General features: G+C 34.8%; 6 protein-coding genes, 1 long non-coding RNA gene and 1 pseudogene across 9 annotated transcripts; 5 read left to right on the top strand and 3 right to left on the bottom strand.

Annotated features, from left to right (window-relative positions):
• Nucleotides 1–18,793: 18,793 nt before the first annotated feature.
• LOC136781598 (uncharacterized) lies at nt 18,794–19,894 on the top strand. The gene has a single exon (XM_066740492.1). It carries the CDS (start codon nt 18,794–18,796, stop codon nt 19,892–19,894), a length of 1,101 nt encoding a protein of 366 aa, XP_066596589.1.
• Nucleotides 19,895–117,666: 97,772 nt separating this feature from the next.
• On the bottom strand, nt 117,667–119,814 carry LOC136781597 (protein FAM200A-like). Its single transcript, XM_066740491.1, has one exon. It carries the CDS (start codon nt 119,812–119,814, stop codon nt 117,667–117,669), a length of 2,148 nt encoding a protein of 715 aa, XP_066596588.1.
• A 773-nt stretch (nt 119,815–120,587) lies between these two features.
• On the top strand, nt 120,588–121,664 carry LOC136781596 (protein FAM170B-like). Its single transcript, XM_066740490.1, has 3 exons — nt 120,588–120,610; nt 121,082–121,110; nt 121,186–121,664. Exons 1-3 carry the CDS (start codon nt 120,588–120,590, stop codon nt 121,662–121,664), a joined length of 531 nt encoding a protein of 176 aa, XP_066596587.1.
• An 11,008-nt stretch (nt 121,665–132,672) lies between these two features.
• LOC136781564 (uncharacterized) lies at nt 132,673–134,493 on the bottom strand. The gene is made up of 3 exons (XR_010823951.1): nt 134,066–134,493; nt 133,278–133,423; nt 132,673–133,180 (listed from the first exon to the last, which is right to left on the bottom strand). It is a non-coding gene; the product is annotated as an uncharacterized lncRNA (long non-coding RNA).
• Nucleotides 134,494–135,514: 1,021 nt separating this feature from the next.
• On the top strand, nt 135,515–261,664 carry Pten (phosphatase and tensin-like protein). Of its 3 annotated transcripts, XM_066740437.1 has the most exons (10): nt 135,515–135,991; nt 142,145–142,251; nt 178,207–178,342; nt 178,435–178,633; nt 178,743–178,872; nt 178,943–179,221; nt 216,840–216,985; nt 217,220–217,383; nt 259,123–259,404; nt 259,488–261,664. In XM_066740437.1, exons 4-10 carry the CDS (start codon nt 178,528–178,530, stop codon nt 259,872–259,874), a joined length of 1,494 nt encoding a protein of 497 aa, XP_066596534.1. In that variant the 5' UTR covers nt 135,515–135,991; nt 142,145–142,251; nt 178,207–178,342; nt 178,435–178,527; the 3' UTR covers nt 259,875–261,664. The 3 variants fall into 3 exon arrangements, with proteins under 3 accessions (XP_066596534.1, XP_066596533.1, XP_066596536.1); XM_066740436.1 differs by lacking the exon at nt 142,145–142,251; XM_066740439.1 differs by lacking the exons at nt 135,515–135,991; nt 142,145–142,251 and adding an exon at nt 136,922–136,931.
• On the top strand, nt 149,935–150,866 carry LOC136781504 (uncharacterized). Its single transcript, XM_066740392.1, has 2 exons — nt 149,935–150,438; nt 150,469–150,866. The coding sequence occupies exons 1-2, from the start codon at nt 150,153–150,155 to the stop codon at nt 150,732–150,734; spliced, it is 552 nt and encodes a 183-aa protein (XP_066596489.1). The 5' UTR covers nt 149,935–150,152; the 3' UTR covers nt 150,735–150,866.
• On the bottom strand, nt 155,222–156,156 carry LOC136781503 (uncharacterized; annotated as a pseudogene).
• A 7,577-nt stretch (nt 261,665–269,241) lies between the features above and the next one.
• On the top strand, nt 269,242–269,643 carry LOC136781595 (uncharacterized). The gene has a single exon (XM_066740489.1). The coding sequence runs from the start codon at nt 269,242–269,244 to the stop codon at nt 269,641–269,643; it is 402 nt and encodes a 133-aa protein (XP_066596586.1).
• The last annotated feature ends 18,715 nt before the right edge of the window (nt 269,644–288,358 follow it).

The raw sequence follows: 288,358 nt of genomic DNA, 5'->3' as shown, positions 1-288,358 counted from the left end.
CACGCATTTAGAGCGAGATAAACTAACTACTATAGTTATCGCGTTCCATTCCCCTATCTCCGCCTAGCAGAATAGAGTATACAGTGAAGGATCCTAAAATGCGGTTCGTAAACGCATCAAGGGACGCCATTTCTGCCGGTCATTGTACCTAAAAACGAGTATTTGTTGAAAGTTAATGAAATAAAAAAAAATCAGAATATTTCACTAGTAGATTTATTTAACTTATTTTTTTCTTTGGAGATAAAAAATTATATTTTGCAGGCATTTTCTGATAATGGTCTGAATATCACCATTCCTGAGTTGAATTGTTTTATTGGCATTTTAATTCTTACAACTTTCAACTGACGTAAAGAAATCAAAGATTATTGGTCAAATAATCCTCTTCTTGAGTGTCCAATAGTAAAACAGTCAATGCCTAGAGATCGATTTATTTTCATAAAAAAGAATTTGAAATGCTCAGAGCAATCTGATGAAAATAATGATGATTAAGTTTGGCGGATTCGTAAAATTTTAAATATTTTTCGAAGAAATATTCAGTTTCAAATTTAATCAAACAGCACTGTCGGTGGATGAGATGATGATAAGATTTTATGGAAGATTAGGAATAAAGTAATTTATTGGAATTAAGCCAGTTCGATTTGGCATAAAAATGTGGGCGAGTAAAGGAGCAATGCGGTCCCGATGACAGGGAGTGGGGGAAGCTGCTGTGTGGTGTGGAAGGGGGATGGGTGGAGATAAGGCTCTCTTAGTATAGCAGTGGTGGGGACGAGGAAGGAAAGGGTCTTATAGTAAGGTCGAATTTGGTTATGGAGGGAGGGGGTATTTTTCACCCTATGTCACAGTTGGAAGGTCTTATAGTGGGACTGAGTTTGGTTAGGAAGGGGGTATTTTTCACCCTATGGTACCGTTGGTTAGTTATCCTACGGGGACCTAAGTTATTCTACGGGGCCTTAAGTCATCCTACGGGGCCCTAGTTGAAGGAAGGTTTTCTCACCCTTCAAAGTCGATGGTTAGTTACCCTACGTAGCCTAACTATTTTTGACACATCTAGCTTGAGTTAATTGCTAGTTCCAGTAGTCACCGCTAGGTGACTGTTCTCCTTAACGGGATCCCTAACGCCTACTTTATCGACAGTTCAAGTCAATAAACAATTAGTTTAATAAAATTCAAATGCGAAGCAAATTGAACAATGGGGCGTTTGATGGAGAATGTGCCAGTCCTAACGAGTCAAACGAACTTAAAAACACTCAAATTAGTTGAAAAATAACGCTGTACCATTGTTCTGCGTTCTTGAAGAGAAGTTACTTTCGGTTATTTCCACTTGAGGAACGCGGGACAGTGGTACAGCGTTATTCTTCATCCGATTTCAGTTTTTTTAAGCTCGATTGACTCGTTAGAATTGGCACCTTGTCATAAAGAAGCCCGTTTTTGCAATTTGCTTCGCATTTTACTTTTATTAAACGAATTGTTTATTGACTTGTACTGTCGGTAAAGCACGCGTGAGGGATCCCGTTAATCTGCTTTCGCACTAATGGAATTTTATTAAGTAACTATACACTGGTGAACTAGTTCAATTTAATTGATAGTACCAACAAATGTCGCTAGGCGGCTACCGTAATCACCTTTTCTCACTAGTTAAATTGTAGACCGACGTTGTGATAAGTTGCTGATATCGTGCAAGGAATTAACTTTCCATCGACCATGGAATTAAAAATTGTACCCTTTAATAAATGGATATTTGGTTATACGTTGCATAGGAGGCTCCCCTTTGATTAGGGGTGAATAATAATTTAATATCAATTTTAGGAATATTAACATTTTTTATAGGGCAACTTATTAAGTCCTAGCTCTTACTAAACGTAGGTATCTTATAAAAGAGATTGCAGTTTCAAGATTTTCTCAGTTCAACGTACTACTTCACTATGACGATAAATAAATTTGGAGCTGGTTTCAATACCGGTAAAGTGAGAAATTATTTCCACAGAATTGACAATGATTCGGTAAAGTTTGATAAACAAAAGAATGCATTTAATGCTAAGAAGAAAATAATTTCAAACTTAGAATGTGATGTTACTGAAGAGAAAAGTGCGGTGAATATGGCTGCTCTGTTACGTAATTCGATGAATGTACGTGATAGCTGAATGAGGGAATTGTTTGAATACAGTTAAAAGCTAACTCACTATTACCTAAAATTTAACCGCCTTGAGGAAAAAGTTACAACTCTGTTGAAAAAAACTTTTAAAATTGATGAAATTATTGTAAAAATTGATGATATTAGTGAAAGAATTAATTGAATAATAAAGTCGATTATATTGATAATAAATTGGATCGAAAATTTGAGACATTACGGAAAGTTATGTATACTAGATTGAAAATTGTCACAAATTATATCTCTAATGAGCTCCAAAAAGAGGAAATCACGACTGCCAATGAGAAGAAAAGCGAAAATGATTGGAATTATGCTCTAAAGAAACTTTTTCTACCGCCAATGATTGATGAGCTAGTGTAAACATAACACGTAGTGGAATAGTCATGGGAAGTGAGGGGAAGCAATTGGTAGAAGAGTTGCATGTGACTGCTAGACGGAATTTATATATATATATATATATATATATATATATATATATATATTCTTTTCCTTTTAGCTAAGTGTGCTAAGGTGCATTTTTCCCTGAAAAAAAAAATTAAATCATTTGTACATAAGAAATTTTACGCACTGTTAACATTTCTGTTTTCGTGCGGATCATACGTGTCTTGTGTACAACATTTATTTTGACAGCACATATGTAAATGCCGATATTAGACGATCAATTCATTGTTATAAATTTATTTATAGTCCAACATTAGACATATACAGGTCTAAAGTATGTCTCATTTTCATATCTAACGACATACATAACGATATCACAAATTTTTAAAGCTATTTAATCCAATAAGAAAAATAGCATTTACAATTTACCGATATCCTTGTAACTCAAATTAATCGACCGGATATTAATTATTACTGTACTGCTTAATTTGACAAATATTTTTTAACATTTCCATTAGAATATTTTAATACTCGTCCAATTATATTATTGTACAATGTAAATTTATATTTATTTAATTTAGTAAACAGTTGGAATCTATTGAAATAGATCGTATTATTCGTGCTTATAATACGATTAGATCAGTGTACTTCTCAAGCACTACCATAATTTCTGTAAGTTATGTGGTATGCATTATTTTGTAAATATAGAAGGAATAAATACTTTTATAAAATTATAAGGAAAGGACAAATAAAATACTTAACTTTAATTGTACATTTCATTTCTAAATCCTTACATCTATTCCAGAATATTGTGATAAGTAATCATTTTGTAGTCATTCAAAATAGTTTAATGTAGTATATTCAAATGAAATAAGATTGCAGTAGATTTGAGTAGATGTCTACCATGCATTTTTCATAGAAATTAATAATAATCTATCTTTATCTTTGTCTTAAAGTCGTTTACCATTAAAATCAATAGGTAAAACAAATAAATTATCTAATGCCAGTGTAAGTAATATAAGATTAAATTAATTTCAAATAAGGTGAACGCGAATGAAGGATATATTGACAGGAGGACACAAGAATTATAGACACACATGAAACATGGAAAATGCTGAAAAACATATTTATTTAAATTGAGCATGTAGATGGTAATTTGAAATTACAAAGTGTTTTACATGCTTCAGAGTGCTTGAAATTTTGTTGTAATAATCGATCATTCCAACAATGTATAGCTGTTTAATATTGAAAAGAGAAAATCATTACAAATTGAAATGATATAAATATTTTGTAAATGATAACAAGCTGATTATTTTGCTCGAAGTTTCATGAAATCTTAAATTCTATATAATTTATGAGAAATGCTATCATATATATTACTAAAACGATAATTAGGTTATTGCAAATCATACATTAATTTTCATGAAAATTTGTGGAAGATATTCACTTGCTTTTTATTGTAAGTAAATTACAATATTGATTTCTCGACAAACATTCCTTCTTCTTTCGAGAGCAATATATGTCTTGCATACTGTCGTAATAATAAATGTAGTACAATGTAATTAAAACTGTATGTTCATATTGACAAAATTTCAATCCGCTGACAGATACACAACGCATTGGGACTTGGGAGAAATAGGAGAAAGAGAGAGAGACTAATACACCCTAATCTTGTCTAGCGGAACAGATGTGTGAAATGGATTTTAAACGAGTGTCGAGAGAGACATTGGCATTTGGCTCACTTCGGGAGCGAAATGGAGCGCGATGTTGATTCTCGGACCTCTCTGTCTATTTAAAATGCTGCGTTTACCCAACTATTCGAAGCAAATGGAAATCCTTTCCTAAATAACTTCTTAATTGTTATAAAATATTTATATATAGCTATTAAATTATTAGATTTGGTAATAAATACAAAAATGCATTCATATAATAAAAAATAATGAGTTGAGGTAAAATAAACTCAATGTTTTTGTATTAACCTGGTAACAAATGCATTTTTACATTTATTATTGAGTCTGATAAGTTAATGGTTATTAAAACAAAATTCGTTGTAAAGAAAAAAAATGAAAAAATCTTAACCTCTGCCAAGAATCGAACCCGAGCCCGCCGCGTGACAAACGCCAACCTTACCGCTTGCGCTACAACGCTCACTTGGTGTATCAAAAGCAAAACTACCTTTTAATGATTGACTGCAATTCTTTCATTAACTCCTCATAAACAATCAAGAATTAGCTGCAATAATAAATACATTTATTTACACACCATTATTGCACTAAATTTATTATGTTTTAATTTGTAGCATACATTCTGCATGAAAATACGATAGCTTAAGGGTATCCACGCTGTACTTTAAATATAAGCCTCTATTCATATGCTTCACTGTCATAAATTATTCGATTATACGAAACATATTTTATTATATTACTTAATTAATTTATGATAATGGGGCATATAAATAGTTTTGTATTTAAAGTACTGCTTGGATACCTTTAAACTATCGTATCTTCATGCAAAATGTATGCTACAAATTAAAAACATAATAAATTTAGTGCAATAATGGTGTGTAAATAAATGTATTTATTATTGCAGCTAATTCTTGATTGTTTATGACGAGTTAATGAAAGAATTGTAGTCAATCTTTAAAAGGGTGTCTTGTTTTTGATACACCAAATGAGCGCTGTAGCGCAGGCGGTAAGGTTGCCGGTGTCATGCGGCGGGCTCGGGTTCGATTCTTGGCAGAGGTTAAGATTTTTTCATTTTTTTCTTTACAACGAATTTTTTTTTAATAACCATTAATTTATTCGACTCAATAATAAATGTGAAAATGCATTTGTTACCAGATTAATACACAAACATTGAGTTTATTTTACTTCAACTCATTATTTTTTATTATAAAAACGCATTTTTGTATTTATTATAAAATTTAATAATTTAATGGCTACATATAAACATTGTATAACAATTAAGAAGTTATTTAGGAAAAGGATTTCCATTTGCTTCGAATTGTTGGGTAAACGTAGCATTTTATATAAACTGAGAAGTCCGAGAATCAACGTCGCGCTCCTTTTCGCTCCCGAATTCTACCGAAACTTGTCGAAAGAAGCCGATAGCCTCACGGTCAGTCGAAAGAGAATCCGAGTAGCCGAGAAGTAAGAATTAGAAAGAGAGGAGCGATGAAACTATACCGCTCTCGCTTACACGCGAGGTGAACCGACGTCCAGCGAAGGTAGCCGAAACATAGATATGCCAAATGGCAGTGTGGGTAGCTAGTAGTTCGGTTTTCTCCGCTAGGAGTGCAAGTGGGTACCTAATAGTAGAGTTCCTATAAGGAGAATTGTGCCAATCCAACCGGAAATATGCAAAGACGCCATTTATAGTCCAAAGAGCACGTGATCGAAATTGATACGCGACATTTTCAAAACGCTACATGCGTTGAATAAAATTAACACTTCATTGTCTTCGTAGATAATGCTTAAAATAGTGTATACACAAGAAAATTCGCATTTGATTGTTATTCAATATATTTAATTCTTCTTCATCTTATAAATTTATAGTAATGAATAATTAAAATAAATATTTACATTTTAAATTTTATACCATGATTATACACACGTCGTGTGTCTGAAGAAGGAGAATACGATAGCTTTAAACGTAATTAAAAATATTTAGTAGCTTTAGCCATCGATTTCATATAAATATGTCGTTTTAAATTCTAATGATCACCAGTAGTAAAGGTTGGATAAATAAGTGTCCTGTAAAATAAAAATTGCTGTAAAAATTTTGTGAAACTTGTAAATAAAAATATTTATTTAAAAAAATAAACATGTAATGTTATTTTTTAAATCATAGATTTATTTGATGCAATAATGCATTGCCATAGTTTTACTAGATTGTGTACAATTTTTTTGTATCACACCTTTTTTTGAACTAATTTTTAGTTTAAATTGTACAAACCTAGCAATTATTTTATCTTTCAAATTATGACAATCAACAATATTAAACTGTACATACTTAAATTTACTAATAAAAAACGAATATAAATTATAATTATTATTTTTACGAACAATGTTCATGAAACTTCTAAATATTTTTTCCATCTCAAGGAAAAAATTAAATGTTTCTTTATTCACAAAGAATAAAGTATTATCGCCATAACTCTTACAAAATGAAAACTTACTGTAGTAAGTTAAGTTTCTTTTTTTGGAACCAGCGCTTTTTATACATTCTCTGCATGCTTTATTAGATTTTATAATGCTATTTACTATGTACCCTGCTATATTATTTAAAATATTTAGCTCAACATTGGTTAATACTATATCTTTCAGCAATAAATGAGGTACTGGAATAACGTTTTCTTTGGCTTCATTTTGCCGTTCGTTTTGACTAGATTTTACTACGTTTAAAAAGTCTGGTAAGAATTCACAGTCATCATCATTATAATTGCTTGTTGATATTTTGCGAATATACTGGGATACAGTTACAAGCTTCAAGTTACATTTAAATTGTAATGCATTTAAAATTGAATGTTTAGATCGTAAAACAGCAAACAAGTTTTCGATACAATCTTGCGTGAATCTACCGCAAAAAACGAATTGAAAGTTCCTATTTTCAATAAGGTGTTTTGATAATTCTATGCATGACATGGTAGAAATAATAATACCTTTTTGAAATGGTTTCCAATTTGTATTTTTTCCAAAAGTAATCGAACATATTATTTCTACAAATTCTAATAAAAAATTTATAGCTTCTAAAAATTTGTTCTCATTTCTGCGACTTAAAGCAAAAGTTAAATTTCTTGAGCTTACAATATTAAACCATTTTGAGATTTGAGCAACTATCCATGCCGTTGTTTCGTACTCCTTTTTGTTACATTCAAAAGCTAAATAGGTAAGTGCAAAGCTTACGTCTTGACTCATCACATGCGAAGCATTTTTAACTCTCATTTTTTGGAAATGTTTTGTTCTATCTAAATATTCTTCTTTTAATTTTGGTACAAGCAAAAGCTCTAAATTTTTTTGAGACATAAGTAACTCTTTAAAATGTTTACAGCTTGCTTTATTCGTTGGTAGTTTATATTTGTCAACAAATTTTGCGGGTATTATTATTTGCTCATGGTTTAAAATACCTTCTTTTAGGTTTTTTAAAGCGTGACAAACATCATGAAAAAAATAAAGACATCGAGTGGCATCTAGAGGGTGTATACATTTATTTTGTGTAACCGAATAACGCGAAGAATGAATGCCAAATTCCTTCCACATTGCCTGGTTAGGAGACCCCATATCGGATACAACAGCATGCACCAGTAACCCTATTTCCTCAGATTTTTTTAAAATTTCTAAAATAATCTTTTTATAAACTCTACCATCTGTAGAATTCCCTGAATAATAGTAAGCAACAGTTTGCTTCCATCTGTGGCCGATACCAGCAAGCATAAACACTAAACCATGCGTCGCTAATTCATCAGGATCATGATCTGGTAATGTAACAAAGCCTACAAATTTACATGTAGATCTATCGTATATTTTACTTGAAGATATACTTATTTCATCCAGAACGATAATGCAATCTTTATCTATGTCATTTTTAAATTGGGAACACTTAATATTTAAAAATTGGAAAATTTCAGTAGATATACCACTTTCAAATTTCCATTTTTCTAATGATCTGTGTAATGTCCTAAGAGAAGGAAGTGGAATACCCTGATGTAATAATTCCCTGTAACCCGAGTTGCCACATGCAAATTTTAACTGAAATGCTTTAACAAGCGTCTTATCACACCAACATGGTACTTTTTTATATTGCATGCATAAAAGCTTTTTTTGATCTGCGTTAAAAATTGCGTCCAATGCTTTTGGAAGCTGTTCTTTTATACATACTATTTCCTCGAGTTTTTTTTTCCTTTTTAAGCTTATTCTGTCTTGCTGATACTTTTTCTTCATTAGAATCCTTCGCCTCTCACTATTTTCATATAATTGTTTATATCTCTCAGCTAAATCATTATTATTTTGTATGGTGGATAAAGCAGTCGTTTCAATTCCCTGTATATCGCCAATATCTATATGTTTTTGAGATTCAGGTTCTGGGTTTGCTTCTTTCATAGATAATTGTTCACTGGGTTCCCTTGCGCTAGTAGAGGCTATTGGTTTTAATAATGAGTCTTGTTCAGATATTATAAGAGTATCGTTGGTCAATGAATTTGTATATACTAATACTGGTGATGGTTGCGAAATCTCTGTATCTGATATACATTCGAAAATTTATATATTATTTTAAAAAGCTGTGACACTAAAATATTCGTTTATAAATGATGCTTTATTTATATTAGTACCTGAATTTAGTTTGCATTTAATTTGAGTAACACAATCCCCGAAAATAGTGGGAACAGCATGAGGCTTTAATTTTTTTGTTCTATCGACCCGTTGTTTTTCCCACATGTCCATTACAAAGTGGAACTGTTAAAAGAAAAGTAAATACATAAATTATTTTAAACCAAAAAAAAATTCCGTACATACCTCACATAATGCTAAATCGTCTCTTATAGGAGATATAAGTTGAGCATTTTTTAGCCAAAGTGTTCTTCTTTCATGGTTTTTAGGAAAATAGCACATTTTTATGCCATACCTCGAATGGTTTTTACATTCTTTTGCAGCACAGCTAGGCATTATGTATTTTTTTATGTTCTTGTCAATTATAAGTTAACCTTCAATTTACCAGAGAGCTCGTACATGTTATCTATCCACTTAAAATATTTTTGAAACATTCTAATATGATAAAAATTATATGCATTAAATTTTAAAGTTATATACATCAAAAAAATTGAAATATGTTTTGTATACTTACTTAATATTTAGAATAATCAGTAATATTAATTTCAAACTGTAGATGTGTGCATGATGCTCCCGTCAAAAACCAAATAACAGGTGTGTTCTAACTCTAACTTTATTGACTTGTAACGGAAGGAGGACTATAAATGGCGGAATACGCATCAGCCAATTACAACAAAGATGTAGGATTGGCACAACTTTCCTTATAGGAACTCTACCTAATAGGAGTCGGCGACATTTTCCCACCCATTTATAGTAATTTTTATAATATACAGTTGGCAACTCTGAACTCATGAATCATAAAATATCAGATTAAAACTTAAGGTGTAATATTGGCTGGAAATTTTGGTTTTTGACAGCTTTGAAAGGTACAATTGTGTATTTGATATTAAGTATGATTTAAATGCACAAATATTATTTTTTGAGTGAAAGTGCTAAACACAATATAAATAAAAATGAAGATATTTAAGCACGCTAGCTATAATATGCAAAAGGTAAATAATATTTCCGCTATATTGTATTTAATGTAAAATAGTGAGGATTAACTGTCTTAAATATTTAATAAAACTTTACTAATATTAACTGAAAATAAAAAGTAATGATTTCTTATTTAGGTTGGAGAAAAGCAACTTAATGTGGAAATGGTTATAATGTGCAAGATAAGAAATACCACTGAAGCTATAGCTTATATCAGAAAAGTTACAAATTATTTTCCTTTATATTATCAACTCTTACACGAAGAAAATGAATAAGTGTTACTTTGTGAAAATTTTAATTCCTTCCGCAGGCTGTACAATTAACTCTCATTTATCTTGCAAATGTTATCGACAAGAGTAACCTGGATGTTGGATTTCAAAGTAACGTCCCCTTGACAATTTATTGGTATATGATAGGAACAATAATGATGGCTTACTTTGTGCTGTTAGAGGAATATACAAATAAAGCGACAAATAAAACCATTGCATATATGTGAACATTTCCAGGTAAAAATACAATTTCAACTATTTAACTGTGTTTGATATCTAGAAAGTAATGTATTCCCTTTTTTATTTTAATAAGACGGTTGCCTTAAATGGTCTAAATATTTTTAATAAAATAATTTGTAGATATAGTTAGATTTTTCTCGTTCCTTCTACTTTTAAAGGACTCTACACAATTAAGATAACGGGAATAGAATATATATTGAACATAATAATGTTAGTGGTCGTAGAAATATTTATTTTCAACTAATCATAATTTTATGCTTCGTATTCGGTTCCTAAAATTTTCGTTATACAGGGTTCTTAAAAAAATTGACAAAATTTTCTGTAACTTGCGTGAATGAATCTGAATTAAATATTATTTAACCGTATATAGGTTTCCATGGAAACGGTGTTTGTTTTTATCTATTAACTTCAATTTAATCGTCATATAGTTTGAAAGTAAAATAAGTATTTCTGATTTAGAGTAAAAATATATTTTAATACTTGAATTTTAATAATAATTTGTAAAATGTTAAATGTAAAAATAAATAGGAAAAAGTGGATTTTTGGCAATTATAGGTATTGCGTAAAAAAAAAGAAGTGAGGATAAAATGTTAGTAAGTTACCGATTATAAATAATTGTATATTAAAATATTTAATAATTAAATTATTCTAATCGTTTCAGATTACTGTATTGCATTAACAAAAAAACTAATTGTAAATCTCATGGGATTTACAGAAACAATGTTTTTTTAATAACTCGGGAGTATTACACAACCATTTCCCAAATTAAAAAAAATTAATAAAATAAAATTATATGAGCTATCCAGAGATTTAAGCAGAAAACCAGGGGCACAGCCCAAACAAATTTTCAATACAGCAATATTAAGATAAAACGCTTCAAATAATACACAATCATAAGTATTCTTTGCTGGGTTAATGATTTTTATAAAAACTATGATCTGCAAAAAGACTATAAAAATGTCTAACCCTAAAATGTATTGTGTACAGACGTGTTTAAATAATTATAATACCATTCTTTTATTTCCCTGGATATATTTACTACATTTAGTTATAAAAGATTATTTTCAAAATTCATTATTTGTTAGTTTACGCATATAAAGGCTGTTGAAAAAATATATGTATTGTAACCGGTGAAACGGGTTCCAGGTTAAAATACGAACACTAAAACGTCCGAGACACTTCTTTATTCAAAAATAAAGCTCACAGAACACAAAAATGAATTAAACTAATTTATCCCGAGGGGGAGAAGCCTCCCGCGATGTCCTGGCACACTTATTATACGTTGCACTGATTTCATTAATTAACTAAGGGAAAAGGGGGGAAAATAGGGGGGGGGGGGGAAAGCATAGGAAAGCGACGGAAGAAAAGGCGTCGAAGGGAAAGCAGAAAAGGGAAAGGAATAGGGCAAGGAAATTTCTCCGCGGCTCCGACGGCGATGTCCGGCGATCCCACGACGTCCGACACGAAAACTGCACAAACTTGACGAAAAATATGATTGGGGCCTGCGGTATCGAAATCCGACGTGTTTTGATCACCGGAGCGACGACCCAATCCTCTATATCAAAGCACGTACTGATGCTTCGAGAGCTGAATAAGGTGTAGTCCAAATTGTCACTTATTCCTTTATTCTCAGTGTCATTCCCCTCATTCCGGGGTTTCCAATTAGGCATAGTTACGATCTGGATCCAGGGACCAATCAATGATTAGGTATGGATCCGCGATCCATAGTTCTCGCCGTTCCGGCTAATTATTCCTATGCTGTACATGATTCGCCCTGTTAATAGTAAAGTGAGCGCCTCTTATGGCCGAAATAAGAACTGCTCTAAGGGTGGTAAACATGTGTAAACATAATGATTACTTATAAAGCTGTTAAGAATCATGTCAAATTATACGGAAGAAAAAGAAATTACTCGAAATAAACGGTATTGTTCTGTACCACAATGCAGTTTGATTGAAAGAGGTTCGCTGCAACACTTTCCAAGAGATAGAAGATTACAAAAAAAGTGGGCAATTTCTCTAAAGATAGGCAAACCCATAACCCCAAATATGCTTGTTTGTGCTGCTCATTTCATGAAAACAGATTTTATACAAAGTAAATAATTTAAATCTTTTTATCATATAAATTTAGTCAGATTTATTATTAAGATTAATGAAATATTAAAATTAAATTTCAGATCCCAGTGCTAAACGTGTTAAGTTGAAAAAGAATGTGATTCCATGAATGAATTTGCCAAGAAGAAATTTTGATAAAGTTTGGAACTCCAAGCAAGAAGAAGAAAAAAAGTTAAGAAATATACGTGCTTTAAATAGAGAGCAAAAAAACAATGTCAGGTATATGTTTTCAACAGTTTTATCTAATACAAATTAAATAAGATTCCAATAATGTTCTATTAAATTTTAGAGATTCCAATGACTCTTCAATGGAAAAAGCTAAAAATACTCCCAAGGAATTAGAATTAGATAAAGAACAGGATATTGACGAAGAAAGTGCATCGAGTTGTAATATGAATATTTTTTTTTTTTTTTTTTTATTTTTCCTGAGCGCCCTTTCGGGGTTCGTCCCAATTTTCTTATAATCGTTCCACATAATTCCTTACATCTACTTATCCTATCTTAACCTATTTTACTCCATTTTCTTACTCCTTATATACATAGATACACATACACAGATACATAGAGAGAGAGAGACGCCTCATTCATTCTTCCATTCCACTCATCCTCACGCATCCTTCCGCTGACCTCCGCATCCGGCTTATCCGCCCATTCCTCTCTTCATCCATCTCTCTCATCCATTCCACTCCTTTTCCACTTCCATCCAATATCTCCTTTATCCTCTCTTCCACCCCCGTCTCATCCCCTTCCTCACCCCTTCCACATCTTCCCAACACATGCTCCCAGCTTTCCCTTTCCCACCCACATACCCTACACCTTCTCTCATCCTCTTTCCTCCAATATTGCCCTTCCCTCATCTCATTTCCTAGCCTATACCTTGCTATTCTTCTCCATTCACCTTCTCTCTTTCCTTCTCTCAGGTACTCCGGTATCCCTTCCTCCATCACTATCCTATACCACCTATTATATCTCGATGCTCCTATCCTACTCCTTCTCTCCTCTTCTTCTCTCTTTTCCATTTTCCTCGCTACTTCATCCCATATCCTTTCTCTCTCTTCCTTATTTTCCCATCCTTCCCTGCCTCTCTTTTCACCATATTCCTCTAACAAACTTCTCCTCTCCTCTTCCCATCTTGACCCTTTTTCTCCTCTCCTTTCTTTCCCTTCCATCTCCCTCAGACACTCCCTTACCCACTTGTTCCCTTTCCCTTCCCTCAGCTTCTCTTCAAAATCCCATGCCCTCTTTCCTGCCCTTCCTTTTAGCTTTCTCATTTTCACTTCCTCCCTCACTGCATAACCTGGTGTAACCCACTCCACCCCCAGTACCCATTTAATGAATCTCTCTCCCATCGCCTCTATCCTTCCTCTCTCTGCCCAACCCCATATCTCCGCTCCATATCCCATCACAGGCCATATCATCCTCTCAAACATCCATAGTCTTCTTCCCACATTATTTCTAAATATCCTTTGTAACGAGGTTCTCTCGTTACGTATCAAGATACCGGATTTAATAAAGAAATTAAAGAGAAGCTAACGACTAGTAGTGGTTATTTCAAACCCTACATTACCGACTCGGTGCATAGGTTTCCGAGTGGACAGGAAGTACCGTCTAGGAACATCCCTGTGGACCGTCAGAAGACCGGATGAAAAGACCGGCGCTCCACTTAAAAGTCCAAGCCGACCAAGCGAGCAAGGCAGGGCTGTGCCAAGTAACTTGGTGGCTTGAGACGAGGAGAAGTGGGTACAGGGACTCCTGCGAAAGGCGAATTCTCTAGTCCCCTGAGGAGGGGGAAATAAGAGAGTGAGTCGGGCCTGGGACGTCGCGCAAGGCGGACGTACACCACACCGGCTCACCGATGAGTGTGTCCGTGTGCGTGAGGTGAGCTTGCTCCCTACGCAACGAACACACTGTATGCTATCGATGCATAAGGGACCTGTGCAGGTATGGTAGGTTTCTGCTGCATGCCGGGTGCCGCCGCTAAATCCATGGCAACGCGCATGGCACCGCGGACTTGGGCATTGCGGGGATGCACCACCCTGACAGTCCCCTATGAGAAAAGATCTCGATAATGTTCTCGTCTCCTCACCTCCCCTCACATGTGTGAGTGGGTGGGTGGGAGAGTGTGTCTATTGTCGCGAAGCTCGGGCTACCTGTAAGGGACCCTCCCCTCTCTCCACGACCTAGCACACTGAGCAAACCTGGCTTCCGTACCGTCCTCTGTGCACTACCAATCAGCCCATTGGAAAATGCATACGATTGGAATGGCGGGGTAAGACCCCTATGTTAACGCTGGGTTGTTGGTCACCCACACGACCAACTGGCGCCCTGAAAGTACCGAATGTAAGGACGGCCGAAGGTAATAGGAAGATAACTATCACGATCAGCCCATCGTGGTAGAAGAATCCATTACACCTTCTTCCTAATCCCCATACCTCCTTCATCACCGCTCCGGTTTTCCTCACCCTTTCCCCTACGTGCCCGTCCTGTCTTCCATTTCTCTTCATCGTGTATCCTAGGTATTTCACCTCTTTTACTTCTTCGATCCATCCTCCCTTCCACCTGCATCTCACCTCCCCTCCTACTCTCTTTCCAAATCTCACTATCTTTGTTTTTTCCACACTTAATTCCATCCCTCTATCATCCAAGAACTCCTCCACTACTCCCAGCATTATCTTCATTCCCCCCATTCCTTTTGCCATCACTACAATGTCGTCCGCATACGCCAGCGAATATATCTTCCCTGCCCCTATTTGTATTCCTCCTTTCGCCCTCTCCACCAATCTTTCCTCTAACTCATCAATATATAAGATAAAAAGCTTCGCGCTCATCGGACAACCCTGCCTTACTCCCCTTCCCGTCCAGAATTTCTCCCCCAACTCTTTTCCCCTCCTTACTCTGCATACTGTTTCTCCATACATTTCCTTTACCGCCTCCCTCAAATCTTCACTTACCCCTTTCTTTTCCATCACCTCCCATAATATCTCCCTGTTCACTCTGTCAAAGGCCGCCCTTATATCTATGAAACATCCTACCATTCCTCCTCTTCCCTCCTCCATTTCCCTATTCACCAGGTAGTTCAACACATAGATGTTTTCCATCACTCCCCTTCCTTTCCTAAAACCCGTCTGCCCTTCCCCTATCATTCCTTTCTCCTCCATCTCCTTTTCTAACCTTTCCCCTAACACCCCCGCATACACTTTCGCCATTGTATCCATTAAGGTTACCCCTCTGTAATCCTCCACTTTCTTCCCTTCTCCCTTCTTCCTAATCGGCACAATTACCCCTACCTCCCATCCCTTCGGCCATCCCTCTCCTCTCCATACCCCATCACACACCCTCCACGCTTCCTTTCTTATTCCTTCCCCCCCCCCCCCCCATTTCCATACTTCATTTTCCAATCCATTTTCCCCTGCCGCCTTCCCTCCCTTTAGCCTTTCTATCTGCCTCTCTACCTCTTTCTCATCTATTCCCCCTTCTCTCTTCTTCTTTCTCCCTCTTCTCTCAACCTCCACTCTCTCTTCCTTTTCCTCCCCCCATCCTCCTAACTGCTCCTTAAAAAACCCGTCCCATTCTTTCATTGCTATCTCTTCTGCTCTATTCACTCCCCTCCTTCTACTCCTCCTTATAATTTCCCATACTTCCGCCTCTGTTCTCGCTTTGTCCACTTCCTTGTACCATTCCTCTCGCCATCTCTCTTTCTTTCCCTCACACATCTCCTTGTACATTCTTTTCTCTCTCCCGTACTCCTCCTTCCCTCCAGATCCTCTTAACCACCTTCTCAGCTTCTTCCTTAATTCCCTTTTCTCCGCTCTACATTCTTCATCCCACCATCCCCTTCTCATCCCCGCCCCCTCCCTCTTCTCCTTCTTCACTTCTTCCTTCACTTTTCTCACCTCCTCTTGCAATTTTTCCCATCTCTTCTCTACACCTTCCTCCCCTTCCCTTTCTATCCTCTCTGTTTTCTCTTTAAACCTTTCCAACTGCTCTCTTTCCCATCCCCTCTTTACCCCGCCCTTCCTCCCCCTTTCCTCTCTCTTCTTCCTCTCTTTGTCTAGTTTCACCACTATCGGTAAGTGATCCGATTCTACTCTCACCTCTACCTCCATCTCCCTAATCTCCTCCCTTGTTTCCATATCTCCCACTACGTAATCTATTACTGATCTTCCCATGTGCCCTACGTATGTGTATTCTCCTTCACTATCTCCTCTCACTGTCCCATTAAATACCACCAGTCCCATCTCTCCCATCAATTCCATCATCCTTGTTCCCTCTGCGTTCACCACTCCGTCCTTCGACTTTCTTCCCATACTCCTTCCTCCTTCCTTTCCTTCCTCCTCCTCCCTTGCCTCTCCTATTCTTGCGTTCCAGTCGCCTCCTATCAGACATTTCTTTCCCTGTTCCCTTTCCACCACTCTCCTTATCCCATCTTCTATGCTTCTAATCCCCTTTCCGACATACACTCCTATTATTCTCCACTCCTCTCTCCCTATCTTCACCTCTATCTCCATTATTCCTTCCTCTTCCTCCTCCTCTCTTTTTCTCTTTCCGTTCATTCCATTTTTCACTCCCATTACTATCCCACCTTTCGCCCTCCCCTTTTTCTCCTGTCTTTTCGCCCACTGTACCCACCATTCATGCCCCCTTGGCATCTTCTTCTTTAAGGTTTCCCATCCCTTCTCTTCCAACCACGTCTCCACTAAACACACCACATCCCACCTCCCTATCCTCTCCCAAAAGTCCTCGTCCTTGTTACTCACCCCTGCCACATTCCAAAAAGCTATCTCTACTCCTCTTCCCTTCCTATCCATTTCTTTTCTTTCCTGCCTCTCTCCTCTCTTCCCCCTTTTCTTTTCTCCTCCACCTCCTTCTCTTTCTCTCCTCTCTCTCCCTTCCTTCTTTCTCCCATCTATCTCTTCCCATTCCCCTTCCCATCCCTTCCCCCAAAATTTTCTCCCTCTCTTGCCTCTTCCTCATTCCATCCTTTCCCTTCCTTGTTCCATAGCCCTCCCTTCCACTCATTCTACCTCCACTCCTCATTATTCACCCATACCTTCATGTATCCCACCCTTACCCTTTCCCCCTTTCTTCTTTGTCCCTCTGCTATCTCCCTTACCTTCCCCATTATCCTTCTTTCTTCCCATGTTAGATCATCCTCTATCCTTTCCTTCCTCCCCTTCAATTTATTCTTCCCCTCCATCACTTTTCTCTTCACTTCTCTACTTTCTAGTTTTACTTCTATCCCTTTTCTCCCTTCCCCCTTCATCGCTCTTAGCACCCTCACCTCCCTCACCCCTCCTTTCACCCCAATCATCTCCATTATCCTTCCTACCTCCTCCTTCAATCTTTCCTCACCTCCCTCTTCCCTTTCCATCCCCCACATTATTATATTGTTCCTCCTCCTCTCCCTTTCCTCTCTTTCTCTCTCCCATTCTAGCCTCTTTATCCTCTCTTCCATCTCTCCGTTTTCCTGTCTTCTGTTCTCTTTCCCTACCCTTCCCTCCTGTTTCTCCCTCTCCTTCTCTCTCTTTTCCAGCTCCTCCATTCTTCCTTTCAGTCCTTCTATCTCCCCCTCCACTCCCTCCTATCCTTCTCTATTTCCTCTCTTACCTCCTCTATTTTCTTCAGTATCTCATTCTTTCCCTCCTCTATCCCATCCATCTTCTCCTTTATTCCTTCTATTGCCTTCAACACTTTCTCCATTCCCCCTTCCTCCCCCCTCACCGGCGATCTCTCCACCCTGGCACTCTTCTTGAATGCCCATTTGTCCCCTCTTCCTCTCTCCTCCTCTCCCTCTCTTTCCTTTCTCTTCCCCCTCAAAAATTCCTCCATACTTCCAGTACTCTCCGTCCTCCTCCTCTCTCCCTCCCCTCTATCCCTTATCAGTCTTCCTATATTCATTCTCCCCCCTTCCCTTTCCTTCTCCACCTCCCTTCCCACTTCCTCCTCCTTCCCTTTTTCCTTCTCCCCTCTTTCTCCTTCCCTTTCCATTTCCTTACTCTATTCTTCCTTCCTACCTTACCGACCTCTCTGTCCTTCCTTTTTTCCCCGCCAGGTGCCCCAGTTCTCTTCTTTTCCCCTTATCGCCTATCTACCTCCCTCTCTCACTTTCTCGCCTTACTTCCGAAACTCCGAATTCCTATCTCTCTTTCTCTCTCCCTTTTCTGCTCACTTTCCCTTCCCCTTCCTTCCCTTATATTCCTTTCTCTCGGGCTCCCTTTCCTTTTCTCTTCTTTCTACTCCCTGTCTTATCCTTTTCACTAACCTTTCTTTTTTCTTTCCTCAAATGCCACTTACTCACATCATTCACCCATCCACACACACACCGGAAACGGAAGTCTAATATGAATATTATAAAAGACAGAGAAGAAATTTTACCTATAATTTTCAAGAATAATTGTGATTGTGAAGTGGATTCTATTTCTAAAAATATAAATGAAAATGAAGATTATGATATTGCTAATATTCTGCTTGAATTCTATGATCAAGAATTGCAGGAACATAAGAATCCACAAGAAGCACGCATTAAAGAATTTGTTTCCAGCAAAATACAGAAAGAAAATAACATCAACTTGATGCAGCTATTAAAGTCAGATGAACATTTAAAAACTTTTACAGGAATAACATTTACGTTATTGAATAATTTAAAAGAAATATTAACTTTATGTGAAAATAATTCTAATAAATTTGGATGTAATATTGAAACAAGAATAGTACTGTGTTTGTGTAAATTAAAATTGAATTTCACCTTTAAGTGCTTATCAGTTTTATTTTGTATGACACGACAAACTTGTAGTAGTTTATTTGTAACTACATTGCAATCCTTAGCTTATGTTTTAGAAAAAGCAATATACTGGCCAACAAAGGAAGACATTTTAAAGAGTATGCCTAAATGCTTTAAAAAGTTCCAAGAAACGTATGTAGTCTTAGATTGTACAGAAATACCAGTAGAGAAGCCTAAATGTTTAAAATGTAATCTTCGTTTGTACTCGCACTATAAAGGTTGTGAAACTATAAAATTTCTTGTTGGTGTAGCTCCTTCAGGATTAATAATATTTATTAGTGAACCTTTTGGAGGAAGGGCATCAGATAAAGCTATCTTTAATTATTCAAAAATAATTGAAAGACTTGAACCAACGAGAGATGCGATAATGGTCGATAAAGGTTTTGCTATTGAAGAAGATTGTGCATTAGCTCACATAAAATTGTTTATACCGCCTAAATTAGGAAAAAATAAGCAGCTACCAAAAGAGCATGTTACAAGTACTGTTGAAATTGCATCATCTCGAGTTCATGTTGAGCGATCAATTCAGAGAATTAAATTGTTCAACATTCTCAAAGCAAAAATGTCTCTGAAAACTGTGCCCTATATAGGAGAGATTATTAAAGTCATTTGTGGTATAGTAAATTTAAGCGAATCAATTTTATCCGATGACAAATTTTAATAAATAACCAAGCTTATTAAAAATTTAAATAAATATTGTAGAAATATTGTATTAAAGAAACTATTTATTTGTAATACAATTTATTAATAAAATTTACATATGGTTTTAATAATGGATCACATTAGTAGTTTATCACATGCTTAAAACTTAAAATTAAAACAAATACTATAGTATTTAACTTCTATTAATTATACATGCTTTAATCAACAATTTTAAACTTTTATAAGTTATCAAAATCAATTTTCATATTATATATGCATTACATATAAGAATCTTATTTTCTATTATCACATTTTACAGGTACATTATTATTTAAATCACATTTGTTAGAGCATGAACTATTATTTTCTTTATCTTCCGAAACTAGATGTTTTAAAAGATATGAAAAATATACATTTCTTAGAGTAGGTAAGTACACGTTTTGAACAATATTCTCATCATATGAAATTTCTAATATATACATAGATGAATCATAAGAACAAAAAATGATGAAGTGGCATAGTTTTAAGCCAGTTAAAAACATACCTAACTCAATTTGGCAGTAATACTTATGCTTTGTTTTCAAATTCATTACTGTATGAACATCCTCCAAATATTTCAATTCTTTACAAGCATTAGATGCTGACATTGTTTTTCCAATGTTAGGGCTTTTTATTTCTATTAATAACTTCTTAGGTACAATACCATCTGGGCTATATCCTAGCCATGGAATACTTTTATTTATTATCAGTCCTACTCGAATCACTGATAACCCAGTTGCTTTTTGGTATTCATCAATGGCTCTTTCCTCCATTAATATACCATGACGTGTATCATCTGAGCCTGTAAACTTAGATTGCACATTTTCTTCAATTTATTTATCCCAATTGGGAAGTTTGTTTTTTGAGTATGTTACATAATCATACGCATTGCTAGCAGTAATCCTTAAAGCTCTTTCGCTTCTCCATAAATTATCATTTTGATAGCGAGTATTAAAGCATATATTGATTGCTTCTTCATGTGTCACTACTACTCGACTATTATAAAAATAAATTTCTTCAGCTGATATTGTATTATTTATCTTATATGAAGCTTGATATATTTGACCACTAGTTAAAACTTTAATTTCTTCTATCAAGAGCTTATAATTTTCATTATTATCTGACTCTATTTCAGCAATACTTCTGTATTTTTGTTTTACCTTCAGTAATTCTACGTTCTTCCCTAAATCTGCGAAATTTCACTATATTAATATTTTCAATTTTATATGAGTAGCATATTTTTCTTACCTTTCATTAAAATATCCAGAATATTTATTTTGTCTGAAGTAACTTTTATACTCGATTTTATTATCTTATTTTGTTGCAGATGACAAAATTTGCTTAAGGGCAATATTTCATACATCTCTTTTGCTGAATGTTTTAGCTTTCCCCATTCTTGTTTCATATCAGTACAGGTAGCTTCTTCAATTGCATTTGACGGCGTTCTTGAAAAATTAATTACTTTATTAATTTATTTCAAACAACCAAGAGATATTATATATAATACTAAATGCTTACTTATTTAAATATATTAATACAGCAACAGAATGTTTACATTTTCCCAAAGTTCCTGCTTTGCATGAACAGAGACAATTGATATTTTTGGCATCCTTCATTATTATATCCACCTTCACTTCGTGAGGATGTTCGCTTAATGCTGATGTTTTGAGACATAATGCAATAATTTTTATCCTTGTAGTAATTCGGCTTTCTAGTCCGCAGAATATGATGTGGTTAGCTCGATAAACTCTGTCTCCTTCCTCGTATGGCCTTAATCCATCGCCAACATATTTAACAATGTCAGCTAATTCAATAAAGTAATGTTCTTCGGTCATTCTTTGTTGCAATAATTATATTTTTTTAACAAATACATAAAATAAGCTTCGAATAATCACTATACTCAAACATTATAATTAATATCACAATTCGCATCGCATAAAAATGGATCATAATGAATTCATCACACCACTCTTAGAGCAGTTGTTATTTCGGTCGTAAGAGGCGCTGACGTTTCTTTTAACAGGGCGAATAGCTGGTAGGGGCCCATTTGTTCCAAAATTTTAGTACAATGCGTGTGTCTCTCTACATAACTTTGTGAATATGGCGACCTGTCAAAACACTGGTACACTCCGGGAAATATATTCTGTCCAACTTATAACCAAATGTTTTAAAAGGTCGTACTTCAATAGCGGTCAACACTTTTCTACATCACGCTGGTTACCTGGTCTAGTGCCGAGTCCCGAGCAATAAACCGAGAACAATCGAAGAACCCTATAATATACCTGATACTCTAATCACTAATCTAAAATTACTATTTTTGTATTTTTAATCAAACATATTTGAAATTATTACGAATACATTGCTTGTCTTTTTAACATGAAAATGAGTCCAAATACGACATTAATCGAACAATTATTTCTTTTAGTTATACCTTGAAGCTGCTACTTTATTATCTATAAATTCTAATAAAAATTCAATATTACTATATATCTTCGTTATGCGTTAAGTTAAAATAAATCTCCAAAATATTGGAAAGGACATAAACATATTATTAAAAAATTAACAAATATAAATTTTAGTTTAAGATATAATTGACAAATAAATGTAAATATTTTAAAATACTATCTTTAAAAAGAAAAAGGTTAATCATCTCATAAAATTAAAAATTTCAATTTTTTTAGTATGATTCTGCTACGGGTTAATTGATGCTTATTTGGATTATTTATAGACATATTGGAATAAAATAAATTTGATTTTTAACAGGTTTTAATAAAATGGGAGATGTAAGATATAACTAATATAGAAATAATAGTCCGAATAACGTCATTTTTGGATTCATTTTCATGTTAAAAATACAAGCAATGTATTCATAATAATTTCAAACCTGTTTGATTAAAAATATAAAAATTGTAATTTTGGATTAGTGATTAGAGTATCAGGTATATTATAGGGTTCTTCGATTGTTCTCGGTTTATTGCTCGGGACTCGGCACTAGACCAGGTAACCAGCGTGATGTAGAAAAGTGTTGACCGCTATTGAAGTACGGCCTTTTAAAACATTTGGTTATAAGTTGGACAGAATATATTTCCCGGAGTGTACCAGTGTTTTGACAGGTCGCCATATTCACAAAGTTATGTAGAGAGACACACGCATTGTACTAAAATTTTGGAACAAATGGGCCCCTACCGAATAGCTGGCTAGCTAGCTCCTGCGCGAAGATCCTGCGTGGTCGTCCTCAGCAGCAGACGACGTTAGCGCTTCATGGTCCTGCAGCGGGGCGATGCGGTGCGGGGCCGGCAACGGTGGGTCGGTAGTGGCGCGGGTAGGGGAGAACGCAGCTAGACGCGTGAGGCGTCACCACGGTAAGGAGAGGGGACGGGACTCGCTGCTAGGCGTTCGCGACGCCAAGCGCGGTAAGGGGAAGGATAGGTCGACGCGTAAACATACGCGGACGGTACAATGGGTGCGAGGGAGATAGACTTATGTGGATTTAACATGGGTTAGAGAAGGATAGAGGGACAAGAGTTTTCAAGCTCTTGTTGGAGCAGAGGATCCTTATTCTAAGATACTTATAATTTTAGCATTAGTAGAGTAGCAATGCGATTCCGATGACAGGGAGTGGGGGAAGCTGTTTTGTGGTGTGGAAGGGGGATGGGTGGGGATAAGACTCTCTTAGTATGGTAGTGGTGGGGATGAGGAAGGAAAGGGTATTATAGTGGGATCGAGTTTGGTTAGGGAGGAGGTATTTTTCACCCTATGGTACCGTTGGTTAGTTATCCTACGGGGACCTAAATTATCCTACGGGGCCCTATTTGAAGGAAGGTTTTTTCACCCTTCGAAGTCGATGGTTAGTTACCTTACGTAGCCTCACTATTTCCGACTCTGCTACACAGATAAACTAGGTTGAGTTAATTGCTAGTTCCAGTAGTCACCGCCAGGTGACTGCCTACCTTAATCTTCTTTCGCGCTAATGGTATTTTAATATTACGTAATTACACACACGGGTGAACTAGTTCAATTTAAAAAAGATATTTGACTAAAATTATACATTCGCGGTACCACGGGATACGGATATAGAGAAGCTAGCCTTCAAGAGGAGGATGTGGATGAAAAAGGAGGAGGAGGAGGAGGATGAGACATGGAGACTGGATGAGTAACTGATAGTAAAACTTTAGTTATTGAATAAAAAATAGTTTTAAGAATTTTTATAGCCTTCCCTGACTTATCTTTTAGCCATTTTTAGCTTTTCAGGTAAGCATATCATGCGATCCATCTAACAAGCAGGCTAGGTATTAGAAAGGGAAAGAGTTGTCAGTGCACTTCATTTTTTTGGAGGGGTAGGTAAAGCAAAAAAAAACATAACTTTTACCTAGACTTTAAGAAACTGTATTGGCACCATTCTAGCGATTGGAGAACTGATTGTAGAGTGTGCAGATATCTTTTAGAACGGATATGCTCGAGCACCGGTGTAACGTCCACAAAAATTTTTCGACATTTTTTTTTTCTCTCCTAAGTAAATACTGATCAAACGACAGCTATTTTAATTATTAATATTATAATCTTAACCCTTGTTCTGTTAACTAGAAAATAAATTACGATATTTAAGAAAATGTATAACTACCGTCCCGACCTCGAGAATACGTATTGTCAAAAGAGAACCTATTACTTTAGCTATAAGTACCCAAATATTTGTGGAAAATGTTATAATCGCCTCAATAAATCAATGCGTATCAATTACTCGTTATACAACGAACATATTACTACTATATACCCAGAAATTAATAACATTGATTATTGTTTTAATTGCAAAAATGAATTAATAAATATAGAGAAAGCTAAATGTTGTAACATTTATTCATTGGTATATGCGGAAGATAGAAAACAAAACGATAAATAACATACGATCCACATGAATGTATACCTATATATATATATTTATATATCGCTTTTTATATGAATAATAAGAAAAGTAAAATTAAATAAGGAAACAATTGTAAGCCAAGATACCACATTACATAACAATAAACTCAACGAATTTGAGAAGTCCCTGGAAGATGCAAACTCAACATCAAGTTCCAAGAATCACCAAGTGATAAACCTTCTCAAAAGGGTACTGCTGACCAATCAGTTTTTCTCTAAGCCGGTCAAAAGGAAGCGGATCAGCCTCAGTCTCATCTCAACGCCTCTACTAACTAGACAAACAAAAACAAGCTCTAATTAACGCATTCAAAATATACTTGACACGGTACATTAGGGTGGTATCTTGACTATCTTGTATACAACATAGAATAAAGCTGACTCGAGAACGGACAATACATTTATTGAATCAATCCAGGACCGAACTTTTTCTTTGTCATCTCATTGTCGACAACACTCACTCACATTACCATCTGTAATATCTCCAGGCGCTGATCTTTTACAAATTTCTTTTTCCACTACCAAAAGAAATAAGGTAGGACTTGAATTTTATTGAGACTCTGCTTTTACCCCAATTCTACCTATCCTATCGCATGAAGTGTACGAGCGAGTCCCGGCTTCCGCGATTAGTCAATTCAAATTGTGACATTTAATAGGCTAAAAGGTAGCGGAAACTCATAGTCAAGAAGAATTCTCAACTTTTACTTAAATCTCATACATCCACAATAGTCATACTTGCGACCTAGCGTACGCAGTGGACTATTCCACACATGCGATCGACCCGCAGTTCTTACTTAAATCCCATACATCCACGATAGTCACACTTGCGACCTAGCGTACGCAGTGGACTATTCCACACATGCGATCGACCCGCAGTTCTTACTTAAATCCCATACATCCACGATAGTCACACTTGCGACCTAGCGTACGCAGTGGACTATTCCATGCATGCGATCGACACGCAGCTCTTACTTAAATCCCATACATCCACGATAGTCACACTTGCGGCTGACCATACGCAGTGGATTATTCCATGCCTGCGATCAACACGCAGCCCCTTTAATCCATCTGCTAAACTACGCAGTGTAACCATGCCTTCCCTCCTTCAGATTCAGGGTTATGCCCAAGAAGAAGTGCAGAGGTGGGCGTAAGAAGAGGGAGAAGATTCTTCGCGCCAAGCTCAAAAGAGAGCTCGAAGCTTACAGGCTGTTGCAGGAAACATCGTTTCCAAAACAAAATACTGCGACGAAGACCACTCTTCAAGACGTTCCTACTAATATAGAGCCTACTGTATCCTTAACACGTCCTTTGGGTGAAGTAGAATCCGTACGACAAACAGAAATATTAGATTCAGATCTCGAAATTCCACCTAGCGAAACCGGGAACGAACTACCGTATCAAACACTAGATTTCGAACAATTCTTCCGGCAAGAAAATCCCTTCAATAATCCGCTAGGAATTTTTACCCCACCCCAGGAGACACAGTTTGTTAATTTTTCTCTTCGCCAACAAACTACGGTAGTAAACGGTAATAACGTTCTAATTGAACGGTCACAAATAAATGTGACACAGGTAGAAACGGTCTGCACTCCTAACGACTGGAATCTCACCCCGGTTGATGTAAATACTAGTGTTGATACGTGCCGCTTACTTAATAACGATATTTTTAACACGGATTCGCGTTTTTTGCCTCTCGAGCAAAATACAAGCGAAGGGGAAATAGAAACCATCATAATAAATTGAAACTTCGACAACCATCTTAAATTACCCAATAAAATTTATTTTGTGACAGCCGGGATCTCAGTTTCGAACACTTCAATGCTACCCCATTACTATTATTCCTAAGTCCACATCCCGGACGTTACACCGGACGTCTGAGATCGTGCCATGACTTGTTCAAAACAAACATCTAAACTAATGTTACTTGATTTATGACCCCTTTAGAGCCCCGATTTTTTCATATTCTCTCATTTTTTTATATGTCTAGCTATCGAGAGAAATGTGCTCGTAAATTTTCCCGTTTCACTTTTCACTTAAGAAAAGTCTGCAACACGTTTATGCAATTAAAAGAATTCTGGAGAACCCACTGGTAACGTGTCATGACTTGTTTAACGCAAATTTTCCCTAGTTCACTTTAGAAAAGTCTAGAACATGATTATGCAATTAAAAGAATTCAGGAGAAACCGCTTGTAACGTGTTACGACTTGTTTGACGCAAATTTCGTAGGCGGACAAGAATACCCAACCATCCAAATATTAACTTCCAATAAGAATGCATCTCATCCCCTTCCATGAATGCATCTCATCCCTTCCACCATTTTTAAAACCCATGTTGTTAGCAATCGGGAAATTTCAGTCAGTCAGTTTTCATTAGAAGCTTCAAGGAGGTGAAAGATCCAGTGCAAAGCTATATTCCGAATATTTTCCTTGCTGTACCACAGAAACACTTTTGGGTGGTAAGAATTATTCTTTTATTATTATTCTCTTTTCTTGCTATTCTATTTCAATGTTTTTCTTTTCTCAATTTCTATGTTTTTTCACAGAAAAATGGATTTAACCAAGATCAATGCACTTGCAAGTGTAACTTACGAACCTAAGACTTTCGTAAAGCTGAATACTTTTGAGGAGAATCAAATCACTGAATTAGTGAAAATTAAGACCAAATATGGAGAGAAATTAATAGCGAAGCTGGCTACAGACGAATGGTTCTTCCTACCCTCAAGGATGATGAAATTACTGGAGTCGCCTGAATTAATCAAAGAACTTCAAAATACTGCATCAGCGAATACATTAAAAATCTTATATGTTGGAGGACGATACAATAATTTAGAATTTAAAGTTACCCAATGATAATCATAAGATAAATTTTGGAAATGTTTGTAAAGAATGTTTTTAAGGAATGACATCAATAAATGTTTATTATATCTTATTTATTTATTTTTTCTTTATCCCTCACTACATTAGTAAGATACATATAAATCTAGTCTATTAACTTATATTTCTAACAATACTAGTAAGCGGGTTATATTCAACGATTTTATCATGTATAATTAAACAAAACGCAGTAGTATTACTTGGAATATTTCTAGTACAATCAATCTCAATTTTAACGTCAACAGTGCCTGACTTTATAGATTCATTTTGATGCGAACAATCGATGACGAAGAGAGGACCGTATTCCACAAAGTTTTTGTAATTAAGCATTGGTTTCGACTGTTTTTCTCCTGCATAATATGAATGGATAAATTTAACATTCATATCATATAGTACAGAATAACGGTTTTTTTCGCTATCACTATCAATTCGGTCATATGGATAAAATTCGGAATTCAGATGGACTTTAACATCACGAACAGAACTGTCATTGAATCTAACCACCTCCATATGCTGCGTACTCTTCTTATTTTGTCTAAATGCTAGTATAACATATCGAGGTTTCTCCAATTGTGTTGCAGCTTTTACGGCCCATGTATGCCTCTGTGTTTCAGGTAGAAGTGGATATTCGTATAGTTCCCAGGAACGAAAAGCCATGGTTAGTCTTTTGTTTTGCTCAATCAAACGTAGAAATTTAAGTTTTGTATAATCATTCAGTGATACATGAGGAATCCTCCACTGCACTTTTTGCAAATCAATTTTAGAGTTGATGATTTTTCTCGAAGAATGTAGTGAATTTATATCATCACGTGCTCGAATAAGAACGAGTTTATGTCGTGCATTTATTATAACTCTTCTGTAGTCTTCACAAAAACCCAACAGCATTTGCAATGGTACACAAAAGTTGAAATGATTCGTAGACCTGTGATCTGTTAGAAACCATCTTGAATGACGTAGACTTGCACTTTCCTCAGCAGTTAAAGAGATGAGATTCTTCATGAAGCTAATAATACCCACATTCTTGCAGCGATCAATCTCAATACCATTCAGTTCATAACGAATTTCATCAAACAAGAATGCCATCGAATTACAGTCAAGTCCTACGACATCTTGGGTTGCTGCATCCGGAGCACGGGTTCCAACGATTATCTTTCCCTCAATGTAGAGATAACTTTCACAGGGTAGAAGAATTAAATCTTGCTGTTGTATAGGAATTCGAATTTCATCACTATTTCTCAATGAGGAATTTGCATAAGGATTGTATGCCTGCATTTCCATTTTAGTGATGCGATTGTCGAACACCGGTTGAGCGGTTACATCTAATGGATCCATTTTTATTTCTAACGTTGAAACCCAGTGATTGTAGAAAGGTGATATTTCTTCTTGTTAATGATGCTCCAACGTTTCCTTCACTCAATGTATTTTGTCCTCCAGCGTTACCTTCGCTCAATGTATTTTGTCCTCCAGAGTTACCTTCACTCAATGTATTCTGTCCTGCTGCAGCAGTTGGACTGATAGGCTCATCGAGTATCGGTGATTTATAAGTATTCTTGTAAATCAACATTTTCTAATATGTAAACGAATTGTGATTTCTTCACCTCCGAAATTTACTATACGATCTTCCTGATCGAGAATATGCAAGGTGAGACGGTCAATTACTTTCGCAATGACTGGCAAGTAAATGACGTTCTTCGGTGTTTCTGCAATTTTATAACCTGGCGGAACACTCGGAAAAACTTCATGTATAACATGTCGAGGTCTACCGTTTGTGTACGCACCCGCTGTAATGTTGCATTCAATTCGTAGAATATTTACTCTTATAATGTTTACGGGCTCGTCTGATTCAGCTAGTGTATTCGGTGGAATAACACGATCTGATGAAAAACACAACAAAGAGCCTATATTGTTAGGCTGTGTAAAATCAATCTGATATTTACACTTTATTTCACTTTTTAATGTATTATTATTAGCACGTAGAACAATTACTTCTTCTTCATCACCTTCGAACATCTGAGCACGTAAAAAGTCATTTATAGCATTGAGCTCATAACAACCTGTAGGTATAGTTAGCTCCTGATCATCAACGTAAAATATATTGTTTGTCTCATCAACATTAGAGATTGAATTGAAGCTCTGAAAGTCTACGAGACCGAGTTCATAATATCCATCTCGAAGATCGATCGGGGGGAAAAAATCTGACCCCAATACCCAGTCACGGCCAGAGAGTGTAACTGTTAAAGACATTGTTCACGTAGAAACTTGACACACAACTGACCGCATATGCTTAAATCATACGATTCATATTGGTCGTGGTTGTAGTAGATTATAGCAGAAGGTTCAAAATATTCTACAAGTTCAATTGGAAGTTTTAAATTTCCGAAGGAATCGAAATACTTAACGTGCTTATTACGTTTAACGTAAGCGACCCAATGTGTTCCAGGACCTTATTCGTCATCAAGATTCACAATTGCGCACTCATTGCGTTGCGCATTTTGAGGTAAAGATGTACGCATAAAGACTCCCCGAAAATGCGGTATTTTACGGCAGACGTTTGATAATTGCATATTACTAGTAGGTCCAGATTTAGGAAGTCCATTTATTTTCTTTTCCTTTTCCTTCTCACTCCCTCTCCTATTTGATTGTATGATACGAGGTATAAACCTTGTCCCCGTCTCGCTTCCATTAAGCGATTGTGTCGATGCATTTCTTCCAATTGTTTTTTGGCTGCTTTGGTGTAGTTTACAGCCTTTGCTATACCTGCCGCACCGCCAGCTAATGCGCCCACCGCACTCAGCAGTGGAAGCAAACGTAATAAACCCCCCCCCCCGTTTTGTTTTAGTATGTGACTTTTTCCTCAATAAATCACCTCGTTTTTTCGGTACACGAATTTTTCTTTTCTTCCTACTTTTTCTAGACACTCGCAGTCCTAAGCCGAGTTTCCTTTTTGTTTTCATTGATGCCCAGACAGCAGTCGCTGTCGCTCGTTCACTTACGGATGAGTCACTAGCTATGATACGTTGTCGTGCACGGCGTGCAAGTACTTTATCAGCATGATGACGCGAGGGCAAGTCCTTATATACTGAATATGCTATATCATGCTCACGACAAGCATCATCCAGAGGGTTTATTCCTCGATCACCACGTGCTAACCGTTCATGAAGGCGAGTACCTGGACCGCAATAATTGTAGCCAGGTACATGCAGCTCGAAGGGTAGTTTATTTAGCAGCTTATTGAAAAAAGATCCACAACCATATCTCATCATGTCATGCTTTCCTAACGGGTTCGTTGACACATCCAGCAATTTTTTATTGAAGGCGGTATTCCATCAAAATGATCTTGATTAGGTAAATTATAATGTTCCGTACAGGCACGATATTGTTGCACTTCAGGATCTGCACGAATGTGCTCATGCAATTTACACCAAACAAGTCGAATACTGTTTGGAAAGCGCTTCAATAGTAACATTTTTGGAATGTATTCAAGCTGCTCAATAGTTAAATCCTCCAAACGTAGCACATCTAACATTAACAACGACATAATGAGAACTGATGAGACAATCTGCTTCAAGCCTATAAATAGCTTGCATGATCATAGAGTTTTACAGTTATGGATTTCGTAAAGCAACCACTGCACATTCGTGTCTCCAACGCCGATCGCTTTATTGTAAGTGGGGGTTGTGGAGGAAGTAAACGTCATGGATCCCTACTTCCATCTACAATTCGTAGTATAATTTGCGGACCCTCGCATTGCGGTAAAACAAACGTACTGCTTAGTCTCGTAGAAAGTCCTAACGGTGTGAGATTTGAAAATATTTATGTATACTCAAAGTCGCTTCAACAACCCAAGTATCAATACCTTGAACGGTTATTAAAAGGACTAAAAGGTATTGGATATTTTAAATTTTCAAACAATAGCGACGTTGTAAAGGTAACTGAGGCGTTACCCATTTCTATTTTCATATTTGATGATGTTGCTAACGATAAGCAGGATAATATCAGAGACTACTTCTCCATGGGTAGACATTCAAATATTGATTGCTTCTACCTCTGCCAGACTTATGCTAAATTCCTAAACACATGATTCGTGATAATGCAAATCTTCTCATACTCTTTAAGCAAGATGGTACTAATTTAAAACATATTTGTAACGATCATGTAAACACGGATATGTCATTTGAAAAATTCAATGAATTGTGTTCAAAGTGCTGGCACCATGATTATGGATTTCTAGTGATCGACAAGGATAGTACAATTCAAAATGGTAGATATCGGAAAGGTTTCGATGAGTATGCTAAGATTAAATAGTATACCGTTTGCTTAAGATTGTTCAGTTTAGAGCTAAGTGTCCATCAAAACACACACACATCAAATGAGCGTGGAATAATCCTAGTATAAACATGGAAATAAAAACGTGGACTGAACCTGGATTAAACGTGGATTGAACCTAGATTGAACGTGGATTGAACATGGATTGAACGTGGTTTGAACGTGGAAACGTAGATTGAACGTTGATTGAACGTGGAAAACATGGAAAGCAGGAAAATGGATGAAAAGATGCTGCTTAAGAAGATTGCCGCGAAAAGTAAAGTAATTCGTGAAAAATATCGTGCACTCAAATCAGGAAGAGAAATGATGGAAACCAATTTAAATGAAACTTTTAAACCAATTGTTGAGCCATTGAAGAAGCTCACTGAACATAATGAGATAACCTTCGTGTCCCCGAAATATGAGTATAAACAGGAACCGCTACAGAAGACTACTGTAAGCGATAATTCTTTGATTATTCCATCGAAACGTAAAAGGACTTATTTCTCATCGACTCCACAACGTCAATATTTCGCAGACAACTCTAGAATTAAAATTCCAACCCCTTCATCTGATGATGATGATGATGATGATGATGAGCAAGGAAATTCACGACCTAATGAAACATTATACCTTTCTCTGGAAGAGGATGGGGATGAGGAGGAGGAGGAGGAGAAGAAGGAGGGAGTGAAAGTGGAAAAGGATGTTAATGATTTAGCAATACCATCACCAATGCAAGCAGAAACTCCATCATCACCATTGCAAAGATCCTTAGATTTTAATAGTTCTTTGTCAGAATATGCACCAATTGGACGTAAATATATAGAGATGTTTCTGCGTAAAAATAAGGATTTAATTGATGATAATTTTGGAATTGAACGAGATGCTAGACTTAACAAAATGAGACTTGGAAAATGTTCTTTTAAAGTAAATCGTAAAGATTTTATTATTATTGATGATGAGTATTATCAGGGTACTATTGGTCTATTTAAATTGATCTTCATGAAAGAGCCACATGATTATACTGAAGATGATTTAAAAACATATAAGAATATTCTTTCTCTAACTAATGTACACAGAGCAGATTACAGTAGCGAGGGAAAGCTTCGTGTCAATAAGGGTCATAAATGGAAGAAAATAATTAGCCCGTTATTTCCTCCAAAGAATCTTGTAAAAGGTAGCGGTTATATGTGTGTTAATGATAAACCAGTGAACTATGTACATTGGAATGATCCGAACGAATTAGTTGAACGTTTGAGACTTTTGATAGCATCATCTGCTGCAGGACATACGAATCATCATAATGAGATACAATCAATAATTGAGGAGCTTCATGAAGAACGTATTATCCTATAAAAGAGATTACACTTTCCATAATTTCCCAGTTGATTGTGTTACTTCACAATGTCGATAAATAAATTTGGAGGTATTTCCACTGCCAGTAATGTGAGAAAATATTTCCGCAAAACTGAAGATGAAACATTAAAATTTGATAAACGTATGAATGCATTTAACCCATTAACATCCAAAATGTCAAAATTTCTTGCACGTTTTCAAAGTGATTTTTTCCTATGTAATTGGCGTTGAAAAAATTCTTGAACCACATATTCTGATGTAAAATTGCATGCTCTTTCAGAATCCGTTGCCAGAATCATGATAAAACTCACAGGAAAAGAGATATGCTCGATTGAAACATAAAAAACACCTAAATTTTCGAAAAAAAAAATTTTTAGGATTTTTTTTCGAAGTGTTACGGTGAAGATATCACCTTGCGACCGTGATAAAAGGTGATCATGGGAGTTGAAGTTTAACAGGGAATTTTTTTGTTGACCTTGAACCATCGCTTCTTTACAAAATGGCGGAAAAAACGATTTTTTTTTTTCAATCTTCATCAACTTTTTTCTCGAAATCTATGGTCTTTAGAAAAAAATTCATAAAAACAAAAATGCCTTAGAATCGCTCGAGGAACATTCTTAAATTTTTTCAGAATTTTTTGAGACAATTTTTGATTTTCCGGGAAACTTGTGAAATGGAATTTTCAAAAATTTCTCCAAAAATTCTGAAAAAATTTTAGGATGTTTCTCGAGTGCTTCTAAGACATTTTTATTCTTATGAATTTTTTTCTAAAGTCCATAGATGTCGAGAAAAAAATTGATAAAGTTGAAAAAATAAAAATTCGTTTCGGCCGCTATGTTCTAAAAACCTATTGGTAAAAAAACGTTCTGTCTACGAAAACTCGGAAAAAATTTTACAATATTGCTCGAATGATTCTAACTTATTTTCATTCTTTTTTCAAAGACTTATAGATTCCGACAAAAATTTCATCCTTTATTTCCATTTCATTTCGGCAGATAAGCGTAATTTTTGGTCTCATGTATTCATGAATATTCGTCTTTTTTTGTTCTCTTCTTTCGTATTTTTGTACATACGGATGAGTGATAAATAAACGAAATCATTAATTTCATACATTATGTCGCGGAAACGTGTAAGATCTTCTGAATATGAATCAGATTCTTCAGATAGTGATTCAGAACGCAACGTATTGATTCCGGATCCTGACTATTCAGGTTCCGATGATTCTGGTTCCGATTTTGATTCAGATTGCGAACATGAAATACCCAATATCACTTACAATAAAGCTCGTGCAAATTATTCTGAAAAACAAGATAAACTTGAAAAAGGTCATGAATTCACTTGGATTGAGGGTGAAAAGTTACACCCTGATTCTTGTGAAGATAAAGTATTATTGTCCGAATCGCAAAAAAAGAAAATACGTAGGAGCGAACCTTTTCAATTGTTTGAAACCTCTTTTTCTATTGAAATGAAAAAATATATTATTGATGCGTGTAAAGACAATGGTTATAATCTGAAATTGAAAGATCTTGATACTTTTATTGGAATAGTTATTTTTTCTACATTCAATCCCAGAAAATCACAGAGAGGTTACTGGTCATCTGAACCGTATTTATCTAATGAAGTAGTTTCTTCTGCAATGTCTCGCCAACAATTTGAAATCACAAAATCTAAATTGAAGTTTTCAAAAAACAAAGACAAAGATTCAAATGATCGAGGATGGCGCGTTCGTTCTCTACTGAAACTTTTTCAAAATAACATCATGAAATTCGGAATATGGAGAGCTGCTCTATCCGTTGATGAGATGATGGCCAAATCCTATGCAAAAACTGTTTTGAAACAATTTATTCGAGGAAAACCGATAAGATTTGGTTTGAAATTTTGGGGCTTGTGTACTTCGAACGGCTATCTACTGAATTTGGATCTTTATTGCGGCAAGAATTCTCAAATTGGAGATAAGTTATCTAAATGTGCTTTAGGTTCACGAGCAGTATTATATTTATTACAACCATTTTTTCAAATAATAAGTTATAACAAAATTTCTCAATTTCATCTGTACTTTGACAACTTCTTCACGAACATGGATTTGGTATTACTTTTGAAGAAATTGCGTTTGAAATGCACTGGTACTATCATAGATAATCGAGTCAAAGAAAAAAATGTGCATGATAAGAAAGCTCCAAGAGGGACATATGTGGTGAAGCACGACGTAAACAGTGGCATAAATTTCATTACTATCATGGATTCGAAGCCCGTCTCAATAGCTTCAACTGCAGCAGGTGTCAATCCTCTATCTATTTCAAAAAGATACAGCGCAGAGGCTAAATCTAAAATTGAAATACCTTTTCCGCAAGCTTTTCACCTATATAACAAATTCATGGGAGGTGTTGACCTGCATGACGGACATTCCAATGACATACTCCCAAGTATACGATCAAAAAAATGGACATGGGTAGTTTTTATGAGACTTATACAGGCGTCTATTACTAATTCTCTTGTAATTTTCAATGCTGCTAACGATGGAAAGAAAAAAGTTGGAATAAAAGAGTTCACTATTTCGATTGCCAAATACTACTTACAAAAAAGTAGTCGCAAAAGTAAAGCACATGGACGATCTAATAGTGACAAATTGAGGATTTGTTCGAATGGAAACTGTCCAATAAGAACAAGAATTTTCTGCAAAACATGTAATTTAAATATTTGCAATAAATGTTGGCTAAGAAAGCACACCTAAAAGTATGAATAAGTGAGAGGCAAGGGGACTCACGGAAAACAAGCACCCCGAGACGTGAGAGGCAAGGGGACTCACGGGAAAAAAGCACCCCAAAGGAGACAGAATTTTACCACGTCCACGCCGTAGTCTCTGGGTAACGCTAAGAGTAAAAAAATCTTCCTAAAATTTGCACAGAAATCGTTTTTTACCAATAGGTTTTTAGAACATAGCGGCCGAAACGAATTTTTATTTTTTCAACTTTATCAATTTTTTTCTCGACATCTATGGACTTTAGAAAAAAATTCATAAGAATAAAAATGTCTTAGAAGCACTCGAGAAACATCCTAAAATTTTTTCAGAATTTTTGGAGACATTTTTGAAAATTCCATTTCACAAGTTTCCCGGAAAATCAAAAATTGTCTCAAAAAATTCTGAAAAAATTTAAGAATGTTCCTCGAGCGATTCTAAGGCATTTTTGTTTTTATGAATTTTTTTCTAAAGACCATAGATTTCGAGAAAAAAGTTGATGAAGATTGAAAAAAAAAATTCGTTTTTTCCTCCATTTTGTAAAGAAGCGATGGTTCAAGGTCAACAAAAAAATTCCCTGTTAAACTTCAACTCCCATGATCACCTTTGATCACGGTCGCAAGGTGATATCTTCACCGTAACACTTCGAAAAAAAATCCTAAAAATTTTTTTTTTCGAAAATTTAGGTGTTTTGTATGTTTCAATCGAGCATATCTCTTTTCCTGTGAGTTTTATCATGATTCTGGCAACGGATTCTGAAGGAGCATGCAATTTTACATCAGAATATGTGGTTCAAGAATTTTTTCAACGCCAATTACATAGGAAAAAATCACTTTGAAAACGTGCAAGAAATTTTGACATTTTGGACGTTAATGGGTTAATGCTAAGGGGAATATTATTTCAAATTTAGGATTTGATGCTACTGATGAGAAATGTGCTGTGAATATGCGTTTCTGCTGGATAATATGAATGCTGTACGTGAGAACCTTAAAAATGAAATGCAAGAAAACAGTGATATTTTACGAAGTATTGCGTTAAGACTGGATGAAACCGAGTTAAGGCTGAAAGATTTTCAAGTGAAATTGAGTAATTTCATGCAGAAACATGCTGAAGATAATGCAGATTTAAAGAAATATGCATCAATTTTCATGGAGAATCAGACTAAAGAGGATGCTGAATCAAAGAAACATATAATGAAGATAATGCGGAATTAAAAAAAAAAAAAGTGCTATTTTTCATGGGGAGAATCATGCTAAGGAGAATTCTTCTTGAAATAATTCGACAAAGAGTTTTATTAGGAAAAAGAAGCTTTTACTACCATCAGTGTTCGTTGTACCCTTGTAAACCCAACACATAACTGCAGAGTTATGGATAGTGAAGAAAAGAAAAAATTGGTCGAAGAACTGCATGTACCTGCAAGACGGAATTTTCAACGTAGAAGAGTTATAATACGAGGCTTCGATGACCTCTGGCAAGCAGATCTGGTTGATATGAAGAATCCCACAAAAAACAGACTTCGCCTGTAAAAAAAGGCGGCAAGTACATAAACCATCTAGCATAAATAATATAGTAAAATTATCTAATTAAAAAAAGTAGTGAAATCCAAATATTAGGCAAGTATATTTTTTCACCTTAGCAAAAGTTAAATTTTCGAAAAAAAAAGGAACAAAAAAGTTACTTGCCGGGCCCGTAATGTCCATGCACAGTGGGAAATTGAATCGTGTGTGAGATTCAGCTATAGCGTAGTATAGCAAATGTCATGTTAAAATACAGAGTGAAGTTAGCCGATCCACATACGATTCTATTTCTCACTGTGCATGGATATTACGGGCCCGGCAAGTAACTTTTTTGTTCCATTTTTCGAAAATTTAACATTTGCTAAGGTGAAAAAATATACTTGCCTAATATTTAGATTTCACTACTTTTTTTAATTAGATAATTTTACTATATTATTTATGCTAGATGGTTTATGTACTTGCCGCCTTTTTTTACATGCGAAGTCTGTTTTTTGTGGGATTTCATAACGTTTTGTAAGAGTATAATATTTAAAAAATTAAATTATTCTTTTAATTTCTACAGATTTTAAAGAAAATTTCCACCCTTCTCATTTTTTTAAACAGCAGCGCTTAACTAATAAAAATATATATATTTATATTGAAAAAATATCGCAGTCAACACATTGATTTTATTGATATTTGTAATGTATTTTGCATAAATGAACTTTATAATTAATGCTCAGGCTAGTTTTTTAATGTTTTCAGTTTCACCATAATAAAAGTATGATTAAATTTTTCATAATCAATAAACATACTTTCAACATATAAAAATAATGAAATAAAATGTATATATTTTAATTAATTTACATTTTCTGTTTATGAACATTTGACTTGTTACCAACATCTAACTTTGCCGAACTTCAGTAACTCCCTCAGCTGCTTCAGGTGATACAGGGGCAAGACCGGAAAAGCAATTCGTAAAGCTTCAAATAAGATACAATGAAGCATATAATCGAAGTTGGCATTGTCGTTTTGCATACGCCGTTTCTTTTTAGCACCAATCATTGTCACCTTTATGCTGCTAACACTTGACAAAGGTGACATGGGAGATACATTGGCAAGTCGTCCTTATAACATTTCCTGTGCCAAAGTCCTCAAATTTTCGTTTCGTAAATTTCTATACACTTGAAACTGGTCTGATTTCTGGTGCTGCACAATGCAGTCGAAACAACTAATTTTTAGACTGAGTTTTTTTCCATTGAGAATAAACGTGCATTTTTTCATCCATACCAATGACCAGTATACTGCCTCTCGTCTTGAATACTTGCATTGGTAATGGAGAAAAACAATCAGCAGCTATTAACTGCATTTTATATCATTTCATCCAATAAATCTCATACTTAAATTGTGGCTGAGCAATGGACGACGTTTTTCTGAAAATTGGCTTATTCTTACTTTGCCAATCTTTCAATACTTTTTATATTTACCTGTTTCAAGTCTCAGAATACAGGAGCGAAAAGCATAATCTTTGATCCAACTCCAATAGTCAGTATGTGTGCGAAAAATCCTCATTGGATTTTTAATTGAATTGTACCAAAAGTATTTAAGTCAAAGCACAAGTATTACTGTTTGCTATAATACACTTGCACAGTGACTGTAAAATACTAAATGATAACACTATGAGTAAGCCTGAAATCAAATTCATCATTTAAGAATTATAATTCCTCAAAGAAAATAAATATTTGAAAGTACATGAAGCATCTTATTTGCTTACCGACATTTGACTTTCTACCACCATCTGACCTTGCCAGACTTCACTAGTTTCATCAACTGCTTGAGCTGATACTGGGGCAAGGCTGGACAAGCAATTCGCAAAGCTTTGAATAAGCTACAATTAAGCATATAATCAAAGCTGTCATTGTCGTTTTGTATACCACGTTTCTTTTTAACACCAATCATTGTTAGATTTATGCTGCTAACTCTTGACAAAGGTGGCATGGGAGGTACATTGGCGAGTCGTCCTTATAACATTTCCTGTGCCAGAGTCCTCAGATGTTCATTTCGCAAATTTCTACGCACTTTTGAAACTGGTCGGATTTCAGGTGCTACAAAATGGAGTGGAAACCATTAATTTTTGGACTTTGCTTCAATTGAGAATAAACGTTCATTTTTTCATCCATACCAATGACCAGTATACTACCTTTGGCGCAGAATACTAGTATAGATAACAGAGGAAAACAATCAACAGTTATTAACTCAATTTTACAGAATTTCATCCAATGAGTCTCATCCTTAAATTATGGCTGTGCAATGGATGACGTTTTTCTGAATATTGGCTTATTCTTACTTTGCCAATCTTTCAATGCTTTCATCTTTGCCTGTTTCAAGTACCAGAATGCAGGAGTGAAAAGCACAATTGTTGATTCAACTCCAATAGCCAGTATGTATGCGAACCTTCCTCCTTGGATATTTAATTCAATTGTACCAAATGTATTTAAGTCAAAGCACAAGTATTACTATTTGCTATAATACACTTGCACAGTGACTGTAAAATAATAAATGATGACACTACGAGTAAACCTAAAATCAAATTCATCATTTAACAATCTCAATCTTCAAAGAAAATAAATTTTTGAAGAAACATGAAGCATCTCAGTTACTTACCAGTATTTGATGTTGCTCCATCTCCATTTTCTTTAGTGCTTGGTGACTTAACTTCCTTGAGACTAAAGATCTGTAATATTTGAGTGTCTTTGCGTCTTTTGTAAACATCTATTATTGTATAATTAGCTTAAATCCAAACACTAGTCAACTGGTACTCTACGTAAATGAAGGTTCATCGGAATGCTTCATATTTTCAAAACAAGCATTACTATAATTTAGTCTGAAATATTTGTACGCATATATGATATTTGTTTCATTTACAATCTTCCTTTATCTGCATTCTCCAATAACAGGGTATTTCCAAGAATTGTTAGAGCATTTGGCATTGGTAGGACTTCAAATCAGAGCTGCATACAAGGAATATGCATATAAGGAATATTTTATATAACCTGCAATAAAAAAAATCCCACAAAGTACCACCGAACATTAAATTTTATACATATTTTTGAATACAATGTGACTTATCTGATAATCTTGCTGGCTCCTTCATGTTTCTCCCTTAAATTATCCGTAGTTTTGATTATATTACACTATTACACTATCATTACAGCCAATTTATTTTTATAAAAATATTAAGGTTATACCGGTAAACCTTACAATTCAATTGACATTCAATTGACAGCTAACAGTAGTCGCCATATTAGTTATCGATTATATCGATTATTTAGACGTCGCGTTTGTAAAAATTACGTCATTTTCTTTAGCGATTAACTTCAGCCCGAGACATACAAGTAGTGTGGCTATAGGGATTCTGGGACCGGGTGGCGAGGGGGTCGGGGTTTCGCGGGGGAAGGGGAGGTAGGGGAAATACCCCCACTTCTTAGCGGAGGGGGATTGCCCCCACTCCAGGGTGGTGGGGGAAGCCCGATGGTGGGGGAAAAACAATCATGTGACACCCCGGTGGTGGGGGAAAATTAATCACGTGACACTCCAATTGTTTAGCCTTTAACAAAAAGGTTTATTTATATCGTTAGATCTCTTGGTGCTGATAACGTGGTATAATTTTATAAGAAGTTTACGAAACTAAAGTCCATTTTATAAATTGTGTAGTACATCGCGCGCCTATCTGCCTATTTTGTTATTTCATCCATTGGTATGCCTAATTTCAAATGAAAAATTCCAGCCGGTGTTCGCAACGGGTCCGCCAAACGTCCCAGCCCTTTACGCGAGAGATATAAGAGAGAGAGAGAGAGAGAGAACACATATTGTAAAATTAATTTATTATGAAAGGAATTGAGGGAACGTATAAATATACGTAGATTTTGGTGAAACAGCCTTGCGGCATAAAAAACGCACTTTATTATTTAAAATATTGTAGCGGAGCAGCTTCGGAAGATAGGGTAGAAATCGCGGGTATGGATGAATGAGTGTGAAAGTAGTGATAAGTTGAATGAGTGTGGGGGATAAAGGAATGTAAAGGAATGAGACATATAGTAGGTGTTGTCAAGGGATGTTTGGGGTGAGAAAAGAACATCGGTATGAATATGAACTAAGGCAGAGCAGCAATTACAGTCTTACCGAGTAGACGTGTTTCTAAGAATCTCTAAAAACCGACAAATAGCAAATATAATAAAGAATAGTAGTTTGTGTTTGGTCCTATTAAACGTTTTTGAGTTCAAAGTATTAATAAGTGTTGTTTATTTCGCGCGCGGGTTACGGGAAACGTAACAATATATATATTTTTCACAATCTTCATTTTTTTTTTTTTTTTTTTTCTGATAATCTGCAGCGAGATAGCTGGGCTCTGCGTTTTTGAGTAGTTCTTCCATCTAAAATCGAAATGGTCCACCTTGCCTCGTCGAAGTATGGTCTACCTCAGGCTCCATTTGCGCGCAGCTTGTGTTCCCGTGACGAAAGACTTCGATCGCGTAGCCAATATTTCTCACCTTAGACATAATTGAAATCATGTTGTTACTTTTCGCATAGTAATAGCTCTATTTTTTTTAACAAAGCAAGTATACTTACAAAAATTCAGCACGTCTTTCATCGATGAAAAAGAAGTAGTAGGTACAGATGAATTTTCATCCTCCTCCTTCCTTAGATTTTATCCTCACAATGCACCAAGTAAATCAGGAAAGTAACGAAAATTTAAATAAAGCAAACTTAAATGCTCCAGACAAAAAACAACGAAGTACTAAATCCATCAATTTCAACGATCGATTAATTTTCTATGATTTTTCAATGTGTACTGCATTGTTGAAGGCATGCACCAAGTAAATCAGGAAAGTAACGAAAATTTAAATAAAGCAAACTTAAATGCTTCCAGAAAAAAATAACGAAGTGCTAAATCCATCAAGGTCAACATTCGATTAAATTTCTATGATTTTTTAATGTGTACTGTTGAAGGTTTGAGGACTGAATGCTGCTCCACCGAGGATATCCCGTTGAGAGAAAGTCTTTATCGGTTTTTAAAATATAAAGTTACATGTGATAAGGAGTTAAATCTTTCTTAATCAAAATAAGAAGAACCATACCCTTCGAATAATCTCCGTATAGAGATATTTTTTTTCCTATTGTCTTTAACCTATAGGTTACAATCACAATGGAAATTCATCGCAAGTAAGAAAAAACAAAAATTACCCCTTCCAAACATTGCAATTAAATACGCTTAATATACGATAATATCGTTCATATAAAAAGTCAGTCTGTTAAACGAGAGCTGCATAGTCGTACTACGCGTGCTTGAACTATTAAGAAAAAATGAGTGTGTGATTAAACACATTAAAAAGAAACTTGTTTGTTACATAAAAAAAAGGTAAGGATATTTTTTTTTCATTCGATTAGTACATGCATTATTTAATTGAGTTTTTAACTTTAATGAGACTAATCATTTTTTTTCATAGAAATAAAAATGAATTTTAATAAAATCAATGAATTGGGAAGCGTTATTCCAAAAAATTTTGTGAAATTAAATAGCTTGACGGAAAATCAAGAGTACGATATTTCCGAAGTGGACAAAATTATGACAAAATATGGAATTAAAATCATTGTAAAGCTGTCAACAGCCGATTGGGTATTCTTGCCAGGGAGAATGGCAAAATTGGCGGAAGATACGGAGCAGTTGCAGCACCTACAAAAGGCTGCAGCAGACAATAATTTAATAATGTTATATAAAGGAGGAAAATATCACAACGTGGAATTTAAGTCTAAAGTTTGATAGGTATTTTGTATCAAAAAAAAAAATAATAAATAAATTTGTTGTTTATTATATATTTATTTAATAAATATTGTTTTTTTTTTCTAACTTACATTTCTAACAATATTCGTAAGAGGATTATATTGTACAATTTTATCGTGTATGATTAAACAATAGGCTGTAGTATTATCCGGAATGATTTCCATACACTCGATCTCGAGTTTGACCTCGACCGTGCCGGTTTTTATAGACTCGTTCTGATGCGAGCAGTCGATGACGAAGAGCGGCCCGTACGTCAAAAAGTCCGTATAGTCGAGCATGGGTCTCCCGAGTTTCTCACCAGCGTAATAGGAGGTGAAAAACTTTACATACATGTCGTAGAGGACGGAGTAGCGGGATTTCGTGAAATCAGTGTCGAGACGATCGTACGGATAAGATTCGGAATTTAGATAGTTTGACATCGAGTACTTTGCAATGACTGAATTTGAGCACATCCTCGTACTGATTACTCTTCTTGTTCGTTCTGAACGCCAGAATGACGTATCGCGGCTTCTCCAATTGCGTGGACGCTTTCACGGACCACGTGTGTCGCTGCGACTTGGGCAGAAGCGGATACACGTAAAGTTCCCAGGCGCGAAAAGCGAGTGACAGACTCTTGTCCTGCTCGACGATACTGAGAAATTGGAGTTTCGTAATTTCGTTCAGGGTCACAAGGGGTATTCTCCATTGCACTCGTAGCAGCTTGATCGACGAATCGATGATTTTCACCGATGAGTAAATGGCGTTTGTATCGTCGCGCGCGCGAATGAGAACGAGCTCGTGACGCGCGTTAACGACGACTCGCCGATAATCCTCGCAGAATCCCAGCAGCATTTTCAGGGGCACGCAAAAGCTGAAATTCTTAACAGCCGCCTCCTTTTTGAGCCGGTCTTTGGCTGTAGCGACGAACCATCCGGAATGACGTAGACTGGCGCTCTCCTCGGTGCTCAGGGAAACGAGATTCTTCAGAGTGCTGGTAATACTGACGTTTCTGCATTGGTCGATCTCGATACCGTTCAATTCGTAACGAATCTCGTCGAAGAGAAAGGCCGCGGAATTGCAGTCGAGCGTAACTATATCCTCGTTGCTGGCGCTCGCGTCACGCGTACCCTCCACCAGCTGACCCTCGACGTAGAGATAACTCTCGCACGGCAGGAGTATCAAATCTTGCTGCTATATGGGAATGCGAATTTCGTCGCTGTTCGCCAACGAGGCGTTCGCATACGGATTATAGGCATGCATCTTCATTTTGGTGATGCGATTGTCGTAGGTCAGCGGTGCGGTGACGTTCAAGGGATCTGCCATTGTTCCACTATGTACCTTCGCCCAATCTCTTCACGGTGAATCCCAATGATTGTAAAAATTCTATATTTCTTCTCGTTAGCAAGAAGCTCCTCTTGTCGCGATTTTCACTCCGAGCCGGTGTATTCGACTCCACGTAGGACGAACGACTAGCGAACGTTTCATCCAGTTTCACCACTTTATAATCCTCGTTACTTTTGTAAATTAACATTTTTCTTAATGTGCAATCTTATGGTAATATCTTCACGTCCAAAGTCTACGAGACGATCGTCCTGATCGAGGATACGTAACGTAAGACGGTCGATTACTCTGACGATGACCGGTAGATAAATGACGGTTTTCGGTGCCTCCGAGATTTTATAGCCCGGTGGTACGCTGGGAAAGAACTCGTGAATAATGTGTCGGGGTCTACCGTTGGTGTACGCACCACCCGCAATGTTGCACTCGATGCGTAGAATATTTGTTTTCACAATGTTCACGGTTTCGTCGGATTCAGCCTGGGCGTTCGGTTCGATCACGCGATTCGACGAGAAGCCCAGTAGTGAGCCAATGTTATTCGGTTTTCCAAAGTCAATCGAATATTTGCAGAATATTTCACTCTTCAGTGTATTGTTATTCGCTCGTAGAAGAATAACGCTGTCAATGTCGTCTTGAATTTCGTGTCTCGCAGAAATTTGAGACTGCAAATACTCATTTATCGCACTCAATTCGTAACAGCCTCTGGGTATCGTCAGTACCTTATCGTTATCGTAGTAGAACTTATTATTCGTCTCGTCCACATTGGCTATCGAGTTGTACGTTTGCATGTCCACGAGACCGATCTCGTACCGATCGTCTTGCAGATTGATCGGGGGAAAGAAATCTGAATTTAATACTGATTTACGATCCGATAATGTCACGGTGAAAGACATTTTTTGTTTTTTTCAAAGTATCTGTTCTCGCAGGAATTTCACGCACAACTGACCGCAATTGCTTTTATCGTACGATTGATATCGATCATGATTGTAGTAGATTGTAACGTTAGGACCAAAGTAACGCACACATTCTTTCGGCGGTTTCAAATTTCCAAAGGAATCGAAATATACGACGATGTCGTTACGCTTGACGTAGGCTACCCAGTGGGTACTAGGGCCGCATTGATCGTCGAGATTCACGATCGCGCACTCGTTGCACCGCGGCCCGTCGAGCGGCAGAGATGTGCGCATAAAGACTCCACGGAAGTATGGTATGCGTCGGCAGATGCGTGCCAATTGTATGTTACTAGTAGCACCTGAATCCGGGAGAGCATCGCGACGACGAAATTTCCCCTCATTCATTTTCTTCCTCTTATCCGACCGTTTTTTTTTTGTTGTTTTTTTTCCACTTCCACGGTTTCCCTCTCCGACGACTCGCTTGTACGGTTTCAGATAAAGACCTCGGCCTCTCTCGCGCGACGCTTCCATCGCGCGATTGTGACGTTGCATTTCCCGCAATCGTTCTCTCTCAGCTTTTGCACGGTTTACAGCCGTCGCTATACCCGATGCTCCACCTGCCAGTGCTCCGACTGCACCTAGCAGTGGGAGTAAAGGTATTATACCGCCCCGTTTCCTCGGCACTCGAATTCTTCACTTCCTCGTAGTAGTAGTAGTACCAATTTTTTTCTTGTTGTTGTTCTTTTTTTTAGCCGCTACTGCTTTCTTCATCGCGACAATATTATGTAATCCCAAGCCAAGTTTACGCTTAGCATTCATCGATGCCCATACGGCTGCGGCGACCGCGCGTTCACCCAAGGTCGCGTCTCTTGCGGTAATACGTTCACGCGCTCTCCTCGCTAGCACTTTATCTGCCTGATGACGCTCCGGTAGATCCTCGTTGTGCCAATATGCTAAGTCGTGATCGAGGCAGGCCTCGTCCAGCGGATTTAAACCACGATCGCCGCGCTCCAATCTTTCGCGAAGTCGAGTGCCGGGCCCGCAATAATTGTAACCGGGCACATGCAGCTCAAATGGCAAATTTTTCAAGACTTTATTGAAGAACGATCCAGACATTTAGAGCAACTGCTTCTCTTGCTAACAAACGTAACATTCTTTCATCCGTCTCGGTGGTCCGTCGTGGTGAGTGGTATTATGTAGATTGTAGTGTTGCAAGCAATATTGATATTGCTGCACATTCGAGTCGGCGCGAATGTGCCGAGGTAATCTTTCCCACACACTCGCGATACTGTCTGGAAAGTACTCCAGCAATACGATCTTCAGTATGTGTTCGAGCTGATGATTCGTCAAGTTCTGCAGGGAATCGACGACGACTAGCATGGACGCCATCGTAATGGCAACTGACCGAATAGTTCCGTAAATCGCGAAATATAAATGAACGGTACAGCTGTTCCCGAAGGTTAATAGCGAGGATGCATTTCGTGAAGGACGTGCCGACTATTCGCGTGATAAATTTGGATGCTCACGATGCTACCACGCAAATAAGAAAACGCCACGGATCGCTATTACCATCTACGATACGCTGCATAGTTTGCGGTCCGTCGAATTGCGGTAAGATAAACGTGTTGCTGAGCCTCATAGAGAGTCCGCACGGTGTGAGATTCGAGAACCTGTACGTCTACTCCAAGTCGCTGCAGCAACCGAAGTATCGATATCTGGAGCAGCTTCTGCAGGACACGGAGGAAATTGGTTACTTTCCATTTTCAAACAATTGCGAGGTTGTGAACGTCGCGGATGCAAAGCCGAACTCCATTTTCATATTCGACGATGTGGCCAACGACAAGCAGGACAATATAAGGGACCACTTTTGCATGGGTAGACATTCCAACATCGATTGCTTCTACCTCTGTCAGACTTATGCGAAAATACCAAAGCATCTGATACGAGATAACGCAAACTTGCTAATAATATTTAAGCAGGATGGAACTAATCTGAAGCATATTTTCAACGATCACTTCAACAGTGATATGTCGTATGAGAAATTTCTCACATTGTGTTCGACCTGTTGAAGTAGCGATTACGGTTTCTTAGTAATAGACAAGGATAGCTCTCTGAAGAACGGTCGATATCGCAAAGGTTTCAACGAGTACGCCACGATCGAGTGAACGGCCTTGCGAGTGTCAGGCCGGTAAGGTTTCACGATCACGGCCTTGAGTGTCAGTTTGATAGTGGAGTGCATGCCGTTCGGATCACCGTGTCAGGTCGGTTAAAACCCGTGTCGGTTCGGGAAAAGTTGTTGTATACAGCATCGCAACAGGTCGGTTAAAAACCGTTCAATTCGAGGAAAGCTGTTGTATACAGCATCGCGATGGATGAAAAATCGCTTCTGAAGAGGATCGCCAAGACGAGCGAGGTCATTCGCGACAAGCATCGTGCCTTGAAATCGGAGAAGGCGATAATGGAGAGCAGTTTGAACGAGACATTCAAGCCGATAGTCGATCCATTGAAGAAACTCGTTTCGCAAACGGAGGATAACACAAATAATAATAATAATTCGTTCGTCAACGATAAATTGAAGAGGGGAGCCTACTTCACATCGACACCGCATAAAAGAGCGAAGAATCTTAATAGTAGTGATGAAACTATTACGAATCCATTGGATTTCATGACCGACGACGAGTCTTCTATAACCGATCAAACGTCGCCCGATTCGAAAAAAAGTTTGCTAGAAAAATTAAATATTGATGAAAAAAATGAGCCAGGCTTGTTTGAACATGTCTTTCAACATATTCGATTTCATCCGATCCCTGGCAAGTATATTAAATTACTTCTGACCGATAGGGATAACTTGATTGATCGTGCTTTTGGACCTCTTTATAAAAATGATCAACTGACGCTTGGTAGATGTAAATTTGAAATAAGTCATGAAGGAGATATTATTCTCGATAAGACGTTATACACCGGTACAATAGGTACTTATGAACTAATTTTCATGAGAGAACGCAATCGAGCCATTATAAAACCCGAAGATTTGGAACAATACAAGAGTATTCTCAATCAAACTAAGGCGCATAAACTGTTAAACGATAGTCTAAAACAAACCAAGGGTAATAAAGGTGTAAAATATACAGAAATTATGAAACCATTGCTATTGGGAAAACCAATGTTACCGCCTGATCGGTTACCATCAACATCAGGCGCAAGAAAATCGTCAACGTCTGACGCGTCAACATCAGGTGTCAGTAAAACGTCAACATCATAAAAAAAAAGGGGTAAAGGTCTTATGCGTGTCACCGAGGGACCAATCAACTACGTACATTGGAACGATCCGAATGAATTCATCGAACGTTTGAGACTTTTAATCGCATCGGTGGCTGCCGGTAATAAGAGTCATCACAACGAGATACAGTCGATAATCGAGGAGTTGCGCGACGAGGATCTTATCGTATAAAGAAAGTTGCACGTTACATTCTTACCTCAGTGTAATATCAACGTCTTTCGGTAGTACGAGGTAAAAAAAAAATTAAATGTCTGATTCTTGCTGTTGTGAAATTTACATTTGTTTAACATACATCGTAGAATGTATACTCTCGACATTACGAGCCATCAAAAAGAGGAATAACGAGCAACAACAAGAGCCTGAATTTTGAAAAGAAAAGTGACAGTAGTGCATTTGAAATGTCGATAAATAAATTTGGAATTGGACTGGATGGTGAGAGTAGGAAACACTTTCACGAACCAAATTTAGAACATTTACTGCTCGAATTTAAACAATATTTGACAATAACATTGAATAAACATAATGAACAATTTGAGAAAAAGATGGACCAAATTTTGCAAACAATGTGTGAAAAAATTGGTGAGAAATTGAGTAAGCAAGATCTGATACTTGAAACGGACGGAACTATCAGTGTTAATTTAAAAGAATCGTCGAGCAGGAAAAGAGTCTCTCTATTTTTTTTTTTTTTTTGAAAAAAAATGAGCAAAGAAAAGATACAGTTGGTGGAGGAGCTCCATGCACCGGCGAGGAAAAATTTTCCACGCAGAAGAGTCATCGTGCGTGGCTTCGACGATCTCTGGCAGGCCGATCTTGTTGATATGCGCAATTACGTCGATGCGGGTCACCAGTACATTCTCACTGTAATCGATACCCTCTCGAAATACGCTTGGTCGGTGGCATTAAAGACCAAGAGCGGCAGAGAAGTGACGACGGCAATGACGAGAATCCTAAAGACCGGCAGATGTCCGAAAAATTTACAGACCGACAACGGCAAGGAGTTTTACAACGGTGACTTTCAGGCGTTGATGAGGAAACGCGGAATAAATCACTACTCGACTTACAGCGAGATGAAAGCGTCGATAGTCGAGCGCTGGAATCGTACGTTGAAGACGGAAATGTGGAAACGATTTACGCTGAACGGCAATTACAAGTGGCGCGCTATACTGCAAGAGTTGGTGGATGCGTACAAGGCGCGAAAGCATCGTACCACGGGAATGCGTCCCGTAGATGTGAAACCCGAGCATGCAGATAAGCTACTCAAGACAGTATACAGCCGCATCAAGGTCGCAGGTCGTGCCAAGTTCAAAGTCGGCGATTTCGTACGAATCAGTAAATACAAGCAGATGTTCGCCAAAGGCTACACGCCAAATTAGACGACCGAAATACTCGAGGTGGCGAAAGTGCAGAGGACCAATCTCGTTACGTATCTCCTCAAGGATTCCAGGGGCACGGAACTGTTGGGTGGATTTTACGAATACGAGCTTTCGAAAACTATCAATCCCGATGTGTATCTGGTGGAGAGAGTATTGCGCAGAAAAGGCGATAAAGTGTTCGTTAAGTGGCTGGGATTCGACAGTACGCACAATTCCTGGATAAATAAGAGCAATGTTTTATAAGAACTTTTATTAAGATGTATCGTTGAAAAGTAGAGTAGCTGTAAGGATTCTATGACCGGGTGGCGAGGGGGTCGGGGTCCCGCGGGGGTAGGGGAAGTAGGGGAATTGCCCCCTCTGCGGTTGTGCGCATTATCGCTCCCCCCCCCCCCCCCCCCCCCGACGTTAAACTCGTAGGGTACACACGTGACCTTCCCCCTCCATTATCGCGGCCTCCTACCCCGACGTTAAACTCGTAGGGTACACAAGTGGCCTCCCCCCCTCTTACGTTAAGCAGTGGACGCAGAGAAAAAGAAAGAGAAAGAGAAGGAGAAGGAGAAGGAGAAATAGAATTTTGAGGTTGTGAAATGAACGATATTTGGAATTTTTAATTCAAATTTATAAATGTATTTTTAATAATATACACATAATAACACACATAAAAAAAATTATAATTGAATATAATAATTAAATATTAAAAAAATTAATAATATATTTTTTGCTTCTGATGGGGGGCCACCCTTCCTCGTCATTGGGGTCCTCATGTTGGAGGTTGGGTGACCCCCAAACACCTTCCTGCATCCAACGGATTCCGTAGAAATCGAAATCCTCCTGGAAATTTAAATTTCGTGCCACCTCTTCTTCCCATTGAGCATTCCTGAATTTAATTCCCTCACGTATATATTTTTTGTGCTCCTTCTCAATAATTTTATCCCTTAAAACTGTAAGCGGATAATTCAAAAATAAATATATATATATTATTTTTTATAACCAAAAAAAAATATTATTTAATTTGTTGTAACTTACGGTCTTTAATTTGCTCCAAAAGTTTCTTATCCGGATTTATCCGTTTAAGATACCAAATAAAATCGTACATATGTGCGTAAATATCCTCGTACATTTTGTTGTTTTTTTTTTTTTTAAATAAAAGTAAGAATCCTTGATAGTTTTCGGTTCAAATGAACAAACTAGAATGAGCGTACCCATCCACAGATCCACTATAGGAATTTCATGTAAGAGGGGAGACGTCACATGGGTACACAAGTGGCCTCCCCCCTCTTACGTTAAGCAGTGGACGCCTTAGAGAGAGAGAAGGAGAGAAAGAGAAACCGCCATGTGCGAGCCAAGAGAAGCATTTAGTTACTTTAAACGATAAGACGCGTTACTTAATACATTATCGCGCTCTGCAACAATGTATGCGTAATGGACTCGTACTGGAAAGAGAAAGAGAGAAATAACATTCGTAGAGAGCGATGCAGTGACTAAAGTGAAGAGTGCTCTCCTCTCTTTACTCCAGATGAAGTTCACATATCTTTATCAATACATATTAGCTTTCTCTCTCTCCACTTCGGATGAAGTTTACATCTCATTATCAATGCGGAGAGAAGTTTATATCCATTTCTGAATACGTATTAGGTTTCTTTCCGTTAACTCCAGATGAATTAGTAAAAGGTATATTTACAATAATATTTTTCAATTTATTTGATAAAAGAAATAGTAGAGGTTAATTTACAATGATATTTTTTCAATTTGTTGGATAAAATAATTTAATAGTAAAAGAAAAAGAAATGTGGTGGTTCCTCTTCTTCTCTCTTAGTCTGCTTTGACGCAATATCTTTTTCCTCCTCCTTCTCCTCTACTTTTTTCTCCTCTTCCTTCTTCGTCTGATTTGACTCAATATCTTTTTCCTCCTCCTCCTCCTCTTCCTTCTTCGTCTCCTTTGACTCAATATCTTTTTCCTCAGCCTGTTTCTCTTCGTCTTTCTTCACTTTATTTAAAAAAACAAAGAAACAAACAATAATTATGAAAAAATGTAAAAAATAAATACTTACAGTTTTTATGCAAATAATGATGCAGTTTCCGTTCATACTTTTCGAAGTAACGATTGACGTATTCCTCTGTCAATTCTCTGGGAAGAGTGGGTGAAAGAGGAACAATATCCTCTTGAATCATGATTAATTTACACTTTTCGCAGCTCATTTTTTTTTTCCTGTGTGCAGCACCGACTACGGTATAAGATTGAATGAAGAATTGAGGACTTGTGTTCTCCTCTTTATTTCTCTAAATAGTTTTCAAAGAATCACATATTTGCTTTTATCCACTTGGCAAAAACTGACACCTCCTCGTAAGGACAGTGGATACGTTCATTGTCCAAGTTCTTCTCTCGAACGTGTAAATTGCACGGAGTTTTTTCAAAATCATATAATTTAATTAAATCCTTAAACTTAGGACAACCATACACTTCTAAATTAATATTATCCACATTCATCCTATTCAATAGATTTTTTTCAATGTTCCCTCCCTTGTAGGCTACTACGGGATTCTCGCACGTTAGGCAACCTCTAATAAAATCTTCCACATCCTCCTGCTCGTATTTCTCGAATCCCGTATCACTATATTTTATACCATGCACCATATTGAGCAAATACCACACAGTTTTTTTGTCTTTCTCACTAAGATTTTTCATACTGTCACGCAAACGAAACGATGCGTAAGAAATTTGGTTACTTTTTAAATCAATTATAGCTATATCTTTATATTTAAGTTCTTTTTTATAAACTAAGAAACGTTCTATATCCATTATGTGAGTTATTCTATGCATTGTTGCGCTCGTGCTATTCTCGATGAAGAAAAAAACTGAAATGAAACATTCGAAGAAATATCTCCGTAGAGAGAAAGATTTTATCGTTTCTTTAAAATATAAAGTTACATTTTATAAGAAGTCCTTTCTTTCTTAATCTCTAGAAGATATTTTTTTTTTCCTATTGTATTATACTGTGAAGAAACTATAGGTAACAACGGGGAAAAAAATGTCTTAGAAATTATCCCCTCCTTTTAAAAACATTAAATTTTAATACGTTATTTGTTCCCCTGTTGGAGGGGGAAAAAAATTTTCTTAAATGTGACAAAAAAGATCGTTCATTCTTGCATCGAGCGATTGACGACGACGACGACGACGACGATAATGACACCGACATTCGTTGATTTTCAAGCTTTTGTATTGACCGACAAAAGTTTTATAGTTAAAGAATTTGCGGTGTTACGTGATAATGAAGTGTATCACAATGTATTTTCACCACCATTTCAAGAAGCTTGGTTGAGCGATCTCGAGAGAGAACAGAATGAGTAAGTATTATTTTATTTTTTTTTTACATGTAATGTTGTGTATATGATTTTTTTCTTTTTAAAGTTGGCTTTATTTTAATCGACATGGATTCAATTGGACCGACGGTCATTCACCTTATTACAAGCATAAAGATGTAATAAGAAAGTATGTAACGTCATACGAGGGAGAGGATTGGATTTTCGTGAAAGGACGGGAGAAATATGATTGGTTGAGAAAAATTTGCAACTTAGAAAATATATACAATGCGAAGGAGTGTGAGTGGGGTAAATTTAGTCTTGGATGGAGTAAAAATTTCGAACCACCGTTACCCAAGTGTATGAATCATTATGGTATATGTTCACTGCAAAATGTCTACTTTATGAAATCTGTATATGATCAATATATAAAGGAATAAAAGACTTCTGAATAAACAATGTATATCAATGTCAGTATGCATCTCAGACGAAACAATTGGATGTGTAGATACCCCTACTTCCATTCTCTATTCGATATATATAAGCGTTACTCTTCGCGAGAGACGCATTCGCAATTATTAGTTTATTGTTGTTGTTCACCGTATGACAGAGTCATTTCTTTAAGAAAAAACATAAAATGTCTACCGAATTGCGAAGAAAATTTTTACAATTAATAGTTCGAATGAATACGATGCGTGGGTACTGGAATGTCGCGAGCATATTCGACGATTGAGCAACGCTGATCGAGCTTTGCCCGTTGGAACGCGTCAAAAGAATTTCACCGAAATAGCGTGTATAAAGTGTCTGTTACTACGAGCGCAGAGGGAATTGAATTATATTAAATCAGGTGCTGGTTGTAGCAATGACGTACAAGGACTTACTTGGGAGGAGCTTGATTCGGCGTTTCGAAGTCGAATATGCAGCGGCATGGTAGTTAATAGTAATTATATAGAGCCTAAGGATTTTTTAGTAGACGCGGAAGTATTAGTGCGTACGCGTATAGATAAGGTATTTGTTAGTGCAAATAGTGTTAAGGTTAATTGTGTATTTAACGGACAATTCATCTCTCAGGATAATAGTGATGATAAAAACATTAGTACGACTAATGCTACTTTGTATAAGACTGATAATTTTAGTGATTGGTATAGGAAAAACATTTTAGACGTTATTATGCAAAAATTAAGTGAATTTCAAGAGCGTGATAGTGGATGGGCTTTACACAAAATTCATTATTTAATAGTTAAAATTAATCGTTTTAACCCGTTGCACGCGGGTTGTAGAATTAATCTGCCATCCGCTATCACAAGTAGGAAAGCTCTGATAAATTTAGAAACCAGTGATAATGCATGTTTCGCGTGGTCCGTGACGGCGGCACTCTATCCGGCAAAACCTACGGCTAATCCAAAGCGCACGTCCTCTTATCCACATTTTCGAACGGTTTTAGACGTCGGTAGCCTAACCTTTCCGACTACGCTAAAACAGATCCCGAAATTTGAGACGGATAATGACGTGTCGGTTAACATCTTTACCTTGGAGAATGAAGAGCCAAATATCGACGCAAAAATCGTACCTCTTCAGGTGACGAAGAAGAAGAGATCGAGGCATGCTAATCTTCTTCTCGTCAACGATGAACAGGGAGCAGGACATTTCATGTGCATAAGGAATCTCTCGAGATTGGTACGAAGCCAATTCACCAAGAACAAAATTGCACATTATATATGCGATCGGTATGTATTAATAATGATACAAATATAACTGCATATGTTTTATTTTATTTTTTTTATTTTTTTAGATGTCTTCACTACTTTCGCATAGTGGAGAGGCTGGAGTCGCATGAGCAGGATTGCTCGCGGCTCAACGATAATCTCCGATTGATGTTACCGAGAGAGTCCGAGGATCGCTGGGTTTCCTTCAAGAACATCAAAAATGGAGAACGAGTGCCATTCGTCGTATACGCGGATCTCGAGTGCATTTTATCGAAAGTTGAACAATCGAACAATAGTGATATTTATCAGAAGCATGAACCTATAAGTGTAGCCTATTATTTAAAAAATGCTCGCGATGCGTCACTCTCGAGATACGATGCTCATCAGGGTGCCGATTGCATCGAATGGTTCGTACGCGAGCTCGAAGTGATTGCGCGCATCGCGAGCGAGAAACTGGGTACTATCGTACCCATGCGTGATCTTAGTCTTACCGAACGATCGCGTCACTATAATGACCCCAATTGTCATATATGCAAAAAGCCGTTTCTTCCGAATCAACTACGAATTCGCGACCACGATCATCTGACCGGCAGATACAGAGGAGCGGCTCACAATAATTGTAATTTAAATTTCAAAGACTCGCATGTAATTCCAGTGATTTTCCACAATTTTTCCGGCTATGATTCACATTTCATTTTCGAGACGATCGCTAATTTGTACGAGGGATCGGTATATCTGCTGCCTGTACATAAGGAAAAATACATTTCATTCACCAAATATTTGCGAAATTATAATATACGGCTGAGATTTATCGATTCGTTCAAATTTATGGCCTCCAGTCTGGACAAATTGAGCTCGTACTTGGCGGAATCTCAGCTGACAAATTTGAGGTCACAATTTTCGGAATTGAGCGTCGAGCAGTTCAACTTGCTTAGGAGAAAAGGTATTTTTCCTTACGACTATATAGATAGCTCGGCTAGATTGGAAGAGACGGCTTTACCACCGCGCCAGTCGGTTCGCAACAGACTGACCGAGAGCGATATCAGCGAGGAAGCATACAATCATGCCGTAGAGGTATGGACCAAATTCCAGATGCGCACACTTGGGGAGTACAGTAACCTGTACCTGAAGACCGATGTCCTATTGTTGACCGACGTTATCGAAAGTTTTCGCGACAGTTGCATGCTAAATTATAACTTGGATCCAGCCCATTATTATACGCTTCCAGGCTTCACCTGGGACGCGATGTTGAAGCATACGGGAATCAGGCTGGAGCTTTTCACGGACGTGGATATGTTGCTGTTCGTGGAGCGCGGTATACGCGGTGGTTTGAGTCAGTGCTCCCATCGTTACGAGAGGGCCAACAATCGGTACATGCGGGACTACGATCCGGCGGAACCGTCGAAATATCTCATGTATTACGACGTAAACAATCTGTATGGGTGGGCAATGTGTCAGACGCTGCCCACCCATGGATTCCAATGGATGGAGGACGCTGCCAATCTCGATGTCTCCGCTATACCCACGGATCATCCCGATGGTTATATTTTGGAGGTCGGTTTGGAGTATCGCGCGAGCTTCACGACAAACACGCGGACCTACCGTTCTGCATGGTGCGCGAGAAGCCGCCAGGCGCGAGCCAGGAGAAGCTGCTGGCCACTTTAAACGATAAGACCCGTTACGTAATACATTATCGCGCTCTGCAACAATGTATGCGTAATGGACTGGTACTGAAGCGTATACATCGCGGTTTAAAGTTTCAGCAGTCCACCTGGCTACGCGATTACATCGAGCTGAACACGCGTTTGCGCACCGCGTCCACTAACGAATTTGAGAGGAATCTCTTCAAGTTGATGAACAACGCGGTTTTCGGTAAAACAATGGAGAACGTGAGGAATAGAGTTGACGTGAGGCTCGCAACCAAGTGGGAGGGAAGATACGGGGCGGAAAGCCTGATTTCCAAACCGAATTTTCACAGTCTCGCGATTTTCAACGAGACTTCGGTCGCGTTTCAATTGTCGAAATTGTCCGCGAAATTTGATAACCCCATTTACGTGGGAATGAGTATTTTAGATATTTCAAAAATTTGCTTGTATGAATTTCACTATGACTATATGCTTCCTACATTCGGCGGTAAATGTAGAGCGATGTATACCGACACGGACAGTCTGATATACAGCGTGGAGTGCGACGACGTTTACTCGTACATGAAACGCGATCTCGCACGATTCGACACCAGCGATTATCCCGACGACAATCGGTATGACTTACCGCGCGTCAACAAAAAGATACCTGGTTTGATGAAGGACGAGAACAATGGTCGTATCATGACCGAGTTCGTAGGACTGAGGGCAAAAATGTATACTTTCAAGGTGCAGGACTGTGCGAGAATTACCAAAAAAGCCAAAGGTGTCAAAGGTTACGTTATCGATAGAAATATAACATTTGACGACTACAAGGATTGTTTGGACAATTTCACCGTACAGTCTCGCAGTCAAAATTTAATTAGATCGAAGCTGCACCGAGTTTTCTCGATCAGTCAGAGAAAGGTCGCCCTCAGTCCGTACGACAACAAGCGTTTCGTTACACCCGGCACCGCGGCGACTCTACCCTGGGGACATTATAGTCTAAAATTATAATTTATTTATTGTTTTTATTTAGTCGCTTTATTGTTTTTTTTTTATTTCAACGATACATCTTAATAAAAGTTCTTATAAAACATTGCTCTTATTTATCCAGGAATTGTGCGTACTGTCGAATCCCAGCCACTTAACGAACACTTTATCGCCCTTTCTGCGCAATACTCTCTCCACCAGATACACATCGGGATTGATGGTTTTCGAAAGCTCGTATTCGTAAAATCCACCCAACAGTTCCGTGCCCCTGGAATCCTTGAGGAGATACGTAGCGGGATTGGTCCTCTGCACTTTCGCCACCTCGAATATTTCGGTCGTCCAATTTGGCGTGTAGCCTTTGGCGAACATCTGCTTGTATTTACTGATTCGTACGAAATCGCCGACTTTGAACTTGGCACGACCTGCGACCTTGATGTGACTGTATACTGTCTTGAGTAGCTTATCTGCATGCTCGGGTTTCACATCCACGGGACGCATTCCCGTGGTACGATGCTTTCGCGCATTGTACGCATCCACCAACTCTTGCAGCATAGCGCGCCACTTGTAATTGCCGTTCAGCGTAAATCGTTTCCACATTTCCGTCTTTAACGTACGATTCCAGCGCTCGACTATCGACGCTTTCATCACGCTGTAAGTCGAGTAGTGATTTATTCCGCGTTTCCTCATCAACGCCTGAAAGTCACCGTTGTAAAACTCCTTGCCGTTGTCGGTCTGTAAATTTTTCGGACATCTGCCGGTCTTTAGGATTCTCGTCATTGCCGTCGTCACTTCTCTGCCGCTCTTGGTCTTTAATGCCACCGACCAAGCGTATTTCGAGAGGGTATCGATTACAGTGAGAATGTACTGGTGACCCGCATCGACGTAATTGCGCATATCAACAAGATCGGCCTGCCAGAGATCGTCGAAGCCACGCACGATGACTCTTCTGCGTGGAAAATTTTTCCTCGCCGGTGCATGGAGCTCCTCCACCAACTGTATCTTTTCTTTGCTCATTTTTTTTCAAAAAAAAAAAAAAAATAGAGAGACTCTTTTCCTGCTCGACGATTCTTTTAAATTAACACTGATAGTTCCGTCCTTTTCAAGTATCAGATCTTGCTTACTCAATTTCTCACCAATTTTTTCACACATTGTTTGCAAAATTTGGTCCATCTTTTTCTCAAATTGTTCATTATGTTTATTCAATGTTATTGTCAAATATTGTTTAAATTCGAGCAGTAAATGTTCTAAATTTGGTTCGTGAAAGTGTTTCCTACTCTCACCATCCAGTCCAATTCCAAATTTATTTATCGACATTTCAAATGCACTACTGTTACTTTTTTTTTTCAAAATTCAGTCTCCTGTTGTTGCTCGTTATTCCTCTTTTTGATGGCTCGTAACGTCGAGAGTATACATTCTACGATGTATGTTAAACAAATGTAAATTTCACAACAGCAGGAATCAGACATTTAATTTTTTTTTTTTACCTCGTACTACCGAAAGACGTTGATATTACACTGAGGTAAGAATGTAACGTGCAACTTTCTTTATACGATAAGATCCTCGTCGCGCAACTCCTCGATTATCGACTGTATCTCGTTGTGATGACTCGTATTACCGGCAGCCACCGATGCGATCAAAAGTCTCAAACGTTCGATCAATTCATTCGGATCGTTCCAATGTACGTAGTTGATTGGTCCCTCGGTGACACGCATAAGACCTTTACCCCTTTTTTTTTATGATGTTGACGCTTTACTGACGCCTGATGTTGACGCGTCAGACGTTGACGATTTTCTTGCTGGCGCGTCAGACGTTGACGATTTTCTTGCTGGCGCATCAGACGTTGACGATTTTCTTGCGCCGGATGTTGATGGTAACCGATCAGGCGGTAACATAGGTTTTCCCAATAGCAATGGTTGCATAATTTCTTTATATTTTGCACCTTTATTACCCTTGGTTTGTTTTAGACTATCGTTTAACAGTTTATGCGCTTTAGTTTGATTGAGAATACTCTTGTATTGTTCCAAATCGTTGGGTTTTATAATGGCTCGATTGCGTTCTCTCATGAAAATTAGTTCATAAGTACCTATTGTACCGGTGTATAACGTCTTATCGAGAATAATATCTCCTTCATGACTAATATCAAATTTACATCTACCAAACGTCAGTTGATCATTTTTATAAAGAGGTCCAAAAGCACGATCAATCAAGTTATTCCTATCGGTCAGAAGTAATTTAATATACTTGCCAGGGATCGGATGTATTCGATTATGTTGAAAGGCATATTGTAACAAGCCTGGTTCATTTTTTTCATCAATATTTAATTTTTCTAGCAAACTTTTTTTTTTCGAATCGGGCGACGTTTGATCGGTTATAGAAGACTCGTCGTCGTCGTCGTCGGTCATGAAATCCAATGGATTCGTAATAGTTTCACTAATACTACTACTAAGATTCTTTGCTCGTTTATACGGTGTCGATGTGAAGTAGGCTCCCCTCTTCAATTTATCGTTGACAAACGAATTATTATTATTTGTGTTATCGTCCGTTTGAGAAACGAGTTTCTTCAATGGATCGACTATCGGCTTGAATGTCTCGTTCAAAATGCTCTCCATTATCGCCTTCTCCGATTTCAAGGCACGATGCTTGTCGCGAATGACCTCGCTCGTCTTGGCGATCCTTTTGAGAAGCGATTTTTCATCCATCGCGATGCTGTATACAACAGCTTTCCTCGAATTGAACGGTTTTTAACCGACCTGTTGCGATGCTGTATACAACAGCTTTCCCCGAACCGACACGGGTTTTAACCGACCTGACACGGTGATCCGAACGGCCTGCACTCCACTATCAAACTGACACTCAAGGCCGTGATCGTGAAACCTTACCGGCCTGACACTCGCAAGGCCGTTCACTCGATTGTGGCGTACTCGTTGAAACCTTTGCGATATCGACCGTTCTTCAGAGAGCTATCCTTGTCTATTACTAAGAAACCGTAATCGCGACTCCAACAGGTCGAACACAATGTGAGAAATTTCTCATACGACATATCACTGTTGACGTGATCATTGAAAATATGCTTCAGATTAGTTCCATCCTGCTTAAATATTATTAGCAAGTTTGCGTTATCTCGTATCAGATGCTTTGGTATTTTCGCATAAGTCTGACAGAGGTAGAAGCAATCGATGTTGGAATGTCTACCCATGCAAAAGTAGTCCCTTATATTGTCCTGCTTGTCGTTGGCCACATCGTCGAATATGAAAATGGAGTTCGGCTTTGCATCCGCGACGTTCACAACCTCGCAATTGTTTGAAAATGGAAAGTAACCAATTTCCTCCGTGTCCTGCAGAAGCTGCTCCAGATATCGATACTTCGGTTGCTGCAGCGACTTCGAGTAGACGTACAGGTTCTCGAATCTCACACCGTGCGGACTCTCTATGAGGCTCAGCAACACGTTTGTCTTACCGCAATTCGACGGACCGCAAACTATGCAGCGTATCGTAGATGGTAATAGCGATCCGTGGCGTTTTCTTATTTGCGTAGTAGCATCGTGAGCATCCAAATTTATCACGCGAATGGTCGGCACGTGCTTCACGAAATGCATCCTCGCTATTAACCTTCGGGAACAGCTGTACCGTTCATTTATATTTCGCGATTTACGGAACTATTCGGTCAGTTGCCATTACGATGGCGTTCATGCTAGTCGTCGTCGATTCCCTGCAGAACTTGACGAATCATCAGCTCGAACACATACTGAAGATCGTATTGCTGGAGTACTTTCCAGACAGTATCGCGAGTGTGTGGGAAAGATTACCTCGGCACATTCGCGCCGACTCGAATGTGCAGCAATATCAATATTGCTTGCAACACTACAATCTACATAATACCACTCACCACGACGGACCACCGAGACGGATGAAAGACTGTTACGTTTGTCAGCAAGAGAAGCAGTTGCTCTAAATGTCTGGATCGTTCTTCAATAAAGTCTTGAAAAAATTGCCATTTGAGCTGCATGTGCCCGGTTACAATTATTGCGGGCCCGGCACTCGACTTCGCGAAAGATTGGAGCGCGGCGATCGTGGTTTAAATCCGCTGGACGAGGCCTGCCTCGATCACGACTTAGCATATTGGCACAACGAGGATCTACCGGAGCGTCATCAGGCAGATAAAGTGCTAGCGAGGAGAGCGCGTGAACGTATTACCGCAAGAGACGCGACCTTGGGTGAACGCGCGGTCGCCGCAGCCGTATGGGCATCGATGAATGCTAAGCGTAAACTTGGTTTGGGATTACATAATATTGTCGCGATGAAGAAAGCAGTAGCGGCTAAAAAAAAGAACAACAACAAGAAAAAAATTGGTACTACTACTACTACGAGGAAGAGAAGAATTCGAGTGCCGAGGAAACGGGGCGGTATAATACCTATACTCCCACTGCTAGGTGCAGTCGGAGCACTGGCAGGTGGAGCATCGGGTATAGCGACGGCTGTAAACCGTGCAAAAGCTGAGAGAGAACGATTGCGGGAAATGCAACGTCACAATCGCGCGATGGAAGCGTCGCGCGAGAGAGGCCGAGGTCTTTATCTGAAACCGTACAAGCGAGTCGTCGGAGAGGGAAACCGTGGAGGTGGAAAAAAAACAACAAAAAAAAAACGGTCGGATAAGAGGAAGAAAATGAATGAGGGGAAATTTCGTCGTCGCGATGCTCTCCCGGATTCAGGTGCTACTAGTAACATACAATTGGCACGCATCTGCCGACGCATACCATACTTCCGTGGAGTCTTAATGCGCACATCTCTGCCGCTCGACGGGCCGCGGTGCAACGAGTGCGCGATCGTGAATCTCGACGATCAATGCGGCCCTAGTACCCACTGGGTAGCCTACGTCAAGCGTAACGACATCGTCGTATATTTCGATTCCTTTGGAAATTTGAAATCGCCGAAAGAATGTGTGCGTTACTTTGGTCCTAACGTTACAATCTACTACAATCATGATCGATATCAATCGTACGATAAAAGCAATTGCGGTCAGTTGTGCGTGAAATTCCTGCGAGAACAGATACTTTGAAAAAAACAAAAAATGTCTTTCACCGTGACATTATCGGATCGTAAATCAGTATTAAATTCAGATTTCTTTCCCCCGATCAATCTGCAAGACGATCGGTACGAGATCGGTCTCGTGGACATGCAAACGTACAACTCGATAGCCAATGTGGACGAGACGAATAATAAGTTCTACTACGATAACGATAAGGTACTGACGATACCCAGAGGCTGTTACGAATTGAGTGCGGTAAATGAGTATTTGCAGTCTCAAATTTCTGCGAGACACGAAATTCAAGACGACATTGACAGCGTTATTCTTCTACGAGCGAATAACAATACACTGAAGAGTGAAATATTCTGCAAATATTCGATTGACTTTGGAAAACCGAATAACATTGGCTCACTACTGGACTTCTCGTCAAATCGCGTGATCGAACCGAACGCCCAGGCTGAATCCGACGAAACCGTGAACATTGTGAAAACAAATATTCTACGCATCGAGTACAACATTGCGGGTGGTGCGTACACCAACGGTAGACACCGACACATTATTCACGAGTTCTTTCCCAGCGTACCACCGGGCTATAAAATCTCGGAGGCACCGAAAACCGTCATTTATCTACCGGTCATCGTCAGAGTAATCGACCGTCTCACGTTACGTATCCTCGATCAGGACGATCGTCTCGTAGACTTTGGACGTGAAGAAATTACCATAAGATTGCACATTAAGAAAAATGTTAATTTACAAAAGTAACGAGGATTATAAAGCGGTGAAACTGGATGAAACGTTCGCTAGTCGTTCGTCCTACGTGGAGTCGAATACACCGGTTCATCGGAGTGAAAATCGCGACAAGAGGAGCTTCTTGCTAACGAGAAGAAATATAGAATTTTTACAATCATTGGGATTCACCGTGAAGAGATTGGGCGAAGGTACATAGTGGAACAATGGCAGATCCCTTGAACGTCACCGCACCGCTGACCTACGACAATCGCATCACCAAAATGGAGATGCATGCCTACTATCCGTATGCGAACGCCTCGATGGCGAACAGCGACGAGATTCGCATTCCCATACAGCAGCAAGATTTGATACTCCTGCCGTGCGAGAGTTATCTCTACGTCGAGGGTCAGCTGGTGGAGGGCACGCGTGACGCGAGCGCCAGCAACGAGGATATAGTTACGCTCGACTGCAATTCCGCGGCTTTTCTCTTCGACGAGATTCGTTACGAATTTGAACGGTATCGAGATCGACCGATGCAGAAACGTCGGTATTACTAGCACTCTGAAGAATCTCGTTTCCCTGAGCACCGAGGAGAGCGCCAGTCTACGTCATTCCGGATGGTTCGTCGCTACAGCCAAAGACCGGCTCAAAAAGGAGGCGGCTGTTAAGAATTTCAGCTTTTGCGTGCCCCTGAAAATGCTGCTGGGATTCTGCGAGGATTATCGGCGAGTCGTGGTTAACGCGCGTCACGAGCTCGTTCTCATTCACGCCCGCGACGATACAAATGCCATTTACTCATCGGTGAAAATCACCGATTCGTCGATCAAGCTGCTACGAGTGCAATGGAGAATACCCCATGTGACCCTGAACGAAATTACGAAACTCCAATTTCTCAGTATCGTCGAGCAGGACAAGAGTCTGTTACTCGCTTTTCGCGCCTGGGAACTTTACGAGTATCCGCTTCTGCCCAAGTCGCAGCAACACACGTGGTCCGTGAAAGCGTCCACGCAATTGGAGAAGCCGCGATACGTCATTCTGGCGTTCAGAACGAACAAGAAGAGTAATCAGTACGAGGATGTGCTCAAATTCAGTCATTGCAAAGTACTCGATGTCAAACTATCTAAATTCCGAATCTTATCCGTACGATCGTCTCGACACTGATTTCACGAAATCCCGCTACTCCGTCCTCTACGACATGTATGTAAAGTTTTTCACCTCCTATTACGCTGGTGAGAAACTCGGGAGACCCATGCTCGACTATACGGACTTTTTGACGTACGAGCCGCTCTTCGTCATCGACTGCTCGCATCAGAACGAGTCCATAAAAACCGGCACGGTCGACGTCAAACTCGAGATCGAGTGTATGGAAATCATTCCGGATAATACTACAGCCTATTGTTTAATTATACACGATAAAATTGTACAATATAATCCTCTTACGAATATTGTTAGAAATCTAAGTTAATAAAAATTATTGTTAGAAATATAAGTTTATAAAAAAATAAAATACTTTTTTAAAGTTCTTAATGTTTTATTCCTAAATTCTACATTACAGGAGATGAGACGTGGGGAACAAATAAATAAATATAAGCAGTAATTTAGTTTTATTTCTTAAACAAACAATATTTAATTTTTATTCTTAAATTCTGCATTGTGGTATTTACCACCTTTATAGATCATTATTAAATTACTTGCTAACGCAGCATTTTGCAGCTGCTTCAATTCTTCCGGGTCATCTGCCAATTTTGCCATTCTTGCAGGCAAGAATAGCCATTCATCGGTTGTCAATTTTACAATTATTTTTATCCCATATTTAGTTTTAATTTTTTCCACTTCTAAAATTTCGTAATTTTCATCCTCCTTTAAAGTTTCCAATTTCACAAATTGTTTTGGTTTTACATTTCCAAGAGTATTAACTTTTTCAAAATTCATTTTCAATTTATTGATATGTCTATAAAAAATGATTCGTCTTATTAAAGTTAAAAAATCATTTTAAAAAAAAAATTTTTCCTTACCTTTATTATGTAAGAAAAACAAAAGAAGTTTTTTTTCAAAAACACTTATTCTCTTTCTTTTTCAATACGTATAACACTACTGTAACTGCTATGCAGAATACGTCTGACACTACTGTAACTGCTATGCAGAATACGTTTTACAGACTGAAGCTTTTTCTTCTTCTGCTGTTCACTTGACTTTTTTGCAAACGATATTATCGTATGTTAAGCGTATTTAATTTCAATGTTTTGGTAGGGGTAATTTTCTTCTCTTTCTTGCGATACATTTCCATTGTGATTGACCTATAGGTTTATCACAATATAACACAATAGGAAAAAATATCACAATACGGTGATTATTCAGAGGGTATAGTGTATCCCTTCTCGATGAAGAAAGAATGGACTCCTAAGTGTTATCAAATGTACCTTTATATTTAAAAACTGAACGACAAAGAGTTTCTCTTGACGAAATTTCTTCAGAGGCTTCATTCAGTCGTCGAACCTCCATCAGTACAGATTGTACAATAGAAAATTAAAAAAAAATGGAAAGTGAACGGGGTTTTGTGAAAAAAAATCTAGTAGAGGAGGATGAAAATCCTGCAGAATCGATGCAGGAATACATCAAAAGAATTAACGATTCTCATAATCGTTATTTTGAAGAATATGAAGAGATGCTTCATCATAATATGCACTTGAACCGTAAGTAATTATTTTTATTTCTTTTAAAGAAAAAAAACCCAGAGATAATGTCAATAAATAGAATCATAAAAGAATTTTACGACACATATTTTTGAAAACTGTTAACTATCTCACTATTTGACCAATTGTTTTTTTATTCAAAACGAAGAATAACGAAAAAAAATTAATTTTTTTATTTTATTTTATACCAGCCATTGATTTAGAGAAGAGGGAGGAAGAGGAGGAGAGAGAGAAAGAAGAGGAGAGGGAGTAGGAAGAAGAAGAAGAAGAAGAGGAGATGGAGGAGGAGGAAGAAGAAGAAGAGGAGGTGATTTTTGTAAGTATACTTGCTTTGTAAAATAGTTATTACAATATAAAAAAATAACAAAATGTTTTCAAATATGTCCCAGGTGAAAAATAGTGGTACACAAACGGAACCTATTTCCGTAATAACAGAGGCTACGCAAATGGAACCTGCGATAGATCTAACGCCACATTATTGGTATACAAATTGCAAAAATTATGGTCACCTGTATATTAATTGCTCACTTCCAGAGTGGTGTAACATTTGCAGAACATACGTACATCATGCCATAGAATGTAAGAAAAACTTCTAAAGAAACAAGCATTGTATATCAATTAATCGCAGATGCTGCAGTTTTAGAAGCATTATTATTATTATGTGTATATTATTAAAAATATATATAAATTTTAATTAAAAACTTCAACGATCGTTTATTTCACAACCTCCCTTTCTCTTTCTCTTTCTCTCTTTCTCTCTTTCTTTGCGTCCACTGCTTAACGTAAGAGGGGGGGAGGAGGCCACTTGTGTACCCTACGAGTTTAACGTCGGGGTAGGAGGCCGCGATAATGGAGGGGGAGGTCACGTGTGTACCCTACGAGTTTAACGTCGGGGGTAGGGGGGGGAAGCGATAATGCGCACAACCGCAGAGGGGGCAATTCCACTACTTCCCCTACCCCCGCGGGACCCCGACCCCCTCGCCACCCGGTCATAGAATCCTTACAGCTACTCTACTTTGAAATAAAAAAAAAACAATAAAGCGACTAAATAAAAAGAATAAATAAATTATAATTTTAGACTATAAAGTCCCCAGGATAGAGTCGCCGCGGTGCCGGGTGTAACGAAACGCTTGTCGTCGTACGGACTGAGGGCGACCTTTCTCTGACTGATCGAGAAAACTCGGTGCAGCTTCGATCTAATTAAATTTTGACTGCGAGACTGTACGGTGAAATTGTCCAAACAATCCTTGTTCGAGATCGGGAGGAGCAACAATGCTGAGAAGTAGATTCCACATTTTTGCTATATCTCCCTGTCTCTATTGCGTTCACAGGGGACGGCTAGACCAACAGCGTGTAGCCGCTCCACCTGTCTCTCTCTATCCCGCACCGCGGCGCGCTTGCGCGTCTACAGGCCCTGGCGCGTCGCGGCCGCGGCACAGCTTGCGCGACTGACCACTAGGTGGCCAGCGCCACGAGCAGCTCTCTCACTGGCAAGTTTTGTGCCGCGGAATTATATAGATGGGTCCTTGATAAGGACCCATCGCACCTCAGCCTTGCTCAACCGACTGCCTAATCAGCAGCAACCGCAGCAACAGAAGCAGCTTTTCTCTCGCCTCCACGGCCCACTTTTGACGCCTTCACGGCAGCGCCTCTACCAGGCCACCAAGAGCGCCTCCACCGGCGAACTCATTGGGTACCATACTTTGGTAAGTATCACCCAACCACCCACCGCCTACCAAGAGGGGACTACCCCTCTGCGGCAATATCCTCCCTCCTAAGGGAGATTTCTCCGGGGACTGCCCGGGAGAAGTTAACCCTCTCCTTCCCCTCCACACTGCCTCCGAGGACTACCTCGGACCCAGTGTTCCGACCCTCAGGTCCAGGGCTCTCGAAAGAGTCGGGTAGCGGGAGGGGTAGCATTCACCCTAGGGGTTGGGGTGGCTCGGAGCCACTATAGCTCTGGGAGAAGGAGGTCGAGGGGTAAGGGGACTTCCCCTTCCCTAAAACCACTTCTCCTACTTCGCTTCCTCCCGTGGCTAGGGATTTTACTGGGGAATACTCCAGGGAAAATTGCCCAGTTCGGGAGCCTCTAAGTCCGCGTTCCTTTCTGGGGAATTCTGTTTTCTGGGGTTCTAGGGAATCTTCGTCTACCGAAATTCCCTAGAAGTTGACGAGAGCAAATTCCCTAGAAAGTCGATAATTAGTCTAGCGGTTCTTGTACAATGACCGGCAGAAATGGCGTCCTTTGATGCGTTTAGGAACCACGTTTTAGGATCCTTCACTGTATACTCTATTCTGCTAGGCGGAGATAGGGGAATGGAACGCGATAACTATATATAGTAGTTCGTCTATCTCGCTCTAAATGCGTGAGTGCGAGAGAGAGAGAGAGAGAGAGAGAGAGCTTTATACGGCATAGCAGGGCAAGCCAGGCGTCCCAAGGCTTATTTCTATAGTATGTGCCATTGCCTATGGCTATCTCTCTCGCTCGGTAAGAATCATTCGTCCGTCCTTGTTTAGGTCAGTTCTACGCCAATGGATACTCTGTAAAGAAGATTCTTTCAGGCGACACCATTGAAGACTGCGATTACAGCGGGGATTTTAAAATAATGTGCACCTGTCACTGTCAAACTTCAATATGAAAAATTATTGTCACTTACAGCGTTTGGTGCAATTAACATTATAAGTCTGGATTATTATATGATATTCTGTAATTCACATATATATATATATCACAGAAAATCATATAATAATCCAGACTTATAATGTTAATTGCACCAAACGCTGTAAGTGACAATAATTTTTCATATTGAAGTTTGACAGTGACAGGTGCACATTATTTTAAAATCCCCGCTGTAATCGCAGTCTTCAATGGTGTCGCCTGAAAGAATCTTCTTTACAGAGTATCCATTGGCGTAGAACTGACCTAAACAAGGACGGAGGAATGATTCTTACCGAGCGAGAGAGATAGCCATAGGCAATGGCACATACTATAGAAATAAGCCTTGGGATGCCTGGCTTGCCCTGCTATGCCGTATAAAACTCTCTCTCTCTCTCTCTCTCTCTCTCTCTCTCTCTCACGCATTTAGAGCGAGATAGACGAACTACTATATATAGTTATCGCGTTCCATTCCCCTATCTCCGCCTAGCAGAATAGAGTATACAGTGAAGGATCCTAAAACGCGGTTCCTAAACGCATCAAGGGACGCCATTTCTGCCGGTCATTGTACATATATATTGTAACCGGTGGAATCGATCCAGGTTAAAAATAATCTAAACAATTAGTCCGGGAACACTAACTTTAATCACCACTAATATTAACTCAAAGCAGGGGCCTCCCGCGATGCTCTGGCACACTTATTATACGTTACACCAATTGTCTTATCACTAAAGAGGAAGGGGGGGGACTTAAGGGAGGTTGGCAGGGACAGCAACAGGGTGGCACTAACTGGGAAGGTGGACGGCAGGGAGAACAGCAGGGAAAAGGGACTCAACCGCTCCGACGACGTCTCTCGGCTTCCTCCCGCGTCGCCACTCTTCTAAAACTCCGCACGAACCCAATGTAAGGATGGGGGCCAGGAATGAGAAGTCGGTACTCCCCAATAATCCCGCGACGACCCAATCAACTTCACAGTCCTCGACGTGCGGTCTGCTAATCACGAAGCGCAATCGGTGTCCAACCGACTCGTACGATAGCAGGAAAAGATCTGGCAGTCCTCACTGCCGGCAGAAGTGGCCCGATCCTTAATTCCTCGTTTGTCCAAGGGTCCGGGTCCGTTTCCTAATTCCTAGGATATTAGTAATCAGCAGGGCAACAGCGCATGCTCTCGATCATCGAGCCAATTATCAGAGGTAATATTGACTATGATCCGCATTCGCACTGTTCCCTGGGTTTCTCAATCTCTCTTCCAGCGGCGTCGTCTGCTACATGGCTTGGTGGCTGCTCGGGCGGGGCGATGCGGTGCGGGGTCGGCAATGATGGGTCGGTAGTGGCGCGGTCAGGGGAGATCGCAGCTCGGCGCGCTAGCGGCGCGACGCGGTAACGGGAAGGAACTGGTGGGGCGTTCAGCGGGGATATGCGGTAGGGGGACGGTAAGAGCCTCGCGTAAACAGTCGCGCTCGGCAGGAAGGTTAGAGTGAGAGGGCATTATAAGCATTGGGGCATGGGAGAGTAAAGGATAGCAACAACAACAGTTTTCTAGCTCATGTTGAAGCAGAGGAGACTTCTTAATACTAAATTTAAGTAAAATAAAATATTCTTAATTCGAATAAGCCCATTTACAACTAATCCTACAAACATTCACCCAATCCCCGATCATACCATTTCCTAAAAACATACACTCTCCTTCCGTGGGCGACAATTACAATATTCCTTCTGCGGAAAACTACATGGTAGCTCCACGGAAGGTTCATCATACTACACTCACACATCAGCAGGCATACTGGGGGGCGCGGGAGGCACTAAGGGGGAGAGAGGAGAACTCAAAAATATGTACATTTCTGTAACGTGTTTCCACCACGTTACAATATATATTGTAAATTTTGTATATTTTTATTTATTCAAATAAAAACTCCTTTTATCTTATCTTGGCTTTGAATACCTTATTCTAGAATAAGACCTTCCCTTCTGACCACAGGTTCGGGGCTCTCTTAGGACATTGTTTCGCACAATCCTTGTAGTCGTCAAATGTTATATTTCTATCGATAACGTAACCTTTGACACCTTTGGCTTTTTTGGTAATTCTCGCACAGTCCTGCACCTTGAAAGTATACATTTTTGCCCTCAGTCCTACGAACTCGGTCATGATACGACCATTGTTCTCGTCCTTCATCAAACCAGGTATCTTTTTGTTGACGCGCAGCAAGTCATACCGATTGTCGTCGGGATAATCGCTGGTGTCGAATCGCGCGAGATCGCGTTTCATGTACAAGTAAACGTCGTCGCACTCCACGCTGTATATCAGACTGTCCGTGTCGGTATACATCGCTCTACATTTACCGCCGAATGTAGGAAGCATATAGTCATAGTGAAATTCATACAAGCAAATTTTTGAAATATCTAAAATACTCATTCCCACGTAAATGGGGTTATCAAATTTCGCGGACAATTTCGACAATTGAATCGCGACCGAAGTCTCGTTGAAAATCGCGAGACTGTGAAAATTCGGTTTGGAAATCAGGCTTTCCGCCCCGTATCTTCCCTCCCACTTGGTTGCGAGCCTCACGTCAACTCTATTCCTCACGTTCTCCATTGTTTTACCGAAAACCGCGTTGTTCATCAACTTGAAGAGATTCCTCTCAAATTCGTTAGTGGACGCGGTGCGCAAACGCGTGTTCAGCTCGATGTAATCGGGTAGCCAGGTGGAGTGCTGAAACTTTAAACCGCGATGTATACGCTTCAGTACCAGTCCATTACGCATACATTGTTGCAGAGCGCGATAATGTATTACGTAACAGGTCTTATCGTTTAAAGTGGCCAGCAGCTTCTCCTGGCTCGCGCCCGGCGGCTTCTCGCGCACCATGCAGAACGGTAGGTCCGCGTGTTTGTCGTGAAGCTCGCGCGGATACTCCAAATCGACCTACAAAATATAACCCTCGGGATGATCCGTGGGTATAGCGGAGACATCGAGATTGGCAGCGTCCTCCATCCATTGGAATCCATGGGTGGGCAGCGGCTGACACATTGCCCACCCATACAAATTGTTTACGTCGTAATACATGAGATATTTCGACGGTTCCGCCGGATCGTAGTGTCGCATGTACCGATTGTTGGCCCTCTCGTAACGATGGGAGCACTGACTCAAACCACCGCGTATACCGCGCTCCACGAACAGCAACATATCCACGTCCGTGAAAAGCTCCAGCCTGATTCCCGTATGCTTCAACATCGCGTCCCAGGTGAAGCCTGGAAGCGTATAATAATGGGCTGGATCCAAGTTATAATTTAGCATGCAACTGTCGCGAAAACTTTCGAAAACGTCGGTCAACAATAGGACATCGGTCTTCAGGTACAAGTCACTGTACTCCCCAAGTGTGCGCATCTGGAATTTGGTCCATACCTCTACGGCATGATTGTATGCTTCCTCGCTGATATCGCTGTCGGTCAGTCTGTTGCGAAACGACTGGCGCGGTGGTAAAGCCGTCTCTTCCAATCTAGCCGCGCTATCTATATAGTCGTAAGGAAAAATACCTTTCCTCGTAAGCAAGTTGAACTGCTCGACGCTCAATTCCGAAAATTGTGACCTCAAATTTGTCAGCTGAGATTCCGCCAAGTACGAGCTCAATTTGTCCAGACTGGAGGCCATAAATTTGAACGAATCGAAAAAATCTCAGCCGTATATTATAATTTCGCAAATATTTGGTGAATGAAATGTATTTTTCCTTATGTACAGGCAGCAGATATACCGATCCCTCGTACAAATTAGCGATAGTCTCGAGAATAAAATGCGAATCATAGCCGGAAAAATTGTGGAAAATCACTGGAATGACATGCGAATCTTTAAAATTTAAATTACAATTATTGTGAGCCGGTCCTCTATATCTGCCGGTCAGATGATCGTGATCGCGAATTTGTAGTTGATTCGGAAGAAACGGCTTTTTGCATATATGACAATTGGGGTCATTATAGTGACGCGATCGTTCGGTAAGACTAAGATCACGCATGGGTACGATAGTGCCCAGTTTCTCGCTCGCGATACGCGCAATGACCTCGAGCTCGCGTACGAACCATTCGATGCAGTCGACACCCCGATGAGCATCGTATCTCGAGAGTGACGCATCGCGAGCACTTTTTAAATAATAAGCTACACTTATAGGTTCATGCTTCTGATAAATATCACTATTGTTCGATTGTTCAACTTTCGATAATATGCACTCGAGATCCGCGTATACGACGAATGGCACTCGCTCCCCATTTTTGATGTTCTAGAAGGAAACCCAGCGATCCTCGGACTCTCTCGGTAGCATCAATCGGAGATTATCGTTGAGCCGCGCGCAATCCTGCTCATGCGACTCCAGCTTCTCCACTGTACAAAAGTAGTGGAGACATCTAAAAATAAATCATATGCCGTTATATTTGTATCATATGCAGTAATATTTGTATTATTATTATTAATACATACCGATCGCATATATAATGTGCAATTTTGCTCTTGGTGAATTGACATCGCACTAATCTCGACAGATTCCTTATGCACATGAAATGTGCAGCTCCCTGTTCATCGTTGACGAGAAGAAGATTGGCATGCCTCGATCTCTTCTTCTTCGTCACCTGAAGAGGTACGATTTTTGCATCGATATCATTCTCCAAGGTAAAGATGTTGACCGACACGTCATTATCCGTCTCGAATTCCGGGATCTGTTTTAGCGTAGTCGGAAAGGTTATGCTACCGACGTCTAAAACCGTCCGAAAATGTGGATAAGAGGACGTACGATTTGGATGAGCCGTAGATTTTGCCGGATAGAGTGCCGCCGTCACGGACCACGCGAAACATGCATTATCGCTGGTTTCTAAATTTATCAGAGCTTTCCTACTTGTGATAGCAGATGGCAGATTAATTCTACAACCCGCGTGCAACGGGTTAAAACGATTAATGTTAACTAATAAATAATGGATTTTTTGTAAAGCCCAACCACTATCACTCTCTTGAAATTCGCTTAATTTTTTCTTAATAACGTCTAAAATATTTTTCCTATACCAATCACTAAAATTATCAGTTTTATACAATGTTGCGTTAGTCGTACTGATGTTTTTTTCATCACTATTGTCCTTGGAGATGAATTGTCCGTTAAATACACAATTAACCTTAACACTATTTGCACTAACAAATACCTTATCTATACGCACACGCAATAATACTTCCGCGTCTACTAAAAAATCCTTAGGCTCTATATAATTACTGTTAACTACCATACCGCTGCATATTCGACTTCGAAACGCCGAATCAAGCTCCTCCCAAGTAAGTCCTTGTACGTCATTGCTACAACCAGCGCCTGATTTTATATGATTCAGTTCTCTCTGCGCTCGTAGCAATAGACACTTTATAGTCGCGATTTCGGCGAAATTCTTTGGACGCGTTCCAACGGGCAAAGCTCGATCCGCGTTGCTCAATCGTCGAATATGCTCGCGACAATCCAGTACACACGCATCGTACTCATTCGCGCTATTAATTGTAAAAAATTTTCTTCGCAATTCGGTAAACATTTTATGTTTTTTCTTAAAGAAATGACTCTGTCATACGGTGAACAACAACAACAATAAATTAATAATTGCGAATGCGTCTCTCGCGAAGAGTAACGCTTATATATATCGAATAGAGACTGGAAGTAGGGGTATCTACACATCCCATTGTTTCGTCCGAGATGCATACTGACATTGATATACATTGTTTATTCAGAAGTCTTTTATTCCTTTATATATTGATCATATACAGATTTCATAAAGTAGACATTTTGCAGTGAACATATACCATAATGATTCATACACTTGGGTAACGGTGGTTCGAAATTTTTACTCCATCCAAGACTAAATTTACTACACTCACACTCCTTCGCATTGTATATATTTTCTAAGTTGCAAATTTTTCTCAACCAATCATATTTCTCCCGTCCTTTCACGAAAATCCAATCCTCCTCCTCGTATGACGTTACATACTTTCTTATTACATCTTTATACTTGTAATAAGGTGAATGACCGTAGGTCCAATTGAATCCATGGCGATTAAAATAAAGCCAACTTTAAAAAGAAAAAATTTATATTTTTTATCTTTAAAAAAAAAATACTTACTCATTCTGTTTTCTCTCGAGATCGCTCAACCAAGCTTCTTGAAATGGTGGTGAAAATACATTGTGATACACTTCATTATCACGCAACACCGCAAATTCTTTAACTATAAAACTTTTGTCGGTCAATACAAAACCTTGAAAATCAACGAATGTCGGTGCCATTATCGTCGTCAGTCGCTCGATGCAATACTGAACGATCTTTTTTTTTATCGCATTTAAGAAATTTCTTTTCCCCCTCCATCAGGGGAACCAATATGCTAAACGTATTAAAATTCAATGTTTTGGAGGGGATAATTTCTAAGATTTTTTCCCATTGTAATTAAGAAACAATGGACTCCTTATCAAATGTAACTTTATATTTTAAAGAAACGATAAAGTCTTTCTCTCGACGAAGATATTTCTTCGGATGCTTCATTTCAGTTCTTTTCTTCGTCGAGAATAGCGCGAGCGCAACGATGCATAGAATAACTCACATAATGGATATAGAAGCTTTCTTAGTTTATAAAAAAGAACTTAAATATAAAGATATAGCTATAATTGATTTAAAAAGTAACCAAATTTCTTACGCATCTTTTCGTTTGCGTGACACTATGAAGAACCTTAGTGAGAAAGACAAAAAAACCGTGTGGTATTTGCTCAATATGATGCATGGTATAAAATACAGTGATACGGGATTCGAGAAATACGAGCAGGAGGATGTAGAAGATTTTATTGGAGATTGCTTAACCTGCGAGAATCCCGTAGTAGCCTACAAGGGAGGGAATATTGAAAGAAATATATTGAATAGGATGAATGTGGAAAATATCAATTTAGAAGTGTATGGTTGTCCTAAATTTAAGGATTTAATTAAATTATATGATTTTGAAAAAACACCGTGTAATTTACACGTTCGAGAGACGAACTTGGACAATGAACGTATCCACTGTCCTTACGAGGAGGTGTCAGTTTTTGCCAAGTGGATAAAAGCAAATATGTGATTCTTTGAAAACTATTTAGAGAAATAAAGAGGAGAACACAAGTCCTCAAATCTTCATTCAATCTTATACCGTTGTCGGTGCTGCACACAGGAAAAAAAAATGAGCTGCGAAAAGTGTAAATTAATCATGATTCAAGAGGATATTGTTCCTCTTTCACCCACTCTTCCCAGAGAATTGACAGAGGAATACGTCAATCGAATTAACGATTTTTTCAATCGTTACTTCGAAGAGTATGAACGGAAACTGCATCTTTATTTGCATAAAAACTGTAAGTATTTATTTTTTACATTTTTTCATAATTATTGTTTGTTTGTTTTTTTTTTTTTTAATAAAGTGAAGAAAGACGAAGAGAAACAGGCTGAGGAAAAAGATATTGAGTCAAAGCAAACGAAGAAGGAAGAAGAGGAAGAGGAGAAAAAAGTAGAGGAGGAGGATATTGAGTCAAAGCAGACTAAGAGGGAAGAAGAAGAGGAACAACCACATTTCTATTTCTTTTACTATTAAATTTTGTGTATAATATTTTAAAAAAAACATGAGAGAAAAAGTAGAGATTAAATAAAATATTATTGAAAAAATATTATTGTAAATATTCCCCTTCCTATTTCATCAGGAGTAAACGGAAAGAAATCTAATACGTTTTGATTAAGAGATGTAACTCAATCTAGAGTAGAGATAGATAAGGATTTTCGTACTGGAGAGCAATCTCGACTTCAGTAGTGTTTCTGACAGTAGACGAAATGGATTCAAACCAAAATAAAATCAGTTTGCCAGACAAAAAAATGACATTATTGGATTATCAACAAACAGGAAAGCCTGTAGCCATCGTAAAGCCATTTAGGATTGTACAACAGCCAACACCGCAGTTAGTTGTACCAAATAGATGGAGACTTCTGCAGCAGCATCAACCACTTCGTAGACCTTTGAATGCACCGCTGCAGCCTGATGCTGCTGGTGCTGGTGCTGCTGCTGGTGCTGCTGGTGATACCGATCATCAACCTATACCACGTATTGTAAGCTGTGCAATATGTGGTCTACGTGAGCATAGGGGTCGTGATTGCATTTAACAGCCACCATCACGAATCGGTAAGAAAAGTTTAAACTCTTCTAACATTAAGTACTTCACGAAATTAAAATTTAAGACTAATAATAAATCATTTTCAATTTTTTAATCGCAGATTCTGCTGCTGGTGCTGCTGCTGCTGCTGTTACAGTTTAGGAGCAATATTATTATGTGTATAATATTATTATTATTATTTAAAAAATATATAAGTTTTAATTAAAAACTCCAACGATCGTTCAACTCGTAATCCCCATCTCCCTGCTCCTCACCCTTGAAATCACGCGAAAAATGATAAAACAATATTATTATTATTAACGTTCGTCGTATCAGAATGCTAGTTAAAATATTGAGATCATCCAAAGTATGGACGAGGTAGTGGACGATAGTAGTGAGATGGAAGAGGAGGAAAATAACGTGTTGATAGCTATTGTGAGGTGGCGAAAGCTAATACGTATTGGTAGAGAAAATAATAATACGTATTGTTAATATATTTCGTATTGAGCTTACATCTCTTCCATTCTCAGTCTACCGAGTTTGCTTAACGTGATAGTTCCTAAAAAAAAAAAAAAAAATGGGTGTAATTAAATTGTACAGATTATTTACTGAACAAAATATTGATAACATTCTAAATATGGAAGAATCAGTGGAGGAAGAAGAAGAAGAAGAAGTAGATTTGGAAGGAGATTGGGGTGAAATTGAAGACGAGGATAACAACCTGTTGACCGCAATTGTGAAAATGTTGAGGAAGAACCTTCAGCGGCAACAATCCTCACAGTCCGATGGGAATAATGACGATAATGATGATGATCGTCTATCAGATTTTAGTAGTGAAATGGAGTGGGAGGGTATTGATATGGAACAAGAACTATATCCAGAAAACGTAATACGGTTCGACGAGGATGCAGACGTTCTCCAGCTACTGTCCGATTCATCTACGGAGACCACCCACAATCGGTAAGAATCGATGAAAAAAAAAAAAAAAATTTTTTGGCATCGAGTGCTTGGATAAGTAGTATAATAAATATTTTTCCTTACTTTTTTCTCGTAGATGATACCGCTCCTACTGCTACTGTCACTACCATCTGCCGCTATTTACTTAAAATAACCAATCAAAAATGATGTCAACATTTTTTCCCAGTATTTATTTATTGTACAAATAAAACCTTCAAAATAAAAAATTATACTTCCTTTTTTTTTATCAACCTTACAAATTAGAATTTGCATTTAGAGGTACAAATAAAAATATACGAGGATGCTAGTAGGTCTCTATTGACATTCTCTTTGACTGCGTTCCACTTCTCGGAAAGGAAGCTAATACGTTTTGATAAAGAGAAGACTAATATGTATTGATAAAGAGGAAAGAAAGGCATCAGATTAACTAAAAAATACGTGCGTAATCGGTCAGTTCATATTTCATTGGAAGATCGTTTTGCATCTGAGCGACTAGTGACGAAAAATCTTGAGATCATTTTAACGCTAGCGATCAAAGTGTAAAGAACAATGTTGTGTGACATACCGAAAAAGCAAGAAAATGATTTGTGGGAGAATGTGGAGGTGGTGCAGGACATTGATGATGACCCAGATTTTGCCGCCTTAGTTGAACAACTTATGGAGGGGCCATTCCACGTCAAAACAGACAGATTTCGGAGTACAACACCGATTTTTTTCTTAAAAATATGTGTTAATATATAAGAAAATACAAGACTTTTGGCGCTAGTTTGAGTCAAAAATCTTTTTTCGTTTCGGAGATACGAGCTGTCAAAGTTTGCAGTTTTACTGTTTTTGGTAAAAACACGTAATCTTTAAAAATTTATATCTCCTAAACGAATAAAGATAGAAGACTCTGGCTGGAACGAGTGTACTCAGAAAGAATCATACTTTATTAGAAAAATATAAAAAAAGACAGTTTGTTTTAATTGGTTAAAACTATTAACAATTAAAATAAACATTTGAATTAACAAATGTGTTGTCATGCTCTGACAATTATAAAAAAATATCAGGAATGTTCCTTGGAATGTCCTCTACAAAGAAAAAAATTAAAACGCGTATACTCTCTTGGTGTTCATAGTGAAAAAAAATATTTTATCACGACGCGCTCGGCCAGAAGCGTCGTTCGAGCGGCGTAAACCGGTGAAGCGCATGCGTAACTGAGCGCGACTAGTCTCTACATGTCGGAATCCATCAATCTATGAATAATGCGAGTTAATAACATGTTTTAATTGTTTGTTTATGTTTTTATAACTGTTATAAATTAACAATATATTTATTATTATTCTGCTTTATAAGCAGTCGTTATCTATTTACAAAATAATTAGCAATAAGACATTTGAACATGGCATTGAATATACAAATTATATACTAATTTATATTTACATATTTTATTAAATTATGGCAGAAGAAAATATTATGAATATGAAATTTCTGTACTGAAAATATTTAACAAACTTTAACAATTGTATTAATTATCTGATCGAGGAAAAGCTTTAGTTTGTAATTGTGTCTTTGAATCTATCGTTAAAAATGCACGATAATTTCAAGTTACTTTAACTATTTTCACTTTTCAAAAAAATCTCGTACGAAGTGTTTTAATAAGCATTAAAATAATTTAAACGAGATTTTTTTGAAAAGTAAAAATAGTTAAAGGAACTAGAAATTATCGTGCATTTTTAACGATAGATTCAAAGACACAATTACAAACTAAAGCTTTTCCTCAATCAGATAATTATACAATTGTTAAAGTTTGTTAAATATTTTCAGTACAGAAATTTCATATTCATAATATTTTCTTCTGCCATAATTTAATAAAATATGTAAATATAAATTAGTATATAATTTGTATATTCAATGCCATGTTCAAATGTCTTATTGCTAATTATTTTGTAAATAAATAACGACTGCTTATAAAGCAGAATAATAATAAATATATTGTTAATTTATAATAGTTATAAAAACATAAACAAACAATTAAAACATGTTATTAACTCGCATTATTCATAGATTGATGGATTCCGACATGTAGAGACTAGTCGCGCTCAGTTACGCATGCGCTTCACCGGTTTACGCCGCTCGAACGACGCTTCTGGCCGTGCGCGTCGTGATAAAATAATTTTTTTTACTATGAACACCAAGAGAGTATATGCGTTTTAATTTTTTTCTTTGTAGAGGACATTCCAAGGAACATTCCTGATATTTTTTTATAATTGTCAGAGCATGACAACACATTTGTTAATTCAAATGTTTATTTTAATTGTTAATAGTTTTAACCAATTAAAACAAACTGTCTTTTTTTATATTTTTCTAATAAAGTATGATTCTTTCTGAGTACACTCGTTCCAGCCAGAGTCTTCTATCTTTATTCGTTTAGGAGATATAAATTTTTAAAGATTACGTGTTTTTACCAAAAACAGTAAAACTGCAAACTTTGACAGCTCGTATCTCCGAAACGAAAAAAGATTTTTGACTCAAACTAGCGCCAAAAGTCTTGTATTTTCTTATATATTAACACATATTTTTAAGAAAAAAATCGGTGTTGTACTCCGAAATCTGTCTGTTTTGACGTGGAATGGCCCGGAGATAACTAATGAAATGGAGGAACAAATGGAGCAAGAGGAGGAAGAGGAGCAAGAAGAGAAAAGAGATGAAGAGGCGGCGTAAACCTAAAAATCGCGTGCTGAATTTTTGTAAGTATACTTGCTTTGTTAAAAAAAATAGAGCTATTATTATGCGAAAAGTAACAACATGATTTCAATTATGTCTAAGGTGAGAAATATTGGCTACGCGATCGGAGTCTTTCGTCACGGGAACACAAGCTGCGCGCAAATGGAGCCTGAGGTAGACCTTACTTCGACGAGGCAAAGTGGACCATTTTGATTTTAGATGGAAGAACTACTCAAAAACGCAGAGCCCAGCTATCTCGCTGCAGAATATCAGAAAAAACAAAAACAACGAAGTACTAAATCCATCAATTTCAACGATCGATTAATTTTCTATGATTTTTCAATGTGTACTGCAAAGATTGTGAAAAATATATATATTTTAAATAATAAAGTGCGTTTTTTATGCCGCAAGGCTGTTTCACCAAAATCTACGTATATTTATACGTTCCCTCAATTCTTTCATAATAAATAAATTTTACAATATGTGTTCTCTCTCTCTCTCTCTCTCTCTCTCTCTTATATCTCTCGCGTAAAGGGCTGGGACGTTTGGCGGACCCGTTGCGAACACCGGCTGGAATTTTTCATTTGAAATTAGGCATACCAATGGATGAAATAACAAAATAGGCAGATAGGCGCGCGATGTACTACACAATTTATAAAATGGACTTTAGTTTTGCAAACTTTTTATAAAATTATACCACGTTATCAGTACCAAGAGATCTAACGATATAAATAAACCTTTTTGTTAAAGGCTAAACAATTGGAGTGTCACGTGATTAATTTTCCCCCACAACCGGGGTGTCACGTGATTATTTTTCCCCCACCACCGGGCTTCCCCCACCACCCTGGAGTGGGGGCAATCCCCCTCCGCTAAGAAGTGGGGGTATTTCCCCTACCTCCCCTTCCCCCGCGAAACCCCGACCCCCTCGCCACCCGGTCCCAGAATCCCTATAGCCACACTACTCATACATTCTGGCTGGAGAAGAAGATGACGGAAAGAAATTAAATTCGTTATATATATAGCTAACAGATTATAAGATTTCTGGATTGCGTGAACCAATTTTGATGTTTATGGGCTCAAATAAAAGCTTGTTCCAAACCATTTCAAGAAAAGCTTTACTGAAATCATGACAGTCTTTCATTTACGGAGAAAAATCTATTTAAAAATGAGACAGCCAAACTTGCTGTATAAGATACAGTAGTGCCTCGACGGCGGTATAGACACGTCTATACCTACTTTTATGTACTTGCCGTCGAGACACTACCGTGGCTCTTGATTATACTGACGGAGGTTACCACTATATTCTCACAGTTATTGATGCATTGTCGAAATTTGGATGGGCAGTAGCACTAAAAACCAAAACTGGCAAGGAAGTGACAGACGCATTTACGAAGATTCTGAAAAATGGGAGATGTCCCAAAAATTTGCAGACAGATGATGGCAAGGAGTATTATAATAGTGATTTCAAATCGCTTATAAAAAAACGTAGAATAAATCATTACTCAACATACAGCGTATTGAAAGCTACGATAGTTGAGCGCTGGAATCGCACGCTGAAGACTGAAATGTGGAAACGATTTACGTTGAATGGAAATTATAAGTGGCGAGGCATACCGCAGTGACTAGTTGAAGACTACAACGCAAGAAAACATCGTACTATAGGAATGCGACCAGTTGATGTGACGCCAGATCATGCTAATATGCTCCTGACTACAGTATACAATAATATAAAGATTGTTGGTCGTGCCAAGTTCAAAGTAGGTGATTTTGTACGAATCAGTAAATACAAGAATGTATTCGCAAAGGGATACACACCAAATAGGACAACTGAAATATTTGAAATTATAAAAGTCCAGAAAACAAATCCTGTTACATATTTACTTAGAGACTCTAGTGGTACTGATATATACGGAGGATTCTACGAATATGAACTTGTAAAAACTGCTAATCCTAATGTATATCTAGTGGAGAAGGTATTGCGTAAGAAGGGTGATAAGGTCTTTGTGAAGTGGTTAGGATTCGATAATAAACAAAATTCATGGATAAATAAAGATAATATTTTGTAAAAACAATATTTATTAATAAAATTATTCTATTTAAATATAATTAATTTATTCTATAATGACCCCATGGTAGAGTCGATACAGTTCCATGCACGATATAACGCTTATCATCGTATGGGCTGAGAGCTACTTTCCGTTGCGTAATCGAATAAACTTTATGCAATTTTGAGCGAATTAAATTTTGATTGCGGACTTGTACAGTAAAATTTGTTAAACAGTCCTTATAGTCCTCGAAGGTTATGAGTAGTGGTAGCTAGGGGGTTCCTGTGACACGGTGGTGAGGGGAGTGCGGGTGTGCGGGGGGAAGTGTCTTGGGTTCCTGTGACATGGTGGTGAGGTGGGTGCGGGTGTGCGGGGGGAAGTGTCTTAAGAGAGCTGGGGTATATTGGGAGATGAGGGGGAGTGCGGGTGTGCGGGGGGGGGGGGGGGGGGGAAGTGTCTTCTTAAGAGCTAGGGTTCATTGGGATGATGAGGAGGGTGCGGGTGTGCGGAGGAAATGCTTTGGCTGTGGGGAGTGAGAGAGAGAGAGAGAGAGATCCCTCTCACCCTCTCTTTCTCTCTTAGTCTCTCACCCCTCTCCCATCAGTCTAGGGCCCGGATGGCTAATTATCCTACGGGTCCACTAGTTCCCTAAGGCTTCCCCTCTCCCATGACCCTAGGACCCGGATGGTTAGTTATCCTACGGGTCCACTAGTTCCCTAAGGGTTACCCCTCTCCCATCACCCTAGGGCCCGGATGGTTAGTTATCCTGGCAGTTACCCAGAGAACTTTTTTTGTATTTTAGTTGGTGGAGGAAAAAGTTTCATTTTTCTCCACTAGGTGGCGATCACGAAAATTACTGGGTACAGCTATACCGATAGGGGTCCTGAGCATCTTACGGACTGCATTTTATTTTCTTAGACCTGCCCTCGAAGGGTCTTTTCTCCCTCCACATACTTATCCTAGACCCTCCCACTATTTTCCTACTATAGACCCGCCATTTAACTTGATTTTACATTTTTCCTTACACATTGAGCACTAGGTAGATTTTTTTTTCTTTTATGAGTTAGTAATAATTATAAAGTGCTTTTTTCATTTTTTTCTTTTTTTCTTTTACGGATTAAATTAAGGGAAATAGGAGTAGGGGAAAAGAAAGAGACTATTAAATAACATTTATCATATAATTAAAAACGAACATGAAACTTATATAAAAAACTAATACAATTGAATCTTATATAAAGACGAATATACAATAATATTTAGCCCATTCAGCTAATAACAGCTTCTGAAACATAAAAAAAATTTATTAATATCAAGTGAATTGCGAACTTAATTTTTAATATTTACCTTTTATTTTTTTCCGCACCCACTTTGCGAAAATATCCACTTCTTGGGCCACACAGTGGACTGGCTTGTTCTTTCTCGTATACAATAATTTATGCAAACTACATGTTTGCGTATACGTTCTATATTCATTTATTAATATATCGAATTTGGGACAGTTTTATGCTTCTAAGTTCATACTGATAATCCCCAGTGAATTCAGAACATCTCGTTCAATGTGGCCTCCTTTGTATGCCACTATCGGCCGTTCACAGTCGTTGTTGATTTCATTGATAAAATCAAATACGTCATGTTGGCTGTATTTTTCACAACCAACATTTCCGTATTCAATTCCGTGTATATTTCTAAACACAAAACTCACTGTCTTTTTATCACTCAAATTTAATTTTTCATAGGGCACACTGACCCTAAACGCCCCGTAATGTGTATAATTATTAGCCAAATTTTTTATAGCTATTTCTTTGTAGATAATTTTTTTGTTGACCATAAAGCCATCAATGTCAATAATATGCGTAATTTCGTTTAAACGTATCATTGTGGCAGAGTAGCTTAAGAATCACTAGCTTAACTTGAACTGAAGATTTTCTGAACTGAAGACTACCCTACACGCTCCTCAAGATTTTTTAAATGCTGTAAGGGATGTGAAAAATTTGATCTGTGATGGGAGGTGACTAACCAGACACTCTTAGAAACACCATTGGTCCAAAGAGTGAATAGTTAAGGATAGTGGGAGAATTGAAATACTTGGTTTGAAAAGAAGGGGAAAACTTTAGAGAAACAAAAAAAGAATATATTTAAAATAAAGGCAAAGTGTAATAAATTTAGTATAAAAAACGTTAACATGATGATCCCAACGTTCGTCGATTTTCAAGGATTCTATTTAATGGATAAGACATTTATAGTTAAAGAATTTGCAGTTTTACAAGAACTAAAAGTGCATCATATTTTATTTTCACCCCCCTTTCCACATACTTGGTTAAGTGAAGAGGAGAGAAAGAAAACAGAGTAAGTATATTTTATAACAAACAATAACGAATTATTATTTTCAATGAATAAGGAATTTCTTTTTCAGTTCAATCTTTTTCAATCATCATGGCTTAAATTGGATGGATGGTTATTCACCATATTATAAATATAAAAATATTATAAAAAAATATGTATATGAGGATACGGTTTTTGTAAAAGGGGTGGAAAAGTTAAATTGGTTAAGGAGTATTTGTGATTTAGAAATTAGTAATGTAGATGAATATGTGTGGGGAAATTATAATTTAGAAGATGGTTTATATAATTCACAACTTCCTATTTGCATGAATCATGAGGGTATATGCGCACTGAGAAATGTATATTATATGAAATATATGTATGAATCAAAAATCTAGAATATATGTGTATTTTAAACATAAATGCATTCTTTTTCTTCAACGCCAAACCTGATCCGTAAAGTATTTATGTCACTGAAGTGTCTCGGAGACTGATTATTTGAAGGGCTCTCCATCTAAGATTTTTCATTAGTTTCACGCTGATCATTTAAACGGAAAGAACTACGATGTCGCTTCTAAATAGAATTTTAAATAGCCAGGATGAATATCGTGAGTGGGTACGTGATTGTCGCGATTACATTAAAAAATTGAGAGTTGCTAGCCGCAATGCACGTATAGGGGCAAGACAGAAAATATTTACGGAAATTGCTCAGATACAGTGCCGATTAATCAGAGCAGCAAGAGAAAAAAGTTATTCTTCAAATCACGCTCTTAAGAATCCCGATTTAAGAACTCAGCATGATTATTGCGAGTGGGTTTGCAAGTGTCGTGATTATATTCGAAATTTGAGAGAATCCAACCGGAATGCAACTCCAGATGCTATACAGAAAAATCTTGCAGAAATAAAATGTATTCGAAAGTTACTTCTCCATGCGGCGAAAAATAAAAATTCAATTGGAGCGGGCATTAATGCGGAAAAGCTTATTTGGAAAGATCTTGATTCATCATTTAAAAGTCGAATGTGTAGTGGTATGATAGTAAACACTAATTATATCGAACCACATGAATTTCTATTGGCAGCATTAGAAATGCTGCAATCCTACATGAACAAAGTATTCAGTAAAGTAAGCGCTGTTAAGATAAATATGGTATTCAACGGACAATTTATTTGCAAGGAAATTAGTGATATCAAACATATTTCCACAAAAAATGTGTTTTTTTCAAGACTGATACTTTTAGTGATTGGTATAAAACAAACGTCATAGATAAAATTTTAACAAAATTAGGTGAATTTCAAGAGCGTGATAGTGGGTGGGCTTTGGAAAAAATATTAAATTTAATTGTGAATATTAATCACTATAATCCACTACATGCAGGCTGTGGAATCGACCTTCCAAAATATATTAAGAACAAACATGCAGTGATAAACATACAGAGTGATGATAATACATGTTTTGCATGGGCTGTAACGGCTGCACTCTATCCGACTATTTCAACTAAAAACCCACAACGACAATCTTCATACCCCCATTTTAAATCTGTTTTCAACGTCAGAAGTATAACATTTCCAACCACATTAAGGCAGATACCTAAATTTGAAGAAGATAATGATGTGTCGATTAATGTTTTCACCATGGTGGATGAGCAGGAAGGGCAGGAGAATAAAATTATTGCACCTCTTCAACTCACAAAATGTGAGAAATCGAGACATGCGAATCTTCTTCTTCTTGAACATCAAGGTGCAGCACATTTTTTATGTATCACGAATCTTTCTCGCTTGCTAAAGAAACAACTGACTCGAAAAAAACAATCTCATCTTATTTGTAATCGGTATGTTATACTGTTTATATTTTAATATAATTTTATTTAATGTTTATATACTAATATGATTTTTCTCTTAGATGTTTACACTATTTCTTCAATGAGGATAAACTTCAATCTCATAAACGTGATTGCAGTCAGCTCAATATAAACGTTCGTATACTGCTACCTGAAGAGGACCGTTGGGTGTCCTTTAAAAATGACAAGAACAATGAGAGGACCCCATTCGTCGTATATGCAGACATTGAATGTTTATTAGAAAAAGTGAATGAAACGAGCGGTAATAGTAGTATTTATCAAAAACATTTACCCTTTAGTGTAGGATATTATTTTAAAAGCGTTCGTGATTCATCGCTCTCAACCTATAAATCATATCGTGGACTCGAGTGTATAGAATGGTTTGTGCGAGAACTGGATAAAATTGCTAGCATAGCGAGCGAAAAACTAAAGACTGTAGTGCCTATGAGAACGCTAAGTATTAGCGAAAATTTTCGTCATAACAATGATCACGACTGTCATATATGTAAAAAGCCATTTCTTCCAAATCAAATACGTGTTCGCGATCATGATCATTTAACAGGTAAATATAGAGGACCCTCTCACAACAATTGTAATTTAAACTATAAAGATTCGCACGTTATTCCAGTAATTTTTCATAATTTATCTAATTACGATGCACATTTCATCTTCAATGCGATCGCTAACATGTATGAGGGTTTAGTATACCTGCTACCTGTACATAAGGAAAAGTATATTTCATTTACAAAATACATACGGAAATATAATATTCAGCTCAGGTTTATTGATTCATTTAAATTTCTTGCATCAAGTTTAGACAAATTGAGCTCATACTTGGAGAGATTTCAATTGAAAAACTTAGAGTCAGAATTTTCGAATTTAAATACGGAACAATTTAATCTACTAACAAGAAAAGGTATTTTTCCTTATGATTACGTAGATAATCTGAATCGTCTGGAAGAAAATGCTTTACCGCCTCGCAAGTTATTCTATAACAAATTAACTGACAGTGATATTAGTGAAGAGGCATATAATCATGCTAAGGAGGTATGGATCAATTTTCAAATACAAACACTTGGGGAGTACAGCGATCTCTATTTAAAAACTGACGTATTATTACTGACAGACGTTTTTGAAAATTTTCGCGATAGCTGCATGGAAAATTATAATTTGGATCCTGCACATTATTTTACACTTCCAGGCTTCACTTGGGATGCAATGCTTAAATATACTGGAATAAAATTGGAACTTTTCACTGATGTTGAAATGTTGCTTTTCATAGAACGCGGAATACGTGGTGGTTTGAGTCAGTGCTCTCACCGCTATGAAAAAGCAAACAATCGGTATATGAATGATTATGACTCAACAAAACCAAGCAAATATTTAATGTACTATGATGTAAATAATCTATACGGATGGGCAATGTGTCAAGCTCTACCTACTCATGAATTTCGCTGGATTGAAGATACTAACAACTTTGATATCTCTAGCATACCTATAGATTCATCTGAGGGTTTTATTTTAGAGGTAGACTTGGAGTATCCAAGCGTACTTCATGATAATCACTCTGACTTGCCATTTTGTCCGGTACGTGAGGCTCCGCCCGGAGCACGACAGAAGAAGCTACTTGCAACTGTCGAAAATAAGGAGCGTTATGTTATACATTATCGGGCTTTACAACAATGTATTCGTCATGGAATGGTACTGAAACGTATCCATCACGGATTAAGATTCCAGCAATCTGCATGGCTAAACAAATATATAGACTTAAACACACGTTTGCGAGCTGCATCTAAAAATGAGTTTGAGAAAAATCTTTTCAAACTAATGAACAATGCAGTGTTCGGTAAGACGATGGAAAATGTAAGAAATAGAGTTGATGTGAGGCTAGTTAGTAAGTGGGAAGGAAGATATGGAGCAGAAGCATTGATATCCCAACCAAATTTTCACAGTAGCGCCATATTCAACGAAAATTTGGTTGCGATAGAATTAAAAAAATTAACGGCGAAATTTGATAAACCTATATATGTACACTGCCGGTCAAAAGTTTAAGACCACTTGAGAAATTTGGTTGAAAATCAGTCACTTCTTTAAACGTGTATAACTTCGTAATGAGGAAAGATACAATAAAATTCAAAAAACCGTTGGAATGCTGATAAAATTCTACATTTAATAGAATTAGCTCAATGCATGGAAAACGAGTAGTTATCAAATTACAATTAAATATAAATGTTGCTAAATTTAAAATTTTTTATTTTTCGTTACGTCAATTCAACTTTTTGTAACACTTGCAATAATTATGGTAATTCTGTGAAACTTTGGTCACATAAAGTTCAAAGTTTCAGCTTTCATTTGAGCCATGAAACGTCACGATATTCATTGTATTTCCTTATTTTCATAACTTTTTTCTGAGTAATGTCGAGAAAAATTTTTGACCAAAAAACAGCTGCTCAAGCAATTGAAACAATTTCAGATTAAAGAATCCGTCGGTATTAAACGACCTATTCTACTTGTTTCATATTGCACTTTTATGCAGTTAAAAGAAATATGATAATTGTAAATCTTAGAATTAATAAAATAGATTTGGTTAATCATTACTCTACTTTTGTTGATTTAATTTAAAAATTAATGGTGTTTTATGTTAATTGAATAAAAGTGCAATATGAAACAAGTAAAATAGGTCGTTTAATACCGACGGATTCTTCAATCTGAAATTGTTTCAAATGCTTGGGCAGCTATTTTTTGGTCAAAAATTTTCTCGACATTACTCAGAAAAAAGTTATGAAAATAAGGAAATACAATGAATATCGTGACGTTTGATGACTCAAATGAAAGCTGAAACTTTGAACTTTATGTCACCAAAGTTTCACAGAATTACCATAATTATTGCAAGTGCTACAAAAAGTTGAATTGACGTAATGAAAAATTAAAAATTTTAAATTTAGTAGGATTTTTATTTAATTGTAATTCGATAACTACACGTTTTCCGTGCATTGAGCTAATTACACTATATGTAGAATTTTATCAGCTTTCCAACGGGTTTTTGAATTTTATCGTATCTTTCCTCATTACGAAGTTATGGACGTTTAAAGAAGTGACAGATTTTCAACCAAATTTCTCAAGTGGTCTTAAACTTTTGACCGGCAGTGTAGGTATGAGTATTCTAGATATTTCAAAAACATGTTTATACGAATTCCATTATGAATATATGCTTCCAACGTTTGGTAGTAAATGTAGAGCATTGTATACCGATACAGATAGTTTGATATACAGTATCGAATGCGATGACATTTACACGATCATGAGAGAAAATCTTTCAAGATTCGATACTAGTGATTATTCGCCTAATAACCATTATAATTTACCTCTAGTAAATAAAAAAGTGCCTGGTTTGATGAAAGATAAGAATAACGGGAGAATTATGACTGAGTTTATAGGACTGAGATCGAAAATGTATACATTTAAAATACAAGATAAAATTTTTAAAAAAGCTAAGGGCGTTAAGAGTTGCGTTATCGCTAGAAAAATAACGTTTGAAGATTATAGAGACTGCTTACAAAATTTTACTGTTCATATCCATAATCAAAATTTAATTCGTTCAAAATTGCATAATGTTTATTCAATTGTACAGCAAAAAATTTCTCTCAGTCCACATGATGATAAGCGCTATATTGTACAAGGTACTGTATCAACTCTACCATGGGGTCATTATAGGATAAATGAAATAGAATTAAGTGAAGTAGATTTAAATGAAGATTAAATAATTGCTTCTTTATTAATAAATTGTATGTTACAAAATATTGTTTTTATTTATCCATGAATTATGTGTATTATTGAATCCTAACCACTATACAAAGACTTTGTCCCCCTTCTTACGTAATACCTTCTCAACTAGATATACATTAGGATTAGCAGTTTTTAAAAGTTCATATTCGTAGAATCCACCATATATATCTGTACCACTAGAATTCCTTAGTAAATATGTAACAGGATTTGTTTTCTGCACTTTTATAATTTCAAATATTTCAGTTGTCCAATTTGGTGTGTAGCCTTTTGCAAATACATTCTTATATTTACTGATTCGTACAAAATCACCGACTTTAAACTTGGCACGACCAACGATCTTTATATTACTGAATACTATTGCTAAGAGCTTATTAGCATGTTCAGGTTTCACATCGGCTGGACGCATTCCTATAGTACGATGTTTCCTTGAATTGTATTCGTCAACCAGTTGTTGTAGCATAGCTCTCCACTTGTAATTTCCATTCAACGTAAATCCTTTCCACATTTCTGTCTTCAACGTTTGATTCCAACGCTCGACTATGGTTGCTTTCAATACACTGTATGTTGAGTAATGATTTATTCCATGCTTTTTCATAAGCGATTGGAAATCACTATTATAAAATTCCTTGCCATCGTCGGTCTGTAGATTTTCCGGACATCTCCCACTCTTCAGGATTTTCAGCAATGCAGCTGTCACTTCCTTGCCTGACTTGGTTTTCAGGGCTATTGCCCAGCCATATTTCGACAATGCATCAATAACTGTGAGAATGTAGTGGTAGCCTGCGTCTGCATAGTTTCTCATGTCTACCAGGTCTGCTTGCCAGAGGTCATCGAAGCCTCGTATTATTACCCGTCTACGTAAAAAATTCCGTCTGGCAGGCACATGCAACTCTTCTACCAATTGTTTCTTCTCCTCACTACTCATAATTATTCCACTACGTGTTATGTTTACAGCAGGTCATCAAGCACTGGCGGCAGTATAAGTTTCTTCAAGGCATAATTTATATCGTCTTCTCTATTCTTCTCACTTGCAAAATCTTTTTTTGCCAGCTGATTAGAGAAATATTCTACAACAATTTTCAATCCAACAATCATATCATTTCGTAATTCCTTGTCTTTTCGATCCAATTTATAATCATTATGATCGACTTCATCAATCAATTTATCGATTCTTATACCAATTTCATCAATTTCATCGATTTTTTTCATTAGAGTTGTAAATTTTTCCTCAAGAATGTTACATTTTAGGTAATAGTGAGTTAGCTTCTCACTGTATTCAAACAATTCTCTTATTAAGCTATCACGTACAGTCATCGAATTACGTAACAGAGCAGCCATATTCACCGCACTTGTCTCATCCGTAACATCACATTCTAAGTTTGAAATTATTTTCTTCTTGGCATTAAATGCAATCTTTTGTTTATCAAACTTTAACGTATCATTATCAATTTTGTGGAAATAATTTCTCACTTTACCGGTATTGAAACCAGCTCCAAATTTATTTATTGTCATAGTGAAGTAGTACGTTGAACTGAGAAAATCTTGAAACTGCAATATCTTTTATATAGAATAACGCTTTCTTCTCTTATTTAGATCCTGCCAATTTGTAACTATTATGATCGATTTTATCATTCAATTTTTCGATTCTTTCATCAATTTCGTCGATACGTTTTTTCAACAGATTTGTCATTTTTTCCTCAAGAATTTCACATTTTAATGCATATTCATTCAGCTTCACACTATATTCATTCATTTCTTTTCTAAAGCTATCACGCAGTGGTGTCAAATTACTCATCAGAACACTGATATTCACCGCACATGTCTCATCGGTAACATCAGATCCCCAGTTTGAAATTATTTTCTGATTGGCATTAAATGCATTCTTATATTTATCAAACTTTAACGTATCATCATCAATTTTGTGAAAATAATTTCTCACTTTACCAGTATTGAAACCAGGTCCAAATTTATTTATCGTCATAGTGAAGTAGTACGTAGAACTGAGAAAATCTTGAAACTGCAATCTCTTTTATAAGATGATACCTTCTTCATGGAGCTCCTCAATTATTGACTGTATCTCATTATGGTGATTCGTATGACCAGCAGCAGATGATGCAATTAATAGTTTTAATCGCTCGACCAGTTCGTTTGGATCGTTCCAATGTACATAGCTCACGGGATTATTATTAACACGCATATATCCCTTGCCTTGTACAATTTTTGTCTTCGGTGGAAATAATTCACTAATTATTTTCTTCCCTTTATGTCCCTTTTTCCCACGAAGCTTTCCTGTACTAATGTTATCTGCTCTGTGCACATTAGTTTGAGAAAGAATACTTTTATATGTGTCTAAATCATCTTTAGTATAGTCTTCAGGTTCTTTCATGAAGATCAATTCAAATAGACCTTTCGTGCCAGGATAATACTCCTTATCGATAATAATAAAATTACTGTAATCATCAACATTAAAAGCACATTTCGCAAGCCACATTTTATTCGTCACTTTATCTAACTTAACTCCAAAATTACTGTCAATTTTATCCTTAGCATTATTCGTCAACAATTCTATATATTTGGATGCAATTAAACCAGACTTTATCGTACTTCGATTAGCATCTTTTACATCCTCGATGGATGTATGCACAGGTAATTCTATTTGTTTCGCTAAATATTGCGTGCCATATTCATTATTCTTCTTCACCTTCTCCTCCTCCTCCTCCTCTTCATCATCTTCCAGAGAAAGGTACTGTGTTTCGTGCGACTGTGGATATTCCTGCTCATCATCCGATGAATGACCTTGAACGTTAATTCTGGAGCTCCGTATGAAATCTTTCCGCTGTGGAGTCGATGTGAGATAAGACTTTCTTCGTTTCATCGGAATTATGAAAGATTCCTCGTGTGAGAGAGATCTCTTTATAGGTTCCATTTTCATCTCATGTTTCGGTGCAACGAAAATTGCTTGATTATTTTCGGTGAGCTTCTTTAATGGTTCAACTATTGGTTTAAAAGTTTCATTTAAACTGTCTTCCATCATTACTCTGTCTGATTTGAGTGCGCGATATTTTTGACGAATTACTTCACTTGCCTCAGCAATCTTCTTTAGAATCTTTTTCTCCTTCATTTTGTAAAGCTATTCTCTATTCAATATATAGACTTGTTCAACGTTCAAGGTTAAACTAACATTTTTGACCATTAACATCACTCTTTAATCACAGCATATTTATTGAAACCCATTCGATATCGTCCATTTTGCATTGCACTGTCTTTATCAATTACTAAAAATCCATAATCACGCTTCCAACAATTTGAACACAATTCACAAAATTTTTCAAACGCCATATCTGTATTTACATGTTCGTTATATAAATGTTTTAGGTTAGTTCAATCTTGTTTAAAAATAATTAAAAAATTTGCATTATCACGTATTAGATGTTTTGGTATCCTTGCATAAGTCTGACAAAGATAAAAGCAATCAATCTTAGAATGTCTACCCATGGAGAAGTAGTCTCTTATATTGTCTTGCTTATAAATTGCAACATCATCAAATATGAAAATTGAATTTGGTAGTGCTTCAGCTACTTTTATAACCTCACTATTATTAGAAAATTGGAAATAACTAATTTCTTCATTGTCCGATAATAGTCACTCCAAGTATCCATATTTTGGTTGCTGCAACGATTTTGAATAAACGTATAGGTTATCAAATCTCACACCCTGAGGGCTTTCTATAAGGCTCAGCAATACATTTGTTTTTCCACAATTTGAAGGGCCACAAACTATACAACGTATGGTTGATGGGAGTAGAGGTCCGTGACGTCTCATGCATTTATCGGTTGTTCGGTAATCTATATTAGAAATACGAATACCGAGCGGCTGCTTTACGAAGTCCATGACTGAAAACTCTGTGGTCATACAACCTATTTATAGGAATGAAATGAATTGTTTGATCAGTTCTCATCATGCCGTTATTAGTGTTAGATGTGTCAAGTTTGGAGGAATTAACCGCTGAGCAGTTTGAATACATACCGAAAATTTTACTTTTAAAGTACTTTCCACGTAGTATTCAAGAGGTTTGGAATAAATTGCCTGAACATATTCGTGCAGATCCTGAAGTACAACAATATCGCTGGTGTTTTAAACATCATAATCTACCTAATACAGATCACATTGATGGACCGCTTTCTTCAATAAAAGATTGCTGGGCTTTTCAGCAAACTCTGTGTGAGAAACAGAAAGAAAGTTCCACATGGTAAGCTACGGTTGTGGAACTTTTTTCAATAAAATACTGAATAAATTACCGTTCGAAGTACACATACCTGGCTACAATTATTGCGGACCAGGTACTCGACTTCGAGAACGGTTAGCACGTGGTGATCCTGGTATAAATCCTCTAGACGAAGCCTGTCGTGAACACGATATCGCATATTCAATATATAAGGATCTGCCACCACGTCACCAGGCTGATAAAGTTCTTGCACAGCGTGCACGAAAACGTATCACTGCTAGTGACTCATCTTTACGTGAACGAGCAGCTGCAGCAGCAGTCTGGGCATCCATGAATGTAAAACGAAAACTTGGCTTAGGCCTACAGGTGCATGGAAGAAGCATGAAGAAAAGAAAAATTCGTGTACCGAAGAAATGAGGAGGTTTATTGAGGAAAAAGCAATTTACTCAACAAAAAAACGGGGGGGTTTATTACCTCTGCTCCCACTGTTGAGTGCAGTGGGCGCATTAGCTGGGGGCGCAGCGGGTATAACAAAAGCTGTAAACGATGCGAAAGCATCCAAGAGACAATTGGAAGAGATACAGCGTCACAATCGTGTAATAGAAGGCAGGCGTGGACATGGTTTATACCTAACCCCTTACGGACGAAGGAGGGAGGGTTTGAAAAGGAGGAAAAAAACCTCGCAAAAAAAAAATAAGCAACCTCCCGAAATCTGGAGCTACTAGTAATATTCAATTATTACATGCATGTCAGGATATACCACATTTTCGAGGAGTCTTTATGCGCACATCTCTACCACAAACCGTACTATGCAATGAGTGTGCAATCGTGAATCTTGATGAAGATAAAGGTTTTGGTACACATTGGGTTGCCTACGTTAAACGTAATAATTACGTAAAGTATTTTGACTCCTTCGGAAATTTGAAACCTCCAATTGAATTTTTAGATTATTTTGGTCCTTCTGCTATAATCTACTACAACCACCATCAATATCAATCGTATGATACAAGCATATGCGGTCAGTTGTGTGTCAAGTTTCTACGTGAACAATGTCTTTAACGGTTACGCTGTCTGACCGCGAGTCCATATTAGAGGCAGATTTTTTCCCACCGATCAATCTTCGAGAGGAGCAATATGAACTTGGTCTCGTAGACTTTCAGAGCTTCAATTCAATCGCTAATGTTGATGAGTCGAACAATAAGTTTTACTACGATACTGAAGATCTGACTATACCTACAGGTTGTTATGAATTGAGTGCTATAAATGATCTTTTGCGTACATTGATGCATGAGGCGGATAATGAAGATGTCATTATTCTACGTGCTAATAATAATACGTTGAAAAGTGAAATAAAGTGTAAATATCTGATCGATTTTACAAAACCTAATAATATAGGCTCTTTATTGGGTTTTTCGTCAGATCGAATTATTCAGCCGAACACTCTAGCCGAATCAGACCAGCCCGTAAACATTATAAGGGTCAATATTTACGAATTGAATGTAATATTACTGCTGGTGCATATACAAACGGCAAACCTCAACATGTTATACATGAATTTTTTCCAAGCGTGCCACCAGGCTATAAAACCTCGGAAACACCGAAAAACGTCATTTACTTGCCAGTCATTGTGAAAGTAATTAACCGTCTTACTTTGCGCATTCTCGATCAGGAAAACCGTCTAGTAAATTTCGGTGGGGAAGAAATTACAATTCGATTACACATTAGAAAACGCTAATTTACAAGAATACTTATAAATCACCGATACCAGATGAGCCTATCATCAGTCCAACAGTTGCTGCAGGAGAAGATACATTGGGTGGGGATTACGTTAGAAGACCGCTAACAAGAAAAAATATAACCTTTCTTCAATCACTGGGTTTCAAGGTCAGAAATAAAAATGGACCTGTTGGACGTAACCGCACAACCTGTGTACGACAATCGCATTACTAAAATGGAAATACATGCTTACAATCCGTATGCAAATGCATCATTGGGAAATAGTGACGAAATTCGAATTCCAATACAACAGCAAGATTTAATTCTTCTACCATGTGAGAGTTACCTATACATAGAGGGAAAATTAATCGAGGGCACTCGTGCTCAGGGTGCAACAGTTCAAGATACAGTGGGACTTGACTGCAATTCCATGGCATTCTTGTTTGATGAAATTCGCTATGAATTGAATGGTATTGAGATTGACCGCAGTAAGAATGTGGGTATTATTAGATCCATGAAGAATCTCATTTCTCTGACTGGGGAGGAGAGTACGAGTCTACACCATTCAGGATGGTTTCTATCAGATTATAAGCCTACGAAATATTTTAATTTTTGCGTACCACTGAAAATGCTGTTGGGTTTTTGTGAAGACTATAGAAGAGTCATAATAAATGCACGTCATGAGCTCGTTCTCATTCGAGCGCGTAATGATACGAATTCGATATATTCTTCAACGAAAATCACCGACTCCAAAATTGATGTTCAAAAAGTGCAATGGAGAATTCCTCATATATCATTGAATGAATACACAAAACTTCAATTTCTACGTATTATCGACCAAAACAAAAGCCTCGCCATGGCTTTTCGATCCTGGGAACTCTACTAATACCCGCTTCTACCAGAAACACAGAGGCATACGTGGGCTGTAAAAGCTGCAACACAATTGGAGAAGCCTCGATACGTTATTCTAGCATTTAGAACAAATAAGAAGAATACGCAGCATATGAAGGTGCTTGACTTCGATGATAGTTTTGTTCGTGATATTAAAGTCTATCTTAATTCTGAATTTTATTCGTATGTTCGACTTGATACTGATACTGAAAAATCACGATTTTCTGTACTATATGATATGTATGTTAAATTTATCCAATCCTATTATGCTGGAGAAAAACCGTCGAAACCAATGCTTGATTACAACAATTTCTTAGAATATGGCCCTCTCTTTGTCATTGATTGTTCGCATCAAAACGAATCTATTAAATCTGGCACAGTTGACGTTAAAATAGAGATCGATTGTTCTAAAAATATTGCAAGTAATACTACTGCGTATTGTTTAATTATACATGATAAAATTGTTGAATATAACCCGCTTACAAGTATTGTTAGAAATGTAAGTTAATCGTTAATAGTTAGAAATGTAAGTTAATCGCTAATAGTTAGAAATGTATGTTAATCGCTAATAGACTATAGTTAAGCGGTAACCGGACATTTGGCCTAAAAATTTTTTGGTCAGGCGCATCCACTCTACATAGTCACGTGAAAATGGCTAAAGTTCGCGCAGCCTATTAGCACCTCTAGCGGAGGATATTTTAATTAATATTCACAATCCGGCAACGTTGATATAAACTGTCAGATTGCATGTTATTGTTGTTTGGCGATAACAATAAATGTCAGGTCAGTAATAATTATTTAATTGAATTACAATTTTCTTAATGCAAAGGAAAACGATGCTTTGTGTAAAATATTTGTTGCAGGTTGCTGGTAAATTTTTCATTATTCTTTTAAATATATATATAGGAAAAGGAGGCACACGTAGAGCCACATTCAGATGAATTATTATTGTGCAATTGACATATTAAATATTAAAGTGATATCCCTTTTCGCTTAAAAAGATCTAGGAATTCAAAAATGCAATTGTAACAACTGCGGGCAAATACAAATGAACTATTTTGCCTTATATGTGTCCTTAACATTAACTATCTTAAATTATATGAAGTAGATATGTTCAGCAGTACAAGCTGATATGCATTAAGGTAAACAACTTCGCATATTATTCAATATCCCTAGCATTTTACACAATATAATTATTACATGTAGTGTTTCCAATTTAGGTATTGTAAATGCAAGTAGTGATAAGCTAGTGGTAGAGTAAGAACCGTTGAGAGACTGCGAAGAAGCTGGATACTGTGATAAAAAGGCTTGAGTTCACAGAATAATTTTATCTTCAATCAATAGTTACTATGTGCATAATAAGCTTTTCAAATCCTGAATAGAGCGCACTGTTGAAATCATTGTTTAATCTAAGTCAAAAACTGCTTCTCATCATAGTAAGATCTTTGCCTAAATATTATGTTATATATCACTTCTTTAAATCAACAAATATAATATTTTATTTGCAGAATCATTGCAATGGTCACCTAATTAGGGGGACACTAACAAGATTGTTATCTTGAATGTATGTCAATAGCAGACTTGAAGGAACCTATAGATTTATTGAGTGCTTTGCCGTTAATTCCTGAAGCATGTGGACTGATGCTCATTATTAGTAGTCAGACATTTTCATTAAGACTACCTTAATGCAAATGACTCGTCATGAAGCAAGAAACAATTACAGAAAGGCCTAACTCGTCAATTATAAGGAAAGATTAATAAGTCCATCACTGATTCTTTCGATAAAGCTGAAACAGCTCTGTTGTAAGTAAATTATCACAACTTTATACAATAATTTTACCAATAATTTTCACTAAAAATTGCATATACTTATAGATCACCTTTAAAATGCAAAGTCGACTAAAATGACATTTATGAAGAGATACTCTCCAGTACTTGGTTTATGATGCTGTAGGTTTAATTTTGTATTTAACATATATTGTTTATGATCATTAAATTTTATTAGTATTAAACATTTACAAATACCTGGCAAGAGAATATTTTCTACAATATTTTTAAGCTACAAGTGACCGTCTGTATTCCTTAAATTATTGTACTGGAAAGTGTGTGCATACACAGGATGGCCGGCTAAATGTGTAGAAAAATACAAAAATGGATTAGTTTACAATTTGTCAGGAAGATTTGTCTGTTAAATTTTAAATCTAATCTCGCCTGAAGAATTTATTAAATTATTTAATTAAAGAAAAGCACATTTTTAATATATTTTTATTATTCATATAAATTTCTTGCAAACTCAACGGTTAATATATATATTTATTACCAACAATTTAAGTAAACTAAGCATTCAAAATCAATATTTTATATTGCAGTTATTGCTTCAGTAAATATCTCCTGTATGAAGTTGAAAATTAATTTAATTGGCTTCATCCTGTTAAAAAACAATTATACACACTTACTAAATATACCATATTAATAAATGCTTATGATGCATGTATATATATATATATATAAATTATATTAGTGAAATATATTATTTTTAAAATAAAATTTACCATTAGAATATATTCAATCTTTGTCATTAATTTGTTATTTGCATTAGCTGAGGAATTTAAAAATTCAAAAATGATTTTTCTTTCATTTTTTTTATTAATATTTTTAAATGATCTTTGCCACAAATTGTTTATAGAATCCTCATACTGCTTTGCTTTTTTTCTTTGGTGTTTAGTGTTAATTTTATTTATATTTTCAATTATATATAAGGATATGAGTTGTGTCAATTTATCTATAAACATAAAAAATATTATATACATAAATATATTGAAATAAAATTGCTTGTATGTGTGTGAATTAGAAAAACTAGCCATTTAGCATATATATATATACAGGGTGTAACGAAACGACCGCCTTTTCTCGTAACTAGAGGTTCGGGGTGACAAACTGAGTGCACGTGTAAAATTTCGTTCGAATCGTTCAAGAGGTTTAAAAGTTATTTCTATTTAAAAATCACCCTTTTTCAGTCCTTTTCGAACGACTTTAACTGCATAATGGAAAGTGGAGAAAGTGAAAAACAATTGATGAGCACCCACCTAGAATGTAAAAATTATCGATCGCGTGCGGTAATACTTTTGCTATTTATTTCTTTAATCTGGCTATTAGATTAATTTTAAAAATAACAAAATCCTTTACATTACAATTCCAATTCAATTCAGTACAAGCATCATTGACTGATTTGATGGAAAGAGCGAGTTGACGCAATGTAAAGGAAAGTATCAAAAGCTAAGATATCGCGCGAGCGCAATGATAACTTAACAGACAATGCATGAGGGCATTCTCTTTCTACTAACGAAGCTAAAGGGAATGATTCAAAATCAATACATTGATGAAGGAGAAAACTAAACTCACCCATTAAATGTTCTGCAAGTTCCTTTAAATCGAAGTTTTTGAAAAAGCTTCAAACTGGCTCCTCGATGATTTCCAGAAAGCACACTATCACTGATTTTGCATTTAAACACTTGTGAATTTAAACAAATTAGGTATTAACCTACGTTTCTTCAAAACACTGGTGAATTTGACACTTTTGAACTGTTTGAAGTAGGGTGATTAAGAGTGGTCGAAACGAATTATTGATTATTCTATCTCTCTGTGTCTCTCTTTTCAGCCTACTTCAAACAGTTCAAAAAGTGTCAAATTAACCGGTGTTTTGATGAAACGTAGGTTAACACCTAATTTGCTTAAATTCGTGAGTTCTTAAATGCAAAATCAATGAAAGTGTGCATTCTGGAAATCATCGAGGAGCCAGTTTGAAGCTTTTTCAAAAACTTCGGTGTAAAGGAACTTAGAGAACTATAATGGGTAAGTTTAATTTTTTCTATCATCAATGAATTGATTTTAAATAATTCTTTTTACCTTCGTTTGTAGAAAGAAAATGCCTTGATGTGTTTCCTATTAAATTATCAGTGCTGTCGCGTGACATCTTACCTTTTGATACTTTCCTTTTCATTCTATCTTCTCCCTCTTTCCATCAATTCAGTCAATGATACTTGTATTGAATTGATTTGGAATTGTAATGAAAAGGATTTTGCTATTTTTAAAATTAATCTAATAGCCAAATTAATGAAATAAATAGCAAATGTATTATCGCGCGCGATCGATAATTTTTACATTCTAGTGGGGTGTTCGTCAATTGTTTTTCCACTTTCTCCACTTTGTTATGCACAGTTAAAGTCGCTCGAAAAGGACCGAAAAAGGGTGAGTTTTAAATGGAAATAACTTTTAAACCCCTTGAACGATTCGAACCAAATTTTACACGTGCATTTGGATGGTCACCCCGAACCTCCAGTTACGAGAAAAGGCGGTCGTTTCGTTACACCCTGTATATTATATATTTACCTAAAAACTTGAAAATATCTGGATGTGGTCCAAACATTTCTTTGAGGCTCCTATGATATCTTTCAATAAAATTATTCGTTCGCTCTTCTCTATTAAAAACTGATAGTATATCAGCATCTACTTTATTTATCCAATAATTTTCTATATATTTTATAAATCTTTCAAATATTTCAAATAAATTATATTTCTTTATTTGTCCAATAATTATTTGAAGTCCTTCGGCCATTAAAAACGATGGAAGAAGCGGCAAATTATATATGTGCCTCATTATTAATAAAATTCGCGTTCTTTCCAAATTTGGTGATTTTGAATATTTAGTAAAAATTAAAAATTTCTTTGCTTTTTTTTGAATATTCTGAAAATTAAAAAAATTTAAATTATATTATATATTTAAGAAATTAATCCATAACTACTTTCATTATCTTTCGGTATAGTGTATAATTTTTATAGAGGTGTAGTTTCATGAGAAAAATATTGCAAAATATTATTATTTTATTTATAAGTATGATAGCTCGACTTTAGAAACGGCTCCTATTTTGATTTTTTATTATTCCTGATGTGTAAGATTAAACAAAAATTAAATATAGGTATTACTTTCTTCTTCGTGTCAAAGTTTAAAAAATGGTAACATCGCAGAAAGTTTAAATATTAATAGAAAAAAATCCTGCACTTTTCATTTTTGTAATATTAGATAAAAATATATATCATCATTTTCGTAGAATTGCAACGCAAGTCGAAAACAATTTTTTTCGAGCATTTGGTGAAGAAAGGATATTTTATGCTTAATTGAATAGGAAATTTTTAAGTGCTTTTCTTTATACGAAGTTTTAGCTCTTTTATAGCTAACATTGGTTGCGTTCCAAATGCTAAGCTCTAAGGTAGCGCTATATCATGATTGGTCAGTGGAATCAGTTTGACCAATTATGACACATATTTTGCCTAGCGCTACCATAGAGCTAAAGATTTCAAACACATCGATTATTCTACTCTTCAGAATGTAATGCCCTTTTTCTTTCGAGTAGTATATAAACTATTTAAAATAATAAACTGTAATAAAAGTTAAATTATACATACATGTATATAGTGGAAGTAGCAACCAACAATTTGTGCAGAAGGAAAATGATATTTTAGTGAATTTTGAAGTGCTTTCTCGAAGTCCACGTGAATTGTATTTGGAGACAAATGTACTATCTTCAGCTTAATAAAACTGAACATTTTATTGTATAAATTGCCTGTTTTTTTGTTAGCTATTGCCCACAAGAATGGAATCGCCTGTAATAAAAAATATATGTCAACGAAAGTATTAAAATATACATATATGCATATGTACTGTGGTAAAAATTAAATCAAGAACTAAAAATTGTTACCTTTCCATTATGATTGGCCATTAAAGTAATAATTTGATAAAGTCCTTTTATCCTCGGTGTGGTTTCAAAAGTACCGTCTATATAAATTGTTAAAAAATTTCCAATTTGTTGGATGAGTCTTTTATCAAATAAAAAGACGAGAACAATATCACCTTCCTCGTATTGTAAAATTGATAACTTATGTATTTCATCACCAATCTTAAATCGTAAAAATTTTCTAAACTGACTGGTTTTAAGAACTTGTTCTAAGCCATGTAATTTAATTTTTACAGTTGGATATTGTTGTCCCTTCCATCTTCTGATAGATCTGTCAATTTTTCTAAAAGAAATTACTTTGGCTGCTGCAGGGCTTCTACGTTAAGGGAGAGGAATGTACGCATGTGAAAAGAAAATTGTTGTAACGTAGGTTTGAAATCGGGCAAATTTATAGATACGAACTGTAAAGCACAGTGATTATAAATATCTCTTGTTTTTGTCGATGGCATTATTTTTGCAGAGTGTGCAAATTTTTTCACTTGTACTTTAAAAGTTTTTGCAATTTTTTTATTTTCATCAACCACATGATTGTGTGCTTTGCTGACAGTGAATTGGTCCGCGCATCCCATTCTTTTGACAATTTTTGCCCTACCTGGGCATATATTTTTCAAGCTACATCTAAAATATCTATTAAAAATATAATAAATATATAATTTACAAAACTGTTTGCAAATAAAAATTACTTGAATAGTTGTTAGGATATTTATACATATTACTTACATTATGGTAGCACCATTCTTTTGAGTATAACATCTTACCTTGTGATAAGAATATTCGTCTGGAAAATTGTCTGCGTTTTCAAGAGACATTTTGTGGCTAAATATTCTATGTGCACCTTCTGAATGTTGAATGAAGACTGGGAACTATGCCTTTGGTATATTATTAAACTTATTGTAGATATTGTTTACATTTTGGTTTTTCTCATCTTAACCGCTTCAGAGAACAAGTGCTGCACGACTTGTTTGATGATACCGCCAAAGCTTTAAAAAAATGCCGATAAAGCTTCTTGGCGTAGTTAAATAGACACTGTATGACATTTATGCTAAAGGCTTATACTAAATTTTGTTAATGTTTTCATTAATTTTTGCATTATTCCAATTAACATCATCTTAGAATTGACCTTTTTCAGAAAAGGAAGACTGATTTTACAAATTAACATCATTTGTAGTAATGATATAATTACATATTATATTTTATAACAAATATGATTTCTTTTCAAAATAATATTAAAAAATGTGTAATATTCCTACAGTAATCTTTGAAATACATTAAGAAATAGATTTGATTTAACCCATACAAATCATACCACAAAAGAAAAACGTACGATAATAGGAAATAGAACTATTTAAAAATATATAGAAATAAATTCATTTACTATTTTAGTATAACGTGGAATTTACATTTTGTAAAGAAGTAATGTTAAATATTAATAGAAGTTAAAGTAGGAAGATTTTGTAACAAAGACGAAAAAATTATTTATGCATCGTTTAAAATTCCTTTTTGTTTTTTCAAATCTATAGTATTTGGAAAAATAGAAACGTTAAATATCCCGCTTGCAAACTTGATCATTTTTGCAGCAATTAATAAATGAAAAGCTCTGAAAATTCATAAACTAATTTCCAATTGGCGTAAGAAATATTTTCAAGGAAATAAACCTAGTGGGGCTTGCGAACCAGGTTTATCATGCATAATTACTTATATTCAAGGAAATTATATAAAAATTACTTTTAGTTTGACTTTTATTTCCTTCTCCAATCCATGATCAAAAGTGATTATATTATTTAAATAACCAAATTATAAATATGTAGGAGGGAGGGGGGGGATTCACTTTCACCAAAACATGACATAGTTGCTCTTTAAATTTATATACAACATTCCTATACAATTCTCTATATATAAATTATTTATTTAAAAAATGGATTTACAATGAACAAAGTATACACGCGCTGTTTCCTTTCTCAGTGAAATAAAGTAGACATGAGGATATATATATACATATATACATAGTCTACAAAATAATATTCGATTTAAGACACACTGAAATATTTATATCTATCCTCATTTTGAATAAGTTCATTCAATATTTCACGGATAGTATTATTAAATTGTAATAATACGATGTTGGCTTTTAAAATTTTAAAAATGCCTATAACTATATAAAAAATAAATATAACTCCTTACAGTAATACAAGTCAGTATTTCATTATAAGTATAAAACCGGAAAGGCAAGTTATATTGCTCTGAAAGCATCTGTGTAAGTATCGCAAAAAGTAGTTAAACCAAATATAAATCAGCCATTTATATCAAGCAATAGAGAGACTATAAAATTCATTTCTTCAAACATTAAAAAAAAAATACTTTCAATAAAGTCATGTGAAATGAAATAATTTAAGCTTACAACATATATATAACAGTAAACAATTTCTGTACTTACAAAAAAGCAATTGTATACTTTAAAATATTACTAATATATAATGACTGATTTTAACTGTATATAATCTACTGCTATCATCAGTAGCGTCATACAGGAGATATTTACTGAAGCAATAACTGCAATATAAAATATTGATTTTGAATGCTTAGTTACTTAAATTGTTCGTAATAAATATATATATTAACCGTTGAGTTTGCAAGAAATTTATATGAATAATAAAAATATATTAAAAATGTGCTTTTCTTTAATTAAATAATTTAATAAATTCTTCAGGCGAGATTAGATTTAAAATTTAACAGACAAATCTTCCTGACAAATTGTAAACTAATCCATTTTTGTATTTTTCTACACATTTAGCCGGCCATCCTGTGTATGCACACACTTTCCAGTACAATAATTTAAGGAATACAGACGGTCACTTGTAGCTTAAAAATATTGTAGAAAATATTCTCTTGCCAGGTATTTGTAAATGTTTAATACTAATAAAATTTAATGATCATAAACAATATATGTTAAATACAAAATTAAACCTACAGCATCATAAACCAAGTACTGGAGAGTATCTCTTCATAAATGTCATTTTAGTCGAATTTGCATTTTAAAGGTGATCTATAAGTATATGCAATTTTTAGTGAAAATTATTGGTAAAATTATTGTATAAAGTTGTGATAATTTACTTACAACAGAGCTGTTTCAGCTTTATCGAAAGAATCAGTGATGGACTTATTAATCTTTCCTTATAATTGACGAGTTAGGCCTTTCTGTAATTGTTTCTTGCTTCATGACGAGTCATTTGCATTAAGGTAGTCTTAATGAAAATGTCTGACTACTAATAATGAGCATCAGTCCACATGCTTCAGGAATTAACGGCATAGCACTCAATAAATCTATGGGTTCCTTCAAGTCTGCTATTGACATACATTCAAGATAACAATCTTGTTAGTGTCTCCCTAATTAGGTGACCATTGCAATGATTCTGCAAATAAAATATTATATTTGTTGATTTAAAGAAGTGATATATAACATAATATTTAGGCAAAGATCTTACTATGATGAGAAGCAGTTTTTGACTTAGATTAAACAATGATTTCAACAGTGCGCTCTATTCAGGATTTGAAAAGCTTATTATGCACATAGTAACTATTGATTGAAGATAAAATTATTCTGTGAACTCAAGCCTTTTTATCACAGTATCCAGCTTCTTCGCAGTCTCTCAACGGTTCTTACTCTACCACTAGCTTAACACTACTTGCATTTACAATACCTAAATTGGAAACACTACATGTAATAATTATATTGTGTAAAATGCTAGGGATATTGAATAATATGCGAAGTTGTTTACCTTAATGCATATCAGCTTATACTGCTGAACATATCTACTTCATATAATTTTAAGATAGTTAATGTTAAGGACACATATAAGGCAAAATAGTTCATTTGTATTTGCCCGCAGTTGTTACAATTGCATTTTTGAATTCCTAGATCTTTTTAAGCGAAAAGGGATATCACTTTAATATTTAATATGTCAATTGCACAATAATAATTCATCTGAATGTGGCTCTACGTGTGCCTCCTTTTCCTATATATATATTTAAAAGAATAATGAAAAATTTACCAGCAACCTGCAACAAATATTTTACACAAAGCATCGTTTTCCTTTGCATTAAGAAAATTGTAATTCAATTAAATAATTATTACTGACCTGACATTTATTGTTATCGCCAAACAACAATAACATGCAATCTGACAGTTTATATCAACGTTGCCGGATTGTGAATATTAATTAAAATATCCTCCGCTAGAGGTGCTAATAGGCTGCGCGAACTTTAGCCATTTTCACGTGACTATGTAGAGTGGATGCGCCTGACCAAAAAATTTTTAGGCCAAATGTCCGGTTACCAGTTAAGCTTATCATTATAATGAAGGAAAAAAATAATAAATAAGATACAATAATCATTTATTTGTGTTTAAATCATTCCTTACAAATGTTTTCTAAATTAATCTTTTGAAATTTGACTAACAATTGCAAATGTCATATTATTGTAATTTCCACCATGATACGTGAATGTTAATATTTGATTTGAAGCTGCATCTTGAAAATTCTTGAATTGTTCTGGTTTTTCCAGTAATGCCATCATCCTCGCAGGCAAGAAGAACCATTCCTTCGTAAGCAGCTTTGCTATTATTCTCTCTCCATATTTGGTTTTAATTTTCGATAATTCAGTTATTCGGTATGACCCCCCAATCTCCAAAGTATTCAGTTTTATAAAAGTTTTTGGTTCTACAGTTGCGAGTTCATTAATCTTAGTTAAATCCATTTCTATAAAAATAAAATAATATTAAGAATAGAGAATAACGTAAAAAGAAAAAATAATTCTTACCTTCTAAAGATTGTCTACGACAATTACGTGACAATAAAAAAATATTCTGTTTGCAACGTGAAACTGGTACTTTGCACTGCTTGAAGCTTCAATACTGCTATTACACCACAATAAAATATTATGACTGCAGCGTTACAGACTTGAACTTTCGACTGCTTCACGCTTCTAATCGAGACTGAATGAAATTTCCTAATTGCTAGCGTGGGTGACTTTGAATAATATCCTAGGAGGGAATAAGATATACACACTTGGAAATTGAGAGTAGGGGAAGTGTTGCAGGCAAACGAAACTTGGGTGACTTTGAATAATATCGTAGGAAGGGATAAGATATACACACTTATTGGAAATTGAGAGTGGAGGGATTGTTGCAGGCGAACGACATTTTTGATGGGTTACTCACTCATGATTGTAGATTTCAAAGAGAATTCATTATTTTAAACCTGTTGATACATGTATTCTTTAGATCAAGTAGTTGTTAATTAAAATAAATAAATCCATTTAATTATATACACGTTCCTTATACAAAGTGACATCAGTCTAGAATATAAACTTTTCATTATTTAAAAGCAAGTCATGAGATACACGTTCTTCACATCAAATAACCGTCATCTAAAACAAATATATTTAATTCAAACGTGTCATAACACGTACTAGATGGTGCAGATAGTCACGTTCCTCAGATAAAATAATGACAGTTTAAAATATAAACTTTTCATTATTTAGAAACGAGTCGTGAAATATACGTTCATTATTACTTGGGTTGGGAATACTAGCATCTTAAGGACATATCCTGAGTGCAGCTTAAAATTTACGAGCGCATCAATGGCTTTTCGACAATCTTACGTCACACTGTGACTCTGTTTAGCACGTGGGATCATTTGTCTGCACTGCTTGTGAGAAAAGTCTTGAGAAAAAAATAGCTAGAGGCTGAATGATTTGTCTGGTCTGCTTGAGGGAGGAAAAGTCACGAAAAAATAGCTAGAGGCTGGTTTAGAGGGTAAAATATGGTCAGAAAGTATCGAGCGCATCAATGGCTTCTTGACAATCTTACTTCACACTGTGACTCTGTTTAGCACGTGGGCTCATTTGTCTGACCTGTTTGTGAGAAGTCTCGAAAAAAATAGCTAGAGACTGGTTGAGAGGGTAAAATATGGGCAGAAGGTATCGGGTCAGTTTTAGAGAGCCCTGGGAAAGCTCATAGAAGGAACATTGGGTGGTCCCTAGAATTTCACTCCCCATTGTTTCGCAAAAGGAAAAATAATGTCTGTTAACTATGTGACATGTAGAGCATGCTTACAGGAAGATGTAATGAATAATCTATTCACTTATAATATGCTTACAGTAATTTTTATTCAATATTCAAAAGATTTAACATATAATACTTTTATTCAATATATATATATAACTAAAAAGAGTTTTAACATATAATATTTTAAAATATGAAGCTATTCTCCTACCCTTGCTACCTCCATCGTTGTCTCCTCCTCATCCTCCTCCTCCTCTTCCTGCGGAATTATCCCTGCCTCTATCTCAATCATTCTGATACCTCTCATCAACAGTTGTATACAGCGTGTTACTGTAAAAAATCATCAGATTTTAGAAAAATGTATGATGCAATCTCATTCATAATAACTTACTATTTTCATACTCCATTCCATGCGTCTCGATTGTTTCTTCATTTACCGCTCGTGATAAATTTTGCATAATTTCATCTATTATTCTTGTAATTATATGAATTACTGGAGAATTCTGTCTATAAGCTAAATTAATAATCACTTGATACTGCATATTTTTTCACTTTATATTTATCGACAGCTTGTATAAGAAAAAAGGAATCTGTATCCAAGGTTCAAGAAAGGTATAATGTGAAATTAAAAGAAGGACCCATAGGAGGAAAGTAGTAGGTGGGTCTAGAATGGGTATGTGGAGGGAAAAAGACCCTTCAATAGCGTAGAGGTCGTTTGAGAGGGGAGAAAATGGTTAAAGAGTATTAGGGAAGTTTTCAAGAAGAACATTGACTTTAGTTTTAAACAAAATTTTAATATATTCACTTGTTTCATTATTTACAAGTTGTAACATTATATCTCATTCAATTAAATTTTTGTTAACATATGAATCTATTCCTCTTCCTCCTCCGATCAAGTATACGAATCGTCAATCGTATGTCCTCCTTCCTCAATTTCCCTGATACGTCTTAAAAACATTTGTAAGAAGCATAACACTGTTGATAAAAACAAAAAAATTAGAAGATTTTCAAAAAAAAAAATGTATAATGTGGTCATCTATAATAACTTACCATCTATATCCAACACATCTTCTGGCTCTCGCTCACTTATTTCAAAGAAATTCAAATGAAACAATTCAAGTATTTCCTGTAATATACTGTCCGTAGGAGGTCCTAAAATAATAGCAATGCTAACTTGCATATTTTTTCAATTATTACTAACTTGTGTAAAAGAAAAAAATCTACCTAGTGCTCAAGGTTTAAGAAAATGTGAAATCAAGTTAAATGGCGGGTCTATAGTAGAAAAATAGTGGGAGGGTCTAGGATAAGTATGTGGAGGGAGAAAAGACCCTTCGAAGGCAGGTCTAAGAAAAAAAAAATGGCAGTCCGTAAGATGCTCAGGACCCCTATCGGTGTAGCTGTACTCAGTAATTTTCGTGATCGCCACCTAATGGAGAAAAATGAAACTTTTTCCTCCACCATCTAAAATACAAAAAAAGTTCTCTGGGTAACTGCCAGGATAACTAACCATCCGGGCCCTAGGGTGATGGGAGAGGGGTAACCCTTAGGGAACTAGTGGACCCGTAGGATAACTAACCATCCGGGTCCTAGGGTCATGGGAGAGGGGGTAAGCCTTAGGGAACTAGTGGACCCGTAGGATAATTAACCATCCGGGCCCTAGACTGATGGGAGAGGGGTGAGAGACTAAGAGAGAAAGAGAGGATGAGAGGGATCTCTCTCTCTCTCACTCCCCACAGCCAAAGCATTTCCTCCGCACACCCGCACCCTCCTCATCATCCCAATGAACCCTAGCTTTTAAGAAGACACTTCCCCCCCCCCCCCCCCCGCACACCCGCACTCCCCCTCATCTCCCAATATACCCCAGCTCTCTTAAGACACTTCCCCCCGCACACCCGCACCCCCCTCACCACCATGTCACAGGAACCCAAGACACTTCCCCCCCGCACACCCGCACTCCCCTCACCACCGTGTCACAGGAACCCCCTAGCTACCACTACTTTAAATTATTCACATGCTTCTTTCAGATCTATCCTTTAAAAATTCGATGAAAGCTACATTACTACTCATTAAAGACTTCAAATTATTCTATGTACTCAAGGTGTTTCATCTCAATATGCAGTTTCTTGCAGACTCTCAAATCTCCCTTGGGTGCCAATAATTTATCACCAATTCTATTTACAATACTTATGCAATAAAAACAGTTTTTATAGGAATTAAATAACTATTTAAAATTAAGTAGAATACTAATGACAAGCAAAGCATTTACCTTTGGACATTATAAATCAATTAGTATAGTGCTTGATACACATAAACCAAAATTTTCAGCAAGCTTATATCAAGTACATATGTGTTAGATAATCTTCTTCAATCATTCTGTCTCAAGTAATTGCATCCTTCAATTCTTCATTATTTTTGTAAGCGAGAAGAGATATCATTTCAATATTTATCATATAAATGAGATGATAACTTAAGCTTCACCTGAATGTTATACCACAAAAAACAGACTTCGCCTGTAAAAAAAAGACGGCAAGTACATAAGCCATCTCGCATAAATAATATAGCAAAATTATCCAATTAAAAAAAGTAGTGAAATCCAAATATTAGGCAAGTATATTTTATTACCTTAGCAAAAGTTAAATTTTCGAAAAAAAAAGGAACAAAAAAGTTACTTGCCAGGCCCGTAATGTCCATGCACAGTGAGAAATAGAATCGTCTGTGATTCGGCTAACTTCACTCTGTATTTTAACATGAAATTTGCTATACAACGCTATCAAGGTTGCCAAGTCCGCCATCTTGAATAGTACTACGCTCCATAGTAAGTGAATTTTGATATAAGGAATGCAGACTGCACAAAGTATACTGCCAGCGGAAATACATCAGTAGCCATCTTAAATGCAGAACGTAATATATCAAAAATTATATATAGTATATTCACAGCCTGTCACCGTGAACGGCGTGAACGAAGACAAATGTTAGTATACGGAAAAATAAAGTGTAATAAAGAAATAAGGAGTAGTGATAGCTTTAATCTATCTGACAGCAGAAGTACTTATGGTATAAGTGAATGAATAAAATAAAAATGCTTTTCCTAAATTGATTTTTAAATTTTATAAAATGGTCAAATGTAGCCATTAATTAATTAGATTTGGTAATAAATACAAAAAATGCGTTTTATTATAACAAATGAGTTGAGGTAAAATAAACTCAATGTTTTTATATTAATCGTTAACAAATGCACTTTTTTTATTTATTATTGAGTCCAATAAGTTAATGGTTATTAAAAAAAAAGTTCCTTGTAATGAAAAAAAAAATGAAAAAATTTTAATCTTCACCAAGACTCGAACACGAGCCCACCGCATGATAAACGGCAACCTTACCGCCTGCGCTACAGCGCTCACTTGATGTACCAAGAGCAAAACAGGCTTTTTAAAGACTGACTACAATTCTTTTATTAATTCGTCATAAATGATCAAGAATTAGCTGTAATAAGAAATACATTTATCTACATAGCATTATTGTACTAAATTTATTATGTTTTTAATTTGAAGCATACATTTTGCATGAAGATATGATAATTTAAGGGTAACCATTCAGTACTCTATATACAAAACTATTCATATGCTCAACTATCATAAATTAATTAAGTAATATTATAATATTTGTTATATGTAGTTGAATAACTATGATAAACGAGCATATGAATAGTTTTGTATTTAGAGTATTGCATGAACACCCTTAAAGTATCGTATCTTCATGTAAAATGTATGCTTCAAATTAAAAACATAATAAATTTAGTGCAATAATGCTGTGGAGATAAATGTATTTATTATCGCAGCTAATTCTTGATCGTTTATGACGAGTTAGTGAAAGAATTGTAGTCAGTCTTTAAAAGGCTGTTTTGCTCTCAGTACATCAAGTGAGCGCTGTAGCGCAGGCGGTAAGGTTGCCGTTTGTCATGCGGTGGGCTCGTGTTCGAGTCTTGGTGAAGTTTAAAATTTTTTCATTTTTTTTTTTCATTACAAGGAATTTTTTTTTTAATAACCATTAATTTATTGGACTCAATAATAAATAAAAAAATGCATTTGTTAACAGATTAATATAAAAACATTGAGTTTATTTTACCTCAACTCATTTGTAATAATAAAACGCATTTTCTGTATTTATTACCAAATCTAATTAATTAATGGCTACATTTGACCATTTTATCAATATTACAAATCAATTTAGGAAAAGCATTTTTATTTGCTTTGAGTTTTTAGGTAAACGCAGCACCACTTCACTCGGATGACACGTAAAAATGTCACGGTTACCGGTAGTCGCTCTTCTTCTGACGCCAATGTTGCCTGAAGTCCAAATCACACCTATGCTCTCCAGGCATAGTTGTGTTTGTACCGCTTCCCTTTAAATTTTCTATACTGCTGCTGGCTAGCGCTTATCTTCATTTTTGTTGCTAAAAGCTTGATTCTGGCATCACTGCCGTGTGGAACTATTAGTTTGCTAATAAAAGCAGAGGCTTAATTTTAAGAGATTGCAACATATAGTAATTAATATAGATACAATTGTAAAAAGAAAACAAAAATTTTATTTTACATATATTAACTTTAAATAAAATCCCACAAAGTACTGTAAAATATCTAACATGTTATATTATATATCTAATCTGTCAGCTTCTTTATTTTAATATTCATCTCAATTATCACAGTTTGATCCTCAGCGATGACTAACCACATTATGGTGAATCTATTCTTTTTTTTTAATGTTCGATCCACATAGCTTCATCCTCAGCAGTGATACAGTAAACACACGTACATTATTATAATTTAATCTGAAACAAAATCCCACAAAGTACTATAAAACATCTTACATTTTATATTATATATCTATTCTGTCATTTTCTTTATTTATTATTGCATTTACCTAAATTGCTGACTCATTTATTTTAATATCTGTCTCAATTAACACAGTTTGATCCTCATCAGCGATGACACAGAAATAACATTATGGTGAATCTATTCTTTTTGTTTTAATGTTCAATCCACATAGCTCCATTCTCAGCATTGACATAGTAAACACTTTACAATAATTTAATCTGAAACAAAATCCCAAAAAGTACTATATAAAATCTTACATTTGAAATTACAAATGTAATCTGTCAGCTTCTTTATTTGTATCGTATTTACCCAATGTGTTGACTTGTTTATTTTAATATTCATCTCAATTAACACAGTTTGATCCTCAGCGATGACACAGTAACCATAATATGGTGAATCTATTCCTTTCATTTTAATGTTCAATCCACATAGCTCCATCCTCAGTAGTGACATAGTAAACACATTACTATAATTTAATCTGAAATAAAATCCCAGAAAGTACTATAAAATATCTTACATTTATATTATATATCTAATTTGTCAGCTTCTTTATTTATTATTGTATTTACCCAGTTTTTTCACTCATTTATTTTATTATCCGTCTCAATTAACATAGTTTGAATCTCAACGATGACACAATAACCACGTTATGTTTAGTCTATTCCTTTATTTTAATTTTGAAAATCCGCACAGCTCCATCCTCAGCACAGTGACATAGTAAACACATTACTATAATTTAATCTGAAATAAAATCCCACAAAGTACCACAAAATATTTATATCTTACATTTTATATTATAAACTTTATTGTTATACTTATCTAAAATGTTCAGTCCTTTATATACTTTTAAAAATTATTTTTTTGTACATTTTACAAATTTCGTCACTTTATTTATTCACTTATACCATCAGTATATCAGCTGTCAGTAAGATTAAAACTGTCACTTTATTTCTTTATATTACTTTATAACTTGCGATATGTATATTGTATTTACGATACAATAATACTAACATTTGTCTTGGCTCACGGACCATGCATTATGTATTTTGAAATTAGTAATTAGAAATATCTATATTGCGGTCCCTCTACAGTCTCTACCCTCTGACGTATTTCCGCCGACCAGTAGTATCAGCAGCGACTATAGCGTAGTACCCAAAATAGTACTACGCTATAGGATATGTCGCTTTTGCTTTTGCGTACTACGGTAGTACCGAAAGTACTACACTTGGCAACCTTGCTGGACACTTCTCCTTCGTTTTTTGTTCCGTAATGTTGGCTACAGACAGTGATGGGAACTTGTGGGAATTCGGTATCCCCACCATACCTCCTCGAGGGAACTAACACAATCGTATGTCTCGTTCGTGTGAGCCGAGTCTGCTGCACTCGGCTTGAGTCGCTAGTGCTTTAAGCGCAAGCGCATGTAAAGCCATCATCGGCTGAGTTCGGTGGACTTCGGTGCATGTCGGGTGTGCAAGCGTGATGCACATAGATCACTCTGTCTTTCGCGAGTCCTCGATGAAAGTTATCCTTCCTTAGGCGATCAGCTGGGCTGCTAGAGAAGGATAGCGACTATTATATTCTCCCTCTCTTTCTCTTCTAAGTTTAATTCGACTAATTTATGACTCTCCAAATAAAATCTCCTCGATCAATATTTTTGTTTAGCTGATCAGCTGGGCCGCTGGAGAAAGATAGCGACTGTTGTCTTCTCGCTCTCATTCTCTGCTCAGTTTAATCCGATTAATTTATGACCCTGCAAGTAAATATTGATAGAAATATTCATTTTTCTGAACGCTGTGGGGCTTGGAAAAATATAATTTCTTTCAAGCTAACCTGGAGAAAACGCTTAATCAAATTTTCAATGTATACGTTTTAAAGGGAAAAATTTGTAATTTATTTCTGTAAAGTTAATAAAAGCATAAGCATAAATTACAATAACATATAGCAGTACAAAAGACTTCTTAAATTTAAGAGAATTGTAGAACTTGTAATGCTCCTTTATGTATATATATTTTCAGCCGGATATATAAATGTAATTACTATCAGACTTTTCTTACCTAAATATGTATTTCGCTGACTAGAATAATTTTATATTATGTAATTACCTCTTCGACGATTCAATACAAACATATTATCTAAGACTTATTGTATTTGGCTAACGAATGTACATATGTAGCGTTGAAACATGTAACTCTTCCATGTAATTTCTCCGTTCCATTGTGATGATTCTGTAATAGATTTCATGCATTTATTTCTTGTTTACTTTCTCGAAATAAATATGTATTATAATATAATATCTGTGTTATCATTGTATTATAATCCTTACATTTAAGTATTTATATATGTACACATCCAATTTATCTATAGGAAAAATTGATGCAATCACTAATCCTTTATAGAGAAAAATATTGCATAAAATAAATATGCTATTATATAATAAAATTACTTACTTCAGCATTTTTGTTTACGACTACGATAATTTACATGAAATAAGTCATGTGAAATTTGTGCGTAGTTATTTCAAAACAAAAATGATTTTTTTTTTTTTTTTTTTAAAGGGAAAAATGCGTCGTAGCACACTAAGTAACACGGGTAGATACAGTTACTGAAAAAATTGATCGTATATTACGAGAAAAATACAAATTTCTATCATTCAATATTTCAAATTATTTTGTGTAACGAATATATACTTATTGCATTGCTATTATGCAATTATTAGTAATAAATATTTATTTATAAACGACAAAATATATTGAAATATTGGATGAAAAATATTTATAAATTTTTCATATTGATCGGTCAAAATTTTATAGTAATTGTATATTGCAACCGTTTACTGAGTAGTGTGGGACTCACTATCTCCATGCCTGTGCCGTTTAACATATTCAAGACAGAGAACAATGTTTACAAATGAATGTAATTCACTGCTTATTTATACGATCGTAAATATGTTGAAATCGGGCTACATGGTTCTTATGATAGCACCTACCCACTAAAAAACCCTGAATTCACGAATTGTCGAAACCGTCAGACACTCGATAAATGAAATTGCAAAGCTTGTGATTGCTTTATGTATATCTTGTAATATTTGTCGAACCCGTCAGACATATTTTGCTCTTGTTCTTAAATTTGTCGAATCCGTCAGACATATGTTGCTCTTTTTCTTAACTTTGTCGAACCCGTCAGACATATTTTGCTCTTGTTCTTAAATTTGTCGAACCCGTCAGACATATGTTGCTCTTTTTCTTAACTTTGTCGAACCCGTCAGACATATTTTCATTCAGTGTTAAGTAAATCATCTTCGTCATCATCGTCGTCACTTTTGTACGCGTGAATGGTCAAAGTTCTTTCATTCTCTACATAACTTTTTGCATATAAATTACTTCTTTCCGTTAATTTTAAGTGATTATTATTTATTGGCATTGTAATGCTATCACTGTTTGTACACTTTAAGTAATTCTTAATTACGCAGATTGAATTTAGAGTTGCAGAGCTAATACGATTTCTCTTTTTCGTTTTCACGTCGGGTATTATAGAAAAACAACGTTCCGCTTCTGCATTTGAATGTGGCAAGGATCGGACTATATTTAAAAGAGATTTCAATTGAGGATACTTTTCCTTTCCTTCGCATGTAGTTTGCGATATTTTAATCCACATGTCATCGAAAGACATTTTAGACCACGCGTCCTTTTGATTTACCGATTCATTGTTATGTAGAGAAAACCATTCTTGTTTTAATTCAATTTCGTTTCCAATATTGAATAAATTATTAATTTTTAATAATATGGTGGCTGATGAATCACGATCCGAATCGAAAAGAGAGCATTTGTAATCAAGAATTGTTAGATATTTGAAAAATGGAGCATCGATTGGAAAACGGTTACGGATTTCATCTGCAGCTTTCATTAACAATTTCAAACAATTTTGTTTGATGTGATCAGCTTGCAGTATACTTAAAGTACCTTCGTCCAATTTCTCTTGCAAATAATCCTTACAATCGATACCAATATTTATTTTTTCTATTTCCATAATATTTTGTTCACGCGAAAAAGTTATTGTACGGAAATTGTCTTCATCAATGAGACATTTTAATAATGCAGGTTTCAAGAATTGGCTTAATATGAAAATTAGAAGTTCTACCGATTTCGGCTGTAATAAATGGATTTTTGTATCGCGAGATTGAAACTCTGCATTAAAAGCATTGAATTTATTTAAAACGAAACGCAGAAAATATAAATACGCTTTAGTCTCCGCGTTTTGCATACATTTGTGCAATTCGGTAGCTTGTCTATTGTTTTCAGACGACAGTTCCAACAGAAAATTATTTAACACGTCCCAATTTTCTATTACGCGATCAATACACTTGTGGCGAGTGAGCCACCGAGTTTCGGCGTGTTTCAAAAGATTGATTGTCTTATCCGTGAAACATCTTTGAAATTCCCGGAAAATTGCCGTTCTTTTAGGGCTACCGTTTATAAAATTTACTATATTTTTCACGAAATCCTCGGGAAACGAAGGAAGCGTTTTACATGCTGCAGATGCAGCAAGTGCTGATACGTGGCATATACACGGAATTGTTATTATTCTCGGATTTTTTTCTAACATTTTTGTACGAAACGATGTATTTTTTCCGATCATAACCGATGCATTGTCGCAGCTCATCGCTATTACTTGAACTAAAGGAATTTGTTTCTTAATCAATTCGTTATTAAATGCGGTAAATAATTTTTCCGCTGAACAATCTCTTGCATCAAGATTAATTAGTTGCAAGAGGCGCGCTTGTATCTGTAATGTTATTGGTTCTACGTACCGTACCATTATGGAGAACCATTTTTCATTCGTTATATCCGATGTCTCATCAACGAATACAGAAAACTTTGTATTTTGTAGCGTTTCTGTGAGACTCTTCGTTTCTTCGCGACAAACGACGTTATTCACAATTTTCGATAATTTGTGACGTCCTAATTTTATGGCTTGAAGGACGTGCGGATCCTTGCCTATAGTTTTAAAAATATCTATCATCGCGGAACTCGATACATACGGAATATTATGTTCTACGAAAAAAGTAGCTAATCTAATTTCAGCCGCCTTTACGCGATCATTAAAATCAATATTTACTTCCTTTTCAACGTCTGAAAAGGTAGTAGAGGTGCCCGGGAGGTTGCGGCATTCAAAATTTTCTGCGTTTCTTTTATGAATACTGGAGTTTTCGTGTTTCCCGATTTCCGAATGACCGCAATCTAAGGATTTTTTGCAAATTAAACAATGAAACTTACTTTCATTTTCAGGGACCGGTTGTACCCATTTCCTCCAAGACGGATTACTGTCATACCACTGATATTGGAACTTCTTTTTACATCTTCTCTTCTTGTTTTCCGGACTAGAAGACATTTTCATCCTTTTCGACACCGGACTTGATGACATTTTTCACAGATGCAAAACAGAACTTTTCACTTCTCAACACAAACTTTCAAAATTGATAAGATATATGCTACCAATTTAAAACGTTTAAGGCAACTGCCCAAGAGACAGCGGCTGTATGTTCCTTTATACATTTATTATTGTTTACAAATAAAGGCAGCGATACGACTTTTACGGAAAGTAGTTAATTTCAAGACTGTTACATTATAAGCAAGTAATTATTTAAAAAAAAATATTCATTTTTCCGCAAGGATTCGAACCTGCGACCACAGGTTCAACAGTCCCGCGCCCTAGGTACTCGACCGTTCGCCTTTTTACAGGAATTAAATATATTACGCACACTTTTGAGGATTGAGTGTACTTAGAAATAATGAAGAAACATTTTTCAAATCTTATAGAATTTTTGGATGCTTCAAATTTGCTCTGAATTAAGAATGTCATTATTCATTATTTCATTATCCACGCTTATCTACAAATCTTCAATCGATAGACTGATTCTGAGTGGACATCCGCTATTATATTTTCTGATTTTGCGTACATATTTTAAAATATTATACTTTTTCATGTTTACTAGTAATCAACATTATTTTAGGTAACAAAATTACGTGGGGTGCTGAATTATCTACACCAGTAATTTTATTAAATGCTGGCCTGCTGTATTCCTATATTTTGAAGTAATACTGTTTACACTTTATATACACGGTAGACAGCTAATTACTCACAACAAAAATAAACAGGAGAAAAGCTGATTTCTTAAGAAATCATATACTCCAAACATGTATGATTTCTTAACTCTAAAGTCAGAGAAACAATAGGACACCCTGTATATTTATTTGTAGAAGATACGAAGAGACAATATAATCGTTGCTCACTCGTATTATAACTTGTGACAGTGACAGGTGTCAAAACAACGGAAAATAAAATCATGTAAGTACATTTAAAATTGATATCATATCACTGTAAAATATTAGAATTTATCCCCTTTGTGTTTATTGCATGCAATATTAAATTAGCATAAATTTTGATTTTTTAAAGATTTCTTTTATGAAATTAAATCCAGTAACTTCTATAAAACCAATCTTTTGACCTTCAATCACTTTTAAAATAAATTCATATTAGTACGGTTGACAAAACATAGAACTTTTCAAAATTAACGGAAAAAATATAATTAGCATTTATATTAATGATTACAATTATTAACAATTAATCTCAGAACCCTTTAAACAAATTATTATTACTATTTATTAATTACTTTTTTGATTTTTCGCAGGGCCATATCGGAAGAAGACTCCATTCTTTGTAAGTAAAAACGCACATTTTACACTAAAGATATTTTAAAATATAATTTTTAAATAATATATAATTATTTTGCAGATACGGAGAGGGAATTAATTCTGCAGCTGTTGGAGCAGAGGGCAGAAGATAGGCGGATCCAGCAGCAGCACCATAAAGATATGGAGAACCAGCAGAAGCTGCTGCTGGACCGCCTAGGCGAACTGCAAGAGCAGTTGCGGCAGCAGCACCGCCAGCAGGAGCAGCAGCAGCAAAAGCTGCAAAACTATCAGCTGGAGCTGCAACAGCTAAGGGCGAAGATGGAGCAGTTGCAGCTCCAGCAGCAGCAACAGCAGCAGCAACAACAGCAACAATCACCTCCGCCGCCTCCTCCGCCGCCGCAGCAGCACCAGCAGCAACAACAATCACCTCCGCCGCCTCCGCCGCCGCCGCCGCAGCAGCAGCAGCAGCATCCGCAACAGCAACAACAACCACCTCCGCCGCCGCAGCGACAACCCCCGCGGCAGAGGGTGACCCGGCCAGCCCGGGCTGAAAGACCCGGCTATATTGGTAAGATATGAAGATATTAATTATTAAAAAATGTTAACTTATAAGTCTCAACGAAGAGCAATTTTGGAGGCCGGAATCAATTGTAGTGAAACATTTTTAATTACAGCGATTTGTAATAGTTGTAATATTCAAGACCATGACTAAACGATTTTAATTTTCATTAGCGGACAGAGCCATAAATTTTAATGTTACGATCGACACGTGTTACAATTGATTTCGATCTCCTTACTTTTCATTTAAATAGTTTATTATTTTTACTAAGTAAAGGTTTTTTTTTCTTTTTCAGTTCGCCCATACTCTGCCGGACAATCCCGGAGGCAGTTTTTAAGCCGGGTCCGGGAAGTGAGGGAGGAAGAGCCCCGGGAACTCGCTCGGCCATATGCCGAACGAGTATTTTATTATTATTAATATTTCTTTTTTAAATAAATATAATTAAATTGAATTAATGATGTTTCTTATTTATATTACCCCTATAACGTTTCCACATATTATCCTATATTCATAAATAATTTTGACGTACAGATTAGGTTATAATACATATTTATTTCGAGAAAGTAAACAAGAAATAAATGCATGAAATCTATTACAGAATCATCACAATGGAACGGAGAAATTACATGGAAGAGTTACATGTTTCAACGCTACATATGTACATTCGTTAGCCAAATACAATAAGTCTTAGATCATATGTTTGTATTGAATCGTCGAAGAGGTAATTACATAATATAAAATTATTCTAGTCAGCGAAATACATATTTAGGTAAGAAAAGTCTGATAGTAATTACATTTATATATCCGGCTGAAAATATATATACATAAAGGAGCATTACAAGTTCTTCAATTCTCTTAAATTTAAGAAGTCTTTTGTACTGCTATATGTTATTGTAATTTATGCTTATGCTTTTATTAACTTTACAGAAATAAATTACAAATTTTTCCCTTTAAAACGTATACATTGAAAATTTGATTAAGCGTTTTCTCCAGGTTAGCTTGAAAGAAATTATATTTTTCCAAGCCCCACAGCGTTCAGAAAAATGAATATTTCTATCAATATTTACTTGCAGGGTCATAAATTAATCGGATTAAACTGAGCAGAGAATGAGAGCGAGAAGACAACAGTCGCTATCTTTCTCCAGCGGCCCAGCTGATCAGCTAAACAAAAATATTGATCGAGGAGATTTTATTTGGAGAGTCATAAATTAGTCGAATTAAACTTAGAAGAGAAAGAGAGGGAGAATATAATAGTCGCTATCCTTCTCTAGCAGCCCAGCTGATCGCCTAAGGAAGGATAACTTTCATCGAGGACTCGCGAAAGACAGAGAGATCTATGTGTATCACGCTTGCACACCCGACATGCACCGAAGTCCACCGAACTCAGCCGATGATGGCTTTACATGCGCTTGCGCTTAAAGCACTAGCGACTCAAGCCGAGTGCAGCAGACTCGGCTCACACGAACGAGACATACGATTGTGTTAGTTCCCTCGAGGAGGTATGGTGGGGATACCGAATTCCCACAAGTTCCCATCACTGGCTACAGAGGGCTTGAGGGATCCCGTTAAATATATTAAATAATAGTGAAACTTATAAAATTTCAACATTAACTTATATATATAATTTAACTTCGCTTGTACTTTTTCTAATTAATTATTGCAAAATCAATTTTATGAAAACACTTATCATTTGTAAAAATCTTGCAGTTTGTGATCTTTAATATATATATATATATATATCCATATTCTATATTTATCATAATCCTTGAATAGATTATTAGATAAAAGCTCCATTCCAGTCGCTCAGTAATATCTGAAAAACTAAAGCAGAACATATTTAATATATAAACTCATTAAGCTAAGAAAATTAAAAATAACTCTGAATTATCAAACACAGTAATAAACATCACATACACTTTGCTGTTGCTAACCGTAAACTCTGTGCCAAGGGAAAAAATTTACGTATATAGGACTAGTCAAAAATCCTTTATATCTTCTTATCTCCCCTGATCCATAGATATGTGCAAGATCATTCCAGCGATAAAAGTAATATCTAAATAATTAATAAACTGAACAATTAGGACTGTTTTATATTTGAAATTCAAAATATTATAATTTTGCAAATTGTTTAGATTTACCTTGTAAGAAATATTGCCATCTTCTACATATGTGTTTTCCATAATAAAATCATATTTAACATTTACATCGTAGCAGTAAAATCTAGACCAGGTGATATATATGTCAATAAAGTACGTATGATACTTTCGGTTACGCTTGTCAGTAAGTTTTCTCGCTTCTCATTATTATTCTCATAAACATTTGTGCTGTATTTCTATAATCCTCTGTGCAAGTCACGATTGTTGTTATCACCTAAATACCTAAATCATATTAGCACAAAATATATTTCCACAAAGTAAAATTAGTAATTTAAAAATATAAGCACTTTAAATTATTCAAAAACTTTTACTTATCTAAAATCCGTATTTTTTCCTAATTCCATTTATTTTGCAGTTTTTCATTCACTTCTTTAATTTGACATTATCTCAAAGATTAGTCGGTTATCTGTTTCTTCAGGTCATGATATCTGAACTAATGCTACAATAAATACGTTACGACACTATAGCAAAATGCCACTAGATTTCGGCCACATTTACTAATCTTATAGATAGTCGACTCACTTCTACAAAAGTTTTCGGACAATCTAGTAGTACCTACATCTCTGCTATAACATGCTATAACCAGAGATGAAACGGGAGATTGCTCATGCGAGGTCCCGAGGCAATCCCTACCGGTAGGCGGCGCTGGTGTTGGCAAACGCGTGTCTCAGGTCCATCTAACCCCTAACGCCATCTATCGGAAGAGACCACGAAGCACGAGCGTTAAGCTTAGAATAGGGTAAAACATATATGCATTGTTGCCAGAAAGCGGAATAAAGAGAGAGCGGAGATATTTTCTCGGACCTCTCTGTCTTTCTCGCTGTTAGCTTCTAGCAGAAGAGTCGAGGCAAAATCTTTCCGTTTCGCTTTGCCGAAAATCTACCAATATTCGATGTCATTTATATTTGCAGGCCAATGCCTTTATACATGATTTTTTCAGCATATTTATTTATCAGCATTGATTTATTTAAATCAATAATAAATTAAGGAAATGCGTATTTGATATATAATAATTATTTTAACTATAATTTCATCGTTATATTTCGCTTATTTCCGTAAAATCTGAATTTCTTTAGTTTATTATTGATTATTGTAAGTCAATGGCCATTAAAAAAAATTTAATCTTAAAAAAAAAAAGAAAAGTACCGTTCAGGAATCGAACCCGGACCCACAAATCGCCACGCTATTACCTTACCGCCTAGACCACGAGGCTTCTTCAGTGCACCGTAAACAGATAGTCTTTTTAAGGGCTTGAAATCTTCTTTTAAACCATATAAATAAACGAACAACCGACAGCTTTATTCATTATTATTCTGTCATAATGGTACACAAATTAAGGAATAATTATATTTTGAATAGTTTTCAAAAGCTTTTCCAATAGCCAAGAACGAAGATAAATAATCAACGCTCGCAGTTTCCGTTCTTGGTTATTGGAAAAGCTTTTGAAAATCTACATTATATAATTATTCTTTAATTTGTGTACCATTATGATAGAATAATAATGAATAAAGATGTCGGTTCTTCGTTTATTTATATGGTTCAATAGAAGATTTCAAGCCCTTAAAAAGACTATCTGTTTACGGTGCACTGAAGAAGCCTCGTGGTCTAAGAGGTAAGGTAATCGCGTGGCGATTCGTGGGTCCGGGTTCGATTCCTGATCGGTACTTTTCTTTTTTTTTTAAGATTAAATTTTTTTAAATTGCCATTGACTTACAATAATCAATAATAAACTAAAGAAATGCAGATTTTACGGAAATAGGCGAAATATAACGATGAAATTATAGTTAAAATAATTATTATATATCAAATACGCATTTCCTTAATTTATTATTGATTTAAATAAGTCAATGCTGATAAATAAATATGCTGAAAAAATCATGTATAAAGGCATTGGCCTGCAAATATAAATGACATCGAATATTGGTAGATTTTCGGCAAAGCGAAACGGAAAGATTTTGCCTCGACTCTTCTGCTAGAAGCTAACAGCGAGAAAGACAGAGAGGTCCGAGAAAATATCTCCGCTCTCTCTTTATTCTGCTTTCTGGCAACAATGCATATATGTTTTACCCTATTCTAAGCTTAACGCTCGTGCTTCGTGGTCTCTTCCGATAGATGGCGTTAGGGGTTAGATGGAACACGCGTTTGCCAACACCAGCGCCGCCTACCGGTAGGGATTGCCTCGGGACCTCGCATGAGCAATCTCCCGTTTCATCTCTCTGCTATAACCAGAGATGAAACGGGAGATTGCTCATGCGAGGTCCCGAGGCAATCCCTACCGGTAGGCGGCGCTGGTGTTGGCAAACGCGTGTCTCAGGTCCATCTAACCCCTAACGCCATCTATCGGAAGAGACCACGAAGCACGAGCGTTAAGCATAGAATAGGGTAAAACATATATGCATTGTTGCCAGAAAGCGGAATAAAGAGAGAGCGGAGATATTTTCTCGGACCTCTCTGTCTTTCTCGCTGTTAGCTTCTAGCAGAAGAGTCGAGGCAAAATCTTTCCGTTTCGCTTTGCCGAAAATCTACCAATATTCGATGTCATTTATATTTTCAGGCCAATGCCTTTATACATGATTTTTTCAGCATATTTATTTATCAGCATTGACTTATTTAAATCAATAATAAATTAAGGAAATGCGTATTTGATATATAATAATTATTTTAACTATAATTTCATCGTTATATTTCGCTTATTTCCGTAAAATCTGAATTTCTTTAGTTTATTATTGATTATTGTAAGTCAATGGCCATTAAAAAAAATTTAATCTTAAAAAAAAAAAAAAAAGTACCGTTCAGGAATCGAACCCGGACCCACAAATCGCCACGCTATTACCTTACCGCCTAGACCACGAGGCTTCTTCAGTGCACCGTAAACAGATAGTCTTTTTAAGGGCTTGAAATCTTCTATTGAACCATATAAATAAACGAAGAACCGACATCTTTATTCATTATTATTCTATCATAATGGTACACAAATTAAAGAATAATTATATAATGTAGATTTTCAAAAGCTTTTCCAATAACCAAGAACGGAAACTGCGAGCGTTGATTATTTATCTTCGTTCTTGGCTATTGGAAAAGCTTTTGAAAACTATTCAAAATATAATTATTCCTTAATTTGTGTACCATTATGACAGAATAATAATGAATAAAGCTGTCGGTTGCTCGTTTATTTATATGGTTTAAAAGAAGATTTCAAGCCCTTAAAAAGACTATCTGTTTACGGTGCACTGAAGAAGCCTCGTGGTCTAGGCGGTAAGGTAATAGCGTGGCGATTTGTGGGTCCGGGTTCGATTCCTGAACGGTACTTTTTTTTTTTTTTTTAAGATTAAATTTTTTTTAATGGCCATTGACTTACAATAATCAATAATAAACTAAAGAAATTCAGATTTTACGGAAATAAGCGAAATATAACGATGAAATTATAGTTAAAATAATTATTATATATCAAATACGCATTTCCTTAATTTATTATTGATTTAAATAAGTCAATGCTGATAAATAAATATGCTGAAAAAATCATGTATAAAGGCATTGGCCTGCAAATATAAATGACATCGAATATTGGTAGATTTTCGGCAAAGCGAAACGGAAAGATTTTGCCTCGACTCTTCTGCTAGAAGCTAACAGCGAGAAAGACAGAGAGGTCCGAGAAAATATCTCCGCTCTCTCTTTATTCCGCTTTCTGGCAACAATGCATATATGTTTTACCCTATTCTAAGCTTAACGCTCGTGCTTCGTGGTCTCTTCCGATAGATGGCGTTAGGGGTTAGATGGACCTGAGACACGCGTTTGCCAACACCAGCGCCGCCTACCGGTAGGGATTGCCTCGGGACCTCGCATGAGCAATCTCCCGTTTCATCTCTGCTATAACATAACAGAATTTCAATATAGTTGATGTTGACACTACAATTGGGTAGGGTGGAAGATGTCCGAAACCGAATTGTCCGAAATTTTTTTTAAACTGCGTGCAACCATCTACATTGTCATAAAGTATGTGACTATAGATTTTAAAGTGCCGTAAAATTGTTAAACTGTATTTTGATCAACATAAAATTGAAACAAAATATGGTTTATTTGTAATTTAGAGATAATAAAAATGTTAATAATGTGTAATAAAATATTTTATACGTAAGTGCAGAAATATATACAACTTTTGTCAGAATATGTGTGCTTAAATTTATTTTTTAACATAAACAATTCCATTTTGGTCAGCAGGTGTAATGACATTTCTTCTAAAAGTAACACGAGTATTTTGAAAATCTGAAATTTGAAAGGAGAAATTAATGTAGAATAGAGACTGAAATACCACATATAGATAAGAAATTATAAGAATTATATTTTACCCATTTCTTTAATAATTTTATTAATTTTATTCATTAAATCTATATTATTATAGACTGAGCAGTTAAGAAATATGAATTTATTGTCTTCAAATTTGTCCTCAGCATCAGTAAGCCAATTCTTAAATTTTTTGGCGTTAGCTGTCTTCTTTGATTAAGACTTGCTGTTCATTTCAATAATAAATAATTTTATTAGTGCAATCAATGTTGCTGAAAAATGTGTAAATTAAGTTAGACATTTATGAAGGTAATGTGTAATGTGCAATGTGTAAAGTGGTTTAAAGTATATATGCTCACAAAGAAATTTGTCCATTCGTGGATGACTGCCACCCATATATTCATTTAAAGTCCTGTGGTATCTCTCTAAATGATTATTCGTCCTAATTTCTTTTCTAAAAACTGATATTGTTTCAGCCTTTGGTATCCAGTATTTTTCTATATAATTTTGGAAGTTTATAAAATGGGTTCTAATATCGGGGTCTCTTTCTATTTCTATTTTTATAATGCGATATGCTTGGGCAATAAGGTGACTGGAAAGAAGGGATAGGTTGGTAATTTTTTTAATCCACATTAAAACTTTAATTTTGTTGGTAGGATTAAGATCTTTCGTTAGATTTATTTTTTTTGCTTTCTTATGAACATTCTGCAGATGATAAATGACATACGATAATTACTGAAATATAAGTATTAGGAGTAATAATAGCTTACATAGACATAGTGGAAATTGCATCCTATAATGTTTCATGTTGAAAAAACAGTTTTGATTGCATTATGAAGCCCCTTCTCGAAATCACACGTACAACTCTGAGGCTTTAAACTAGGCAATATATTTTCTTTAACAAATATTAAAATATTTGTATAAGATTCCTCGTCCTTCTTTGACATCAAGACCCATACAAATGGTAAGAACTGAAATAAGGAATTAAAAATTAAAGTGTATATTTAAATTAAACATTTATTTCAAATTAAATGTAGACATGAAAAGAACCTTTTCATTTTGTTGCCCCATAATGGTCAATAACTGGTAGGCATTAAGAATATTTGGTACAGATTTGTATGTGACATCTATACCGATAATTGCAGTGTTCTCCATTTGTTTACACAGCTTACTGTCAAAAAGATCACAGAATGATCACCATTTACTCCCTGGTATCCATTGATGCTTAATTTGTGTGTTTGGCTACCAATTTTGAATTGTAAGCTTTTTCTCCATTCCCTTTGGTTTAATATTTGTTCACAATCTTGTAATGATTTAGGCATTTTAGGACGAAATGATTTTGCCCAATATTTTATGGTATCTTTTACTTTTGAATAAGGCAACTGTTTAGCTGCTTTGCAATTCCTAAATGTTAATTAAGTTTAAATTAAATTGATAAACATTTAATAAATTAATCTTATATGCTTTATGGATAAATTTGTTTTAGTTACCTAAGAGCAGCAGAAACATATATGTCCCTTGGACCACCAGTTCTTATGCTCTTCGTTAGATCAAATAGCTGTTTCCTAAAATTCCCTTCGTTAAAGAATATTTTTTCATCATTATGGTTCTGCGGTTTCCGAGTGGAAAAGATTTCCTCATTTTTTAATTTAGCTGTACCCATACAACTCCTTCTTTTACATTTTAATTACCTATTAATAAAAACAACATGGATAATATTCAAAAAGCCTTCCTTAACAGTGAATTAATTTCTTTCGCTATGCCTATTGATTATACTTACATTATACTATCATTATTTTTATTTGTATGAATCTTACTTTTATAGTAGGCGAATCCATCTGGATAAACAATTGTAGAAACCTTTTTAGGCTCCATAATATGTTTAAAACTTAACATTCAAGGAAATTAACTAAAATTCCAGAAAAGTTTCAAAGGTTTGTGGTAAAACAAAAGAGTAAGCATTTCTTTTACCACAAACCTTTGAAACTTTTCTGGAATTTTAGTTAATTTCCTTGAATGTTAAGTTTTAAACATATTATGGAGCCTAAAAAGGTTTCTACAATTGTTTATCCAGATGGATTCGCCTACTATAAAAGTAAGATTCATACAAATAAAAATAATGATAGTATAATGTAAGTATAATCAATAGGCATAGCGAAAGAAATTAATTCACTGTTAAGGAAGGCTTTTTGAATATTATCCATGTTGTTTCTATTAATAGGTATTTAAAATGTAAAAGAAGGAGTTGTATGGGTACAGCTAAATTAAAAAATGAGGAAATCTTTTCCACTCGGAAACCGCAGAACCATAATGATGAAAAAAAATTCTTTAACGAAGGGAATTTTAGGAAACAGCTATTTGATCTAACGAAGAGCACAAGAACTGGTGGTCCAAGGGACATATATGTTTCTGCTGCTCTTAGGTAACTAAAACAAATTTATCCATAAAGCATATATGATTAATTTATTAAATGTTTATCAATTTAATTTAAACTTAATTAACATTCAGGAATTGCAAAGCAGCTAAACAGTTGCCTTATTCAAAAGTAAAAGATACCATAAAATATTGGGCAAAATCATTTCGTCCTAAAATGCCTAAATCATTACAAGATTGTGAACAAATATTAAACCAAAGGGAATGGAGAAAAAGCTTACAATTCAAAATTGGTAGCCAAACACACAAATTAAGCGTCAATGGATACCAGGGAGTAAATAGTGATCATTCTGTGATCTTTTTGACAGTAAACTGTGTAAACAAATGGAGAACACTGCAATTATCGGTATAGATGCCACATACAAATCTGTACCAAATATTCTTAATGCCTACCAGTTATTGACCATTATGGGGCAACAAAATGAAAAGGTTCTTTTCATGTCTACATTCAATTTGAAATAAATGTTTAATTTAAATATACACTTTAATTTTTAATTCCTTATTTCAGTTCTCACCATTTGTATGGGTCTTGATGTCAAAGAAGGACGAGGAATCTTATACAAATATTTTAATATTTGTTAAAGAAAATATATTGCCAAGTTTAAAGCCTCAGAGTTGTACGTGTGATTTCGAGAAGGGGCTTCATAATGCAATCAAAACTGTTTTTTCAACATGTAACATTATAGGATGCAATTTCCACTATGTCTATGTAAGCTATTATTACTCCTAATACTTATATTTCAGTAATTATCGTATGTCATTTATCATCTGCAGAATGTTCATAAGAAAGCAAAAAAAATAAATCTAACGAAAGATCTTAATCCTACCAACAAAATTAAAGTTTTAATGTAGATTAAAAAAATTACCAACCTATTCCTTCTTTCCAGTCACCTTATTGCCCAAGCATATCGCATTATAAAAATAGAAATAGAAAGAGACCCCGATATTAGAACCCATTTTATAAACTTCCTAAATTATATAGAAAAATACTGGATACCAAAGGCTGAAACAATATCAGTTTTTAGAAAAGAAATTAGGACGATTAATCATTTAGAGAGATACCACAGGACTTTAAATGAATATATGGGTGGCAGTCATCCACGAATGGACAAATTTCTTTGTGAGCATATATACTTTAAACCACTTTAAACATTGCACATTACACATTACCTTCATAAATGTCTAACTTTATTTATACATTTTTCAGCAACATTGATTGCACTAATAAAATTATTTATTATTGAAATGAACAGCAAGTCTTAATCAAAGAAGACAGCTAACGCCAAAAAATTTAAGAATTGGCTTACTGATGCTGAGGACAAATTTGAAGACAATAAATTCATATTTCTTAACTGCTCAGTCTATAATAATATAGATTTAATGAATAAAATTAATAAAATTATTAAAGAAATGGGTAAAATATAATTCTTATAATTTCTTATCTATATGTGGTATTTCAGTCTCTATTCTACATTAATTTCTCCTTTCAAATTTCAGATTTTCAAAATACTCGTGTTACTTTTAGAAGAAATGTCATTACACCTGCTGACCAAAATGGAATTGTTTATGTTAAAAAATAAATTTAAGCACACATATTCTGACAAAAGTTGTATATATTTCTGCACTTACTTATAAAATATTTTATTACACATTATTAACATTTTTATTATCTCTAAATTACAAATAAACCATATTTTGTTTCAATTTTATGTCGATCAAAATACAGTTTAACAATTTTAAGCATTTAAGTGTGTACGGCACTTTAAAATCTATAGTCACATACTTTATGACAATGTAGATGGTTGCACGCAGTTTAAAAAAAATTTCGGACATATTCCACCATTTCCACCCTACCTACAATTGTTATAATTATAAAAAATTTTAATAACCTACATTTTATATATAAAGAAATAACCCTATCAGTCTATTCTGTAATATAAATTATATAAAGAATTACTATGATTGAATTAAACTTAAAAACAAGTAAAAAATGCTTTAAAATACCTTGTATAATTTTTTCTTCCCCGTATAATCATTTTTCTTATTGAGATGAAAATATTTTTATTTACAAATATTTATTATCATGTCTACTGAATAAGAAATAATTATATTAATTGTTTAAAAGCTTAAAAACCAAATTTTTGAAAAAGAACTTTTACGCATTTTTATCTACAATAAATATAATCGTTTAGTTTGATATGCGATAAGAAAAGTATATTGTCTATAATATCTCTATCAAGTACAATATCGTTGAATGTATATTCATAATTGTTATTATATGTTTATAGTTACTAATATATGAGACTTGAGATTTCTTGTACGACAGTCTATTCGTATATCTGGTTGTGAATTTGACTATATTATTTTACTCTATCCAGAAACTTATCAGACATGTAATATGTGCTACATTTTGGAAAACGTAATCAATGTATTTATCAGTGGTAGGCTCTATCAAAGCAAATAATATAAAATAGCTTTTCCCAGTTCCCACGCTATTTTATTATCATATAGTGATTTATTACTTCTAACTGTTCCGTCATCTGACAGTGTTGTCGTCGTTTGATATTATACAGGATTCCATTCAACACAATTTACAGTTCTACTGTATCCTGTTAAAGCTGTTGCTGGCAGTTGTATCTTAATGTGCAACACATACACATTATGACCTAAAAAGACAAATATTTAAGAAAGAAGTCATAAAGAATGTAGATTAATTTATGTGTCTACATTATTTAATTAAAACGATCCTAAAGCACGTTATACCTTCGCTACCAGAAGAGACGAAATTTTTATCGATGTTCCCAAAGCTGCAGTAAATTTTGCAGTATCCTTAAGTCACATCTTGAAAAAAACCTTCTTACCAGACAGTATCAGTAACATTGGTCCACATTATCGGATGATCTTGAAATCTGTAAAATTAATGAAAATTGATTAATTTGTCAAAGAAACAAATTTTAAAGGGTGGTGTGGTCATATCTTCAGAAGCTATTTAAATTCAAGGATATGATAAGTTTTGCGATGAGAATCCACAACCAAAACATTTTTTCCATCGTCTTTGCATCACAAAAACTTTACGCATACTCCATTTTTAGAATAGGAGACACTGCTATCCATATTCTGAGTAAAATGGGTCAAAGATGATCTTCGGATCACACAATCTACTAAATGACTACTATCCGCAACTCCAAGTTACAAGAGCTAAGTGATTTGTATGTTTTCTACATCATAGAGATAAATTTGCTATTAAACTGGAAGCAACAGTTTTCTGAATTACAGTAACATAATCGAGATCGACATCATAAACCATGAGAGTCATGTTTTTCAAGCTTGCTGTTAATTTAAGGCCAACCCGAAAGAATTTAAAGTGTCAATATAATCATTAAGCATTTGTATTGAATGTCAAGCAAATGGTTCTTTGTTATAGTTGTGATCTACAAGCGGAATAGTATATTCTAAGATTGTTTGAATCATAATAAAATTTCAAGGGTCTAGAAACCATTTTATAACATTCTTAATACTGAGCCTTTTTATACTAAATAGTTAAGGATTACCTGAGTATGAATTACGTGATCTGTACATGGTTGGTTTTGCATCCCTATGGATAAACAGAGCAGAGAATAAAGTCAACAAGTGGTAGCTTTATTGATGGGGATAAATACTTTTATGGTATATCCATTAAAACAGCCCTGAAAGATGAGTCTTTGCCATCCCAGACAGCATATATGTGTCAGCTTGTATCTTCTTTCCTGATGATCAAATGTTTATTTAGGTTTTAACTTCCAAAATTGCCTTTGCTCATGAAACAGAATTAATTAAAATACCTGTAAAGAATAATATTTCTCACAAAGTATCAGAGTGCAATACATGTCATACATAATTAAAGATCAATTTATACTTATCTGAAACAAATTTGAACATAACCATCCAGTTGACCTGTCAAATTTGTGTTTACCTAAACCTTATACTACTTAGGGCCGGTTGTTCCACCTATTGGCAAACGTCTGGATAAATTTATCCGTTTGGTAAAGCTTGAAATTGAATAGAATTTACTATAGTTTATAAATTTTACCAAGCAGATAAATTTTACCAAGCAGATAAATTTTACCAATAGGTGGAAAAACCGGCCCTTAGGGCCGGTTGTTCCACCTATTGGCAAACGTCTGGATAAATTTATCCGTTTGGTAAAATTTGAAATTGAATAGAATTTACTACAGTTTGTAAATTTTACCAAGCAGATAAATTTTACCAATAGGTGGAAAAACCGGCCCTTAATCGTACAAGTTAGCCCAAGTCAGCCGCAATCAGCCGGCAGAACTTGCAGCGTGGCTACTTTGCAGAACTGCCAACTCAAAATGACCATTTTCAGATTTTTGGTTTCTTATTTGGCAATCCTACTTTCCATCGTAAAATGGCCCTAGTTCACGCGGAAGCCTCTGATCCATCTAGGAAATTTTTTGTTCGACGTTACATTCCTGCGGCTAGGTTGGATCGTGATATGGATTGGATCTCGAATATAAACGTCCAGAGTCGGAAACGGCCACTGTACAAAAAGGAACATAGCCTTAATGTCTCAATTAATTTAATTATGCTGTAATAAATGTCACGCGGAATATATGTAGAGTATTTCGTATGATATATTTTATGTTAAATATAATATAGCATAATTAATTTAATTGAGACCTATAAGGGCCTCCGCACACCGTTTCCGTAGCTACATTACGTTACGTTAAGGCAACTACAATAATAGTTGCAAAAATTCTTTATAAATATAAAAATATCACCTCAGACCTGTTTATTACAAGCATCCTGCCTCAAAAAACTTACCTTTAGCAAACTTTTGTGTGCGCTAAGCTAAGATTAAGTTTAATCCTACCTTAACGTAACGTAATGTAGCTACGGAAACTGTGTGCGGAGGCCCTAAGACCGGGCCTTAAGTTGAAACTTGAAGGGGTCATAGTTCTTAAATGCATCCAAAATTTCTGGTAGCCATTAATGGCGCTTAGTGTATACACAGCATCGATAACTGGTTTTCCAGTAGATAAATATTGTAAAATAGAGCAAATCAAAACCCTATTAGTTTATTTAATAATTTTGTACTCAAGATCAAATGTGGAAGCAGAAAACACTAAAGTCTTCATGAAGGGAATTAGGAATGGTACAGGATTAAATTGTAATCACATTATTTTGATTGGCATAAGTGAAATGGTGTCTGTGCAATTTTTTCCATTGTAATACTTTGTGGAACGTGTTTGAAATGGACGCTACGAAAAGCACTTCCGTTCATTAAAAAAGCGTAAGATCGCTTCCTTTTATAAAGACTTTCAAAATAGCCACATAAGATGCGTGGTCTTATTGATAAGGGGATAGATACGGTGATAATAGGACATCGATGATATCTTAAAGCATATGTAATATTTTTGCATATTAAAATAAATCGTTCCTACTACACCTACCGTATACAGCCCGATGCATTATTGGTGAGTGTATCTTTTTTGTGCAGTACGTTTTTATATAGATACATTTCATTTAAGGCTATCATTATCTGTATACATGTGTAAATAATCGAGTTCGTTATTCAGTAAGAAATTAAGATAAACTAGTGTTGTGCTACTACTGCTGCTATTCTGTTAATTTTATTGTTATTACCTCTACTGTTCATTCACATAGGCCAATAAGAATATACTTTTGAATCCTTAGGTTGTAGACAAAAAATTATTTCTACCTTTAGTACTACCAACACTTACTTTTATCATTAATTTCATGCTATCGACGGCTATATAGTCACAGTGTGCGAAATACAACGATAGTGAAGTGAGAGTGTATTACTGTGTATAAATAAGAAAAACGCAATGAAAAATTGCTAATAGCGCTGTCTATCGTTAAATTTTGCAGTTTTTCTACTGTGTATTCTCTATACGTATAAAGCAACACATTTTCACTTCTCTATCTTTATATTTTTACACACGATATCTACAGAGTGTCACTAAAGGCGGCATATTGAGTCGTGGTATTTCACTATATCACTCATATTTACTAAATATTGTCATATTTTATTAAGTTTTAAAGCATTAATTTTTAGAAGCTATCATAATTTAATTACTTTCATTTTTAATGACAAATATTATTTATTTTCAACTAATCTTATTCATTACACAAGTTTAACACTCTTAAATGGAATATGATAATCTTGCTATAGTCAATATAGTGCTATAATTAAATAAAATAAAATTTCCTATATGCCGCTTTTAAAGAAATACCCTGTATGTATATGCATCTTTAATATTTGTGTGCACTTATGTGATATATACTAGGTACACACACACACAATAAAATATGAAGAATTAACAAATAGTCTGCTTTTGAGAGCATGATATGATTTTACTGAGATATGTATGATGCTGGTAAGCTAAAACTAAGGTATCTTTGTTATTAATTTGCTCTTGAAATATTTAAAGATCAGCTTTGTAATACTAATTACTTTAAGTAATTTTTTATAAAAAAAAATAAGTTTCTGTCATTTGTTATTGAAACTATAGTTTGGTAAAAAATTTATCTAACTTTTAAACTGGCAAAGTTAAATTATTGTAATATAACAGTGTTATATATCGATCAAATGACATTTAGTTTCAAGAGAGAAACGTGTTCCATTTTATATATTAGAAGCTATTAAATATTTTTCGGAATTGCCTTCCTAACAGAGTAAACAAAAGAAATCAGTAATCTAACTAGATTAACAATGCTATATTAATAATCATTTTTTATTACTGACAGTTTTAATCTAGTCAAATTATTTTAAGTAAATTTTCAATTTCCAATATCAATACTTTTAAGGAGAGAACACACAAATATTATTTTTCAAGCAATTTTTAAATATTTTCTTCATCTTACTCAAAGATTTTTTAGCTTCTATTGTTATAATTCTAATAATTTATACTCATTTTAATCTTTAATGTATTCTTTAAAATGCTAGTATTTTAAAGTATTTTAATATAAAGATTCTTATATATAAATCATACAAGTACAATTTGGCACCTCAGTAAAGAGTTGTTTAGCTGTCACGTTTGGCCAGTGAATACTAGCTTTTCTATTTCTATGAAAATTATTACATATAAGGCATACTATCACAAGTTTCTTATGTCTAGTTTCATTTTTTACACTTAAAATGGTATTGTAATAGTTATATATAATATAGAATTTTAAAATAAATTATAAGTTGAGATGCAAAGATTTAAACTGGTACCATTAGTAGCAGCTTTGTAAGCTGTCTGATAACGATAACTGTCAGATTTCTGTATTTATAATATTTAATATATATTTTGTTTATTCTCTAGATTTTTTTCTAATGTTAGTTATCGTTAGCATAATTATTATTTCTTATATTCCTTAATTTTCTTTCTTAGACATCTTACCAATCTGACACCCATGATGCTAATTTAAATTTTTGCACTGCCAGTATTTGAATTTAACCCTTAGTTGACTCCCTAGGCTATAAATGACTTCAGCTTACTTTAACAATAGATAAGGTCTCTGTTTCATTTAAAAGTAAACCATTTTGCAAAATATTAACAATTTAAATAATTATAAACTTTTAAGTAAAAAAACATTGATTCAATTTTCCTATACTGCTTGATTTTTTATTTAATTTTTATATTCAATCTTGTCAAATGCAATCTTTTATTTTATTAAAGTAACTTTTAAAAATTACATATACACTTTTATGAATGTAAAAATTTAATTCTGTTTTCATAGCAATGATCGTAATGCTGGTGATCATAATTGACCCAATATATCAGTTATCTCATGTAAAAAAAGTGGGCCAGTTGAGTGTTAAAATTCTGCAGCACTCATCATAGATATAATACCATTTAGAGTATAAGAGATGAAACTAAAATAAATAATCTTAAAGTTATTGTAATTCGAACAATACGATATTACAATACCAATGCTAATTATAAAGTAAATCATTTATGTTTTGATAAATTGATGTAAGTTTAGAAAACCTGACATCAGACAATTATTTCAGTAAAATTTTAAATGATATTTATTAAGGATCCGTTTTTAGCTGATTGTAATAAAAACTTATTTTTTATAAAATGGAAGAAGCTATACCCATTAATAAAATTTTATCCTGGTTGTTCCTAGCAATCACATATCAATACTTAATTACGAAAAACGTCTACTGGTTAAGTAAAAGTTATATATGTTCTGTTACTCAAGTAGTATAATTCCTCCTAATTCTGTCAAAATGACAAAATTTCTTTTTGTAATGATATTAAGTTTACCAGTTTTGTTGTCAAGGTTAACTAATTACTAGCATTGCATATCTTTTATTTTAAAAGATGCGGAAACTGTGTATTGAAAGTAATGTAGTGCTTGCTAATGTATTCGTATCACATAGTGTAGAGGTTTCAGTATAAGTCAATTGGTATAATACGAGTAATAGATTTATATCCAATGTAAAATCATCAGAAACGTTTGACAGTCCATCCTAAAAATCAAAAATGAAATTGTATATTTTTTCTGCGTTTAAATTATTAAATTAGGATATAATATATATAGAGTAAATGATTAATTAGAGCTGGTACCTGCTAAATTCAATTATGGCTTCAGTTTGGCTTGTAAAGGTTGTTAATAATATAATTTTTGTTTGTGCAATAATTTATACAAAAACCTTACAAATGATTTTTCTCAAAAAGGCTATTTTTTTGTATATTTAAATTCTTTTCTGTTAAACTGAAAACTAAGGGTTTTTACTACAACAAACAGCAAATAATTTGTTATTAAGTTTCTTACAAATATCAATAGAAAATATTTAAATGTTTTACATGTTTGACAACTTTATAAAGCTTGATAAGATGATAGTAATGAAACATTTAAAAAGATATGCTATTAACCATTAAGGTTCATATTTCCAGCTAGTTTTATAAAGCATATATGTGATTTGAAGGATAAGAGCTTGTTGGAATATCTGAAACATTTTTTTTTTTTAATATTTTGTTGCAAAAACATGTGATTATAGGTCACTTCTTATGTACAAAGGTAATTTAAATTATGGATTTCTATATTTAATAAATAATATTGATAGTATACATTACATACTTTTACCACAATTTCAATGATACAATTTAAACATAAACTACATTTAGGGCATCATAAAGCTTTAGACTTAGTACGCTGTAAGAGTTAAGTCATCTTTGTTGTGGGTATAAAAGTAACGCAATGCATCATAAAGTGTATGATGATATTGCAGTGTAAAGTAAAAATAAAGACAGTGTGATTTTACTGGAAAATATTCACTTTTTATTAACATCCATAGAATTCTGTGCTTTGTACATATATTTGCATGCTATTGCTTTTGTCACTTTGTAAATATTTTCAACAAACCATTACTTAATTATCATATACACTGTTTAGGATAATATTTGGCTTAATTAAACAGCAGTAAGAAAAATGTACTAAAAAAATATTTGAAGTCTTTTAACTTCAGTGTTGTTAGTTTTCATGTTTTTAATAGGTTGGATGATAGTGAGAAAATAAATGTTTTACAGATTGAAAGATTGGAAAAATAAAATGAACACATACTTCATTATGTTTAACATAAATTTTTAGAAGATTTCTTAGGGGGGCATCTCTTTAGACGCTGAAAAATAAATGCTTTTTTGGGAATTTTTTTGAAGGTGATGAAATAATCACATGGTTTTAAAATTTTAACATCATATTTTTAGTGGTTTGAAGTATACAAAAATATTTTTTTTTTTAAATGGCGGATCGGCAGAGTAGATATTTGATGCGTCTTTCGTGTGACATTGAAAAGTGCTGCAACTGTAGCGTTTTTTCTATTGATCTGAAAAAAAAACAAAATAAGCTTTAATTTGTAACATGTTTACGGGAAGGACAAATCTCAAGAATTATACAAAAAGTATAAAAACAAAAATTATGGGGGCTGTTTAACTAGATTTTACAGTTTTCGACTATTTTTTCGATAAGTTTTACCCCAAAAAAATAATTTATTTACGCGATATCAGTAAAACTTGAGGTTTATCCTTCCGATAATACTACAGACGTGAACCTCCCAAAATTTCATCAAAATCGATCAATAACTTTTTGAGTTACAGCACGAGCAGTTTTTAGAAATGTAGTTTCGAGTTAATGGCGTTTAAAGTTTCAATATGATAAAACTGTTAATTTTGGTAACTTACCGATCAATCAGCGATTCCAGGCGCGTTTCTTTCGTATATCTGCTCTTACACACTATACAGTAAGGGTCAAGCAAAAACTAATAGAATAATAAAGGTATCATACTGCTTTACTCCAAACGATTCGACTACTTGCTTCCGTAGTATACCATCTGCATACCCGTACAGCGCTTTCGACTATTTGCAATAACTTCATAAATATTTAATATTTCGATTTTTCCTTTTGTCAATTTATTCTCAATACATTATACTTTTGAAATATGAAAAAAAAATCGATTTTTTGAAAATTCTAAAGGGACCGTCCCATTTAAGTTTCTTGAAAATGATTGATTTTTTTAATTTAAATGTTTTCTGCTTTCAGAAAATTTCTGTATTATGAATCTTACAAATATGAAATATTTAACAAAATCAATAAATATGAATTCTTTTTCTTCTTTAAATGCAATAAACTTAAAATAAAACTAGTTACTTTTTATCAAGTTTTGATTAAATAGGCGTTATTGAAATTGATTGCACTTAAGGAGGTTGATCCGATTTAGAATTAACGAACAGATGTTGATACAAAAATTTGTATAAACTTAGTAGTATTGGAAAAGTCACTATATTAATTTTTAGATTGTTTGGATACTTATACAATTAGAAATAAATAAAATAATTTGTTACAATTTAACATGTAATCTTATGGGCAGGCAAATTTTTTCTCTCTTCATACTTGAAATACGCGAAGATTAACGAAAAGAAACGTGTGAAACTCTTAAAAAAAGTTAATAAATATCTAATGATTACATGAAAGTTGAAACATATCGATTTGGTAACTGTACCATCAATAAATAAAAAATTTTCTTCGGGAAACTGATGTTTTTGATAACGTCAACCTCCATTACATGAAATAGTGGCAACGTCGCAATCGCCGTAGCCCGCGTTCTTTGAAAAGCATTCATCTATGCTGAATATATGAAAGGGAATTTGAGTTGATGGTTATTTAACAGTAAAAGCAAAATAAGAACCTGAACAATAATTTATTAAATATCTAATAAACGTTTTATTAATCTTGAAACATAATGCATTTATAATGCCTTATTTTTAAACATTTTTGGATGCCTTTGGAATATTTTATAATTAAAACTATATTGCAACATAAATACCTATATCTATAAATAACTGAAAGCCAGAAAACTTGAAAATAATATTATTTTGTAAAACTGGCGATCACCTGTTGTCTATGACAGAAGCAACGTTGCCAAATCTAACCTCTTACTACTTTAGTCAGTAGAGAGTCTACGATAAATCTGTTTTGACTTTAGACGTATGGAATCAACCTCCTTAACATTTTTTATTAAGCGCTCAAATCTCTAAAAAATAGGATGTATGCATTTTTTTCTTTTAATTGCAAAGTTAACAAACGATCAGTAACATTTGGAAAATATGTTGCAGAGCCCAACCATTTTGCTTCCAACTTAGAAGGGTATCTGGCATTAGAGCTTGAATTCCAGAAATCTATCGAGGGACTGTTGATATTTTCCTGCAATACAAATTCCAAGGTTAAGTTTCCTTTTATGTGAGGCACAAAATAGTAGGGTTGAGATCTGCAGCATTTTTCAGAATTCTGTTTGAGATTATATTCGAGAAAGAAGAAAATTTTCAGTATAAGAAAAAAATGAGCAACGTGTTACTTTTATTTATTCAATATCAGGTTATAAAATATTTAATTTTTCAACAAATGCTAATCTCTTAAGGTGGTTCGTGTGCGACTCTCTAGTCAAATAAAGCGGTAGGTAGTTACAAAATTGAAAGTAGAACTTTACTTATTCTGGTTACGATAGAAGATATCAATTTGTAAAAAATAAATAATTTAAGTGTCATTTTTATTAATATTTTTTTTAATCTTTTTAAAACAATTATATCAAAAGATATACTCGTATGACTTGAGTAGCTGCCACATTTCTATGCAGAGTAGAGACAAGTACGAGATAAAAAAATTTCTCACGATTAATAATAGGAGATTATTATCAGTAGTATACACATTTTCAGTGATTAAAAAATTGTTTATAATTTAAAATATATTACTACAGTTTTTTATTACTTTGTGCAATCATTGCAATATGAGCAATCAACACATTTTGAAGAAATGTGTTGATTGCCCATTAGGCTACACGTGAAAGTGCCAATTTCAAATAATTATTTCTTACTTTTATATATCATCGGTAACATCATTCCAAATTTTAGTAGATTATTCTTCTATGCCTAAATAACGTTTCTTAAAATTTTAAATAATTCTGAAGAAATTTCATTGGCACTCGAACCACTTTAAAGGGATACAACGAAAGTTTAATTTTTTTAACCCATTATCAAACAATTTCATAAAACTGTGTTTATTTTTGGGTTATCTTTTCATGAATAGAATGGAAAAATAAAGAGGAGAAATACATTTAAATCTTCAAAAATTTAATTTTGTTTGTTTTTTTGTTTTATTGTTTTTTCATGAATGGATAGAATATATCTTCAATACAGGATTATATTCATAAAGTTTTAAAGTAAAATTAAAGAAATCTAATAAGTTATAGCCATAAGCGTGTCGGGCCGCGTGAATACCACTAAGGCTCCACGGCTCGCAAGTAGTTAAGAGATTAAAAGTTTAAATCCCTTTTTCTCAAAAAACACTTTTTAAAATTTGCGTGCACTTTCATTTTGAAACTATTCAACCTATCTTGATGAGATTTTTAGCAGTCCTTTATTATATTATTACATTCCGTATGAAGCGAATTGCTTTTACATATTTATGAACAAAACATTATTTTTAAGCAATGAAATTAAGAAAAATAGAGTCAAAATGAACACACATTTCTTATTTAAAAGCGTATAATTTTGTCAAACTCAAAGATTTTTCAAATTTTGTAGCTTCAAATAGAAACTATAGATGCAAGTAACAAATTTATATGCTATTTTTTAATTGCAAATAATAATTGGAATGACAGTGACGTACGTAGTTTTGAGACATGGTGTGTTGCACCGTCATAAAAATGCACGAATAAGGTGGCCATTTTGTATTAAAGAAATAGATTTCTTAGACGAAGATACAAAACTATTAAATACAGAGTGTATCAGCAATGATGCTTTTAATTTTAACCACATATTCTTGAGCATAAACTAAGTCGAAAAGTCTTATACTATAAGGTCTGGAAAAGCATCATTGCTGATATAAATCAGTTTTAAACCAATAAATCAGGGCTTTGATTCAACGGAAAAATTACTTTATTTTCACTTTCGTTGACAGTTCCCTTTCAAAAATCAAAAGAAATTTGTACTTCTCTGTCGATCCATATTGTCGTACAGGCATATACACACACGCACGCAACTACGCCGATTATTAATATTACCTCCTAATGTTTTACATTTCTGATTCTGATGCTGATAAAATTCATTTTCTGCCTATTTTTAAAATCATTCTCGATAGCACCCATTTGGTTGAAAAGTCTAAAGAATAATACGGCGTTATTCGTAGGTTAATTTTCAAGTCGCTTTATCTTTTCGGTGACGCGGTATATGAATTGCTCTAAGGTAGTCAAAACATAAGTATTTTATCATAAAAGCTATTATAAGAAATTGTATTTTTTCTGTTTTTGGAAGTCTCACTGTTTTATGAGATAGAACAGTTTGCTGCATCATTGGAGGATCAAAATGACTCGAAAATGGATTCTCAAGTAAAGCCATAGTCCATTAGAAATTTCAATCTAAGTGGAGAACTTCAGGGATCCCTTTAAGAATCAATAAGCTATTTTTTCATTTTATGAAGGGACAAGCCACAAAATTAAAAATAATTTTTTCTTTATGCCGTAGATTGCCCATAGTTTTTGCCTAGTACTTTTTGCATAGTGTCAGCCTAAATGGACTTGCCAGTAAAATTAGCCAATTGTTAGGTCAGATTCTAGTTTATAGTGACTAGAAGTTGATATTGTCACCAAAAAGAAATATTTTGCAATTCACCTAGCAAATTGTAATAAAGTGAAGAGAAAAGCATAAGCATTTATTAATTTATCTTTGAAATCTTTTTGTACCTAAGAGCGTGCAAAGAATATGAATAATAATCTACAAAATTAACAAAAAATTCTTCTTAATTTTTTGGCTTATCACTTCAGAACATGAAAAAAGGCTTATTTATTTTTAAAGGGATCCCTCAACCTCTCCACTTAGATTGAAATTTCCAGAGAAGACTAAAACCTTACTTGAAAATCTATGTCCGAGTCATTTCGATATTCCAATGATGCACACAGCAAACTGCTCGATCTGATAAAACAGTAAGATTTTTAAAAACAGAAAAAAAATAAAATTCCTTATAATAGCGTTTTTAATATAATACTTATCCCATAAAAAACAAGCTTCGCTTGTAAAAAAAGGACGGCAAGTACATAAGTCGTATCTATCATGATTAAAATATAGTAATATAAAATATTTTAATTAAAAAAAATAGTGAAATCCAAATGTTAGGCAAGTATAAATTGTTACCATGGCGAAAATTGAAATTTGGAAAAAAGTAAATAGTAATACAAAAATTATTTGCCGGGCCCGTTGTATACAATCGTATTAAATAGCCACATTTTTAACTTATGAGAAGCAACGCTTATATAGCAAGATAGTGACTTACACATGAATATTACGGGCCCGGCAAGTAATTTTTGTATTACTATTTACTTTTTTCCAAATACAAATTTTCGCCATGGTAAAAATGTATACTTGCCTAACATTTGGATTTCACTACTTTTTTTAATTAAAATATTTTAATCATGCTAGATACGACTTATGTACTTGCCGTCCTTTTTTTACAAGCGAAGCTGGTTTTTTATGGGATCTTAGAACGTTTTGTAAGAATATAGGAATTAAAACTAAAAATTGTTTTAACTAATTCAATTTAACAAAACATTTTCCAATGTTCTCATCGTTCCATAATGTAAAGCTCCAATTCGAGATATTAATTTATTAATATACTAAATAAAATACAATATATTACAATGATGAGTTCTTATCATAATTACACTTTTAGAGGCATTTAACATAGGATTCAATGACTGCTTGAATTATATTTTCAACATCTTTACCCAAAATCACCTTAAAACCCTTTAGCTTTCAAAATTTTGTTACTAAATTTACCTTTAAATCCATCTTTTTCTTAGGTGTTACTCTCACTATCACCTTTGCATTATGGCTCGTTCCCTGCTAAACTAGTGACATTTATATATTCTTTTGATTAATATAAACTGTAAAATATATACCAGTTAATGCAATGGAAGCCTATGTTTTTTAGGTATACTGCTTTCAGTTTCCTGAAGTTACACACTGTATGCTCTATTACATGTGATATATTGAAATCATAAATTCCTTTCATATTTACACATCTACATGATTTTATTATAATATTCATTAACTATTTGATTTATATTTCTAAAATTTTATGCCTGAAATCACCTACAAGCCCTTCACTTTCAAGAATTTTCTTAGAAATTGATCCCTTTTTTTACCTTTTTCTTAACTGTTACTCCCAATATCCACTATGAATCATGGTTCTTTTTAAGCAAACTATATACTGCCATTTTTATTTTCTTTTCATTAATATAAACTAGAAAATATACAAATTAATGCAATGGAAGCCTCTCTTTTGTGGATATACTGCTTTCAGTTTCGCAAAATTAGACACTGTATATTCTATTGCATGGAACATATTAAAATGATGACTTCTTTTCATGGTCTCATTTCTAGATGACCTTATCATTATATTTATTATTTAATTGACTTATATATTTCAAAGAGTTTATTATGCCAAGAATCACCTGCAAGCTTTTCACTATTAACAATTGGCTTCCAAATTTTTTAATTTCTCCACCTTTTCCTTAGGCTTAACTCTCAACATTAACTTTTCATTATGGCTCTTTCTATGGTAAACTGGTATCATTTCTGACTTCTTCTATTAAATATTGCAGCTCAAGCCTGCACAATGACACAATAAACACGTTATTGTAATTCAATCTGAAATAAAATCTCACTAAGTACCAAAAAATATATTACATATTATATTATAAAATTTAATGTTATTTTTATAAAAAATTAGTTTTGAATAATTTTTTTGGAGATAATAATAATTTCTTTCTATTCTGATTAGGGAAGCGTAGATAAATATTTGGTTTTAATACTTTTTTATATTATAATTGAATATTAAATAACGATTAGAAAATATTCATCTACTTTTCTTTAATCGTAGTAATAAGAAAGTTTTATTGTCTCCTGGAAAATTGTTTGTATATATAATAAGCAGAAACTGTCATTGTCTCATGGAAAATTATTCTTATATGTTATATAACCTATCGGGCTGTTGAAATCCATATGAGTTTAAAGAAAAGAAAAAGTTAAACATGAATTTTGTTAATTATTTCCATACCTGGATGTTTAGCATATGTTTATCAAATATCTTAAAAATTTAATTTAATTAATATGCTCCTGATAATCACTGGTACACATAAATGTTGGAAGTATACTTCTCCTTGGCTCAGTGTTGAAAATATGTAAATATTAATCTTATTTCATCCAGTCAGCTCTACTATCCTCAGCAATGAAAATAGAAATGTTCTATCTCAATTAATCTGAAAAAGAAACTTCACAAAGTACCACAAAGTATATTAACATCCAGTATTGTAAAATATAATGTTATACTTATCTAATAATTGCCGACACCTTATGTCATTATTATTCGAATTCATTTATCATTTTGAAAATTTAACACATTCACTAACATAGCAATGATTAACCTCACTGTATTAAATATAAATAACCTCACATTACAATTGACAGTTAACAGTAGTCGCCGGATTAATTATATCGATTACATCGATTTTATTTGATAGTTTACAACACTGGTTCTGTCGTTGTGTTTAACCAGTTGGCAACGCTGAGAAAAAGTGACGTCATTTTCCTCTTAGCGGTCAACTTCAGCCCGAGACATACATTCTGGCTGGAGAAGAAACTGACGAAGGAGAAGAATCTTAATTTTCGATATATATATATATATATATAGCTAACTGAGTATGATATCTCTGGATTGCGTGAACCGATTTTGATGTTCATGGGCTCAAATGAAAGCTTGTTCAAAACTATTTTAAGAAAAGCTTTACTTGAATCATGACAGTGTATCCTTCACGGAGAAAAATCGATTTAAAAATTGAGACGGCCAAACTTGCTGTATAAGATACAGTAGTGCCTCGACGGCGGTATAGATACGTCTATACCTACTTTTATGTACTTGCCGTCGAGACACTACCGTGTCTCTTGATTTCTTGACTACCTTAGAACAGTTCATATGTCGTGTCACCGCAAAGATAAAACGCCTTGAAAATTTATGTACAAACGCCGTATTATTCTTTAGACTTTTCAACTACCCAGATAGCAAAATCCTGTCGTAATGTTGTCATATTGTCCTCAGAATGCAGTATTCCGTGATGACAAAAATAGACACAGATGAGGACTCATTTGTACCTCAGATTGCACTCATGTCATGAGGTATCATTAAATGATAGAAAATGTTGAATTCCGATGTAGGATAATTCTTCAATTTTTAACGCCGGCGTTGCAACATTTTCGCTCTGCATTTAATCGAATTTACTTTCACTTTTGATGTCCAAATGATTTGATCGTACTTTTGCTGATGAAAAATCCTTTTCCCTGGTGGGTCTTGAACGCTGGTCGTTGGAATAATGAGACTGATACCTTGTCCATTACACTGCGTGACGTTAGTTAGCAGCAAAGTTCCATTTGTCTATTTATTTCGACTGGCTGTAATTTTATCGGTCACATTAATTAAAAAAAATGTACGTGCTGTAGCGCTGATAGCGATATATAGCTTGCTTCTTGAATACTCGTTATTTGAAAATATTAAATGTATTATCACAATTACATTCAATGTACTCATAATTCACTCATGGTGTGTCGACAGCAATCTTCATATTATTATCATTACATGATCTCATTTTTTTCTTACAATATGACGTGAAATGTAGAACATAGCATGTCCTCACGATACGTCAGTAAATGTCACGATGTGAGCTCAGGATCATATTGACATTATAGACCATTAATATTAACGTGTTATGTTTTAACATAATCTGATCACAAAATTAAAGCATTATGCGGTAATATATACATATCACGTCGTGATTAAACCTGAGGTTTCAGACGTTGCTGTCTGGGTATGTAAATGGATGTTGTCTAGGATCCTTTTAAAAATAGGCAGAAAATGAATTTCATCAAAACCAGGATCAGAAATATAAGACATTAGGAGGTAATATTAATAATCACCGTAGTTGCATGCGTATGTGTATATACGTGTACGACAATACGGATCGGCGGAGAAGTACAAACTTCTTTTGTTTTTTAAAGGGGAACTGTCAATGAAAGTGAAATTAAAGTAATTTTTCCGTTGAATCAAAGCTCTGATTTATCTCAGCAATGATGCTTTTCCGGACCTTATAGTGTTTGACTTTTCGACTTAGTTTAGTCCCAAGAATATGTGGTTAAAATTAAAAGCATCGTTGCTAATACACCCATTATAGTTACAGAGATAAACCTGTCTATTTAATTTTTCATATAAAGATTAAAAGTTTTTATGTTAGTTTCCAAGTTTTATCTTTAAAAAAGCTCCCTTTATTACATCTAGATAGTACTTAAAATTAACCCAAATCAAAATCTAAGATCTACTATAAACCTAAACGATTCTATCAAAAGGATAATTTAGAATTATACCAGAAGCTATTTTGTATACAAACCAAACCCTACAAAAGTCTGAAAAGTGTCGGAATGTGAACAATTCAGCAGTGTTTAGAACTCAATAAGATTTCTAAAATCCTGCACAATCCTTTTTAAATCTTCCGGTAGACTTGATAGTGGAGAATCTAGGATTTAGATTCTTTATACGTCAGGCTTTTATAAAACTTTAGATTAATTAAATATTAAGCCTATATGTCTCTGCATTTTATTATATTTTAAAGTGTACACTGCAAATCTTAAGTGTATTGTTTTCATGCACATAAATACATTCATTTCTTGTAATCATTTCCGATCCACTTTAAGGGGTGTTATTTCTATAATACACTATGAAACGTATGGTTTTACAAAAAAACTTTATAATTTATAAATCCCTTCTTATATTTTAGACTTCACAGCCACGGGGTAACTACAAAGAGCTTTTAGAGCTGACTTATGTCTTCTTGGAAGGTACACCACCTCGAGGGACTATATTTAAAAAACATGGAGCAATGTATCATGCTAGGTGGCTTTCAAAGGCTATTTATTCCATGAAAATATATATTTTCGGAAATCTCTGTTTCATTTGACTGCAAAAGAATAGGAAGGTCTTCGCCATATTTGTCTTTTTATTGTTCTCTTTTATGTAAAATCTTGGTTCATGGCTCCTTGTGTAAGCATGGAACCCTTTCATGATTTAAATTTATTGCAAAAATTGATCAGATATAAAGAATTTAATCCGAAGTTATCAGATGCAGCTCTCCATAAACTGACAAAACATTTATGGTATTTATCCGAAAAACTTGCACCATTAGGCCTTTTTGATAACACCGTATCAAATGAAATGAAACTGAAAATGATAGACGCCTTTAAGAATTGTGAAAGTTTTGTTAAGAGAAAGGTGCGTGCTGAAGTAGATTTAAGACACGCCCTAACTTACGACATAAGTGATTTTATCACAAAATGATCCGTCTTTTTATTCGATCAGTTTAATTTATCTTATGATTTTCTTGATAAAAATCATGAACAATGGGAGGAAGAAGAAAATGATAAAAGTGCATTAATGGTTTTTAAAGAATTAAAAGTTGTGAATGACATTGCTGAACGGGCAGTTGCATTGATAGAAGAATACAATCAATGCTTAACGAAAGATCAACAGCAACAAGAATATCTTTTGCGAATTGTTGCGAAATACCGGAAAGATTATCCAGACTGCAACAAAAAAACTTTGAGCACCAACTAAAACTGTATTTATAAAAATTTCTCCAGAATCTATTAAAAAATTGTTACAGATAGCTTTCAACAATTAAAAGCTCCATTCGTATTTAGAGTATAACCGACTTTCTCAGTTTATCTAATTTACGTATTTCTTATATGTAAGGACATTTTCTGAATATTTTATTATTTTTCGCATACACTACTTAAGCAAAATGTGCAAATGTCTTTTCTCGATTAATTTTAAGTACTATCTAGATGTAATAAAAACAGCTTTTTTAAATATAAAACTTGGAAACTGACATACAAACTTTTAATCTTTATATGCAAATTTAAATAGACAGGTTTATCCCTATAACTATAGTATATATCTACTTTTAATATAGAACTATTTTAAGCCTCCGCATTCTAAAAGGTTCTAAGCATAAACTGATATTGTTATACTTTCGGTAAAAAATGAAGTTGTATGTAAATATTACATATAATATGGACTGAGGCAGTTCTAATCATTTTTATATAGGGCTCAAATGTTCGGGATATCATTTGATCTATATAAATCAACGTTTTCCGTGGCAGTAGTGCTAAATTTTTATTTTTTAAATTCCGGGAACCCTAAAAAATAATAAATTGTACATAAAAGTTGATTTATCTCAGAAAATATAACAGATATCAATTTTTCAGTATAACTTTTTCTATGTCTCTCTTTATATGCCTTCTAAAAGGTTTTTAGCGATAACTTGATATCTTCTATAGTTTCGGAGATAAATGAATTTTTGTGTAAATTAAATATAAATGTCGATTGAGACAATTCTAAACAATTTTTTTTTACCTACAAATTTGGGAAAGTTGTTTTTTCTATCTAAATTAACAGTTTTCGGGACTGGAACGAAAAAAAATTCAGGACAGTCTAATGTCCATTTAATAAAAATTTTTGAGAAATTTCTTCAAAATGTCAAATTTTTACCAAAAACATCATTAGAAAAATAATGGTACGGTTTTTATTATGCCCTGTGGACAATTATCAGACCACATAACTGATTTTTTTTATCATAAATATCAGAAGAATGCACTAAACGTAAAATGTAAGGTCCTATTTCATTACTACCACGACAAGCTATTGTCTCATTCCACATACACATAAAACTTTTATTTAAATAGGATACATGTACGCCTATATTGTAACAATTTAATTGCCTGCTTTAATACATATTGCTATGAGTTAAATTTGGTTCTAACAAAACTTGCTTAAGATCCACAGATATAATACAAAAGTCACATCCAGGAAAATATACATCATAGATGTCGTTACTCATATATTCTTGGGCATTAATATATTTGGCATGATGAACTTTTTGCTCTCGTTGAACATCTTTCAATTTAAAGTCATTAAAAGATGAAATTTGACAAGCAAACAAATCACTTGTTTTACATGTATCTATTCTGGGACGACGAAATGATACATACGGAAAACATTTTAAAAATACTTTTCGATAGAATTTGTATGTAATTGTACTTTCTGGGTATTGATGGCTGAAACTTATATATAAATGGTTTACATTTAAATCACTACTAAAATACATTTTGTAACTTTTGGCACGACCGTAATGATTTTCATCGCATGGAATAGAACTAATGTTTTTTAACATGCTCCCAATGTTCTTTAGTATACTTTTGACGGTGTACGTTTCCTCTTCTTTTATCTTGAAAGGTGACAAAGCCCTTTTTGCACCTACTTTGTAAAGTTTTTAAGGATCTGTGAGACACTGCAAAAATATTCTGAAAAGTTTTTTTGCATACTTGTAAGGAAGCACCGGAGCTATTATGTACCCCGTAAAAAAATCGCTCTCGCAAAGCGCTCGCAAGTATTTCGGATTCAGACTCGTTTTGCTCGCATTCCGGTACTATTGCGAGTACATTGTGAGTGTCTTATGAGCTGATTGTGAGCGCATCGCGTTCCTCTCAAAATAGCACTTTTCATGTTCCTGAATCTTTTAGTAAAAATTATCGTTGATAATTTATTTTTTTTAAAGATGTTCTACCCCAAATTAATTTTCATAAAATTGTTTAAATTTTAATTGAAATGGGTTAAATATAACGATATTGACACGATTGTCAAATTTGGAGATTGATGACACGTTTCTAACTTGAGAAAATCAACATGAAAGTAATCACTTTTAATGTGGAACACATAAGAGAGTCTGCTAAAGACACAACATTTTTATTAATATTAGAAAAATGGGTCTTTAGATTTTTTAAAAAAATAAATGCTTTATGCAGTATATTTGTTAACAGCTCATAAAAAAAAAATGAAAAATAAGACACGTACCGTTGCCGAGAAAATCTAATTCAAAGTTTTATTGTAACACGATAAACGTGAAAGGTAGTAAATATGGCAGCGTCGCATATGCGCGCGCAACTGTGGTACATATTGTGACGCTACTGTCTACCCCGAGGGATAGCGTAGAAGGGGAGGGAGAAGTGATCCCTCACCGATCGCGTTCGCGTACCAATAGGCGACTTCCTACAAGACCCGGACGCCTTCGATGTAATTTTAATAATACCCGAATATTTATTTATACAGAGGGGGTTCTAACCTTCGTACGCGAATATAGGGGATAGGGTGCTAATAAAATAATTCCTCAACTCCGGTTAAACTCTTTTTATTATAAATTCCGTGCTCAATACAATAGCCGGTTCGCTTTACTCGTTCTTGGGGTGTTACGCTAGGTCCTAAATGTGGACGCGGCCTAAGTAGTGCAAACGCGGCTGAAGTCCCGATGACGTACTAGCTAACCTCGCGCTCGAGCTACTAGTCGGCGTTCGCGACGGTCCCCATCGAGTCACGCGGTACTCCGCGCGCCACCGGTGGATTCTTGAGCTAACCACTACGCGACTCTACGCGGATGAGTCCCTATCCCCGCGCGTGCGCGTTCCTCGACGGTTATTCGCACTCACTAAGTTCCCGTGTACTCGATCACAACACGACCCGGATTTTTTAGGTTTGGGAGTCTAAGGACGCGAGTCCTCACGATAATTGTACTAAGTCAGCGGCCTTGAACCAACTCAAGGGAACGATCCTGTCAACGGTCGAACTCACAACGGATATATGTAATCGCGAACACTTTTACTAATTCGCGCTTCTACACACTATGATGTTCGTTACAGGTCCGACGGGATGACCACTCCGCTAGGTTGCCCGCTTACCCCTGACAGGTGAGCTGGGCCAGCGGTTCCCTATAAAACCGTTCGGTGCTACGAGCCCTAAAGCCCTAGCATATCCCGGGACGTCACTGGACTTTTTACAAGACGAATAATCACCCTTATATCAGCTGACTAGGGCTGGCTTACTTCTCTCTCTCTCTCTCTCTCTCCGTCTCTCTCTGTTACGCCCTTGATACAGGCCTGAAGGGCTGGCAGTCTCCGCTGTCCGGTATGGGTTCGCGGCAGGGTGGCAGTCGTCGCACTTCCGTTTTCACTTTTTTATATTGCGATGCGGCGGCTGCTGATCTGCTGCGGCTTATTACCGGTGGCGGGGATTTCCTCCAGAGCGAACTATTCCTATGAACCTCCAAACTACGTGTGTCGGGGCAGCTGGCGGAAGCAGGTAAGGCCCTTCGCCTGCCCCGCCGCTGCCCCGCTACACCCATCGCGCGACACTAGGAAGCCGAAAAGTTGTCGATCCTAGATCAATAACTCATCGGTTGATAACTTCCTAGTTCGCACACGACCCGCCTATCTAGCGCTTGAGATTAGCAAAGCGCTAGATGGCAGCTATTGTAACGCTGCGGGAACGCAACGTTACAATATATTTACTAGTAATGAGGGAGAATATATATTTTCAAATTATTATTGTACTTAAATTAGTATATCTACACTTTAAATTATATGTTTTAAGAGAGAGAGGTTACACTACCCAGGCACACTGAAAAATGAATGTTATTTGGAGAATTTTTTTTTTTCTTGAAAACTATTCAATGGATTAAAATGAAATTTTTAGTCATTATTATACGTGTTTTGAGGTACATTAAAGCAATTTTTATTTTAAATTTTTATACAAAATGGCGTCTTGACAAACGGTAAACGGAACATGTGTTTTTTCCGAGGAGCGAATCTGTGTGCACTATATTATTCTCCGAACAGCACCTAGAGTAAAAAAAATTTTGTTCGTTAATCTACATTAGTTTTCCTAGGGAAGTACACACGATTATTCATTTTTATCGAAAATTCGAAAATAGGCGTCGGTTTGAACTTTTTTTTTATTTTTTCATTAAAAATCGACTTTAAATCGTTAATAACAATTTTAATTATTTATTAATCTTAAAAAGCGTGTGTACTTTCTTAGATAATTTGTCTAAGAAGTGACAGTTAAAATTTCAGATAAATTCGATAAAAATTGAGCGAGTTGCAGTGTACGCAGTTATGAAAAATATAGTTTTGAGAAAAACGCATTTAAAGTTTCAAAACGTATTTACTATATGAAATATTTAAAATATCGGTTTTGCAATTTTTTCACCTTTACTCTGCTATCCCAGCACCATATAACTGTCCTTCCAAGCATTCATTCTTCTCTTCTGCTTCTTTTCTGAGCCACGTAAGGTCTTTCCGAACGCTTTTTCGATGTTTCGATGCTGAGCGGTTTGCTGCTTTTAATCGACGTCCATCAGTTTCCATGATAAAATTGTATAATTCCGAACTAATCCTCATCTGAAGTGTGTTCATGACATCTAAAAGACCTCGAGAACCATCATTATATAATATGGTAGCAATATCAGTGGCGATATCAACCACTGCTTTACCGCTGGAAACTGATGTTGGCGCAATAGTCCAAACGACGGCATTGTGGCTTTAGTTAGCATTTTGAGTGAAACCTCCTAAGCAACGTGAAAGCAGATCGTCTCTTGTCAAATCTTCATAAATTTTTTGAACCGCATTGAAAACTTGCATTGGCATGGCTTTTTTGTGAATATATATATATATATATATATATCGAGAGTATGCATAGCTTTAGCTCTTTGCCAAGAACACCAAGAATCTTGTCCTACTGGACACTTGTCATGTTGAGGCTTTTCATCTGAAGATATCTTATGGTATAAAGTAGCATAAACCTCGTTACGCACATTCTCCACTGAATCTGTATTTCGACGTATAGCAAGACCATAATACACACTTAATTCATCGATCAATTTTCCAGCCAACTTGCCTCGACCACCAAGATTTTTAACGTCTTTTTTTAAATTACGCAGTCTCGTTCCAAGCTTTTTTTGTACATGCCCAATACACTCTTTCTTGGTAACAGCAAATTCACCATATGGCTTGGCATCCTGAATACTTTTAAATGTTTTACTATCACCATCTCCGATGTAATAGGCGTATCGAACGTTATACGTGGACTCGGAACGCGAAAACACTTGCACGACTGCGCCAGGCTCCATTTTTCCTGCACTTCCAATATGATTTGCACTACAGTATGGTTCGTGTAACTTGTACCATTCTTCATACTCAGTAGTGTCCTTTTTATTCCAAAATTCACACTCTTTGCAATACTTTGATTTCACACAAATGTCTATAACTTTTCCTGTAAACAAACCAACCAAACTTGCGAAGCCATAGAGAGAAGAAAAGCCACGCTTTCTCCATGAACCGTCTCCTGATACGGTTAGTCCCTCAAGCTGACCTTTTTCAACAAAAATTTTCTTTTCCTCTTCGACAGCTTTCCGCAAGACTTTCGATTTTACAGCGTCTGTTGCTACAGCTATACTTTGCACGATTTCATCATACGACTTTTGATAGACCGGTTTTGGGAGGCACATAAAGGCGCAAAATTTACTTATTCCTTGATTTCCGATACCAATAAGTCTCATAGCCAAAATAAGCCGTCGATTTACATCATAAGCATGACCATTAATCAAGGGACAACTGTCAAAAGTTGTATTCCCGCACTTTTCACAGACCATAACAAGTTTGAATCCCAGGCCACGTTTACACGACTCCAAAAAAGTCACATTACCAGTGCATTTTTTACAGACTAGAATTTGCGACAACGTGCTAAAAACAGCAAGAAAATTGATGATGCGATAGCCAAATGCAGCATCCACTTCAATATCATTTTCTGCTGTCGAAGATCTAATTTTTTTCGCCAGTCTCGAAACATCTTCAGTGTCGCCTTCGAAGCTATGACGGTTGGGCAGCTTCCTATTTGTGATTCTACTCCGACTAGCATGAGCAGAGAACCCTCTCGACCACTTTTTTGTATACTTTTTCACTCATTTTTAGAGAAGATAACCAAATAAACAACACCGTAACTTACTTTAATGCGAAACTTGGAGTAGCACTTGGAGCTGTTTGCTGCGTTTTTATTTACCACCTAACGGTTATTGTAGCATGTAATAAGGCTTCTCCGATATTTACAAAACGCTATTTGTATTTGTTTTGAAGAAATTAAATTGATTTGTACTGTCTAAACTTATCAACAAGCTATAGCATATTTGAAATGCTGCGCGCAGGCGAGTGGCCGTCATAACGTTTCGGAACGCTCGAATTAATGTTGTTAAAAAGAGTTTATTGAATTTTCCCTGACAAAATTGTGTTTGCATTACATTCTTGGATAGTTTTTGCATCATTTAAGCCAATAAAAAGAAAATTCTGGGTAGTGTAACCCCTTAATTGTGGATGAGAAAAATAATAGAATAATTAGTACAATATAAAGATCGAATAACATGTGTTCATCTTCCCATGTTGCCGTTATTACAAAGAGCTTAAGTTGCATCCACAACTTCACTATACGCGTTAAGCCATTCGCCGGTGTGAATAGTACCTTTGGGGTAGAACATCCTTAATATTGTCTTCGTGATAACAGAATCCTATTAGGTTAGCTGAAAAGGCACATAGAAAAACACAATATTATTTTGGTGGATTTAATTATTTTTCCGGTGATGGGACTCGAATCTACGACCGATGGCAATCTTATGCTCAGCTATCTGACGTTTGGTTCACGCGGCTAACCTGTGACTTTATTCACGTGGACGTTCATTTATCTTAAATAATAAGATATTTTTCAATTGCTTCTATATATACTCGAATAGTAATCGAGAAGTCAAATTATATATTAGCTGAGTGAACCAAACGTCAGACAGCTGAGCGTGAGATTGCCATTAGTCGTAGGTTCGAGTCCCATCGCCGGAAAAATAATTAAATTCACCAAAATAATTTTGTGTTTTTCTATGTGTCTTTTCAGCTAACCTCTAATAGGATTCTGTTATCACGAAGACAATATTTTATAAAACAAAATTATCAACGATAATTTTTACTAAAAGATTCAGGAATACGAAAAGTGCTATTTTGATGGGGTATCGATGCACTCACAATTCCGCTCGTAAGCCACTCACAATGTGCTCGCAATAGTACTGGAATGCGAGCAAAGCGAGTGTGAATCGGAAATACTTACGAGCGCTCTGCGAAAGCGCTTTTTTTACGCGGGTACATAATATAAAATGGAACATTGTCGATGACTGGAACTGGAAGTATCATACGTTCCATTGCGGTGTCGCTTTATTGATACTACAGATAACAATCGCATTAAAAATGTATTTTACAAGTTGTGGGTTTCCGTCTTCATAACGTTTACACGTAGTTTAAACTTTAAATCTAGTGATATATCATTATATTTATATTTGCATTTGCGGGTAGTTTATAACGATAAAAACTAATGATTAAATTTACCTCAGTAACTAATGTAAAAAATTAATTATGTCACTTACATTTTCTTGAGGAAGTGGTAGTGCTGAAATACATTTGCTATTTTGTGTACGATTGTCCTGAAATGCGATTTTTATACCGTTTCTCCCGCTTGGAAATTATTCTGTATTTCAGCATATTCTGATCTTTCTTATTCTTCATTTTTATCGAATATTTTGAATAACATTACAGAAATGGTCAACTGTTGCGCCTTAACAATATGTATCTCCCTGAAACGGGATAAGAGATATGATCGTCGTATATGGTCAGTTAGGTTTGCAGACGTGACCCGATATTCGTTCATCTTCGGGAGAAAGGGGAGGGCCGGTCGGTTGACTTCGGAAAACAAACTACGTGGTGTAGCTTTCATGCACAGGAGAACTATCACAACAATCCAATTGACTGATTTCTCTCTATACACAACCACTTTTAATAAAGGGATAAAAATACGAAAACAGCAGGAACTGACTTAATTGTTGTACTTGCCGTGAAATCCAGATTGAAAACTATGGTCAACTAATGTTAATAATGAAAGCAACAGTAACAAAAAGTTAGAATAACTCTGACAAACTATCGGAATTTGAATAGAAGTCGACGTAGCTACGGTGATGCAATCGCGCGATGCTGAATAATTCCGTCAAGTCCAACTGGCAAGGCAGGATTGCTAACTATTGGATACGCGTGTTTAAAAATATAAGCGTTATTATGATTACTATTCAAAACAAAGGAGAACTACTTTTTCCCATAAACACACAACGGTAAACAGTGGCCACTTTCTTGCATTTTGAGTGATAGCCTCACAAAGTTGGCAACCCTATCTAATAAATTGAACTTTTGCGGTAATGAAATTCAGATAAACAGTTGATATAAATAGACTATAGGAAATTCTCAACTCGTTCTTTACCTCAGTGACATTATAGCAGCTAAGTTATTCCGAAAACAACACGCGCATTGATCAGAGCACCATCTGTTACCAATATTCCAAACAACTTTCAAATATTACTTTAAACGTTTTCTTACTAATAGCAATGGTACATTCGATTTTGTTTAAGAAAAAATTGCAATTTTAAGTTCTGTGAGAGAATTGATCCGGTATGTTTCCGGTAAAAATTGAAACAGGAATAAGGATGGGATGGATAAGTCTACGATTTCTGGAGGAATTGTAGATGGGTGAACAAGAGATAACAGGAGACACAGGGTCCTGGAATCGAACCAGTTTGAGCCGTAGCCTAGAGGTGGTTATTCGAGGGAAATCCCTAATCCCCCACCATGCCTACCCTGTGTATTGTGAGTCTGATAGGCCTGGTGGGGGGCTAGGGATTTGCCTCGAATTACCATCTCTGCCGTAGCCTGATGCGACTGGTATACTTAAGTACTGTGCGGGCGACATCTCATGAGCGAGATCGCTCTATGAGGCGGCCATCTAGCGGCCTTACATAGAAGAAAGGAGGGAGGAAATGAAACGGGCCGGAGCAGGACGGCCCGAGAGTCCCGGACCGCTCACCCCGACACCTCCGATTTCCAACAAGTACATTGATATTTAGAACGTTTGGAAATTCCACTCTTTTTATACTTAAACCAATGCCATCTATCAGAAGTATCAAGATCAATCTTTAAATAAGTTTACCACTATAAACGTTGTTCAGGACTATTGGTCATGGAACATAGAATCTTTTTATATTAAAATCGTCATTTCGAAAATATTGGCACTTAGAATGTTTGGACATTTCACTCTGCATCTTAAATATTTGTTATATCGATCAAGTCTATTACTTGTCAACTTTATTAAATTCCATTTCAATCATTTTGTTATTAAGAATTATTTTAATTACTTGCCATCTTTTTCTTATACATATGTACTTTTTGGTGGGATTACATATACCGGGTCAAAATCAGATAGTTCGTATCAAGAGGCGGAGGTCCACTTGTTACCCCGTAGTGGGGACTAAGCGCGCGATTGGCCGCGGTAAAAGAGAGAAGGAGTCAAAGGATGACTGACCGATGAAGGAGAGTAACGTTATTAAAGCTGTTTCTCTGTCACTCCTACTAGTCTCTGTTTTTGAAATACAGATTGACAAAATTCATTGGCTGCTATAGAGAGAGACTGACAGAAGTGAGCGTGGGCCAGCGATCAAACAATGAATTTTATCAATCTGCGATTCAAAACAGAATACTACTAAAAGTAACAGTGAGTCGACGTGTATAGCACTGGTTTCTCTGTCTATTTGTCTGCTTGCCTCTCTCCGCGGCCAATTGCGCGTCAGTCCCCACTGCGAAGCTTCAAGTGGGACTTCGCCATTTGATATAAATTGTCTGACCGACCTTGTATTTATATTTGTTGATATAAATGAAACTTTGTTTTAAGGGGGGAGCCTTGTGTAACACCACGAAAAATTAGCAGATTTTGGGATTTTTTTTAGGGGTAATGAAATATATAATCAAATCGCTATTTTTGCTGTTGATTATATGTATTCTCAAAGGGATTATCATATTTTTGTTTTACTTTAGTTGAATTATAAAAGAAGTTATTTACCTTAGTGTTACAGCATCCGCATGAACATCCTCAAACGGCGTGACCTATAGCCTCCTTAAGGGGATGCGTTGCGCGTCGAAAAAGTACTTCCAAATTATCTCCTACAATTTTAAAAATTTGAATATTTTCATAGGGACCAAATTGGCTCATATTGATCTGCTTAATTAACGTAAAGGCTTATTTTTCGGATTAAAAAAAAACTTTTTAAATCGGATATTAATATTAATATTTATTTCCCATCAATAATTTCGAAAAAGGGAGCCTTTACGACGCTGCGCCAAACTTCAACGAGTAATTTGAGACCAAGAAGGAGCAAATATTCCCATAAATGTAGAAGATTTTTTGGAAATATTTGCTTCTTCTTAGTCTCAAATTACTCGTTGAAGTTTGGCGCAGCGTCGTAAAGGCTCCCTTTTTCGAAATTATTGATGGGAAATAAAATATTATTATTAATATCCGATTTAAAAAGTTTTTTTTTAATCCGAAAAATAAGCCTTTACGTTAATTAAGCAGATCAATATGAGCCAATTTGGTCCCTATGAAAATATTCAAATTTTTAAAATTGTAGGAGATAATTTGGAAGTACTTTTTCGACGCGTAATGCATCCCCTTAAAATGCCAAAAGTTCATGTTTTACTTTTTCTACTACAATCATGATAAATTTCCTCTCTGGATGAACCTCATTTAATTGAAAAAAAAAATGATAATTTAAACATAAGTATCAACTGTGAAAAATAAAGTCTAATTTTAACCATTATTTTGTTCATTTTTAAAACAGATTATTAAACATTATTTTGTAAAATATTTTTAATTTGAGGCTCATCAATAGGGGAATTTTATTACCTTTAAAACAAAACAAAAAATTTTTAAATCGGTTGAGAACTTTTTGAGTTACGCGTCACGCCAATTCGGAAAAAGTGGTTTTGATGAGAAAAACGTGTTTAAAGTTTCCAGTAGAAAAATGACTTCTAGCGCTGACAGATGATAACAGGATCGATAACTGTTGACTACAACAAAAATATTTCTTCCAATCTTATATGAAATATAATCTCATACAACGTATGAAAACAAGGTTTGAACGTATAAAAAAATAATGAAACCTATTGTTTCTAGAGGGACAGTACGCTCCGCGAGCAATATTATTGCATAACGTACAACTACAAAATTCTCTATAACTATGTACTCAGTACGAATATTAATGTAATATTTTAAAGGTAATATCTCTTAAGGCTATATACTATCCATTTATGAAAAAAAAAGTCGAATTTTTCAACTTATTACACGAGGCTTCCTTCCGCGTAAAAAAATGTAATACGGCAATTAGTCTTGCCGAGCGTATTTGCCAGTGCATTAGAAAACATTTTGCAAGACGATATGGGGATGGATCAAAAACCATACTATATTTCGATATTATGTCCCATACCCAATACCATGCACTTTCCCATACCGTCTCCCGGTACTATTTCTCTTACCAGAATCCATACTACTTCCAATACTTAAAAATAAAGCTAAATTCCCATACTATTCTGCTCTAATTGTTCCAACCTTATTTGTAAATTTTTAAATCTTTGATCATTTCTTTTTCTAATATTTTAAGTCTCGTGTCAATTTATTTATTTAAATACAAATAATAGGATACTCTTATAGCTTTTATCTTTTACTTTATTTGAACATTCAAGAAATTGAACAATTTATTAAACAGTATTTTTTTTTACATAAGGCTTTGGATTCCTGAGCGTTGTACACAATAAATTTATTACCTTTGTAAAGTGATATCTCTTCAATTTAACTGTTGAATATTTCTTAACATACCCTGTAAAGAATGCAGAAAAAAATAATTAATGGAGAAGTATGATTTGAATATTTTAGAGTAAATAGAAGCAAATAATTCTTGTATACATTCGATGGCATCCAAAATTTCGGGTTTTATGCCGTCGAGCTTCCCATTTCCTCGCGCACTTAAACATTTTAAATTTTCGACGCCTACAATCGTCTTTAGTAACCTCCGAATTAACTCCTTTGGTTTGTCTCTCCAGATTTTTAAATAGGCAAGTTCTGCACTGTTAACATAGATTCCACTGCCTAATTTAAGTTCAATATAAAATAATCAGAAATGAGTTTAAACAGGAAGGAGTAAAATACGTTTGCATAATTATGTTAAACAATTTTATATTATATACCATATCATCAATATTATTTAATTGTTCCTTTTGTTTTTCAATTAAACAGCTTATTTCCTTTTCCATCTAGAGCAAAATTGTAAAAAACATAAATAATTAATTTCAATAGCTATACCGATTAAAAAAAATATTAGAGTGCAATATATATTTTTTTATATTAATTTTTGTTCTCTTATTGACAATATGACTTCTTTTGGCGTTCTTACGTTTTTTATATTATTTGCTCTTTCAGGCATTTCCAGTTTAATATGTCTAATATATTCTTTAACTTTCATCAGTATTAAATTAGTAGTTTCTGTAAATATTACAATAGAATTATATATTTTTTCTAGAAATTATCACAATGACATATACAGATTAAGTATCAGCATACCATTAACTGATTTTGGATAGTAAATGCTGTCATTTCCTTCAGGATTATTTAGACATTCATCAACCGTACAAGTTTCAGTTCCAATTGCACCTTCAATTCTTTCATCACTTAATCTTTCCTGACTTAAATCTTCAGTGCATAAAGACCCATCATTTGGCATGTCATCGCTTAAATTGCCTTCATTGGAATGTTCATCATTAAAAATAATTCTATTAATTATTTTTTCATGGGCATCTTCATTAAGGCTTGAGCACAAATTTGATTCTCTATTACCTGCAAATTAAATAGGTAATTAATTTCCAATTAGTGCAATTTGTAAATATGAATTAATAAATTTACATTACAATTAAAATTCGTCAAAATAAATTCGAGATTGTAACCTGACAGTAGTAAATGATTCATAAATTATCTAAGAGTTTTAACAAGTTTTTTACCTGTGTAACTAAAAATAGGCTCTAGTTGTATTGAATCCTCAGTTACAAAGTCAACGCTTCTTCTATACTTTTCTAATGTTATTGATAGAACTGCATTTTTTGGATTTTTATGTTTCCCATTAAAAAATTTTCCATCTTTCGTAACTTTTATTTTATTTAAGTATTTTTTGTTACCTAAATAAGAAATAAATTGTATAATTATTTCAACATTCATAGGAAAAATCATGACATAAAATACCAAGAATAATGAAAGAATAAAACTGTAATTGAATGTTATGAGAGATAAACAAATATTTTATAGCAAATAAAAATGTCTACTTACTACTTAATTTCAGAAGTTTAGCTCTGTAAACTTTTTCTCCATATTTTATGGTTACAATTTTATTCAGGTTTATTTTTTTTTTCTAATATCAATGTTTTATTTAAAACCGTCACATCTTTTCCTTTTATCCATTGCACCAAAGCATACATTTTTTCTGTTTCGCTTATTAAATATTTCACCACTTAACACCAAATTCACGATTTCAAAATCAATCAATCGATATACCAAACATGCCTTGTTTTAAAATGACATCTATAGACTGAGACTTTATGTGTTTCTAAAGTTTCTTTAAACTTTCATTACTCATTTGTTTTTATGGGCACATTCATGGAGTCGCTGTCAATGCTACCACAAACAAATTTAAGGCGATTTTCTATTTGCAGTCTATCTCCAAATTACGGTTATAGCATCATCCTGTACATACCCTATTTAAATGAAAGAAATTATCTCTTAACCTAGATACAAAAAAATATGTATAACAATGCCAAAAAAACATCATTTTCTGAATATTCAAACGTTAGAAAGAGAAACTTTAAAAGAAAATATAGGGTAAGTTTTAATTAGAGTATTAATGGTTAATATCTTGACATTAAGCTATTTATATCCATGAAGTTTCATCTATAATTACATACAAATAAAAATAGGAATTACATTATGATGCTGACAACCAAACTATCGGAGAAAACGGAATTGTTGACGAAAATGTGAATAATGGAACAGAAGTAAATGTTCAAGAATATAGTAGTTTTGAAAGAAATTTAAATACTGAAGATTTGGGTGTAGAAGAAAATATCATTTTAAAAAATGTAAATACTGATGTAAATATGGATATTGAAGAAAATGTAAATGTTGTAGAAAATAATCAGTTTAATTCAATTATTGAAGAAAATATTTATAATAACGAAGGAGAAGGTAATTGTAGAAATTTGAATTATGATTGGTTATCTTATTATAGCTATTTTCTATACATCAGTTTCTTCAAATAGTTTGAACAAGATTTTTGTATGACTTTCATCATATTTAATGAGGTTACCCAGCCCCATTTAATAATTATTTATTTGAAAATTTTCTTCTAACATAACATTTAAATTCTGAATGATTAATTAATCAATTGGACCTTTTAATAATCATTGTTCTATTGAATTACTGCTTTGATAGCTGATAATAGTGATTACGTTTTTATTCTCCCAAAATATTATAAACATAATTATATATATGAGTTGATATAACACTTAAAACATTTTAAAAGATGAATAGCTTTCAATAATGAAAATAATTATTCTTGATTGAGCATACTGTAAACGTATAATGACCGGAATATATGGTAATTTTCAATCTATTTAGGAACCGCGTTTTAGTGCCCTTCACCATCAGTAATTTAAAACGAAAAGTGCGAGTTAGCATAGATTTGTATAAAATTACTTTAAATAATAAAATTTCAAGTTTTTTAAATGAAAAATGTATAATATCTAGTGCTTTTTCGTCTACAATTACTGATCATGATGGGCTATAAAATACGACTTAAATGCGTCAAGGGACGCCATATATGCCGGACATTATAAACTTTCTTGCAAAGGGATAGTCCTACATTCTTTTAAAATTAAATCTTAATCCTCGTTTTTGCTATATAATCCCTAGTTAAAGCATGTTTTCGGAATAAAACGTCCTACATCGTAATTTACCAATAAAAAGATGAGTTTTACTTAATAGAAGGTTCTTTCCGATACCAATCATTTCTCATGAATGCATGAGCATACCATTTTACTCATAAAAAGAATACAACGAATTTTTATTCTAATATTTTTTGCCTCATAAGTTAGGAATTTTTCTCCGAAACGTGTGAATGGGGTTTTGTTTAAAATGATCACAGGACTAACCCTCTGTAAAGAAATTAAGTTTTAATGCTTTGTTCTATGCATAAAGTTCATATATAGAAAATAAATTGACTTTGATTATTTTAACAACACTTTTCATTTCCATTATTAGATAATCAAAGTAATGAGGTGTTTTATGACTGTCCAGAATGGTTTGATGAAGAGGAGAACGAAACAGAACACGAGTTTAGGGATAGAAATGAGAGCAATGTTCCGTTATATGAAAATGCTCCATTAAGCATAAAAGATAGTGCTTGTGCAATTTTAGCATTAGCCACAAGACACAATATATCTGGAAGATTATTTTCAGATATTTTAAATTTAATAGAAATTCACATACCAAAGCCCAACAAATGTTTTCGGAGCTTATACAAAATTAAATGTATTTAAATAAAGAAGAAAATTTAATTAAAAAACACAACAATTGTGAAAAATGTTTAAAATTCATAGAGGAAAGCAAAAAATGATCACAGTGTCCTGAAAATATAAAAATAGGAAACTTTATAGAGGTCAAATTGTTAAAACAAATTGAAATGTTATTTTCTCTGCCTAACTTTATTCAAAATTTACGACAAAATTTCATAATTAACAATACAGATACCATTTTTGACATTTATGACGGTGACATATACAAAGAATGAATAAATAATAAAATAATTTCGAATGATACATTGACTATAACACTCTCGTGGTATACAGACGGAATATCACCTTTCCGATCTTCAAAATTATCAATTTGGCCTTTTTATTTGATTATTAATGAATTAACATATGAAGAAAGATTTAAAACTAAAAATTTATTGTTATCAGGTCTTTGGTATGGAGAAAGCAAACCTCTACCAAATTTATTTTTAAAACCAATATATGATAGTTTAAAAACTTTGTTTAATGGCATTTCTATTAAAATTAATAATTCAAAATTTCCAATAACAGTGAGAGGTATGGTTATCTCAGGAACATGTGACCTACCAGCAAAATCTTTATTCTTAAATATGAAACAGTTTAATGGTAAATTTGGATGCCAAAAATTTTTAGATAACGGGGAACGAATAGATAATGTCCAAGTTTATCCTTTTAAAAAATTTGTTTTAAGAAATGAACTAGATACAATAAGTCACGGCCAAAAAGCTATTGAGACAAAATTCCCAGTAAATGGTGTCAAAGTTTACTCAGTAATATCGTCAATAGGTTATAAATTTATCAGAACTACAAATATTGACCCCATGCACTGCATTTTCGAAGGTGTAGTAAGGAATTTAATAACATTTTGGTTTAGTTCTAAATTTTCCAGTGAAGCTTATTCTATTTCCAATTATACTAATATTATTGATCAAATACTTATAGAAATAAAACCTCCAACATTTATTCATCGCAAACCGAGAACAATTTGAAAACATATTAATTACTGGAAAGCATCTGAACTAAAGAACTGGTTTTTCTATTATTCCCTACCAATTTTAAGTAAATTTCTAAATTCAAAGTATTTTAATCATTATAAATTATTAGTTACTGGTATATTTTTGTTATATCAAGCTAAAGTAAAAAAATCACATAAATTTGGCAGAATTAAAAATTAATAAATTTGTATCCCAATTTGAAGAACTATATGGTAAGAGACGTATGTCTTCAAACGTCCATTCCTTACTACATCTTCCAAAGTGTGTACAAGACATTGGGCCCCTGTGGGTTTTTTTTTGCTTTCCTCTAGAAAATGTAAATGGATTATTAACTAAATTTATCCACGGCAGTAAACGACCTGAACTTCAAATTTGCAACTCTTTTTCGGAGTATTTAAAATTAAATTTATATGTACAAACTAATGTTCAAAATCACAGAATTTTGGATTTTATTACAGAAATTGAAGACTGCTATAGTCGGAAAAACGCAATAAACGTAACAAAACATATTTCAGTTTTAGGCAAAATCACAGAATACAAAATTTTAGTAAAAGACGAAAAAGCTTTAAATACTAATATTATTTGGCAAAAAGTTTTCAAGTTTCTCAGGCTAAAAAAAGACAATTTTATTTATTTTTCAAGTGAGTACAATAGGAAAATAAAAAGTAAATCGTCCCATTGTTCATATTTTATTGAAAGACAAAAATACTTTGGAAAAATAAATTATTTTTTAAAATTATCAAATTGCGAATGTTTAAAAATTTGTAGCTGCGAGCGCATTTATGCAATAGTACAAGAATATACAATTAAAAAGGTTTTTATCAAAGAAAATGATTTACAAATTGATCACATAAACGAAATTTCGAAGAAAAGTCAAAATTATACAGCAGTTGATGTCATAAATTTAAACAGTGTATGTATTTACATAAATATGAAAAATTTCAATAAGAAATATTTAATTGAAAAAATAAATAATTTAGAAAAAGAATAGTTTATATAATTGTAAATATATTTAAAAATTGTACATATACTATTATAATGTTCAAATAAAGTAAAAGATAAAAGCTATAAGAGTATCCTATTATTTGTATTTAAATAAATAAATTGACACGAGACTTAAAATATTACAAAAAGAAATGATCAAAGATTTAAAAATTTACAAATAGGGTTGAAACGATTAGAGCAGAATAGTATGGGAATTTAGCTTTATTTTTAAGTATTGGAAGTAGTATGGATTCTGGTTAGGGAAATAGTACCGGGAGACGGTATGGGAAAGTGCATGGTATTGGGTATGGGACATAATATCGAAATATAGTATGGTTTTTGATCCATCCCCATATCGTCTTGCAAAATGTTTTCCAATGCACTGGCAAATACGCTCGGCAAGACTAATTGCCGTATTACATTTTTTTTACGCGGGTCCTTACTGGAAAATTGGCAGCGATCTAAAGTTTAACAAAATAATTTTAAAAATAAATGTTTATTTTCGGTTTTTAAAAGATCATACTGCTTTACTAGATAGTGTAATTCACAGCGTCGCCAAAAAGATATAATGACTTAAAGCCGATCTTCAAAGAACGCCCTATTGTTGTTCTGAATTTTAGACTTATAATGTGTTTGAGAGATCTCGTAAAACGTGCTAAAACTGGCGTTTTCGAACTATTTATTTCATATCATCGAAAAGGGTAATTTTTTTGTTATATATTTTCTATAAAACTATTGTACAGTTCTAATCTATTCCTGCAAAGCTCAACATGTATAAATTATAAATTGTGAAAAGTTTAAAAACGTTCAAATAAATTGGAAGTTGAATATTGTAATGGATTCTTCTACCACGTTGGGCTGATCGTGATAGTTGTTTTCCCATTATCTTCGGCCGTCCTTACATTCGGTAATTACAAGGTGCCAGCTGGTCATGTGGTAGGGCAACAACCCAGCGTTGACATAGAGGTCTTACCCCGCCATTCCAATCATATGCATTTCCCGATGGGCTGATTGGTAATGAATAGAGGACGGTACGGAAGCCTGGTTCGCTCAGTGTGCTAGGTCGTGGAGAGAGGGGAGGGTCCCTTACAGGCAGCCCGAGCCTCGCGACAATAGACAAACTCTCCTCACCCACCCAATCACACATGTGAGGGGAGGTGAGGAGACGAGAACATTATCGAGATCTTTCCTCATAGGGGACTGTCAGGGTGGTGCATCCCCGCAATGCCCAAGTCCGCGGTGCCATGCGCGTTGCCATGGACTTAGCGGCGGCACCCGGCATGCGGCAGAAACCTACCATACCTGTACAGGTCCCCTCCCCTATGCATCGATAGCATACAATCTGTGCGTTGCGTAGGGAGTAAGCTCATCTCACGCACACGGACACACTCATTGATGAGCCGGTGTGGTTTACATCCGACTCCCAGGTCCGACTCACTCTCTTATTTCTCCCTCCTCAGGGGACTAAAAAATTCGCCTTTCGCACGAGTTCTTGTGCCCACTTCTCCTCATCTCAAGCCTCCAAGTTACTGGGCACAGCCCTGCCTTGCTTGCTTGGTCGGCTTGGACTTTTGAATGGAGTGCCGGTCTTTTCATCCGGTCTTCTGACGGTCCACAGGGATATTCCTAGATGGTACTTCCTGTCCACTCAGAGACCTATGCACCGAGTCGGTAATGTGGGGCTGGAAATAACCACTACTAATCGTTAGCTTTTATTTAATTTTCTTCATTAAATCCGGTATCTTGATACGTAACGAGAGAACCTCGTTACAATATTTTAAAAATTAAGTTCTGTTAATATTATTGAAGCTAAAAATTCTATCTAATTAACCCTAATCCGAGAAGGCAAGACTGGCGTGTAGTTCTCTGCAGATGCTTATATATGGTACAATATTGATATTTGGCGTCATGTTGGTATTTATCCCACAAAAAACAGACTTCGCCTGTAAAAAAAGGCGGCAAGTACATAAACCATCTAGCATAAATAATATAGTAAAATTATCCAATTAAAGAAAGTAGTGACATCCAAATATTAGGCAAGTATATTTTTTCACCTTAGCAAAAGTTAAATTTTCGAAAAAAAAAAGGAACAAAAAAGTTACTTGCCGGGCTCGTAATCTCCATGCACAGCGGGAAATTGAATCGCGTGTGAGATTCAGCTATAGCGAAGTATAGCAAATTTCATGTTAAAATACAGAGTGAAGTTAGCCGAACCAAATACGATTCTATTTCTCACTGTGCATGGATATTACGGGCCCGGCAAGTAACTTTTTTGTTCCATTTTTCGAAAATTTAACATTTGCTAAGGTGAAAAAATATACATGCCTAATATTTAGATTTCACTACTTTTTTTAATTAGATAATTTTACTATATTATTTATGCTACATGGTTTATGTACTTGCCGCCTTTTTTTACAGGCGAAGTCTGTTTTTTGTGGGATTTCATAATGTTTTGTAAGAGTATAATATTTAAAAAATTAAATTATTCTTTTAATTTCTACAGAATTTAAAGAAAATTTCCACCCTTCTCATTTTTTGAAACAGCAGCGCTTAACTAATAAAAATATATATATTAATATTGAAAAAATATCACAGTCAACACATTGAATTTATTGATATTTGTAATGCATTTAGCATAAATGAACATAATTAATGCTCAGGCTAGTTTTTAATGTTTTCAGTTTCACCATAATAAAAGTTTGATTAAATTTTTCATAACCAATATACATACTTTCAACATATAAAATAATTAAGTAAAATGTATGTTTTAATTAATTTACATTTTTTGTTTATCAACATTTGACTTTTTACCAACATCAACTTTGCCAAACTTCAGTAACTCCATCAGCTGCTTGAGGTGATACAGGGGCAAGACTGGACAAGCAATTCGTAAAGCTTCAATTCAAATAAGCTACAATGAAGCATATAATCGAAGTTGGCATTGTCGTTTTGCATACGCCGTTTCGCATACGCTGTTTCTTTTTAGCACCAATCATTGTCACGTTTATACTGCTAACTCTTGACAAAGGTGCCATGGGAGATACATTGACGAGTCGTCCTTATAACATTTCCTGTGCCAGAGTCCTCAGATGTTCGTTTCGCAAATTTCTACACACTTTTGAAACTGGTCGGATTTCTGGTGCTGCAAAATGGAGTGGAAACCATTAATTTTTGGACTGACTTTCAATTGAGAATAAACATGCATTTTTTCATCCATACCAATGACCAGTATACTGCCTTTGACCTAGAATACTACCAAAGGTAACAGAGGAAAACAATCAGCAATTATTAACTCAATTTTACAGAATTTCATCCAATGATTGTCATCCTTAAATTATGGCTGAGCAATGGACGACGTTTTTCTGAATATTGGCTTAATCTTACTTTGCCAATCTTTCAATGCTTTCATCTTTGCCTGTTTCAAGTCTCAGAATACAGGAGTGAAAAGCACAATCTTTGATCCAACTCCAATAGTCAGTATGTGTGCGAACCATCCTCATTGGATTTTTAATTGAATTGTACCAAATATATTTAAGTCAAAGCACAAGTATTACTGTTTACTATAATAGACTTGTACAGTGACTTTAAAATACTAATTGACGACACTACGAGTAAACATAAAATCAAATACAACATTTAACAATCTCAATCTTCAAAGAAAATAAATATTTTAAGGAACATGAAGCATCTTAGTTACTTACCATTATTTGATGTTGCCCCATCTCCATTTTCTTTATTGCTTGGTGACCTAACTTCCTTGAGACTAAAGATCTCTGATATTTGGGTGTCTTTGCATCTTTTGTAAACATCTATTATCTTATAATTAGCTTAAATCTAAACACTAGTCAACTTGTATTCAACGTAAATGAAGGTTCATCGGAATGCTTCATATTTTCCAAAAAAGCATTACTATAATTTAATCTGAAATATTTGTTCGCATATATGATATAACCTATCAAACAATTAAAATCCATATGTTTAAAAAAAAGAAAAAGTTAAACATAAATTTTATTAATGATTTCCACACCTGGAAGTCGAGCATATGATTATTAAATACCTTTACAATTTTTTTCAATTAATATCCTCCTGATAATGACCGAGGCACATTAATGTTGAAAGTATACTTCTCCTTGACACAGTGTTGAAAATATGTAAATATTAATCTTACTTTATCCAGTCAGCTCTGTCATCAGCTATGAAATTGGCAATGGAAATGTTCTGTCTCAATTTAATCTGAAAAATCAATTTCACATATACCAAACAATATATGACATATTATATTGTAAAAATCATTACTATATCTAATCGTAGTAAACACAGAAACTTTATTATCTCCTGGAAAATTGTTCATATATATGATATAACCTATCGGATAGTTGAAATCCATATGAGTTTAAAGAAAAGAAAAAGTTAAACATGAATTTTGTTAATGATTTCCATACCTGGATGTTTAGCATATGTTTATCAAATATCTTAAAAATTTCATTTAATTAATATGCTCCTGATAATCACCCATACATATAAATACTGAAAGTATACTTTTCCTTGGCTCAGTGTTGAAAATATGTAAATATTAATCTTATTTCATCCAGTCAGCTCTACTATCCTCAGCAATGAAAATAGAAATGTTCTATCTTAATTTATCTGAAAAATAAATTTCACAAAGTAGCACAAAGTATATTAACATCCTGTATTGTAAAATATACTGTTATACTTATCTAATAATTGTCGACTTCTTATGTCATTATTATTCGAATTTATTTATCATTTTGAAAATTTAACACATTCACTAACATAGCAATGATTAACCTCACTGTATTAAATATAAATAACCTCACATTACAATTGACAGTTAACACTAGTTAACAGTAGTCGCCGGATTAATTATATAGATTACATCGATTTTATTTGATAGTTCACAACACTGGTTTTGTCGTTGAGTATAACCGGTTGGCAACATGAGAGAAAATGACGTCTTTTTCTTTAGCGGTTAACTTCAGCCCAAGACATACATTCTGGCTGGAGAAGAAGAAGAAGAAGAAGAAGAAGATGACGGAAAGAAATTAAATTTTTCGTTATATATTGTAACCGGGAGGTCTACAAATAACTAAAAACACGGAAAATACTTTTTGGAATAACACTTTATTCCCACTGACACTCAGAGGAGGGGGTCTCCCGCGATGCTTACGCACACTTGTTATACGCGTACACAGTATTTTCGGGTTCTCGCTTATTTTATACGGGGGTGGGAATTACTCGGGGAGGGACCACACACAGGGATGGGTAGGGGCGGACTAAAAAGGATAACGGGGCTAGACGGGGAAAGAGCGTATGGGGAGACAGGTGACAGGTATGGGAGAGGGGAGCACTGGGAAAAGCATGGCGGCGACCACTTCGACCACGAATTTCAACACACCCCTCTTCCCACGACCTGACGACTTAACAATTCCGAAGAAGGGGCCCGTATTCATAAGACAAAGCTCTTAGTGAATAGCGGCGGCGACCCTTCTGTTTCTCTTACACTATATAGCAGAGAAAACTCGGCGGCTATCGCTTGTCCTAACTGTAGAACAGAAGTGGCCCGGTCCCTGGTCCTTCGTCTCTCCTGGGGTCCGGGTCCTTTTCCTAATTCCTAGGATCTCATTATCTTCCAGGGCAACAGCGCATGCTCTCGATCAATCAGTCAATTATCTTATGTAATATTGCCTGTGATCCGCATTCGCGCTGTACCCTGGGTTTCTTAATTTCTTGGCTCACTGTGTCGTCTGCTGCATAGCTTGGTGGCTTCCCGGCGGGGCTCTGCGGTGCGGGGTCGGCGAGCGTGGTCGGGGAGTAAGGCGGTCGGGAGAGCGTTAGCCGTGGCGCGGGAATAGCGCGGGCAGAGGAGATCGCAGCTCGGTGCGCTAGCGGCGCGGCGCGTTAACGGGAAGGAATGGGGGAGGCGCTCAGCGGTGATACGTGGTGAGGGGACGGTAGGAGCGTCGCGTAAACAGTCGCGCTCGGCAGGAAGGTTAGAGTGAGAGGGCATATAGGTGTTTGGACACGGAAGCGTAAAGGATGGGAGAACAACAGTTTTCTAGCTCTTGTTGGAGCAGAGGACACTTCTTAATACTAATTTCCCATTAAAATAAAATATTCTTAATATGCTTTATATTATGTACAACTAATCCTACAAACATTCATCCTTCAACACTCATACTCTATCCCAAAAACATCTACTCTCCTTCCGTGGTCGACACTTTTACAATATTCCTGCTTCGGAAAACTACATCGTCGCTCCACGGAAGATTCATCATACTACATTCACTCCTACACAGGCATCCCGGGGAATCGCAGGAGGCGCTAAGGGGAAGGGAGAAGAACTAAAAGAAAACTATGCATTTCTGTAACGTTTTTCTACCACATTACAATATATAGCTAACAGATTATGAGATCTCTGGATTGCGTGAACTAATTTTGATGTTTATGGTCTTAAATGAAAACTTGTTCACAACCAGTTTAGGAAAAGCTTTAGTTAAATCATGACAATGGATCATTCACGGAAATAAATCGGTTTGAAAATTGGGACGGCCAAACTTGCTGTATAAGTTACACGGTAGCGTCGGCGGTACTCTTATATGTACTTGCCTTCGAGACACTACCGTGTCTCTTGATTATCTAGGATGTGTTGAAATGTACCTTACCTTTATTTAATTATTTAAAATCAGCTCAATGTATTGCACATTTAGTGAGGTACTTCGTTTTTAATTAAGTTTTTATTAATATATGATGACCAAAAACGTTATTATAATGCCAAATTTATGCGAAATCAACGTCCTTGCTTCTACATAGTGAAAAAACAAATATTTCAAGGTTTTAACATACAGCTTATATAATATAACAGAAAAGTTCTATAATTTCTACTGGAAATTATTAATAGCTATTTGCTTCAGGGTAGGAAATCTATTTTCAGGCGTTGGGGTTATGTTAGCGATATTTTTTATTTAAAATCACTATCAAGTAGAAGATTATTTTACTATTGTTAAATAAGCATCACGTCTTGAAAGAAAGAGATTCATATTTATTTAACACTTCTGCTTTATCATACACAGACCTGGTTACCGACATCTTTTTATTTCGAGTACTTTTTTTCAACTAATTGCTAAGCCATCGCTTTGAACTATCACTGCTACCAACCCATAGGCTACACTCATGTTACCCAACTTCCTTGACGCGCTCACTGTTGCCAACTCACTTCTAACAAGCATTAAAAACAATAAAGATATTAAACTTACGCGTAAACGAACCTTTTGTATCCGAATTACTCTTCTAAAATTAAAAGTTTTTTCTAAAAATATTTAAATGATGTAGGATTTGAATATTACTTAAAATTTGAGTGAAAATTACGCTAAAACGTCAGTAACATGTGACGTTAAACCGTCACTATGTTGTCCTTTTTCGTCATACATTCAACAAAAGTTGAGTTTAAAATAATGGTGCCTTACTAGATGGTTAGTTTATATTTAATTGTTTCTTTCAAACATTCGGTTTGGTATAAATTTCATATTTTTGAAACTATATAATTTGAACATGCTGAGAGTGGTACATCTCGTGAACTAAGTATAACATTAAACTCATTAAAAATAGTATTTGTTGGGAAAGGTTAGTACTGTATTACAGTATAACGCAGAATATTCGAAAAAATTGTTTATCTTGCATGTATAAACCCAGGTATAATTACAAAAAACAGCTGCTTCAAATACCTAACCGTATACCTGCTGGGAAATTCTAGCACGCGCCGAAGGACGTACAGTTTTACCGTCTGTTTTGAAGCATTATAGGCACCAAATAAGAAAAGATCAATTTAACCGACTGTAAGATATAAATTCTATGATAATAAACTTTCGAAAAGTTCAACAAAAAAATTGATTTTTTTTACCTTTCATATTTGTCAACCCATGAATAGAAAATATGAAAAATTAAACAATTTTCGCGAGTCTGCTATAGTATGACCTTTTGATTGTCAATTTTGTGATTTAACGTAAAGAATTATTCTTTTCGTTATACCAAGGTGCTAGTGAAGATTGGAAGGTCGAAAAAATATCAAATTTAAATAATTTATTTCTTAGTTGTTTTATTGAATAATTACAATTTTTCTCATTTTCTTGTGTGTTTTAGTTCTTAAAAAAAATTGTAACTGACATTTCTCTTCAATACTTTTTTTATGAATAGCGCAAGTAAAGTCGTATACAGAATTCTACTTCATGGCGGACAGAATTTTGTTTTCGGTAGGTTTGAAAAAGAAAACCCTAGTGGCGTCTCAAAGTACAAATATAATGTTGGGACAATCCACACCATAATTAGTCAAAAACTTAAAAAATATCATGTTTCACGAGATTTTTCAAGTAATTTGCCAACTAGACATTATTAAAAATATTTGTTGGCCAAATGTAGTGAATTGCTCTACAAGATATGTAAACAAGTAGAATGAAAAAAGTTTTTCGGCAATTACACCGACAAATTCGGAGATTAACCGTCCGCTAATTGAAAATCTGTCATTACCAAAAAAAAAGAAAAAGAAACACGTTTAAAGTTTATTTTATAATTTCTTTCGGAATAATTTATTGGAAATGATTTAGTATTGATTATCAATCATTCTTGGAATGATTTTTCACAATATAAACCTAAAAAAAAGAAAATCGAATACAATTTTTTAATCCTGACTAGTACATTAAACTTCAATTGTGTAAATTACACATAGAGCTTTAATACGAATAAAGAAAACTTTTTACAAAGAAACATTAAATTTAAAAAAATAATTTCATCCCAAAAATTATTTTTATTTCACTTTAATTAGAGAAATCAACGTGAATATAAATTTTCCCCTGTAATGTTACGTTTGTTTTAAAATAGCATACTGCAAAAAGTAGAAATATATGCAATTTTAGAAACATTGTACTTCCTTTTTTTCAGATTTCATACATCAAAGTTTTATTGCACAAATAGTGCAACCTTGACGTCAGAAAAAACATTAACTGTATAATTTCGTTATTTTTTATATTCTTTAATTTTGTAAATTTTTTATTATTTCGATTGCTCATTTAGATTTATGCTTATATTATATCAAGGCAATTGATTCCGTATGCAGTGATGGCACTTTACATTTGATTTTAAGCTTAAAACTACTGTTAGGACAATAAATGGTACCAATTTGAATAACAAGAATAATGTAAGAGTTATAAGAATGAAAAAAATATTAATAAATGAAGTAATCCGATATTATAAACGCACTGTCGCATAAAAAGTGCATGATCCGTTAGCTACTCATTCGTTTGAGTTAATGCTTGTTATTTCTTTTGTTTGTTTTTCCTTTACAACCAGCAGTGAAGTGTAATTTATCCTGGTAATAGTTTTAAACTTAACATAAAGCATCAGATACTTTGTTTAATGTGTTAAACTGAGTCGTCAACCTTTCAGCTACAGTACAATACAATTTTAGCAGAAAAAGTACGAAGAGAAGTTAGCTGAAAGATCCGCGACTTAGTATGACAGTATATGGTCGAGTTTTTGTAATTCATGTTGTGTTACTCATTGACTCATAGTATCTAAGATAGTGTACAATTTTATGTAAGAGTGATAGATTTTGTAAAAACGTAAACTGTGACTGATGAATATATACTTTCTTTACAGGAGACCTACAAGTAGCAGATTGAATAACAATATCTCTCAGCATATTTCGGCATCTGTAACTCCCCTTCATGTTTGTGTGGAAGCTAAAGGAACATCAGAACTGGGTTTTCATGACGCCTTGGCTTACAGGCCACAGGTAAAAGTTGTATAAATTAAATTATAAAAGAATATTTCTTAAAAGTCACGTATTTCTAATCTTTTATAAAAATGAAAAAAATGAATTCCCAGGAACAAATTGTACAAGAGCCAAACAGTGAAGGGGAGGCCAAATTCAGATCAAATAAGAGTGAAGCTGGAACTTGTAAAAACTGCCATCCAAGCATGGCTAATACTATTAGTAATATGAAAATGACTAACCCCATAAAAGGTCTTGTTAGTAAACGTCGTAAACGCTTTACCGAAGATGGATTTGATTTGGACCTTACTTGTATCCTTTACATCCCCAACTCCAATGGCATTTTTATTCCCAAATTTGGATTTTATTAAATTCACATTGCGCGTCATTTCTATATGTTCTTAACTACAATTAATCACAGATATTACCAGCAACTTGATAGCTATGGGCTATCCAGCCGAAAAGTTGGAGGGTGTTTATAGGAATCACATTGATGATGTTGTAAAACTGCTCGAGTCAAAACATAAAGATCATTACAAAATCTATAATTTGTAAGTACTTTTAATAACATTATTATCGTTTAATAATATAATCTTAAATAAAATATTATTTTATATCTAGATGTTCGGAGAAATCTTATGACTGTAAAAAGTTTAAGCAACGAGTAGCAACATATGCATTTGATGATCATAACCCACCTATGTTAGGACAAATTAAACCATTTTGTGAGGATGTACACAGTTGGTTATCTCAGCACAGGGAAAATGTTGCTGTAGTGCATTGTAAAGCAGGCAAAGGTAGAACAGGTGTCATGGTTTGTTGCTATTTACTACATAGTAGACAGTTTTCCACTGCCGCAGAAGCACTCAACTTTTATGGGACAAAAAGAACACATGATAGGTATATCAATTTTGTATTCAAAGTGTAAATAGATAAATGAGAAGGTCATATATAGGGCCCACCACTTGCCCCAGAAGAAACTTGCAAGAAGACGTGTATCTTCGTAACTACAAGAGATTACATTTTCACTTATGATATTTTTATAATCTCTTATTATTTTCAATCAGAAAGATTTTATACTAAGTTTTACATTTTTAATAATAATACTTTAATACAAAAAATTAACGTTTTCTTACGTGTAGGCTTTGGAATATTTTAGGAAATGAACCTTACAATTCTACTTTTTTCTTTTTTTTAATATAACAAAACAAGTGTATACAAGTAAAAGCCATTGTCAATTAAGTTTTATAATTAATTAATCGTTTGACTTGGAATATTGTCTTCATACTAATAACATAGAAGACAATTTAAACTATCTACATAGAATTTCTTTCATTTTTTTAATCCATTTTAATCAAATGACTGCATAATTTTCGCGTAACTCTATTTCAATTAGGCACTTAGAAAAATTTCACAGGATTATTTTACCCACAAAAAACAAGCTTCGCTTGTAAAGAAAGAACGGCAAGTACATAAGTCGTATCTAACATAATTAATATAGTAATATAAAATATTTTAATTAAAAAAATTAGTGAAATCCAAATGCTAGGCAACTATAAATTTTTGTTACCATGATGAAAGTTAAAATTTGGAAAAAGGAAAATAGTAACACAAAAATTATACTTGCCGGGCCCGTAATATTCATATGTAAGTCGCTATCTTGCAATTTAAGCGTTACTTCTCATAAGTTAAAAATGTGGCTATTTAATACGATTGCATACAACGGGCCACCGGCAAGTATAATTTTTGTGTTACTATTTTCCTTTTTCCAAATTTTAACTTTCATCATGGTAACAAAAATTTATACTTGCCTAGCATTTGGATTTCACTATTTTTTTTAATTAAAATATTTTATATTACTATATTAATTATGCTTGATACGACTTATGTACTTGCCGTTCTTTCTTTACAATCGAAGCTTGTTTTTTGTGGGATCTTATAACGTTTTGTAAGAATATAGGAGTTCAAACTAATCAATTATATTAACTAATTCAATCTAACAAAACATTTTCCAATATTCTCATCGTTCCATAATGTAAAGTTTCAATTCAAAATATTAATTTATTAATCTATTAAATAAAATACAAAATATTACAATGATGAATTCTTATCATAGTTACACTTTTAAAGGCTTTTAACATAGTATTCACAATAACTGTTTGAATTATATTTCCAACATTTTATACCCAAAATCACCTTAAAGCCTTTCGCTTTTAAGAATATGCTTCTAAATTTACCTCTAAATCCACCTTTTTCTTAGGTGTCACTCTCACTATCAACTTTCATTTTGGCTCTTTCTCTGGTAAACTAGTGCCATTTATTTATTCTTTTGATTAATATAAACTGTAAAATATATACCAGTTAATACAATGGAAGCCTATGTATTTTAAGTGTACTGCTTTCAGTTTCCTGAAGTTACACACTGTATGCTTTATTACATGTGAAATATTGAAATAATGAATTCCTTTCATATTTACACCTCTACAAGATTTTATTATAATTTTCATCCACTATATGAGTTCTAAATCCAAAATTGTATGCCCAAAATCACCTGTAAATCCTTCCCTCTCAAGGATTTTCTTATCAATTGACTCATTTTTCCACCTTTTTCTTAGCTGTCATTCTTAAAATCAACTTTGCATTATGGCACTTTCTTCAGCACATTAGTGCCATTTATATTTTCCTTTCATTAATATAATCTAGGAAATACACCAACTCCTGCAATGGATGCCTCTCTTCTTTAGATATATAGTTTTCAGCTTCCTAAATTTATTCACTGTATGCCCCATAACATGTAAAATATTGCAATCATGAATTCTTTTCATATTTACAGATCCACATGATTTTGTTATAATTTTCATCAACTATGTGATTTTTAATTCCAAAATTGTATACCAAAAATCATTTACAAGCCCTTCACTTTTAAGAAATTTGCTTGGAAATTCATCCCTTTATCTTAACTGTTACTCCCAATATCAATTATGAATCAGGGCTCTTCTTCAAGCAAACTAGTGCCATTTGTATTTTCTTTTCATCAATATAAACTAGAAAATACACAAATTAATGCAATGGAAGCCTCTATTTTAGATATACTGCTTTCATTTTCCCAAATTTATTCACTGTATTATGTATCGCATGGAAAATATTAAAATGATGACTTCATTTCTTTGTTTCATTTCTAGATGATGTTTTCATTATATTTATTATTTAATTGACTTATATATTTCAAAAAGTTTATGCCCAAAATCACCTGCAAGCCTTTCATTATCAAGAATTGGCCTGCAAATTTGATAATTTCTCCACCTTTTTCTTAGATTTAACTCTCACCATTAACTTTGCATTATGACTCTTACTATGGCAAACTGATATCATTTCTGATTTCTTATATTTAATATTATAGCTCAAACCTGCACAATGACACAATAAACACGTTATTATAATTCAATCTGAAATAAAATCTCACTAAGTTCCAAAAAATATATTATATGTTATATTATAAAATTCAATGTTATACTTATAAGAAATTAAATAATTTTTTCGCAGATAATAATAATTTCTTTCTACTCTGATTAGGGAAGCGTAGATAAATATTTGGTTTTGATACTTTTTTTATATTATAATTGAATATTAAGTAACGATTAGCAAATATTCATCTACTTTTCTTTAATCGTAGTAATAAGAAAGTTTTATTGTCTCCTGGATAATTGTTTGTATATATGATATAACTTATCCGATAGTTAAATTACACATCAGTTTAAAGAAAAAACAGTTAAACATGCATTTTGTTAATGATTTCAACACCTGGAAGTTTAGCATATGATTTTCAAATACCTTAACAATTTCTTGCAATTAATATGCTCCTGATAATCACTGATGCACATAAATGTTGAAAGTATACATCTTCTTCGCACAGTGTTGAATATATGTAAATATTAATTTTACTTCATCCAGTCAGCTCTATCCTCAACAATTCAAATAGAAATATTCTATCTTAATTTATCTGAAAAAGAAATTTCACAAAGTACCACAAAGTATACTAACATCCTGTATTATAAAATATAATGTTATACTTATCTAATAATTGTCAACTCCTTATGTCATTATTATTCGAATATATTTGTCATTTTAAAAATTAAACTCATTCACTAACATAATAATGAACATTCTCACTGCATTAAATATACATAACCTTACATTGCTATTGACAGTTAACAAGTCGCCGGATTAGTTTTATCGATTACATCGATTTATTTGCAAGTTCACAACTATAGTTTCGTCGTTGAGTATAGTTTGTTGGAAGCGATGTGAAAATGACGTCACTTTCCTTAGCGGCCAACTTCAGCCCGAGACATACAGAATCAGCCTGGGACACATCCACTCGGGAAGAAAGAAGGGAGAAGAATTTCAACTTCGGCATATATATAGCTAACAGAGTATGAGATCTCTGGATTACGTGAACCGATTTTAATGTTTATAAGCTCAAATGAAAGTTTTTTCAAAACCATTTTAAGTAAAGCTTTACTTAAGTCATGACAATTGATCATTCATAGAAATAAATCGGTTTGAAAATTGGGACGGCAAAACTTGCTGTATAAGTACACGGTAGTGCTCGGCGGTATAGACATGTCATTTCCTACTTTTATATGTACTTGCCGTCGAGACACTACCGTGTCTCTTGATCCTCAACTAAAATATTATATTCGTGTCAAAATCTTGAAACAGATATAGTATATAACGTGAAATTTGTGTGTCTGTCTCTACATGCTATGAACTCAATATAAAATCTTTAATTCTATATAATTATTCGGTAGGCGAAAAACTCCTGCTAAAAAAAACAATATTTTTACGTGGTAATAAATCCTAAAATTACAACATTACAATTATTTTAATCAAATTAAATCCAGAAATTGTCAAATTATAACTTTATATCAAATTCTAAATTTACTATTGTTTTTCGCTATTTATTTCCATACTTTAATTTTGCAATGTATAAAAGTGTAGGACCGATCGAGCTTACAATCAGGTTTTTAATCCTGTACTTCGTGATTAAAATTTAGATCTTAAATGTTATTCTTTACTTGGTATTGTTTTTTATTTTATTTCTCGTATCACATTTTACCAGCATTAACGTTTATTCAATATACTATTGTGTTACCGGATATTCCACAAAAAAACTTCTTTCTTAAGGGGTTAGGGGATTTAGCATCACGGAATAAATCACTTATTTCACGATTTTTTTTTACATTTGGTGACACTTTTAATGATAATAAAACAAGGTACATTAATAACAAGGCTTTAACGAATACATATGAATTTTTTCATAACAAAAAAGATATATGGGTAAGTATGTACACCAGCCGGTTTGATGGATGACCTTTCCAAAAAAGATTGCTGGCGATGAGCAGTATAACTAAATAATGGGCCGTCTGAAGATAAAATTTAAAATTAATATGAAAAGTAGAGTCTTGTCTGGGGTCCCTGATTGAAGGATTTCTTATTATCTGTACTGCTTTTTGATTTATTAAAAAAAACATCAAAAATTTTTCAGCAAAAATGAATTTTCTAGTTTAACGTTCTGGCATTTTGTTTCTAATATTTTTTGTACAATCCTTCAATCAGGGGTACCAGACAAGACTCTGCTTTCCATATTAATTTTAAATGTTATCTTCAGATGGTCCATTATTGAGATATACAACTCATCGCCAGCAACCTTTTTTGGAAAGGTCATCTATGAAACCGGCTAGTGTACATACTTACCCATCAAGCTATTTTCTTATGAAAAAATTCCCATATATTCATTAAAGCCTTGTTATTAATATACTCTGTTTTATTTTCAATAAAAGTGTCACCAAATGTAAAAAAAAGAATCGTGAAATAAGTGATTTATTTCGCGATGTTAAAGTCCTTAACCCTTTAACTATTTTACTCAGTATAACTATTATTAATAATTTAAATTAATATAGTTTGTCAGTCTAATATCTCTGATACAAGGTTTGTACAACAATTTTTCTTTAATAGATCTGTTATAATACTTTTGAAATATCTTTAATTTTTCTGACCAATCTGGCAATCCACGAATTAATTCTATATTCTCTTCTTTGATTGAAGTTGATGACGTCGAGCCATACCTGGTTGAATGGACTTTAATAATAGAAATATCAGCTCCATACAGCGTTGCCAATTTCGCCATTTTGATTATACTACGCTGTATAGTGATGTCAGTGTTGCTAAAAGCTTGATTTTGGCAACACTGACATCACTATACAGCGTAGTATAATCAAAATGACGGAGTTGGCAACGCTGGCTCCATATTTAGCTAATGTGTCTTTGATCCATTGGCTTAGTATTTGAGGCGATGCTTGGTTATATTACCTTGTATGCTTCATGAAAAACCTTTTTATATTTTCCCTAAAACTATTTATTATATTTAAATATCTAAAAGGTATACCTGTTGCCCAAAGATCGGGTTTAGCCTTAAAATAAGTAGTACTAATTAAGACTGATGTTTTCTGAGACCAGATATCTTTATAGTAATGTGCAGTCATTTTGTTTACAGTTTATTAATTATTAACCTTCATTGCACAAAAGTCTGTATCCAGTGACTAGTAGCTAAATTTAATAGCATTATTATTCTTTTTAATAGTTTCTGTAATGTTAATTAATTTAATCCTCAATGGCAAAAAATATCCACAGAGTATCCTTAGAGCATTCCGAAGATATACAAATGTCCTTTGGCCATCGTTTTCTATTAGGGATATAGCAACCAATTTCTCACTATTCTAACAGTAATGAAATATTTAATATAAAGGGTGTATCAGCAATGATGCTTTTAATTTTAACCACATATTCTTCGGACTAATATAAGCCGAAAAGTCCTATACTATAAGGTCCGGAGAAGCATCATTGTTGAGATAAATCAATTTTAAACTGATAAATTAGGGCTTTGATTCAACAGAAAAATTACTTTACTTTCACTTTCGTTAACAGTTCCCCTTCAATGAACAAAAGAAATTTGTACTTCTCCGCCGATCCGTATTGTTGTACACGCATATACACACGCATATAACTACGCTGATTATTAATATTAGCTCCTAATGTTTTACATTCCTAATCCTGGTGCTGATGAAATTCATTTTTTACCTATTTTTAAAATGATCCTCGATAGCACCCATTTGGTTGAAAAGTCTGGAGAATAATACGGCGTTATTCGTAGATTAATTTTCAAGTCGCATTATCTTTTCGGCGGCGCGGCATATGAACTGCTCTAAGGTAGTCAAAACATAAGTATTTTATCATAAAAGCTATTATAAGAAATTGTATTTTTTCTGTTTTTGGAAGTCTCACTGTTTTTTTATGAGATAGAACAGTTTGCTGCATCATTGGAAGATCAAAATGACTCGAAAATGGATTCTCAAGTAAGGCCATAGTCCACTAGCAATTTCAATCTAAGTGGAGAACTTGAGGGATCCCTTTAAGAATAAATAAGCCATTTTTTCATTTTATAAAGGGACAAGCCACAAAATTAAAAATAATTTTTTCTTTATGCCGTAGATTACCCATTGTTTTTGCCTAGTACTTTTTGCATAGTGTCAGTCTAAATGGACTTGCCAGTAAAATTAGCCAATTGTTAGGTCAGATTCTAGTTTATAGTGACTAGAAGTTGATATGGTCACCAAAAAGAAATATTTTGCAACTCACCTAGCAAATTGTAATAAAGTGAAGAGAGAAGCATAAGGATTTACTAATTTATCTTTGAAATCATTTCGTACCTAAGAGCGTGCAAAAAATATGAATAATAATCTACAAAATTAACAAAAAATTCTTCTTAATTTTTTGACTTGTCACTTCAGAAAATGAAAAAAAGCTTATTTGTTTTTAAAGGGATCCCTCAACCTCTCCACTTAGATTGAAATTTCCAGAGAAGACTAAAACCTTACTTGAAAATCTATTTCCGAGTCATTTTGATATTCCAATGATGCACACAGCAAACTGCTCTATCTGATAAAACAGTAAGATTTTTAAAAACAGAAAACAATAAAATTTCTTATAATAGCGTTTTTAACACTAAACTTACCGATACTTCATGTATTCCTATTCCTACCTAAGCGGGTCAAATGACCCGTATTTAAAGTGTTACATATATTACTATGTCTAGGGAAAAATATATCAATTAGACCAATTTGGTACAGGAATAAAACAATTTTTTCAAATAACAGTTCTAAATAGTTTATATATTAAATTTAAAAAACATAAAAGTAATACAAGAAAAAAATTAAATATTCTTCAATTCAATCTCAAATTTAGAAAACAAATAAATGATATGCTAACTTTATTTATGTTCACCGCATATTTGATAAATTATTGGATTCTCGAAGGTACATTTTCCACATACATATTTGTTGAATTTGAAACAGATTTTTGTAGTTTTTTTTTTGTAAAAACCTATTTGGCACCTTTTTCGCATTTGCACACGAGAATCCGAACTTGAATTGTGGACGTTTTCTGTATACTTTCTTTTTCTTCCTGTTTCTCATGTTGAAAATCTTCGACAAGTTCTTCAGCTAATTGGAATAAAAATTGTTGTCTAGAGATTATTTCTCCGGTTGTTTCTGTGTATAAGACCCACGAGTTGATTCCAGCCAGGTCAAGAATATTGAAGAAAATCTACGCAGGCCATCTTTGCGATTTCGATTTCACGGAGTATTTTCTGGCCATTTGATCCATCATGTCTACACCGTATTTAGAATTATTATAAAATCTAATCGTTTCAGGTAAACGCTTGCCATGTGTTTCAATGCTTACAGATTTATGCTTTGACCTTAGTAGAAGAACTTTTTTGTTTGACTTACTTTTGTAAATGGTAAGTGAACAATCATTCGATTTATATAGTTTTGTGGAGAAGCGTGGCATACCGTCTTTCGCCTGCTTGGCGAATTTTGGGAGTTCTCTTTTGCTCCCGCGGATCGTTCCAACAATAATGGTTCTTTTTTCTAGTAGTTTTGCAGCTAGTGATACGTTCGTAAAGAAATTATCTGTAGTGACGCTTCTTCCGCATCCTGTGAACGATTCCAGTAATTTGAGAACAACGAATTCCCCAAGCGGAGTTGAAGCTCCCCTGTTTTCTTCCTTTCCAAGATATGGAAATCCATTTATGATGTATTTGGTGCTGACATCAGATACTAGCCAGAATTTGATACCAAACTTATCTGGTTTGTTCGGCATATATTGTGTAAACTTTCACCTCGCTTTGGTTGGGAAAAGCTGTTTGTCGATAGTTAGATGTTCCCCAGGCTTGTAACAATTTTGACTATTCTCGATGAATTTGTACCATACTTCAGATATTAGAGCAAATTTATCTGTTTGTAAATGCTGGCTTTGTTGACTTTTTTTATCAAACATGATAAACCGCATAATTTCACAAAAATCACTCCTGCTCATGGTTTTTGAAAAAAAAGCAGGACCCCATTTACAGTTCCATAGATACGAAATGTTCAAATTGTTTGCCTGATATGCGCCACGTGCATATAGAAGAGCAATGAATGCATTAAATTTGCAGGAGTAAGATTCCATTGAGTTCCCGATACTCGAGTGGCTTCTTCTTCTGTGCATTTTCTTATATGCTTCATTACACAATTGTCAATAATCAAAGAAAATGCAGTTTTTACTTTGCCCTTCATAATATTTCGTTTGGCATACGCTGTCAGGCCAACAACCTCCCTAAATATATTATAAATTGGAGCTCGTCCAGGTGTTGAGCCTTGTTCAATTTCTTGCCAAGTTGTACCATCAGCCGCAATTTCAGTACATCAGTCTTCCACATCACTTTCATTTTCTGAACTCGATAACTGTCTTCTTCTCTTTTGTCCTCTTCGTACATTCAAAATATTCTCTTCTTCACTTTCTTTACTTGAGGACTCACATTCGTCCGTAGTGTCAAATGAATCACTATATTGTTCTATGTTATCCACTTCACTTTCAGATAGTTTCTCTTCACTAAATTCCGAACACTACTCATCTGTATTATTTATAATTTCTAATGATTTCAAATATCTTGAGTGTTTCGACATTTTGGGGATAAGAATTATTAGTAAAATGATGAAATAAGAATTCTTTGCAAAAAATAGCACTATAACTTGAAAGTTTTACTGTAATTCTCGCTTGGAGTAGAGTGAAGTTGACTATCCATCCGTCAACCAACAATAAATATAGCAAAATGCAGCAAAATATATCACGCAATAACAAAAATGTCTAATAGCGGTTTTGTATCACCAGAAATACAAATCAAGATACAGAATTTTTGCGCGGGTCAAATGACCCCCTGCGGTAGTTAGGGCAGATTACATATATTTCTCGGTAAAAAAATTAACAAGAGAGGAGTAAATCTTGAAAAATACATTCGATGTATTTTTTAATAAAAGTCGTAAAGGCAATTGGCCATGTTATAATCTAATTTTTAAGAATTTCTAATAAAAAGTTTTAAATGGATCGTTTGACCCTTCATGGTAGGTTTAGTGTTAATATAATACTTATTTCTTGACTACCTTAGAACAGTTCATATGTTGTGTCACCGCAAAGATAAAACGTCTTGATAATTAATGTACAAATAACGCCGTATTATTCTTTAGACTTTTCAACTATGTAAATGGATACTGTCTAGGATCCTTTTAAAAATAGGCAGAAAATGATTTTCATCAAAACCAGGATCAGAAATATAGGGCATTAGGAGATAATATTAATAATCGGCGTAGATGCATGCATGAGTGTATATGCGTGTACGACAATACGGATCGGCGGAGAAGTACAAACTTCTTTTGTTTTTTAAAGGGGAACTGTCAATGAAAGTGAAATACTAATAATTTTTCCGTTGAATCAAAGCCCTGATTTATCGGTTTAAAATTGATTTATCTCAGCAATGATGCTTCTCCAGACCTTATAGTATAGGACTTTTCGACTTAGATTAGTCCGAGGAATATGTGGTTAAAATTAATAGCATCATTGCTGATACATCCTATATCGATATTTAGGGTCTCATGTGAAGTATCAATGTATGTTCTCCTGTCTCAGTCTCCAAACCAATTGCCTATGTGTTGAAGTATTTCCTAATGTAAATGAAATTGCTGCCCTATGAGGATTAAATAATCTTGAAAGAAGAACCTTTATGAAACTCTTCGGTTAAAAAATCCAATAATTTTGTCGTGGCGACTTTAAATGGGTTTATACCATCTTTATCATTTATGTTTTTCTACTTTTTTACAGACTATAATTACATTTTTTCCTGACTCTTGGGGCTCCTAGTAAAGTCAACAAAATATCTGTAGTAACTTCCTTCAAATCTTTTATTAATGCTTGCCTGACACCTCCGCGGTAAACAATGGCAATTTCACTAGTATATACAGTACCGGCCAAAAGCTTAAGACCACTTGAAAAATTTGGCTGAAAAACAGTTGCTTCTTTAAACGCGCATAGCTTGATAACGAAGAAAGATAAAAGATCATTCAAAACAGCATTGGAAAGGTGACTAAATTCCGCATACGATGGAATTAGATTCATATACGAGAAGCTTATAATTACAGAGTTGAAATTAAATAAAAATGCTGCTAAATTTAAAATTTTTCAATTTTCGTTACGACAATTCAACTTGTAGCACTTGCAATAATCATGGTAATTATATGAAGCTTTGGTGGCATAAAGTTCAAAGTTTCAGCTTTAATTTGAGCCATCAAATGTCACGATATTCATTGTATTTCCTTATTTTCATAACTTTTTTCTGAGTAATGTCGAGAAAAATTTCTGACCAAAAAACAACTGCCCAAGCATTTGAAACAATTTCAGATTGAAGAATCCGTCGGTATTAAACGACCTATTCTACTTGTTTCATATTGCACTTTTATTCAGTTAAAAGAAATATGATAATTGTAAATCTTAGAATTAATAAAATAGATTTGATTTATCATTACTCTACTGTTGTTGATTTAATTCAAAAATGAATGGTGTTTTATGTTAATTGAATAAAAGTGCAATATGAAAGAAGTAGAATAGGTCGTTTAATACCGACGGATTCTTCAATCTGAAATTGTTTCAAATGCTTGGGCAGTTGTTTTTTGGTCAGAAATTTTTCTCGACATTACTCAGAAAAAAGTTATGAAAATAAGGAAATACAATGAATATCGTGACGTTCGATGGCTCAAATTAAAGATGAAACTTTGAACTTTATGCCACCAAAGTTTCACATAGTTGTCATAATTATTGCAAGTGCTACAGCAAGTTGAATTGACGTAACGAAAAAATAAAAATTTTAAATTTAGCAGCATTTTTATTTAATTGTATTTCGATAACTATACGTTTTCCGTGTATTGAGCTAATTCCACTATATGTAGAATTTTATCAGCTTCCTAACGGTTTTTTGAATTTTATTATATCTTTCCTCATTACGTAGTTATGCACGTTTAAAGAAGTGACTGTGATTTTCAACCAAACTTCTCAAGTGGTCTTAAACTTTTGACCGGTAGTGTATGTATATCGAAAATTAAGATTTTTCTTCATAATCTTCTTCTCCAGCCAGAATGTATGTCTCGGGTTAAAGTTGGTCGCTAAGAGGAAAATGACATCATTTTTTCTCAGCGTTGCCAACCTGTTAAACTTAACGACAAAATCATGGTTGTGAAATATCAAATAAAATCCATGTAATCGATATAACTAATATGGCGACTTCTTAACTGTCAATTGTAATGTAAGGTTATGTATATTTAATGCAGTAAAAATGTTCATTGTTATGTTAGTAAATGTGTTTAATTTTTAAAATGAAAAATAAATTCGAATAATAATGACATAAGGAGTCGACAATTATTAGATAAGTATAACATAATATTTTAGAATACAGAAGGTTATATGCTTTGTGGTATTTTATGAAATTTCTTTTTCAGATAAATTAAAATAAAGCATTTCTATTTTCATTATTGAGGGTAGAGCTGACTGGATAAAGCAAAATTAATATTTATATATTTTCAACACTATGCCAAGAAGTATACTTTCAACATTTATGTGCATCTGTGATTATCAAGATCATATTAATTGCAGGAATTTGTTAAGGTATTTGAAAATCATATGATAAACTTCCAGGTATTGAAATCATTAACAAAATGCATGTTTAACTTTCTTTTCTTTAATCTGATGTGGAATTTAACTCTCCGATAGGTTATATCATATGTCACAAAAAACAGACTTCGCTTGTAAAAAAAGACGGCAAGTACATAAATCATCCAACGTAAAGAATATAGTGAAATAATATTTACAATTAAGAAAATTAGTGAAATCCAAATGTTAGGCAAGTATATATTTTTATCATGACAAAAGTTGAAATTATGAAAATAAATAGTAACACAAAAGAGTTACTTGCCGAGCCGGTAATGTTCACACCTATGTCGCTATCTTACAATACAAGCGTTGCTTCTCATAATTTCAAAATGTGGCTATTTTATTCCATTGCGTACAACAGGCCCGGCAAGTGATTTTTTTGTGTTACTATTTATTTTCAAAATTTCAACTTTTGTCATGATGAAAATATATACTTGCCTAAAATTTGGATTTCACTAATTTCTTTAATTGTAAATATTATTTCACTATATTCTTTACGTTGGATGATTTATGTACTTGCCGTCTGTTTTTTGTGGGATTTCATAACGTTTTTTAAGAATACAATTAGTTAAAATACCTCTAAATCCAACTTTTTCTTAGGTGTTACTCTTACTATCAACTTTGCATTATGGCTCTCTCTCTGGTAAACTTGTGCCATTAATATATTCATTTGATTAATATAAACTGTAAAATATATACCAGTTAATGCAATGGAAACCTCTGTTTTTTAGGTATAGTGCTTTTAGTTTCCTAAATTTATACACTGTATGCTCTATTATATATGAAATATTGAAATAATGAATTCTTTTCATATTCACACATCTACATGATTTTATTATAATTTTCATTAACTATTTCATTTATATTTCTAATATTTTATGTCCAAAATGACCTGCAAGCCCTTCATTCTCAAGGATTTGCTTAGAAATTCATCCCTTTTTCTACCATTTTCTTAACTGGTACTCACAATATCAACTTTCAATTATGGCTTCTTTTCAAGCAAAGTAGTGACATTCATATTTTCCTCTCATTAATATAAACTAGGGAATGCACCAATTAATACTGTAGAATCCTCTCCTCTTTTTTAGATGTACAGCTTTGAATATCCTAAATACATTTACTGTATGCCCCATCAAATGTAGAATATTGCAATCATGAATTCTTTTCATATTTACACATCTACATAATTTTATTATAATTTTCATCAACTGTGGTTTCTATTACTAAAATCGGAAGCCAAAAATCACCTGTAAGCCCTTCGCATTCAAGGATTTTCTTATAACCAAACTCATTTTTCCACCATATTCTCAGGTGTTACTCTCAACATCAACATTCCATTATGGAACTTTCTGGAGCAGACTAGTGCCATTTATATTTTCATTTGATTAATATAAACTATAAAATACACCAATTAATGCAAAGGAAGCCTCTTGTTTTAGGTATATAGCTTTCATATTCCCAAATTTATTCACCGAATGTTCTATCACATGGAAAATATTAAAATTCTGACTTCTTTTCATTGTTTCATTTCTAGATGATGTTATCATTATATTTAATATTTAATTGACATATATTTCAAAGAGTTTATGCCCAAAATCACCTGCAAGCTTTCACTATGGCTTCCAAATTTTGTAATTCCTCCACCTTTTCCTTAGATTCAACTTTCAGCATTAACTTAGCATTATGGCTCCTTCTATGGCAAACTAGTATCATTTCTGACTTCTTCTATTTAATATTACAGCTCAAGCCTGCACAATGACACAAAAAAAACGTGTTATTGTAATTAAATCTGAAATAGAATCTCACTAAGTACCAAAAAATATATTACATATTATATTATAATATTCAATGTTATTCTTATAAAAAATTAAATTTTAATAATTTTTTTGGAGATAATAATAATTTGTTTCTATTCTAATTAGGGAAGTGTAGATAAATATTTGGTTTGAATACTTTTTTATATTATAATTGAATATTAAATAACGATTAGAAAATATTCATCTACTTTTCTTTAATCGTAGTAATAAGAAAGTTTTATTGTCTCCTGGAAAATTGTTATTATATATAATATAACTTATCTGAGAGTTAAAATCCGCATCAATTTAAAGAAAAAAAAGTTAAACATGCATTTTGTTAATGATTTCAATATCTGGAAGAATAGCATATGATTTTCAAATACCTTCACATTTTCTTGCAATTAATATGTTCCTAATAATCACCAATGCACATAGAAGTTGAAAGTTTACTTCTCCTTGGCACAGTGTTGAAAATAGAAATGTCCTATTTTAATTTATCTGAAAAAGAAATTTCACAAAGTATACTAACATCCTGTATTGTAAAATATAATGTTATACTTATCTAATAATTGTCGATTCCTTATGTCATTATTATTCGAATTTATTTATCATTTTAATAATTAAACACATTCACTAACATAACAATGAACAACCTCACTGTATTAAATATATGAAACCTTACGTTACAATTGACAGTTTACAAGTCGTCGGATTAGTTATATCGGTTACATCGATTTTATTTGATAGTTCATAACTATAGCTTCGTCATTGAGTATAGTTTGTTGGAAGCGAGTTGTAAAAATGAGGCAATTTTCGTTAGCGGCCAACTTCAGCCCGAGATATACAGAATCAGCCCGAGACATACAGAACTCGGGAAGAAAGAAGGGAGAAGAATTTCAACTTCGGCATTTATATATAGCTAACAGAGTATGAGATCTCCGGATTGCATGAACCGATTTGGATGTTCATGGGCTCAAATGAAAGCTTGTTCAAAACCATTTTAAGGAGAACTTTACTTAAAGCATGACAATTGATCGAAAGACACTGTAGTGTCTCGACGGCAAGTACACATAAAAGTAGATAATGACATGTATATACGGCCGTCGAGGTACTACTCTCTTATACAGCAAGTTTGGCTGTCCTAATTTTCAAACCGATTTTTCTCTGTGAATAATCTACTATCATGATTTAAATAAAGCTTTTCTTAAAATGGTTTTGAACAAGTTTTCATTTGAGCCCATGAACGTCAAAATCGGTTCATGCAATCTGGAGATCTCATACTCTGTTAGCTATATATAAATGCCGAAGTTGAAATTCTTCTCCCTTCTTTCTTCTCGAGTTCTGTATGTCTCGGGCTGATTCTGTATATCTCGGGCTGAAGTTGGCCGCTAACGAAAATTGCCTCATTTTTACAACTCGCTTCCAACAAACTATACTCAATGACGAAGCTATAGTTGTGAACTATCAAATAAAATCGATGTAATCGATATAACTAATCCGACGACTTGTAAACTGTCAATTGTAACGTAAGGTTTCATATATTTAATACAGTGAGGTTGTTCATTGTTATGTTAGTGAATGTGTTTAATTATTAAAATGATAAATAAATTCGAATAATAATGACACAAGGAGTCGACAATTATTAGATAAGTATAACATTATATTTTACAATACAGGATGTTAGTATACTTTGTGGTGCTTTGTGAAATTTCTTTTTCAGATAAATTAAAATAGACCATTTCAATTTTCATTGCTGAGGATAGAGCTGACTAGATGAAGTAAGATTAACATTTACATATTTTCAACACTGTCAAGGAGAAGTATACGTTCAACGTTTATGTGCATCGGTGATTATTAGGAGCATATTAATTGCAAGAAATTGTTAAGGTATTTGAAAATCATATGCTAAACTTCTAGGTAACAAAATCATTAACAAAATACATGTTCAACTTTCTTTTATGTTTAAACTTATGTGGAATTTAAGGTAGTAGTCTAGTAAATCGACCGGTTTTGCAAGGTATTCTTCGGGAACTTTTGACTACCTAAATGAAATGCAAAAAATCTGAAAATTTTATGTTATTAATACTATATTGAATTATACAAAAATATATATTTTTTAATTTTTACGATATTTTATTTAAATTATATGGTTTCAAAGTAGGTGGAAAAAAAATATGTGCTGCTGGCCCGTGAGGTATCTCCAGTTTGGGTAATCGAAAATAAAAAAATGCAATGGATTATTGTTCAATAGGATTGTCATTCTGACTGAAACTAGAAAAAATTATTTTGGTTGAAAAATAACAAAATGGCGGACTTCGAAAAAAAGGTACAATTTTTTTAGTTTTAATTGGGCTGTAACTTGAAAAATAATGGATGAAAAAAAATGATTCTAGTTCCGGCCAGAATTACAGATGTGTAGAACAACCTGTAAAAATTTCAGCCCGATCGGTTCAACAGAAAATTTGTTATACCTCGGGCCGACCGAGAAAACGTGGTTTCGAGAAAAACGCGTTTAAAGTTTGGCTAACAGAACCTTCATCCTCACACTAATCGTCGATCCCCGGTGCGTGCAATAAGCTTTAAGTCTCTTCATACGTGTCAAACGCGGGTATATCTGGTTATATTCTTTCGTATATCAAACGGTATACGAAACTTCAAGGAAATATAAAGGTTATGAGTCATAATAGTGAGGAATAACCGTTAGCAGCTGTCGTGCACCTTACAGCGTTCAATTATGCGGCGCTCTCGAATATATGTTATATCTTTGTTAATATTTTGAATATCGGTATAAAATTTATACACCATATTCTCATGTTGGTATACTATCGAAATATGAAACAAAAAATTTGACCCAAACAATTAGACTACTACCTTAACTGTCCGATAGGTTATATCATATATACAATCAATTTTTCAGGAGACAATGAAACTCTTACTACTACGATTAAAGAAAAGTAGATGAATATTTGGTAATCGTTAAATAATATTCAATTATAATATAAGAAAGTATTAAAACCAAATATTTATCTATGCTTCCCACAATTCAGAGTAGAAAAAATTATTATTATCTCCAAAAAAATGATCCAAATTTAATTTTTTATAAGTATAACATTGAATTTTATAATATAGTATGTAATATATTTTTTGGAACTTAGTGAGATCTTATTTTAGATTGAATTATAATAATGTGTTTATTGTGTTACATCGTGCAGGCTTGAGCTGTAATATTAACTAAAAGAAGTCAGAAATGATACCAGTATGCCATAGAAAGAGCCATAATGCAAAATTAATGTTGAGAGTTAAACCTTAGGAAAAGGTGGAGAAATTAAAAAAATTGGAAGCCAATTGATGATAATGAAAGGCTTGTAGGTGATTTTGGTCATAAATTGTTAGAAATACATAAGTCAATTAAATAATAAATACAATGATAACATTATCTCGAAATGAAACAATGAAAAGAAATCAGCAATTTAATATTTTCCATGCGATAGAATATACAGTGAATAAATTTGGGAAATTGAAAGCAGTATATCTGAAAAAGAGAGACTCCATTGCATTAATTTGTGTATTTTTCAGTTTATATTAATGAAAACAAAATACAAATGGCACTAGTTTGTTTGAAGAAGAGTCCTGATTCATAGTTGATATTGGGATTAACAGTTAAGAAAGCGGTAGATAAAGGGATGAAATTTCTAAGCAAATCGTTTGAAAGTGAAGGGTTTGTGGGTCATTTTGGGCATCAAATTTTAGAAATATAAATCAAATAGTTAATGAAAACTATAACAATATTATATAGATCTGTAAATATGAAAAGAATTCATGATTGCAATATTTTACATGTGATGGGTCATACAGTAATTAAATTTAGGAAGCTGAAAGCTGTACATCTAAAAAGAGAGGCTTCCATTGCATTAATTGGTGTATTTCCTAGTTTATATTAGTGAAAGGGAAATATAAATGGCACTAGTGTACTGGAGAAAGTGGCATAATGCAAAGTTGATATTGAGAGTGACAGCTAAGAAAAAAGTGGAAAAATAAGTCATGTCATAAGAAAATCCTTGAGATTAAAGGGCTTGTAGGTGATTTTAGGTATACAATTATAGATTTAGAAATCATATAGTTGATGAAATTTATAATAAAGTCATGTAGATGTGTAAATATGAAGAGATTTCATGATTTCAATATTTCACATGTAATAGAGTATACAGTGTGTAAATTCAGGAAACTGAAAGCAGTATACCTAAAAAACATAGGCTTCCATTGCATTAACTGATATATATTTTACAGTTTATATTAATGAAAAGAATATATAAATGTCACTAGTTTAGCAGGGAAAGAGCCATAATGCAAAGGTGATAGTGAGAGTAACACTTAAGAAAAAGGTGGATTTAGAGGTAAATTTAGAATCAAATTTTTGAAAGCGAAGAGCTTTAAGGTAATTTTGGGTATAAAATGTTGGAAATATAATTCAAACAGTCATTGAATACTATGTTTAAAGCCTCTAAAAGTGTAATTATGATAAGAATCCATCATTGCAATATTTTGTATTTTATTTAATAGATTAATAAATTAATATTATTAACTAAAGCTTTACATTATGGAATGATGAGGACATTGGAAAATGTTTTGTTATATTGAATTAGTTAAAACAATTGTTTAGTTTTAATTCCTATATTCTTACAAAACGTTATAAGATCCCACAAAAAACAAGTTTCGCTTGTAAAAAAAGGACGGCAAGTACATAAGTCGTCTCCAGCATGATTAATACAGTAATATAAAATAATTTAGTTAAAAAAAAAATAGTGAGATCCAAATGTTAGGCAAGTATAAATGTTTACCATGGCGAAAATTGAAATTTAGAAAAAAGTAAATAGTAATACAAAAATTACTTGCCGGGCCCGTAATTTTCATGCGTAAGTCACTATCTTGCTATATAAGCGTTGCTTCTCGTAAGTTAAAAATGTGGCTATTTAATACGATTGTATACAACGGGCCCGGCAAGTCATTTTTGTATTACTATTTACTTTATTCCAAATTTCAATTTTCGACATGGTAAAAATTTATACTTGCCTAACATTTGGATTTCACTATTTTTTTTAATTAAAATATTTTATAATATTATATATTAATCATGTTAAATACGACTTATGTACTTGCTGTCCTTTTTTTACAAGCGAAGCTTATTGTTTTTTGTGGGATCTTATAACGTTTTGTAAGAATATAGGAATTAAAACTAAACAATTGTTTTAACTAATTCAATATAACAAAACATCTTCCAATGTTCTTATCGTTCCATAATGTAAAGTTTCAATTCGAGATATTAATTTATTAATCTATTAAATAAAATACAAAATATTACAATGATGAGTTCTTCTCATAATTACACTTTTAGAGGCATTTAACATAGGATTCAATGACTGTTTGAGTTATATTTTAATCATGTTATACCCAAAATCACCTTAAAGCCTTCCGCTTTCAAAAATTTGTTTCGAAATTTACCTTTAAATCCACCTTTTTTTAGGTGTTACTCTCACTATCATCTTTGCTTCATGGCTCTTTCCCTGGTAAACTATAGTAACATTTATATATTCTTTTTATTAATATAAACTGTAAAATATATACCAGTTAATGCAATGTAAGCCTATGTTTTTTAGGTATACTGCTTTTAATTTCCTGAAGTAATAGACTGTATGCTCTATTAAATGTGAATTATTGAAATCATGAATTCCTTTCATATTTACACATCTACATGATTTTATTATAATTTTCATTAACTATTTGATTTATATTTCGAAATTTGTATGCCCGAAATCACCTACAAGTTCTTCACTTTCAAGGATTTGCTTAGAAATTGATCCCTTCTTTTACCTTTTTCTTAACTGTTACTCCCAATATCAATTATGAATCAGGGCTCTTTTTCAAGCTAACTATATAGTGCCATTTGTATTTTCTTTTCATTAATATAAACTAGAAAATACACAAATTAATGCAACAGAAGACTTTCTTTTGTAAATATATTGCTTTCAGTTTCGCAAAATTATTCACTGTATATTCTATCGCATGGAAAATAATAAAATGCTGGCTTCTTGTCATCGTTTCATTTCTAGATGATGTTATCATTATATCTATTTTTAATTGACTTATATATTTCAAAGAGTTTATGCATAAAATTACCTGCAAGCTTCTCACTATTAAAAATTGGCTTCCAAATTTTGTCATTTCTCCACCTTTTCCTTAGGTTTAACACTCAACATTAACTTTTCATTATGGCTCTTTCTATGATAAACCGATATCATTTCTAACTTCTTCTATTAAATATTACAGCTCAAGCCTGCACAATGACACAATAAACTTGTTATTATAATTCAATCTGAAATAAAATCTCAATAAGTACCAAAAAATATATTACATATTATATTATAAAATTCAATGATATTCTTATAAGAAATTAAATTTGAATAATATTTTTGGGGATAATATTAATTTCTTTCTATTCTGATTAGGGAAGCATAGATAAATATTTGGTTTTACTAATTTTTTATATTATAATTAAATATAAAATAACGATTAGAAAATATTCATCTACTTTTCTTTAATCGTAGTAATAAAAAAGTTTTATTGTCTCCTGGAAAAATGTTTGTATATATATGATATAACCTATCGGAGAGTTAAATTGCACATCAGATTAAAGAAAAGAAAGTTGAACATGCATTTTGTTAATGATTTCAATACCTGGAAGTTTAGCATATGATTTTCAAATACCTGAACAATTTCTTGCAATTAATATGTTCCTGATAATCACCAATGCACATAAATGTTAAAAGTATACTTGTTGGCATAGTGTTGAAAATATATAAATATTAATCTTACTTTATCCAGTCAGCTCTATCCTCAATAATGAAAATAGAAATGTCCTATTTTAATTTATCTGAAAAAGAAATTTCACAAAGTACCACAAAGTATACTAACATCCTGTATTGTAAAATATAATGTTATAATTATCTAATAATTGTCGATTCCTTATGTCATTATTATTCGAATTTATTGTAACGTTATTCCCGTCAGTGTGAGGGGCCACTCACACTACGGGTTTTCTCATTACCTTCGCCCGTCCTTTTCCATCGGTATCAGGGCGCCAGTTGGTCAGTCGGGTGGCCAACAACCCTACGTTATCAATTGAGTCTTCCGACTCCATTATTTTTGCATCTAATACGGCCCTACGGCCATGCATTTGGACGGTAGCGGTAACCAGGGTCGCTCACTATGCTAGGTCGTGGAGAGAGGGGAGGGTTCCTTACGGAAGTCCGAGCCTCACAGACCTATCTGCTGAGGGACATACATCTATGCCTCACCACCCACCCCCAGGTGGTGGTGAGGAGTGCGGGAACATGCGGTATCATTTGCCAAGCATAGAGTTTGCCAGGAGCGGACCACCACGGAGGCAATGTTCGCGGCCCGTCCAGCCATAGCGCAAGCCTATGGGATTACGGAGGGCACCGGGACACACTCCAACGGGCTAACTACGCCCCTGCATAACCCACTATGCATTGGCCGGTATCCAGTCGTGACGTACGTGCAGGCTGGCCTATAGCACGCACCTCACGTACGCGAACAGATCCTTGGCTGTTGAGTGCCGCGTCACGCGCTCACCAGCACGCACTGACAAATCAGCACAGTCCCATGGTCGCGTTCCGACTGCCTGCTATGGCAGTCTGCGCACGACATTCGCGCAGCCTGCTTGAAGCGCGTAACCAGCGTTCAAGCCAGACTCGATGTTCTATATCGTCCCTCCTCGTGGGGACTTATAGACACGGTCATTCTTTTTAGGACTCCCCGAGGCCGCTTCTCCTTATCTCAGGTTGCCTGGGTTGTTTGGCATGGCCCTGCCTTACTTCTCAGAGCAACCTGGACATCGTTTACTGGAGCGCCGGTCTTTTCATCCGGGCCTCTGCCTGTCAACGGGGTATATCCTTGACGTCAGCTATAATCCAATCGTGAGCCTATCTCACGAGTCGGTAACGTAGGGATTAATAATATCCACTGTTCGATAGCTTTTATATTTTTTATTCGGTATTTCGTATACGTAACGGGTAACTTCGTTACAATTATAAGAAATTCTATGAAATGTGTACGGGGTGAAAATCAAAGTAAAGCTATAATGAGGCTGAAGCTAGCCGCCAATTCCCAGCCGCTAGTTGCGAAATGGAAAAAGTATTGCATACATGACAATGTTCAGACAATACGTACGTTCAAAGAATTATTATCTTTTTAATAGTTTAGAATGGTTCTTTCAAATTATTATTTGCACTGCCATTTAGTACATTAAATTTCGCATAGAATGATATAAATTTCATGAGAAATCTCAATAGCCAAAAATTAATTTATAATCATTGAAACGAAAGATATGAATGAAAATCCAGACACTCCAATGATGAGAGACAAATTTCGAAACCTGGGCGTACTTTATCCGAATATTAAATTGCACTAACAAATAGTTCATTTAGTTTGGAAGTGAATGATATAAGTTTCATGAGGGATCTCGAAAGCCAAGAATTATTTAATAATGATTGAAACGAAAGATATGAATGAAAATCCAGACACTCCAAGGATGAGAGACAAATTACGAAACCTGGGCGCACTTTATCCAAATTTTAAATTGCACTGTCATTAAGTGCATTAAATTTGGAAGAGAATGATATAGGTTTCATGAGGGATCTCGAAAACCAAAAATTATTTAATAAAGATTGAAACGAAAGATACGAGTGAAAATTCAGACACTCCAATGATGAGATACAAATTTCGAAACCTGGGCGCACTTTATCCGAATTTTAAATTACATTATTATTAAGTACATTAAATTTGGAAGAGAATGATATAGTTTTCACGAGGGATCTCGAAAGCCAACAATTATTGAATAAAGATTGAAACGAAAGATACGATTGAAAATCGAAACATTCCAATGATGAGAGACAAATTTCGAAAACTGGGCGCACTTTATCCAATAGTTAAATTGTCCAGTGGAGATCCCTCATTAAACCTATATCATTCTCTTCCAAAATTTAATACACTAATAGATAGTGTAATTAAACATTTGGATAAAGTGCGCCCAGGTTTCGAAATTTGCCTCTCATCATTGGAATGTCTGGATTTTCACTCGTATCTTTTGTTTCAATCTTATTAAATAATTTTTGGTTTTCGAGATCCCTCGTGAAAACTATATCATTTTCTTCCAAACTTAATGCACTATTTGATAGTGCAATTTAAAATTTGGATAAATTGCGCCCAGGTTTCGTAATTTGTCTCTCATCCTTGGAGTGTCTGGATTTTCATTAATATCTTTCGTTTCAATGATTATAAATTAATTTTTATCTATTGAGATTTCTCTTGAAATTTATATCATTTTATGCCAAATTTAATGTACTAAATGGCAGTGCAAATAATAATCTGAAAGAAGCATTCTAAACTATCAAAAAGATAATAATTCTTTGAGCGTGCGTATTGTCTGAACATCGTCATGTATGCAATACTTTTTCCACTTCGCAACTAGCGGCTGGGAAGTGGCGGCTAGCTTTAGCCTCATTCTGAAAAAATACCCACAGCGTACCACAAAGAATACTGCATTGTATATTGTAAAATAAAATGTTATACTGATCTAATTATTGACTCCATCTGTCATAATTAATTGGATTTCGTTATTATTTGAAACAATGTCACCTTCGAAAGCACAGTAAAATAACTAACCTCACTGCATTAAACAAATAGTATAAATATAACATAATGGTGAACTAATTGGACAGCACTGAAAAAATAACGTCATTTTTCTTAGCGTCTAATAACCCAATATCTAACTAAATTGGCAGTACTGAGATAATGACTTTATATTTACCTTAGTAGGTAACTTTAAGCCAAAGACGTTCGACGAATGTTTGGTGCAAACTTTACAATGTAAACATCTGTCAAAAATAGGAGAAGAATCTTAAGGTGATGCATTGAGCGACTCTAACACTCATTCAAGTTTATCTTCCAAACTATTAGGAATATGAACTTTTTTGTAGAGATTAAATTTACTCTTCTGACTGTACTGAAGCACGCTAGAAACTCGGTTTCTCAAAATTAAAAAAAATAGTTTTCATAAAAATTATAAGTACTTGTAATTTTGTTGGTCATAATAATATTGAAAATTAGGCCTTGTAGCGCGCTAAAGAAAAGTTCTATGACTAATTTGAGACCAAGAAGAAACATATATACCTAAAAATGTGGAAGATTTTTTTGAAAAACTAAATTAGTTATTGAAAGACAAGTTTTACGCTGTTTTAACGATGGAGAAGTTTCACAATGTGTTAGACAAGGACAGGTCTATTAGCTCTCTCGCTTTAGAAGGGGTACCCATTCTCTCCCCACCCCATTCCCCGTTAAACAAACCACACACAACAAGACGGCTGGCTAACGCTGCCTTTCAGTGTGATTCCGTAGCGCAATGCAAGAATAAATAATTATTTGTAGGTTTTAGGGTTAAGTTTTGGCAAAACCGACCTTGTACCGCCCTTCCATATCATTTCGGGAGGCTACAGTAAAATTTTCAAAGTATTTTGTTATCTACAAATCTCAAAAAACTTGCATTGGTTGACGAAAGCGTGATTCGTAGTAGCCGACGCTGATCGCTAAGTTGTGTAGCGCATCAGCGTCGGCTGCTACGAGTCGTGCATTCGTCAACTAATTCAAGTTTTTTTAGACTTGTAGAGGATAAAATTATTTGAAAAATTTTTAGTAGTTGTCGGAGATGATATGGAAGGGCGGTACAACGCACGGATTTGCGAAAACCTAACCCTGAAATCTACAAATAATTATTTGTTCTTCCATTCCGCTACGGATTTATATCGACAGGCAGTGTTAGCCAGTTATCTTGTTGTGTGTAGGAGAGTTGGTTTGTTTAGCGGGAAATTGTGGGAAGAGAGTGGATACCCCTTCTAAAGCGAGAGAGCTAATAGGCCTGTCCTTGTCTAACGCACTGTGAAACTTCTCCGTCAGTAAAACAGTGTAAAACTTGTCTTTCAATAGCTAATTTAGTTTTTCCAAAAAATCTTCCACATTTTTAGGTATATTTATTTCTTTTTGGTCTCAAATTAGTCATAGAACTTTTCTTTAGCGCGCTACAAGGCCTAATTTTCATTATTATTATGACCAACAAAATTACAAGTATTTATAATTTTTATGAATTTTTTTTTTAATTTTGAGAAACCGAGTTTGTAGCGCGTTTCAGTACAGTCATAAGAGTAAATTTAATCTCTACAAAAAAGTTCATATTCCTAATAGCTTGGAAGATAAACTTGAATGAGTGTTTGAGTCGCTCAATGTATCCCCTTAATAATTAGGCAAATATACTGCGAGGAGGGTGGAACGTTACCACCGCACTTACTTGAACGGGTAATTCCTGAGACCTTTCTGAGCAAAACCCCTTGTGTCCGTTTTTAAATCTAGCCCCTCGTTAACGAGAGGTAAAAGATAACATTTTGCGCGCGCCATTATGTATCACCTTCATGAATGCAATAGTGTTGGTATGTACGTATAACAAGTGAGAGGAATCAGAAAGAAGTTGCTGCTGACGTTTCACCGTCTTCTTTTATTGATTATTTTACGATCGGTGAGAAGTTGCTGCCGGTTTGCTATTTTGGCTTTTTATCGATTAAAGACAAAATTTGAAATTTAATTAGTGTTCTCGCACAAAAACTAACGCCTACGCGTAATTCATCTATGAACAATCTTGGTTAAATGTGATTATGTGTTCCCGTACAATTTAATTTCCGATGCCAAATAATTAACGGGCAAATCAGGATAATGAAAATTTAATTTTATGAGTATTGCAAACTTTGAACCAAGATTGTGCTCTAGTCAATGAGTGCTGAATTATGCCAAAATAGCGATCATTGACTGTAAGCGAGAAAAGGAGAGAGAAGCTAAATCCTAATAGTCGCGTGGTTGACGGTTAGCCTAATCAATAAAAAGAATGTGTAAGAAAATGTTTATGTATCTAAACTTGTTGAGCTTTTTTACGAATAGGCAACATTGTAAATATGCTCCATATGACCACCTCCAGCATCGATGCACGCCCTTGCTCGTCGGGAAGAATTATTTGGACAGTGGCTACCATGTCAGGTGTGATCTCCGTAATAGTCAAATCCAATCGAGCTGCTAGCTCTTTCTAATCCCGCATTAGCTGCCTTCCTGTGGAGACCTTATCTTTTGAGGCTCCACATAAGAAGAAATCTAGCAGAGCAAGGGATGGAACCACCAAAGCCGATCCACTTGTCGGGAAACTTGCAGTCCAGCACATCTTTCGCAGTGCGCGCGTTATGCGAAGCCGCTCCGCCGTACTGAAACCACATTTTCTGCCAACTTTTTAAAGGAATATCTTCTAGAATCTCTGGAAGCTGATTCTTTAGAAATTCAGTGTAATTATCTTCCGTCAATCGATATGGTAGGATGCACGGTCCAATCTTTAATCATTTTACAATGATCGTTAATTACAAACATAATTTGCATTTAATAAACATGTCAATATGTGTTAGAAAAATATCAAATATTTCCCAACGATGTCTACCCAGAGATTTACCGACCATTTAAATTTAGATCTCTATTCTCTTATCACGAATAGGTTACACTCGTCCCAATAATGGTCGTTTCGCATGTTTATAGCACCATCTTTATCAAAAATGCTTTGGTCAGAGAATAAGATAAATTTTTGAAATCGTTATCCTGTCTATGTTTTTCAGGAAGTCAGTGGCAAAATTGCACACGGTTCTCATGATCTCTTGGCAATAATTCTTGTACACTCCTGTATTTGTAGGGGTGCATCGATTCGCCATGAAGCACTCGCAGCACCATGATATGATTGCTGCCTAAATCCCTGGCTAACGCTTGTGTGTTGGTTCAAGGCCTTTCCCGAAACTCGCGCAGCACTTTCTCCTCGAAAAAATGAACACGAGATGTCTTTTGCCTGCCGTTATCTTTGGAGCTCGGCGCCAAACTGTCCATGTCCCGTAGACGCAAAACCACCGCCTCGATAACATTTTTTCCGGATGTTGGCGGGTCGGAAACTTCTTCGTATATACCCTCGCTACCATGGTGGCAGAAGCGTTATTCTGCCAGTATAGCGCAAGCATATCGCATTACTCGTTATTGATATAACTCATTTTTAGACGGGGTTCGGGTTCGAAAAATCTATGCACTTGTGTTGAAAAACTGATAATATTTATTCTAGTTGCTAATAGCAACATCTGTTAGTGTGAAAATAACACTTTTCTGTATAAAAAAAAAGGTGTGCTTGTTATTAGCAACTAGAATAAATATTATCAGTTTGTCGACACAAGTGCATAGATTTTTCGAACCCGAACCCCGTCTAAAAATGAGTTATATCAATAACGAGTAATGCGATATGCTTGCGCTATACTGGCAGAATAACGCTTCTGCCACCATGGTAGCGAGGGTATATACGAAGAATTTTCCGACCCGCCAACATCCGGAAAAAATGTTATCGAGGCGGTGGTTTTGCGTCTACGGGACATGGACAGTTTGGCGCCGAGCTCCAAAGATAACGGCAGGCAAAAGACATCTCGTGTTCATTTTTTCGAGGAGAAAGTGCTGCGCGAGTTTCGGGAAAGGCCTTGAACCAACACACAAGCGTTAGCCAGGGATTTAGGCAGCAATCATATCATGGTGCTGCGAGTGCTTCATGGCGAATCGATGCACCCCTACAAATACAGGAGTGTACAAGAATTATTGCCAAGAGATCATGAGAACCGTGTGCAATTTTGCCACTGACTTCCTGAAAAACATAGACAGGATAACGATTTCAAAAATTTATCTTATTCTCTGACCAAAGCATTTTTGATAAAGATGGTGCTATAAACATGCGAAACGACCATTATTGGGACGAGTGTAACCTATTCGTGATAAGAGAATAGAGATCTAAATTTAAATGGTCGGTAAATCTCTGGGTAGACATCGTTGGGAAATATTTGATATTTTTCTAACACATATTGACATGTTTATTAAATGCAAATTATGTTTGTAATTAACGATCATTGTAAAATGATTAAAGATTGGACCGTGCATCCTACCATATCGATTGACGGAAGATAATTACACTGAATTTCTAAAGAATCAGCTTCCAGAGATTCTAGAAGATATTCCTTTAAAAAGTTGGCAGAAAATGTGGTTTCAGCACGGCGGAGCGGCTTCGCATAACGCGCGCACTGCGAAAGATGTGCTGGACTGCAAGTTTCCCGACAAGTGGATCGGCTTTGGTGGTTCCATCCCTTGCTCTGCTAGATTTCTTCTTATGTGGAGCCTCAAAAGATAAGGTCTCCACAGGAAGGCAGCTAATGCGGGATTAGAAAGAGCTAGCAGCTCGATTGGATTTGACTATTACGGAGATCACACCTGACATGGTAGCCACTGTCCAAATAATTCTTCCCGACGAGCAAGGGCGTGCATCGATGCTGGAGGTGGTCATATGGAGCATATTTACAATGTTGCCTATTCGTAAAAAAGCTCAACAAGATTAGATACATAAACATTTTCTTACACATTCTTTTTATTGATTAGGCTAACCGTCAACCACGCGACTATTAGGATTTAGCTTCTCTCTCCTTTTCTCGCTTACAGTCAATGATCGCTATTTTGGCATAATTCAGCACTCATTGACTAGAGCACAATCTTGGTTCAAAGTTTGCAATACTCATAAAATTAAATTTTCATTATCCTGATTTGCCCGTTAATTATTTGGCATCGGAAATTAAATTGTACGGGAACACATAATCACATTTAACCAAGATTGTTCATAGATGAATTACGCATAGGCGTTAGTTTTTGTGCGAGAACACTAATTAAATTTCAAATTTTGTCTTTAATCGATAAAAAGCCAAAATAGCAAACCGGCAGCAACTTCTCACCGATCGTAAAATAATCAATAAAAGAAGACGGTGAAACGTCAGCAGCAACTTCTTTCTGTTTCCTCTCACTTGTTATACGTACATACCGACACTTTTGAATTCATGAAGGTGCTATATAATGGCGCGCGCAAAGTTTTATTTTTTACCTCTCCTTAACCCTAGAACTACAAACCTATTTTTTTCACATTTAAACTACAAACCGAGGTAAATATTTACCCCACCATTATTTTTGGTTATAAAATCGGTTTGATAGTAATAATTTCGCTTTTAAGTAAATAAATCTTTTTGTTTTTTCCTGCCGAAGAGTATGGCGTAGAGCAAATTCACTTTGAAAAAAGTTTAGAAGATGAAAAATCGATTTATTTAATTAAAAATGTTTAAAACGGTTATATCGTTATTTAATAAATAAAAATTTATAATTTTTTTTCTAATGAAGCGATTTTCAAATTTGAAGCAGGATTTTAATGGGGACACATAAGTCTTTAAGAAAAAAAAATTAAATCATGGTTCTATGCCACATAAGTCTTATTTGTTTGAGAGTTTAAAAATTAAAACAAATTAGGAGTTTGTTACATGGAAACATCGAATATAAAACGTAAAAAAAAGAAATTCTATGCATATAAAAATTATTTTAAAATAAATTTAACTTTTATCTTATTCAGAAGCGCAACAATGGATAAAATAAACTATTTTGTACTTTTCGCAGGTAGGTCGCTTGCACTTCGTGCAATAGATTTTTGTTTTGCGATCCTCCGATCGTGGACACAAGCCGCATCGGGCTGGCTTTTTTGGCGACACACTAGTTGGCTGCAGTTTTTCGTCTAGAAGAATCAATATATTGGTTCTTATATCCCGGCGAAGAGAAGGTACATTTAGCCTTACTCTCAGGTGTTGCTCCAAAAGTGAGTTGACCAAGCTCTTTATGAATTGTCTCCTGTTTAAACTGACAAGATCAGAGTTAAAGTTGTGCAGTATTAAAGCATTGATTCCTCCCTGGTCAAGCATGGCCATCTATATTCTCATTGGCCATCGAAGAGTTTTTCGGTGTGTGGAGTACTCGTGACACATCTGGTCGAAAGTGTTTGTACCTCCTTTCGTTGTATTATAACATTTTATAATCTCTGGTTTATTTGTGTCCAAGTCGATCGTGGCAGTACAATAGAATGTTGACAGCAGGAGGACCACTTTATTTTGTTTTGGAGTCTAGGATACCAGAGTCATGTTTCCATCGAATGCAAATTTAGACGATAATACCTCTCCTGAGCATCGATAATTCTGTGGGACGTCAGGTTTCTTCTTCCTTAGTGTTCCGACTATCGTTATACAATGTTTTGAAAACATTTTTTCAAAAATTGGAATTGGCGAAAACCAATTGTCGCACGTAATGTTACGGGAGGTTCCGTGTTGCAGCTCCGTTAATTTTCTAATATAATGTGATGGGACACTCTCGCCTTTCTCTGTATTTACTTTCGCCACGTATGGCAATGCAGAGAACATATAGAATATTCGTGCGTCATTGAGCATCACGATTTTTATCCCGTATTTATCGGGTTTAGAACCATTATATACCGGAAAAGGACACCGTCCTCGGAAGGCAACTAGTTGCTCGTCAATTGTGCAGTACGAAGCTGGAGAGTAATATTGAATGCAATTGGATATGAATTACTCCCAATTTTCATAGATTGATGCAAACTTATCAATTTTTTTTCGTTCAAGTCGTGTACTTTTATCATCGAAACGTAAGCATTTCGATATAAAAGAAAATCGGTGTCGAGACATCGTTGCACGGTATTTGATGGAACCATAATCAGCACTCCATAAGTCTTCAAGGTTTGTGTGATTCGTTTTTTGCATGCCCGAAAAATACAGCAATTCCAGGAAAGTCTTCAATTTAGTCAAAGAAATGCTTGAGTACGTGGGATTTGTAGTCTCATCGATTTCGAGTGCCTCTAAATATTTTTTGATTTCTGGATTTGTGAAGCAAACTACTTTCTCCAACAAAGAATTAAGAAAAAGCAAATTCCATGCTTCAAGAGGCGTACTGACTTGTTTTGCTACATCAATTGGGCTCGGCAGGTACGATGTCGAAGGATTTCGTCGATGCTGAGATCGTTCACGTGTTGTCGTATACCATCTGTGCCCAGTTTTACCACGAATGACACTTGGTCTTCGACCGTGATTCGAATGGCTAGCTCCCCGAGTAATTGATCTTCCACGTCTTTGTTTTTTTCGGGAACTACTTTATCTAAATCTAAATCTTCAGACTCTACTTCCTCTGGTGGTTTGAATTCTTCATTGTCAGCACCTTCTTCCGACTCCGATCCGCTCATTCTCTCTAAATTATCATCTTCATCGGAAATACAATCGATTGCAGATTCTTTGGCAATCTCGGACTCCGATAATCTGTTCACTAGTGCTTCGACGCTTCTCAAATTATACATTTTCACTATTATCTGCTAAAAAATGCGACGCATAATTAAATTTTTGTTAAGCATTATCGAAAATTATATATCTAAGTTTTTATTGTTAAATTACGTTATTTATTCAAAAATTATATTATAATATGTGAATCAAAATTATTTTCGCAAAAAAAAAATAAAAATAACTCACCTGCACAAAACACGAACGGAAACTACAAACTGGGGTAGATTTTAACCCCACACAAGATTCACGTCTTCACTCTGTCACGCTAAACCAAAAACTGATGGGTTTCGCGACCTTCTTCTATTTTTAGTCTTTAACTGAATTATGGTATGCGTCTTCAATCGATTATGTCACTGACTAATCTAAAAACATACCCCAAAGTTTAACTGGGGTAGATAAATACCCCGGTTAGTAGTTCTAGGGTTAACGTGGTGCTAGATTTAAAAACGGACACAATGGGGGTTTGCTTAGAAAGGTTTCAGGAATCACCCCATTCAAGTAAGTGCGGTGGTAACGTTCCACCTATATACAGAGTATGATATCTCTTAATTGTCCTGAACCATTTTTTATGTTCATTATCTCAAATGAAAGCTATTTCTACACCATTTTAAGAATAGCTTTGCTTAAATCATAATAATACATAATTCACGATGATAAATCGGTTTAAAAATTGGGATGGCCAAGCTTGTTGTTTAACCTTTGGAGCGCCGGAAAGTCTTATATAAGACGGTCACGAAAAATTTTTACTTGCATGCGTGGGGTTCCTGGGACATTCAGTTAGTACCCCTCTGAAGTAATTTCATATTTGGCTAACAGATGGCCATTGTTGCATAACTCTTCTCGCTGGTAATGTCTTCTGCGCTAATACTACTTGTGCTCCAAAATCATCTCTACTTGCTTTATGCTTTACCTTTAGAACTTTTATCTAAATATTTTGTATCGGCTATCGGCTACTACTAGCTTAGTACTATTTACTTTATACGTTTATTCCTAAAAATAATGGCTAACACCGAAGAAATCATAATTTGGTCTAGTAATGAATCAGAGCCAGATTCTTCTAGTGATGAGCAGGCTGTAATAGAGATCAATGATGATGATTATGATACGGGTACATACTCTTCTGATATCAAATATGAGAGATTCTTTTATTTTTCAATAAAGGATTTCACCGGCTCATTTCAGGTTCATGATTCCTTCAGATGTTACAACCTACCTCTTGATTATTTTGAGCTCTTTTTTGACCATTTTTTCTTCGAAATGATCAAATCTCAAATGAATTTATATCAGGAACAAAACCCTGAACCTTATCGTTTGAATATGAAGGCTTGGGAACCAGTGACGATCAATGAGCTGCGAGTTTTCTTAGTTCTTACGATCAATATGGGTCATGTTCGAAAAAGTAAATTGGAAAACTATTGGAGTACAGATCGCTTATTATCAACTCCCATTTTCAACACTGTAATGTGTCAAAATAGGTATTTACAAATCCTGCGCTTTTTGCGTTTCGCAAATAATGACGAATTGGGAAATTATCCATTGAAAAAAGTGAAACCTGTAATCGATGATCATCGAGTCAAATTTTCGCGTACTATATCTCCGGGGAAGAATTTATGCATTAACGAAAGCCTAGTGTTGTGGAAAGGACGACTAATGTTCAAGCAATATCTTCCTTTAAAAAAGAACCGCTTTGGAATCAAAGTGTTTGAACTTGTTGATTGTAAATTTGGATTTCTAATTGATTTCATAGTTTACACAGGTTCCACTACTGATTTAAAAAAATGTGGCTTGGGGATTTCCGGAGATATAGTAGCTCATTTCCTTGTGCCGTATTTTCACATAGGCCATGTAATATATATTGATAATTGGTATTCATCTCCTCAATTAGCTGAATTCTTACATGATAAGGATACAGGAATGTGTGGTACACTTCGAACAAATCGGAAAAGCGTACCGAAATTGAATGCCAAATTGAACAAAGATCAAGTAGAAATTGCTCACAATGATGTGTGGCTTATTTTGAAATGGATGGACAAGAAAGAGATTTATATGATAACTACCGTGCATAAACTTGGATTTAGCTGTATCGTCAAAAAAGACTGGAAAACTGGGGAAATTATCATAAAACCTACGTGCATTTTAGAATATAATCAGAACATGGGGCAATTGACAATATAGATAGGCAATTGTCTTTGACTGAAACCACTAGAAAGTCCATGAAGTGGTATAGAAAATTTTTCTTCCATTTGGTAGATTTATCTCTGGCAAACGGTCACGCATTATATAATCAACGAGCGGACATTCCACTTTCTTTTCCAAAATTTCGATTGGAAGTAGTAAGGAATATGCTCGGTATTGATTCGAATCGTCATTCATCTTCCATCCAATCAAGCAATCTACGATTGACTGGTCGACATTTTGCTGTTCCAATTACCAATGAAGATTCATCAAAGGTTCTCCAACGTATGTGTAAACTTTGTTCAATATCGAATAAAAAACGCCGTTCCAGATTTGAATGCGACGTATGTCATGAAACACTCTGCCTTACACCATTCTTCTATGTATATCACACAAAATTGCATCTACCATAATAATGAAATTCATAAGAAAATAAAAAAAAAACGGTCCCTGTGCAAAAAGGGTAGTTTCTAGGTGTAGAAATAAAAAATTATTATTATCGTCTTCTCCACTCCCGAAAACCCCTATATTCAAATTAGTTTTAAATTTCAAAAATTTTAAAATTTTCTCCAATGTTAGCCGCCGGAACGTCTTATATAAGACGTTATTTCAAATCGCTGTTTTTTGGGGCTTAACATAAACAAATGTAAATTAATATTGCTGCTTTTCAAAGGGTAAAAATGTCGTCAAAACCCCGGCGTTCTAAAGGTTAAGTTACACGATAGTGCTCGGCGGTATGTACTCGCCGTCGAGACACTACCGTATCTCTTGCTTACTTAAATTTCTTTTGGTCAACCAATCTGAAATTTTGCTTGCAGTTTCTGAAAGTTCTTAACGGGATCCCTCAAGCCCTCTGTAGCCAACATTACGGAACGATAAACGAGAGAGAATTGTCCAGCGCTATTTTTCGACCGATTTCAATGTTTTTTGGCTTGTTGGAATCGTTAGGACTCGCACCGTGTCATAAATAAAGCTGTATTTTCCAAAAAACGTAAAAAAATAAAATTGTTTAAAAATTTGCATTAATAATATTTAAACGCAAAACAAATTGAAAAATCGAGCTTCTTTATGACGAGGTGCCAAACCTAACGATTCCAACAAGCGCAAAAACATTGAAATCGGTTGAGAAATAGAGCCGTACCATTGTCCCGCGTTTTTGAGGTGGACGAAAAGCAAAAATTTTTAGGAAGGAAGCTAGGCTTCCTCCCCTCTCGCGGCTCACGCTAACGTGTTCCCCCACTCCAGCATCGAAACTTACTACGAAGCTTTCCTCTCATATTTACGCTATTCTCCTATCTGTAGCTATACATATATAAATACGGCTAAAATAATGTTGAGAACATTTAATTTCGCCGATATAATGAAATTGCTAGAAAAGCAATTATCAGTTTGAAATAAAATTGTAGAAAAGGAGATTTCGTAATGCTTGAAATGTAGGGCATACGGCGAAACGCGGGACAATGGTACAGTCGTATTTTTCAACAGAATTTGATGAGACAAGTAATAATTAAAGCCATTCTTCATGTAGATTGTCCTAAAGAGCTCGCATTTTCGATAAAGCTTATAGTTTTTCAGCTACGAACGATTGAAGTTGCACGGCGCACAAATACATATTTCCTCTCTCGCTTAGATCAGCTGTTGCGCACGTCCATCTTCAATCGCTCATAACTGGAAAACTATAAGCTTTATCGAAAATTCGAGCTCTTTAGGACAATCTACATAAAGAATGGCTTTTGTTATGACTAGTCTCATGAAATTCTATTGAGAAATACGCCTGTACCATTGTCCCGCGTTTTGCCGTAATTTCAGGTCTTCAAGCGTCACTGACTCGTTCATTCTGCTATTTATTTCGGAACAAATAAAAGTAAGATTGCACATTGAGAAATTACATTAGAAGCTCTCGATAATGTACATGCTGCTATGAGTATTTCTTAATCTTATGAAGCTTGTCGTAGAAGGTGCAATGCAATAAATTTAGAAGGGCAATTTCGCGATTGAAAATAAGACCCACGTACATACATGGTAAACGCTATGTGTGTTTGTTTACAGTACACACACTCCACGAGTCACTAACACAGTCGCACCCATATGTATGTAGGCCTATTATGCTGGTTTAGATACGCTGGACAAGGCAACAAGCTGCAGAGAGGATAGGGGAAGCCAACTTTATTTACTCCGAGTACGCATCTTATTACAGTTTGCATTATAATGACCAAAAGAAGCGTTGCAAAATTATGAAAATATCATAAAAGCGTCTCCCCTTTTCACGCTCTATTCAATGATGCTACCCAAGTTGTTGGTGCATTTTTACTTTGCTCGGAATAAATAGCAGAATGAACGAGTCAGTGACGCTTGAAGACCTGAAATTCCGGCAAAACTTGGGACAATGGTACAGGCGTATTTCTCAATAGAATTTGATACGACTGGTCATAACTAAAGCCGTTCTTCATGTAGATTGTCCTAAAGAGCTCGCATTTTCGATAAAGCCTATAGTTTTCCAGTTATGAACGATTGAAGATGGACGTGCGCAACAGCTGATCTACGCGAGAGAAGAAATATGTATTTGTGCGCCGTGCAACTTCAAACGTTCATAGCTGAAAAACTATAAGCTTTATCGAAAATGCGAGCTCTTTAGGACAATCTACATGAAGAATGGCTTTAATTATTACTAGTCTCATCAAATTCTGTTGAAAAATACGACTGTACCATTGTCCCGCGTTTCGCCGTATGCCCTATATTTCAAGCATTACGAAATCTCCTTTTCTACAATTTTATTTCAAAATGATAATTGCATTTTTAGCAATTTCATTATATCGGCGAAATGAAATGTTCTCAACATTATTTTAGCGGTATTTATATGTGTATAGCTACAGATAGGGGAATAGCGTAAATAAGAGGAAAGCTTCGCAGTAAGTTTCGATGCTAGAGTGGGGGAACACGTTAGCGTGAGCCGCGAAAGGGGTGGAAGCCTAGCTTTCTTCCTAACAATTTTTGCTTTTCGTCCACCTCAAAAACGCGGGACAATGGTACGGCTCTATTTCTCAACCGATTTCAATGTTTTTGCGCTTGTTGGAATCGTTAGGTTTGGCACCTCGTCATAAAGAAGCTCGATTTTTCGATTTGTTTTGCGTATAAATAATATTAATGCGAATTTTTAAACAATTTTATTTTTTTTACGTTTTTTGGAAAATACGGCTTTATTTATGACAAAGTGCGAGTCCTAACGATTCCAACAAGCCCAAAAACATTGAGAAATCGGTTGAAAAATAGCGCTGGACAATTCTCCCTCGTTTTTCGTTCCGTAATATTGGCTACAGAGGGCTTAAGGGATCCCGTTAACATAATAAATTGGAAAGTTTTTTTTTTATCTTTTTGCACTTTTACATCATTGCACTCTATTTCAATTAATCGTTTTTGACCGTATTCTATAATGACCCCTATATATAATCTGGAAACTTTGAAGTCGAATATTATTGAAATATCGTCAGCAAAAAATATAAAAAATCTGAGGTATTTGAATATACTAGAACAACACACACACACATATTCTGCTAGTTTCTCTTCCTTTATTCTCTTCATTTTTGCGTAATACAGAAATCTTCTTAACTTCAAATTCTGTAGCAGCGTAAATAAGGTGCACCTCCTAATCACTTCAGTTTAATTGAAGTTAATACAGGGATTTATAGAAAAATTTCAAATCAGCTTCAAAAATAGCATTACAAATTATATAATTTCCTTTAAAATACTCATTGTATTCTTATCTTTCTTCGATCCACTTTCTGAAGTCAACGCTGTTTAAAAGAATATGTTTAAGATTTTTAAAATATTTCCATTACAAATATTATAAAGAAACACTAAATTTTAAATATATTTTATTCGTATAATCTATAGTTCACATTAAATCCATTGTAAAAAGAATTTATGAAAACAATTATATTAGACAGTTATTTCAGAAACACAAAAATATTTATACTCATTTTCGCATTATTATTCGTTGCTTATTAAACTGAATAATTAATTTATTTTCCTTTGTTTTAGAAAAGGGGTTACGATACCTTCTCAAAGGAGATATGTAGGTTATTACGCAAAATTAATTCAAGAAGGTTTAAATTATCAACCCGCTACCTTAATTCTGCGGCAAATCCAATTAGATCCAGTTCCAATTTTTAACGGCGGACAAGGCTGTACGTATAAATAAAGCATTACTGTTTAAAAGAGTTTGACTGCCTTAATAAAATATAAATGTATTGAAAATATTTAATCAGTTGATTTTAGTAGTTGATGCAATTTATTTAAAATACTCAAATTTGTATTTGTTGAAAATAGTTTTTTATTTTAATAAGTTAGTGAAGCTTGGAAATTTTTATTGCAAACTAATCATTTCATAAAAGAAAATTTAATTTACTAATTTGTTGCAGATTTGTACTTTGTGATCTCAGAATCTAATAATAGAGTATTCAGTTCAGAATTATATGAAATAAGGAAAGGCATGCATTCTATTTGTATGTCATTGCAACACAATGTCGCCATCACAGGAGACATCCGAGTAGACTTCTTCAATAGGCCAAAAATGAAGAGAAAAGTATGTTCACCTTTGATATTATATAAAAGATTCTATTTTAACATATTTTAGAAACACAGAGTGTCCCATTTTAAAATATCCAGGTAAATGTTTTGAAAATTATGCAAATTTTTAAACAAAATTAAATACAAAAGTTGTTTGACTTTGAGGAAGAAATAAGATGATGGTATTGGTTTGACCTTTAAAAGTCATTTGGAGGTCACACGAAGGTAACTTTAATATTTTGGAATGGAACCCCATTTGTTTTAAATATTCTTGTAGTCGACCTCACACGTACTTTCCAAAGCACTATACTGTTTTACTTTTTCATCAGTCGTTCATTTGATGTTGTAATTTGAAAGTAGACGAAGGTGAACCATTTTAAACATTCACGCGGATATCTTAGAAGCAATGCATTATTTCAAAAAATGCTTTAGAGAGAAATTGTAGGGTTCAAAGAGGATCAACTAACGGTGACTTTGCCGTTGATCCTTTTTGAACCCTACAATTTCTCTCTAAAGCATTTTTTGAAATAATGCATTGCTTCTAAGATATCCGCGTGAATGTTTAAAATGGTTTACCTTCGTCTACTTTCAAATTACAACATCAAATGAACGACTGATGAAAAAGTAAAACAGTATAGTGCTTTGGAAAGTACGTGTGAGGTCGACTACAAGAATATTTAAAACAAATGGGGTTTCCATTCCAAAATGTTAAAGTTACCTTCGTGTGACCTCCAAATGACTTTTAAAGGTCAAACCACTACCATCATCTTATTTCTCCCTCAAAGTCAAACAACTTTTGTATTTAATTTTGTTTAAAAATTTGTATAATTTTCAAAATATTTATCTGGATGTTTTAAATGGGACGCCCTGTATATTTATACCGTTATAGTTAGATTATTTTATATTTAAAACAAAACAAAATTTCTTATGTGGGATGTACATAATAACCCTTGTACAATTTTAAATTTTAAAGCAGAAAAGATTTTTAAAATTCACGTATTCTGGTTTAGTTCAAAGGAGATGTGTGTGTGATAAAAAAAAAGTTGTAATACAGTAATAGATTGGGTCTGATAGAATGGAGTGGTTAAAAATAGTAGTTACACATCTGCCCAGGATGCATTTACTGCTTTCATTGCCTTAGTTAATTCAAATATTTACAAGATATTTGAATTTCAAATTATATAAAGTCAAACGTTAACGCAATAATTCTCTGTAAGGGGTAATTCCTAACATTTTTTCAAGCAAAACCGCGTTGTGTCTGTTTTTTAATCTAGTCCTTAATTAAGAAGAGGTAGAGGATGACATTTTGTTCGCCTTTATGTATCGCTTTTACGAATAAAATGGCGTGCGCATGTAAGTATCACAAGTAATAAGTATAACAGAAGTTGCTGCTGATGTTTCACTCTTCTCTTTTATTGATTATTTACGTTATTTGAAATTGAATTCGTTTTCTCGCGAAAACCCTTACGCTTACGTGTAATTTACCTACGGCGAATCTTGGCTAATTGTGATCGTGTATCCCCATGCGGTTCACTTTCGGATACTAATTCATTATTAGACAAATTAGGATATTGCAATTTAAACACTGTGAAGATTGTACAAGACAAACTAAATCTGTGCTGTAGAATGATCAATAGAAAGCAAATGTAGCAGATCAGTAACAAGGTCTCACGGAGCCCGAAGTAATCAATAAAAGGGAAGAGTGAAACGTCAGCAGCAATTTCTGTCTTATACCAATCACTTGTAACACGTACATGCGCACCCCATTTTATTCGTAAAGGTGATTAATGAAGGTGTACAAAATGTCATTCTCTATCTCTTCTTAACTAGGGACTAGATTAAAAAACTGGTAGCGGGATTTTGCTTGAAAAATCCTATTAATTACTCCTACAGGGAAGTGTGGCATTGACCATTCCAGCCTGTATGTGTATAATGAAACATGGAAGGTTTACTCCTTGGAACAGCAGATAAAAGACCTGACTCCGAGATGAAAACGCTTATAAAATTTTTAAATATAGTTAATATTTTCAGAATTACTTAATAATAGTATTTTTTAGGTGAAAACTCTATATAAATTGTGTTATAGAGCTTAGTAAATACTGATACTATTAAAATAGTTTCTAAGAGTTATTTGTAAATATGATTATAATGATGGAAAAAGTCTCTAAAATTTCAATAACGGATAATCTGTATATGATTGATTGATAACAGATGGGGAAATTATCAATGGCTCGCTGCTTCTCTCTATCATTCTTGTTACCCTTTTTTATAATATGAATTCATTTGTCATCGTAGAAATTTTGAACTGAAAGTAAGAAAGGAATAGCATATTTTTCTCTCTATCTCTCTTATACACACTTACAAACGTTGAATCATTAACCGTGTTTTAATCGACACTGCTAATAATGAATCTGCCTGTATTGTTTTATGAGAGAGAGAGAGAGAGAGAGAGAGAGAGAGAGAGAAATAGATAGGATGGGCTACTTCTTTCTCACGCTAATTACACCAATTCTTAGATTGAAAATTGAATTTATTTTATGAAAAAGTGTAGCAAGGATGACAGAAAAAGCAGCGGGTCATTATACATACTTTTCTAATACTGATCAGTAAATCGTATGCGCATTGTCCGTCTTCTCGAATTTGATGAATATTGCTATGATCTACTATATCTAGCGGTCCTTATTGAAGAATCCGTCTAGGGGTGATTCGTTAGATTGATAACCTATAATAGTATATTGTGTTACAAGGGACGAAAGTTGCCGTTTGCAGATAAGTGTGAAGTTGGCGGCACGAGCGAAGCGAGTGCTGCCATCACACGAGTCAAAACGGCAATTTCGTCCCGCGTAATACACGATACTTTTTATTACAAGTGCATTAAAGATACTTAGAAAAGGGAAGGATAACAATTAAGCACAGGGGCGAAACACTCGAAGGGGGTGCAGGGGGCGAAGCCCTCATAAGCAACGCTAAGAATAAAAATTACAAGTTTTTTATTTTTTAGTATGGGTAGAATGTAATAACAAATATGAAGCAGACGACTCCATTTAGTAATTATATATAAAAATGTAAGTTTTCAAAGCATATACTTTATTAAACTAAAAGCTGTATTTCTTTTTACAAATTATAATTAATATATTAATTTATATATTAAATGCACCAATTTTCAATATAAATAACAGCAATTAATAGTAAGCATTACCATAACATTAACTTCAATGAAGTTTGGAACATTAGAATGGTATTAGCTTTATCCTAACGATATTGAACAGTTGTTAAAAACAATAGAGATTGGTTGCTTCTTTTCAACATTTTTTTGACTAGTCCTTCCTCATTCAAAGGTTTGACAATTTTATTTAAAAGTGTTGTCAAAGTCTCAGGTTTCATTTTTTTACTATTTGGTGGCTCTTATTCTACATTTTCCTTATTTTCTAGGAGTTGTAGATTGATCGCAGAATTGATTATATTTCCTATTTTTCTTTTGTTTCCAATAGATTCTTTGATGTAGCCTTCAGCTATTGAGTCTGACCTCCATCTACCATGTCTTCTAATCGTTGTGATGTTAGCCCCAGCGTCAGCGAGAATTATTGCAGAGGTCCTTCGAAAAGTATGTCCTGTATACAATTCAGGATTCTTTAACTGCAGGAAACTAAAATATAATCATGTGTTACTAATTTACAAAAACGTCTTATAATATTCGTATTATAATACTTATTTTGCTATTTGTTTGGGCATTGAAGAAAACTTATTTTTTCCAAGAGATTGGGCTGTGCATTTTCCATGCTGATAATTTAAGAAGAACCTTTTTGTTTCAGACTTCTGAGGTCGCAAAGCAGTATATTTTTGTACGATACAGTAAAATTTCCCTTCGATGACAAATTTTCTCGGCATATTGTTCTTTGTAATGGGAATTTTGACCAAAAACATTTGAACATGCTCTTCTACATTGTTTGTAGATAAATTCGTCAGTTCGCATCCTCTTAATGCACCACAAATGCCAAAAATTAGTACTACCTGAACGTAAAAATAATTCATTCTAATGTTTATTCTACACATATTTTTATTTTTTTCTTGTTAGTTCTACTTATAATAAAACTTTTAAATACCTTAGTTGGTAAATATTCCACGCCTGGAGCATTTGTTAAAAATTGTTCTATATGTTCAGGTGAGAGCATACTTCATTTTTTACACTCATAACTGACAGATTGTCGTTTCAGATATATAACAACTTTGTTATATTCACTAATGTCCAGGTTATGGTTTATTAAAATAGTACTTTTTAACATTGATAAGTGGGACCAAAGCGTTGAAGCTTTCCATTTCTCAGAGAGTTCGGAAAAATAAATCAGCATAACTTTTTCTGATATAGTTGTAATATTGTGTAATTTTTGCCACTTTAAGAATTCGTTATAAGCAGCGTTATACCGTTCGTTAGATTTTGCTGGCAACAAATTTTGCATTATATTGTGCGCCATTTTATCAACATTTTCTTCACTAAAGCCATTTTTGTTATTGGTGTTCATTATTTTTATACGTCCTCCCTTACCACAATTAGCAAAAATTAATCAAGCTGTTTGAAAGTTTATCACAGTGAACGTTTGACTGTCGTTTGATATACGTGTTACATTGGTTACAGTACTCGCTTTTGTTTTTTTTTTTAACGATTTATCGAAAATTGCTATGACTACGCATCATGTTCAGTATAATATACTAATTCCTCCCCGAAAATAACTTCCCAAGGGACGAAAATGAGAAAATCTGTATCTGCACATGTGCGAACTATACCAGCATGAAAACGGCTGATTTCGACCCGCAAAACTGCTCTGAAAACAGTCGTTTTACATGCACGTATGATAAAAAATTAATTATGTAACTAGTTAAATATGAAGAACAAAAAATATTGTATAATAGTTTTTTGCCGATATTATAAAAGACAATAAGAGACTTGTGGAATAACTTGCATAAACAAGAAAGAATTTTTGAAATTGGCGCCTTAGCGAATAACCCAAGCGAGCGAGGAAGGGTATGAGAGTGGAAGAATAAGACACTGTGTATCGAGACACGAACCAGGAAGGTACTTACGTAGTAGCGGCATATTATGAAAGATACTTTGCAATACTATAATAAAGTAATTTTATATAGAAGGTTTATTTTTAATATTATTTACCACAGACTTAATGATTATTCTACCATTATATTGATTATTAATGTTTATCGATTTAAGTAATAACTTATGTAGATTTTTGGCTTATACATATATTGTTATATGTCTTAGAAAATGTTGATTATATTACAAAATATTATAAGTTTTTCCTTCACAGAATCTGATATTTCCTTCTCTATTCCAAGAAAATAAGTCATTCGTATGATACGCTACATATGTCAATGCGAGCTAATATATGTTTAGTAACTCTCACACACATTCATGCACGGATCAAATATCGCATAAGTGTAGAATTCTACAAATAGCCTCAATTTGTTTCAAAATTGTACCTAATAGTTTTTGAGTAAAAAAGTTGAATCTGCAAGAACGAACCTGGTGATAATAATTGTATTTTTGTATAACTTCTTTTTGGGAAAACAAAAATTTTATAAATACTAAATTTGTCTACTTTTTCCTAAAGAACAGATTGCAATTGACCTTGTTGTAGAGATTCGATGAAAATAGAAAAAATTTTTCATGCAACCAAATCTAAAGTATTTATTTCGGGCTTGGTCTATACGAAAAAGTCAATAAACGACTGAACAATTTATCAAAACAAATGCAGAGCATACCACAGAAACGTAGACGAAAACAGTATATTTGTTGCAACAGTTACTATAATAATGTATACTAGCTTTATCTTGTTATGTCTGCATTCGTTCTGTCAAACAAGACAGTAATCTATCAATTACACCCCGTAGGAAAAATGTTTTTTCCTCTTTTACTATTCCTGAGGTGTACCTGAAAATTCATGTACACCTTGAAAACTGCTAATTTCTCATAAATTGCTCGGACCTATCAATAGTGATTTTAAGATATAATCTTTGGTGAAGTTCATTTCTAATAAATGTAAGTAGTGACGGGAAAGTAGAGAGAAATAATGTTTCTTTTTAAATAGCTACCACACCTTTTCCAATGTACATATGAAAACTTTGGTATTTTCTCATTAATTTCATACGTAGTATGAATGGGGTTTATAAAAATAATTTTCATGAAAAAATCATAGTTTTAATTTCTCTTTTTGAACAAGATAGCTAAGTCCAACAATCGCTAGAATTTCATATCAATACAGAAGTATTTGCGATACAAGAATCTTAGTAGTAATATCATCAGTATAAACTATTGAACCTCACTGTAGGGTATGCCATACGTCAGATAAATGTTCGATATTGCATAAATAAATTAATTTGCATCTTCTAATTCTATATCTAATAAAAATATGCTGATCCTACATGGGGGGCGGGGTTTGCGTAGCTCGACTAGAAAATGATAATTTTTATCATTTTTTTACATCTAACGAAACATTATATAATCGATTCGCTGTTTTCACCGTTAACTATCTGTATGTATTTCTAAAAATATTTACATATTTTGTTTTAATAAATATATTGAAGCAAAATGTAATAAGACGATAACATTATGGCATTCGCATGAGCTTCCTCAAACGGTATGAGATGTAATCTCCTCTAAATATAAAAAACTCAGTACCTTTCTTGTAATTATATTAATAATATCCCATCTGTATAAGCAAATTGTCGTATCGAAAATGCTATAATTAAAAAATAAATAATTTCTGAAAAATTTATTCAATTTTGGCTTTCTCTTTTTGCTTGTCGAATGTGTAAAGTATTAATTCACGAAATATTTTCAAAGATATAGCTTCATATAGAAGGCAATTTTACTACTTTCAAAACAAAATGAAAAATCGAAATAGTTCCAGAGCGTTTAGAGTTCTCTGGCATGCCAATTTTAAGGAAGTCATTTTCAGTAAACCCGTTTATATAACTTCTGTTACGCGAGTAGGTTTGCCATTTATAACCCCGGACACATTGGACACATTTAAGTAAAGGCCAATATTATTGGAAGCAGTTCAATAGAAACAATGTAATTTATCACATACTTAATAAAATTATAAACATACTTATTAAAAGGGGATGCATTGAGCAACTCAAACTCTATTGAAGTTTATCTTTAAACTATTAGGAACATAAATTTTCTTATACCAACTAAATTTACCCTTTTGACTGTGTTGAAAGGCGCTACAAAGTAGGTTTCTTAAAATTATAACAAAAAATTCATAAAAAATATATATTGTTACGTGGCAAAATCTCCTCGATTGCTTCTCGCGTAGAGCAAAATATACGCTATAACTTGGGAACGCATAAAACAACAAAATAAGTACGGAATATTAATAAGTCCGGGGACACATAAAATAAATACTTAGACACGACTCACGATCATGACCCTATCTTCAAAAGACAAAACGCAAAAGCGATAATCGTTGGGCGCCAGGTCCATGTAGACCATTTCTCTATTAAGTTACTCCGAAAGATACTCAAAAGTCCTAATTGCTGGGCTAGCTCGATCCCTAGCTGGTAAACGGTGAGGGGCAGGGTTAGGAGAGGTTTCTGCCGATGCTTAAAGAAAGTCGCTAAAACACGATGCGATAATTCAGCTAAATAAAATGCGCGAGCGATAAACAATATCATTTCGTTTATTCATAACCGTCCTGGGATTTACAAGTAAGCCTTCTCGGGCTAACAGGAACATTTCCTATGATCGATATCGGTAATCATCATTACATTGATCAACAATTTAGAAAATACTCTACTTATCTCAAACGCTACAAGAACGGACAATTTATTCAGCAACACGGTAAGTGAATCAGGGAAGGAGTTGATGCCCTATGACACTCAATCTCGGTTCATCAACTCTTTAAATAATACGAAACGCGGGCTATTTCGTCCCGGAAAACTCTACTAAAGAATCTATGATTATATCGAGCCTAAGACCAGCGGGCCAGTAACCCTCGATGCGCGACATCGCCAAACACTACGTAATTTTGAGAAATTTGATTATTTTCCCCAATTAACTCCCAAAACTCCAATATCGAAAATATTCAGCATATTCCCCTCAAGAATATTCGACTACGATCATACGAAATCGGAAATATAATAATTTACGTTAATAAATAGCGGTTAAAATCAAATATAAGAATAACAAAGACAATGGACAAATTGTTCTCTCTGAATGGTCGACCTGGGGAGAAGCACTCACCAGACGATGATCGTTCACCTCAGATTTTCGGCAGTTGGAAAAGCCGAATTCCTTCCTCGAAAGAAGTATATGAGTCATGTTTCTCTCGGTCGCCTCACGATATCGGCAGAATTCACGGAATGCCTCGTTGGAATAGGCTGCTCTCTAAAATAGGCCAGGAAGCTCCGGAGGTCCAGACGGGAATCATCGATAATCAGCAACACTCACGGCAGCTCGCGATCATCCCCACTCTTCAATTAGCAGATTCGGAAATTGATCGAGTACCGGAAAATCCCGAGGATCCACGATGGTTAGCGATCCTCTTCTAATACTCTTCTCTCTTTATTCTGCTTCCACTGGTCAGGATGTCCTTAGACGACTCGCAATATTTACCTCTTTCGATATCGATAGAGTAGGCTATAAGCTTACGTTTTGCATGAACAAGTGATGGATTAAAGCTTTACTCGAGTAAGAACAACTACTCGTCACAATCTCGATGTCGTTATTATTCGGTGGTAATTTTCAGCTATTTCTTGGATTTCTTCCTCTGTCGTCTTCCTCCTTTCTCCCAGTTACAACCCCCAATCCTGCGATATCGGGATATTCAAGGCCACAATGCATGCCTGAAGCCTCGGCCGCCATGCACCCAGATCCAATACTTGGGACGGCACCAGGCCGCCAAGTCTTGTGGCCGGTTCCTACGTCCGGTAAGGCCTCCTCGTGGATTGGTTTGGACCTTGATGTTCCAAAAGGGTAGAATGGGGAGTTCTATGCTCTTGACGTTAGACTAATGGCAGGTGAGATTGAACCGGGTTCCCCAGAACGAAGTCGACGATCAGAGTTGCTGGAGAAGGACGGTCTCGGCATTCGTAGACGATAGTTGGTGATTGCGGAGCTAAATTGGAAGGTCCCTCGATGTTATGGGTCAGTCCGTCGGCCAAGCTGCATAGTAGGATTTCCGGAAGATGACGATGAGGTGCGAGTTCCCTCGTTGGTCGGTGAAGTGTCCGATGAGGCCCTCGGCCAGGTCATCACATAGAGACTTATAACAATAGTACATAGATGACAAATAAATCATGACCGCAGTCACGCATCGATATTGGTAATAAAGCGGTAATTACAATAAATTGGGGAATAGTTCTTAATTCCAAACCTTTATTGTGGAGGGATTTCCCTTTGGCATCCTGAGTCCTCCTGGCCTTATACTAATTATGTGAACTATATGTTACTGGCTGTTAAGGTATTAACGATAATATTCACAAAATGATAATATAAGCAATTTATAATAACGATATCGGAAATATGAGCTAGAAAAGACTCATTCATTTTGCTTTGTGACGTTCCCAAGTCTCCAGAATTGGCCACGTCACAATATATACAGCTTATATTTTTGTTGCTCTTATAAATATTGAAAAATAGGCTTTTTAGTGCTCTAAAGAAGAGTTGTATGAGTAAATTGAAACCAGCAAGAAATAAATATATCTGAAACTGTGAATGATTCTTTTTAAAAACTAATTTAGGTGTTGAAAAACAAGTTTTAAATTGTTCTACCCACGGAGAAGTTTCAAAGTTCGTTAGACAATGACAGGTCTATCAGCTCTCTCGCTTTAGAAGGGATATGTGTCCTTGTCTGACGCACTTTGAAACTTCTCCGTTGGTAAAACAGTTTCAAATTTGTTTTTCAATAACTAAATTAGTTTTTCAAAACAATCTTCCACATTTTTAGGTATATTTGTTTCTTATTGGTTTCAATTTACTCGTACAACTCTTATTTAGAGCGCTACAAAGCCTATTTAACAATATTATTATGAGCAACAAAAATATATGTATTTATAATTCTTGTAAATTTTTTTTTTGTGATTTTGAGAAACCGACTTTGTAGCGCCGCCCTTCAGCACAGTGAAAATAGTAAATTTGGTCTCAAAAGAAAGTTCATATTCTTAATAGTTTCGGAAATAAACTTGAATATAGTTTGAGTCGCTCAATGCATCCCCTGAAGCTTCATTATAATACGCTTAAAAAAGTATATTATTCGGGAAAAAGATTACAGGATAGCAAACCTAGTTACGGAAGAAGTCTGATCCATTAGAGATTTTATTTAGATTCCTTATTTATGTACTTACAATTTATTTAGTTTCAGAAAATGCTCAACCATCTAAAAGTACATTTAAAGAATAACAAACAAAGTCGAAATTTTTTTTTATACATATACAGGGTGTAACGAAACGAACGCCTTTTCTCGTAACAGGAGGTTCGAGGTAAAAACTCGAGTGCACGTGCAAAATTTCGTTTGAATCGTTCAAGGGGTTTAAAAGTTATTTCCATTTAAAAATCACCCTTTTTCGGTCCTTTTCGAACGACTTTAACTGCACAATGGAAAGTGGAGAAAGTGAAAAAACAATTGACGAACACCCCGTTAGAAAGAAAATATTAAGGTGAATGAAGAAAATGATTAAATAAGCGCACACATTTATTGAATGAACCTCCTTATAGCCGCCATACAAAACGAGGGAGAATGCAGAGTTGGGAAGAAGAAACGTTCAAAAAAATCTTCAGTGCTGCCAACCGACTCTATAATTTTCACTTAACACAAACTATATCACGCAGGATTGCCACATTTCAATATTCTATTGCTCTATGGTATTCTAACAGAAAAAATTATAGATCGCACGCAATAATACATTTCTTATTTATTTCTTTTATCTAGCTATTAGATTAATTTAAAAAATAGCAATATCCTTTTTCATTACAATTATAATTCAATTCAGTACAAGTATCATTGAATGAATTGATGGAAAGAACGAGTAGACGCAATGAAAAGGAAAGTATCAAAAACTGAAATGTCGCGCAAGCGCACTGATAAATTAATAGACGATGCAGGATAGCATTCTCTTTATACTAACGAAGCTAAAGAGAATGATGTAAAATCATTGCATTGATGATAGAGAAAAATGAAACTTACCCATTTAATGTTCTCCAACTTCCCTTACATTGAAGTTTTTGAAACGTCTTCAAATTGGCTCCTCGATGATTTTCAGCAGAAAGCACAATATCATTGATCTTTTATTTAAACACTCGCGAATTTAAACAAATTAGGTATTAACCTACGTTACTTCAAAACACTAGTTAATTTGACACTTTCCAACTATTTGAAGTAGGCTGATAAAAAGTGGTCGAAATTAATTATTGATTATTCTTTCTGTCTGTCTCTCTCTTCAGCCTACTTCAAACAGTTCAAAAGTGTTAAATTAATCAGTGTTGTGAGGAAACGTAGGTTAATACTCATTTCATTAAATTCACGAGTGATTAAAGGCAAAAGCAATAGTAGTGCTTTGTGAAAATCATCGAGGAGCCAGCCTGAAACTTTTCCAAAACTCCGATTTGAAGGAATTTGGTGAACATTAAATCGGTGAGTTTAATTTTCTCATTATTGATGCATTCATTTTAAATCATTCTTTTTAGCTTCATCAGCAGAAAGAGAACGCTTTCATGCATTCCTTGAGTTAACATAATAGTGCGCTCTTTACATCTTAGCCACTGTTACTTTTATTTTCATTACGTCAACTCGTTCTTTCAATCAATTTAGTCAATGATACTTGTACTAAATTGAATTGGAATTATAATAAAAAGGATTTCACTATTTTTTAATTAAGCTATTAGCTAGATTAAAGAAATAAATAGGAAATGTATTATCGCGCGCGACCGACAATTTTTTCTTTCTAGCGAGGTGTTCATCAATTGTTTTTTCGCTTTCTCCACTTTCCATTGTGCAGTTAAAGTCGTTCGAAAAGGACCGTAAAAGGGTGATTTTTAAATGGAAATAACTTTTAAACTTCTTGAACGATTCGAACGAAATTTTACACGTGCACTCGGATTGTCACTCCGAATCTCCAGTTACAAAAAAAGGCGGTAGTTTCGTTACACCCTGTATTCTAAGGTGGTTACAAAAAAATTCTTTATTTTTAATTGGTCAAGATTATTAAGAAATAGCATGTAATATTTTTTGTAGATTTTCTAGATTCCGTTACATATTGGCGAATTCATTTTTAATGTTAAAAATGTGTTCTTTGGGGGTATTTTTTTTTCTTATTAAACAAAATATTGCCACTAACTCCAATCCCACAAAACACAAGCTTCGCTTGTAAAAAAAAAACGGCAATTATATTAATCGTCTTGCATAAATAATATAATAAAATAAAATATTCGAATTAAAAAAATTAGTGAAATCCACACACAAATGTTAGGCAAGTATATATTTTTACTGTAGCAAAAGTTAAAATTTTGAAAAATTAATAGTAACACAACAAAGTGATATGCCGGACCCATAATGTTCATACCTAAGTCGCTTTCTTACAATACAAGTGTTGCTTCTCGTAATTAAGAAATATGGCTATTTAATGCCATTGCATACAACGGGCCCGGCAAGTAACTTTGTTGTGTTACTATTATTTTTTCAAAATTTTAAATTTGCTACAGTAAAAATGTATACTTGCCTAACATTTGGATTTCACTAATTTTTTTAATTCGAATATTTTATTTTATTATATTATTTATGCTAGATGATTAGTGCACTTACCTCCTTTTATTACAAGTGAAGCTTGTTTTTTGTGGGATCTTATAACGTTTTGTAAGAATATAGAAATTAAAAGTAAATAATTGTTTTAATTAATATAATCTAAAAAATTATTTTCCAATGTCCACGTTGTTGCAAAATGTAAAGCTTCAATTGAAGATATTAATTTAATAATCTATGAATTAAAATACAAAATAATTCAATGATGAATTTTTATCATAATTACACTTTTAGACACTTCTCTTATAATATTAACTGACTATATTTGAATTATATTTCTAAGATTTTATGCCAAAAAAAAAAACCTGCAAGTTTTTTTATAAAATGCTAATTAATCAAAATTTAATGCATTTTGAAAAGAAATTAAAATACAAGGCTCTAAATTCACATAATCATGATGTGAATTTAGTAATTTTTTTATATATTTTGAATGGAAAATGGGCCTTAAAGCTTTACATGTTGATAACATTAATGAAAATTAATCACTTTTTGACATTTTTTGAGGGTCTGGTCTTGCGCATAAAATTTGCTTTCTACCATATATCATACAGAAATTATATCATTTTATTGTAGTTTTGAATTTGCAACACTTGAATACAGAATTTAATAACTGCATTCTGGATAAGAAATTAAAGAAATACAGTACGTATTATGTCCTAAGAAATTTATGGTCTAATATCTACCAGATTTGTATTGGGTATTAAATATTTTATTCAATATGTTTTCTGAAATCTGTTGAGCTTATTACCTATTATTCGTCAAAATGTTTTAAAATCAATTTAAAGATGTTTTTATTGTTAATTCATAGACCATACATAATGCAAAAGACCTTTATTATTTTTTCACCAACTTGATATTTAGATGATTTTAACACGGTGTACAGTATGTGATATTTGCAAATATTCTGTTGATTTCGAAACCATCTAATTTAATGTTAGTAATAAATGAACAGCTATTTCTATAGTCTACATTTTTAAATCATAAATGTTTTACTGGCTATACTATTTAATTTTCTAGCTTATGCGATTGCAGACACTGTTATATTTATTAACTACTGCAAATTAAACCTAGTGTTATTGGTATAATGTAACAATCAACTATTCGTTACTTTTACTGATAGTTTTCTTTTATCTTACATTTCCTCTTGTCGGAAACCCTAATGAGATCAGTGGGAAAAGGAAAGCTTAATTGAAAGACAGTAATTGTGATTATTCAAATTTTCTCCATATTTGTTCTATGGCAGATGGGTAAAAATCCTACGAACTTGGTAGGCAAAAACCCATTTTCGCATCCGAATTAAGAGGGAGAAAACCCACGAACGTGGTGAGAGCCCTTTACAAACTGATGTACTTACAGTCTGGTTACAATTTCTAGATGTTTATTTACAAATGTTTACTTACAAGATCCTCAGCCTTTTGTCACACGCACAAACGCACCACTTGTACTGTATCTGTTTTTGTATTTCATTTTTAATTTTAGGTACATGAACTTTTTTACAAGTTTATACTTATTCTGTGAAATACACTTTTATTTATTATAATGAATTAACTTTTAAATACGTCTCACCCTTTGAAACGACGTTATTGGGTAAAACCTTCCCATCGTATCGTAGTCAAAAGATGGCCAATTTTCGTCTGACCTCTAAGCAGTCTTCGTAACGAATCTCTCGTCACCTTCGTGACGGTTCGGATCAAACCCGATCTGGCTCGTATAGACTCACCTAGTTCGAGAGTTGATCGCAACCCCACCTTCTTGGCGATCTCTTATTCTATCACCATAATGCTGTCTGTATTTATCAACAGCGCAACGTACCACCACTCTATTGGTTGACTAAAGTAATAATCACACACACACTCTCACACATGACAATGAATAGATCAAGATATCACGGTTCTTATCTATCGGTAAAGACTATAATATCGATAATGATTCTTCGTCCGTATGCTATGCTGTCCCAATCTACAATGTTCGATCGATCCTCGATCCCTTCTCATCCTTCACTATCACGTGACGTCATACGTCATACGAACGCGAAAGGGCGCTAGATGTCGTCGCGCGGAAACGTCCGAAAATCCACGAGTCCTGCAGGGCCGTATTTGCATGTTAGAGCGGGTGGTAGAAAGTACGGAACACCTAGAGTTAACTGTGCTTATATATATATATATATATATTAATAGACTACAGTTGTTTTTCAAAAGATTTTTTTTTCATAAAATTAGAGACTCTACTATTTTTAATAAAATCAGGAATGCTAGATTATTATTTATTAATAACATTTATTCATACTAATTTTATGATAGGACATATACCAAATTTATATAATTTATTTGGAGACAATAATAATTTCTGTTTACATTAACCCTTTGAGGGGTATATTTTTTTAAAAAAGAGGGAAATGTTCCGAGTGTAATTGCATAATAAACATATTGATGTTAACAATTCATACACTTTTGTGCAAATTTCGTATAACTTAGATACCCTAGAGTCTTAACAGTATTTTGGCCCCATAGGAACTATAAAAGTTCATTCGAATAACAGAAAAGTGTAAAAAAAGCTTGGTGTATCATATATGATACACCGTCTTTAAAGGGTTAATTAGAGAAACGTAAATAAATATTTGGTTTAAATATTCTTTTATATTATCATTGAATATTAAATAACGATAAGCAAATATTCATCTACTTTTCTCTAATCATAGTAATAAGAAAGTTTTATTGTCTCCAGTAAGATTGTTTGAATGTATGCATGATATAACCTTTTGAATAGTTGGTATCCATATCGGTTTGAAAAAAAGAAAAATTAAAACATGAATTTCGTTGTTGATTTCAATGTCTCAAAGTATAGCATATATGATTTTTTAAATACCTTAACAATTTCTACCAATTAATAAACTCCTGATACTGATTGATGCACATTAATTTTGAACGTAAACTTCTCATTATCAATGTTAGGAATATAAATCTCAGGTTATTCAGTCAGTTCTATCCTCTGTAATGTTGTAAATATAAATTTTAGCGTATCTAGTCACTTCTGTCCTTCACAATGAAAAAAGGTTGTTTTATTTTAATTTAATCTGAAAAAGCAACTCCACAAAGTACCACAAAGTTTACTGCATTCTATATTGTAAAATAGATAGTTATACTTATCTAATTACTGGTTCCTCTTATTATAATTAACTGAAGGTTTTGGTGGATTTACTAAATTGACACTTTTAACCCTTACGTGCCCAACCGGGTACCCGTGTACCCTTTTACACATATAAATGATCATAACTTTTAAACCAATTGAAGTATCGAATTAGCGCTTCAAATCTCCATTGTTTAGAGCTTTCTGAAATAAGAACAATAATGAAAAACTAAAATATATATATTTTTTTTTATGAAATGTTGAGCACAAAAGTTTACATATCGCTGGGTGCCACCCAGGGAACCCGAGTACCCACTAAGCTTTTATCAATGTTTTTGCTGAGTATTTACTTATAATCAATTCTTTTTTAGTAGAAGAGCTTATAAATAAACAATTACAATAGCTTAGGCTATAAAATATTATTCGATAGTATTTTTTCAAGCGAGCCGTATTCTTAGGAAATTACCCATGCTAATCTATACCGAATGTCAAAACTGATTCACGCGCTACCTGAGGCAAACTCCCTGACCCTGCTTATAAATTTGTTTACAGACATAAAACCGGAATTTAAGTATGAAAAATATTACAAAAAACTCGACTTTAATGCCTATTAAATACATATAAATTATATAAAGGTTAATTCTTTACAGATAAAGTCGAAGAAAGGAAAAATGTGTAGTGGATACCCGAGTACCCTGGGTGGGCAACAACGTTGGTAAGGCTGGGTGGGCACATAAGGGTTAATCACAAGCTAGCCTCACTGCATAAGGTTAATTAGGTACACACACTGTTGACAGCACAGATGAAATGGGAGATTGCTTATAGTGAGGTCCTAAAAAAATCCTTGCCTGTAGACGGCACTGTTGATCGTAAACCTCGAGAAATCTATAAACCACTAACGCCATCTGTCGGCCGCGAATGAGAAGCACTTTGTTAGGCACACACACTATTACTGTGGTGCGTATGCGTGTGTAGCCTCCTTCGATCAACATCGCTCAGTTTCTGCCAGCTTCGGTATACGTCGAGTTCGAGAGAGAGCGGCATAGTTTTCTAGGATCTCTCTCTCTCTCTCTCTCTCTCTCTCTCTCTCTCTCTCTCTCTCTCACCTTCGTTTAGCCGACAAGTCGAGTAAAATTCCTTTTCGTCCGTCTGCTTCAATCCTCGATCATACAAACCCCAGATTCGAGTTCGATTCCATCCAATAACTTTTTTTTATCGTAGAATGTTTATATATTGCCATGAACATATTAGATTAAAAAATATGTAAAAATGGGTTTTTAATATTCTATAGTTACGCTTAAAATATCTTTATTAAGTCTTACACTTTAAATATTCTTATAAAAATTTAATTTTTATTTTATTATTAATTCAAATAAGTTATTAATGACTACTACCAATATTCAAAAATTATAAAAAAAGGAAAAAGAAAAAGAGTCGAAGAGAGGTTTCGAACCCGGGCTCACCGGTTCCAAAAGCCGAAACCTTACCACATGCGCTATGAGATATTTAAGGAAACAGATGATAAACTTGTATAAACTTTATAGCTACAAATTCACGTACACCTTTTTGTTACACTAGTATACCTTCTTTCAATATATTTATAATTTGTACTATATGAAATTATATCAAATGTAGGAAAATATTATTAGGTTAATTATGACCCTAGACATCTACTATATTATTTAGACATCTTTTAAATTTGAAAAAATCAATTCAGGCTTTTTGACTGAATTAGTAATTCTGAAATGTCAAATAATATTTAAAACGCAATGTGAAACAAAACATTTCACTTTTGTATTTACATCGCATGCCATTTTATTTTACCTACATATTTTTTCATTTCCTTTTAGAACTTGGGTTTTCTTTCGAAAATATTGTATTTTTCGTTCCATTACATGGTTTAACGAGTTACATCTTAATATTTATTACTCTACAAATTCACCGCTTCGATTATTTAAATTAATATTTCAGTATAATTACAAGCTTATCTTTTTCTAAACGCACAATTATTAATAACCAGAACAAATTAATGTTTTATGCGTCTCTGTAAATTAATTTAAGAGTCAAAATGGCAAATTTTTAGAAAATGTATTAACGATTCTAGGGCCATATAATTAACATAATAATATTTTCATACATTTGGTTTATTTTCACAGTACAAAGTAGAAATATATCGAAAGAAGGTATACTTATATTTGTGTAACAAGGGTAGTACGCGAATTTGTAGCTATAAAGTTTATGCAAGTTTATCATCTATATCCTAAAATTTCTCATAGCGCATGCGGTAAGGTTTCGGTTTTTGAAACTGGTGAGCCCGGGTTCGAGACCTCTTCGACTCTTCTTCTTTTTCCTTTTTTTATAATTTTGGAATATTTGTAGTAGTCATTAATAACTTATTTGAATTAATAATAAAATAAAAATTAAATTTTTATAAGAATATTTAAAATGTAAGACTTAATAAAGATATTTTGAGCGTAACTATGAAATATTAAAACCCCATTTATACATATTTTTTAATCTAATATGTTCATGGCAATGTATAAACATTCAACAATAAAAAAAAATTATTGGATAGGATCGAACTCACAAATTTAGGGTTTGTAAGATCGAGAATTGAAGCAGACGGATGAAAAGGAATTTTACTCGACTCGTTGGCTAAACGAAAGTGAGATCGAGAGGGAGAGAAAGGTCTGAGAAAACTATGCCGGTCTCTCTCTCTCTCTCTCTCTCTCTCGAACTCGACGTATACCGAAGCTGGCCGAAGCTGAGCGATGTTAACCGAAGAAGGACGCACACACATATGCACCACAGTAATGGTGTGTATGCCTGACAAAGTGCTCATTCGCGTCCGACAAATGGCGTTAGTGGTTTTATGGAATTTTCGACGTTTACGATCATCAACGCCGCCTACCGGCAAGGATTATTTTAGGACCTCACCATGAACAATCTCCCGTTTCATTTCTGTTGTCAGTACGTCAGATCAAAATTCGAGCGAGACTACACTTGATATAAACTCATTATCATTAACATAGGGAGAAAAACTGTCAAAGTCAAAAATACGTTGGCAGCATAGCAGTAGAAAAATGACGTCAAAGCGACTAATTTCAGGGCGAAGACATCCGCGATACATTGAAGAAGAAGACGAAGAAGAAGAATCATCTTGTTTTTGTATATATATAGACAACAGAGCATGAGACCCCTTGATTACGTGAACCGATTTTGACGTTCAAGGTCTCATTTGAAAGCTTTTATAAAACTTAATTTAGGGAGATTTTGCTTAAATTATATTAATATATCATTCATGGAAAAATATCAGTTTGAGAATTGGAACGGCTAAGCTTACTGTATATTATACAGGGCTTGTTTCAAAACTCACTGCCAGCACTGCGAAGTACAATATTAATGTTCCAAAATTGAACACAGTACACTTTTAGAGCATTGCTTTATATTAATTACGTCACAAATTTTGTCGTCATTTCCTGCTGCGACTTATTGAGACTACTTCTTTTAAAAAGGTGAAGCAGTTACAATCGATCGAGCCGAAGGAGGTGCGTAAAATGCGCGAAAATACGTGATTTAAATATCAGAGAGTCGTAAAAAGATATAAGTCATGGAATTGGCTGGAATCATTCGAATATGACTTCCTCTAATGACTAATATACTTTTACTAGATGTCAGTTTAATAGACAGTGATACAAATGAGGAATTTAAAGTATTAGTTTCACCGGAAAATATGAATAAAATTTATTCAGGTAAATTATTATATTCTGAAATACGCTATAAAATTTAAGAAATGGCAGTTAGTTATTCAGTGCTCTCTAATATGTAAAATTATATTTATTTAATTTATAGATTCCGTCTTTGCATAAAATTGATTGGAAGAAGCAAAACGCACTTCTATTTTAGCTAATAAGGATGACTTATCTACAACAGGTATAATATTACATTTCGATAAAAATTATTTCTGTTAATAGTTTATACAGTCATAGATTCCCGCTTTATAGAAAAATATTTTGAAGAATTTAATCCGCGGATTTCCGACAACACAACTATTTCCAAAAAGCAGATTAAACAAAAGAATTGCAATACTTTATCTACTGCATTATCTACAGGTAATATTACATATTCTTTTTATAAATTTTTTATGTATCTCAATATCCCTTTCATTAATACAACAGTTTAACATTAGTTAGTTAAGAAGAAGTAGATGGTCCTGGAAAGTTAACGCAATCTTGTGCAAACAAAGAGAGATCAAATGGTGATACATAGGGGAGATTCTTGTACCTCTGGACAGTTTTTTTCAATTTGCTATAATTCAGTGTAAAATAATTATTTGGACTATTTTATTTTTTTGTTGCATACATTGGCTATTTACCTTTGAAATTATATTACCAAAATTTAGATGTTCGATTTATTAAAAGATTTAATTGAATTAAATAAAATTAACAGATGTCCAAAGGTACAAACCTCGTTTGTACCTTTGGACAGCTAGTAAAAATCATTGAGAAATGCACGTAACTCACTTATAAATGAAATTGTTATGTTTCAAATTAATATTTAATACATTTTTCATTGATATTCATATTCTTTCACATATGTTTACATGTATTTTCGAAAGTAGTGCAGGTTTCCTAAATTAAGTAAAAATTCGCAAATTATATTGTGTTACTTGTCTGAATCACAAGGAACGACTGATTCCTTTTGTAGTTGAGTACCCGTATATACAATTTTTTGTATACAAATGCATTGTCTAAACGCGCTATACGCTGCTTACATTTCTGACTGTCCCAAGGTACAAATATAAACATGTCCGAAGGTACAAGCCAAGGCATATTAAAATATAAATAATCATAAAAATTATACTTGTTAAGATTATAATTTGCAATAAATACCAGCTTGTAGCCAATTAAAAATACTATTAAGAAACAAATTAAAAACAAATTTATCTTCCCGTATACAATAGTTATAACTAAATATATTAACTCGTAGAATTTTACTTTTCATGCGAAATCGAGCACTGTTGTAAAAAAAGACTCTTTAAAGAGAGATGGTCAATAGCCAACCAAAAATATAATAGTTTTGCGTTTTTTAACAATAAATTTTGGTTGATTGATAAATTTTATGTTATTGTTTAAATAATATTAGCCTGTCCAGAGGTACAAGAATCTCCCCTACTATAATAATAAGTTAATATCATTTTTTACTATTGAATAGAACATTTTGGAGATCAGTATTCATGGGGCAAGAATGAAACTCTTTTATTAATAAATTTATATGTGAAATATGAAAAAGATTTCTCTTCTGGGAAACCAATTAAAAACTACTGGAAAATTGTCTCAAATGATTTTAAAACTGCTGGATATAATATTCCACCAAACATGCATAATAAAATTTCAATCACTAAAGCGTATTTACAAATCCGTGTGTGATCATAATAAGAAGTCAGGGATTAGTCGAAAAAATTGAGAGTATTTTGATGTATGTTTTACTTTTTTGTAATATGTTTATTTTATCGTTAATTTTAACTAATATAATATATGTGAAATTAGGTAGTAGTATGATTAAATGTTTTTTTTAGCTTCTACATGAAATATTTAATAAGAAGCCATGGATGCAGCCATTTTCAATTGCGGTCTCTCATATTACTAAGAAAGAGATAGAGGAGAATAATAAAGCAGTAAAGGAACCTCATAAGTATAATCATACAAAAAGAAATTTAATAATAGCGTATGTAATATTTCATTACTTTTTTTTATCTATCAAATTATTTAATTGATTACATTCCTTATATTGAATGAAATTTTATATTTTATATTCCTATTACAATTAAATATTAACGATTATATTGTCTTCCTTTAGCTACTAAAAAAATAAAAATGGCCAACCTCTTCGAAGATTATTTATAGAAATCTTTGAAGCTGAAAGAAAATAGAGCGAGAGATACATACAAGAGGTACAATGAAAAAATGGCTTGTTTAACAAAACTGGAAGATATAATGACTCGATACCTAGAGAAATAGTGTTAATTTTTTATCTACAAATGTACTAAATTTGATACTTATTCTTTTAAAGAGACTGATTGGAAAAGCAAATAAGAATTTCAGTTTCTTAAAACGTAAATAATTGTTTGTAACATTAATATATTTTTTCTTCATAATTTTATAATATATATTTATTTTTATTCAAAGGCTCTTATTTTTATTCGTTTAAAAAATAAAATATTACAGTCTGAATTAATTTTCACTTCTTCAATTCTACATTATTGCATTTCGTTTTTGGATTCCTTCTTCTTGTAGACTGCGTGGTGTTTTTATCATTATAAGGTAATGATTCCGTTTCTGGATGAACTATAATTGGAATTTCTATGAGATTATTTCTCAGCAAGTAAATGTTGTGCAATATACAACACGCAACAACATATTTAGGAATCAAGTCTGTTCTTTTCATAGATAATATATTTAAAATGCTCCTAAATCTTCCTTTTAACATACGAATTGCTTTTTCTATTATCATCCGAGTTTTGGATAAAGTTGTATTAAAATTTAGTTGATGGGTACTTAAATGCCTATTGTCTTTAAAAGGTACCATTATGTGCTTTTGAATGGAATAGGCCAAATCACCAAATAAATGAGTATCACCTGGAAAGTTTTCAGCACAACACATCTTGAAATCCTGATAAGCGAAACACCCGCATATCGTGCACTGATCCTATTTGACCACAATAGCAATGCAGAAGTTTTAGCTCATGATCACATACAACCTAAAATTATGGAAATATTTACTTAATAACAAATAATTTAAAAAACTCAAATTCAAGATTTATAAATTACTTGTAACTGGATCGATGTGTCTCCTTTTCGATTAACGTAGCATTCTGAATAATGTTTTGGTTCAACTATTTTGATGTGAGTGCAATCGATAGCACCGATCACATCAGGAAACTTAAATTTATTTTTAAGATACTTGGCAGTTGCAGTACACTCTTCTACACTAGGCCATTTTATAAATGTACGAATATGATAATATAGGGCATCTACCATTTTCCTTACACATCAACATGCTATTCCTTTCCCAACTCCAAATCTATCAGACACTCATCTGCATGAAAATATATAATAATTACATTTTGAAAGCTGTTGCAACAACAACAATGATATTAAATTAATTACTACAATAAACTTTTTAACATATTTTAAATTAAAATAAATACACCCACAAATAAAATAGAAATTACATGTACCTGAAAGAATATGGAGTTGCTTGTAGCCAAATAGCTATCAATAAAGTTTTCTCAGTTGACATTGTTGGCCGTTCACATACACCAGCCTCCTTGCTCAAATTGTTTGTCAGAAGTTCAAGCAAAAATCTAAAAGTTTGAAGATTCAATCTATGCAAATAATAAAGGAAAAACATTTTATAATTATTTTACAACATTTATTATATCATTAGTGTTTTTTCTAGTTCGCAATTCTGTATGTAAATATTAGTGTAAATTACCTAAAGTGACTTTTAAAATCAACATCTGTATACTGCCAAACTATATTTTCCATATAATTCTTAATGTGGATTTTCGCAATTTGTTCATTGCTGAGAAGTTTTGATATTACATTTACCGTTTCAATATCTGAATCTTCGCTCTCACTAGATTCACTTAATTCATTTGTAACTAACAAATATTGGGCAACAACTATCTCTTTTCACCCAGTCATTTTTAAAAAATAATCTTTAAATGTCAGCTTTCAATTCCCTTGATAGTCTTGTTTAACTGTCTCTTAAGTCCGGTGTCCACGATCTGAGAAATAGCTCCAAGTTTAATCTCGAGAAATATACAACCAATTGAATTGTTACTTTTCCGTTAGAGCCGTACACTGATTCACTAAACAGTTGTCGTTATTAGCACTCGGAACTTTTTCTTGGATCGTGGACATCGGAATTTACTGCTGAGTCCGGGGTCGCTTCATAATGCTAACATGCAACAACGGAAAGCAGTAACTTTTGTTATTGAAACGGCCTTTTCAGTATACATTTGTTACGCCACATTCGTAATCAACCGCAGTGCTAGCAGTGAGTTTTGACACACGCCCACAGTAGCGCTCAGCGGTAATGTACTTGCCGTCGAAACACTACCATGTCTCTTGATTGATCGGAATCAATAGAAATCCATGTTCTCTAAAATTGAAGAGTTTTTGGAAACCGTTAATTGATACCAAATCTATTTTTAACATTAAAAATGTGTTTTTGGAGGTGTTTTTATTTAATTGTACTTCTAATTCAAAGAAAAGATGCAATATTTTTAATGGATCGGTAATAATAAATATACATATTGTCTAAAATTTCAGAATTTTGGAAACTGTTAAATAGAGTGACTATTCTTTTTAACTCTTTAACTACGGGTCTTGTCAATAAGCGATCTACCTAATCGCTTATTGACGACACCCGTAGTTAAAGGGGAAATGTTAAAAATTATATATACGTATTGTAATAAATATTAATAAAGTAAAAGCTTTCCAAGTAACGTTAGTCGTAGATAAAATTGTATTTATTTTTCACGAGCTTAGACTCATTGTAGGATCGCAAATCAGATGTATCGTGTGCAACATAATAAGCAAAAATTTGAAAAGCGTATATTGTGATTGATAGTTTTTCAGATATTTACTTTTTTATTGTACACAAGACAACTGTTTTTAGATCGTATAATGGGTCTAAGCTCGTGAAAGATCATTGAAATTTTATGTGTAATTAACATTTTTGAGAGAGTCGTTCATTATTGATACTTATTTTAATACAGCTTTTTAATATTAACACTTTGCTGATCGGTGATGAGTTAACACATTTTTTCCTGCATATACGTTGTACAATTGCCGGTCAACAAGGTGTTAACAATATTAGTGGACCTTTCTTAACGGTTTCCAAAATTCCAAAATTTTAAAGAACATGTATATCAAGAGAAACTATAATGTCTCGGCTGCAAGTACATACCGCCAAGCGCTATGGTGTAACTTAAATGCAAGAAAGGACACCACAGAATCCTTATGGAGAAGTGGTTTCGGTCAAATTGGCTAATGTTTTGAAGTGTTTTGTATCTTGGCGTCCTGCACAAATGTCTCCATGGGCACATAGCTCAAATCACACCATATTGTGAAATAAAGCTCACTGAAGTCAGTATCATCGAGTATTAATTCTATTTCAGCATTAAGGTTTTTTGTGAAATCCTTGATATAAGACTTGCTGTATTACTGAAATAAAACCAATATTGTTGACATTGATTTCAAGTTAGTTTAAAACAACATCTCAAAGTTAATGGTCATGGTCAGTTTAAGGTCAAACTTGATTTTTTTTAACAGACACCCTGTATTGAATTCTGAAAATAGAAGGTTCGAAAAATTTTACTTTCGAATGTAAATTTGACCATGACTTTATTAGCATTAAATACCTCATATGCGTAAATCTCAAAATAAGAAAATTATTTACTATTGCCGCTTGCATTAATGTTATCTAGAGTTTACCAAGTGGAGGTAGCAAAGTCGGGTTAAATTGCTTAGATATTGTCGTTGTCAGTTAATTAGGAAGTTGATCAGTATTACTTTGGTTTTATTTATTCGAATCATGAAGTTGACAAAGTCCATAATATAGTCAAAGTGATGTATTTTTAAAATCTATTCTTCACAATCGATTATCAATTGTCCTATTCCTGTTGTTTCATGGTTATTTCTATTGCCTGCATCCTGAATGTATTGAAGTAGTACTTTACTGGGATATTATATATTCTGCTGATGCTAAGCCCAACCGAGGAACCACAGGATACTCGCAATGTGTGCACATCAGCCTAAAGTTCGAGCCCCAGTCTTGCCGGGTCAATTTTATCCTAAAATACCTTTGTCATATCTATCTCATATTTCATCGTTTTCAAGTTCTCTTATTCGATAAGTTATCCATATTTGATAACGAGTAGCATTCCTGAAACGAGAATAGATTCTAATTCTTATAAAACTTGGTACATCTCTATTTCTGTCAAGTTCAAAGATATCTGTACTTTCGTGTTCGAACTTGTCCTGAAGATATGAAGGAGCTAATTCAAGTTGGTATGGACCAAGAGTCAATTGACGTAAATATTCAAAATCTACCCAGATAGCAACGTCTGAAACCTCAGGTTTAATCACGACGTGATATGTATACATTACCGCATAATGCTTTATTTTTGTTATCAGATTATGTTAAAACATAACATGTTAATATTAATGGTCTATAATATCAATATGATCCTGAGCTCACATCGTGACATTTACTGACGTATCGTGAGGACATGCTATGTTTTACATTTCACGTCATATTGTAAGAAAAAAATGAGATGATGTAATGATAATAATATGAAGATTGCTGTCGACACACCATGAGTGAATTATGAGTACATTGAATGTAATTGTGGTAATTCATTTAATATTTTCAAATAACGAGTATTCAAGAAGCAAGCTATATATCGCTATCAGCGCTACAGCACGTACATTTTTTGTTTAATTAATGTGACCGATAAAATTACAGCCAGTCGAAATATATAGACAAATTGAACTTTGCTACTAACTAACGTCAGGCAGTGTAATGGACAAGGTATCAGTCTCATTATTCCAACGACCAGCGTTCAAGACCCACCAGGGAAAACGATTTTTCATCAGCAAAAGTACGATCAAATCATTTGGACATCAAAAATGAAAGTAAGTTTGATTAAATGCAGAGCGAAAATGTTGCAACGCCGACGTTAAAAATTGAAGAATTATCCTACATCGGAATTCAACATTTTCTATCATTTAATGATACCTCATGACGTGAGTGCAATCTGAGGTACAAATGAGTCCTAATCTGTGTCTATTTTTGTCATCACGGAATACTGCATTCTGAGGGCAATATGACAACATTACGACAGGATTTTGCTATCTGGGTAATAGAAGAAATTCAGGAACGTGTTCCTGATTCAATTGCTCCCACATGACATTTCTTCTGGCGAGATTTTCAGCTTCAACTGTAGCTTCTACCACGTTTACATCATTCAATCGAAGTTTAATCTCTCGATCTAGGGCAACAGTTTTATTCATCATTTGAAGAGGTTCTCTATATTTATTTATCAATGCTTTTCAGCTATCAAGTAAAACTCTTTCAAATGTAAGACGTAAGCTCTTTGAATAAGTCCGTCTAAAAGCTTGTAAATGGTTTTTACGTGATCATTTCGAGCTTCGACTATCCATCGTTGCATGGTTACCAAGCGAACGCGATTGGCCATTTCAGTCGTGAGTTGATGCTGATTGTATTCCAGGATAGGTGGCATTTGAATGTTCTACCCTCGATTTTGCAAGAATTGCAGTACATCTCGATAGCCGCGGTCAACAAGAAAAATATAGCCGTTTTGAAACCATTCGTTAATGTCGTTGATATCTTATTGGAACTGTTCAATTAATATCGAGGCATCGTTGTTATTTCCATCAGCGAAATATGGTCCTTGTACAGGGTCTTTTCCTAACAGCGGAGCATAGGAGATTCGTGTTAGTTGACTATAGCACTCGGAATGATGGAATCTGAGAGCGCTGATTGGTCAATATTGCGTAGTACCAACATATAATAGGCCGTTACCAATAGTTGGATGCGAAAAATGAGATTTATCCGCCATTTTGGTATGGAGAAATGTTTACATGCTGATGGTAGCAGAAAGAAGTGTAAAATGGAAAAATGTCTAATGTTGTCGTTACTAAAGTAAAAATTGAATGCTTTGAATGAAAATGAAGAATATTCGTACTTTCTATTCATTATTTTCAATTTTTACTTCAGTAACCTTACCATTTGACATTTCTCCATTTTACACCTCTTTCTGCTAGGATTAGCATGTAAACATTTCTCCACACCAATATGGCGGATGAATCTCATTTTTCGTATCCAACTATTGGTAACGGCTTATTATTTGTTGGTACTACGTAATATTGACCAATCAGCCCTCTCAGATTCGATAATTCCGAGTGCTATAGTCAACTAACACGAATCTCCTATGCTCCGCTGTTAGGAAAAGACCCTGTATATACCCATTAAGATATATCTTTTATAATTCACAGTATAATATATAAACGTAATCTAAATAAAGAAAAGAAAAGTATTTTGAAAGATTAATTCATTATCCTGTACCCTACTTTCTATATATAAGATTTTCTTCCATCTTCATTTAAAATGCAGGACAGTTATTCAACCCAAATACTAACAGCGAAATCTATTAATATTTACTGGACCTAAAACAGCAAAGAAAATAAATTTAGATATAACAAGATCGAAAAATTACTACCATTAATTGCCATATTGATACATTTAGATAATATTTAAATAATACCTGAATAAAAAATCTGTTTTTAATATTTCCAATTTCATTTTTGCATGGTGATTCCAAATTCGAAGCAGCAGAATTGACACATAGCCTGGCCTCACTTTTATTCATCAATTGGATGTAGCTCATCAGCTTTGTTAGAAAATTTGACCTGCGAAATATAAAAGAAACCACAAAGGATCATGTTTGAATACATTTTATATATGATTATCAATAATATTACTTATCTAAGAAAACAGGTTGGCTTATTATAGATGTGGAGAGCATGCTGCGTGATCTGAATCTGTGTTCCATTCCTTAACGTTGCTTAATTTCTCTGGTTGAAATCAGTATGGCGTATACACTTTACTCTTGGTAGGACCTTCCATAGAACCTTTACACCTGGGAAAAAGAGACATTATAATTAGCACTAATTTTATCAATTAACTAGATATATGATAATAAATACGCAAGGATCTGCATTTCATTTAAATAATTATAATAATATTTTTTATTGTGTACTTCTTATATAAATTCATGAATCTATTTGTTTGATACATTTTTATATATTAAGTTAATTTTGACAAGAATTATATTACATTTTTCCTTAATACGTAATGTAAGTTTTTAGAAGTATACAAAATTTATTATACCTGTTTTCTTTGATAATCCAGAAAAGTCATTATAAATTTTATAACTTCACTATAACTGATTAATATTTTCCAACAAATTAAAACTCTTTAACAATTTATACTAACACTCGTGTTTGATTAAAAACCCGCTCTGTCAGACTGACATTTCTGCACTTTTCACTACTCTTACAAGTCTCACAAATGGGTCCAGTGGTATAGATTCACCAAAAAATCACCCAGTGGCGTAGAATTATTTTAGACAAAGACGCAGATAGAAATCCATGAGTTAGAGAGAGAAGAGCAATGGTGACGTCCGAGATAGGAAAATAAGAAGCGAAGGCCTGGGAGAAACCACGTAGAACGCGGTATAAGGCTCTCTCTTTCTCATTAAGGCATTTAAAAAAGGATAGCCTATCATACATATCTTATACTCTTTCCAGTTACTCAATGTAGAAACTGCTTCAGGCGGGGAAAAATCCATGGGGTGATAAGGTTCCTAAAGGAATCAAAAAAATCTTGCAGGCCATTAGAGGCGGTCATTGTACATAAATCGTCCAGCGTAAATAATATAGAAAAATAATATTTAGAATTAAAAAAATTAGTGAAATCTAAATTTTAGGCAAGTAGGTATATATTTTTACCGTGGTAAAGGTTAAAATTTCAGAAAGAAAGTAGTAACACAAAAAAGTTACATGTCAGGGGTCCGTTCTATTCAATGACAATAAATAGTTACATTTTGGAATTAGGAGAAGCAACAATTCTATTGTAAGATAGCGACTTACGTATGAACATTACGGCCCCCTGGTAAGTAACTTGTTTGTGTTACTACTTTCTTTTCGAAATATTAAGTTTTGCCACGGTAAAAATATATACCTACTTGCCTAACATTTGGATTTCACTAAGTTTTCTAATTGTAAATATTATTTTATTATATTATTTACGCTGGACGATTTACGTACTTGCCCTCTTTTTTTACAGTCGAAGTCTTTTTTTGTGGAATTAAATCTTATTATATTATTTAATTCTTTCATAAGAAACCATCCAATACTTATTCCATTTGATCAAAAAAATTTTTAAATAAAAACAGCAGTGAAGTCCAAAGTTTTTGGAAAATATTTTCAGTTCTAGCAAAAAATAGTATTCCAATAGTAAAATAGTAATGACAGAAATTAAGGGGATGCATTGAGCGACTCAAGCTCTATTCCAGTTTATCTTCCAATCTATTAAGAATATAAACTTTCTTGTAAAGACACAATTTACACTTTTGACTGTGTTGAAGGACGGCGCTACAAAGTCGTTTTCTCAAAACCATAAATAAAATTTCATAAAAATTGTAAATATTTATACTTTTGTTTTTCATAATAATATTGAAAAATAGGCTTTGTAGTGCTCTAAAGAAGATTTGTATGAGCAAATTGAGATAAACAAGAAACGAATATACATAGAAATGTAGAAGATTGTTTTGAAAAACTAATTTAGCTAGTGAAAGTTAATTTTTAAACTGTTTTACTGACGGAGAAGTTTAAAAGTATGTTAAACAAGAATAAGTTTATCAGCTACCTCGCTTTAGAAGGGGTATGTATTCTAGTCCAACGCACTTTGAAACTTCTCCATCAGTAAAACAGTTGAGAATTTGATTTTCACTAACTAAATTAGATTTCGAAAACAATCTTCTACGTTTCTATGTATTGTAACGTTGCATTCCCGCAGCGTTAGAATAGCTGCCATCTAGCGCTTTACTAATCTCAAGCGCTAGATAGGCGGGTCGCGTGCGAACTAGGGAGTTATCAACCGATAAGTATTGATCTAGGATCGATAACTTGTCGGCTCCCTAGTGTCGGGCGATTGGTGTAGCGGGGCAGCGGCGGGACAGGCGCAGGGCCTTACCTACCCCCGCGAACTGCCCCGACACACGTAGTTAGGAGGTCCAAGTGACACGAGTGCCGAAATGTGCCCCGCCGCCGATATTTAGCGACAGAGCAGCAGCCGCCGATCACCCTGCCACAACCCATATCGGACAGCGGAGCTTTCCAGCCCTAAGGGCCAGCACTGGACATCCGGAGAGAGAGAGAGAGAGAGAGAGAGAGAAGAAGATAGCCAGACCATTGTACGCTGAAGTTAGGGTGATTATTCGTTTCGTGTAAAAAGTCCTGTAACGTCCCCGGGTTTGCTAGGGCTTTAGGGCTCGTAACACCGATCGGTCTTATAGGGAACCGCTGGTCCTGCTCACCTGTTACGGGTAAGCGGGCAACCTAGCGGAGTGGTCATTCCGTCGGACCTATAACGAAAAGCATAGTGTGTAGAAGCACGAATTAGCCAGTGTTCGCGATTACATATATTCGTTATGAGTTTGACCGTTGACAGGATCGTTCCCTTGAGTCGGTTCAAGGCCGCGGACTTAGTACAATTTCTATGATGACTCGCGACCTTAGGTACCGAACCAAAACAATCCGGGTCGTTGTTGTGGTAGAGTACGCGAGAACTTAGTGAGTGCGAATAACCGTCGCGAAACGCGCACGCGCGGGGATAAGGGCTCATCGGCGTAGAGTCGCGTAGTGGTTAGCTCAAGAATCCACCGGTGGCGCGCGGAGTACCGCGCGACTCGGTGGGGACCGTCGCGAACGCCGACTAGTTGCTCGAGTGCGAGGCTAGCTACTACGTCATCGGGGCTTCAGCCGCGTTCGCACAACTTACGCCGCGCCCACATTTAGGACATCGCGTTAGCGTAACTAACCCGTGTGAGGAGAACATTGTATGATATTGAGTACGGAATTGATAATAAAGAGAAGTTAACCGGAATTGAAGAGTTACATTTATTAGCACCCCATCCCTTAAATTCGCGTACGAGTGTTAGGACCCTCTCTGTATAAATAAATATTCGGATATTATTAAAATTATATCGAAGGCGCCCGGGTCTTTTAGGAAGTCGCCTATTGGGACGCGAACGCGATAGGTGAGGGATCACTCCTCCCTCCCTTTCTACGCTATCCTCTAGGATAGACAGTAGCGTCACAGTATATTTGTTTTTTGTTTATCTCAATTTGCTCATACAAATCTTCTTTAGAGCGCTACAAAGCCTATTTTTCAATATTATTATGAGACTTAACAAAAATATAAATATTTACAATTTTTATGAAATTTTATATATGATTTTGAAAGACCAAATTTGTAGCGGCCTTCTGCACAGTCAAAATGGTAAATTTAGTCTCTACAAGAAAGGTCATATTCTTAATAGTTTGGAAGATAAATTTGGATAGAGCTTGAGTTGCTCAATGCATCCTCTAAAGAGGTTAGGCCACTCTAGAGCGAGAAAATATTTACATATTTAGGGATTTTTTTAACGAAAAAATGAAACAAATTGAAATTCTAAAAACATTTCTTTATTATTAGATCAATGAAACATAATACATAGTTTTTTCAAAGCCAAAAAAAGAAAAATAATGTCAATAGAGCACTTCTTCTTTGGCGTGTTTTGATTGTAAAGGTACACGGACGGAAACGCAGTGCGTACAATTATTGACCTAGAACGAAAACTAAACTATTTTTTTATTATATATAAGACAAGCTAGAGAACTACTTAAAATTTTTTGAAAATGTTGACTTTTGAAGTTATGCATGTCTGAAAAAAAAATCGATAAATGGGATGAGAAAATAGTCAATAATTGCTTGTGAATTAAAATTTATGCACCATATCGAAAAAATCCTACTTAGTTCTCTAGATAATATAGTTTTGAATATACAGTCAAATGCTCAAGTCGATTGGTGAAGATTTGTTCTAGTTTTGTTTCCGCCCAGCTCGAAAAATGTATTTTCGAGAAAAACGTTTAAAGTTTTAAGTCGTATATAATTATAATATCTATATTTATCTTTACTCGGCGATGCCTACTCCATACAGTTGACCTTTCTCTTTTCTATTTTGTTCTTGGGTTGTCTTTCTAACTGGTTTTAAGTTATCGCGAGCCTCTTTTGCATGTCGAGACCGCGAATATTTCTTCGCTAAGCGTACAAAAGGTGCTTTACCGGTCGGCCGAAACACGATGCGGCACAATTAGAATTTGAAGTACTTATACCTATTTTTCAAAATTTATTTTTTGGGAAAATATTTTTAAGTTTTAATACGTTTACTGCCAGTCTACGAGATAATCCATAATAAACTACAAGTTATCTCGTAGGCTGGCAGTAAACGTGTTAAACTATATTTCAAGGAACAAGAAATTCGATTTTTTCAAAATTCTAGAGTGGCCTGTCCCCTTAACATAAATACGTAGTCCATCATACTGCTATAAGACAATGTTGTAATTGCAACTTTATTCCTTTATTTATCATACATTATTTAATGTAAAATATATACGACACTAAATTTTTAAAATGAAGCAAACACCAATGAATAATTTAACGGTGGAAAAACTCGATAAGCTAAAATAATGATGGGGAATTTAAAAATGAAACCATAAAACAAAAAGTTGATCCAGCTGGGACTATCAGACCACAATGTCAATAATTGAAGCTTATATAATCCCCCATATAGTCCATGTAATGATGTATATTGCTTCAAACCTAAATTTACCACTGTATAGTGTATGACGTATCTTACATCATAGTATAAATACACAGCAAAAATATTAAAATTTGGTTAAAGCTTCATACCTAAAGGTTTTTGTAATCATTAAATTCAATTATTGTGTCAAAATTTACAAACTTAAAGCGACAGATTTAATTTATTCCATTTCAAATCTTAAAGATTAGTGAATTATTAGAAAAGTCTATACTTATACACGGTAACCCATAGGTTGTCCAAACCAAAAGTACTGGAAAGGAAGGCGAATTTTGATATAAAGAAACTCCTATATAATTTTTTAATATTCTTAAAATTTGTCAAGTTACATAATAGCGCGTTTAAAGCAAGGGTCATTCCACGTCTAAACGGATATATTTCGGAGTGCAAAGCCGATTTGGCGTAGAATGGCCCGCAAGTCTATATGAATTATTATACTGCTGTGTAAATATTAATAGTATTAAAAAAAATTAATTTGTTGTAAACATGATAATAATAATCCCACAAAAAACAAGCTTCGCTTGTAAAAAAAGGCGGCAAGCACATAAATCGTTTAGCGTAAATAATTAGTAAAATAAAATATTCGAATTAAAAAATTGAGTGAAATCCAAATTTTAGGTAAGTTTTAATTTTTACTATGGCAAAAGTTAAAATTTCGAAAAAACAAAATAGAAACACAAAAAAGCTACTTGCCGGGGACCCGTTATAAGCAATGGCATTAATTAGCCACATTTTTAAAAATACGAGAAGCAACGCTTGTATTGTAAGATAGCGATTTATAGGTATGAACATTATGGGCCCGGCAAGTAACTTTTTTGTATTACTATTTTTTTTTATTTGAAATTTTAATTTTTGCTACAGTAAAAATAAACACTTGCCTAAAATTTGGACTTTACTCGTTGTTTTTATTGGAATATTTTATTTTACTATATTATTTACAGTAGGCGATTTATATACTTGCCGCCCTTTTTACAGGCAACCTTGCTTTTTGCGGTATCATATAACGCATTTTTTAAGAAAATAAGAATTAAAACTAAACAATTTTTATAACTAGTTCAATTTAACAAAACGTTTTTCAATGTTGTCGTCTTTCCGTAATATAAAACTTCAATTCAAAATATTAATTTATTGATATATTAAATAAAATGCAAAATATTAAAATTATGAATTCTTATCACAATTACACTTTTATAGGCTTCTCTTATAATATTTACCGACTATTTAAATTATATTTTCAACATTTTATACCCTGAATCACCTTAAAGTCCTTTCACTTTGAAGAATTTGCTTATAGTTTTACCCTTTTTTCCACCTATTCCTTACGCATTACTATCAAAAGCAATTTTACTTTACGACTCTTTATTTGACAAACTAGTATTCTAATTTCCTTTGGTTCATATAAACTAAGAAGTATATCATGAGTGCAATGGAAGCTTCTTTTTTTTAAGTATACAACTTTCAGTTTCATAAATTTATCCAACGTATGCCTCTCACATAACAAATTTTAAAGTTCTTACCATAATAGCACTTTTTGAGGCTTTTCTCATAGTATTCTCTATTTTAATTATTTGGAAATTTAAATTTTGTAGGAAAAGTTAATGATCAGTTATATCTAAGATTAGAAAAAATCAGTTCAATATTAGTTTTTATTGACGTGTTATAATATAATCTTCCTCGACTTCCACAATAACAGCACTCATTATAACTTCCTTGACTTTCACAATAACAATACTCACTACATCAGGATTAACACTTAACAAATTACTGATGGATTTCTTATTTTATGCATTCAAATTTAGAAATGGTCTTTTACTACGTGCTAACTAGTAATTGTAGTTTTACTACATTAAAATATTACGTGCTTTCCTGGTTAATAATGAATGAAATGCTGTCCTTTTCCTTTTCTTTTTGAATTAGCTTTTATATTAAGGGGGGAGCCTCGTGTAATAAGTTTTTAAAATCGGTTTTTTTTCATATATGGATAGTACATAGCCTACAGATATTACCTTTAAAATATTACATTACAATTCGTACTGAGTACATAGTTATAGAGATTTTTGTAGTTGTGCGTCATGCAATAATATTGCTTGCGGAGCGTACTGTTCCCCTAGAAACATTAGCTTTCATTATTTTTATGTACGGTCAAATCTTGTTTTCATACATTGTCTGAGACTATATTTCATATAAGTTTGGTAAAAATATTTGTTACAGTCAACAGTTATCGATCCTGTTATCATCCGTCAGATGAGAGTCCCTTCCTATTGGAAACTTTAAACACGTTTTTCTCAAAACCACTTTTTCCGAATTGGCGTGACGCATAACTCGAAAAGTACTCAACCGATTTAAAAAAAATTTGTTTTGTTTTAAAGGTAATAAAATTTCTCTATAGATGAACCTCAAATTAAAAATATTTTACGAATCAGAGTGTTTAGTAATCTGTTTTAAAGATGAACAAAAAAATGGTCAAAATTAGAATTTATTTTTCACAGTTGATACTTATGTTTAAATTATCATTTATTTTCAATGAAACGAGGTTCATCCAGAGTGGAATATTATTAGGATTGTAGTAAAAAAAGGAAAATATGAATTCTTGGCTTTTTAGGGAAGCTACACGTCACGCCGTTTGAGGATGTTCTTGCGGACACTTTATCATTAAAGCTAAATAACTTTTTTCACAACTCAACTAAAGTAAAAAAAAAGTATGATAATACTTTTGAGAATACATACAATCAACAGCAAAAATAGTGATTCGATTATATATTCCTTTACCCTTGAAAAAAATTCCCAAAATCTGCTCATGTTTCGTGGTTTTACACGAGGCTCCACCCTTAACAGCTTTGCTACCATTTTTTCTTTATTTTGGATCTTCTGGAACCAGGAAAAATCCATAAAGTCACATTCTTTTTTTTTTTCAAATAAAGATTACTTATATAAAAATATACTTATCTGAATCTAGGCCTTCCGAGAATATATTCTATTTATAAATCCTTTGGTAATTAGTTTACCTAATCACTCCAGCACATTTTTTTGAACGTATTAACTTTAATTCTTTAACTGCATAACATTACATATGCTTACTATTCCACATGAATATACCTAACCTATGCAGGGTGTAACAGCAATGATGGTTTTAATTTTAACCACATATTCTTGAAGCTAAACTAAGTCGGAAAGTCAAGCAATATTAATATCTTAAAAGCATCATTGCTGAAATAAATCAATTTTAAACCGATAAATCAGGGCTTTGATTCAACGAAAAAATTATTTTACTTTCACCTTCGTGTCGAAAGTTCCCTATAGAAGAACGATGGAAAAGTTCGTACTTCTCCATCGTTCCGTATTGTTGTACGATCACACATTGTAACGTGCGATTTCGGGGGAGAGGTTTTTGTCATAAATAATTAAGCACATCTATTATTTCGATTAAAATGTACGTATACTATATGTTAACTTGGTGCTTCCTATACAAATCGTAAATAATCTATTTACACTGGCTTTTATCGCCAAGGCCTTTCCCGACCGCCTGTGCGGGAAAATTCACAATAGGACGTCTTGTCGCGAAATTTACAGATAATACCAGATACATAGTGCTTCTCGGCTCATTCGGTCTATTTAATTTCTATTTATCGTAAATTTTGAGCGCCAGGCCTATTGTAAGCCTCCCGAATGGCCTAATTTTCGTCCTACGCACTTTTCTTTTCCGGCTTTTCCGCGATTCTAACCTTTCAGGGCCGCCCGAGTGCCTAGCCCTAAATTAGCCGATTTTCTTCAAGTAACCACACTTCTTACTTACTACGAGTTTCCCTGAAGCAGTGACACACACATGACCGGAGACCGCATCGCAGTAATAATTCTGCTCGCATACCTTAAGGATTTCAGGCAATTAATGCACGAGATAAAACGCCTGCGTTGCCTCTTACGTGCCTCAAAATTATCGTCCTTTTTCCTTGATGATTCCCTTAATAGGGATCTCCGCGTCCGGTGTAGAGACACTAATACAGGTTGCATTCTATTTCTGATATGTGTCATTCAGAATTTTTCGAGATTCCTCTTTTACTTGGGTTTCTGTCGCTACTCCTCCTTAGCGGTTTCTAAGCACCTGTCAGCTCACCGATTTTCTAAGCAATGCGGGCTTCACCGCATGCTCGCGATGGTGCTGTGGTTGTTGCGAAAGGTCGCGCGGCGGAGTCAATCATGCGTCAGGCGCGGAAATTTCAAATTCTTAACGTGACAGGTCCTATCTGAATCTGCCACTTTACAACACACACATTTTTGCAACGACGCCAATTATTAATATTACCTTCTAGTGTCTTATATTCCTGATCCTAGTATTGTATAAAATTTATTTTCTGTCCATTTTGAGGGGATCCTTAAAATCACACCTACTAAGTTGAAAATTTTAAATAATGATACGTCATTATTTGTAGATTAATTTTGAAGCCGTTTCATCTTTTCGGTGATGTGCTATGTGAAATGTTCTATCTAATAAGGTGTAATCAGAAAATAAATATTATATTGTAGGAATTAACCGTCAGAAATATCGAGTAATAATCTGTTTGTAAATACACATATGTAAAGGTTATCCAAGGTTTGGACCTGTAAGCGACCGAGTCAGTTGCCTCCTGGAGCCTAGACGTGGCTGGATGTGTAAAAGTAATGTTGTAATAAAGGGCTTTTATAAGTAAAAATTAAAAGTCTACAATATTAAAAAAGCGATTTGAAGAAAATCTTTGTTCGCTTTTTGAGAATCTTACTGTTCTATTACATAGAGCAGATTGCTACGTTATTGGAAAAGTAAAATGGCTTGAAAATCGGTTTTCACACAAGTAATGCCATAGTCATGTCTCGAAATTTCGGCCAAGCCGAGAACCAGAAAGATCCCTTTAAGAATAAATAGACCTTTTTTCATTTTATGAAAGGACAAGACTAAATATTCAGAATAATTTTTTGTTAATGCCGTAGATTATTATTCATAGTTTTTGCACGCTCTTAGGTACAAAAAGATTCCAGATAAGTTGTTAAATACTTACCCGCGTAGAAAAAAATAGTCTGCCCAAGATGTGGCAATCCAATGGCAAAGCACTGGCAAAAGACTGGCAACCAAACATAAGGCAGTCTTTCACATCACCCATTGCCACGCATGATGCAATATGGGATCCCAGTCTTTTGCCAGTCCTTTGCATTCCTTTGCCATTGGATTGCCACATCTTTACTAGACTATTTTTTTCTACGCGGGTATGAGTACTTTCCTCTTCCTTTCATTATAATTACTATGGTGAATTGGTAAATATTTCATTTAGAATCATGCCATTCTCTAGTCATTATAAACTAGAATTTGACTTAGCAATTGACTAATTTTACTAGTAAGTCTATTCAGACAGGCACTATGCACGAAGCGCTAGAGAAAATTATGGATAATCTATGATATACAGAAAACATTCTTAATTTTGTGGCTTGTCCTTTCGAAGAATGGAGAAAAAAAAGGCTTATTTAACCTTGAAGGAGTCTCTCAAGATCTTCACTCAACATTTCTAGAGAAGACTATGTACTTGAGAATCTATTTTCGGGTTATTTTGTTCTTTCAATAATATAGCAAACTGCTCTATCTGATAAAACAGCAAGATTTTCGAAAGCCAAAAAAAGTAATATTTTTTATAATCGTTTTTTTAATATACTACTTTTTTTTACTAAATATCAAGTAGAATATTTCATACGGCGCATCACCAAAAAATAAAACGGCTTCAAAATTAATCTGCAAATAATGCCGTATCGTTACCCAGAATTTTCAACTTAACATGTGCTTTCGAGGATCCTTTTAAAAATAGGCAGACAAATTTCATAAGTAGCAGGATTAGGAATGTAAGACATCAAGAGGTAACGTTTGATGTTGATTATTGGTATAGTTGCACATGTGTGCGTGTGGCAATACGGAACAATAAAGTACAAACTTCTTTTGCTTTTCGAAAGGGAACTGTTAACGAAAGTGAGAGTAAAGTAATTTTTCCGTTGAATTAAAGCCCTGATTTATCGGTTTAAAATTGATTTATTTCACCAATGATGCTTTTACGGATGTCATAGTATATTACTTTTTTATTTAATTTAGCCTCAAGAATATGTAGTTAAAATTAATAACATCATTGGTGTTACACCCTGCATAATATAAACTTATGTATTTCTTTATTGTATGTACTTATATTACACACAATTATGATTCAAGATATTTAAATTGATATTTTACTAATACATTTTAAATGATTCTAAGGAGCTTAGGGAAAGCATAGTAACTGTAGAGAAAATGTTACGAATGGAGATTTAGGGAATTTCAGAGAAAGCGTGATAAGTTCTTATTTTGACCACTTTCAAAAATGCAACTATTATATCTCACGGTTGGTTTTATCCATTTTAATAGTGTTCGTATCAGATTTTACAGGTGTTTTGAAACATTTTTAAACTGTAGAGAAAATGTAACGATTGGAGATTTAGAGAATTTTAGGGGAAGCGTGACAAGCGTACTAGGGGAAATGTGACAAGTTCTTATTTTCACCACTTTCAAAAATGCAACTATTATATCTCAGGATTCATTTTATCAATTTTAATGTGGTTGGTCTCATTTGATAGGTTTTTTCAAACATTTTTAAATAAAGTTTCGATCGAATTTCTAATTTCCATATTATTTAAGATAAAGCAGTTCAAAAAATTTTTTGATGTTAGGGTGGCAGAAGTTGCTGTATAAGAGAAGATAGCGTCTCGACGATTTTATATATGTTTTATATTTTATTAAATATTTTCATATATTTATGTACTTGTCGTCGAGATTCTACCGTGTCTCGACGACAATGGTTAATTTGCCAATTGCACACCTTATGCAATGAACTATGGCTCTTTTAAGAAAATTGTACAAAAAATTATTTTCTTTGGCAATGCCCGACTTTCCACAAAATCGACCAGAACCATTTTTATTATAAAACTTCTGCCTTGTTAATTCACAGTCTATCTGGACTATTCTATAACTTAATTGTATTTTTTAAAATTAAATTGATCAATATAAATCGCTTGATCGATATTCGACTACTTTCCCCCAATCTTTTTAGCATAGTTAGTTTACCGATATAATGGTGGCTTTACTTTAAGATTCTGGTTTGCAAGCTTTCAAACCTTTGCCATTATTTGTATAATTTATAATATTTGATTGAATTACATCTAATTTTTTGTGTGTTAAATTTGTAGTTTAGTTTATTATGACGCGCATAGTTATTATCATATTTGTTTAAGTTAGCATTACTCCTCGTGTGTACTGCGAATTCATCTTCTCCTGACTTTGCCTCTGTCAATTACTACCTAGGTTCTGAGCTGGCAGCTGTAGGAGATTATATTTATGCATTTGCATGTGTTGTAAGTTATTAAATTTTATCATTTGAAACTAAAGTCTCAATTTGGACCATCCGAATTGGTGCCAACCATACCGTCTTTGCATTATCGTTCAGCGCCTTTTTTCGTTTTTCAAGTACTTAAGCGAAATTTGTATCGCGACCTTCACACTTTTTTAATAGACGCGTTATGAAGTACTTTAGAGTATTAAGCCCTTGTTCGGTGTCCCGTTGGTTACCTTCATCGTGAGCGTATAATAAAACAGATCTTATACAATATTTTGCTGCGTGTGGCGTTTGCTGCCTAACAACACATGCAGCAAAATTTTATAAGAATCCACTCATTGTTTGAATCAGTAAGTGCACCATTTTGGATCTGCTGTTATGAAGTTTGAAACTTTATCATTAAATTTAAATTTAGCGACCTCAACTCAAATATGGGTTTTCATAAAAAAAAAATTTATTTTATGAAATTGATATAAACGATATTAAATTTACTAATTTTAATTTAATACTTTTGTTTTTATATATAGTGTAGCTAGTTTGGGTCTAAACGGACCCACCACTCTGACCTCTCAGCTCATATTAATGTATTGGCTTTGACGTCAAAATGGAAGTATCATTTAAACCCATACTATCTTCACTGATCATACATTTCAATTTAGCGATTTCAAAAACCTTAAGCTACTAAGCTGTAGCGAAATTGTAACAGTTTTACTATGCTTTTATACTATATCGTAATGTAGGTCATACACGTTGAGGTGTTTAATAGATTGATATTTATTTAGTATAAAATAAAGTAAATCATTAATTTATCTGATAGTTATAAGCTTATTTCCAAACATATAATGAACACGTTTATAATATCTTTTAATATAGATCCTTTCATATATGATGTATGTTTAAGTGATATTTATCAAATGTTTTTATAGGAAAAGTTATTTCACTTCTGGTTTAATACATTTTTTGTACGAGATCATATTACATCTGACTATGATACTGTCGAAATACCAGTGGAACGTTCAACAAGGGCATTAAGCTGTGATGGTACAGCAATGGAATTACCAATGGTGATACCTAATATGAAGCCGCGGACAAGTTCATTGGCAAGTCTTGGGTCAATGCCATCTACTCTTGTATTAAGCATCGATAAATATGATTTGGATGATGCACATAAGGATAAACATCATAAACTATATAGTGCTGACTTTAAAGTAAACATTTAGCTATTTAAAAGATCTCATTAATTGTATACAATATTTTATGAAAATAATAAATATATTTCTGTTTAATATAGGTAAGTTTGCTTATGCATCGAATGGGTGGAAATATTTCACCAACTGTGCCAACTACAACGCACAGAACATCAAATAGTGTACAAATTGAAATGAGTGGTCAAGGAACTCCTAGTGAATCCAGTGAAGCGGATAGTAGTGAATGTGACTCTACAGGGGAAGAGGATGGTTGGGAATCGGGTGAGTCCTCTTCATCGCTGGTGGTGAATCGTCATCAAATTACGCACAGCAGTAGCCGTTTACATGTTAATACTCACCAAAGAACTAGCCTCCGAGAAACTGCTAAAACTTTACTTTCACGCGGAGATAAGAGTAGAAGCAGTAGTAGACAGAATACTACCAACGTAAAATGTTCTTCAACGTTCGTACATTCTACTTTGGATGTTTAGCTTATTAAACTATTTTTTATAGTACTTAAAATCAATGATTTTTTCAATTTTTATCATGTTCTACGTTACTTCGCACAATCGGACTTTCACATTTCATAATTTTTCTGAGAAATGAAAGCAATATAATTCTATAAGTTAATTATGAAAACAAGGAATTTTCAGTTTATTCTCAATTTTTAGTCATATTTTATCAATGCATATATTTTTACATCAATCAGTGGATACAAATATATGACTATTTATTCTTTCTGAACATAATTATATTTTTTGTTACCAAACCTTGAAACAAAAACTAAATTAAATTCGACGAGTGATGATTCAATATAATAATTGTAAGAAAGTTAAAGTAGATAGAAAAGGCAAAATAAAGAATAGCTTTTTCAGATACTAAACGTTTTAGCAAATAACATGAGAGAGTTGATAAAATGATTTATTTAATAAAACTTACGTAAATTGTACTTCAGGTAATTTTGCGTAACATTTACCGTAGACAATCGGACATAATTACCTTGAGCAAATTTAAAAATGACAACAATTGTACAAAACGTAGTTTTAGTTAGATTAAAATATGATATTAGCGTATGTTGTATGAAAGATGTTAAATTCTTACTGTAACACTTTATTCAACATTTCATATACATTCGTCTAGTATCATCACTCACAATTTATATTTCATTAAAACTATTCAAAAATATTAGATAGTTGGAAAACTAATAATGTTATCCGTATAATCTCTTACCGTGGCGTCGTTACTACATGTTTATTATTATTTGTTTACTTTGTTTATTGGACTCTGAATTATTTAACAAATCAAACAAAAAATAAATAAAACTATAAAATAAATATTATTATGTAGTTAAATAATGTGCCTGCCTATTTTTATATAAACAGTATTGAGTATTTAAACTCTCTGATTCTTGTATAAAATAATCTTATTCTATAATTCTTTAGGTAAACAACGATATCAAAGTCTGGAATATCTTCTTGCCACATACATACTTGTAAATTTATTTTTATATGTAACAATATTATTCATGACTTCTATAGTTTATTAGTATTTAATATGTATTAAATATTATACGTATATGGTTTTTACTTTAAATTTTATACTTTGGTCTAAAATATGTTTAGATAAATACAATATATTGTTATGTGGCATATTATCTTATATCTTGCTTAGCTAACATTTCTTGTAAAGACTCCTACATTCTTTCGTATTTATCTAATCTTGAGCTCATTTGTACTATTTCATTTATTCTGCATTAAAGATGTTGATGCAATGTAGGTGTTTAATGTTCCTAAAATTTGATGATATACTAAGAATGCCTAAAATCTGAATGTTTTTAAGTTTAACCATAATTTTTCAGAATAATGAAAGGGTTTTCTTTACTTATGTGTAATTTTAAGATAAATTTATTACAGTTTTTTTTATCATAGTGTTAATTTTTTTAACCGTTAACCAAACTTTAAAAATTTTTTAAATGCCTTTTGTACCTCTGTATATATACAAAAATTAATTATGTATATATTGTTACGTATTCGCGTTTATTAATTTTTAAATAAATAACAAAATTTTTATAACGCAACAAATTGAAGAGGGACATATTTATTTTTCAATACAAGATATTTATTCTGTAAAGCGGCTTTTTGGCTATAATTATAAAACTTGCTTATTTGATTACTGTTTGAGCCTTTTTTTATAACTCAACTACAAAACTACGCGATCTTATATTAATCGATATGTTCTAGGGAACCACTCATTAATTATGAATAAAATTAATCTAACACTCACTGATGCAAAATGTTTTTAATTATTTACACATCTTTGAGATCGTAAAATATACATTTTCATGGAAACAATGAAAGTTAATTTTATAATCATCTAAAATCCAATAAAGAAAAAATTTGATAATATTTGAAGATTGCAAATATTATTATTTAGTTAATAAAATCAGGATTTCAGTCTTTTTCAACCCACATTAAGGTAAGGAAAGAAACGATTCAATTTAAACAGTATTGACGTCAGGACGCGCAAATTGAACCAGTTACATTCTACCATATCCACAAGTTAAGGATCTTCATATTCAGAAATAAGCTTCTTCGTAGCTTCATTGTGGTGCAGATATTATTAGGTATATAACTTAACTATCTGGCCATATATTTATTTAATAGTAGTATCAATTTTAATTGGTTTATCTGTCCCGCCATATAGTTTATTTGATTTGTTGTTCTATAGCTTTAAAAATGTGATAACAATTTATGCATTTGTAGAGCTACTGAGATAAGGAGTAGTGACGACAATATCGATTGAAAAGAAGCAGTTGAAGTATCGTCTTCTCTTTACTTTCGAAATCAAGAAAACTAGTGGAGAGAATTATTTTGGAACATAACCAAATCCAAATCATAAAATGAAGTGATGGGATTGAAGAGGAATGATATCTTATTAGTAGTGAAACGATACCAGTGAATTTGTATCACAATAATGTACTGCCACATAGAAAAACCGACTGTATGAGTCATCTTAAGGGGATCCATGACCGAGCAATAATTTGATTCAAGAAAATCTTCTAAACCATTGAAAATATAATTTTTTCACTAAGGAGTAAATTTACCCTATTCTGTGTATTCAGGTGCGCTACAAAATCAGTTTTTCGAAATTCGTAATAAAGAAAACAAAACTAAAACATTTTAAACAATATTTTATTCCTTTTTAATAATTTTCAAAAAGAAAGACTATAGCGTCCTTGGACAAATGTCAACGAGTAATTGCATACCAGTTAATTACAATTAATGATACAGGAAAAAGATTAAATAGGTAACTTGGTTCACCCAATTTTATAATGAACTATTCTTAGCCAGCGCCTAAATAGGACTAATTTTACATAGGATAATACTGTTAATTAGTGACCTTCAAACGTAAACGATGCCCAAGTTTCGAAATAGGACACTAATTGTTTCTAGGCAAAATAAAAACAAAGGTTGGTACCAAACATCGCAGGATTGATTTGTTGTTGTAATTATAACCATTTATTCGCGCGCGCGCCGTTTCAGGGATGTGATAGTCTTAACCAAGCCCACGATCCTGTCCAAGTCTCATTGACAACCTCCAAATATGCTGACCATTACCAGTTGCCCTTCTGCAACTGGCATGGTTGGACCTATTCTCAATTTTTTGTCCAAACAGCCACTTCGCTGTATATATGCATTGATCCATGTGATAATATACACGATCACGGAGTTCAAAGGGGCCCCAGGATCGGACACTGAAGTCTACAGGACATAATTTCAAAACCTATTTACGTGTTTCTAAATCTTTACAATACCAATATAAAGGAAATACTCTTAAAAATTTGGAAGGAATTCTTGACTGACTAATTCAGCTCTTATATGAAAAAAATTATACTTTTTTTTATTTTTAAAAAAACCAGGTTTTAGCACCATTATGCGCAATAAACTAAATATTTGTGTAAATGGGAAAATTGTTTGTTCCCTATATTTTATATTTTCTCAATTCAAGCTATATCTTAATCGAGCGACTCAAGCTCTATTCTCAAGTTTATCTTCCAAACTACTAGGAATATGAACTTTTTTGTACAGACTAAATTTATTCTTTTGCCTCTGCTAAAGGGTGCTACAAAGTCAGTTTCTCAAAATTATCAAAAAAAATGTCATACAAATTATAAATACTTATATTTTTATTGCTTATAATAATATTGAAAATAAACTTTGTAGCGCTCTACAGAAGATTTGTATGAGTAAATTGAGACCAATAAGAAACAAATATACATAAAAATGTGAAAGATTGTTTTGAAAAACTAATTTAGTTAGTGAAAAACAAATTTTAAACTGTTTTGTCGACGGTGAAGTTTCAAAGTGCGTTAGACAAGGACAGGTCTATCAGCTCTTTTGTATTAGACGGGGTATATGTCCTTATTTAACGCACTTTGAAACTTCACCGTCGACAAAACATTTTAAAATTTGTTTTTCACCAACTAAATTAGTTTTTCAAAACAATCTTTCACATTTTTAGGTATATTTGTTTCTTGTTGGTCTCAATTTACTCATACAACTATTCTTTAGAGCACTACAAAAATGATTTTTCAATATTATTATGGGCAACAAAAATACAAGTATATATAATTTTTATGAAATTTTTTTAATGATTTTGAGAGACCGAATTTGTAGCGCCCTTCAGCACAGTGAAAAGAGTAAATTTAGTCTATACAAAAAAAGTTCATATTCCTAATAGTTTAGAAGATGACCTTGAATAAAATTTGAGTCGCTCAAAGCATACCTTTAGGGGGGGGGGGGGGCGGGAAATATATATAGAAGCTTCAAAAATGGATTATTTTCTATTTATTTGTTTGTATAAAAAAACGATCCTACATGTTCGAAATTAATACATATATACATATAATAGTATATATCTTTATCTAATAAAAGCTCGTTTTTTTAATACAAAGGAGCTGACTTATTTGTGCATTTTTATGATGGCCCAACACCCGCTTCTCAAAACTATGTAAATTACTAATATTACAATTATTAATTCTAAATTAAAAAAAAAATATGTAAGTTTTTTATTTACATCTATTATTTCTATATAAATCTACGAAATTTAATAACACTTTAAATTTAGAAAAGTTATACGATATTAAATAAAAAGTATTAATTTTTATTCTTTTATTATTATTTTTATTGCATAAAAGTAGTGTGTTTTTAAATATGAATATGTAAAAACAATTAGGTTTATACAGAAGATAATATTATAAAGCATAGCTGAAATTTCATGAAAATCGGTTGAATAGTTTTTAAATGATAGCTTACACAAATTTTAAAAAAGTACGTTTTGAGAAAAAAGGGCTTTAAAGTTTCAATCTCTCACGTATTTGGGTGCCGCAAAGCGTTAGTATTATTCGCGCAGTGCGACACGGCAACACGTATAAGGCTATAATTTCTTAGATTTTTTGAATTATACTTTTAAACTTTAGTAAATAGTTTTAAAGATAAATTCTAAACTATTTATGAATAGAAAAATAATATAATTTTTGAAGCTTTTACATGTATTTTCCCCCTTAAGCTTATGTTTGGAAATTCTCACACGCATATTCCTTGGACCGTTTCCTATCTAAGAGTTATCTTTTCTGTACACAGTATCATCATTTATTGGATTCGTACTTTTGAACAGCTGATGAAATAAAAAAATACATTTGTTCGAGATTGGGAGGAGCAGAAAATGTTGCGAAGTAGATTTCGCATTTCTCAGTTATATCTCCCATCTCTATTGCGCTCACAATAGACGGATAGACCGACAGCGTCTAGCCGCTCTATCTGTCCCTCTCTCCGCGGCGCGCTTGCGCGTCTTCTGGCCCTAGCGCATCGCGGCCGGGAAGCGACACTACTTGCGCGCTTGGCCACTAGGTGGCCAGCGCCCGCAGCAGCTCTCTCGCTGGCAAGATTAGTGTCGCGTAATTATATAGATGGGTCCTTGATAAGGACCCATCGCACCTCAGCCTTGCTAGACCGCTGCTTTTGACAGCAGCAACAGCAGCATCTTTTGACGCCTCCACGGCTTTTTTTGACGCCTCCACGGCAGCGCCTCCACCAGGCCATTCAAGAGCGCCTCCACCGGCGAACTCATTGGGTACCATACTTTGGTAAGTATCACCCAACCACCTACCGCCTACCAAGAGGGGACTACCCCTCTGCGGCAATATCCTCCCTCCTAAGGGAAATTTCTCCGGGGACTGCCCGGGAGAAGTTAACCCTCTCCTTCCCCTCCACACTGCCTCCGAGGACTACCTCGGACCCAGTGTTCCGACCCTCAAGTCCAGGGCTCTCGATAGAGTCGGGTAGCGGGAGGGGTAGCATTCACCCTAGGGGTGGGGTGGCTTGTAGCCACTATAGCTCTAGGAGAAGTAGGCCGAGGGGTAAGGGGACTTCCCCTTCCCTAAAACCACTTCTCCCATTTCGCTTCCTCCCGTGGCTGGGGATTTTACTGGGGAATACTCCAGGGAAAATTGCCCAGTCCGGGAGCTTCTAAGTCCGCGTTCCTTTCTGGGGAATTCTGTTTTCTGGGGTTCTAGGGAATCTTCGTAGACCGAAATTCCCTAGAAGTTGACGAGAGCAAATTCCCTAGAAAATCGATCATCAGTCTAGCGGTTCTTTTGTAAATATTGTAAAATTTTGTACATTTTATTTATTTAAATAAAAACTCCTTTTACCTCTTATCTTTGGCTTTGAATATTTTATTCTAGAACAAGACCTTCCCTTCTGACCACAGGTTCGGAGCCTACTTGGGACATTGTTTCGCACAAATTTTTGGTCCTTCGAGCCGGATATCCGGCAAAAAACGTTCGAAGTGCATCAGTGTTCTTGAGTGGGCATTCCGGACTGTGTTTTGGATTGTGGTTTGTTCTGGAATAGAGTTTCAAAATGGCTAGCGCAGGGGAATTATTAGAAGCAATCATTTACGTGCCCATGATTCGGGATGAATTCGTTCGGTTGGTCGTTAACATCAAGAAGCGTGGAGTGCACAATTTCACCCTTCCCTTCTTGGAGGATAGGCTAGCAGCCTTAGAGAAGTGGCTTAACGTGTTGCGTAAAACTCACGTTAAGATCACTACTCACACTAAACCGGCCGAATTAGCTAAAATGGAGTACGTAACCGATAATTGGTATCAAGCGGCCCTTGATGCCCATAGTGACGCGGAAGAATTCATCCTAGGACATCTAGATGAACTTCGACCCAATCAGGGTATGTCGGCATCAGGTCCCACTGCGCCTTCAGGCGAAATAAACCACATTAGGATTCCAGTTATTGATTTACCGAAGTTTTCCGGGGATTATTTAGAATGGAACAACTTTTATGAGACGTTCCGTTCCATTGTTCACGACAAAGTGTATGTCTCGTTTCGGGACAAGTTCCATTATCTAAAATCCTGTTTGCAAGGAGAAGCAGCTACGGTCATTAAATCTTTAGCGATCACTTCCGAGAACTATGAGATAGCATGGGACACTCTGGTAGCTCGGTACACTGACAAACGGATGATCACGGATACGTTCTTAGATCAAATCTCGCAAGTACCCACGCTTCGGGGTGACAATTTTAAGCTTCTGAAAGAAGTTAGGGACTCAGTTACGGTTGCTCTCAACGCCCTTAAAACTGGGATACGGCGTCGATCAATGGGATCCCATAATTGTTCATTCGCTGAAGAACAAACTGGATGACACCCTTCGTTTAGCCTGGGAAATGTATCTGGGAAGCAGCAAGGATTATCCCTCGTTCATTCAATTCTCTGAGTTTCTAACGCGTCATATTAAATCCTTGAAATCATTAGGTAACAAACCTAAGATTTCCAAAAAGGAATCGGGGAGATCCTTGAAGTCACACGCTACTAGCGTGAATAGTACCGGTTGCGCTCACTGTGGTAGTAACCATCTCTTGTATCAGTGCAAGGACTACCTTGCATTGACCCCTCAGGCCCGTTCAAAGTTCGCATTTTCACAGAATCTTTGCATCAACTGTCTGAGGCCCGGGCATAGTTGCTCCAATTGCTCTTCTTCGTCACAATGCAGGAAATGTAGTAAAATGCATCATACTTTATTACATTTTGACAAATCCGGCACCGGGGGGAGCAAGGCACGGGGGTCTACCCCCGCGGTCAACTCCTCTTCCGAGCCAGAACCCTCTAGCTCGAATACTACAACACATCTTAGTGTTTCCGACACCCGATCAGTGCTATTGGCCACCTTTTCTGCCAGAATCGACGCTCATGACGGTTCTCGTATTATAGTCCGCGGTTTAGTTGACACGGGCTCCGAAACTTCCTTTATTTCGGAAAATCTAGCTCAGCAACTACGGGTATCACGAAAACGTGTCAACGCAACCATTCATGGCGTCTCTCTGAATTCGGCTCAAAACGTTCGAGCAGAGGTACAGATTACGCTTCATTCTCTATCACGACACGGTGTCTCGTTGGACGTAACTGCATTGATCTTACCAAGGATTACTCAGTATATGCCTCCGACTTATTCTCCGTCGTCCTTTCCAGCACTTAGCAAAATTGATCTGGCTGATAACTTCGCTTCAACCAGGGCTCCAATTGATGTGCTCATTGGTGCAGACTATCTTGCAGCATTGATGGAAGGCCCGTACATGCATTCTCCTGATCATACGTTGCTTGCTCAGCGGACTATTTTCGGGTGGATCGTTTCGGGGGTCGTACCCAAGAATGGTCGCTCTCATAGTGTCACGGTGCATCATTGCTTTGAGGTAGAAAAAACTCTTCGCGACTTCTGGGAACTGGAAGAAGTCCCGGAAGTCAAACCCATGTCCACAGAGGACTCCCTCTGTGAACAACATTTTGTGAACACGGTATCACGCACCTCTTCAGGTCGTTTTGTCGTTGCTTTACCTTTTTGATCCGACATCGAGAAGCACAGCTTAGGTTCTTCCTCTCGGGTAGCAGAGAAAACCTTAACACGAATACTTCGGCGATTGGAAACCTCTCCAGAACTAGCTGAAAGTTATTCTCAATTCTTACAGGAGTATCAAGTGTTAGGACATATGTCTCCTGTTCCTTTGAACTCTGATTTTCGCGTCTTTCTGCCTCATCATGCAGTTTTTAAGACCGAGAACCAGAAAACAATGATTCGCGTTGTATTCAACGCATCTTCTAAAACCTCTACTGGCGTATCGCTTAACGACACGATATTCATTGGACCCAAGCTCCAGCAGGACATTACGCGGATCCTAATGAATTGGCGTGCCTTTCGATATGTTGGCGTGACGGACATTGTTAAAATGTTCCGACAGATTCTTGTGCGTGTTGAGGACCGCAAGTATCAGAACATTTTATGGAAGACTGATTCCGGTGAGCTTCAGGCTTTCGAACTCAACACGGTGACCTACGGTACGGGACCGGCACCTTTCTTATCCTCGCGAGTTTTGCGCGAATTAGCTTCCACGGACGGGGCTGACTTCCCTCTCGCGCAGGATGTTTTGTTAAATTCTACATACGTAGATGATTTACTTTTCGGGGCTCATGACTTAAAACAACTCAGTTCGGTCAGGGAACAACTCATCGCTCTACTAGCGAAAGGGGGCTTCTCCTTGAGCAAATGGGCATTCAATCAGCCGGGGACTTCCCCGCTTGAACCTACCGAGCTGCACTCTTTCTTTGAGGATCCTGCTGGGTCAAGTAAAGTCTTGGGTATATATTGGGATCACGGGGATGATAGCTTTCGCTTCCGTGTTTCTCCTTCGTCTATTGGTGTACTAACCAAACGCATCCTCTTATCAGAGAATGCTAAGATCTTTGATCCCTTGGGATGGATCTCTCCTATAGTCATCACTTTAAAGCAGTTAATGCAATCCACCTGGTTACTCAAACTCTCTTGGGATGAAGAGATTCCTGAGCCTGTTCAGTCCAAGTGGCTCAAGTGCTATGAGCAGCTCTGCGACTTACAGGCTTTGAGTATTCCACGGTGGACTGGACAATCCCTTACTACTAGAAAACGCGAATTAATCGGATTCTGCGACGCCTCAGAGCTGGCCTACGGTGCAGTCGCTTACGAACGTCTCACGGATGAGAACGGTCATTTTTCGGTACATTTAGTAATGTCCAAAACAAAGGTCGCGCCGATTAAGACCACTTCAATACCTCGGTTGGAGTTGGTTGCAGCCGCACTTCTAGTCAAGTTATTGGTTCACGTCAAGACAAGCTTGGTCGGGAGTTGTGATGCGATTCGGTGTTACTTGGATTCATAGGTCGCGTTAGCTTGGATAGCAAAGCAACCCGTCCATTGGAAGACGTTTGTGGCCAATCGCGTTTCGTACGTTCAAACGCATTTACCGGAAGCTAGCTGGCATTATGTACCCACTAAGTTGAATCTTGCAGACTTGTGCTCAAGAGGAACCAGTGTTCAACAGTTATCAGAGGACTCACTTTGGTGGCATGGGCCTGCTTTTCTCCGTGAGCACACCGCAAAACCTGTTCAGGTCTTTGAAACCGAGGAAGAAAGTCGGAAGGTAGCGTTAACCGCTCAACTAGACACAACTGAGTGTTGGTTTTTTGATCAGTTTTCGTCTTGGTCTAAACTGGTCCGAGTTATGGCCTATGTTCTTCGATTTGTCCAGCGGACCAGGAAAACCGGCCAATGGGAGGACTCCCTCCTGTCTGCATCGGAAATTCGCAGTTCGATTGAAGCCTTGGTAAAGGTTGTTCAACGAACACACTTCGCGAGCGAAATCTCAGCCTTGAATCATGGGTTACGTTTACCGTCGCGGTCAAAGCTTCTTTCCTTACATCCGGTCATTGATTCACAAGGAATCTTAAGAATAGGGGGGCGGCTTCGGAACGCCGAAATTTCTGAACAAATGAAACACCCCATTATTTTACCGGATTGTCACTTAACTGCCATACTCATTAGGCAAACCCACCTAGAGACACTTCACGGGGGACTCCAATTAACCTTGTCCACGTTGCGACAAAGGTTTTGGGTCGTGAATGCGCGAAATCTAGTAAAATCATGTGTTCATAAATGCATCACGTGTGTTCGCGAACGCGCTAAACTCGGTAACCAACTCATGGGTTCACTTCCTGCCGCTCGGGTTTCTCGCAGTTTCACTTCTGAACACACCGGAGTAGACTATGCCGGGCCCTTTTCGGTGAAATTACATCACGGTCGTAATGCAAAAGCCATAAAATGCTACGTGGCCGTGTTCGTATGTCTATCTACCCGTGCTGTTCACTTGGAACTCGTCTCTCGACTGGATACCGAGGCCTTCCTCGCCGCGCTGTCTCGTTTTATCTCTCGTCGTGGAAAACCCGCCGTCATGTACTCAGACAACGGCCTCAACTTTCAAGGAGCGGACGCAGAACTCAAACGCGCCTACCAATGCGCTGTAGAAGCCGCCCGCGCTCGGAAAACCGATTCTTTCGGCGAAATCGAGTGGAAATTCATTCCGGTCGCCACTCCTCACTGGGGCGGTCTTTGGGAGAGTGCGGTAAAAAGTATGAAGCACCACCTAAAGCGCTCCCTCGGAGTCTTCGTGCCAAATTTCGAAGAAATGACCACCCTGCTGACCAAGATTGAGGCCTGCCTCAACTCACGGCCTATTTCGCGGTTACATGATGATCCTGAGTCGTTGGATGTACTCACTCCGGGGCATTTCTTGTCAGGTCGGGCGTTAAATTCTCCACCGGAATTTTCCACATTGGATTTACGCGAATCATCATTAAATCGTTGGCAAACCGTGACTAGAATCACCGAGACATTCTGGAAGAAGTGGTCTTCCGAATACCTACACACGTTGCAGAATAGGCCAAAATGGCAGAACACTAACTCGGAATTTGGTGAAGGAGATCTGGTACTGATCAAAGTACCCAACAACCCCCCGCGCATGTGGACCTTGGGGCGGATTCTCAAACTAGTCCCTGGTGTAGATGGGGTAGCTCGCGTAGCTATACTTAAAACCGCGAAAAAAGAGATCCAACGGAGTCTCTCGCAACTTTGTAAACTCCCTTCTTAGCCCTAGCTTTGGGGTCGCATCAGGGTCTATCTTTACCCTGCCTTACGGCATCCTGGGACTCGTCAGGTCGCTTAACTTTCTCCTTCTTGGCTTCCTGGGATTCTTCAGGTTGTCTATTCTCTTTCCTGGTTTCCTGGGACTCTTCAGGTTAGCACCTCCTCTCTCGGGCGTCCTGGAACTCTTCAGGTCGTCCTGTTTCCTGTTCCAAACCTTCAGGAACACTTATGATCTCCGCCATGTCTTTTCTTCCAAAACTCCAAAAATACTTACTGAGTCTTCGTACTCATCATTTACCTTTTTGGTGCAGTGAGATTTGATCATGGCGGATTATCCCTGGGCTCACCTATTGGGCATCGGATATGAGGACGAGGGGGATGATGTCCTCGAGTTACATGCCCCCCGGGAGGAGTCTGAATTTCGGCGGCTTTTCGCCATATTCTCCCGGAGGGGCAAAAGGAGACGCCGGCACCGCCACCACCTCCAACCCCAGCAGCACGACCGCGGACGAGACGGCGGAGGCCCGTCATCGCCTCAAAGAAGAGCATTGCCTCGGCAAACTGGTCTGGGAAAGTCCTCGACGATCCCAGCGCCAGGGAGCTCGAGCGCAATGCTCAAAAAATCAGAGTCCGGGCATTCGGGCAGGAGATAGAGGTGCCCCTCTATACGGCCCTGAAGTTGCGCCGCTGGAAGGCCTGGGCTCCGCAGGGCAAAATAACCCTGCGGTGGTCGCCGGCCCTAGAGCTTCATTCAGCGAAGCTGCATATGAAGCTGAAAAAATAGTCGTCTCGTCCCTATCTGTTTTATATCTTTTATTTTATTTTTTTTTTGTAAATAAATTTGTTTTAAACTGAGTAAATTTCTTCTTCCTTGTCTTGACGCTATCGCGTCAACGGGGGGAGTTTGTTCGAGATTGGGAGGAGCAGAAAATGTTGCGAAGTAGATTCCGCATTTCTCTGTTATATCTCCCATCTCTATTGCGCTCACAATAGACGGATAGACCGACAGCGTCTAGCCGCTCTATCTGTCCCTCTCTCCGCGGCGCGCTTGCGCGTCTTCTGGCCCTGGCGCTTCGCGGCCGCGAAGCGACACTACTTGCGCACTTGGCCACTAGGTGGCCAGCGCCCGCAGCAGCTCTCTCGCTGGCAAGATTAGTGTCGCGTGATTATATAGATGGATCCTTGATAAGGACCCATCGCTCCTCAGCCTTGCTCGACCGCTGCTTTTGACAGCAGCAACAGCAGCATCTTTTGACGCCTCCACGGCAGCGCCTCCATCAGGCCATTCAAGAGCGCCTCCACCGGCGAACTCATTGGGTACCATACTTTGGTAAGTATCACCCAACCACCCACCGCCTACCAAGAGGGGACTACCCCTCTGCGGCAATATCCTCCCTCCTAAGGGAAATTTCTCCGGGGACTGCCCGGGAGAAGTTAACCCTCTCCTTCCCTTCCACACTGCCTCCGAGGACTACCTCGGACCCAGTGTTCCGACCCTCAAGTCCAGGGCTCTCGATAGAGTCGGGTAGCGGGAGGGGTAGCTTTCACCCTAGGGGTTGGGGTGGCTTGTAGCCACTATAGCTCTAGGAGAAGTAGGCCAAGGGGTAAGGGGACTTCCCCTTCCCTAAAACTACTTCTCCTATTTCGCTTCCTCCCGTGGCTGGGGATTTTACTGGGGAATACTCCAGGGAAAATTGCCCAGTCCGGGAGCTTCTAAGTCCGCGTTCCTTTCTGAGGAATTCTGTTTTCTGGGGTTCTAGGGAATCTTCATAGACCGAAATTCCCTAGAAGTTGACGAGAGCAAATTCCCTAGAAAGTCGATCATCAGTCTAGCGGTTCTTTTGTAAATATTGTAAAATTTTGTACATTTTATTTATTTAAATAAAAACTCCTTTTACCTCTTATCTTTGGCTTTGAATATTTTATTCTAGAACAAGACCTTCCCTTCTGACCACATGTTCGGAGCCAACTTGGGACATTGTTTCGCACAACATTGATGAATTCATTGCACTAAAATTATCCTTTTTTTTCATTATAAGATCCGCAAATAACATGAAGGTTAATAAAAATGTATTAAGAGACACGATAGTGTCTCGACGGTGCATATATACATATACCTGCCAATACTATACCAGATTGATTTATGGAAATTTCAGTTAAATTCATTGCGTATTTCTTTAGCCTGTACAGCCAATATCAGAGATGAAGCGTAAATTGCTGCAGAAGCATAGGCCAGAGAACCACAAATTAGTTTTAGCTGAAATGTTTGTGCGCACACGCGTGTGTGTGTGCATACACGAATCAATTTGGCACTGTGACGGTTCCCGTCACAAAGGGGGCGAAATTTATTAGAATTAGGCAAGCTGTTTCGATAAACCGTACCAGCGTCGAATCGTGATAATTAGAATTACGTAATTTATTAGTTAGTCGGAAATGATAGGTTGGCAAGTGTTTGATTAGGGAAATATAGTTAGAAATAGTTAAGCTATTATGGAGTATAGCGGTAATATGTTGAGAAAAACGAGTGAGCGTTAGGTACAACGATGTATAAACAAATCGGAGTTAGTAATGTAATGTGGGATAGTAAATAAACAAGGCGTAGAAGGGGGCCGGAAGTAATATGCTGGGTCAGTTAAGTGACAGTTTCACAATAGGAAGGTCGGAAAACTGAAGAATTTGTGCGGAGGTTACGGAAAATTGAAGTGTTATCCGACAAGTCTATAAAGGGGATGCATTGAGCGACTCAAACACTCATTCAAATTTATCTTCCAAACTATTAGGAATATGAACTTTTTTGTAGAGATTAAATTTACTCTTTTGACTGTACTGAAGCGCGTTACAAACTCGGTTTCTCAAAATCATAAAAAATAATTTTCATAACAATTTTGAATACTTTTAATTTTGTTGGTCATAATAATATTGAAAATTAGGCCTTGTAGCGCGCTAAAGAAAAGTTCTATGACTAATTTGAGACCAAGAAGAAACAAATATACCTAAAAATGTGGAATATTTTTTTGAAAAACTAAATTAGCTATTGAAAGACAAGTTTTACACTGTTTTACCGACGGAGAAGTTTCACAGTGCGTTAGACAAGGACAGGCCTATTAGCTCTCTCGCTTTAGAAGGGGTACCCACTCTCTCCCCACCATTCCCTGCTAAACAAACCAACTCTCCTACACACAACAAGATAACTGGCTAACACTGCCTGTCGGTGTAAATCCATAGCGGAATGGAAGAACAAATAATTATTTGTAGATTTCAGGGTTAGGTTTTCGCAAATCCGGCGTTGTACCGCCCTTCCATATCATCTCCGACAACTACTAAAAATTTCTCAAATAATTTTATCCTTTACAAGTCTAAAAAAACTTGAATTAGTTGACGAATGCACGACTCGTAGCAGCCGACGCTGATGCGCTACACAACTTAGCGACCAGCGTCGGCTGCTAGGAATCACGCTTTCGTCAACTAATTCAAGTTTGTTGAGACTTTAGATGACAAAATATTTTGAAAATTTTACTGTAGCCTCCCGAAATGATATGGAAGAGCGGTACAACGCCGGATATGCGAAAACCTAACCCTGAATTCTACAAATAATTATTTGTTCTTCCATTCCGCTATGGATTTACACCGACAGGCAGTGTTAGCCAGTGATCTTGTTGTGTGTAGGAGAGTTGGTTTGTTTAGCAGGGAATGGTGGGGAGAGAGTGGGTACCCCTTCTAAAGCGAGAGAGCTAATAGGCCTGTCCTTGTCTAACGCACTGTGAAACTTCTCCGTCGGTAAAACAGTGTAAAACTTGTCTTTCAATAGCTAATTTAGTTTTTCAAAAAAATATTCCACATTTTTAGGTATATTTGTTTCTTCTTGGTCTCAAATTAGTCATAGAACTTTTCTTTAGCGCGCTACAAGGCCTAATTTTCAATATTATTATGACCAACAAAATTACAAGTATTCATAATTTTTATGAAAATTATTTTTTTTAATTTTGAGAAACCGAGTTTGTAACGCGCTTCAGTACAATCAAAAGAGTAAATTTAATCTCTACAAAAAAGTTCATATTCCTAATAATTTGGAAGATAAATTTGAATGAGTGTTTGAGTCGCTCAATGCATCCCCTTAATTACTATCGCGTTTGTTTGATCCGAGCCAAACCGTCTGAGGAAAAAAGCATGCCCGGAGAAAGAGCTCCTAACATCTAAGCGAATGGAAAAGCTGTCAAGAAAATAATATCTAGAATAATTGATGACCGATGGAATTCTGATATCGGCGCTTCCATCACCTCAATAATCATGCAATAAGTATGAAGAAATTGGAACAATCACCTAATTGGCTAACAGACGTTAAAATAATCGTTTGACAGCATCATAAGCAAGACCAGAACATTAGCTGTCAAAGTCTAGCTTGTTCGTGAACAAGAACTCAAGGGAGCGAGAAAAGAAGTTGGTGGCACCTTCTTGCGACACCACGGCCGAATTATAACGCTGAGTCCGTCTCAGGGACAATTGAGATATAATGCGCCGCTCAACTGCGCATCGCTAGAAGAAAGATTGCACTATTTGATCTAAAATTGTATTAATTAGTGCTGTCGATCGATTGTAAAATCGTATTTGTTATTAACGAACGTGTTGGAAAGTTGATCGGATGATATCTTCTAATAACTATAGGATAGGAGAACCGTTGGAGACAAAATAACGCTGAGTATAACTGGTAGAAAATCTGTTTATTCAATATATGGATAATACAGAATACATAGAATAAATTTGCTCACAAATGAGGCTGAGTATAAATAATAACCCACCCACAATAATACACCGACTAGCTACGTACTCCCAAACTTGGATAAGACCCCAGGTCCCCGGGCAGGATACTTCGCACCTGAGATTCCCAGGCAACGAAGGTAGAGCAGAAAAGGACGGCGTTCTCTTGGAGACCAAGAAACCGGCAATGAAGAAGAATTGCGAGATAGGAGTCCTAGTGGTGTCGCAGGAAGGTTGAGGAATGGCTAAGCTGCTAATTTTACAAAAGTTTGACAGAGTCTAGAGCCTAGACTGATTGAAACGAGCCGCGCTTATCACTCTAATTATGGGCATCTATATGTACACGGGTCCCAAATTATAGGAGTGAGAGAGCTCGCCGTGACCGTGGCCACCTATCGACCTCTGCTAGAGGTAGGACAGAGCAGAGAGCGGGAGCGAGACAACCTGAGGCCCAGACCGCTCGTGCCGAGACTCCAATCTCCAACAGAACGATTGGTTAATACGTTTTATCATACTTGTACATTGGATTTCCCAAAACTGGGCCCTCGAATTAATGTAGGCTGGGGTTATAGGTGATTGCCAATCAGATATAATCTATGACGACCGATAGACATGATCTGAATGTTGGGGTTGAGGTGAGAGAGGGGGGAGAGAAAGGGTCAAGTTGATCTGTGTCTTGAGATTTAAGGAACTGTTTTCTCTCTCTTCTCCTTGAGACCGTGAGCAAGTCAACACCTGAGCGGGACGTAAGGGATCTGAGCTGTTGACCGAGGGGTAGTAATTTGGGTAAGTGCCAGATTCAGATTTCAGAGTCTTTGCCAGTGCTGTTAGATTGTGGCGGATTTTTCTCTCCATCACGCTTACCGTAGTGTCACTAACACACAGTCAGACGGTAGTAACGGTGAGCCATCCCCACTCATCCCGCTACTCGCTAGTCCCGCACGCTATTACAGCGATGCATGCGTGTCTCGGTTGCCTTCGCTGGATCTCGGTCGGGTTCGGCACAGCTGTAGAGTGAGAGAGCGGTATAGTTTTCTCGGCCCTCTCACTCGCTCCCGATCTTGACGCTTTTACTCTCTTTAACCGAGGAAGCGTGCTGCGCGACAAAATCCTTTTCGGCTAACTCAGCGAGCTTGGCCAAAGGGAATTTCTTTTCGAATGGTTTTACTTTCACAGATTTTTTTATAATAGTAAAAATTAAATTTTACTGTTAAATAAAAGAAGTGTTAAAAATGGAATGGAAATGATTACAAAATCCTAACAATCCTAATAAATAAAATGCCATTTTGAATTAAATTCGGAGACATAAAACATCCCATTGACTTTGTTTAAAGAACAAAATTGTAAGCATTTTCACTTATTATATATTACATTACACTCGTGCTGATTTTAATATCAATTTACAGCGATCCTCCTACAGTGAAAAAACGAACTCTTTTTAAATTTCTAAAAGTATTTAAATATTATGTAGTTGGAGCCAAGAATTCGCAAGAAAATCAATTTTTAAGGAGAATGTACCGGTTGTTAATGGAAGAAACGTCTAGGATTGAAATACGCTTTCTGTGTTAATATTTTTATTTTCGAAAAAAAAATAATACTCGCTGTAATTTCTGGTCCCAAAATAATCGCACAGATTATATCAATTTTGGATGAAGTGATTTTTTTGGCAAGTCAGATATAACAAAAACCAATTAAATTAACTGTACTTTATAATTTTGTTTTAATTGCAGTAAAGGTGAAATAAAGTAATAAAAGTTCATCTTATCTTGTTTATTTATTATTCTTCTTTATAAAATATTTGTTATCTTTAATGGTGGATAAATCATTGATTATGGTTGATTTAAAATATTCAAAATGAATTTATAATAAAAAATAACAACATCTTTCTTATCTAGGTCAGTCTCATTAGGTTTTTCATCAGTCTTATAAGCTTTTCCTGATATAAATTATTGAAGCATGTATTTGCTGTTCCCCAATCCTTCATGTCACAGCAGATAATCTGCTAATACAAATAAATTTTTATTCGAAGTAAAGAATCTATTTTCAATTTGTAGCTAAATTTTTCTTTCAATTTAAGTTATCAACGTACTCATAATTGAGAATTCTCGTCCCACTGCCCTGCAACTTGCAACGGACGAAAAGCACTTTATACCTTACGACATAAATTGCCAGCTCCGCTGTTCTACATAACAGCCTTATCTTGCTGAATTTTGTATTTCAATTCATTTTTATTAGAGGAAAAGTCTTTTCCTGAACCACTGTACTACAAATTATGTGGGCCTGCGGTAGGACGTATTAGGTGGCAGACGTACTACTTTTAATGAATTTAATTTTTTTTTCATAATTTTATATTTGTTAATTATTTACTCACGTGAGATATAAATTTCTTATTTATCATAATCTATGTCAACCTCAGTCTCATCATTACTACTATCATCAAGAGCACGTAAATTTAAATTGCTTTCTTTTCCTTTAGATGTCGATGCATATAACATATTACTATTCATTAAATCTAAATGGTCTCTTATAACAGTCATTGTAAAAGTTGATTCTTGTTTCGCTGTTAGTGCGTATTTAATTATGCAAATAGAATTTAAAATTTCGTGCCCAGGTGCATTTCTTTTCTTCATTTTACAACCAGGTATAATAGAAAAACATCGTGCAGCTTCTCCGTTTGAATGAGGGAGACATCTGATCAAATTCAATAATGACCTTAAATGAGAATATCGTAATGTGGATTTGTCATTTTTTGCAGAACAAATAGCTTTCCACATATCATCAAAAGATAGTTTGGACCAATAAGTTTTAATATCCAAGGTTTCCGTTAAATACAAATCCATCCATTCTTGCTTAATATCTTCATCAGCTAATATCCCCAAACGGTTACAAATACAGAGTAACCTCAACGAACTTGTTTCTCGGTCGTCATCATATAATGCTATTTCCTTGTTTAAAATACTTAAATTCTGGAAGAAAGGATCTGTAATTGGAAAACGATTACGAATTTCTTCACTTGCTGTTATTAAGAAAGACAAACATTTTTGTCTAATAATTTTTACTATATCTACAGTCAGTTTATTTTCTACTAATTTTGTATTCAAATATTCTGCATAATCAGAACCAGTATCTATTTCGTCAATGTATAACTGATTTTCAATTTTCGAAAAGTCAATATTATTTAAGTAACGTAAAAATATTTCTTTTTTTTAGTAAAGCTGGTTTCATAAATTTTGTAACAACAAACATTAAATATTTGAAAGATGCTTCATATAATCTTTGAATTTTTGTTTCTTTTGCCTGAAAAAAGGCGTTAAATGAATTGAATTTATGGAGAACGTTTTCCAGAAACATTAAATAAGCTTTTGTTTTGCTATCTTCCATTGTAATAAGTAATTCTTCTGCTTGCATTACTTTTTCTGAAGCTTGTTCTAATAGAAATTTATGTAAAATGTCCCATTCTTCTAGGATACGTTTTACACATTCATAACGCGATAGCCATCGGGTCTCGGCATATTTCAATATATTTTTTTATTCGCCCGTAAAAGATGTTTGGAAATCTTTGAAAATTGCTGTTCTTTTTGGGCTTCCTTTTATAAAAGCAACCAATTATTTTATAAAGATTCCGCATTCTAAAAGTAAAACTTTACATGCATTTGAGGCTAATAGAGCAGATGAGTGAAAAATGCATGGTATGGTGATCAATCGCGGAGACCACTTAGAAAGTTTCGTTTTAAATGATTCATTTCTTCCAACCATCACTGAAGCATTATCACATCCTAGGCCAATAATATTCGATAATGGTATTTGTTGTTTTATTAGTTCCTTGTAAAATGCGTTAAAAATTTTGTCTGCGGAACAATCACTTGCATCTAAGTTTATTAATTGCAATAGATCAACTTTCACTGACAAAGATTCACTATCCACTGTTACGCGGCAAAAATCTCGTGATAAAGCTTGCCGCGTAGAGCAAAATACTAGATATACTCTACAAAGGTTTTTGGGGGCTATAATAGACAGCTAGAATTTGATACGCGATTATCTACACGTCTCTATTCGCATATTTAACACTATAACTTTAGGAGCGATAGGTTGGGCGCCAGGTCCACTTGGACCAGTGTTCTCGATGACTATATTCCTCACGAAAAATCTCTTATTTGATACAACAATGTTTCCCAAAGTGCTGGGATAGCTCGGTCCCTGGCTGGATAATGGAGAGGGGCAAGGTTAGGAGAGGTTTACGCTAAAAATGATAAAAGGATCGCTAGTATGTGAGATAATATTTGAATAAAGGAAAAGTTACGATTTACCTAATAAAATTCTGAGGTTTATTAACAAAATTACTGCATTTTACAACTACTGATAACGCCTCAGATTCAACCAATAAGAACTAGAAAGTCGAAATTCGTTATTAGCTTAGCCCACCACATTCTATTATAATTTTCAGTAATTCGTGGACGAATACTGTATATTAAATCTTTACGAAGGCATACAAGAAAACGCTAGTAGAGTACGATTTATATTCTGCCAACAGAAGATAACATAAGGTGGAGATACAGAAGGAAGATACAATAAATCATAGAGAAAAGGTGGTGAATTTTGCCTATGATCATGGCCAATCACCGATACCGTCGATTCATTATCTCAAATATCAACTCAAATAAAACTCTACGAATCTCACACGCCTCTATAGCGGAGAATTTATTCCTTAAACGGAGAGTGAACTGGAGGCGGAATTGATGTCCGGCGACGCTCAATATTGGACTATCAATCCGTTAAACGATACCGAAACTCGGTCAATTTTGTCCCGGTAATAATTTACTAATGACTCGAAAATTATGTCGAGCCTACAACAGGCAGGCCTCGGCGCGCGACACCGCCAACGATACTTATCTACAAGAAAATATAGTTAATTTCTCCCCAGTTAACTCCCCAACACTCTAATTCGAAAGTCAATTCAACGTATCATCACGTAATTCCCGACCCCGATCATACGCAAGCGAGACTTAGAGGATTTTCGACACATTACGATATATGACTCGATATAAAGAAATTAGGCTATTACTGGCGTGATCCACCTGAGGGAGACACTCGCCTATCCGCTAGCTTTTCTATGTTCTCCGCCTCAAACTCGTCTCTCGGATACAGCCGCCGACAGGCTACGATGTTCACTCAAACTCGACCAGGCCTCTATAGAACGGTCACAGGCCAGGTCCAGGATGCTCCAGATTCACGTCGGACTCCAATTAGCGCTAAATTTCGACTACTCTAGCGGTACAGTTCTCTCGGCACTTCTCGATCATTCCCCGCCTCGTGATTAATAGGTTCGGATATCGATCGTGTTACCGAAGATTCACGAGGATCCACGGTATTAGGCGATCCTCTTCTCTAGCTCTTTTCTGTTCTTTTCTGTCGTCCGGAATCAACTTTGTCCGGGACGACTCTAAATATTTTCGTCGGCGGTAGCAGTAGCGGTAGTCTTAGGCTGACGCTGTCCAGGAGCTAATCATGGTTAGACGTTTCCAGCGAGTAAGAGTAGGCGATAACTAACTCATCCTGATATAATTATTCCTCGTATCTAGAGGACTCTAATCCAACCCAGGCACAGTTTGTATGACGTAGCGATATCTAGTGTTCCTTTTCAGTCCCAGTCTTATTGGGTGGAGGGTCGACAACTATTGTTGGTCCGGAAAGCGAGAGGGCGAAGCTACGAGGTCCATGTTGGTCGATTTGGCTGGTGAGTGATCCTCCCTGGAGCTGGCGATGGGATAGAAGAGTGGAGAGGTAAGACCTCCGCTCGGATCGACACGCCGTACAAGTGATTCCGAATGATAGGGTGAATTATGTGCGAAAAGAAAGCCAAAAGCGCAATATGCTATAGAATTAAATAGTACCGTTCGGTATCGGTATAAAAAGTAAATGCAGGGAGGAATGAGATCTCTAACCTTTAGTGGTGGCGGGATTCCGCAGTGATTCAGGAGACTCCTATGACCTTAGGCTGCAAAGTCTTAGTCTAACATGTTCGCAAATCGGTAATTAAAGAGAGCTGAGAATATCGGGATCAACAATTTTTAATGTTATGTAAAACATCTGCTCAAAGGGACGCAACTAAGAGGGTGAGGAGATTCTTCATAATTCGGTTGGTGACGCCACTAAGACGCTCAGAATTGGCCACGTCACACCATATACCGAGTAAGAAGAGTCATTTTTTTCTCATTAGTAATATCTGATGTTTCATCAACTAACACTGAACATTTATTGTGTCTCAATGTTTCGGAGATTCGTCCTGTTTCGTAAGGACATACAACGTTATTGATCATTTTCGCTAGTTTCATTCTGCCTAGAGACATAGACTGTAGAACCTCTGGTTCTTTACCTATTTCTTGAAACATCTTAAGCAAATGTGCACTACATGAAAATGGAATATTGTGTTCCACAAAAAATGTCGCCAATTTAATTTCAGAAACTCTGTCTCTATCGTTGAAGGAAAACTGTTCACTACAAGGAATACTCGGTTGTATGTTTTCATAAATGGGTTGTGTGGCTATCAATTTTTCCATATTTTTAATATGAGTTTTGGATTTACTGTGGTCTTTAATTTGTTATTTATCACATTTGTTTGTAATTTCGCAGGCGACGCAATAATACTTGTTCGAATCTGTTGGTACATTCCACATCCAAACTCTCCACGCAGGAAATTCATCATACCATTGATGTTGAAAAGTTTTCTATCTACTTGACCTCATTGTTGTAATTATCTATCCCACAAAAAACAGACTTCGCATGTAAAAAAAAGACGGCAAGTACATAAATCGTCCAGCGAAAATAATATAGTGAAATAATATTTACAATTAAAAAAATGAGTGAAATCCAAATGTTAGATAAGTATATATTTTTATTGTGACCAAGGTTAAAATTTTGAAAAAAATAATAACATAAAAAAGTTACTCGTCGGACCCGTTATACGCAATGGCATAATATAGTGTAACGTCCAGAGTTGTACGATTATTAAATTTAACACGATGCTCAATTACAATTTCATATCATTGCTGAGCCTCTAGGTAGCGTTATTATTCTTTTAAATAAGGCGTCGTAGGTAAGGAAAAAAATAAAACCCTGGGCGTACAAAATGAGAAGGAAAAGTGAAATTCAAAATTGGAAACAATATAATTCAAATGTTACCTGGTGATGAACAACAATAAAAAAAAACAATGAAGAAGGTAGAAGGGAGACTCTCCTGTTGCTGCTTCTCGGACTACGGTCGTCGTCGTCGTAGGGAACCAGGGATGATTGTGTGAGTGTTTGGTGAAGAGAAAAGTGTGCACTGAGTCAATTAGCGAGAAAAATTTTAATTTGGTAATGATTTCGCTTGGTTACACAAAAAAAAATATAAAAAAAATTGTTCGTTTGTATTTTAACAAAATTATAACGCGAAGCTTTGTCTCACTTTCTAGGTTCGAAACTTATGCAAATTCTTGAATTTTACTTAATCAAAGACGTACGAGATGAGTGAAAGTAATTTAGAAAAAAAAATATGAGTCTAACTTGAAAATGAATGAAAGAATGCATGCGGCGCCCATCCGCTCCGCTCTTAAATAATTAGCTGGGGGGAGGACGTCGCGTCGCCTTCAGCCAATCAGAAGGCGCTACTGCCTAAGCTTGGGTACGCCAGAGAATGAGACAAAGGGTGCTGAGCTTGCACCTTTGTATACAATCGTTTACTTATAACTAAACGCAATTATTAAATAATATTAATCAATTTTAAGATTAATACGGCATTAGCCGTCGCATAAGCAAAAATGTGTCCTAAACCGGACGCGAGAGAAAAGTAATAATATAAAAAGGAAAAAGGAGGAAAATCGTGAGAGGAAAAACGATCGCCGTTTTAGCGTTAAAAAATCCTACAACAATTAAATTGTTAAACGGTAGACCGCTTCCAAGGCGAGTTATAATAGAAAAAGATTATGCACGTGGCTACTTATCCCGTTACTCATGGGACCGGATATCTAATGTTTCTTATTCCTATGGTTGGACTTATATAAACGGTGGCCCGAATGGTTACGGAGAAGAGAAAAAAAAACGTTTAAAATAGTTAAGCGTGAAGAAAGAAAAAATGCCCGAATGGTTACGGAGGAAAAACGCTTAATATTTTATCGCAATTATGTTCCCCATGGTTTATTAGGGTTAGGAAAATCGAAATTCCAATATCTATCTTCGTAGATAATGGAATTTACAAAGGTTCGATTGTTCTCCTTTCGCTGAAGGGTTTCTTTATGCAAATAAAAAACATGTTTGCAGCAAAGGCATGTGTTAAGTGGGGCGATGAAAAGCAATGATCTATGGCAGATGTTGCAAAAGATGTGGTTAATATCTTTTGCAGCTCTAAGACGGTGTTGGCGAATTGTTGCTAGGATACTTCGTTTGTTATCCGGAAGGGCGGCCTCGCAATAGGCACAGATCCTTTGGGCTGGATTGGTCCTAACATACTTGTATAGTAACCGCTCACAAACGAAAAGTTCCTTTGGGGCCATGCTGGTGACAGAATGGATTTGGTGATTAAAATTTGGACACAGGATGTATTAGAGAAGGAATAGAATGGCATAAGGCAGTAAGCGTGAGATCCGCTGACTAGCGTCTGAGAGGAACCCTTATCGCGAGTAACGTGACTAACGGTGGGGTTCCAGGAAAACAAATAAAGAGAGAAAAAGAAAAGAACAAAATTAGTATTTGTTAAATAAGTTAATCCAAAGAAGGGGGAAAATATGGGGAATTGAAAATGAATAAAGGAAAATTGTTTAACAATCGAGTTAAGAAGGGGAAAAATATGGAAAATTGAAAGTGAATAAAGGAAAGATTGTTTAACAATCGAGTTAAGGGGAAAAATATGGAAAATTGAAAATGAATAAAGGAAAGATTGTTTAACAATCGAGTTAAGAAGGGGAAAAATATGGAAAATTGAAAATGAATAAAGGAAAGATTGTTTAACAATCGAGTTAAGGGGAAAAATATGGAAAATTGAAAATGAATAAAGGAAAGATTGTTTAACAATCGAGTTAATTAATTCCTTTCTAAGAGGGGGAGAAATATATGAAGAATTGGGTCCGCACGGCGCGATGGTAAGACGATCGCTGGCGTGTTTTGGAAATATGAAGCATTCTTAAATATAAATAAGACATTTATTCCTAAACGCAAGGGAAGATATGAATGAAAACATTTTTAAATATAAATAAGACATTTACTCTTAAACGCAAGGAAAGATATGAATGAAAACATTTTTAAATATAAATAAGACATTTACTCTTAAACGCAAGGAAGATAATAAATGAACCGAAATGTTCATGAAACAACTTCAAGGGATGCTAACGATCGGTCTGAACAAAATAATGAAAGTATCGGAACAATGTTTCATTTATTCTAGAGTAACAAATCTATTTAAAAAGGAAAAAAAAATTTTTGGGAAACGCTTAAGAATTTAGAATTATCGGCCTGGACGTTACACCCCCCCTCTTAAAGGAGACCAAATTATACGGTAATTTGGTCAGCGTTGATCCTGCGACGATTCGGTGGTGTTGCATAGATGTCCAGTTGACGTACTAGTGCGTAGGTGTTTGCCCTGGGATCCCTGTTCGGCCTCCGCTCAGATAAGAAGATTACGAAATGTGTGATTGCGCTCCATAGAGAGGCGAATATATGTAAACCACAACCGTAGAGTGAATGCAATGTATAACCTCTGACAATGGTGCTGACAAGGTACTTGATAGCTCCAAGAATAACAAAGATTCCGATGACTCCCGAGCTTATTTCTCCGAAGGCAGTGAAACCGTTCCATAATTTTTCTGCTGTTGATTTCGCTAATCGTTTGATAGATTCTTCATCAAAAAGATTATCGGATTGAAGAGAACCGGGGGTTAATGGCCTTCCAGCTGCTCCTCGTGCAATCTCATGTAGTAGTGCTTCCTTTTGGTTTGGAAAAAATAAGTGTTCCGTGAACTTATCCAGATCATCGGTAGAATAAATTCCGCTGGTTGCCAAAGAGTTTGCATCTGTATAGGACCAGTTCCCTTTCGAATTTGGGTCTAGTCTGATCGGTGTGCTGGGTTGTTGAATTGTTCCCGGAATGTTAATCCATTTGCCAAAAATTTCGAATTGTGTTGGCAAAAGAGGGTTGCAATCTTTTTGTGTACCTTTCCTAATTATTAGATGGTTACGTGGTGTGAGAAAATAAGATTGGTTTCTCAGAGTAATAGGTAGCTCTTCAAAACATTCCTTCGTGTGGCGAATTGTCAATGGAACAGGTATACACTTGTAAACTTGTATGCTTTCTCCGGTAATTATTCCCAAATATCCTGGGCTGTTCATGACTCTGTATGCAAATTCATTAGGGTGATCCTTGGCCATGCTCAATGCTGTATCTAAGTTTTGAAACTTTATCTCACAACGTTGCTGAATTATATCTTGATATAATGATATCAGTTGTATTTTGACGTGTTTTTCGAGATATAAAATTTTGGTATTTATATATGCGAAAATGTCAATATTTTTGTCGGATATGTCTTGGCGAACTTCTATTGGAGTGGTAGTGATTTCATGAATTAATAATTTTGGATGTTCCGTGGTATAAAGAGTATAACCACAGATGACCTTGGTTTGGATCCTTGTCAAGGCAAATGTAACATCCTTCGAAGTTACTGTAAATATTTCTGGATAGTTTGAAGTTAGAGAATCCTTGAGTTTCGTTGCTGTGCCATGATATAGATTTACGTATGGCTTGAAATCACAGGTGTGTGAAGGAAGGACGCTCCAAAAGGTGTGACTGCCGTCGTTGTCAAGGCAGAATTCTTCTTCTAAAGAGCAAGATATTCCGCTTCTGAGAATAATTTGATTTTTCTTGAGATTCACGGTAGCACGATAATCATTAATAGTTATTCGAACGATCGCTTGAACTGTTACTCTGGGCCATGTACCAAATTCATCGGTGTATTGTGAACCTTCACAGGTACCATCTAAGCGTAGATTGCCTGCCAGAATCACACTGCGTGTTTCCGTGCTATTTCGACGTATGCCGGAAAAAATAATGTTGTCTCGCAATACGAGGGCGCCTGAAGAATGTAGGAGATCACAGTCGTGTCGAGTGATTTCTTTTAGATATTCAGCACGTCCGTTAAAGACAACGGAAACATGTGAATGCATTCCACAACGATAGATTGTTCTATCAATTTCTATCTTGCATTGCTTTACTGTAGTTGTTTCATAATCTGATACTTGGAGGAGTTGTATCTTGACCTCGCTGGAAGAGATGGTTTCCACATTAGTGTTGCAGGGTAGAGGCGGCTTGGTAGAGAATGTTGTTACGTTCAGAAGTGTACTGTTGCAGTCGTATCCTATGAGTGCGTCTGCTTGTATTCGGTGAATAAAATATAATACGAGGAGGTGGAGATGTAACGCCATACCTATACCTGTTGAAGCATGCGTTTCATTTACAATTTAGCTAACTTTAATTTATTCTTATGGACAATCCTTGTCCTAGAGTCGCTAGTTTTAATTTTAACATTTTCATTGTCGTAGATTTCCAGAATGGGGAAAGGTCCTGTATATTGATAATCGAATTTGCCTTTGGTAGGTTCTTTTAATAAATAGACTTGGTCTCCTATCTGGAAATCTATTACACGAATCCTTCTATCATAATATTCTTTATTTCTTAGTTTGGCACGCTCTAAATTCTCTTTCGTGATTTCTTCGACTTCTTTAATTCTGCTAAACAACCCGGCTAAGTAATTATAGTATGAGTTATCACGAATGGTTTCTAATTCAGGATCTCTAGTATGATTTCTAGCAAATCGGCCGAAAACTAATTCAAAGGGGGTGCATTTCGTACCCTCGTGAACGGAACTGTTATAAGATAACGCCACTAGCGGCAGTAATTTATCCCAGCTTCTATTGTTTATCAAAAATGTTTCAATATAATCTGTTATGCTAGCATGAGATCTCTCATTAGAACCATTTGACTGGGGATGGTATGCCGTAGTTGTCGCGTGCACAATATTATATTTTTTTAATAGCCCTTTTATGAGGGGGCTTAGAAAATTCGTTCCACGATCGGTGAGAATACATTTAGGCGCGCCAAATACGCTAAGGAACCTATTAGTAAATGCGTTAGCTATATCGACCGAAGTCATGCCGGTCAGTGGGACTAAAACAAGAAA

Source organism: Prorops nasuta, unplaced genomic scaffold (genome assembly GCF_024137725.1).
Source record: "Prorops nasuta isolate Cenicafe-Biocafe unplaced genomic scaffold, Cenicafe_Pnas_1.2 PNAS00023, whole genome shotgun sequence".
Classification (NCBI taxonomy): domain Eukaryota; kingdom Metazoa; phylum Arthropoda; class Insecta; order Hymenoptera; family Bethylidae; genus Prorops; species Prorops nasuta.
This window is presented reverse-complemented; position numbering and strand designations above follow the sequence as displayed.

What these genes read in the sequence shown, in the direction of transcription:
- LOC136781598 (XM_066740492.1), top strand. Translation starts at nt 18,794, where the DNA reads ATGAATATTATAAAAGACAGAGAAGAAATTTTACCTATAATTTTCAAG.
- LOC136781597 (XM_066740491.1), bottom strand. Translation starts at nt 119,814, where the DNA reads ATGTCATCAAGTCCGGTGTCGAAAAGGATGAAAATGTCTTCTAGTCCG.
- LOC136781596 (XM_066740490.1), top strand. Translation starts at nt 120,588, where the DNA reads ATGTATGATTTCTTAACTCTAAA. An exon ending in TATGATTTCTTAACTCTAAA is followed by an intron (nt 120,611 to 121,081) that starts GTCAGAGAAACA and finishes GATTTTTCGCAG; the next exon opens with GGCCATATCGGAAGAAGACT. An exon ending in GGAAGAAGACTCCATTCTTT is followed by an intron (nt 121,111 to 121,185) that starts GTAAGTAAAAAC and finishes ATTATTTTGCAG; the next exon opens with ATACGGAGAGGGAATTAATT.
- Pten (XM_066740436.1), top strand. An exon ending in TTTTAACGGCGGACAAGGCT is followed by an intron (nt 216,986 to 217,219) that starts GTACGTATAAAT and finishes AATTTGTTGCAG; the next exon opens with ATTTGTACTTTGTGATCTCA. An exon ending in TATATAGTGCTGACTTTAAA is followed by an intron (nt 259,405 to 259,487) that starts GTAAACATTTAG and finishes TGTTTAATATAG; the next exon opens with GTAAGTTTGCTTATGCATCG.
- LOC136781504 (XM_066740392.1), top strand. Translation starts at nt 150,153, where the DNA reads ATGGCTCCTTGTGTAAGCATGGAACCCTTTCATGATTTAAATTTATTG. An exon ending in CGCCCTAACTTACGACATAA is followed by an intron (nt 150,439 to 150,468) that starts GTGATTTTATCA and finishes GATCCGTCTTTT; the next exon opens with TATTCGATCAGTTTAATTTA.
- LOC136781595 (XM_066740489.1), top strand. Translation starts at nt 269,242, where the DNA reads ATGCAATCCACCTGGTTACTCAAACTCTCTTGGGATGAAGAGATTCCT.